At 41.3% G+C, this 237,564-nt stretch overlaps 1 protein-coding gene and 2 long non-coding RNA genes across 3 annotated transcripts; 1 reads left to right on the top strand and 2 right to left on the bottom strand.

The window, feature by feature from the left end:
* Positions 1-274: 274 nt before the first annotated feature.
* Positions 275-192,892, bottom strand: LOC104968993 (uncharacterized). Its single transcript, XR_009495407.1, has 6 exons — positions 191,999-192,892; positions 185,549-185,659; positions 28,179-28,256; positions 27,827-27,935; positions 2,352-2,422; positions 275-1,858 (listed from the first exon to the last, which is right to left on the bottom strand). It is a non-coding gene; the product is annotated as an uncharacterized lncRNA (long non-coding RNA).
* Positions 86,273-106,784, bottom strand: LOC132345827 (uncharacterized). Its single transcript, XR_009495409.1, has 2 exons — positions 88,807-106,784; positions 86,273-86,901 (listed from the first exon to the last, which is right to left on the bottom strand). It is a non-coding gene; the product is annotated as an uncharacterized lncRNA (long non-coding RNA).
* A 233-nt stretch (positions 192,893-193,125) lies between the features above and the next one.
* PCSK1 (proprotein convertase subtilisin/kexin type 1) lies at positions 193,126-236,933 on the top strand. Its single transcript, NM_174412.2, is given in 14 exon segments — positions 193,126-193,388; positions 196,522-196,626; positions 200,060-200,170; positions 202,290-202,436; positions 204,439-204,515; positions 210,652-210,740; positions 213,658-213,830; positions 214,858-215,070; positions 217,547-217,647; positions 226,945-227,178; positions 230,376-230,533; positions 231,848-231,981; positions 233,749-233,910; positions 236,219-236,933. Coding segments are annotated over 14 exon segments (2,262 nt in total). The 5' UTR covers positions 193,126-193,208; the 3' UTR covers positions 236,597-236,933.
* The last annotated feature ends 631 nt before the right edge of the window (positions 236,934-237,564 follow it).

Genomic DNA, 237,564 nt, shown 5'->3' with positions numbered 1-237,564 from the left:
GCAATGGCAACCCACTCCAGTGTTCTTGCCTGGAGAATCCCAGGGATGGGGAAGCCTGGTGGGCTGCTGTCTATGGGGTCACACAGAGTCGGACAGAACTGAAGCGACTTAGTAGCAGCAAGAAGTACTATTCTTGATGTTTTCCCCAGAGAGATAGATGTTTATTCTTGTTCTTCTTCTTATTACTTTACACTTTTAAACACAAAGTTGTTTAATTTGAAAATGCTGTCACTGAAGAAACTCATCACAAGCCAGTATGGACTGGAGACGAAGAGCCCTGGACTGGGGAGTCAGACAGCACTTACTTTGCATCCCATCCCTGTCACTTGCCACCAATGATGTGTGATAAGTTATTGAATCTTTTTGAACCTTACTTTCCTTAGTTATAAAATAGACAAGAAAATATCTAACTCATAACATTGTGAACATTTAAAGTGTGAGTGAAGTGAAAGTCGCTCAGTCATGTCCAACTCTTTGCGACCCCATGGGTCCGATTCGTCCACGGAATTCTCCAGGCCAGAATACTGGAGTGGGTAGCCTTTCCTTTCTCCAGGGGATCCTCCCAACCCAGAGATTGAACCCAGGTCCCCTGCATTGCAGGCGGGTTTTTTACCAGTTGAGCCACCAGGGAAGCCCAAGAGTGAAACATAAGAAAAATAGACTGTGCCTACATTAAAACTAATAAAAGATGCTCAGTTTTAAAAAAGAAAAGAAAGTACAAAATTTCTTAGAAAGACATTAAAGAGAAGACTTAATGTGAGAGAGGAAACCAGGTTCAAGGATAGGAAGACCCAATACTATAAAGCAGTCAGTCCTCTTCCGGTTCATCTCTTCTCATGCAGTTCAAGTGACAACCTTAACTGGGCTTTCTGTTGAACTTTGACAAGCTCATTCTAAAGCTTATGTAAAATAAAATGGCTGGGAATAGCTTAAACAACTTTGAAAGAGAAGACCAGATGGGAGAGTCACTCTACCAGATATAAAAACTTGCTATACAACTATTAATATAAAAATAGTGAAGGCGGTGTGGTGTGATACACTGGCGGACACAGTGACCAGTGGAACAGAATAGAGTTCAGAAACAGTTCTGCACATATTTGGGGATTTGGTATATGACAGTGGTGGCGTTATAAATCAATTTGGCATGACCCTGTAAAGTTAACAGCAAGACCTTGTAAAGCCATCATTCCCACTCCTGTGGGTCTGTTCTGGAAACACTTTAGCACACGCTCTCACTGAGGCATTTACAAGGATTTTATAGAAGCTCTTTTCTTGTAAATACAAACATATTGGGAAGAACCTAGAAGCATACTAACATAGTAGAATAGATGAATACATTTTCTTGCAGTATTGATTACTGTACAGCAGTTAAAAGAAATGGATTAGAGATGTATATAATAACACACACCTCAGAAGAATAACATTGGGGAAAAAAAGGCAATTGCCAAAGACATAGGAAGAAAATGCCATTTGTAAAATTTCTAACCTGCAAAATAATATTATAGTATTTCTGTGTCTATACATATGCACTAAGAAGTAATATAGGCATATGAATAATACTCACCAAATTTAGGATGGTAGCTCCTTCTAGAAAGTGAAGAGGAACTAAAGAGTCTCTTGATGATGTGAGAGCTGGACCATAAAGAAGGCAGAGCACTGAAGAATTGATGCTTTTGAACTGTGGTGTTGGAGAAGACTCTTGAGAGTCCTTGGACTACAAGGAGATCCAACCAGTCCGTCCTAAAGGAGATCAGTCCTGGGTGTTCACTGGAAGGACTGATGGTGATGCTGATCCAATACTTTGGCCACCTGATGAGAAGAGCCAACTCATTGGAAGAGATCCTGATGCTGGGAAAGACTGAAGGCAGAAGGGGAAGAGGGCGACAGAGGATGAGATGTTTGGATGGCATTGCTGATTCAATGGACGTGAACTTGGAGAGTTCATATCTGGGAGATATCTTCAAACTCTGGGAGATAGAAAGGGACAGGGAGGCCCGGCATGCTGCAGCCCATGGGGTCACAAAGAGTTGGACACAACTTGATGTCTGAATAACAGCACCAATGCTGCTTTTGGAGAGGGAGAGGTGATGGCATTCCACTGAGGATACTGTATCCTTACAGGGAAAAGATCTGCAACATCGAATAGCTCAGTAATATCTGTATCATCTAATAATTTAAGGTCAATGGTATATACTTTTAAAATAATATTTTCTAGAATTTTTATGTTTGAAGGGATCCCTGGTGGCTCAGGGGATAAACTATCTGCCTGCAATGCAGGAGACCAGGGTTCGGTCCCTGGGTCAGGAAGATCCCCTGGAGAAGGGAATGGGAACCCACTCCAGTATTCTTACCTGGAGAATTCCATGGGAGCCTGGCAGGCTACTGTCCATGGGATCACAAAGATTCAGCCACGACTGAGCGACTAACACATACATACATACACAGAAAGAAAGACAATGTACCTAAAATGAATGACATATATTAAAATATGGCTGTGATCATTAATGAGGATTGAAATGCTTCCAAATAATTGATTGTGAGATTAAATAATTATATCTTGGAAGGAATGTTTTTAATTTCACCATAAAAGATCCACATTAAACCTATTTTTTAAAATGAACATGTTTACAGAGCACATTAATCAACAAATAACTTCTTTTTCTGGGCACCTGTCAGGGGTCTAGTAGTAAGCTACTCACTATGGGGAGGCTACAAGGGAAAGAACAGCCCGCCTGTAACATATCTGAAATAAAGAAAAAAAAAAAGAAAGAAAGAAAGGGGAGGGGGAGGAGGGACAGGAGGGAGAGGGGACGGGGAGGAGAGGAAGAGGAGGGAAGATATCCCTGGCAGGATGGAGTCAACTCGCACACGGCTATTTTAACAAGCAGACTATTTCACAGATAAAAACGAAGTTAGTGCAGCCTCCTCATGACATGAGACATTTATCCTGATGATTTCACTAATAAGACACTTCTGGAACTCTTTATAGAATTATGGTCAGAATATATACTACTCTAACTTGAGTTTCTCTAATGGGAAGATAACTGGGAGATAAATTTGACTTGGGGAAGAGTCAAGAAGAGTGGCCAAATCAGATAAAATGGCTTTTGGTCAATAGCTCAGTTCAGTGCAGTCACTCAGTCGTGTCTGACTCTTTGCGACTCCATGGACTGCAGCACACCAGGCCTTCCTGTCTATCACCAACTCCCGAAGTTTACTCAAACTCATGTCCATTGAGTCAGTGATGCCATCCAACCATCTTATCCTCTGTCGTCCCCTTCTCCTCCCAACTTCAATCTTTCCCAGCATCAGGGTCTTTTCCAATGAGTCAGTTCTTCCTATCAGGTGGCCAAAGTATTTGAGTTTCAGCTTCAGCATCAGTCCTTCCAATCAATATTCAGGACTGATCTCCTTTAGGATGGACTGGTTGGTTCTCCTTGCAGTCCAAGGGACTCTCAAGAGTCTTCTCCAACACCATAGTTCAAAAGCATCAATTCTTCAGTGCTCAGCTTTCTTTATAGTCCAACCCTCACATCCATACATGACCACTGGGAAAACCATAGCCTTGACTAGACGGACCTTTGTTGGCAACATAATGTCTCTGCTTTTCAATATGCTGTCTAGGATGGTCAGAGCTAGGTATGACCAAATACGAGTGTCTTCCCCCCTACACTCCATTCCCAAACCACAAAATGGTATTTGCATGGCACACTAGATACTATGGATAAGGCTATTTATGACCAAACGTGGTGGTTAGACTCTGATGCCACAGTCTCTGCCAGCCCACCCTAAGGGGGAAGGACATGGTGTTTCCGCTGACTCAGGACCAAGCACTGCGCTTGGCCAAGCCTCCTGCACTGGCTGGGAAGGTCGTTATAACACATCCTGTGAAATGACTCTGTGGCAGACCTTGGCGAGCGCTCACCAGCACTGTTTCCTTATCTGGGTGCAGAGGTTTGCAGGATCCTGTGAACAGTCATTCCGGCCCTGATCATAGTCCTCCCACGCCACTGTCCATGCTCTCCCCAACCTTGTTAGCCGGCAGCCCAGTGTTCCAACAGGCCAGAAACACATGTGGGAAGGAGCCTTAACTCCTGAGCCAGTATTTGGAGAAGAGCCTTTAGGAAAGGCCCCAGACCTGCCTTTAGGCCAGGATGCCACTGAAAAATAAACTTTTATAGCATTCAGGCAATGAGGTATTAGAATCTTTTTCTGTCATGTGACACAGCCTAGTATGTACTAGTAGAGAGACAACTCCAAAAGAGTAAAACAAGCTCCAAACCTGTTTGAAGCAATGGCAGCACCATCATAAACCCATGCATGCATGCATGCTCAGTCACTCAGTCATGTCCAACTCTTTGTGACCCCAAGGACTGGAACCAACCAGGCTCCTCTGTCCATGGGGATTCTCCGGGCAAGAATACTGGAATGGGTTGCCATTTCCTTTCTCCAGGGGATCTTCCCAACCCAGGGATTACCTGTGTCTCCTATGATTCCTGAATTTGCAGGAGGGTTCTTTACCACTAGCGCCACCTGGGAAACTCCATAAACCCCTGCTCCTGCTGCTGCTGCTGCTGCTGCTAAGTCGCTTCAGTTGTGTCCGACTCTGTGCAACCCTATAGACAGCAGCCCACCAGGCTCCCCCGTCCCTGGGATTCTCCAGGCAAGAACACTGGAGTGGGTCCATAAATCCCTAAGTCTCTTCAAATGGTATGAAGGACAACACTGATTGCCAAGTGTATCGGTACTCGTGGTTTTACTTAAAATGTGATACTGCTATTTTAGAATTACACCGTGCAAACTTGTGTGGTAAGTCACTCACGTGCTGAGCAAGATTTGTCCTAAAAGAGCTAGATGTTGAGGTCAGGTTAGGATTTGCGTGGCTGAAAAAGGGGAGGGCATTTCAGGTAGAAGGTATGACGGAGCACATGGGTGAGCGCCTCTGACTGGGGTGGAAAGCAGCTCCTTACAAAGAGGAAAAATACTCTTCTTCTCCCCCTTTGTAAAACCCAAACAAAGCAATTAAGAGTAGCCAGATCTTGTAAACATCCCCTAGCTTTGAAAGACCCAGATTTTATATAATGTCTACCTGATTAAAAATTCTGAGTTTTGAAAGAAATTTCAAATTGTTATTAAAAGCACAAGACTTCTGGAAGTCCCAATATCAATAGCTAATGTTTACTGAGTATTTAACACGTCCTAGGACATAAGCCCTTTGCTTTTAACTGGGACAAGCAGCATGGGTGTCCCTGGGGAGCTTGTTGGAAATCAAGGATGTCAGACCCCCATCTCAGACATACCGGATCGACCCATGTCTGTCTTTTAACCAGAACCTCGGGGGATCTGTATACTTGCTAAGGTTTAAAAAGCACTGCTTTGAATACTTTATTACAAATCCCACAAAAATCCTATCATTCACTTCTTCTTACTTCAAAAATTGACACGTGTTTTATATCTCATTGAGAGACTTCTTGAAGTCACAATACCAACAGGTAGCATTTACTGAGTATTTAGCATGTTCTGCAAAAATCCCATAAGATAGGCACAGGTATTAATTATTAATTCCATTTTCAATAGACAAGGAAATAAGGGTCTCAGAGATTAAGTAATTCACCCCAAAATACAAGTTTAATGTCTCTGATAATATATATACACACACACATATGTATACGTGTGGTGGCTGATTCTAGAATCTAAGCTTCTACACCCTGCACTGGTGGTCTCTCCTTGTATAAAAGGCGCTGTCAGTGCAAATTAGGCTCACTAGGACAGACCAACCTGACTGGAAGAACATACCCAATTGGGAAGTGCAGCAGAGTAACCTACAACATATAAAGAAGTGACTGTGAAAGGAAAGCTTTGCAAAGCTGAATCGAAAATTAAATATATATTTAAGCATATGAAAGAACACACATACACAGGTAAATATGGTAATTTGTAACTTTAAGTCTGAGAACTTTAGCAACTGAGGTCTAAAAAAACCAGGACATTGGAGGCAACCTAGATGTCCATCAGCAGATGAATGGATAAGAAAGCTGTGGTACATATACACAATGGAGTATTACTCAGCCATTAAAAAGAATACATTTGAATCAGTTCTAATGAGGTGGATGAAACTGGAGCCTATTATACAGAGTGAAGTAAGCCAGAAAGAAAAACACCAATACAGTATACTAATGCATATATATGGAATTTAGAAAGATGGTAACGATAACCCTGTATGCGAGACAGCAAAAGAGACACTGATGTATAGAACAGTCTTTTGGACTCTGTGGGAGAGGGAGAGGGTGGGATGATTTGGGAGAATGGCACTGAAACATGTATAATATCATATAAGAAATGAATTGCCAGTCCAGGTTCGATGCAGGATACAGGATGCTCAGGGCTGGTGCTCTGGGACGACCCAGAGGGATGGTATGGGGAGGGAGGTGGGAGGGGAGTTCAGGATGGGAACACGTGTACATGTGTGGTGGATTCATGTTGATGTGTGGCAGAACCAATACAATATTGTAAAGTAATTAGGTTCCAATTAAAATAAATAAATTTAAATTTTAAAAAAAAGATGATTTTATATTTCTTTCTGAAGGAAAATTAATTGGGATATTCCCCCATTTATAAAATTCATTGAGCCAAGAAGACAAAATTTAGGATACACTAGTGAATGAAATACAAATTTCTGTGGCTTTGTCTTATTGTAACTGTTTTTACTGCTGAGGGCACCTGCTCTAAGACTTCAGTACAGTGGGTCTCAAACTTTAGCATCAAAATCATCCAGGGAGCTTGTAAATGAGTTTGCTGGGCCCCTTCCCCAATCTCTGACTCAGAAGGTCAGAGGGGAGGGGTCCCACAGTGTCACATTTCTGATAAATTTCCACACGATACTGGTGCTGCTGGGCTGGGGACATCTTGAGGACCACTGGGATGGGACGATGTTCCAGAGTAAGTGTCAAACCCAAGACCAAGGTTTCAGGTTGCACACAGGTACTGTAAACCTTCCCAGGTCAAAAAAAAAAGAGAGAGAGAGAGAAGGGTGGCAGAGCAACCTGGTGTTCCACACTGCAGGGCTTCCTTGGGGGAAATTGCTCATTCTTTCTGAGCCAACCTCTTGCTTTTAACTGGATTCCAAGCCAAACGTGAGGAGCAGGACACATGTCTTTATAAGGTGGAGGCAGCCTCAGTTGGCTTTGCCCGGCCCTTTCCCACCTCTCCTCTCTGCTCCTCCAGCCCCTTCCTCTGTCTTAGCTCCTCAGCCTGGCTCTCAGTCATTCCATCAGCATGGCCTGCATGGGGCACTGGGCCCTCTGTATACCTAATCTTTGGGGTAACTCCACAAAATAGCTATCGCTCTTCGTGCACAGATGAAATGCTGAGACCCAGAGAAGTTAAATAATTGACCAAAAAAAGACAAAGCCAATAGGTAGTAAAGTAGAGTTCAAATTCAAATTTCAGCTCAGTCGTGTCCAACTCTTTGTGACTCCATGGACTGCAGCACGCCAGGCTTCTGGGTCGATGACCAACTCCCAGAGTTTACTCAAACTCATGCCCATCGAATCGGTGATACCATCCAGCCACCTCATCCTCTGTTGTCCACTTCTCCTCCCGCCTTCAATCTTTCCCAGCATCAGGGTCTTTTCAAATGACTCGGTTCTTCGCATCAGGTAGCCAAACTATTGGAGTTTCAGCTTCAGCATCAGTCCTTCCAATGAATATTCAGGACTGATTTCCTTTAGGATGGACTGGTTGGATCTCCTTGCAGTCCAAGGGACTCTCAAGAGTCTTTTCCAACACCACATTTTGAAAGCATCTATTCTTCAGGGCTCAGCTTTCTTTATAGTCCAACTCTCGCATCAATACATAACCACTGGAAAAACCATAGCTTTGACTAGGGCCTTTGTTGGTAAAGTTATGTCTCTGCTTTTTATTATGCTGTCTAGGTTGGTCATAACTTTTCTTCTGAGGAGCAAAGGAGAAAAGGAAAAATATACCCACTTGAATGCAGAATTCCAAAGAATATCAAGGAGAGATAAAAAAAGCCTTCCTCAGGGGCTTTTTTCCCCCTCAGAAATAGAGGAAAATAATAGAATGGTAAAGAATAGAGATCTCTTCAAGAAAATTAGAGATACCAAGGGAACATTTCATGCAAAGATGGGCACAATAAAGGACAGAAATGGTATGGACCTAACAGAAGCAGAAGATATTAATAAGAGGTGGTAAGAATACACAGAAGAACTGTACAAAAAAGATCTTCATGACCTAGATAACCATGATGGTGTGTTCACTCACCTAGAGCCAGACATCCTGGAATGCAAAGTCAAGTGGACCTTAGGAAGCATAACTACAAACAAAGCTAGTGGAGGTAATGGAATTCCAACTGAGCTATTTCAAATCCTAAAAAATGATGCTGTGAAAGCACTCACTCAGTATGATACCAAAGCTGGAAAACTCAGGAGTGGTCACAGGACTGGAAAAGGTCAATTTTCATTCCAATCTCAAAGAAAGGCAATGCCAAAGAATGTTCAAACTACCACACAATTGCACTCATCTCACACGCTAGCAAAGTAATGCTCAAAATTCTCCAAGCTAGGCTTCAACAGTACGTGAACCATGAACTTCCAGATGTTCAAGTTGCATTTAGAAAAGGCAGAGGAACCAGAGATCAAATTGTCAACATCTGTTGGATCATAGAAAAAGCAAGAGGGTTCCAGAAAAACATCTATTTCTGCTTTATTGACTATGTCAAAGCCTTTGACTGTGTGGTTCACAATAAACTGTGGAAAATTCTGAAAGAGATGGGAATACCAGACCACCTGATCTGCCTCTTGAGAAACCTGTATGCACGTCAGGAAGCAACAGTTAGAACTGGACATGGAACAACAGACTGGTTCCAAATAGGAAAAGGAGTACGTCGAGGCTGTATATTGTCACCCTGCTTATTTAACTTCTATGCAGAGTACATCATGAGAAACGCTGGGCTGGATGAAGCACAAGCTGGAATCAATATTGGCAGGAGAAATATCAATAACTTCAGATATGCAGATGACACCACCCTTATGGGAGAACGTGAAGAAGAACTAAAGAATCTCTTGATGAAAGTGAAAGAGGAGAGTGAAAAAGTTGGCTTAAAACTCAGCATTCAGAAAATGAAGATCATGACATCTGGTCCCATCACTTCATGGCAAATAGCTGGGGAAACAATGGAAACAGTGAAAGACTTTATTTTCTTGGGCTCCAAGATCACTGCAGATGGTGACTGCAGCCATGAAATTAAAAGATGCTTGCTCCTTGGAAGAAAATTCAGGTTTATCCACCTGCAAAGCACTCTCCTCAGGGCAGTGCTTGTTCATGCTGGTTAGCTCTTAGGATCCACTAATGCCAGGGCCCCACCCCAGATCCATTGAATTAGAATCTCAAAGCTGGGGCCAAGGGTGCTATTGGTTTTTTTTTTGTTTTTTTTTTTTAAATCTCCACAAATGATTCAAATGTGCTGTCAGGATTGAGAACAGCTGCCTTATCGGTATCTGTTTGACTCCATTATAGATCATTACAGATATATTCGAACACAAACACATATATGTGTATATATACACACATACACATATATACATATAGATTTTAAAGTGATACTGCCCCTTTGACATTGACCCAAAGGAATAGAAATGGTAGAATGTTCCCGTATCTGTATATTTAAGGGATAATTTCAAATCTCACCAGCAGGAGCAGTTTTGTCTAAGATATACAAAATCTTCTTGAAAACACGTCGTCACAAGCTGTTTTACTAGGTGGGGACATTACGATCTTAAAATACTAAATTTTTACAACACAGTAACTAGAGTCAACAGCAGAAGTAGAGCCCCAATCTCTCTATCCAGAGTCTGCTATTTAACATAAAACTAATAATGATGGTTATTCACTTTTCTAAAATTATGGTTCCTTATTAGTACAGTATGTACTACACCTGTGGGATGGCATAGTTGTTTCTAGAGCCTAAAAACAGAACTCAGAAAACTGCATCCTGTTTGTTCTGTTTGCTCACCACTCCCCTGGCAGAATTCAGTTAGAAGCCTTTGAGCATGAAATACGTGAAATATTCTTACTATTTTTCCTTTTACCCTGGCTAACAATGAAGTGAATGACCTAAAACTTCTCTTTTCAGGCTGAGAATTATTGTATACACCTATGTAAACAATTAAGCTGAGTTGTCCCTCAAGAAATAAGGAGGAGAAGTGCAGGAGAAAGCAAAATATTGAAAATCACGCAGATGTTAGAATTGGGCAAAACTGGATTCAAATTCTGGTTTTGGCCCCCATTAGCTGTGTGAATGTGGGAAATTTGAGTGTCTGAGTTCTCTCTCTCTTTTTTAAGAAGATTGTGGCTCCTGGTATCTACTTTAGTTGTTATAAAACTTACCAGCACATGGCAGACAGTGCATGAAAGGCAGCTCTCAGTACGTCCCATAATGTGCCAGAGACTTAGTTCTAGGCTGAACAGCCCCACCTGAATGTTTCCCTGAAGTCTCACACGTGACGTGTCAGGAGCTTCAATTTGCTCTTTTCTCCAGTTTTCTGCCTCTGAGTGTGGCCTCAGCATCCCTCGGCCCCCTGGATGGCGAGGGTCTTTGGAGTCACGCTCAGTGGCTCCCTCCCCTCTTCGCCCCTCTGCTCTTCATCTCCGAGGCCTCCCGAAACCATCTCTCTTCTGTTTTCTCAGGCACCAGCAGAAGTCAGATTTTTATTTTCTGCCTGCACAAATGGCAAGGCGACAGCTAAGGGATACTTTGTGCTCCAGCCTTCTCAGCCTCTTGTCCACTGAGCTCATTCTATGAGCGGCTGACAAAGACATCGTTTTGATCACGCCTCTTTGATGGATTGCCATTGTTACATAACAAATTCTAGATCCTCTGCATGGACACTGAGTGGCCTACATTCTGCCGTCTAGGACTTTAAGCCTAATTTTCCATCAGTCCCAAATTCTTTGCTCCATTCTAACGGACTCAGTGATTCATTCCTATGAGTCAACGTTCCTCCAACGGATTCTTTACCACTCCTCTTCAGTCCTTTTATGGGCTTCTCTGGTGGCTCAGATGGTAAAGAGTCTGCCTGCAGTGTGGGAGACCCGGGTTCAATCCCTGGGTCAGGAAGATGCCTCGGAGAAGGAACTGGCAACCCACTCCAGTATCCTTGCCTGGAAAATCCCTTGAATGGAGGTTCCTTTATGTGCCCTGTCCCCCATACCTGGAATTTCTCTTCCTCTTCACCTGTTCAAGCTGTTCAAGTCCTACAAAGGCAATTCCATCACCATGGCCTCAGTGCCTCCTCCCACAGACCTCAATCACCATGAATTGTTTCCTCCTGAATACATCTCTGCTGCATTGTTTAAAATTCACCATGTTAAAAAAAAAAAAAAAATTCACCATGTAGCCCTAGCATCAACCTTATCTGTACACATTTATCTGTTCCAGTCCCAAATTTAAAAGGTCTTAACATCAGAACCCAAGTCTTATTCATCATCTTTTCAGCCGTGGTGGAATCCAGATATTATTGAGAATCAAGTGATTGCAGTACATTTTGACCATAATGACTACTGAGATCCTGTCTTCCCCTCGTATTCCCAGTACAATAAACACTAGTCATGTTGATGAGTGAATACATGGGGAAAATAATGAGGAACTCTATGCAGTCTAGAAAGGTATTTAATATTTTGCACTCAATCTTTATTGTCATTCATAATTTTGTCCAAGATTGAACCCATGTTCAGTAGTTAAATGGTTGTTTTTATGTCAAAAGCAATGGAATATAGAACTTTCTCCAAAAAAGTGGACGCTGACCATGCTGAAGACAAGGCAGGTAGCCAGAGGGACACACACACACAGATGAACTGTAGTGTCATAAAAATTGAAGGAGAAGATATTTTCCTATCAAAGGTAAACTAGCAGGAGAGCATTTTGTAGGACCCTTTAGATGGAAGTAAAATCTTCTTAGTGAAAAGGATGCCAAATTCTACATAAGCTAACAGAAACAGCTGATGCAAAGACTCAGATATGCTTGTTAATGATATTACAAGAGAGTAAAATCTCAAGCGAACCAGTGTGGGACATAGAAGCATATCAACAAAACCTGGGTCAAGAAAGAAGAAAAAATCTTACTGGGAAAAGAACTAAGACTATCCCTGGCTATGTTCAAGCTAACAGAGCCTTTTAAGTTCTTCAGTGAGTATGTACTTCAAATTACTATCAGAAACTCACTGATCATGCTGAATGAAAAAGGATAGGGGCACAGAGGGGCCAGCTCAGAGAGAGTGGCTGGCTCATCAATATGCCTCACCAGAGGGGACAGTAGCCAAGACTCCCTGCCCCCAGATATCATTTAGGGGAGAATCACCAGGTTTCAGCTCCAGGATTTTTTTTTTTTTTCTTTCTGTATTTTAATGGCTGAACAAGACTCAGAAAAAATACATTCTTTCTTTGGGTAGTATTAATATCACTCAATACCTCCTTGTCATTTTTCTTTTTAATCTAAAGAAACATCTTACTGATGTGCTAGCCTTCATACGATGTGGCATATTTCTTTTCTTGTTTCTGATAGACAAATCAGAGTAATATTGATATCCCAGGGGCCATGTTCCCATTCCCACATAATTCCTCTGCATTTGCAGTAACTGGCCACAGGGGTGGGCACAGGACAAAGGCTACCTGGGCCATAATCCCTCGCTTCCCTGACCATAGCAATCAGCTCAAGGAGTAAGACAAAGTCAAGGAAATCAGAGTCCCTCCCTGTGTTTTTCAAACTGGGTTGGGAGGAAAAACCCTTTGTTTCTTGCTTGATTAGGAGGCTGTATGAAGCTCAGAGGTACCAGCATCTATGGTTCTAGCCTAGTCCTAGGACAGACTGACTTCAACATGCACACAGAGGCAGAGAGAGCTGGTGACATAGAACCCTTGGCTCCAGCAGCCCCAGAGAGTATTCCTTCCGATTCCATGAAAAATCCTCCAATAAACCCTCCCCTATCAACTTTGTTTTCTCTTAATTTGGTCTGATTTAGATTTCTGCCTCTTGGAACCAAAAAGAGTCCTGATAAATATACAATCCATCATGTACTGATCTCAAAATTTAAGTCTCAGACGGCAATTTTACTTCTCCTGTCCCGAACTGGCAATGTCTAGAGAACAAACACCACTCGGTCCCCGTCATCACACTTCAGAAATTGATACACTGTCCTTTCTCTGGCCCTTGGACATGCCAGGCTGCTTTCTTTTTCCAGGCCTTTGCACTTGCTGTTTGCTTTGCCTAGAAGGACTCTCCCCAGCTACTTTTATGCTTGGCATGTTCTCGGTATGTGAGTCGCATTCAAAGGCCAGTTTCTGGAGTAGGTTTTCCCTGGCCACCTTAAACAAAGCTGTGGAGGAAGTTTACCTGCCGACCCTGTTTATTTCCTTTATATATATACATCCTAATATGAACTTGTCTTGTTTGTTTGTTACCCATCTTCCTCACTTCAGCTTTCCAAGGGCGGGACCCTTTTCTGACACTGCCTGTCTCATTCCCAATGCCCAGCCTGCAGTCAACACATAAACATTTCTGAAATGTTAAGTGAAGACATAGTTTCGCTCACTGCATGTAAGTATCGTTGAGGTAACCTGTTATATGGACTGCATGCATTTTGAACAGTTCTCACGCCATGTACGTTTTGCCCATTCTCAGCGCCCCCTGGCTCCCCCGTGAAGTTCTGAGTCAGCTCACTCCTCTGGATGCTCTCACGTATAGACCCCGAGACCCCACCTGACGTCACAGGTGGGATTCTGCCGCTCAGAGTGGAGAGGCTGGGTCTGGTGGCCTCTCATAAAGGGACTTGTCTGCTGCCCAGAAGAGTCTGAAGCTAAACCCAGAGCGTCCAGCCGGGAGTTCACGGGGAACCTGGCTGAAGGCATCACTTACTGCAGTTTTTTAATTAAGACACTAGGTGGCAGATGACTATGCTCTTGGAGACAAATGAGCAATTAGCATTATAATGCTTAAGAAACCATGGATAACTTTCTCTGGTGACATTAATGTCACCAGGAATTATAATCATTTGACAGGATGGTAAGAATTATGACTGGGGCTTTGGCCTGAGCCTATGAAGGGTAGGATATATTCTGAAACATTTTACTTTCAGATTCACGAAGGAAATGTACAGCATGGAAAAATTAAAAGACTAATCTAGCAGAGAGATTTATATCAGCTACAGGGGACCACCGAGAGAGCTAATGTCTATATAGTAAGGCTAAAATTGCTATTTGCACTGTAATAAGAATTCTGTACCTTCTGAATTAATAATCTAATTTAGCAAATAATTGATCACATCTTTCTCTTTCTGTTCTCTTTTCTACTTAAACACCAGGGAGTGTTTCTTGTCTTTTTTTTTTTTTTTTTAAAGTCTTTCAAATAGAAACTGATCAGGGAATCCATTGTTTCCCTGGTAACCTTCTATGCACAGTCCTGGGCTTGGAAAGCCTTTATTTTCTGCCAAGGCCACAGTGCATGGCAGAAAACAATCGGAGGGACACATGCAAAAGCGGATTGCATTGGTATTTCTTTTAATTAATCACAAATAAAATGCTCAGATCGCCTGCTATTAAATTAAGAAAACAGAATACAAAATACAATAAACACAAGAAATCCCAATACATAGATTTCCTTTTCATGTGCAGTCATTAAAGAATGGCAGCAAGGAAAGAGATGAGAGGAGAGGCAGCCAGAGAAGGAAGAGGGTGAAAGAGCGAGGGAATGAGAGGTAGTGAAGGGAGTGGGGTGGGGGGACATTGACACAGAAGGGGAAACCAGAGGGAGAAGGAATGTGAAGAGGCAGAGAGAGAGGAGAGTCACACAGGGAAGATAAATCGTAGAGGGAGGTGGGGAGCAGGAACAGAAAACTGTAAGGAAAGCCGAGGAACACAGAGAAGAGGAGGAAAAATCCAGAGGAGGAGGAGCAGGGGAGACGTCTAACAGGTTTCCAAATGTTTTCATCAGCGCCTATTTCTCCAGGGCTTCCTTATCTTCAAACTTCAGAAAGGAAAAAAGGAAAAAAAAAAAAAAATCACCTGTTATTTGCTGCCCTTTGAGATGTTTATTAATCAGTGAATCATTGTTTACTGCTCTTTGACCGCCCTAATACTTAAGCCTCGGGAGTCTTGCTTCGGATAGATGTGAATGAGCCTCTCGTAGGTTGCAAGGACCAGAGAGAGGCTCGGGTTGAGTCAGAGGATTAGAGAGTGTGGAGGGGATCTGCAGAGATGGAAGGAAAACAGGAACCATGTGTAGACAGGCTCTTCAGAAAAAAATCAGATCTGGAGGATCTTTTAGGTGAGAACACTCTGACAGCTCAGTTGGTAAAGAATCGGCCTGCAATGCAGGAGACCCCAGTTCGATTCCTGGGTTGGGAAGATCCGCTGGAGAAGGGATAGGCTACCCACTCCAGTATTCTCGGGCTTCCCTGGTTGCTCAGCTGGTAAAGAATCCGCCTGCAGTGTGGGAGGCCTGGGTTTGGTCCCTGGGTTGGGAAGATCCCCTGGAGAAGGGAAAGGCTACCCGCTCCAGTACTCTGGCCTGGAGACTTCCGTGGACTGTATAGTCTATGGGGTCGCAAAGAGTCAGACGACTGAGCGTCATTCACTTGCACTGTTCGAGCCACCACATGTCCTGTCGCTAGGTCAGCAGCACAGATCTCCTGTTCTTTCTTGGCTTCTTCTCCATTCCTGTCACTTCACTTTTCAGCTCTGCATCTGCAATTCTCCCCATTATCCACCATTTTCTCTCTGTCTCTGGACTCAAACTGGGTACGGCAGAATATCCAGGTGTGGTCATCACCACCCACTTAGGGTGCCCTTAGGGGCAGAACTCTTTCTTGAGGCCATTTCAGAGAATGGCGGGCCTTGGGTTAGGTGTTCACTCACGGTTCAAGTAAGTCTCATCAGGATAAGAAGGACTAGGAGGTACACGTATGTGAGAGACCTTTCTGTATTACGGAGCCGGTAGGGCAGCAATCCAGAAAGGGAAGGGATAAAACCAAAAGGCACACTGGTTGGTAGGACCAGTGCATCCCAGGCTTGCCCATCAATCATATTTTTTTTTTTGGTGGGGGTTGGGGGCCAGATATGGCTTTAGCACTGCCCACATTGTACTAAACCTACTTAAACCTCACAAACCCAGGGCCAAGTTTAGCCACTACAACCGGGAGATATAACATGAATCACTTCAAACCTAAGTGTTTGAAACACTTTGAATGTTTTTGAAACCTAAGCCCAATGAAGCAATAATGCAGAATGTTTTGAGTAGAGGGAAAGGGGAAATACAGGAAATGAAGAAGCTGTTTGGGAGAAAGAAAAGGGAAAGAAAAGAGATTTTTCTCTGGTGAGAGAGGGAGGGAGGTCTGTGGACCTACCTGCGCCCACATCTGAACCCAAGGGGGTGGCAATACTTCAGAGATGACGGATCAGGACACCTTGGGAAGGGGGTTTCCAGCCTCTGCAAGCATTTCTGTACCTCCCATGAGGCTGGCTTCAAGCTTGGGGACTCTGACAGACCACTATGGATTTAAGCAACGCAGCTGTCATGGCGTCCTTAATGGCTTGAGGGATGAAGACCCCCAGAAAGGCAGATAGAAAACAGATGTTACAGGATACTGCAGGCTTCCGGGTACTCATCAGACCTGAATAGGAAGCCAGTTCCAATATTACCTGACGTGAATTCCCTGACAGCTTGGGAAGATGTTTGCTTAAATTCATATTTCATTTGATTTATAGGAAATAAACCAATAGAGATATTTTTGAATCTCTGAGTTTAGAGACTGAAAATTATACCACTTGAACATTTTTAAGCCTGGGGAACAGATTGGGACACTACTCTTCAAAGTCCTAAGTTAAGATAGGCCTTGGTCAAATCATGATTTTTACCTTGTCTGTTTGGTGACTTAAGACTTTTCTATAAACACAACCATACCTCTAGAAGTCTCACAAAAGTTCTGTATCAATGATTTCTTATTCTTCTTGAGATGCTACAGCAAACACGCCCTAGATTAGGTAGCTTGTAAACACCAGAAGACTCTTGAGAGTCCCTTGGACTGCAAGGAGATTGATCCAACCAGTCCATCCTAAAGGAAATAAGTCCTGAATATTCATTGGAAGGACTGGTGTTGAAGCTGAAACTCTAATACTTTGGCCACCTGATGCGAAGAGCTGACTCATTTGAAAAGAGTCTGATGCTGGGAGAGATTGAAGGCAGGAGGAGAAGGGGACGACAGAGGATGAGATGGTTAGATGGCATCACTGACTCGATGGACATGAGTTTATGCAAGCTTTGGGAGTTAGTGATGGACAGGGAGGCCTGGCATGCTGCAGTCCATGGGGTCACAAAGAGTTGGACACAACTGAGTGAACTGAAACACCAGACATTCATTTCCCACAGGACTACTACAGGCCAGAAGTCCAAGACCAGGGTACCAACATGCTCAGGTTCTGGTGAGAGCCCTCTTCTGGGATGCAGATAGTCAAGTCACACTTGTATCCTCCCATGGCCCAGAGCAGAAAGGGGAGCACCTCTCTCATGACTCTTATAAGGTCACTAATCTCATTCATGGGGCTTCCCAGGTGGCACAGTGATAAAGAATCCACCTACCACTGCAGGAGATGTTGGTTTGATCCCTGGGTTAGGAAGATCCCCCAGAGGAGGAAACGGCAACCCACTCCAGTATTCTTGCCTGGAAAAATCCCATGGACAGAGAAGCCGGGCGGGCTACAGTATACGAGGTCACAAAAAGTCGGACAGGACTTAGCAACTGAGCACTAATTCCACTCATGAGGGTTCCACCCTCATTACCTCCCAAAGGTACCTCCTAATACCACCACCTCCTAATACCACCACCTCCTAATACCACCACCTGGTAGGCTTTCGACATAGGTGTTTCGGAAAGACCCAAACATTCGGTTCATAATAGTGACCATCATCACTTTTTCTCATAGAAAAATAGGAGCAGTATTTATTGGCTTGCTCTGTGGCACCCAGCCCACGTGGCCCAGCTCAGAGAGAAAGAAAGTAAGCAGAGCCAAGCCATGGCCTGTCTTCCCAAAGATCAAGGCTGTTGTCCTAGAGAAAGCACAGCTGGGAGGGAAGCTGGTTTCCCACTTGTTTTTTCCAGTGGTGGCACGGCTGGGATGCGACCATCCTTTTCGGTCCTGAACATGATGGAGGCTGAGTGCAGGGAACTGGCTGGCCTGTGCACAGATTTAGGGCTCTTTCTCAACTTGGGTGGGGAGAAATACTTGGGACAAAGGCCAAAAAAAAAAAAGGGGTCTTTTGTCATTTCACTTGGGACAAGGAAATATGCAGCAAAAATAGAGCATATTTTCCTGTAGGCTGACTGTAAGCTCTCCTTAGGCATACAAGCTTATTTATAGAACAGAGTTTTGCCATGTCTGGACAGCTAGTCTAACCAATTCTCATCAAGCCAGTTGCACAAGTTCCTGTTATGATGGATTCCCATAAAATCACTCTCTGGGCTGAGCATCTCTGGGGAATGTGAAGGACGATATTGACTCAGGGATGGGAGAGATGAGCTCAGCTGGTGCACCGCGGCTTCCCCCACCTGCAGCTGCGTCGCCTCCTTCCTCCAGCCTTCTCTCCCTGTTCCCTGCCCCTTCCATGCCTCCGGATGCCCACTGGGATGACTCAATGCTAGTGCCGAACCACATCACTGCTCTGCTCCTCACTGTATTCATTCATAGAGGGATGATGTCTACTTACCCAGATTACAATGAGGCTGAATAAAATAGCACATATGAATGTCCTTGCACAGAGCGGACACTGGATAATTATTCAGTAGGAAATAAGGACAAGAAAAGGCAGTAGTTTGAGTGCTACCCAGCACATGGAAAGATAAGTCACTCGATGGAAGGTTTATCGGGTGGTAGGATGTGAGGAGGGTGAGTCAGAGCAAACTAATGAAGGAGGGTGATGTTGGAAGTTGCAGGCTTGTCACTGCTGCTGACGTTGTTTGAAAGAGACAGAAGGCTACATCTCCAGCTGGTGTTAATTAGTGGAGCTCCCTAGGCATTCTATGTACCTGGGACGGTAAACCCTCATGTCCTGCTTGAGACCAACTCCTGTCTGTATAATTACCTCCTGACAGCCAGCCCTCAGCTGTACAGTTTTTACAAAAAGATAGCATCTCTTCTATTGTACTCACTGTAATTAGCCTGTCACAAAGGGGATGAGGAAAAGGTGACAGGATGCAATGGGGTCCCCTTCTCTCTTAGGGCAGATGGCTGAATTCTTGGGAAAACTGTGGCATTAGAAAGATTTAAGAATGCATGAATATTAAAAGGTGTCCTGAAAGTATTTTTCATATTGTTTTCTGATATGGTCTTCATCACAATAATAACTATGAGGTCATGGACCCTAGAAGTAAAAAATGGTGCTATCCTGACTGTCAACATCTGATGCAGACTGAATTATGTCACCCCCCCCCAACCCCCATTCGTATTTTGGAGCGCTAAAAGCTATGTTTTCCAGTGGTCATGTATGGATGTGAGAGTTGGACTATAAAGACAGCTGAGTGCTGAAGAATGGATGCTTTTGAACTGTGGTGTTGGAGAAGACTCTTGAGAGTCCCTTGGACTGCAAGGAGATCCAACCAGTCCATCCTAAAGGAAATCAGTCCTGAATATTCATTGGAAGGACTGATGCTGAAGCTGAAACTCCCATACTTTGGCCACCTGATGTGAAGAACTGACTCATTTGAAAAGACCCTGATGCTAGGAAAGATTGAAGGCAGGAGGAGAAGGAGACAACGGAGGATGAGATGATTGGATGGCATCACTGACTCAATGGACAAGAGACTGAGTAAGCTCTGGGAGTTGGTGATGGACAAGGAAGCTTGGCGTGCTGCAGTTCATGGGGTTGCAAATAGTCAGACATGACTGAGTGACTAAACTGAACTGAACCCCCAGTGTGACTGTATTTGGAGACAGGCTCTTGAAGGAGGATTAAAGCCCAGTGAGATCATAAGGGTGGATCTGATAGGACAGGGGTCCTGTCAGAAGAGACACAAGGGACATCTCTCTCCACACGCACAAAGAGGAAAAGCTCCGTGAGGTCACAGTGGCAAGGCAGCTTTTGGCAAGCCAGGAAGAGAGACCTTGCCCCAAACCAAACTCCCAGCACTTGACCTATCCCAGACCTGCTGGCACCCAAAGGCTTGGGACACTGGGCTGTGGGCTGACTGGGGTGAGGTCGAAGCCCCCTCTGTGATCTATGTGGAGGAGGGAAGAGGGTCTCAGCAAGTTCTATCACGCACTTGGTTGCATCTGGTTTTACTGGCATAGCCCTTTGATTGTAAAGGGCTAAGCATCTTAGTCCGTGTTCTTCAGCACCTCTGTGAGCTTCCCATTGCTGCTGTAACAGATTAGCGCACTCTCAGTGGCTTAACACGACACAGATTTATTCTCTTATGGTTTCGAAGGTTAGAAAGTCAAAAATCAGTCTGACTGCTAACGTCAAGGTGGTCACAGGGGTTTTTCCTGGAGGGTCTGAGGGGGAATCTGTTTCCTTGCTTTCTGTGCTTTTGGTAGCTGCCTGCATTCCTTAGTTTGACGTTGTTTCCTCCATCTTCAAAGCACATCACTCCAATCTCTGCTTCCCTCTCCTCTGACCTGGCTGGCATCTGTCTTCTAAGGGCTGCTGTGAATTGCCCTGAGCTCACACAGATAATCAGCCCACCTCATAATCGGATCTCATCTGCTGTTCTTCTTGCCACGTGAGCTAATGTTCGCAGGTTCTAGGACATGGCCATGTATGGAGGAGTGTCAGCCTACACACCGGCCTCCCCAGGGTTCCATACTCCCAGGCAGAGATCCTTTATGGAGATCACCGCCACAGAGATCAGCTTCCTGTGGGTTTATTACAGCCTTCCTGCCTGGACTGAGTCTCTCTAATATTCAGGTCTCGTGCCACCTCCTCCCGGAAGCCTTCACTCACTCCTCCAATCCACTTTGATGTTCATACTACTTAAAAAGTGAACTTCATTATTTGGCTCTAATGTGTTAGGCTGCTGCTGCTGCTAAGTCACTTCAGTCGTGTCCAACTCTGTGTGACCCCATAGATGGCAGCCCACCAGGCTCCCCCATCCCTGGGATTCTCCAGGCAAGAACACTGGAGTGGGTTGCCATTTCCTTCTCCAGTGCATGAAAGTGAAAAGGGAAAGTGAAGTCGCTCAGTCGTGTCCGACTCTTAACGACCCCATGGACTGCAGCCTACTAGGCTCCTCCATCCATGGGATTTTCCAGGCAAGAGTACTGGAGTGGGGTGCCATTGCCTTCTCCAGTGTTAGGCTGAGTTCAACCCTATTTTGTTTTGCGTGTGTTTGTTTTCTTTCTGCAACTAAACTGTAAGTTTCCTATCTAAGTTTTGTGCATATCCCCTGCTTTCTTCCCCTCCATTACTTAAACAATTCCTTTAGCCTCTAGGTCTCCTTCTCAGCTGGACTCACCGATGCCCACAGGGTCTGTGCCACTCCCCATCTAAGTACCCGAACCCACCATGGTCCCTGCTTGTTCGTTCCCCATATTCCATCCTTGGCCTTGGTTGTGGGTCAGTTTCCTGCTTTGGTCCTGTCTGAGATACTGTTCTGAGAACCTTCCTGAATTGTTGAAACTTCTGTGACTCCACTGCCTTCCAAGACCAGGGTCCTGATCCTTTCAGTTGTCCTTCTTGGGACCTGCGGTTCTGCTGTTGAGTCTCTATCTTCCTGGTGACCAGGCCCCAGGTCTACGCACACAAACACTCCAGACAATACCTGCTTGATAGGAATCTAGGGGCTTGGGCTACAGCCTGGCCTTGAGGCTGAAGCCAGACCATTTACCAGGATTTTTCCACCTCACCCTGAGTTGCCCATGCAGGAATCATGCTTTTCTCTGTGTACATAGACATCCACTTTGGTATCTTAGGCAGATCTCCCGGCCCCTGGCCCCTGTGATGCTGCATGTATATAAATATCTCCTGTGAGCATTAAGTCCTCACCATTTATCCTGTTTCTGGGAGGAAGCAGCCAGACCTCATGATGGACTCTTAGATATAATGTGGCTCTCTCACACACCTAGCACAGATACAGCAGATGTTCAAAACCAGCACCAACTGATTGGGGGTTTGGTTTTCTCCTCCCTACCCCATATTGGCACCTTGAAGACAAAAGGTACTTTGTCAGGCACTCCTTCAGGGCTTCTCTGGTGGCTCAGAGGGTAAAGCATCTGCCCACAACACAGGAGACCTGGGTTCAATCCCTGGGTCAGGAAGATCCCCTGGAGAAGGAAATGGCACCCCACTCCAGTACTCTGCCTGGAAAATCCCATGGACAGAGAAGCCTGGTAGGCTACAGTCCATGGGGTCGCAAACAGTCGGACACGACTGAGCAACTTCACTTTCTTTCACTTTCATTCTGGTATGAGAGTTGTTTATTTTGTTGCTCCTTTTCTAGAAACATTAAGATTAGCCACAGTTGCCTTTTAAAATTCATCATGTGAGAGTTTGCTTCGTGAAAGCAATAGGGATACTCAGGTGAAAAACACTCTCCCCCCTTCAGGAAACCCCTAATCTAATGAGGCACACAGATAAGGACAGCAGAGACTATGACTGGGTCAGCAGGGTCAGCTGCAGCATGAAAGTGTGAAACCTCTCTTTAAAAAATCAGAATAAAAGTCCCCATTAACCCTATAATGTAAAGCTTCTTGCCACGCGTGTACTCTCTGCCTTTAGTGTCCTGGCGAATCAGTAAGGGATGGAAGTAAAGGGACTGTGGGCTGCCTACCTTTCCCTTTTTTCCCCTGTGCTATCATTTCTGGTGTGAGTGGTTGCTAACACAGGGACGTTGAGAAGAGTAGGAAGGAAGATGGGATTCCTTGCTCATTCTTCCTTGTTAGAACATCACTGGCTTCTTTCTGTCTTCAAAGCAAGTTCTAGCTGGAAAAGAAAGCATGTCCTTTTGGGCTTGTAAATACCACTGCTTACTCAGTAGTAGACGTGCATGCTCAGTTGCTGAGCATGTCTAGTGACCCCATGGACTGTAGCCCACCAGGCTCCTCTGTCCATGGGATCTTCTAGGCAAGAATACTGGAGAGGGTTGCCATTTCCTTTTCCGGGGGAACTTCCTGACCCAGGGATCGAACCCATGTCTCTGACACCTCCTGCAACGGCAGGCAGATTCTTTACCACTGAGCCACCTAGGGAGTCCCAGAGTTGCCAATGTTTTAGGTGGATGGAGCTGTTTAAAGAATGACACACACACACTGCATGGGTGTCCTCTGCTCAGGGGTACATTCCATTGTCCTATGGGAGTTCACTTCAAAACACAAATTTAAAGATGAAATTATCAGGAATTTCAAAGAGGTGATACCAGAGCATGAGGTAAAGTACAGGGCCCTCCAGAGAGCAGGGTTCTGTGTAAACTATACAGCTTGCACGCTCACAGGGCTGGTCTGAATTTCAAAATCCTATGAGAAATCCATGATCAAGACGTATACAGGGCTCCAGAGGAACAACTCAGTAGAAAGGAAGTAAAGAAGAGGACTTTCCAAGAGGGGTCGGCACTGGGGCTGAGGTCTCAAGGATGAGAAAGGCTTACCCAAGTGAACAGAGGAGGAGAAGCGCATTATAGCTGAAGAGACGGCAGGTGCAAAGAAGGCGCGAGGCATCATAAAGCCCTGCACGTGTGGGGAACTCAGCTGATGATGTGGCTGGAATGCTGGTGGGCGTGAGATCGTAAAGGAAGCTGAGACTTAAGAAATACCATGAGAATCACGTGAAAGAGTTTCAACTCTCCGTAAAGCGATGCAATTATCATTGGAGAAGTATAAGCAGAAAGGTGGCATTAAAGGATTTGTATTTGCAAATTTTCTCTCCGACAGCTACATGGGTAACGGGTTGAAAAGAGGGAAACTGTACCTAGAGAAGTCAATTGGAGGCCACTGCTGTGCTCTGAGAGGCCAAGACTGTGGAATTCTTTAGTTTTGTCCCTTTAAAATTAAAAAATACACATATTCATTGAAAAAGGCCGACCCATACTAAGGAACAAGAGTTAAAATATTAACTGAAAAATTTACTAAAGCACAAGGCCATTTACAGCAATAACAATCGCAATGGAGTTGGGCTCTTATATCAATGTTGAAGCTGCCCTCTTCAAAGCACAGGACAAATATTTTGACAAATACAGCTTAGAGAAATGCTTTTTCTGATTTGCTCTTTATCGTATTATTCAGTGATCCTTCCATTGCCATTGTCAAGGATTTACTGCTGAAAAAATTTATGCATGTTTTTGGCTCTGCTACTTTATCTTAAAGCAAGAGCTATGAACAACAAATCCACCAGGCAGGAGCTATTGTTCCAATATCATGTGATTATTGTTTAAGTTCTGCTTATTTAACTATGTAAGGAGTTGGAGAACGCAACCAAACCTTGTCTCATCCTGGCTTCCCCACTGCTGAGTTGTCTCTGCCCGAGAGCATCGGCTTCCCTGGTGGCTCAGATGGTAAAGAGTCTGCCTGCAATGTGAGAGACCGAAATTCGATCCCTGGGTCGGGAAGATCCGCTGGAAAAGGAAAGGCAACCCACCCCCTAGTATCCTTGCCTGGAAAATCTCGTGGACGGAGGAGCCTGCCAGGCTACAGTCCATGGGGTCACAAAGTGTCGGACATGACTGAGCGACTTCACTCTCACTTTCTTTCTAAGAGCAGCGGTTTACTGCTTCTCTACACTTTCGGTCTCTAATCCTTCTCAGGAAAATATCCCCCCATTAAATCTAATTCATCTGAGCTGCATTCTGTTGCCTTTCCAGGTAGCAGCGCACACAGCTAATGATGTGATCTGTGTGATGCCTGGGGGTCAGTGGGCAAGGTCGCCTGCACCTGCAGGGGCTGCCCAGGGTTCTGGCTGCGCCAGTCCCCACCCTCGGGCGGTCATTGCCTCCGTGCACCTGCAGACCATTTGCTGCACAGCAGCCTGCCTCACACATAAACAGGGACACTCTCTGCAATAAACATTCTTCAGCCCTTCCGAGTACCCACGTTCACTATATGCTGCTTCTCAAACGTTACTATGCTCATGCAACACCTGGGGGATTCATTAAAGAAGAGCATTCCACAGGTCTGAGACTCTGCATTTCCTACAAACTCCCAGACAACACCAGGTGGGTTCCTGAACCATACGCTACGTAACAAGGAGCTAGATAGCTCATTAACTCAGCTTGCTCTGGAAAAACAACAATATTTTGGAAATTTATGTGTGTGTGTTAGTCGCTCAGTCATGTCCGATTCTTTGCGATCCTGTGGACTGTAGCCCATCAGGCTCCTCTGTCCATGGAATTTTCCAGGCAAGAATACTGGAGTGGGTTGCCAAGCCCTTCTCCAGAAGATCTTCCCAATCTGGGGAATTGAACCGGGGTCTCCTGCATTCCAGGCAGATTCTTTACCCTCTGAGCCACCAGGGAAGCCTTGAAAAATTATAAAATTTCTTGATTTTTTAATATTAGTTACTACAGCGACTTCACACACACACACTAGATTAGTTACTAGAATGCCAGAAATAGTATAGGTAAAGTCCAAATTGTAAAGTCAAATTGTAGGTAAAGTCCAACACTCTTACTTGGCTAAGCCTGCCTCGGTTCTGTTATACACATCTAGTTAGAAACTTCAAATTATTGTTCTTGGTAACACTCTTTTAAAACCCATGTAAAGTGATTATAACTGACAGTTCCTATTATAAGGAACACTTGTCTGGAGTGCAGAGGACTAAATTTGGCTTTCTTGTAATCAAAGAAAGATCCTTGTCAAAGAGAGGTGAGAGCTGGTTATTTAGCAAGACTCTTGTACTAGATTGAACATACTCAAAGAAACATAATTATGTTGAAAATTATTATATTCTCATGGTCCTTGATGCAGATAAATTCTGCCATTAAAAGAATCCCTTAACCTAAAACAAAATATCCTTTCCTCCTAAGATTGTGACTAAACCATTTGCTCTAGAAACTGTTCCTGTTTCTTCCCAACTGTCAACAAATGCAGATTCAGATGAAATGTTCTATTTCCAAGTGGAAATAAATTTAATGGCAAATGTAAAAATGACTTTCAGACTAAGTGAAAAGTGGCATTTAATATAAACTCAATGGCTTTATAATTTCTTGAAAGAAGAAATGAATTCCCAAGACTCAAAACATTTTGAAAATGAAAACTTAAACCTCCTAGTTTTACACAAACCAGTTTTCAAATAATAAAAAGCACTGACACGCTATGAGACTGAAAGGAAATATATCTCTATTCAAATTCAAATTGTGGAAAATTGGGAATTTTTACAAAAGTGTTTATTTATATAAGACCCAAACACTTTACTTCAGCCTCTTTGAAAAGTTTATGGAACATTTGGCAATTTAGTACATCAATTTTTGTAATATGAGCATTAGATGAATCTAAATTGATTCACAGGGAGTGAATTTAACATTACTTAGAAATCTACTATCTTTAAAGTATTGTAACTGAACTCACTGTTTCCTGAATGAAAAGGTCATTGGAAGGAAGGGTAGTTGAAGTAACAAGCTGGAAAAGCTGGAAAAGAAAACGTCTATCTTTACAACAAACAGGGAAGAAAAAAGAATATGTGGGAAGACAACTTAGTGATTCTGGAGGCCTAAAAAATTACTGTTTTCATTTTCAAATAAATTATGAAAGTGAAATGCAGAATTCCATTACCATTTTTATGGAGGTCTTCCTTCTATGTTGCTGCTGCTGCTGCTAAGTCGCTTCAGTCGTATCCGACTCTGTGCAACCCCATAGACGGCAGCCCACCAGGCTCCCCCGTCCCTGGGATTCTCCAGGCAAGAACACTGGAGTGGGTTGCCATTTCCTTCTCCAATGCATGAAAATGAAAAGTGAAAGTGAAGTCCCTCAGTTGTGTCTGACTCTTAGTGACCCCATGGACTGCAGCCCACCAGGCTCCTCTGTCCAAGTGATATTCCAGGCAAGAGTACTGGAGTGGGGCGCCATTGACTTCTCCTTCTATGCAGAGCTAAAAAATGGGGGTGGGACTTTCTCCATATGGGGTAACTGTTGATCAATTTCACACCAATCCTTTCTCAGAAAATTGCATTAAGAAATCATGGCACAAAATACTTTGACCATGGATGAGTAGTTTTATAGTCAATAAATTGTAGTACATGGTGTTTCACATTAGAGAAAAGGGCAATCAGATTTCATGCTTCTGAGTGTAAATGGATTACTCTCTTGGGATCTGAATATAAATAATTTTTCTGGCCATTTTACTGCACTTTCATCCAGTTGGTAAAAGCACCTTTTTCCTTATCTGCATTGAAATTATTAGACTTAGACAACTACAGGTATCAAATGGCAAAACCTCCTGAACTGCTATCTTATTTTAATGAAGAAAATATAAATTTAACATAGGTTAGAACATCTAACTTAATTGTATGTACAGGTTTTGGTTAATAAAAGAAATAACAGCATTCTAGAAGCTATTGTTTCCTCTGAAGTGATTACAGTTTAGGTAATTACACCCAGGTGGTGGCTGGATTGTGGAACAAAAGTATGAACAGCCAGAGTTTCAATAAGGACAAGAAAGCTGAACTACACCTGTGACAAGCACTGTGCTATGTCTTCTACATTAAATACCACAAGAAAGATTATATGTAAGAAAGACTACTTTCCATGAGAACTGAAGCTTTTCCAAAACAGCTAAGCAAATCTGCCAGAATATTCCTTATTTAAATACCATATGTTACTAGCAACAAAGAATACCCTCACCTTAGTGGTATCAGGAATTGATCTTCAGTGTTTCTCCATCAACAGTTTCCTCCTGATTGATCTCGAACTATTTCTTGAAGATGAAATCTCTTCGAACATGTCCACAGAGCTGAAATTGTCAGTAGATTTGCCATGTATCAGGATTCATTAAGCTCAATGTTCTTATTACTCATTTTCTACCCACTTTTCTGCTTAAAAGACAGATGCATTTAACAAGTCAAAGAAACAGCCATTTTGTTCTGTGCCCAAACTATTCTCTACTCACAAAGAGGACACTCAAAATATTTACCAACTTATATGTGCAGCAGCCAATCCAGAAATAATATTTCTAACAGTTTCTTCTTATACTTACCAGCAGGACTATTCTTTTACTAGTCAGAAGTCTTCATCAGTCTCCCCAGCCAACCACTTTCAATCCTAGGTCTTTACCCTTTGAAAGACAAAATGCATTATTATGTTGTTGCAACTCTAGGCACCTGCAATAGACCTTCTGTGCTGCGGAGACAATGGCCCTGGCAGCTATAATGGGTTGCTATTAAATATAGGTTAATTTTGCTTTCTATACAAAGAGCTGCTTTACTAGCTGATGTGGTGAATTAAATGAGGGTCTTATTTTCTGAAAGCAAAACTCTATTGCTTAAATAACCAGAGCAATTATAGAAACAAATAACACTCTATGTTCAGTAATAGCTGAGGCAGCTTGACACAGTGAAAAGATCATAGGCTTTAAACTCTAATAAATCTTGGCTTGAAGGCAGCTTTCCTACCTCAATGATCTTGAGTGTGTTCTGTAATATGGAGATAAAAATACCTTAGGGTGTTTTGCTTGAGACTTACATGGTATACATAACGTATAGAGAGGGCTTAACACAGTGACTGGCTAACACTGTAGGTGCCTGGCCAGTTGGAGCTCTTATTATTCCTCTTCTCCTCTTCCCTTTCTGAATTCACCCCTGATTAATTCCTACTAGGTAGGCATGCTTTTAGTCCCTCTGCAGATTTTCATGAGACACTGGGAAGATGGGCCAGCCCTCTGAAAGTCCTAACTGTCTCTTAACTTTTAGATCCTCTATCAGAAACAGAATGCTGAGTGGAATTCATCATAGAACTGATCAGATCAGATCAGTCGCTCAGTCATGTCCGACTCTTTGCGACCCCATGAATCACAGTACACCAGGCCTCCCTGTCCATCACCAACTCCTGGAGTTTACTGAGACTCATGTCCATCGAGTGAATGATGCCATCCAGCCATCTCATCCTCTGTCATTCCCTTCTCCTCTTGCCCCCAATCCCTCCCAGCGTCAGAGTCTTTTCCAATGAGTCAACTCTTCGCATGAGGTGGCCAAAGTACTGGAGTTTCAGCTTTAGCATCATTCCTTCCAAAGAAATCCCAGGGCTGATCTCCTTCAGAATGGACTGGTTGGATCTCCTTGCAGTCCAAGGGACTCTCAAGAGTCTTCTACAACACCACAGCTCAAAAGCATCAATTCTTCAGTGCTCAGCCTTCTTCACAGTCCAACTCTCACATCCATACATGACCACAGGAAAAACCATAGCCTTCACTAGATGAACCTTTGTTGGCAAAGTAATGTCTGTGCTTTTTAATATGCTATCTAGGTTGGACATAACTTTCCTTCCAAGGAGTAAGCATCTTTTAATTTCATGGCTGCAGTCACCATCTGCAGTGATTTTGGAGCCCAGAAAAATAAAGTCTGACCCTGTTTCCACTGTTTCCCCATCTGTTTCCCATGAAGTGATGGGACCGGGTGCCGTGATCTTTGTTTTCTGAATGTTGAGCTTTAAGCCAACTTTTTCACTCTCCACTTTCACTTTCATCAAGAGGCTTTTGAGTTCCTCTTCACTTTCTGCCATAAGGGTGGTGTCATCTGCATATCTGAGGTTATTGATATTTCTCCCAGCAATCTTGATTCCAGCTTGTGTTTCTTCCAGTCCAGCGTTTCTCATGATGTACTCTGCACATAAGTTAAATAAACAGGGTGACCATATACAGCCTTGACGTACTCCTTTTCCTATTTGGAACCAGTCTGTTGTTCCATGTCCAGTTCTAACTGTTGCTTCCTGACCTGCATACAAATTTCTCAAGAGGCAGATCAGGTGGTCTGGTATTCCCATCTCTTTCAGAAATTTCCACAGTTTATTGTGATCCACACAGTCAAAGGCTTTGGCATAGCCAATAAAGCAGAAATAGATGCTTTTCTGGAACTCTCTTGCTTTTTCCATGATCCAGCGGATGTTGGCAATTTGATCTCTGGTTCCTCTGCCTTTTCTAAAACCAGCTTGAACCTCAGGAAGTTCACGGTTCACATATTGCTGAAGCCTGGCTTGGAGAATTTTGAGCATTACTTTACTAGCATGTGAGATGAGTGCAATTGTGCGGTAGTTTGAGCATTCTTTGGCATTGCCTTTCTTTGGGATTGGAGTGAAAACTGACTTTTTCCAGTCCTGTGGCCACTGCTGAGTTTTCCAAATTTGCTGGCATATTGAGTGCAGCACTTTCACAGCATCATCTTTCAGGATTTGGAGTAGCTCAACTGGAATTCTATCACCTCCACTAGCTTTGTTTGTAGTGATGCTTTCTAAGGCCCACGTGACTTCAAATTCCAGGATGTCTGGCTTCTAGGTCAGTGATCACACCATCGTGATTATCTGGGTCATGAAGATCCTTTTTGTACAGTTCTTCTGTGTACTCTTGCCATCTCTTCTTAATATCTTCTGCTTCTGTTAGGTCCATACCATTTCTGTCCTTTATCGAGCCCATCTTTGCATGAAATGTTCCTTTGGTATCTCTGATTTTCTTGAAGAGATCTCTAGTTTTTCCCATTCTGTTGTTTTCCTCTATTTCTTTGCATTGATCGCTGAAGAAGGCTTTCTTATCTTTTCTTGCTGTTCTTTGGAACTCTGCATTCAGATGCTTCTATCTTTCCTTTTCTCCTTTGCTTTTTGCTTCTCTTCTTTTCACAGCTATTTGTAAGGCCTCCCCAGACAGCCATTTTGCTTTTTTGGCATTTCTTTTCCATGGGGATGGTCTTGATCCCTGTCTCCTGTACAAAGTCACGAACCTCATTCCATAGTTCATCAGGCACTCTATTAGATCTAGGCCCCTAAATCTATTTCTCACTTCCACTGTATAATCATAAGGGATTTGATTTAGGTCATACCTGAATGGCCTAGTGGTGTTCCCTACTTTCTTCAATTTAAGTCTGAATTTGGCAATAAGGAGTTCATGGTCTGAGCCACAGTCAGCTTCTGGTCTTGTTTTTGCTGACTGTACTGTATAGAGCTTCTCCATCTTTGGCTGCAAAGAATATAATCAATCTGATTTAGGTGTTGACCATCTGGTGATGTCCATGTGTAGAGTCTTCTCTTGTGTTGTTGGAAGAGGGTGTTTGTTATGACCAATGCATTTTCTTGGCAAAACTCTATTAGTCTTTGCCCTGCTTCATTCCGTATTCCAAGGCCAAATTTGCCTGTTACTCCAGGTGTTTCTTGACTTCCTACTTTTGCATTCCAGTCCCCTATAATGAAAAGGACATCTTTTTTGGGTGTTAGTTCTAAAAGGTCTTGTAGGTCTTCATAGAACCGTTCAGCTTCTTCAGCATTACTGGTTGGGGCATAGACTTGGATTACTGTGATATTGAATGGTTTGCCTTGGAAACAAAGAGAGATCATTGTGTCATTTTTGAGATTGCATCCAAGTACTGCATTTCGGACTCTTTTGTTGACCACGATGGCTACTCCATTTCTTCTGAGGGATTCCTGCCTGTAGTAGTAGATATAATGGTCATCTGAGTTAAATTCACCCATTCCAGTCCATTTCAGTTTGCTGATTCCTAGCATGTCGATGGATTGTGGTAATTCTTCCATTTTATATACATTTTGCTTTTCTATAGCTCCAAACTCTAAGCCCTCACCCGTAAACCACCTTGCTATATATGATAAAGGCTCTGAGAGACTTCAGCAGATGAGATCTGGCAGGACAGAAGGAGGAGAAGCAGCCTGGAATCCATACACAGGAATTTGGGCATTAATCTACAGTTTATAGGAAGTGAATTAAAAGGCTTAAGCTATGGAGTAATCAGGGTTATTCTGTGCAGGCAGGACAAACCGAAGGTAGGAAAACCGGTGGTAGGGAAATTAATTGGGTATAATTTGAATGGGACATAAGAACCTAATCCAGTGGAAATGAAGACAGATAGGGGCTGAAGAGTTGAGATAATATATAATGTAAATAGCAATAAAAACAATTGAATATAATGGAGTCTAGAGGACATCCAGTATAAAATAATTGCTTCTTCTGTAGCACACGGTATTAGTGGGCTAGGGCTACTGTAGCAAAATGCTACCGACTGGGTGGATTAAACACCAGAAATTTATTATCTGGTCCCATCACTTCATGGGAAATAGATGGGGAAACAGTGGAAACAGGGTCAGACTTTATTTTGGGTGCTCCAAAATCACTGCAGATGGTGACTGCAGCCATGAAATTAAAAGATGCTTACTCCTTGGAAAGTTATGACCAACCTAGACAGCATATTGAAAAGCAGAGACAGTACTTTGCCAACAAAGGTCCGTCTAGTCAAGGCTATGGTTTTTCCTGTGGTCATGTATGGATGTGAGAGTTGGACTGTGAAGAAAGCTGAGCACCAAAGAATTGATGCTTTTGAATTGTGGTGTTGTAGAAGACTCTTGAGAGTCCCTTGGACTACAAGGAGATCCAACCAGTCCATCCTAAAGGAGATCAGTCCTGGGTGTTCATTAGAAGGGCTGATGCTGAAGCTGAAACTCCAATACTTTGGCCACCTGATGCGGAGAGTTGACTTATTGGAAAAGACCCTAACTCTGGGAGCGACTGGGGGGCAGGAGGAGAAGGGGACGACGGAGGATGAGATGGCTGGATGGCATCACTGACTCGATGGACGTGAGTTTGAGTGAACTCTGGGAGTTGGTGATGGACAGGGAGGCCTGGCGTGCTGCAGTTCATGAGGTTGCAAAGAGTCAGACAAGACTGAGCAGCTGAACTGAACTGAACTGAACAGTTGTAGAGGTTAGAGGTCCAACTCCGAGGTATCAGTCGGCTTAGTTTCATTCTCAGGCTGCTTTCCTTGGCTTGCATATGGCCACCTCTTCTGCTGTGCCCTTCCACAGCTGTCCCTTGATCTGTGCTGTGTCCTGATCTCTTGTAAGAACACCAGTCATAAAGGATTCGGGCCTACCCTAACAGCCCCCTTTACCTTATACCTCTTTAAAGGCCTATCTCCACATACAGTTATATTCTAAGGTACTAGAAGGTGAGGTTTCAACATATCAGTTAGGAGGGACACAATTCATCCTGTAACACACATCTTATATATTAATCGCACTTAACCATGACGGTGCGTGCATACATCGGTACTGGTTACTAAGCGACTGCCTCTCAGTTCCAAACCTGCCTGTGAGGCTGGAGCTGGGGACTCCGCCATTTTCTGCTTTGTCATCCGGTTGCTACCGAGGCTCTGCCAATAGAGGGCGCTCAAGAGAAATGACAAGGCTTGATAAGGGAGGAGGAATCTGGGCTCCTCCTCCAAACTTACGGGTTAATGATCCCAGATTCTGCCCTGTGTTTCTCTGGTCCTATCGGTGAAAGTTGCTTCCTACACTGAGTTTCTCTGTATTAACTCTGTATTAACTCCGTGTGTCCCCGTTTGCCTTTTCAGTCCTCCAGTGCCTTTCAACCAATTTCCTATATAACATTTTGTCTGTTAAAGTAAGTGAGGTTATTTTGTTTTGTTTTCCCAACTGAAGTAACATCTTCCTTTTGTGAAATTCTTCCCTCCTCTGCTTCATGCAGTGAAGGGGTTACCAACTGTCTTATATTTACACAAAAATTAATATCAGAGGAGTGAAAAATGGCCAGCATTAGTTATCATCTAGGGGGCATCAGAATTCCATACCTATGAAAAATAATGAGCAGAAAAAACCCAGCAACCTGTTATTAACTTTAACAGCTCTGTCTTGCAACTATGACAGAAGGCACACCATAGAAGAAAGAGTACTGTTTCTCAGTCACTAAGTCGTGTCCAACTCTGTGCAACTCCATGTACTGCAACATACCAGGCTCCTCTGTCGTCCACTATCTTTCCAAGTTTGGTCAACCCCTTCATGGATCACAGCCTCATCATGGTGAAGATGCTTGTGTAACTCAGTGAAGCTATGAGCCATGCCATGCAGGCCACCCAAGATGGACAGGTCATAGTGAAGAATTCTGACAAAACATGGTCCACTGGAGAAGGAAATGGCAACCCACTCCAGTATTCTTGCCTGGAGAACTTCATGGGCAGTATGAAAGAGTACTAGATTTACCTTAAAAGACCTCATTTCTATCTGCTCTCTTCTACCTTCATCACTTGCTGTTTGGTGTCTTCTCAGAACATTGGTTTCTAATCACAAAGTTTTATTGAGGAATAAAATAATAAATGCAAAAGTCTTATGACAATTCTATAGCATAAATGATTGCACACAGAGTGCCTCTTAGCCTTCCCCTTTATTCTTCTCCTTGGTATCCATAGTTCTCATAGTATTTAAATTTGGGCAAAAAAATGTATAAAACAATAGTGGCATTAATATATGTGGAATGCTTATCCCATGCTAGATACCATGCTAAATACTTTCTGGATATTGTTTCCTTCACAAGAACCCTGTCGTGACAGTGCTAATATTATCCCCAGATTGCTGAAAGGGAAACAGCAGCACTTAGAAAAGGTGCGTGTGTTACACTGTACCATAAAGATGGTGGAACTAGAATCTGAACCAAAACACTCAAACTCTAGGTCTGTGTTGGAAAGTTTCCTAGCTCACTTAATTTCTCAAAATACATTTGCAATAGAAAAAGAACTATTTCAAGAGGAACTCCTTTCTTTCAAATAGAAACTGTCGTGCAAGTCATTTACCAACATTTAACTTAACTCCAACTCCCAGTAACAACTCCCTCCTCCGCCCCAAATGACAGTATAAAATAAGAATCAGGGAAGAAGGATGACCAGATACTGAAAAGAACAAAACAGATGTTCTCCAGTGGGATAAAGAGCTTTTATATTTTAAGGTGGGGTGTTCTGAAGGAAGTAAGGACCATTTAAAGATTTGAGGACTAAGGACTTCCTGGTGGTCCAGTGGTTAAGAATCTGCCTTGTAATGCAGGGACCATGGGTTCCATCCCTGGGAGGGGAACTAAGATCTCACATGCTGCAGAGTAACTAAGTCTGAGCCACAACTGGTGAGCCTGCAACTCCAGAGCCCTTGTGCCCCAAGTACTGAAATCCCTGTGCCAGAACTTGTGCATCATAACTAGAGAGTCCGTGCACCGCAATGACAGATCCTGCATGACACAATGAAGACCCTACGGGCTGTAGCCAAGACCCAGTGCAGCCAAATGAATAAATAAATAAGTAACTGAAAGATTTGAGAGTTATGTGAAGAAATCACTCTAACAGAAATGTTTCGAGCTTCACTCACCCTACCTTTACTTTCCTGTTTTCCCTTGCTTGTGTTTTGGGGCAGGGATTATCAAGAGCTTTAGCAGTGAAATTTCCTATCTTCCAAATTATACTGAATCATAAAACAAACAATAGAATTTTAATACACAACCTTATTTCATGCTTTGACATTCATGATACTTGTTAAACAGCCAATCAGTGAGAATGTATATTCATATTTTGATGGTTTCCAGTGTGTTAAAATTGGATATGTATCACATTTGAATGTGTTTGCTAGCTAGTTTTTAATTACAGTCTTAAAAATAACTATTTGAACATATTTCAAACACTTGCAATGAATGCTTGCTGGGCCCCCGAAGCACCTCTGAGGAAGTATCACAGATTGCAAATCACTGATGGAGGGAAATGCAGGCGTCCGGCTGCTCACCCCCGTCCAGTACACAAGGAGATGGCTTTCTCTGCTTCCTGAGTACATTTATGCTGGCCCACGCTCCTGGCAAAGGAGCAGGCGTTGGGCTCCATCCATCTTAGACACACAGAGTCACTTATCCATATGCTCAGGGTGTTTAATGCTGTGTCCCTGCACAGTCACAAATTAGTCACTTTCTGCTAGTGACTATGAATATAAAAGAGGCATTTTTTGAAATATGGATCTTATTTCAACAATTAGGCATAGAGAACCAATAACCATTTGTTCTTCATTTATTATATATCTAAATGAAATAGCTTCAGTTTGTGGCCTGCATACATGCTAATGAAAATATTTCACCCCTTATGACTGCTCCCAAAGTCCCAACTCTAAAATAAGGAGAGTAGATAAAAATAGGGTAGAAAACTTGCCTTCCTTCCTTTCTCTCATTGAGGCCACTGTGCTGAATTTATAGAATTATAGAATTTCTGAGTCAGAAGGAAACTAAGAAATCACACAGACTAATATGTTTAGAATTCTCTAAAAGAATTCCCCAGAAAGAATTTCTAACAGCCTTTGATGGAACATTCTAGTATGAGGAGCTTCCTACCTCATTATTCCACCCAAGTATTTATGTAAAGTTCTCCCTTCGATTGCATATGCCACTGTTTACCAATCACTAGTTGATGGACATTCAGGTTGTTTGCAAGCTCTTTTCACAAAAAAGTGTTACAGTGAACTTACTGGTGAGTATCTTCCTAATTCTAGGTTTATTTCATTAGAGAAGACTCTCACAATTGGAATTGATGAGACAAAGTATATGTGCACATTTTGTATTTTAACAGATAATGCTGGATTACTTTTCAAAAAGATTGTTGTAATTCATATTCTACCAAAGACGCCTATTTCCCATTGGATTTTTATCAAGTTTTTAAACGTTTGCCTGTCCACCAACTGAGTTTTTATTATTATCTGTGTTTGGTCTTCTGTGATTTTTAAAAAATTTTTTTATTGTCATTGTAGAATTGTTTGTCAGTTTGTCTTTGGATGGTTTATATTATCAATTTGAATGAGCTCTTACTTGATTAAAGGTTGATCTTTCTACTGATACTCATGGAACTTAGTGTCTAACTTCTTTTGTCATTGAAATATGTTGATTAAACACATACAAGGAAAGGAAATAAAATAAATCTCCTTTAGAATCACACCAATCAGAGATGACCATCATTTCCAATTTGATCTACTTTCTTTTTTAGTGTCTAACTTCTAACTATCCAGCCTTATGTTCTCTGAACAGATTCATTACTCAAAGATTCTCTGAAGATGTGGTGCTTGCTCATAAATGAATATCTCACCCTAGAAGTGATCTGTATGGTATAAGGCTTTGCTTCTCAAAGTGTGGTTCCCTGATCAACAGAACTAGCATCATCTGGAGATTTTTTGACCACACAATCTCCTGCCTCATGCAGTGTCTACTAAATCAGAATCTTCTGCTGTACAGGATATCCAAGTAATCTGCATGCACATTAAAATTTGAGAAGCACCATGATAGAGCATGAAGGATCTTTAGCTTTTGCCCCAGTTCCAAAATTTGTATTAAAATTATCATAGCTTTTTAGGTCACAGTAACTAAATCTTTTATTCTGGTTATCAAATAAAACTGTTGATAAATTGCTTCCTGACCTGTATTCACTTAGTAATGTTTTGTACCTAAATATATGATTTTACATTTATTCTCATTAAGTTTTATTATATCCATGTAAAATCATCATTCTGATTTATGATATACTTGTTGAATACTGAATCTGCATTTTAATACAGAGGCTCTCATTACTCAGCTTTTGGGGAAATTAATCTAAAACCTTTAGTAAATAAGTGTGGTAAGATTCCAGATAAGTCCCTTTATATTTTCCTTTGTCTTAGTGAAAGTGAAAGTGGCTCAGTCGTGTCTGACTCTTTGTGACCCCATGGTCTACACAGTCCATGGAATTCTCCAGGTCAGAATACTGGAGTGGGTAGCCGTTTCCTACTCCAGAGGATCTTCCCAATCCAGGGATCAAATCCAGGTCTCCCGCATTGCAGGTGGATTCTTTACTAACTGAGCTACCAAGGAAGTCCTTTCCTTTGTCTTATGGACACATTAGATCCAGTTAAGATGAATCTTAAGACAGGCTTAAGAGAAAAGAGAAGGAAGGCCATGTTCACAATATAAACATTTAACTGAAGATATTTATCCATGTGTTGGGACTTGACTGACTTTGTTATTGGTTTTTCCCCAAACAATAACCTGTTGACCACTCATTCTCACAAGCTGCTTCTATGACAGATCCAGGCACCAAGTCACAGAAGGAATTTGGGGATCATGTGGCTGCTTCAAAGCAGCAATGGCTAGGAACCACGAGTGCAAAAATGACTCTGGTCCCTGGAATGATGAAGTTTTTAAACACAGATAGGAGACATTTGAGAACAAATGACAACTCCTCTTTTAAAAATATACACAAACTCTGGTCTGGACAGAATGGTGGAGACCTCTTTCTCCTTGCTCATTCCCCTAAATATTAACTACACTGGAAATAACTCAAGAGACAGCCAGAGGAGACCCTGATGGGTGATAAGAAGGGAAACTTGTTTGGGACCCCAGACAGACAAAACAGCACAATGGCAAGGCATTTTGCAGGTCCTACCCAACAGAAGAAGGTGATTCAAACTTGGCATTTCCCTGGCCCCCAACCTAGCAATAGATGGCAGCCCAAGTGGACTCATTCCTGCTCTGGGTTGAAAGGGAACTCCTCTGAAAACATCCTTCTGAAATCAGCCTGACACATTGGGCAAGAGGAATAGAACTAGAGACCCTCCGAATAATACATGGCCAAGAAGATCTCTCAGTTGCTGTCAGGCTAGGGACTACCCTTCCACTCCTCCCAAGTACCAAAGCTAGTGGGATAAACAGGCAAAAGGGACCCATTACAACATGTGACTTGGCTGCAAAGCCTCTCTGATCTCATATACTCTGCCCAGGGTCATCGTGGAGCTTGAGGTAGGGGGTTACCATGAAGGGGACCCTATCACAACAAATGCCAGACTAAGATGCCTCTCACCTCCTCTTGAAAGAGACTCCCCTTCTTCACTGGGACAATTATCAAAATCAGGAAGGAAATAGCAGATATCACTACAAATCCTGCAATTATCAAAAAGATAATAATGGCCTAAATCAAATCCCTTACAGTGGAAATGACAAATAGATTCAAGGGATAAGATCTGATAGACAGAGTGCCTGAAGAACTATGGACGGAGGTTTGTGACATTGTACAGGAGGCAGTGATCAAGCCCATCTCCAAGAAAAAGAAATGCAAAAAGGCAAAATGGTTGTCTGATGAGGCCTTACTAATAGCTGAGAAAAGAAATGAAAGGCAAAGGAGAAAAGGAAAGATATACCCATCTGAATGCAGAGTTCCAAAGAATACCAAGGAGAGATAAGAAAGCCTTCCTCAGTGATCAGTGAAAAGAAATAGAGGGAAAAAACAGAATGGGAAAGACTAGAGATCTCTTCAAGAAAATTAGAGATACCAAGGGGACATTTCATGCAAAGATGGGCTCGATAAAGGACAGAAATGGTAGGGACCTAACAGAAGCAGAAGATATTAAGAAGAGGTGGCAAGAATACAAAGAAGAACTATACAAAAAAGATCATCATGACCCAGATAAGCAAGATGGTGTGATCACTCACCTAGAGCCAGATATCCTGGAATCTGAAGTCAAGTGGGCCTTAGAAAGCATCACTACAAACAAAGCTAGTGGAGGTGACAGAATTCCAGTTGAGCTATTTCAAATCTTAAAGATGATACTGTGAAAGTGCTGCATTCAATATGTCACTAAATCTGGATAACTCAGGAGTGGCCACAGGACTGGAAAAGGTCAGTTTTCATTCCAATCTCAAAGAAAGGCAATGCCAAAGAGTGCTCAAACTACCGCACAATTGCACTCGTCTCACACACTAGCAAAGTAATGCTCAAAATTCTTCAGGCCAGGCTTCAACAGTGCATGAACCATGAACTTCTAGATATTCAAATTGGATTTAGAAAAGGCAGAGGAACCAGACATCAAATTGCCAACATACGCTGGATCATCGAAAAAGCAAGAGAGTTCCAGGAAAGCATCTACTCTTGCTTTATTGACTATGCCAAAGCCTTTGACTGTGTGGATCACAACAAACTGTGGAAGATTCTTGAAGAGATGGGAATACCAGACCACCTGAACTGCTGCCTGAGAAATCTGTATGCAGGTCAAGAAGCAATAGTTAGAACTGGACATGGAACAATAGACTGGTTCCAAATAGGGAAAGAAGTACGTCAAGGCTGTATATTGTCACCCTGCTTATTTAACTTATATGCAGAGTACATCATGAGAGATGCTGGGTTGAATCAAGCACAAGCTGGAATCAGGATTGCCAGGATAAATATCAATAACCTCAGATATGCAGATGACACCATCCTTATGGCAGAAAGTGAAGAAGAACTAAAGAACCTCTTGATGAAAGTGAAAGAGGAGAGTGAAAATGTTGGCTTAAAACTCAACATCCAAAAAACAAAGACCATTGCATCTGATTCCATCACGTCATGGTAAATAGATGGGGAAACAATGAAAACAGTGGCTGACTTTATTTTTTTGGCCTACAAAATCACTGCAGATGGTGACTGCAGCCATGAAATTAAAAGACACTTGCTCCTTGGAAGAAAAACTATGACCAACTTAGACAGCATATTTAAAAGCAGAGACATTACTTTACCAATAAAGGTCCCCTTGGTTAAAACTATGGTTTTTCCAGTAGGCATGTATGGAAGTGAGAATTGGACTATAAAGAAAGCTGAGCACCGAAGAATTGATACTTTTGAATTGTGGTGTTGGAGAAGACTCTTGAGAGTCCGTTGGACTGCAAGGAGATCCAACCAGTCAATCCTAAAGGAAATCAGTCCTGAATATTCATTGGAAGAATTGATGCTGAAGCTGAAACTCCAATACTTTGGCCACCTGATGCGAAGAGCTGACTCATTTGAAAAGACCCTGATGCTAGGAAAGATTAAAGGTGGGAGGAAAAGGGGACAACAGAGGATGAGATGGTTGAATGGCATCACCAATGTGATGGACATGAGTTTGAGTAGGCTCCAGGAGTTGGTGATGGACAGGGAAGCCTGGTGTGCTACAGTCCCTGGGGTTGCAGAGTCGGACACGACCAAGCAACTGAACTGAACTATGAGCTACTTTATGATCTATGATCATAAGTTTGATAACTAAGAATAAATTAATCAATTACTTGAAAACCCTCAAACTACCAAAAGTCAACCAAGATGAAAAAGATGATCCAAATAGTCCTCATAATATTTTTAAAATTAAATTCATAAAGAAGAAGTTTATGAAAAATAAATCTCCAGACTCAGATGGTTTAACTGGAAAATTCTACCAAACACTTAAAGAAGATTTAGCACGAATTTTACACAAGCTTTTTTTTTTCTTTCAGAAAATAGAAGAGGGAATACTTTCCAAGTCATTTTATCAGTCTATTATTACCTTGATAACAACCAGACAGATATAGTACACAGAAGAAACTACAGATCAATATATCTCATGAATTTAGTTTTTTAAAAAAGAAATCCTTTAGCAAATCAAATATGAACATGATTTAAAAGAATTATACCATGATCAAGTAGATTTATTCCAGGCAAGCAAGACCAATTCATCATTCCAAAATCAACCAGTGTAATTCATCATATCAACAAAGTTGTTTAAAAATCAAGAAAAATCATATAGTTGTGTCAGTTGACATAGAAAAAACATTTAATATAATCTAACACCCATTCATGATAAAACCTTTCAGTAAGTTAAGGAACTGTCTCACCTTGATAAACACAAAATCCTACAACTGACATCATACTTCATGATGCAGAACTGAGCACTTTTCCTCTAAAATGAGGAACAAGGAAAGGACATCTACTCTCAGCACTCTATTCAACACAGTACTGGGACTTCTAGCCACTAAAGTAAGTAAGTAAGGGAAAGAATAAAGACATATACAGACTCAAAATGACAAAATGAAATAATTTCTGTTTGCAGATGACATGACTGTCTACATGCAAAATCCTAAGAAATGAATAAAAAACAATCCTAGAATTAGTGAGTTAAAGTCATAGCATATAAGATCAACACACAGAGATCAATCTCATTTTCATATTCTAATAATATATGTGAAACTGCAATTAAGTTGAAAATACTTCAGTATACACTTAACAAAATACATGTAGCATCTGTATGCTGAAAATTAATAAATGCTGATGAAAGAAATAAAAAAGGACTCAAATAAATGAAAGCATATACCCTTCATTTGGAAGACTCAACAAAGTGAAGTTTGCAATTCTCCCCAAAGTAGTCTATAGGTTTAATTTGATTCCTATCAAGACCCAAGCAAAATTATTTGTTATTTGTTTATGACATAGACAAACTTATTCTGTCATTTATTTGAAAAGCACAAGCAGAGAGATACATAAATCAGTAGAACATAATAGAGAACCTAGAGATAGACCCACACAAATATGCTGACCTAGTTTTTGACAAAGGTGCAAAAATAAATTTATGGAGGAAACTAGCCTTTTCAACAAGTGATGCCAGCCAGAGCAACCGGTGTATAGGCAAAAGGATGAATCTTGATCTAAACTCCATAACTTATATAAAAATTAACCAGAAATGGATCATTGACAGAAATGTAATAAAACCATCAGAAAAACAAAAAGGAGAATATTTGGGGAATCTAGGGCTAAACAAAGAGTTCTTAGACTCAACATCTCAGAAAGTATAATCTGTAAAAGGAAGATTTGATACAATGGACCATATCGAAATGAAAACTATTGCTATGCGAAAACCCTTCTTAAAAAGATGAAAAGAGAAGCTATACAACAGAAGAAAATAGTTGCAAACCATATATTTAATATATGACTAGTACCTAAAGATAATCATGATGGTGTGATCACTCACTTAGAGCCAGACATCCTGGAATGTAAAGTCAAGTGGGCCTTAGACAGCATCACTACAAACAAAGCTAGTGGAGGTGATGGAATTCCAGTTGAGCTACTTCAAATCCTGAAAGATGATGCTGTGAAAATGCTGCATTCAATATGCCAACAAGTTTGGAAAACTCAGCAGTGGCCACAGGACTGGAAAAGATCAGTTTTCATTCCAATCCCAAAGAAAGGCAATGCCAAAGAATGCTCAAACTACCGCACAATTGCACTCATCTCGCACGCTAGTAAAGTAATGCTCAAAATTGTCCAAGCCAGGCTTCAGCAATATGTGAACTTTGAACTTCCAGATGTTCAAGCTGGTTTTAGAAAAGGCAGAGGAACCAGAGATCAAATTGCCAACATCTGCTGGATCATCAAAAAAGCAAGAGAGTTCCAGAAAAACATTTATTTCTGCTTTATTGACTATGCCAAAGCCTTTGACTGTGTGGATTACAATAAACTGTGGAAAATTCTTGAAGAGATGGGAATACAAGACCACCTGACCTGCCTCTTGAGAAACCTGTATGCAGGTCAGGAAGCAACAGTTAGAACTGGACATGGAACAACAGACTGGTTCCAAATAGGAAAAGGATTACGTCAAGGCTGTATATTGTCACCCTGTTTATTTAACTTATATGCAGAGTACATCATGAGAAACGCTGGGCTGGAAGAAGGACAAGTTGGAATCAAGATTGCTGGGAGAAATATCAATAACCTCAGATATGCAGATGACACCACCCTTATGGCAGAAAGTGAAGAGGAACTAAAAAGCCTCTTGATGAAAGTGAAAGAGGAGAGTGAAAAAGTTGGTTTAAAGCTCAACATTCAGAAAATGAAGATCATGGCATCCCCATCACTTCATGGGAAATAGATGGGGAAACAGTGGAAACAGTGTCAGACTTTATTTTTGGGGGCTCCAAAATCACTGCAGGTGGTAATTGCAGCTATGAAGACACTTACTCCTTGGAAGGAAAGTTATGACCAACCTAGATAGCATATTGAAAAGCAGAGACATTACTTTGCCAACAAAGGTCCGTCTAGTCAAGGCTATGGTTTTTCCAGTGGTCGTGTATGGATGTGAGAGTTGGACTGTGAAGAAGGCTGAGCACCGAAGAATTGATGCTTTTGAACTGCGGTGTTGGAGAAGACTCTTGAGAGTCCCATGGACTGCAAGGAGATCCAACCAGTCCATTCTGAAGGAGATCAGCCCTGGGATTTCTTTGGAAGGACTGATGTTGAAGCTGAAACTCCAGTACTTTGGCCACCTCATGCAAAGAGTTGACTCATTGGAAAAGACTCTGATGCTGGGAGGGATTGGGGCAGGAGGAGAAGGGGATGACAGAGGATGAGATGGCTGGATGGCATCACCGACTTGATGCACATGAGTTTGAGTGAACTTCGGGAGTTGGTGATGGACAAGGAGGCCTGGCGTGCTGGGATTCATGGGGTCGCAAAAAGTCGGACATGACTGAGCGACTGAACTGAACTGAACTGAGTACCTAAAATATATAAAGCATTATCAAAACCCAACAGGACAAAACCAATCAATCCAATTAGAGATGGGAAAACATATGAGGGTTTGGATAACAAGTTTGGATATTTATAATGGAATATCATTCAGCAGTCAAATCACTTTTAATTAAATACTAAGGCATAGATCATAGGAAAATCTCAAAAACATCATACTGATCAAGAGAAAAGAGTACAAGTTTTTACTCTAGAACAGATAGAACTAATCTCTTACATGGCCTCAGAAGTGGCTGTCTGAGGGAGCAGTGGGGGGGTTACCTGTGAAGGAGCACAAAGGAACTTTCTAAACTCCTGTCAGTATTTTCTGTCTTGTTTGCAGTGAAGGTTACATGGGTATGCACATCTGTTGGTGTTCATCAGACTATACATTTATGATTTGTGTTTGACATTTCTTATAAATTTACTTCATTAAAAAGCACAAAAAGACAAAATAAAAAGAAGAAAAAAACAGTCTTAAGGTTACTGAAGATGTTTTACTGAAGAAGAACCTTACTTAAGGTTATTGAAGTTTAAATTTCTCATCTTCCAGGGACTCCCGTAAAGATCTGATAGAAAACCATCTGGCTCTTACCCATTTGAGTCATCACACCCAGTGTACAGTCCAAGGGCATAAAGCATAAAAGACAAAAAAAAAAAAAAAACCAAAACAACCTATCTGTAATGGGATAGACTCAGCAACCACAGCAGTCACCTACCTCCTTGTCCTTCAATATCACTGTTCCTGTCCTTCTCCCCAGTTAGTCATCAAGTAACCTGTTCCTGTGACCACTCAATACCCTGCCTGGCTTATTTCTATTGCATCCTGAACACACTTGTTATTCATTTGACCTTTCTTCCTGCTGTTTTACCAAGTCCCGCCAGGCTGTGCATAATGCTGTGAGCCATATCCTCCAGGGCTGCAGACAGTTGGTAGACAAATACAGACTCCCTTCAGCTCTGGCAGGCTCACAGCTGCTCTGCTGGCTGGCAAATAACTGAAGCAAGAGGAAGCCTGTCCAAGGTGCAGAGACCAGCAGCAAGCAAGCTTTATTTTCAGCCAAGGGAACTATGCAAGTCTTGTTTTCATGTCCAAGTCAGATGTAGTTAGAGGGGATCGGGAAAGGGAGACCAAGAGATCTCAAGATTCAAAGGTATTACTGAATGGTTTCTCTAAAAAACCAAAGGTACTACTGAATGGTTTCTCTAAAAAAACCCTCTCCAGGGTTGCAGCTTTGAAGCATATTAAACTACCTGGCTTACAGCTTTTCTACAAAGTAACGTGTCATAGAAATAGCACAAGTTATATAATCAGAAAGAATCAGCTTCAAATTCTTTGTCTGTAACTTACTGCGTGCATATTTCTGGGGCAAATTTTTTAACCCCTCTGAGCCTCAGTTTCCATACCTGTTAACTCTAGAAAGCAATACTTAGGTGACAGGGTTGGGATCGGATTCAAGTGTTTAATGGTTATAAAGCTATCACTGCTGGAACATGGTAGATGTCCATTCATGTATGAACTAATTCACTAATTCCATTCAACAATTCATTTACTAATTAATGCTATATTTATATATTCAATAAAAACAGCACCTTGTACATGTTAGGCAGCATTTTAGGATACCTCAGTGAGCACAGCAAAGCTCCTACCCTCAAGGAATTATATTCCATTTGGAGAGATAGGCAATGAACAGGTAAGTAAACAAGCACATACTATAATGAGCATGTAATATAAGAGCGATAAAGGAAAGTAAAGCAGGGTTGGGGTATAGAAAGTGGTGCAGGATGCTATTTCTTATCAAACCCCCCTCTGTGGAGATCACAGTGGAAGAGAAGCCAGACTGGCATGAAGGAGCAATGAACTGAAAATCTGTGACTCCTTTCCCCCTGGAATGGTTATTGATAACAGAAGACTTATCAAGCATACTGACTCCATTCAACGGTCTGTTCAGGCAATTATAACCATTCCCGGGTGAATCAACCTAGATCAAAACTCAACATGTTTCTTTATCAACTTCATTCTCCTACGAGCCCCATCAATAACTATATGGAATAGTCTCAAAATTCATAGCATTGATATGTCAAATAAATCAACAACAACAAAAAGATGACAGAGACTACCTGTGTGAAGAAGAGAAATCAGCTTCCACTCTTTTTCTGATCAAAGTGAAGAGGTATTAATGAGAAAGAGAGCTAAGCCTCCTGAGATGTTTTTAAAGTCACAAATGACAGAGTAGCTTCTTTACATGTCCTCTCTGCGCCCTCCCCCGCCTCCCAGCTGCAGTATTGAGCCCTGCAAAACATGGAGCCTGAATGAGGTCCAGCTTTTAATATTTTATCTATAGCTCTGAACTTGGACCCGTTACAAAGGACAGCTCTGGCTTCTGAGATCACTCCTCAGGGTTTACCATTCAAAATCAGAGGCTAAGACACTCCAGCAGTTTGACAGAATTAAGCTCTGCTGGCTAACCTCTGCTTCTCCGAACATGGACTCACCCAGTGTGGCAGCATTATGCAGGAAGGCCCTAACTTCATAACACCATTCAGAGTTCTAGGGATCACCATATCTTGCTAACCAAAAGTTGGGAGCCATTGACACTGAATTTTTTGGTTCCTGACAGTGTTGGCCTGAGGATCATCTAAGTTCACCCTTCCACTTAACCGAGTTATTCTGTCTACAAATCGGATAAACTTGGGTCATTGTGTGGTCAATTTCAGCATTGTACGGCATTCAAAAGAAATATCAGTTTAACATTCTCCCCAAAGTTGTGAAAATGGATGTAAATCTTTACTAAAGTTGCTTAAAGAAATGCTAAAGGGGTAACTCATTGGAAGGTACACTGCACATGCCCTAAGGATCCTCTTTACCTTCATTGTATTTTCACTGCAACAGTACAGAATATTCATTATGGAAGGATTTCCCCTGATATCTATCTATTATCTATCTATTTTCTATCCCTTCTCCAGCTCTACCTTTTTAAGCTTTTCTCCTTCATTCCCTCTGTTTTTCATCTTTATAATCAGTTGTCCTTATGTGAGTTTCAGATCCATTTTAATGTGAACTAACTTAGCTTCCCCCCAATCCTTCCAATTCAGCCACTGTTCTCATTTCCCTGATCTCTACAGAAGTAATCTAGGCCACAGCTCCACAATCGGTGAAGAAAAGTTCCTTCTTTCTCAGCTAGCATGATGGGGAAACAGTTGTGAATACATAAATGCTATTATTTTTATTGGTCTCAAAAGTCATTTCATAAATATTTTTGAGGGCCTCCTCGGTTGGGTACATGTTCACTGTGGTAAACAAGTCACAAGCATTTTTTTTTTCCCCAAGGATCCTAAGGCTCTCACAGTCTGTGGAGGCAGACAAACAGGTCTATAAATGTGCTTCTCAACTGCAGTGCTGTTCGACATTCACAAGTGAGCTACCGATTTTAGATCAAGCTATAAATTTATTTTTGTTATAGCTGAGGATGCAACCCGTCACTGTGATGTCAGTCAGATGGAATTAGACTGAGAAGGTCTTAGACTGAGAGATGTGATTGAGAGACAGGTGCCACCTGCTGTCAGCGACTGAAACAGGTGAGGCATAATGTCAAACGGGAGCCATAATCAGATGTCTTGTTTACAGATTCCAAGCAGAAATGTGCTCTGCCTATTACACAGACTGAAGTAAGTCAGAGAGAGGAAAAATATCATATATTAATGCGTGTGTGTGGAATATGGAATCTAGAAAGATGTACTCATGAACCTATTTGCTGGGCAGCAATGGAGATGCAGACATAGGGAACAGACTTGTGGATACAATGGGGGAAGAAGAGGGTGGGACAAATTGAGAGAGTGGCATAGAACATATACATTACTTTTTGTAAAACAGACAGCCAGTGGGAATTTTCTGTATGATGCAGGGAACTCAACCCGGGGCTCTCAGACAACCTAGAGGGTTGGGATGGGGTGCGAGGTGGGAGGGAGGTTCCAGAGGGAGGGGACATATGTATACCTACGGCTGATTCATGTGGATATGGCAGAAATGACACAGTATTGGAAAGCAATTATCCTCTAATTAAAAATAAATAAATATAAACAATGTGCTTTGTGCACATGTAAGAGGGTAGGCAGGAGGGAACTGCTCTCTTCAAACAGTAAAACAGCGCTGAGGGGGGTCCAAAGGAAAAATGCAATAACCGTGGGTGCTTTCATAGCCAGCTTGAGATATTCGACCAGAGAAGTCATTATCTTGTCACTATTGATGACTTGTTTATGACTGTTTCAAGACTTTTAGTCCCTTCAAAGGAGAGACCTTCCCAAATCTGAGTATTCCTAAGTTAGCAGTGAAACAAAACTGAAAATAACAAAAGGGGAAACTGAAGATCCATGTGGACCTCAGGGAGAGGGGCTGCAGAGAGGCTGGTATGTCTGGGCCAGGGTGACAGAAGCAAGAGGGATGTGACGTACAAAGACAGCCAGAGGGGCTGGCCTCTGGGTCTCAGAAACAGGGTGCTTGTGGGTCTCCCAGGGGGTTTTCCTTCACATGCATGAGTCACAGGGAGCAAAATAATAGCTATTCCTATTTATTGTTCATTTGTCATCAAGCAGGGCTTCCCTCATAGCTCAGTTGGTAAAGAATCCTCCTGCAATGCAGGAGACCCCGGTTCGATTCTTGGGTTGGGAAGATCCTCTGGAGAAGGGATAGGCTACCCACTCCAGTGTTCTTGAGTTTCCCTTCTGGCTCAGCTGGTAAAGAATCCATCTGCAGTGCAGGAGACCCCGGTTTGATCCCTGGGTTGGGAAGATCCCCTGGAGAAGGGAAAGGCTATCCACTCCGGTATTCTGGTCTGGAGAATTCCGTGGGCTGTATAGTCCATGAGGTCCCAAAAAGTTGGACAGGACTGAGTGATTTTCACTTTCTCTTTATCATCAAGCGGCTGAGCCAGAATTTGAACTCAGCTCCGTCTGACCCCCAAGCATGAATACTTCCCATTCTGACGTGACTACCACACAGGTCACATTTTTGTGACAGAGACAGAACTCTGAGTGAGGAGGTCCCTCACTGTGTCTGTTCTTTCAAGGGCTAGAATGTTAGGAATGTGTTTTGAATGCCTATTTCAGCAAATAGGCATTCCATAAAATGCAGTTTTATTTCTCTTGGTTTGGCATCAAGAAGTCCTCAGGGAGTTTCTTCCACTCATTATCCTAAAATGTGTAACAGCAACAGCTGAGGAGGTGCAGCCTCAGGCTTGTGTTCTGGGGGCGGTGGGTCCAGAGGAGAGCTGGTCTGTCTGTACAGAGTGTTGCTGCTGCTCTGTGCCAGGACGCTCTTCTATTTTGGGCTCTGACAGAACAACAAAGGCTGCTTCTGTGCTGATTTCTCACACATGTATTATTATTCCCTTCCATACAATTTTCACTGTCCCTTCTGTTTGGCTTTTATGCTCATGTAGAATGTTGTTACGCAGAATATTGTTCACAATATTCTACGTAAGTACAGACTGAGTTATGATACACATTAGCAGACATCCAGTCATTTTAGTTGCCTTTCACCAGCCCTTTGAAATATTCCCTTGTGCAACATGCACAGGAAGGAAACATCCCTATGAAAATGAAAGAAATATGCACAGAAAGAAAAAGGAAGGAAGAAGCACCTCACTTCTCGGTACCTGAAGGCAAACCATAATGCCAGAACACTCCCCATCCTGCTCAGTATTAGAGGGATAAATCAACCACCTCTACTTTCAGCTTCTTAATGGCAAGAAAAAAGTGAAACAGCATCTGTTAGAGGTGTACGGTGGTGTGAGAGTCTCTGGAAGGCTAAGCCATCCACCAATGTTCTGGTGGGGATTCAGCCTTGACTCAGAGCTAGACACCTGTTCGTCCCTACCCACTTACAAACATTAAATTTTAATTTAATATTAAAATTCATATAAAAATTAATTTTATATAATAAAAATATTACATATTTTCCTACCCAGAAATAGAAGTTTCAAACTGGGTGTTTTCAAAAAGTGCCCTTTCTTCAAAAGAAATTTTGCCCCAAAGTCCAAGAAGTCTAAATGTGTAGAGTCAATAAAGGTAAAACTGCCTAGGTTAAATCAGGAAAAGGCATGTCACCTGCCTCCTCTTTTATCCCCTCCCCTTCCATGGGACTCAGAAGCTCTGCTAAAGCAGGGTTTAATGAAATGTCCAGATCCTTAGGTGACTCTGAAACATCTGCATCATCTGGTTCCAAATTACCCTGCCCATAGGTATCACGCCCTCCCCACCTTCTGGATACTGCAAAATCGAACATAAAATGATGCTGACTGGTCTTCAGTTGCCTGCTCTGACCCTGCTCACCCATCTTTCCCACCATGGTAAACCAGTATTTGTTGAATTAATGTGTTACAGCAGCATATACACGAAAAGACAATATGAGCCAGAGCCTGTGCTCAAGGACACTGTAGTCAAGAGACACACGAAGAACGTGTAAGGAAAATGGTGAATAGTCAAGAGCGGAGGCCCCCGACTCCCATTTCCAAAATCAACAGCCAGAGGACACCCCGTGGAGGAGGGGGAGCTTGCAGTTTCTCAGAGGATGAGTGAGGATTGGGTGGGCAGAGGGAAGGTGTGGAGGTGAGAACTGGTAATGCCGCTTTGTGGTTAGGAAGGAGAGGATACGGTTTGGAAGGAAGGGTTAGCATTGTGGGAAACAGGAGCTCAGGATGGACAGATGTGCTGGAGCCAAACTGTGGGGGGTGTTACAAATCAGGGAGAATTGGGTGTGAATTGGTTTTCAGTGCGGAGCCATCATCTGGTCTTAACTAGGAGAGTGACTTGATAAAAGGGGTAAATGAAGATCTGGAGGAGGGGAATAACGTGATTTGAGTCATAGACTAGAAAATGAGTCTAGCGGTGTTATGCTGACGAAAGATGGGAGGCTAGAAGGCTGCTTTAGGAATGAATGAGTTCTCTTCTTTCCTGCTGAGAAAGAGATGTATATGCCTACACTCAGATTCAGAAACGCCCACGTAATTTGCAGCAAATGCTGACACCCATTTTTGTGGCCCTTCTTGTGCAGATGAAAGCAACCCAGTGTTGTGTTTAAAACAAATTCACATGTTTGCAAACAAGTCCATGTGGGGGGGAAAACATAAATAAAGCATTCTTACTATTTAGCAAACTCAATGACAGTGTCTATTTTTAAACTCCATTTGTATATGCAATTAAAGTTGTGTCAGCTTTTTACTAAAATTTTTTATCAACTTCAATTTTTTAAACCTTCCAATTGTAAATGCATTGGTTTCCATGTCTGCCCTAGCAGGGGTAGAGGTCATGTATAGTTCGTATGTATTTTCTAGGTTGCTAACCCTTTCCTTCCCTCTGTCAACTCTAGACTTCAGATGACTTGAGCTATTCTTTCTTTGCTTCACCTGCTTTGTGCCTGGCTCAGTGCTCTGAAAAGAGTGACCAGCACATAAACACATGGACTGTGATGCTCTCAGCTTGTATTTCCAACAGGTTCCCTCTGTCTTTGCAGAGGTTCCTAGCTTTCTTGCTTAACTGCCTGTGGTTCATCCTGTTTGAAGAAGGGTCAGAAACTGCTTCTGGTTGTTTTCTTCAATTTCATGTCATCAGTGATGGATTAGCATCACCCTGTCACACAACTTTTCACTCATTTTTTCCCTTCCTGTTTTGCTTATGGGGCTCATCTGCTTCATTGCGATCTTAATTTAGAAGAGAAGGGATTGCATTAAGGGAACAATGGAATCAACAAGTCTGATGTATGAATCAGACAAATTCCTAAAGTGCTTTTCTCTGAGGCAGAATTTGCACACAGAAATTCACATTCATTAGGCTAAAGGCAGAGCGTGTCAAGCTAGTTGCAGGTTTAATAGAGAGGTCAGACCCTTTTCTCTCCATCTTTCCTACTGAAGACATCATTAGAGCTACAGTAAAATAAGAGAATGTCACAGAATGTCAGCCTAGTCATAGTGCAACTGTTCTTTTTTCATTAGTGACTCAGCTGGTTGCTATGGCAACCCCACTCTAGTATCAAGGATACTAGGGCTGATGCTTTTCCGCCTCTATTTTCAGTTAGGATAAATTGTGCTCCCACCTCATGGGCTCCTGCCATGATATTTATATTTGGGTCACGATAATAGAGCCAGTTGGAAATATGTCTGTTGAAATTCTAGCCAGGCAGAGAGCCTTCCCACTAAAAGGGAGAGTGAATATAGGATTTCGAGGTTTGATTTGAGCACCAATTATCCCGTAGGAGGGAAGGTATTCCCTTCTGCTCTGTCTCGTGGGGAGACTGCAGACCTCTCATGTACTCATTTTTAGTATATGTACTGCTGAAGCGAGTGTTGGCGCCGGAAAAATTAGGCAATCTATTTTCTGTGCTCCCTGACTCACCCAAGGCTCTGTCCATTTAAAAGCTGCCTTCTGAGTGTGCTCAATACCACTTCATTTATTTATTCCCTCTATTTATTAACTGCAGAGTAATTATAATGGGGGCTTCCCTGGTAGCTCAATGGTAGAGAATCTGCCTACCAATGCAGGAGTTATAGGTTTGACCCCTGGGTTGGAAAGATCCCTTGGAGAAGGGAATAGCAACCCATTCCAGCATTCTTACCTGGGAAATCACTTGGACAGAGAAGCCTGGCGGGCTACAGTCCAAGGGGTTGCAAAAGAGTCCAATATGACTGAGCAACTAAATGGCAACAATTACGACAGACCGAGCATCATGTTAAACAGCACAGCTAGCGGCTGATTTGGGGTCTAGTACTCACAATAGCTGGAGGGCAGGCCAGGGAAGGAAGCAAGAGTATAAATAAAAGTTTATCATACCATCTGACACATGTTTTAGTTGAGGTCTAGGCATGTTTTCAAAGGAAGAAGGAGACAGTAACTCTGCCTGGAAGTCAGCTGGCAGATACTTCAGAAAGGAGGTGATATTTAAGTTGAAGTCTTAGCGAATGTGTTCTCCAGTTGAACGCCTCATTGATTCAGAGCTGAGGTGAGCCTGAAGGACTCTGGTGACAGCAAAGTTTTGCCTGGTTGAAAGTTAGCTTGTTCTTAAAAAGTATATTAATTCTCTTGAATGCAAAAGTATTTGCTGGCCACCAGGATGAGTGTCTGTTTCAAAAAGGAAAGATTCTGGAAAGCAAAGCCAGATTCAGACAATAGTCTCTGGAGTCAGAGTACACCCAAGTGAAAAAGTTGACAGATACGAAGATCTTATTGTCAGTTAACCTTTTCCCTGGAACTGATATATCGTGAAGGCTTCCACTATATCTCTGAAGCAAACAAAGAAAACAAAGATTGAACAACAAAGAAAACTATACTGAACAAAAGTGTTCTATGGTCCTTAGAGGTGGTTAGGAATAAAAGGATCCTTCTTTGCACCTATTTTCTACAAAATTCAGCATTTGGGGACCCTGTGGGATAAATAAAAGCATCTCTTTCTCTTGCATATCAATCATTGTTCAGAAGTAGGGCCAACAGCTTAATGAAGCCATTGCATAGAAGACAGTGTTCTTTATGAAATGTATCGTGGACCAGGGCCTCATGATGGAACCAATGTTATTTATCATGGACTGGAAAAGTCCTTTCTTACTGAGCCTGTATCACTACATAGCTCACATATTCAAGCAGCACCTTCTAAGATGAACGCTCTCGACAGCCTGCCTACAGCAAAGAGTATTGCCAACATGTTCGGAGAAAGGCAAGAAGCGTGCGTCACTGTGTCTGCAGAACAGATCAGGACACAGGTCTGTGCAGGATCAAGAGGCCTCGCCTGAGTCCTCTGCCTTGAACAGGGTGGGCAGGCCTGGTATGGAGAGGACGGTCCTTGCCAAACTGTGCTCCTTAAAATCCAATTAACAATAGAGTCCAGCAACTGCAGCAGCAAGCATCACTGGTATATTGCAAGCATTAAAAATAATTTATAAAAGTGACATATTTTTGCATAGGTAATATATGCAATATGGTACAAAATTCTAAAAGTATCTAAATGTGGACACAGTTCAAGTACGCTTCATTCCATTCCTGACAGTTCAACATTTTACTTCCCTGGAGAAAACTGCGATTACTAGTTTCCTGTTTTCAGGGATCTCATGCTTATAGATACATATTAATATTTATGAAGTAGTATAATATTATGCAAACTTTCTGCACTATGATTTTTTTCACTTAAAAATATTTCTGGACATCATTCCACATTCCAAATGAGCTGCTTCCCTTTTTTCTTTTTTAATGAGCTACATCATATTCCATTGAATGGACATATAAGCATTTAACCAACACCAACGCCAACAATGGATATTGTCTTAGCCCACTTGGGCTGTTTTAACAAAATGCTGCAGAATGGGCAGGTTATAGACAACAGAAGTTTATTTGTCAAATTCTAGATGTTGGAAGTCCAAGGTCAGGATGCCAGCATGCCCGAGAGCTCTCTTTCGGGTACATAGCCTGCACTTTCTTGCTGTACCTTCACATGATGGAAGGGTTGATGGATCTCTCTGGTCCTTCTTTTATAAGAAAATAATCCATTTTGTGAGGGCTCCATCCTCATGACCTCAGCAACTCCCAAGCCCCCACCTCCTAATACCATCATCCTTGAGGGTAGGAGTCAATGTATGAATTTTATGGCATTCAAGCCATAGAAGACATTGAAGGTCATTTTCAGCCTTTCACTATCATAAAAAATAGTGCAATGAGTACATCAACCGTAAAGTTTTTAGAAGTGCAAAGTGCTGAGGGAAAGTGTGTGTACATATAATTTTAATAATTTTGCACACCAATTTTGAATAATTCATTATTCTCCGCTTACTTAAATGCTTAATTTTTCATATGCCAAATGTCAGAAGTCTGTTTGGTGTTAGGGGTCCATTCCACTGACTTGTGTGTTATTCACATGCTAATCAGAGAAGGCAATGGCACCCCACTCCAGTACTCTTGCCTGGCAAATCCCACGGACGGAGGAGTCTGGTAGGCTGCAATCCATGGGGTTGCTAGGAGTCGGACACGACTGAGCGACTTCACTTTCACTTTCACTTTCACTTTTCACTTTCATGCATTGGAGAAGGAAATGGCAACCCACTCCAGTGTTCTTGCCTGGAGAATCCCAGGGATGGGGGAGCCTGGTGGGCTGCTGTCTGTGGGGTCGCACAGAGTCGGACACAACTGAAGCGACTTAGCAGCAGCAGCAGCAGCACATGCTAATAGTGCAGGGTTTTATCATTTGTATCGCTGTCAGTTATTAGAGCCAGTTTTAAGTGAAAGTGTCAGTGACTCAGTCATGTCCAACTCTCTGCAACCCCATAGACTGTAGCCTGCCAGGCTCCTCTGTCCATGGGATTCTCCAGGCAAGAATACTGGAGTGGGTTGCCATGCCCTTCTCCAGGGGATCTTCTCGATGGAGGGATCAAACCCAGGTCTCCTGCACTGCAACAGGCTTACTGGTTTAGCTCAACTCTACCCATTCATCAGTCCCTATTCAGCAGTGGCACAGAAGGGGGTTCAATCTATCCTTTTTTGCCCTGCTGGTGATATGGGAGCTGGCTCCAGTAAGTATTTCTCCCTTGCCAGCAGAGGGTGCTGGAGGGTCAGTGCAGGAAGAAGGAGCATTTTTTCCTGATTTTCTTGGCTTTCTCCTGTGACAATGATGCTTACCTTCAAGCTTGCCTGGCCTGGTGTGTGGCTTCCTGTCCACCAGTTTTAGCATGCTAGCATCCTGGTGGCGTGATTTCCTGCATCCAGTTCCCTGCCCTGCTAAAGAGTCTGCCTGCCAGCTGTGAATAGCTCTGGCCTGGGGAGAACTCAGGGCCAGAGCAGGGACGTATTTCTGCTACATTTTTTGCTATTTATCTGAAATTCAAATTCAGCTGGATATCTCTCTCTCTCTTTTTTTTTTGCTAAATCTGGCAATCATACTCAGAATACATACTCACTTCACTGAAGCACTGAGAAACAAATTAGAGAGAGAAGTACTGCATCCTTGAAAATGCTATAGTTGCTCCCTGTGTGGAGACAGGGTATGGTCATAGGGGATTCCTGCACAGGATCCCAGAGATCTTTGGGGTGTCTCATGCTCTAGATGGGATGTCTGCTGGAGTATTAGTTGGTCTGTATGACAGAAAACTCTAGCTATGGTTGTTAAAAAGATGACTAGCATCACCATAGTGGAGAATCACGGCTTCAGTGAGAGACTGAAGTCAATTCATAGACCCTGAATTCCTTGGTTGGAGGGTAATTTGTGTCTTATCTTGTTGAAGAAGAACATGATATAAATCTTTCTCTAAGGCTTCTCCAAAGGACTTGGAGAAAAGTACCCAGATGTTTGGGGAATTACCACCCATTGCTCTGAACTGACTGACTCCCAGATGCCATTGTGACCCACCAATCAGAGTGGAGGCTACGACTGTAGGTAACATTTTAAGTCTAACAGTGACCACGTAGGCCCAAGGACCCACCTTGTGCTTATTTCTTCAGTTCTTGATGTATAATTGGGACAGACATGCTTAGCGATGGATGGAGTCCCCACATTGGATTTCAGATCCTGAAATTTATTCCAGTTCCTACCAAGGTCAGATCAGATCAGATCAGATCAGTCGCTCAGTCATGTCCCACTCTTTGCGACCCCATGAATCGCAGTACGCCAGGCCTCCCTATCCATCACCAACTCCCGGAGTTCACTCAGACTCATGTCCATTGAGTCAGTGATGCCATCCAGCCATCTCATCCTCTGTCGTCCCCTTCTCCTCCTGCCCACAATCCCTCCCAGCATCAGAGTCTTTTCCAATGAGTCAACTCTTCGCATGAGGTGGCCAAAGTACTGGAGTTTCAGCTTTAGCATCATTCCTTCCAAAGAAATCCCAGGGCTGATCTCCTTCAGAATGGACTGGTTGGATCTCCTTGCAGTCCAAGGGACTCTCAAGAGTCTTCTCCAACACCACAGTTCAAAAGCATCAATTCTTCGGTGCTCAGCCTTCTTCACAGTCCAACTCTCACATTCATACATGACCACAGGAAAAACCATAGCTATGACTAGACGAACCTTTGTTGGCAAAGTAATGTCTCTGCTTTTCAATATGCTATCTAGGTTGGTCATAACTTTCCTTCCAAGGAGTAAGCGTCTTTTGATTTCATGGCTGAAGTCACCATCTGCAGTGATTTTGGAGCCCAGAAAAATAAAGTCTGACACTGTTTCCACTGTTTCCCCATCTATTTCCCATGAAGTGATGGGACCGGATGCCATGATCTTCGTTTTCTGAATGTTGAGCTTTCAGCCAACTTTTTCACTCTCCTCTTTCACTTTCATCAAGAGGCTTTTGAGTTCCTCTTCACTCTCTGCCATAAGGGTGGTGTCATTTGCATATCTGAGGTTATTGATATTTCTCCTGGCAATCTTGATTCCAGTTTGTGTTTCTTCCAGTCCAGCGTTTCTCATGATGTACTCTGCATATAAGTTAAATAAGGAGGGTGACAATATACAGCCTTGACGTACTCCTTTTCCTATTTGGAACCAGTCTGTTGTTCCATGTCCAGTTCTGACTGTTGCTTCCTGACCTGCATACAAATTTCTCAAGAGGCAGATCAGGTGGTCTGGTATTCCCATCTCTTCAAGAATTTTCCACAGTTTATTGTGATCCACACAGTCAAAGGCTTTGGCATAGTCAATGAAGCAGAAATAGATGCTTTTCTGGAACTCTCTTGCTTTTTCCATGATCCAGCAGATGTTGGCAATTTGATCTCTGGTTCCTCTGCCTTTTCTAAAACCAGCTTGAACATCAGGAAGTTCATGGTTCACATATTGCTGAAGCCTGGCTTGGAGAATTTTGAGCATTACTTTACTAGCGTGTGAGATGAGTGCAATTGTGCGGTAGTTTGAGCATTCTTTGGCATTGCCTTTCTTTGGGATTAGAGTGAAAACTGACCTTTTCCAGTCCTGTGGCCACTGCTGAGTTTTCCAGATTTGCTGGCATATTGAGTCCAACACTTTCACAGAATCATCTTTCAGGATTTGGAATAGCTCAACTGGAATTCCATTACCTCCACTAGCTTTGTTCGTAGTGATGCTTTCTAAGGCCCACTTGACTTTACATTCCAGGATGTCTGGCTCTAGGTCAGTGATCACACCATCATGATTATCTGGGTTGTGAAGATCTTTTTTGTACAGTTCTTCTGTGTATTCTTGCCATCTCTTCTTAATGTCTTCTGCTTCTGTTAGGTCCATACCATTTCTGTCCTTTATCGAGCCCATCTTTGCATGAAATGTTCCTTTGGTATCTCTGATTTTCTTGAAGAGATCTCTAGTCTTTCCCATTCTGTTGTTTTCCTCTATTTCTTTGCATTGATCGCTGAAGAAGGCTTTCTTATCTCTCCTTGCTATTCTTTGGAACTCTGCATTCAGATGCTTATTTTTCCTTTTCTCCTTTGCTTTTTGCTTCTCTTCTTTTCACAGCTATTTGTAAGGCCTCCCCAGACAGCCATTTTGCTTTTTTTGCATTTCTTTTCCATGGGGATGGTCTCGATCCCTGTATCCTGTACAATGTCACGAACCTCATTCCATAGTTCATCAGGCACTCTATCTATTAGATCTAGCCCTTAAATCTATTTCTCACTTCCAGTGTATAATCATAAGGGATTTGATTTAGGTCATACCTGAATGGTCTGGTGGTTTTCTCTACTTTCTTCAATTTAAGTCCGAATTTGCAATAAGGAGTTCATGGTCTGAGCCACAGTCAGCTCCTGGTCTTGTTTTTGCTGACTGTATAGAGCTTCTCCATCTTTGGCTGCAAAGAATATAATCAATCTGATTTCAGTGTTGACCATCTGGTGATGTCCATGTATAGAGTCTTCTCTTATGTTGTTGAAAGAGGGTGTTTGTTATGATCAGTGCATTTTCTTGGCAAAACTCTATTAGTCTTTGCCCTGCTTCATTCTGTATTCCAAGGCCAAATTTGCCTGTTACTCCAGGTGTTTCTTGACTTCCTACTTTTGCATTCCAGTCCCCTATAATGAAAAAGACATCTTTTTTGGGTGTTAGTTCTAAAAGGCCTTGTAGGTCTTCATAGAACCATTCAACTTCAGCTTCTTCAGTGTTACTGGTTGGGACATAGACTTGGATTACTGTGATATTGAATGGTTTGCCTTGGAAACGAAGAGAGATCATTGTGTCATTTTTGAGATTGCATCCAAGTACTGCATTTCGGACACTTGTTGACCATGATGGCTACTCCATTTCTTCTGAGGGATTCCTGCCCGCAGTAGTAGATATAATGGTCATCTGAGTTAAATTCACCCATTCCAGTCCATTTCAGTTCCCTGATTCCTAGAATGTCGACATTCACTCTTGCCATCTCTTGTTTGACTACTTCCAATTTGCCTTGATTCATGGACCTGACATTCCAGGTTCCTATGCAATATTGCTCTTTACAGCATCGGACCTTGCTTCTATCACTAGCCACATCCACAGCTGGGTATTGTTTTTGCTTTGGCTCCATCCCTTCATTCTTTCTGGAGTTATTTCTCCACTCATCTCCAGTAGCATATTGGGTACCTACTGACCTGGGGAGTTTCTTTTTCAGTATCCTATCATTTTGCCTTTTCATACTGTTCATGGGGTTCTCAAGGCAAGAATACTGAAGTGGTTTGCCATTCCCTTCTCCAGTGGACCACATTCTGTCATATCTCCCCACCATGACCCACCCGTCTTGGGTTGCCCCACGGGCATGGCTTAGTTTCATTGAGTTAGACAAGGCTGTGGTCCTAGTGTGATTAGATTGACTAGTTTTCTGTGTCCTACCAAGGTAGTGAACCAAAAAACAACAGGGCATCCTCAGGGAACCTGCTGATATTAACACCATCAGAGACTTTAAAGAAGCAGGGGTCATGAACTATCATTACCCCTTTTAATTTACCTGTTTAACTTGTTCAAGCCAACAAAGGTTCGTCTAGTCAAGGCTATGGTTTTTCCAGTGGTCATGTGTGGATGTGAGAGTTGGACTATAAAGAAAGCTGAGTGCCGAAGAATTGATACTTTTGAACTGTGGTGTTGGAGAAGACTCTTGAGAGTCCCTTGGACTGCAAGGAGATCCAACCAGTCCATTCTGAAGGAGATCAGTTCTGAGTGTTCATTGGAAGGAATGATGTTGAAGCTGAAACTCCAATACTTTGACCACCTGATGTGAAGAGCTGACTCATTAGAAAAGACTGTAGGGCAGGAGGAGAAGGGGACGACAGAGGATGAGATGGTTGGATGGCATCACCGACTCGATGGACATGAGTTTGGGTTGAACTCTGGGAGTTGGTGATGGACACAGAGGCCTGGCGTGCTGCGATTCATGGGGTCACAAAGAGTTGGACACGACTGAGCAACTGAACTGAACTTGTTCAAAAGTAGGACGGATCTTGGAGAAAGACTATGTAAACTTAAACATAAACTTAATCAGGAAGTGACTTCCAATTCCAGTTCCTGTCCCGGGGGCAGTATCTCTCCTAGATCAAGCCAGTATGGTCTCTGGCACTTGGTTTCCATCTTCAATCTAACAAATTCCTTTTTCTCCATAGGCATTTGTAAAGACCACCTGGAGCAGTTCGGTTTTGTCTGGTTTGTCACAGATTACTTTCACAGCCTTGCCCTACAGCTGTATCAGTTCTCCTGCTTCTCGCTGTAATATAGTTTAGAAAGACCTTGATTACCTTGACATTCCACGATGTCAGTGTCATGGAACACATTGCTCCATGACACTGATGACATGTGCTACTTGGAACTGAGGTGCAGAAAATATCGAGCACTTCAGATGACTTAGGAAGACCTCTGAGAACTTAGGAATAGAGTAGGCAATAGCCCCAAGATGATTCAGGAGCCCCCCACTTCAGTGACATTCCTGAGAGTTGGTCCTGGGAGTGTTGAAATACCTACTCCAAGATGAAAGACCAGTTTCTGCCCCTTATATCCCTGCCACTAAAAAGAGGTGTGATGTTTGATGGACTTTTTGGATTTTGGAATATTACCTAGGCAATATATGCCACATCTGAATCTGCTGCTTTGATCTCTAAAAGAAGGCAGTCTGCACCATGACCTGAGATCCACTAATATTCGTGGTGTGTGGCAAATGAGAGATGGCATATGAACCTCTGGCAAGCCCCAGAAGAGAATCACAGTGAAGCCTAGGATTTGGGAGCAAATAGCTTTCTGAAAAACTTTTTCTTTTTTTTTAATTTTGCGAAACAACTTCTGACTTTCTAATAAGCACTGGTAAAGAGCTTGAATCCCTGATCATGTGTCATCAGATGACCATATGGCCTGAGCTTGCCATCATGAAACTGGCTGTTTCTGACCCACCTAGCCACAAGGTTTACTGTGCTCAGAACAATACATCATCAGGTAGGAATGGAATATAATAGACTAAGCTTGGGGAGATCCAAGGTAGTGGGACAGGAGGCCCAGACATTGAACACTTGGCTACTACTGCATCGTCCCCTATCTATCAGTCCATGGTTTTGGTCACCTGGGATGTTTCTAATAACCAACTATCCAAAATATAAAGAAAAAAATTCTAGTTTACAAATGGGTCTGCCCATTATATTAATATGGCCCCAAAGTGGAGAGCTACAGTACTCTTCTCAGAAATAAACTTGTAGGGCAGTAGTGAAGGAAAATCAGTCGTTGTGGTCAGAACTATGAGCAGTATATTTAGCTGTACATTTTGCCAGTAAGAGACAGCCAGAAAAACAGATATATTCATAGGCGGTGGCTAACGGTTTGGCTGGATTGTCAGTAACTTAGAAGGAACAAGGGTGAGGGCTTAATGACAAAGAAACCTGAGGAAGAAACATGTGGCTGGACTAAAGATGGTTAACGGTCACAAACAGTGAAGACATTTGTGAACCAAGTAAAAGATCAGCAAAGAGCATTCACTCCAGAGGACGCTCTTAGTCCACGAAGAAAAGGACACATTTTGCATGTCAGTCAGCCTCTTTCCCCAGACAATGCTTGCTCAATGCTTGTTCAGTAGGCCTCTGAGATAAGTAGCATCAGATAAGTGACATAGTGGCATGGATAAAACCTTACATGGGCTGAACAATCTGGACTTGCTCTTACTAAGACTGACCTGGCTAACTGCTGCTGACTGTTGTGATGTGTGTGACACACATTTGGCAAGTGAGCATATGAAAAGATGCTCAACTTCATTTGTCACAGTTGCAAATGAAAAGAGCAGTCACATACCACCGCACACTTATTAGAATGTTAAAATCCTGAAGCCGACAATCTCAAAGGCGGTGATGCATCAAACAGGAACTCTCATTCATTGCTGGTGGGAATGCAAATTGCAGCCCACTTTGGAAGAGAGTTTGGCAGTTTCTTACAAAACTAAACACAGTTTTGTCTTAACATATTATCCAGGAGTTACACACCTAGGTATTTACTTAATTTAGTTTAAAGCATGTCCACACATGAAGGTTATGGCAATTGTATAATCATTGCCAAAATCTTGAAGCAACCAAGATGGTCTTCAAAAGATAAACAGATACACTTTGGTACATTTATACAATGGGATATTATTCAACCATATAATTCAGAAATGACCTATTAAGCCATTAAAAAGTCACGGTTTGGTTTGGTTCAGTCGCTCAGTCGTGTCCGACTCTTTGCGACCCCATGAATTGCAGCACACCAGGCCTCCCTGTCCAGCACTAACTCCCGGAGTTCACTCAGACTCATGTCCATTGAGTCGGTGATGCCATCCAGCCATCTCATCCTCTGTTGTCCCCTTCTCCTCCTGCCCCCAATCCCTCCCAGCATCAGAGTCTTTTCGCAGAAGAGCCTTAAATAATATTGCTAAGTAAGGGAAATAAGTTTGAGATGGCTATATACTGCTACGTACTGATTCAAATCAGATGACGTTCTTGAAAAAGCAGAACTATAGAGACGATTAAAAAAATCACTGGCTAGGAGTTTGGAGGAGAAGAGAAAATTGAAAAGGTAAAACATGGAAGAAGTAAAACACAGATGAAACTGTTCTTTATGATGCTGTCAGAGTGGATACATCAACATGTGTTTGTTAAACCTATAGAATTTTAAAGTACAAAGAGCAAAACTTAATCTATAGACATGAAAAAAATCATTTATTCCCTCTGGTTCAGGGAATCCCAGGGAAAAATGCAGTTTATTACAAGAGAATCTAAGTGTATTACAAACATATGAAACAGCCTCAAAGAAAGGAGTGAAGGAAAAGTGCTGACCTAAAAAACTGTGGAAATGGAGTTTGTTTTTTAAGACAAAAGGCCAAAAGAATTGCAGAGAAGTACTGACTCTAGTCAATACAGTTTTTTCCCGTCATGGGTGTATGTATTAACAATTTTGACTCTGCTTTATGTGTATCAGTTCAGTTCAGTCGCTCGGTCGTATCCGACTCTTTGCGACCCCATGAATCGCAGCACACCAGGCCTCCCTGTCCATGACCAACTCCCAGAGTTCAACCCAAACTCATGTCCATCAAGTAGGTGATGCCATCCAGCCACCTCATCCTCTGTCGTCCCCTTCTCCTCCTGCCCACAATCCCTCCCAGCATCAGAGTCTTTTCCAATGAGTCAACTCTTCGCATGAGGTGGCCAAAGTATTGGAGTTTCAGCTTCAACATCAGTCCTTCCAATGAACACCATGCTGGAATTAAAAATTAAGTAAACAGATGGCAGATGGTGGGATCTAGGCTTTTCACTGTTTCAGGAAAAATATACGGATCAGCAAAAAGAGCGGGCTAGAATGATCCATTTGGTAATAAAGACATCAGTACGAACTCAATTTAATTTACAATAGATACTGATGATTACATTTAGAAATATATACAGACATGTGTAGACAGCACACGAAGATACACTTCAGTACACACACTCATATTGCTTTGTCAGCCGAGAGGATCTAAACAAAATGACACCCCTTTAGCATGAGCATTCCCAGCACCCAGACCTTGGTTTCTAATGCCATCCTCCAATAACAGGAAACAGGGCTTTTTGGAGAAATGGCTGTCTTTAGGACTTGGGCAGGAAAAACACAAGATGAGCTTGGAGTGGTTTGTCAGCTTGTAGTGCCAGAAATAAATAAGTGCTCAAAACCAGATAAAGGATGACACTGATGAATGGCAAAGGGGCACAGGAGCCAGCTGAAAGAGCTCCTGATAGCTGAAGCTGGAACGCTTCAAATGAAAAAATAAAGTAGTATTGGATTATAATCCAAAATATAAGATAGACATTCATGAGCACATACTGATACAAATGACTGAAAAATAAATGTCTCATGTAGAAGAATTCCAAGTGAATTACAGATGCTCCCTCCTAAAGGGGATAGAGCATAACCCCCAGCCCTGAGCCTTATGATCTGCTCTCAAAGAGTACAGTATGGAAAGGCAGGAGGAAGAGGAATCTTACATTGGAAAAACCTGACAAACTACTTCAGCCAGTGATCAAGGGCAGTACTGTCAATGATAAATCACACCGATAGTATATGCCCTTGATACCACGTAACGAAAATACGAATTTACCTCTGTGCTCTTTCTCCTTAAAATCCTAAAATCCATGTGTGTGTGCCAAGTTGCTTTAGTCGTGTCTGACTCTTTGTGACCCCCGGGACTGTGGCCCACCAGGCTCCTCTGTCCATGGGGATTCTCTAGGCAAGAACACCGCAATGGGTTGCTGTGCCCTCCTCCAGGGCATCTTCCCGACCCAGGGATCAAATTCGCATCTCCCGTGTCTTCCACGTTGCAGGTGGATTCTTTACTGCTGAACCACCAGGGAAGTACCCGAAAACCCATAACCCCAGTCTAAATAATGAGGGAAAACATCAGACAATTTCACATGCAGGAGCATCCTACTATTCTTCAAAATTGTCAAGGTCATCAAAAATAAGGACCGTCTAAGAAACTGAGTCTAAGGAAACCTGAGAACTATGAGTATATGGTGTCTTGGATGGGATCTTAGAATAAAGACATTAGGTAAAAACTAAGGAACTGTGAATAAACCATGGTTTTTAGTTAATAATGGCATACCAATATTGTTTTATTAGTGTAATGAATGTGCCACACTAATGTAAGATATAAATAATAGGGGAAAGTATGTACAGAGAGATATATGAGCACTTTCTGTACTACTCTTTTTTTTCTATAAATCTTAAATGGTTCTAAAAGTAAAGTCTATTGATAAAAAATACTGAGAGAAAAATATAAAGATGGAATAAATGTTTTTTTAGACTTACAAAACCTGAGAAAAATCCATCAGCAGCAGATATGCACCACAAGAAATGTTAGAGAAGATCCTTTCAGCAGAGGCACCATGATACCAGATGGGAACCCAGACTTGTACAAAGGATACAAAGCACCAGAAATGGTAACTTACGCCGGTTGAGTTTTTTCTTATTATTTAAATTTCATTTAAAAATAGCAAACTGTTTGAAACAAAGACAAAAATGATATCCTGCAGAGTTTATAATATCTGTATAAATTTTATGCCAACAAGAGGATAAAGACAAAGAAGGGAGAAATAGGACTAAATTGTTAAAAGATTTTAATTCTATAAATATTAAAGGTACACTGTGTCCATCAGCAGATGAATGGATAAGAAAGCTGTAGTACATATACACAATGGAGTATTACTCAGCCATTAAAAAGAATTCATTTGAATCAGTTCTAATGAGGTAGATGAAACTGGAGCCTATTATACAGAGTGAAGTAAGCCAGAAGGAAAAACACCAATACAGTATACTAACGCATATATATGGAATTTAGAAAGATGATAACAATAACCCTGTGTACGAGACAGCAAAAGAGACACGGAGGTATGGAACAGTCTTATGGACTCTGTGGGAGAGGGAGAGGGTGGGAAGATTTGGGAGAATGGCATTGAAACATGTAAAATATCATGTATGAAACGAGATGCCAGTCCAGGTTCAATGCACGATACTGGACGCTTGGGGCTAGTGTACTGGGATGACCCAGAGGGATGGTATGGGGAGGGAGGAGGGAGGAGGGTTCAGGATGGGGAGTACATGTATACCTGTGATGGATTCATTTTGATATTTGGCAAAACTAATACAATTATGTAAAGTTTAAAAATAAAATAAAATTAAAAAAAAAAACATGTGAATAAGCAAGTGAATAAAAGAAACTGGGTAAAAAAAAAAAAGGTACACTGTAATAAGATAAAGATATACACTAGAAACCCTAAAACAGCCATTAAAATAACAAAGATATGTATAATAAGCCAAAAAAAGGATAAAATTAAATAATAAAAATATTCAATTAACCTATGACAAGGCAGAGAAAAGGAAAAGGAAAAAATGAACAAAGATAGATGCATTGAAATAAAAAATCAAGATGATAAGATTTAAACCCAATGATATCAATATTCACATTAAATATAAATGGTATAAAAACACCAATTAAATGTGGAGATTGTTAGATAGCTTAAAAAAGGAAGACCAAACTTTTAATATAGAGACATGAACAAGTTAAAACTAAATGAATGGAACACATTAACATTAATTGAAATAAAAGTGGAATGACTATATTAATATCAAGGTAGATTTCAGAGCAAAGAATATTACTCAGGACAAAGACCATTACACTGTAATGATAAACGTGTCAATTAACCTACGCTATATGCAATTTTCAACATTTAAGAACCTAATTACAGAATATAAGTTCTCATTATTCCACTTTTTCACTTTCAAACAGTTTGCAAGATATAAAGATTGCATGGTCGATTCAAACAGGATTAAGTGTATTGTCTCAAGACTTTGACTCTCAAGTTTTGCTGGTTTTTTAAGCCATTCAACATATTATTCAATTTTGAACAGTATGAGTCAATGCTGATGAATTTTTAAAAGGGTGATATTCTGACATTTGCTGTGATTGTCTTCATACATATTTTATGAGAAAATACAAATAAGGGAGAACAGAGTTTGCCTTTACTTTAACTGCAAATGTTAGTTGTTGATGGGACCAATCAAGGATTATTACAATGAAAGTTCTGTGGTATTTTTCACATAAAATTCAGAATGGTTTCGTGTCATCATATTGACCGAATATGAAGAGCTTCCTCTTAGGGTGACATGACAGCAGCAGAACCATTAAAAATAATGCCTCTATGAGTCATTTGACATTGATTTTTTTTTTTTAATCTTCACTTCTTGAGGATTTTTTAAAGTCTTACACAGCCAGAGTGCAGTAACGTGATATCCCTATCCAATGGTGTGAAACAGAGATGATATCCCGAAAGTCACTCCATTTTCTGGCCAGAAGACTGTACATCTGAGGGAGGTATGAGAGGTCTTACGTGTGACCAATGACATAGTAATTCAATATTACACTTTTTGTTCCTTTTGATTTCAAAAGACTCATGTTGCAAAACTTTCAAGACTGAGGTTAGTCTCAGACCTATTTCTAGCTATTTGAACATTTCCTGGTTTGTCTACTGATTCTACTAACAATTCAGAAATTCAAGAGATGTTACAAAGTTTAATATTTTCCAAGATTTTGAAGGTCCTTGGTCATAGCTTTGCTGGTCCAGTGTTTATTATTCATTTATATGCTTTTAAATGTTTTCCAAACCACACTGGTTTCCAAAGGACCTTTAAACCATTTTCTATCCTAAAAAATGAATACAGAAGAGGACTTCCCCTTCTACAAATAACCATGATGTAAGACTCACATCCACATATCCTTATATAACTTTATATCTATATCAATCACCATTCACTGGCCTACTTTCCTAAATAACTTCAAATTAAGTAGTGATTGTAAATTTATCCCTAGAACCTGATAACGGCTCTCGATAACCTCTGTGGTTGAAAGGAAGCTATTCCCTGGAGGGCTTGAAGGACACCACGTGGCCCTGCTTTGTTTAATGAAGCATTTTTGTTTTGCAAGCTGTTGTGTTTGCCTTATGTGTACATCACATGAACTGAGCAGGGTTTTCAGGGAGCTGAGGGAGAGAAGAGGCTGAGAAGTGAGAGATCAATGGGAGATAGGGCTGGATGAGTAGAAGCTATTACAGGAAGATATTTTAGGGGAAGAGCTAAGATGATTTATGGACATAAAGGACACTTTTGGTGTATGATGTGCAGACAATCCCTTCCTCCCCCTAAAAAACATACTCACAAACATATATATTCAGTTCAGTTTAGTCACTCAGTTGTGTCTGATTCTTTGTGACCCCATGAACTGCAGCACGCCAGGCCTTCCTGTCCATCACCAACTCCTGAAGTTCACCCAAACTCATGTCCATTGAGTTGGTGATGCCATCCAACCATCTCATCCTGTGTTGTCCCCTTCTCCTCCTGCCCTCAATCTTTCCCAGCATCAGGGTCTTTTCAAATGAGTCAGCTCTTCGCATCAGGTGGCCAAAGTATTGGAGTTTTCAGCTTCAACATCAGTCCTTCCAATGAACATCCAGGACTGATCTCCTTTAGGATGGACTGGTTGGATCTCCTTGTAGTCCAAGGGACTCTCAAGGGTCTCTCCTACATATATATTAGACATCTCTAGTTTTATTTAGGGATGCATACTGAGACTGGCCTCAGGTAGAAAGAAGCATGGCCTGAGGGGCTTAGTGACAATCAGATTACTCTTGGAAGTAGCACCTCCAAAGCAAAGGAAAAGAAAGTTGTCCACCTTTTATTGCTGCTCTTTCATTTCTCTGCTGCTTTCAAAATGTCAGAGTTTATAGGTGAAGAAAAGAGAAATGGCAGTTTTTGGAGAAATGAGATGAGCTTAACCTCTTTGGAGAGGAAATGATGAGTCATTTGCCATGAGAGTTGACTAGATAAGGATTTTTTTAAAAAAACTCTTCCTGTGTTGCTCACAGAAACTGTGTTTTAATAAGTTCTCATCTCAATGGCTAATCATACACCGATGTGACCACAGTAGAACAAAGCAGAGGGCTTTTTAAACCGTAGCACTACTCAAGGGGAGGAGAGAGTGCTTGGAAAGCCTAACTGGGGGCAAGATGGCTTGCATGTTGTTCCAATGAGAGAAAAATGTGTTCAGACAGTTTTACAAAACCTACTGAGAAGAGGTAAGTTGCTTTTATATTTTTTTGGTGAAGAAGCCAGTTCAAGTTCAATTCTGAGATAAGCTTTGGGAGAAGTGAAGCATAGTGACTAAGTTGAGTTAGGGGACAGAGGTCAGCAAGGGTAGGCTTCAATCCGACCTGAAGCCAATCAGCTGGTCAATAGTCAGGGGAAATCTGACTAGCTACTATAGTGAAGTTTTCTTCCTTGGAAGCAGGCTCTATGTCTCAGTCAAATTTGTATTTCCCTAAGACTTTACATATTCAAGCACTGGGTAGATTTAAATGTGAAAGGTAGACTTTTGAGGTTCTCCTGGAAGAAGACAGTCTGGTTTGGTAACTTTTGTTAGTGAGAATGGGATTGTAGATTCCCATCCCAGGCTCCCCTGTGACAATATGATATGGCAAATCACTATATTGAATTTTTACTCACTTCTTCCTTTCTATAAAGAACATTCATGTTGTCACAAACATTCCTCCACCTAAAAGTTGGGCCCTTGCTTACTAAGCTCTTTGGGGGCAGAAGGGGTCACTTCCTGTGGCATGATCCCAAATTATTGTCAGGATATCCTTTATAATGTGGCACAGATTTGAGATGACAGCTCAAAAATGGATTACTTTGAGATATGTGGTGGCTATACAGAAAGAAAAATATATCATCAATCCTATAACCCACAGATTTTCTTCAAATCTCATACCTATGCCTTCTTCAAATCTCATATCCATGCCTTACCTTCCTCTTCTCTGATCCTGTAATTACCTCTTCTTCCTCACTTTTTGCTCACTCATGAATCCACTGAAATCCAGGCTGCAGACCCATCACTCCACTAAAACTGTTCTTGTCAAAGACACCATTGAGCTCCATGTGGCAAAATGCAATAGACAAATCTGGTAACCTCATCTATTGAACCTTCACTGACATTAGATAGTACTGGCCCAGCATCTTCTTCTTTTTAAAAAAAAAAAAATCTTAAATATTTGACACATGGTGATTAACATGTGGTTTTATAAATATATTTGGTTTTCTCTGTTGTGATTTATTTATACTTAGAATCATACTATGTATATTCTTTTAAAAGTTGCTTTATAATGTTGTGTGAGTTGGTACTGTACAGCAAAGTGAATAAGCTATACATATACACACATCCCCTCTTTTTTTGGATCTCCTTCCTATTTCAGTTCATTTCAGTCTCTCAGTCGTGTCTGACTCTTTGCAACCCCATGAATCATAGGGCCTCCTATGTCCATCACCAACTCCCGGAGTCCACCCAAACCCATGCCCATTGAGTTGGTAATGCCATCCAGCCATCTCACCCTCTGTAGTCCCCTTCTCCTCCTGCCCCCAATCCTTCCCAGCATTAGGGTCTTTCCCAATGAGTCAATTCTTTGCATGAGGTGGCCACAGTATTGGACTTTCAGCTTCAACATCAGTCCTTCCAATGAACACCCAGGACTGATCTCCTTTAGGATGGACTGGTTGGATGTTGCAGTCCAAGGGACTCTCAAGAATCTTCCTATTTAGGTCACCACAAAGCACTGAGTGGATTCCTGTGCTATGCAGTAGGGTCTTGTTAATTATCTGTGGCTATATAATTTAAATGTGCAAAAGGGTCCATCATTAAAAAAAAGAAAACTCCATTCAGTTGCTGATTTAAAAAATAAAAATACAGGATACCCAGTTAAACTTGAATTTCAGATAAACAATGCATTTTAAAAATATAAGTATATCCCATTTAATATTGGGAGTATATTATGCTAAAAAAAAAAAAGTATTTGTTGTTTATCTGAAATTCAAATTTAACTGAGTATTTCATATTTTTTCTGGCAACTCATGTGACCATATCCCATGCTTTATCCAACTCTCCAGAGGCAATAAATTCTAATTTAAAAAAAGCAGTTTCTTCTAGGAGTGAGCTCCTTATTTATAAATATTTTAAAATCTCCTGGTTTTTTACTTTATCCCTTTGCTTCTGTGATGATGAATGAAGATTTAGTTCCCTTGCGTGATTTCCATTCTCCCTTCCCCATTTTTTTTCAATAGAATCATACTTGCTATGTTAATTGCTGTTTCCTTACAAGCTTTCTAAAATACCAACAGCTTCAAATTCTTATTCGATCAACTACAGGTTATATCTTCTGACTTTTTGGAATGTGAGGGAATTAGCGCTCCTGCCCTATTCTTTATCTCCTCTTTCCACTTCCAGCTCCTACTTTCTGTCTTCTGTACTTATTCTATTGATAAGGCAAGGCTGATACTATTTACCATTGGTTCTGCAATAGGAACTAGACTTATATTTTGATCCTAAAAACTACAAGTCAAGAAAGTGCTTACAGTATTTTGACACCCTACCAATGCAGTTTTCATACTTTGTTACATTAAAATCTATTCATCGCATACTTTCAGGAGCTCTTTTGCTTGTGTGTGATATAATACCATGCACTGGTTATTTAGGCAGTGTTGATTCAATGAGTTATACGTATCTTCCCAATGTTGACACATGTTACTTTACAATATCAAAAAAATAACATTTGTTAATATCACCACTGATCTCATCAGAAAGGTCTTTAAGTATCGAGAATCTGTCAGGTTCATAGTAGTGGATACAAGTTTTCCAAGATTGTCATTTCTGCTTGACAGTTTGCATTTTGACAGTGGCAATAAATACTGTCAGTTCTTTTCTTTGAAGCGACGGGCTCATTTCACTCATTTTAGGAAATGTCTGCCAAAACTCCAAGTTTGAATAATCAGAGTTTGTCTATCAATTGTTCACTCAAGTAAAAATAGTGCTTCATGGCAAAAGTGTCTAATTTAGCTCAGAAACAGCTGCACAAGTGCTTGTCCCCAAGAACACCTTCATGCTGCCATTGATGGAGGGTTGTGCACATTTGTTTTGATGCGAAGAATATTAAAAAAGACATCCTCAAGAGTCAAGATGAAGAAGACCAACAATTTGTGCTGTTTTGTCTATGACATTTAAAATAAAGGGTGGTGGGTTCTTTTTCGTTTTTGTTCCTGGTTGTTTTCACCGGAGTGTGTGGCAGAGGAGAAATCAGTGCCTGTTAATACTGCTTGGTAGCACCAATGCATTTATGCTAGTAAGCAATTTTAACCATCTTGGCTTATGCAAATTTCAAAGCCATACAAAAGGCATATCTTAGTATTGTTATGAAAAGTGTCTATCTTGGATCTCGATCTCACAGACTCCCTGAAAAGGTCTCTGTGTTTCCTAGGAATCTGTGGAGCCTAGTTTGAAATCTAGTCTGGGTCTGGAGACCTCCCTCTGAGCACCTTCTAATGTCCTTCTCTTTGAGCAAAAGCCCCAGCCTTCCCTTCACAGGCATGAGTTAGAGATTCTGTTATTTGGATCCCATGTCATCTCTTTGTTGTTATTTACCCCTTGATTTATTACCACAGAAAAAAGGTTATACGGGAGGCAAAGTTTTCTGAGTCCTTGTATACATAAAGTATCTTTATTCTATCTTCATATACCATGGTTTATGGTTTAGCTAGATACAGAATTACAGTTTGAAAATCATTTTCCTTTGAAACTTTACATTGCTCTGCTGTCTTCTAGCCCTTGGTATTGCTAATTGCAAAGTCTGACGAGAAGGTGATTCTTACTTCTTTATAAGTTGTTTCCTCCATATCCCACTGAGAAAGCATTTCAGATCAAGTTTATACCCTTGATGCTTCTATTTTCAACAAGATGTGCCTAGGTGTGGGTCTTTCATCCACGTAGGACTGCAGATCCTGTAAAATCTGTAGACCTTTAAATCTGTCTCTCTGAAGTATCCTTGCATTATTTCTTTGATAGTTTATTGTTTGTTCTCTTTCTGGCACTTCCATTAGTCAGTTTTGGGAACATCTGGTTTCTTTAGTTTTCTTTCTACATCACTTATTTTTATTTGTGAATAATATTTTCTATCTCTGACTCATTCTACTTTTTGATATTTCCATTTTGATTTGCAATGCTTCCATTGAATGTTGTACGTTGGCAGTCATATTTTATTATTCAAACATCTTCCATTTTGATGATTCCTTTCTTTTTGCTGCAAGCTTTTTGAAGAATTTTCTGTTCCATATATTAAAATTTCACTTCCTCTAGACTCACATTTACCTCTTGTTCATCATGACTCTTTGTGTTGGACACCTTCTCAGAATCTAGTGATCTTTAAATGTCTATTCATATTTAAGAATGAGGCAATAAAAAGTTAGTTGGGTGCTCTGGGTACATGGAAGACCCTGTCATCTCACAGATTTAGATCGAGGTTAACATGCCTTATTAAAGCATGTTAGTTCTCCATGCTTCAGGCTCCATGATCCAGATTCCAAAATCACTGCAGATGGTGATTCCAGCCATGAAATTAATAGACGCTTGCTCCTTGGAAGAAACAATGTGACCAACCTAGACAGCATATTAAAAAGCAGAGACATTATTTTGCCAACAAAGGTCCATCTAGTCAAAACTATGGTTTTTTCAGTAGTCATGTATGGATGTGAGAGTTGGACTATAAAGGAACCTGAGCACCGAGGATTGATGCTTTTGAACTGTAGTGTTGGAGAAGAGTCTTGAGAGTCCCTTGGACTGCAAGGAGATCAAACCAGTCAATCCTAAAGGAAATTAGTCCTGAATATTCATTGGGAGGACTGATGCCAAGAACTGACTCCTTAGAAAAGATCCTGATGCTGGGAAACATTGAAGGCAGGAGGAGAAGGGGATGACAGAGGATGAGATGGCTGGATGGCATCACTGACTCCATGGACATAAGTTTGAGCAAACTCTGGGAGTTGATGATGGACAGGGAGGCCTGGCATGCTGCAGTCCATGGGATTGCAAAGAGTCAGACACGACTGAGCTGAACTGAACTGAACTAACATGCCTGTTAGGGAGGTAGATTTTATTTAAAGGAGGTAACTTCTAGGAACTGTAGAGTATAGGCCTTCAACTTATAGAGAGGAGCTTTTGTTTGTTTGCTTTTTCTAGCCAGAGATTCAGAATGCAGGGGTGAATGTGCTCGAAGAGCAACAGTTATGTATATACTTCCTTTCAACCCATTCCTCTGTGTTCAGCCCTTAGCCTCACTTGTGTTCTCTGTGGTACAATCCTCCAGGATTCTGCAGAGCAGTTCAGGTCTCCCTGTAACCCCGTCTCTTGCAGTGTTCTCTGTGCTGTGTCTCCCTCGGTCCACTCAGTCACTCTTTCATCTCCTTTCCATCCTCCAGAAATCACTGAAATGAAGCCACTGGCGGTTCTTCCCCATGTCTTTGCTGTAGTCAGGTTTATGTCTTTTCTAAAACCGCGTCACTGATGTCGTTTCCTAGGTCTTGGCATAGAAAGGGGAATGGGGGATGTGCTCATCACCCCACCGTCCTTAACCAGTAACTCTCTTTTTTTGACTCCTATGACCTCTGCTCTCCCAGTTCTGCTGGGCTCACTCGTTTACTGGCTCCCTCTTTCGTATTGATGCCTTCATGTAGGAGTTTCTCTTTTCTCTATACTCTCTTCGAAGACAATCTTATCCACTGGATCATTCTTAAATGTTTATCTATATGCTGATTGTTCCTTATCTGCACCTCCTTCCCTGACTTGACTTCTAGACTCCAGGCTCTTTAATCCAACTGCCTATTTGAAATCTCGAGCATTTCAGATACTTTCAATGCTAGTTTCCAACATTCTCCTCTCCAGCTTGCCCCTGTCTCAGGAAAGGGCCCTTTCCCTCTGCAGAGATTTCCAATCTTATTTCCTTTTCCAGGAATGCCCCTCTCTTCTCTACCTACATGGCTACTTTCTTCTCATCCTTAGGCAAAACTTCCCTAACTATACAAAGTTTCTCCCTCCTTCCCACACTGGTATTTTGTCTCTTGGCAGCCTGCTATCAATCTTCATAGAACTTTTTAAATTTGAAATTATTTATTAATATTATGTTTATTTCCCCCCTTTCTTATTAAATGGTAAGACCCACTACAGGTAGGGACTGTGCTGTCATATATGTCACTGCTCTTTTAGCACTACCATAGTGCTTGACACATAGGAAGAATTTAACAAATACTGTGGAATAGTTAGATACAGCTTAAAATGAATGCTGAGATCTCAAAATGTTTTCTTATTTACAATCATCTGAAAACTGCCTGAAAGGGCCTCAAAAATATTCTAAAAACTCATCCCATCACTTACTTTTTAAAATTTACTTGCAACCTGAAGACATAACTCAATTAAAGCAGAATACTGTATTGATAGAGCCATGATGGAGAAGAGTATGGGGGTTCCTTAGAAACCTAGAAACTACCATTTGACCCAGCAATCCCACTCCTGGGCATATACCCAGAGAAAACCATAATTCAAAAAGATACTTGTACCCCAATGTTCATTTCAGCACTATTTCCAATAGATAGGATACGGAAGCAACCAAAATGTCCAGCAACAGAGGAATGGAAAAAAATTGTATCATTAGCAGAGACACAGGCAGACCTAGAGACCATCATACAGAGTGAAGTAGGTAAATCAGAAAGAGAAAAACAAATATCCATATAATATCATGTATATGATATGGGGGTGGGGAGGAAGGGAGGAGGAGGTGAACTGGGAGATCGGGATTGACATATATACACTACATACGTAAAATAACTAAAGGGAACTTGCTGTACGGCACGGGGAATTCTACTTAATGCCCTGTGGTGATTTAAATGGAAGGGAATCCAAAAAAGAGGGTATGACTGAGTCACTTTTCTGTATAGCAGAAATTAACTCAATATCATAAAGCAACTATACTTCAGTAAAAATTAATTAAAAAGACAGAATACTATAATACTTGTGAATACAGTTTAGTCCAGAGAACAATGTGAGTGCATTTTAAGGCATATGCCACTTCTTGACGTGGTATATGCCATCTTTTTTGATATATGCCATCTCTTTGCCATCTACAGGGTGAGAGCTCCAAATGAATTTTCTCTCAGTCTTTTCCTTTTGTCCTTACCTGACCCAACTTTATGAAACTGATATGGCTTGCTTGATTAGGGCCATGAATGTTAAGTTCAAAATGGATTATGAATCATGACATCACTGAGAACACAGGAATAAAAAAGCAGCAAGACTTTCCTGCTAAAGCCAGACAGCTCTCTATATTTCACTCCTTTAATCCTGCCAAATAAAACATCATGAAATAGATCAGACAGATCGAGAGGATCTCGCTGTCACGAAGAGCCGTATTCATCAGGTATGTGTCAATTGTCCTGCTACAGATCCTTGGCTTGATTCCCACACCTGCCTCTCCAGGGAAGAAGCAGAAACACAAAGCTGGTTACCCAGAGAACTAAGCCCTGGGAACTGACAGAGTAAGATATGATTAACGGCTCTGAATATGTATTTTGGCCAGACCAGTCTTCACCACAAGATCCTTTTTTTATCTCTTGGCACTAGAAAGAATCACTTGGACTAAGCTTACGAATGCTACTAGCTGTCAAAGGAAAAGAATACCTTTTATGTTGTAATTCTTGATTTTAATGAAACAAATTCTTGGAAACTGTTATTTAATCCAGTTTTTAAGGTATATATTTGATATAGCAATAAGTGCTGTTTTATGTAGTAATAAGAGCTTGTCTTATCACATCCGAAGGAAACCAACTGCTAGGGAGACTCTCCTTCTGCCCCTCTTATCCTGTAAGACCCTTGAAACATGTGCCCTAGTCTCCGGCAGGCAGCTCCTATCCTGTGGGGACGAGGTTCATAGAAAATCATTCACCTTGTAAGGCCTTCCTCTGGTCTCAAGGAAGCTATAAAGGAAACCGGAGGGGCCTGGTGGAGAGGTGAATGATTGCTTGGAGAGGTGGCTATTGACAGAACCACAGATGGGGAGGAAGTTGTGCTAATTAACTGGATCTGTGTCTACTGCATTGGTCTCCTAAGCCCAGGACAACACATGCCTCCCTCACTGTGCTCTGGCTAAGCTTAGAAATACTTCCTTAGGAGGAGACCAAATAAATTCAAGTTTTAAAGTCAGACCACCTAGATTTGAATACCAGTTAAAACCACTTTTAGGGCTTTCCTCGTGGCTCAGACGGTAAAGCGTCTGCCTACAATGTGAGAGACCTGGGTTTGATCCCTGGGTCGGAAAGATCACCTGAAGAAGGAAATGGCAACCCACTCTAGTACTCTTGCCTGGAAAATTCCAAGGACCGAGGAGCCTGGTAGGCTGCATACAGTCCATGGGGTCTGAAAGAGTCAGACATGACTGAGCGACTTCACTTTCTTTCTTTAAACCACTTTTTGGCTGGGTAAATTTATCAAGTAAACTCAGCTTCCCTGAGTTTCAATTTTTTTTATCTGAACATGTGCATAAAATCAGAACCTCTCTCTGTGTTTTTTTTTTTTTTTTTTGGTGAGTATTAAGTGAAAAAGTTCTTAGAAATGTGAAAATATAAATCAAGTGCTAAAAGCATATTGTTAGTTGCTATGAGCATTGCTGCTATCTTCCCATCACTCATTCTCCTTCTGGAAACTATCCCATTCTTGTCTGGGTTTGCATGACCAACCCTATAGGTCCTTTGCATTTGGGTCTTAGCTCAATATTCCTGGCTCAGGCCTTAAGCGACACAGTCCCACCTCCTGGCCATGGTTCTTGGTCCTAGGGTGGGTATGTGATCTACTTTGGTCCAGTGAGACTTGAGATGATTGCTGGGGAATCCTAAGAAAGAAACATTCTTGCTTTTCCAAGAGAAGTTTCCAAGGGAAGTGGCATCATCATTATTAGCTCTATTTCTTTTATTATTATTATTGCAGATGACAATTCTAGGTTTTCTGGTGGGCCTTGACCTTTGTCATAGAGGGACGAGTCAGACTGGGCACAAACTAGATTCAAGGAATTTACTAAACTTCGCCATTGAGCATAGGGACAGAGACAAGGTTAGAACCTCCACAAGAATCCTCACAGTCAGACACTGAGATCAAGTTAAGGAAATTAAAATGGAACTAACCTTGTTCAGGCTTCAGAAGCACAACAGCAGGCCTCTGACTGACTTCTGATCCTGCCTGAACGGCGTGCCTGACTGCAAACACACCAATCACTACCAGCAAGTCAAGTGGCACTTTAGATAAAAGAGGGAGTGGGTCTTGGATCTTCTTGAGCTCCTGGCAGCCTGGCTAGACCCCTGGGTTCAGAAAATCTTATGACTTGTAAGGTGAAACAAAGAGCATTAGAAGTTAAAGGAAAGCCAGCTGCATTTTTGCTCCCAAACTGATGATACCGCCAGTTCGTGGCCTGGGGTTATATGCAGGAGCCCCCAAAACTGCAATTTGAAGTCTCACTCATGGGGTGGATGCACCTCCCGGGACCTTTTCCCAACTGGGACTCCAGATTACTGTTAAGGAGGGACTCCCCAGTGCTGTTTAAGTCTGGATGTTGGTCAGCCCAATTTGGTGATGTATGTGCTGTTACTTTTCTCTATTATTTCTATTGCTCTTCTTTCAATGACTGTACATTGAAATTTAGTTAAATAATCCTCTATTAAATATTGAAATTATTTATTGTGTATGACATGTAGTTTCTTTTGTTAATGAGTCCTTCGAACCTAAAACAAAAGTAAAACTTTTGGCAAAACAGATGGCAGCCAAGGTTCTGTGCAACTTGGGGCCCCATGTTATATATCAAGAGGCTTCTGAAAATGTTTCATGAATTTCCTGGGGGGAGTGAGGAGAGATAAATTAGGACTATGGGCTTAACATAAACACACTGGTATTTGTATAAAATAGGTAAAGGGCAAGGACCTACTATATAACACATAGAACAATAATCAATATCTTATAATAACCTATAATGGAAAAGAATTTGAAAAGGAATATATATGTGTGTATGTGTATTTATATATATATATAACTGAATTACTTCACTAACACAAATTTTAAAACACAAATTTTAAATTAACTATACTTAAAAGCATTGCTTTATGAATAATTAACAGCAAGATAGCAGGAAGTTATGTGACATTAACAATCCTGAAAAAGCAAGTTCTCCAAGGTCCCTGCCTTCCTTCCAATAACTTGGCCACAAAATGGGGAAATAGTCTGATGCCATAGAGACAAAAGCAAAGGCATCTCAGAGGATATTGCAGTTGCAAAACTTGCTATCTGAAACCCAGTAACGTGGTACAAACATAGGCACCAGCAATCTGTGGCATGTGGGCCAGTTATGAGACACAGATCAGCTTTCGTTGTCAGGGGATCAATTGCCTCTCACTTTCACCTTTCTGGTTGGAAACCGAAGTTCCCTCTGATCGAGAGAACTATCAAGGGGCAGGAAAGCAGTTGCTGACAAATGTCTCTAGCCTCATTTTAGCTATTGGTTCATCCACCTTGGGGAGACAACCCTGGCATGCCAATTTTCGCAGCTTGCCAACCTTTGTAGCAAAACACAGTGAAACGAACTGCCGTTTATATTTTGTTTTATTGCTTGATTCCCTGTAATGCTTATATTTTTCTTTAGCTTAACTAAATGATAACCAGATTCTTGACTCAGCGGAAACATCAGATTACAACTCATAGGCAAAAGTGAAGACCTCCAATGGCAGTGAATCATAGAAATAATATTTAAGTTAGGAAAGGGCAAGAATGTAACTGAGCCTGATTCTCAACAGCCGTTTGAAAATGCTTCATGAATTTTTAACTGCAAGAGGGCAGAAACTTGTCTTTGTGACTCAGCTGAGGGATGAATCCTCATAACCCACTGGTTTCATTTGAAGTTCAGAAAAATAACATCATCTATTAAATCATCAATATCACTGGTTGTAACACCTTGGGTTTCCCTTGGAGACTTGGCTCTGATGTATAATTCTATAACAAACCCCAGATTAGGGGAAGGAAACATGGTGCATGCCTAACGAATTTCACCACGATGATGACATGAGGAAGGGTCAATGGAACAACACATTATGGAACAACAACGTGTTATGTTGTGTGAGCAACATAACATGCCTTGGTCCATGTCATAGTCTAGACCGAGTACCTGCCTTCAGGGAGTTGATAGCCTAAAATGTGACTATGTAGGATTAAATCAATGTGGGAAAACAAAAAATGATGAGCCAAGGCAGCAGGCTGAGGAGTTAGGATGAATCACTCTTCAGTGATCAATATGGTTCCCACTTCTAACCTTGGCCTTCAGAGACAGCAAAGCTGCACCAGGAGAGTGCAAGGTTATTACTCAGGAGGCCTGAGTTCTACATTTAGCCCTATCCTCATAGCAGGAGTAAATATTAATTGACAATAGGTGGTTTAAAAAATACTATGTTGGAAAAAAAGATTCTCCCTGAGCTCCTATCTGCTCATGGAGGAAAATTCACCCTTGATCTCATTTTGGGCTTGGCCTCTACTTCCCCAGGGTCACAGGATAGTCTCAGTTCACTTGAAGTCCAGAATAGAGATGGCACACCTTACTGTCTCACTTTCACTTTCACTAGACCCACTCCCACAATATACATTTTCCTGGAGAAGGCAATGGCAACCCAATGGAAAATTCCATGGATGGAGGAGCCTGGTAGGCTACAGTTCATACGGTTGCAAAGAGTTGGACATGACTTCACTTTCACTTTCACTGTCTGGTTCATCTCTCTGAGAAATGGGCTACTCGGGCAGAGAGAACATTTTCAACTCTGGGAGGTGCTTTACGACTCACATCTGGCTGCCTGAGCCACACACAGGGCCGCTGCTCTTAGGATGTGCTCTGAAGGCAATGCAGAGGTCTATGAGTGAGCACAGCTCTGGTCCCTCCTAGCTGCCAGACAGCCCAAACCCTGACCCCTTCTGCCTCAAGGAAGCTTCAACACCTCTCTCCAATCCACTTCTGCTTTCCCCAAACTTTGGAGCTCCTCTCCCCTTACAGATACTTTGCTATCATTGTTTCCATGAATTTATGCCATGAAAGCAAAAGTTGAGGCTGGGTTTACCTGCTGAGCACCTGTCAATGTTGGCTCTTGATCCCACAACACAAGAGCCTGTTAGACATGGGGATAATAGCTGAGCTACCTTTTCATGACGGGGAAGGGAAATGTATCAACAGCAGCAAGATGGAATATGAATTAAGTGATCAATAGGTGATCCTTTCACACACACTGGTGTGGAACATAACAATTCATAAGCATAAACAATTCAATGACCTCTTCCTCTTGCATGTGCCAGGTTGAAATCTATAAAGGGGGAGGGAAAAAAATCTCTTTATCGCAGAGACTCCCAGTTCTCTTTGATTATGTATTCTTGGCCTCCTTCCTGGCAGCAGAACTGCTGATGTGGCTGGAAACCTGGATACATGTAGTAAAGGGTTCATTTCCCAGCCTCTTTTGCAGCTAAATGTGGTGCTGCAGCCAAGCTCTGACCCATCAGAGGTAAGTGGAAACCTAGCATGTAAATTCTGAGTGTAGAGTGTCCTTAAAGAGAAGGGGCACGTCTTTCTTGGCCCTTCCTCTTTCCTGCGGACTGGGATGCAGCTCCCAATGCTCCAGCAGCAACCTGGGTTCTTGCAGTGGACACTGCGTGTTGAGGGTGGATCAGAAAGAAGGGTATGGTCCAGGCCCTGGTGACCTCACAGAGCTTCACCACCAGGCCTGGACTGGCCTAGCTTCAGACTTCCTCCACTCTACAGAGAAATAACCTCCTATCTTGACAAGCCTAACTATTATTTTGAGATATCCCAGATGATATTCCTCAAGGCAAATGAGATAACACCAGATTTTATATTCTCAGAAGAATTCCACAATATCAGCAATTTCACAGTACCAGGGGATAACAGAGTAATTTCACAAACATGTGAATTTTGCATTCTCTCTGACATTTTTCAATAAGGACATGTACCTATGTGTGCATGTGTTCCTAAGATGCGTAGAAAGGAAGCTAGCTTGAGTGTTCACAATGAATTTCTAGGCTGATCCAGCAGGCATGTGTGTTTGAGTGGCTGTGGAGCCTCTGGGCCTGAGCCCATTCTAAGCAAGGAACGAGACAGGTCCATAAGCTGGTGAGGTCCCTGGACTAGAGGGAGAGTTCCAGGATGCTCCAAAGGTAACACTCAGCTCATTTCTGAACATGCTTGGATTGCACTCAAGCCACAAAGTGAGAAGGATCTGAAAGTTAAAACGAAAATACCTATGTTCCTTAAAATATTTGGTGTGATTGGGAATTGAGTTTAGGGGCCTGCATGGTGTAACTATGGGCATCGGGAGGAGGTGATGCCAGTGGCGGGAGGAGGTGGTGGGTCATGGCAGATGGTGGCAGGAGGGACAGGCGGTGGTGGCAGTGGGGTAGCAGCACCGTAGCAGCAGTGGTGTGGTGTACAAGTGGGCAGGGCATCAGCTCACGGCATCGATAACCCAAGAAAGAGGATGGCTTCAAAGGCAGCGAGAGGCACTGCTGAAGATTACAAGTCCGCAGAGAAAAGGGAACACTTTACTACTGTTAGTGGGAATGCAAACTAGTACAGCCACCATGGAGAACAGTGTGGAGAGTCCTTAAAAAACGCAATCCCACTGCTGGGCACACACACCAAGGAAACCAGAATTGAAAGAGACACATGTAGACACATGTATCCCAATGTTCATTGCAGCACTGTTTATAATAGCCAGGACATGGAAGCAATGTAGATGTCCATCGGCAGACGAATAGATAAGGAAGTTGTGGCACATATACACAATGGAATATTACTCAGCTATTAAAAAGATTGCTTTTGGATCAGCTCTAATGAGGTGGATGAAACTGGAGCCTATTATACAGAGTGAAGTAAGTCAGAAAGAAAAACAGCAATACAGTATGCTAACACATATATAGGAAATTTAGAAAGATGATAACGATGACCCTATATGTGAGACAGCAAAAGAGACACAGACGTAAAGAATAAGCTTTTGAACTCTGTGGGAGAAGGCTAGGGTGGGATGATCTGAGAGAAAAGCAGTGAAACATGTATATTATCATATATGAAACAGATTGCCGGTCCAGGATCGATGGCATGAGACAAGGTGCTCACATGGCCTGGGGAAAACATAGGTTACATTTTTTCTTTTAAGGCTCTTTTTTTACACTGACTCTCGTAATTTTTTTCACTGTGCCACATTCAGTTCACCGATAGATGGGTTTGTGACAGGCTAAAATGATCCTTTCCAACAGCTACCTAAAGGCATTTTAAATTGGGTAAGAGAGACTTGCCTTCAAGAAACTGATATTGTCTCATGTATGCAGTGTGTTGGAGGCAATAAGTAGGTGACAAGACTGACATACTATTCTGCTAGAAATGGGAAAATAAAATACTGCAAGGACAGATTATTTGATCTTTTACATTAGAAAAGGAAGACGAATGAAGACCAGGTGGTCAACAACTTAAAAATAAATCTTCTAATTTGGTTTGAGAATAGGACCTTGAATTGTATTGTCTGCAAAAACATTGAGTAAACTAGGTTTAACCCTTGTCTTGTCATCCTATGTAGTACAATGACAAGTTATAAAAAAATCCATTCATTAAATCAGAAATTACCTCATCATATGTTATATTCTAACAGCTGAGATATATACCATAGGAAATTAGAGGCCAGTCAAAGATTAATAAGATATAATTCTTGTCTTTGAAAAACTCAAAGCACACGAAATAAGCAGACAGCGAGACAGACACACAGAAATAGATGATTACAATAGAAGGTCGTAAATGAATCCAAGTGACTATGTAAGTACAGGAATGACAAGTCCTATGGATGGGCATGTGACATATGAGGATGTGTGATCTTTGACTTGGTTATGAACAACAAACAAGGTTGTATTAAAGGAAGACTCACTGCATAGAGCATTTCACTATGGACATTGGACGTTCCTCATGACTCAGACAGTAAAGCGTTTACCTGCAATGCTGGAGACCTGGGTTTGATCCCTGGGTCGGGAAGATCTCCTGGAGAAGGAAATGGCAACCCACTCCAGTACCCTTGCCTGAAAAATCCCATGGACAGAGGAGCCTGGTAGGGTACAGTCCATGGGGTTGCAAAGAGTCAAACATGACTGAGCGACTTCACTAATCCCCTTGAGAAATCCTAGAGGTTATTTGGGGAGCAGGAGACACAGTATGGCATGGCTGGAGCAAAAGAAACATGGCTGGGGACTGAGGAAGGAGAAGCCGGAAGGAGAAGCCAGGGCCAGCCTGAAGGACACTGTATGCCAAGGTAAGGAGTTTAGACTTAAAATCTTTAACAGTGATGAGTCAGCAAAGGATTTTAAGTAGCAGAAGGGCATGATCAAATTGACTTAGCTTAGCAGGTGTTCAGTCAACACTTACTAAGTTTTTCCTAGGTGCCCAACACTGTTAGGCAGATAAAAGGAAGAATGCAGCTCAGGAATCCTACAGTTCCATGGCAGAGGTGACCACACAAACATCCAGGGGTCAGGTCACAGGATGTGCTGGGCTTAGCCAGCCTGGGAGATGCAGAAGAGGTTCAGGAGGACCCACGCTGAGCCTCACAGAGCTCATCTGGCTGGTGTGCATCTCCGACTAGAATGGAATCTCTTGGACTGGAGGACGTGCTCCGGGCACACAGCCCAAGTAGCATTCAATACATTCTTAAACTGAGAGCAAAGACTTATGTGCCCTGGTCCATGTCTGGAGCCAAGCCTGCACATAGTAGGTGCGACACAGATATCTGTTGAGAGATGAAGCAGGCGGGCAGCAAGGGTGGGCTGAGGCAAGGAAAAGCATTTGAAGTAGAAGGAACAGTATGCACAAAAGCGCGGATGCATGAAAGAGCAGAGGGTGCGTAGCTGACAACAAAGTTTGACTATTGCGGAGGAGCGCCTATCGCGGCCAGCGAGGGGCTCGGTGCTGAAGGAGGCCCTCTGCTAAAGGGCTCACGTGCACCATGCAGACGCCTGGAAGCCAGAAGGATTCTGGAAAGGCGGTATCTTTTAGACATCTCACTTTGAAAACAGCTTGGAGAATGGGCTGAAGGGGTAAAACTGGATTCTGTTCTGCTACGGCAATAAAATGATGACAAGGAATGGATAAATCTGGATATTTAAGAGGTGGAACACCTAAAAGCTTGGATATTTATTACGGGAGAGAGCTGAGAGAGTGAGAGCAGCCAGAACACAATCTTCCATCTTCCTTGGTTATACAAGGAACACACACACATGCACACGTACACACATTCACACACACAAATGCACACATATGCACACATGCACACACACGCACACATACACACATGCACACACATATACACGTAACACATTTGTTGGGGGTGAGGCGTTTATTTCAGATGTTGTGAGTTGAAGCTCCTGTAGCACGTCTGTGTGTGTGTTCAGAGGACTGTTGGCAGTTCAGATCTGAACTGAAGAAGGGAGGAGGGGCTACCTTGGGAAGACGACACATGAACACATTCACCAGTTCCTGACTCACCTCTAGAAACAGCGGAAGAGACGAGAAAGTAAAACAAACTCAAATCAGCGCTGGGAGATACGATGGGACACTCTTAGGGATTAGAAATCATGAGAAATCTTTGAGAGATGGAAGCAGATGGATTAATTGAAGATGAAAATCCCAGCTGGCCTAAAACTCAGGCAAAAGTGGGATTGGTTTTGAGGGAGCCTTGAGCACAGCCAGAACAAATATAGGGACCAGAGGTGCTCTTGAAACAACAAAGAGGGGCTGGGGTATCACAGGAGTGCCCAAGTGGGCGGGGGGCGGGGGGCAGTTACCACTGTTTTCCAAAACTGGATATAAGCATGAAAAAGTGCATATAAAATGACAAGATGAGCTACAAATATTTTTTTAAAAGAGAGAGAAAATAGATTACAAAGATGAAATGAGGTGTGTAGTATATTAAAAGTCATGCTATGAAATCCCACACACTTGCTAAGAGTGTGTCACAAATTAGGCTATAAATTTTCATTCAATGAGAAAAGGAAAACAGAATCTCTTTACATAGCTACCAGCAACCAAAGGGTTAAAAACATATTAGCTTCTTTTAATTTGATTTCCACAAGTTCAGCCTGGAATCTGTTCACATTCAGAGAGGAGCCAAGGGGTTAGATGCGGTGGAAGAAATGAACTATCAGTTATAACATGCCTGCCTGGTGCCAGACACCACCCCCATACTTTCAGATTTGGTATTCAAACAACTTTGTTCTTAGTCCAGATCCTGTGGGCTTTCCATCATCCTCTGCTTTCCCTCAGGAAGAAGAAGCTCCTGTGTACTTTGCTGTCTGCTGAATCCTTAGTACAAAACGCAGGTTGATTCCCCTGGTGTGTATCGATAATTTGTGAAGGAATCTTCCATGAGATGTGAATCAAAGGACTTTATCCAAGATGATTGATACTCGCAGCTGTCTTTTAAGATTACGATACATTCTGTTGATCCTTGCTGTCAGGCAAAGCGCGATACTATTCCTTCTCAAAGAGAGTTGCTTGACTCAACACAAAGCTTCCTGGATCACCAGGAACGCCTTATCACAGTTTTGTACCAGAACAGCTGTGCCCATGGGATGCTGTCCACAAGTGTTCTGTGAGGTATTTGAATTTATGGGGAAAAGTCAAGTGTTTTTCCAACTGAGTCCAACCCTTGAGTCAATCCACCTGAAAGCGTAAATGTACATTTTTAAGGTAAATCTGATTTAAATGCCTATTAACAGCCCAGATGTACACTAAAACGGGCAGATGGTATAATTAGGGTTCTGTAGCTTTTGAGGATGATTCTCTGATCCTCCCAGATATCCCACGACTAAACTGATTCCCTTTAGTATATTCCTTTCTTTTAGCTAGCAATTGTGGATTCTGCTCTCTGTAACTAAAACTCCAATAGTTGATGTATATCTATCTGTAGAGGAGAAAGAGGTAAAGGAATAAGATTCACATTGTATATTAAGGGCTTCCCAGGTGGCTCAGATGGTAAAGAGTCTCCCTGCAACGCAGGAGACCCAGGTTCGATCCCTGGGTTGGGAAGATCCCCTGGAGAAGGGAATGGCAACCCACTCCAGTGTTCTATCTGTAGAGGAGGAGGAGGTAAAGGAATAAGAGTCATGTTGTGCGTTGAAGCTATAACTAAATACCACGTGAAATGTGTATAGGTTCTAGTTCCCTGGTGCCACTCTTCATTACTTCATTTCCTTAGTTACATTTGAATTGCCTCAAAGACAAGCACATCTTCTCGTGAGAGTTTAGTATTTTAGAACATGAGCTCTGCTACCAGACTGCCTGATAGGAATCCTGGCTTTATCATTTTCTAGCTGTGTGACCTTGGGCAGGATATTTAACTTCTCTGCACCCCAGTTTCTTCATTGGTAAAATGTTCAAAGTGATAACAATCATAAAGAGCTTGTCACCATCTTGGCAATGTGATAAGACTGAATAAAGACTGCTATCCTCATTATCTTGATTTTAGCTTGTATCAAGATTGCCGGGAGAAATATCAATAACCTCAGATATGCAGATGACGCCACCCTTATGGCAGAAAGTGAAGAAGAACTAAAGAGCCTCTTGATTAAGGTGAAAGAGAAGAGTGGCAAAGCTGGCTTAAAGCTCAACATTCAAAAAACTAAGATCCTGGCATCCAGTCCCATCAAATAGATGGGGAAACAATGGAAACACTGACGGACTTTATTTTCTTGGGCTCCAAAATCACTGCAGATGGTGACTGCAGCCATGAAATTAAAAAATACTTGTTCCTTGGGAAAAAAGCTATGACAAACCTAGACAGCATATTAAAAAGCAGAGACATTACTTTGCTGACAGATGTCCGTCTAGTCAAAGCTATGGTTTTCCAGTAGTCATGCATGGATGTGACAGATGGACCATAAAGAAAGCTGAGTGCTGAAGAACAGATGCTTTTGAACAGTGGTGTTGGGGAAGACTCTTGAGAGTCTCTTGGACTACAAGGAGATCCAACCAGTCCATCCTAAAGGAAATCAGTCCTGAATATTCATTGGAAGAACTGATGCTGAAGCTGAAACTCCAGTACTTTGGCTACCTGATGCGAAGAACTGACTCATTGGAAAAGACCCTGATGCTGGGGAAGATTGAGGGCAGGATGAGAAGTGGGCGACAGAGGATGAGATGGTTGGATGGCATCACCGACTCAATAGACACGAGTTTGAGCAAGCTCCTGGAGTTGGTGAAGGACAGGGAAGCCTGGCGTGCTGCAGTCCATGGGGTTGCAAAGAGTTGGACATGACTGAGCGACTGAACAACAACAACAATTCTTATTATCACATGCTAACTCCAGAGAACTTGCTATAATGACAGTGATGAATAGCCAGTGTCAGAAAAGGAGTTGTACAGTGAATGGGAAACTTCTCAAATCCTGCAGTATCTTAGGACATGATGAAACACACTTTTCTCACCCTCTGAACTTTGAGGCTTTCCCTGCAGTTCTTTTTCCTGCTCATTGGCAGTGGAGTAATGGTGAATGCAGAATCTGTCAACTTACTTTGACATCCTTAACCTTACACAACTCACTCCAGTCATACAGCTCCATTTACATACCCTCCTCCCCAAATCTCTTCTACATCTGATTTCACATGGAGATCATTACAGGCAGAGTGTTTATACAAGTCTCCATGGTGACAATCCATTCTCTTGTCTCCACGGTGACATGTGCAAATAACTCATAACCTCTCCAATTCATTTTGTTTATCTGAACCGTCTACTGATTGTTATCAGCCTAAGCCATGTATAACAACACAAATTTATGTCTTTCTAGGAATAAAAAGGGAGAGAATAAAGTAAAATAATATTTAGGGCATGTCTCAATCCACTAAAAGAGCATATGGGGAAACTAAAACTCTAAATTTTATTTCATCCTTTAAATATACTGTGAATGCATAATTAGCACTTACAATTATTTACAAATTGTCTTCAGTGGTAGGACAACTATAATCTCAGTAAAAACAAAAATGGGTGGGACAAACATCACCGAGTCAGTAATCAGAGGACCTGAAATTGAGACCTAATCTTAGACTAACCAACCATTCCAAGATCAAGGGGGCTTCCCAGCACAGGAGACTTTAGTGCTAAAATCAGGCCATCTCTAAGTGTCCTTTTTCTCTTCATTGTTACGGGGTGCTGGAGAGAACCACTGCTGTGGTTCCTTCCAGACTGAATGTTTTGTGATTGTACAAAATAGAGCTGGATATTTTCCCCCCAGGACCATCCAAGTTCAGTGTGAGCATGGTAGATCGTACTTTATTTTCCAGTTATAAATGCATATTAGAAGTGAAAAGTGCAGTTCTTTTAGAGCTGAGTGTGCTTAGGTATAACAGAGGTCAAGCAGCTAGTTAAGTTGTGAACCGTAGCAAACGGCCTTAAATCATGTGCATTCTTCTTACTTGGGCTTGTCCCCGAACATTTTCACCAAATAAGGAAAATCTGTTTGGGGGATTAAGAGTGACTAACATTTATTTTTCAAAGCAATTGTGTTTTTTTAGGGCACATAGCCTGCCATTGCAAAATACCTCCAACCACCAGTAAGAAAGTCACTGGTGTGCAGACTCAGCCTGAGAAATAAGAATGGATGTTAAAAGGTGCAAGGTCAGTATACCTCTTTGCTTCACAGCATGAGCGAACACATGTAAAAAATAGAGATTATTCAGAACCAATCTCTTTTATTTTCCCACAACTGGAAGGTTCACCATGTTATTCCAGACTGCGGAGATGGGTGAGTCAAGCAGAGATGTTTTGAACAGAAATAATGTATTGATGTGCTTCCATTTCAGTTCACAGCTTTGTATGTCCCTTGCAACCATTTCTATGTGAATAAAAATTGTTGTTTTTGTAGAAGGACTATGAGCAAGATTTTTTCATTCCCCTGAAATGCATGTTTACCATGTTAGCTGAGGCTTCTTTCTTCACAGATAATTCTTTTGCAACTTGGTGACTTTGATGTGAAGACTTGCTCACCGGCAGTTTCATAATTGATAGGCTGGGTTGCCTAGCAGGTTTATCTGTCAGTCTCTAGCTGTCTATCTTGAAGAATGGTATTTATAAAACCACAGTTATATAGAGAAATATTAAAGGAAAAAGGACTTTTTAGTTATAAGGTTCTATCTTAGAAATCCTTTGGACTTATATCCATCTCTGTTTCTTCCAATTCTATGTTCCCTAAAACTTTCTAAAATTAATTTTACGATTTTTCCTCATTAGTATAAAATTAATCCATTGCTTATTCTCTTCTGCAGCAGGATGGAGTCCAGTGTCACCTTGAACTTTTTTATTACTCCTCATTCTTGCCCTTGAAGGGAGAGAACAAGGGCATACAGACACTGAAGCTACATGATGAGAACTGATCAATATCAGCAAAAAGAGTTTTGTTTGCTTCCATAAGTGCTGCTCACTCAAGGATTCGAGGGTCCGGTTTTGTTTCCTTGGGCTGGAAAGAGGGACAGGTTTTGCTGGCCATGATCACAAGGGGCAGGGAAGACCTCAAGCAGGGGAGAGAATATAAAGGGAAAAAGAACTTCCTGGTGTCAACAGCCAGTGAATTCTGTATGGTTTGAAAGGCAATCTTTGTGGGAATAAGAATTGAATATTTGAGCCATCCTCCAAACTCTTTGCATGTGTACGATCACCTATGAGTACATTTGAGTTTATTCTTGAATTATACCTTACGAACATGGAAGGGGGTGGCATTGCTGAAATGTAGTACGGGGAGTGGCTACATCACGTGAAATAAGCCAGGACCGCTGTACTGCGGTAGACAAGTGATGGGCAGATTCAGCCTGAGCTGCTGGTGTACTCAGCATATCCTTCCATGACAAGGAACATCAAGCACTGAAATCTGCTGTGTGGATAATGGCTTAGCAGAAATCTAGAACTGTGCTATGATGTGAAGGCTCATCAGTATGATTCCACAGAATATTTCCTACAGAAGACGCTGGCAGAGTGGGAAATATGGACTCTCATATCAGCCAATATAGATTTTAAAGACGGTGGCATTAGTCCTTGGCAGGACGGGAAGGATACAAGTGGAATGCTGGAACTGGTGGGAGGGTCTGTCACCATCAAATCTGGCCTCCCAGCCTCACACCCTCCAGGACTGCGGAAAACGAAGTGGGAAAGCAAGGTGGAGACTTGGAGACTTGTGGAGACTGTGGATTGAATGCCAAAGGGAGGAGTATAAACCACCGCTTGCACACATTTAGGAAATACTCTAGGAAATAGACTGTCTCAAAGAGCAGACAATGCAGGAAGATCGTGGTGAGACCCCAGGATCCCACTTTCTACCTGGCCCCAGGGGCAAAAGTGGAGAAGCAGGGTGCCCATGGGACTTTCTGCCGGCTCCAAGGAGAGTCTGCGACAGAGATGTGATTGCCAACAGCAAACACCCAGCACTGCCCAGGAGAGATGAGACCTTCCAGTTTGTTCTCTCACATTGGTTCAGAAGGTTCAGGAAAGGCTCTGATCTGGAGGGTGAAAGTGGCCAGGATCTGTGGGTTTAACTGCGGCATCGACAGGCTTTAGATCTTGGAGGCTTCTGCTCTGCTGCTTCCACAAATTCTGATGGGAGATACAAGAGGCAGGCTTTGTGTTCGGCTGGGATTTCCTCTCTCCTGCAGACCTCGGTACTGGATCATTCAGGCTCCATTCAGAAAACAGACAGTCAAAAAGGGCATTATATACAGGTATCTGTTACACAGATGAGGAAAGAGCTGAGAAGTCAAGTGGGATTCAGCGAGAAACCTACTGATTAGCAACTGAGGAAGGCCCTCCCACTGTCAGATGCAGAGATGAGCGGGATGGTGATGCTGGGTCCCAGGAGCGGGGACCACTGGACAGAAGCTGGAGCTTTCCCTGTGGAGAGAAGCTGGTCTGGTGCGAGTTAGCCCTATATCCACTGCCTCTCCTGCAGCAGAGAGAAAGGAGAAGACAGACTCTGGCTTTTCCCCTCCTCCGGCCCTCCGGGGTTCAATCAGTGCTTCCTGTTAGCTGTCTCTTTCTGGAAAGGAGAAGGCAAGAGAGCCTGGGAAATGTCTTTCCCTGAAAAAGACAGCAAAACTTCCCAGGTGGCACCAGGGGTAAAGAATCTGCCTGCCCTTGCAGAAGATGTAAGAGACGCAGGTTCGACCCCTAGGTTGGGAAGATCCCCTGGAAGAGGGCATGGCAACCCACTCTAGTATTCTTGCCTGGAGAATCTCTGTGGATAGGGGAGTCTGGTGGGTTATAGTCCATAGGGTTGCAAAGAGTTGGACATGACTGAAGCGACTTAGCACAAAAAGGGAAGGAGAAGACAGAAGTATGATTTGCACTGGGGTTGAAACAAATCAGAGATTGCACTTTTCTTTTCACATGAAGGAAGTACGGATGTAAGTTGTCTGATGTTAATATGGTGACTCCAAGATATTAGCAGGAAGCCAGGCTACTTCTCTCACGCCACCCCCCTCAATGTGTAGCTTTCATTGTTGACACTCCTTTAGGGTCCCAAATGACTGCTGTTGCTCTGGTTGTCACATTTACCTTCTAGCACAAAACAGGATGGTTGAATAGGACATAAAGAGCTTTCCAGAAGCCATGCCCCAAGACTGCCACTTACATCTATTTAGCTATTCTTGCTGGTGAACGAGGCTTGAAAGTATTGTTTTTCAGCTGGGAAAATTGCCCTCGCATTCTGCCTTTAAGGAAAGGGAAGACGGGATACTGGGTAAACCACAGGCAATCTCTGTCACAGAAAAAGAAAGACTGGCATTTAAGATCAAGTGAAAAATAGAACAGGCTGGTTGGGCAGCATCTCAGAGCAGTGTCTCAGACACAGGCCCAAGTCTCACAATCCACAGAAATCCAAGGCAGAGGAACAGGATGGGAGTGCCAGGTTAGGAGTGGGGTTACTATTCTATACGGCTCTGTCCAAATTTGAGTGGAAACCTACAGAAAGTATTGAACGTTGAGTACAGTCTTGATCGATTGCAAGTAAAGATAGATTCTTTCTGTGCTAATAGCATAGTGTTCCAGATTATCTGGTACATAAAAGAAATCTCACCATTCATTCATCTACTCATTATTTCAGCAGATACTCGGCAGGCACTGCACTGTGAGCCAGGGTCTCAGAGACAAACAGAGAGAGCGATGTCTGCTCTAATTGAGCTTACAGTCCTTTCTGGAGGCTCCTTAATGTTTGGCCTAAAGTTCCCAAGTGAATAAGCTGTGAGTCACCTATACGATTTATTTCTTCCAGAGTGTTAACTAAGGCACTATTTTTTTAAATGCATACTAATTGATAGCTATTATGAGCTAAATTTTGTCTTCCTTACAAAATATACGTTGAAGTCCAAATCCTCAATACCTTAGAATGTGACTATCTGGAAAGAGGGTCACTGCAGATGTGATTAGTTAAAATGAGGTCAACTGGTAGGATGGGCCCTTAATTCAATATAACCAGTTCAGTTCAGTTGTTCAGTCATGTCCGACTCTTTGCAGCCCCATGGACTGCAGCACACCAGGCCTCCCTGTCCATCACCAACTCCCAGAGCTTATTCAAACTCATGTCCGTTACGTTGGTGATGCCATCCAACCATCTCATCTTCTGTTGTCCTCTGCTCCTCCTGCCTTCAATCTTTAATAGGATCAGGGTCTTTTGCAATGAGTCAGCTCTTTGTATCAGGTGGCCAAAGTATTGGAGTTTCAGCTTCAGCATCAGTCCTTCCAATGAATATTCAGGACTGATTTCCCTTAGGATGGAGTGGCTGGATCTCCTTGCTGTCCAAGGGACCCTCAAGAGTCTTCTCGAACACCACAGTTCAATATGACCATTGGTGTCCTTACATGAGGGACAGAAGAGTCACATGTGTGCTTTCCAATCTATCATGGAAAATAATTTTAAAAAAAGAATATGTATATATATGTATGTATAACCAAATCACCCTGATTTGGACCTAAAACTAACATAATATTGTAAATCAATTTTTAAAAATCAGATTTTTTATTTCTCTTGGAAGACAGCAGATCTGGTAAAACTGGACCCAAATCCTACATGGCCACAGTGCTGGAGCTGAGAAACCACTATATTCTCCAGTTACAGTAACTGTCTGGTTTATTTTCCACATTAACTGGTTTATTTTCCACAGCTCTTAATAGGAATTGGCATTCGCACCCCACTCTCTCCAGCTTTATTTTTTGCTTTTGGTCACAGCCTTATCTGATGGACTTGACATATGAATTCTGTGTTGTCAAAAGGCAACAAGTATTTACTTAAAATCTCAGTGGAGATTTTTCTGCCCATCCTATTTACTCTTGCTACTCTACACTCTATTCTCTGCTTTGTATTTCTTTCTATCCATCTAACTATCTTAGCTTATTTACTTTTTATGCTCGATTCTCAGTAGAACATAAGTTCCCCAGAGGAAGATATTTGTCTCTTTTGTTCACTGTGGCAGCCCCAGTGCCTAGAGAAGTGTCTTGCTGTGAATAAAGGAACTATGGAATGTGAAAGCTATAATAAATCCCAAACATTAACTAACTCAATCTTAACGTTTTAACTCTCAAGGAAACTAACCAGGCCGAGAGAGGACATGATTTGAGAAAGGTCATATAGCCAATTAGCAGCCAAGTGAGTCAGGATTAGGACTGAGGTTTTTCTGCCCCCAAGTCCAGTGATCATTCTGTGGTTCCAGGCTGCCTCTCTAGTGATGTAATCATAGTATTTGAATTTTAAGAGTTAAGAATTTTAATTTTACCATCAAAATGGTAATAGAGAAATGATAGCTCTTATGTATTCCATCTAACTATTTATCTGATAAATGTTTTCAGAACAAAACTGAAAAAAATATTAATTCACGTTTCTGATATCTGAAAAGGTGACAGATTTACTGCTTCTTTATGATTATTCATAGTAAAGATTTAATTGTCATAGTTTGGTAAACACCTTTTTTATTTCAGCCTCAGAAGAGAACCCAGCTGATTTCTTGATAGCTATATTCTATCTTATTATTAAGGAGGTAGTTAAAAAAAAAAAAACTACATTTCCATCCACCAGGTTGAAACATAATATGCCAGAAACTCAAGTGATGGTTTTTCACTAATTAACCCATCTAATCTTTCTAAGGAAGTTCAGTTTGGTTGTTGAAAAGAGAATATCACATCAGAAAGAGCTGGTATGTGTTCACCACTATATATCAGTCATTCATTCATTCAGCAAAGATGTAATGAGGTCTTGCTATGTGCCAGATCTCTCCAATGATTAAAACCAGACAAGGTACCTCCTAGATAAAGCTTCCCTAGTGGCTCAGCTGATAAAGAATCCACCTGCAATGGGGGAGACCAGGGTTTGATCCCTGGGTTGGGAAGATCCCCTGGAGAAGGGAAAGGCTACCCACTCCAGGATTCTGGCCTAGAGAATTCCATGGACTGTATAGACCATGGTGTCACAAAGAGTCAGACACAACTGAGCGACTTTCACTTTCAGGTAAAGCTTATGTTCTAGAGCAGTGTTTTCCACAGCTGCCTAATAGGAGGAGGCTCCTTGGCACCTGTAAAACATACAGACTCCTAATTTCTACTCTAGACCTACAGAATCAGAAACTCAGGGAAAAAGACCTGGGAATCAAGTGTTCAGCAAGCATTCAGGTTCAATTTCATCAGGAGTGCTCGGATGCTCAGTCACTCAGTTATGTCCATCTCTTTCGTGATCCCATGGAATGTAGCCCACCAAGCTCCTCTGTCTATGGGATTTCCCAGGCAAGAATTACTGGAGTGGGTTGCCATTTTCTCCTCTAGGTGATCTTCCTGACCCAGGGATCGAACTCGTCTGCCCTGTGTCCCCTGCATTGGCAGAGGTGAGTTCTTTACCACCAAGTTACCTGGGAAACCTTTCACCAGGCAAGTTTCAGCAAAACTTGTAATGGGAGCTATAGACATTAACAAAGTATTTACACTAAAGCATGTGTGGTTCCCAAAATAAGTGCTATGGAAAATTGTATACAGTGATTGCTCACTACCTGTTTATTCAATATGTTTTTATTGAGCACCTAACATGTGCTAAACACTGCTTCAGATGCTGAGCATACAGCAGTAAATAAAAGAGATACGATTTCTGCCCTCATGGAGTTTTCATTTTAGTGAGGGAAACAGATCATGAGCACACATTCTAATGAGAAACCACAGTTGTGAACACCATGCCCTTTGGGGAAGCCTTTCTGTGCCCGGTAACCAGGCTAGCAGAAAAGGAAGAGAAGCCCAAGAGGCTGGCTATGAAGGGTTTAAGGACTCAGATGTGTTGAGTTGATTTCAGAAAAAGTCCTGGTTTGTCCTTCTCTAGGCCCATCTGAAAAATCTGCGCTTCCCAGAGAAGCCCCGGGGTTAAAACTATCCGCTGCATCCAACAGGCAGGGGGAGGAGAGTAAAATCGGCTGAGAAAAGTGGCTAAGAGATTGTATGCAATATCCTCTCTGCTCCATTGATTCTCCATGGCTTTCTCCCAGAGTGTTAGGAATCTAGACATTTCTGTGTCTGGGGTGAGGGGCCAGCATGTGGAAATAACTGAAGATACCAGCTGGTGAGTCAGTGATGCCGAGCTGGTGGCATCACCAACTCGATGGACATGAGTTTGAGCAAGCTCCAGGAGTTGGTGATGGACAGGGAGGCCTGGTGTGCTACAGTCCACGGGGTCAAGAAGATTTGGACACGACTGAGCCACCGAACTGAACTGAACTGATCAGCTGGTGAACTCACTGGCCAGGAGGGTTCGCTGCAGACAGGCACTATGGCTCTGGGGCTGGGAGCCACAGCATGGATCACCCAAGCCCCAAATCTACTGGTCATCAGAGCTAGGCCTCCAAGCATCAGCAGCACAACCAAAAGCAGAGTAAAGAGACAAGCGGGCAAGGGGGAAACCATGAGAGTTCAACCACGACGTGCTAACCTGACTCAACTCTGAAAGTCACAGTCTCTTCAGAAGCAGAGGACCCAGAGAAGAGAATGCCCTGAGAGTCAGACTTCACACCATCCTCTATTCCAAGAAGACACTAGCCATCTTTACAAGGCACTATCTTGAAAAAGAGGAGAGAGAGACTGCTTTGGGTTAGAAAAGATTTTTTTAAATTATGAATATTTTGAAACTTGAAAAATAGAATAGTATAATAAATTCCATATATAAATTATTCATATTATAGTTTTTGTCATTCTTGTTTCCTTAATAACTCAATTCTTTTTTTAAAAAAAATATTTTATAGCAAATCCTCATGCCATTTTGCTTCTATGGACTTCAGTAGGCATATGGAGAAAAACAATTTCTAACATTACCTCAATGTTATCATCACACTTAGGCAATTAACAACCATTTCATGAATTATCTAATATGCTGCTGCTGCTGCTGCTAAGTCAGTCGTGTCCAACTCTGTGCGACCCCATAGACGGCAACCCACCAGACTCTGCCGTCCCTGGGATTCTCCAGGCAAGAACACTGGAGTGGGTTGCCATTGCCTTCTCCCATCTAATATACAGTCCGTTTTAAATGTCTCTGATTGTTTCACATTGCCTTTTTCTGTTGGCTTGTTTGAATTGAGGTTTAATTAAGGGTGACATGTTATGTTTGGTTGTTAATGTCTCTTTAAGTGTCTCTTAATTTAGAGCAGCTCCCTTGCAATCATCAGAGCAAGAATTTAAGAAAACAAGATCAATTGGAAAAAACAAATCATTATCCTATTTTGCTCACATGAATCTGAGAGTGTATATTTTGATCCCACAACAAGAAGAAGCATTAATAGTCATATAGAATCTCATGCAACTGGAAGGTACCTTTAGGAAATCTTCCTGGGTAAATTATGTTAAAAAGCAGCAAGAAGATACTGGAGCAAAGGCTCTTATTCAGAAAATATTTTTCGGCACTATTACAAAGGCCACTAGATGAGCATGCTTCCTCAATTTCTTCCTTGCCATCCTGTAAATCCTGCAAGACTCATTATAAGCAGCACCTACTCTGACTCACAGACTATTAAAGCTTATTGAGAAATAACCTGGACTTCCCAGAAGACTAATTTACGTCAGCAAGCAAAAGGATAATCACAGCCATAAATCTCAAACCGATCCAAGAGTATAGCTGGTCAAAAAAAAATTCCGTAGTATTTTGTTACTTTAATCCAAAAGGCTTTGATTTTTCTTTCTTTAATAATCCACAGTGTTTTAAAAGCCACCCAGTTTTATTGCTGTTCCTTTCCTGCTACTGTGCAGGGTAACATCAAATAAGTTATGGCCAAAAGGCCAAAGTTCGTTGTTAGCTTCTCTCTGTTCGGTTTTACAGGCTGTTGGGAAACCGGAGAATAAATACTTGGAAGGAAAACAGAATTTAGACAATGGTACACATAAGTATAGAGAAACCCTCACATAATCAAGTACTACCAATCTTCATTTGTGTGGATTCCCATTTTTAGAAATTGAAGCCATTCTCTCTTATCAGTTTATTGGTTAATTGCTTCAAAAGTGCCTCTGGGAATAATTCCTAAAAATGGTGATTAAAACAGTCTCCTGAAATGCAGATGCTCCCCATCGCCAACCCAGCTCATTGCTCTCTGTGTTCATGTTAATATTTCTCTGGCCAGTGTCTGGTCAAAGACAGATTATTTATAGCAGAAACACCAGAGCTCAAAGCATCCTGCTTACCTTGTGTTGTCAAGGTAACAACTTAAGATCCTTTCCCACTTCTGCTGAAAGGTCAGATCTCTGATGATATGAGTCACAGAGCTCAGGGGGATTGTTAAAATTGAGATAGCACTTTGTCAAAGCCAAATTAAAAATAAGGCTTTATAAACATCCAGACCGTTTTAAATTGGATTGAAACCACTAGGTGGTTTATAGTACGTAATTAACCCTGCCGCCTCCCTGGTTGGGCTCTGGGAGGCGTGGCTTAGCCTCACGGCCACTCGAACGAAGAGCTTTCTTCCGAGGACAGCAGCGCTCTCAGCTACTTACTGACTCTGTTAATTGCAAACAGAACTGCTAATTCTCATTTGCATGAGACATGACAGAGACTCCTAAAAATGTTTTTTTCCTTTAAATTTCACATTTAGAAACTTCGAAAACTACAGTGGGGAAGGAGATTTTGAAGTTAACTTTGAAAAGGAATCGCAGACCAATGCAATAGGAGGTAAGAGCGACTTGAAGCATTATCTATGAATTAAATTCTCAGAACAACTTTCTAAGGTAGAAAATATTAATCTCAAATCCTTTTCTTTTTTTTTAATAAACAAGGATGGTGAGACAGAGATTGAGTAAGTAACTTAGCCCAGGTCATAGGAAAACTTCAGGGAGAATTTGCTCCCAACAGTTCACTTGATGTCTACACTCTCACAACTTGGCCAGAATTCCTTTTAACAAGCTCATCTCTCGAACTGAGTTACAGGAAAGTCCTAAGGTGGCGTTCCGCTCGGGAGGGACCCATGCCAACTTGTGAGCTTGTGCTTTCGTGGGATCCTCCAGCGCCCACATACCTCCTCCAGTATAGGGCCCCACTTCCACCCTGCGGTGCCCAACAGAACTCATTTAAGAAATACTAAATCTGGGATATAAATAGTTGAGTACCTCAGTCCAACCTCGTCCAAAACAAAGTTTTGAAAATTTAGGTGCGTAATGTTAGGGACTTTGTGCAAGGGACTGACTCCTTTGAGCTGACCGCTAAGCAATGAACATGAAAGGGAGCAGACTTTTTAGAAAGATAAATAATCTTGAGCAAAAACAAGATTTACAATACCTGCCAGTCGCTTTGTACTGTGTGTGCATGTTTTTTTTTTTTTTTTTTCACAATTAACTGAAGGAGCAGTTTGTTCCTGACAGTAAACTTTGTGTCAGAGGCTTACAGAAGAGAGGCTGAGGGGTATAGGGCATCTTCCAGAACCCTCGCAGAGGAAAATAACCAGGGACCCTTCCCTTCCTCCCTAAAGTCAATTTAACCACTGTTTTCCGCAGCATCTCCAGGCTCTAATATTCAGAGAAATCGAGAGCACCAAGGAGTTTTAGCTAAATTGATTCTTCTGGCCCTCCCGTATAGCTACACGACAGAGGTTTGTTCAGATTTATAAAAGATTATTTGGATCCTAGGAACATCTGACTCATGTGTGTTTGAGATCTGCATAACTACAGAAAAGATTCGACTGGATGCACCAGTTTCATACATCAAAGAAATAATTGCTACCGAGTGGAGGATTATTACACAGATTCGGATGAGCCACCGCAGAAGTCACATTGCCCCTCAAGCGTAGCATCCTTAATTAGTTAAAGCCTGATGGAACAAAGTGGGGACGAATGAACACTTATTTAGCTTCCTGTGTGCTCCGCCTTCCCCAACCCCGCCCCCCCCACCCCCAGTCTGGCAGGCTCCTCTCCGTCCTCAGCTCAGGCCTCCCCTCAGAGGGCACGAGCTGCAGTGCTCAGGCCAGTGTAGGAGCATCTGCTGTCTCCTGCCCCAGACTCTGCCCCGCAGCCACCTGACACTTTCAGGGCCCTCATCACAATTTGCAGTGAGGGATTTTTTTGTTTGTCTATATTCTGCCTACTCAATAGCTTGCAGGTTTTTGTGAAGGCAGAGGCCACATCCACACTAACAGCAGCATTCAGGAGTTTGACTCCTGGCCAGAAGCCTGTGTTGTGATTTTTTTCAGGCCCAACCACAGGCCTTTACCAAGGCTCTGCCTGAAAGTCTGATGGAGAAAGTCTGCCCTCCCCATATCAGACTCACATCATCAGCCTTCCCACCCCCTACCCTTGACTGGTCAAACTCTTACAGGTATTTATATTTGCAGCCAAGGGATCTTTACGTGGGGGGTCTCTTTATCAAGATCCTTAAGTAGAGGCCTTGTTAGGTGCCTCTGAGAGCTGGGAGTAGGGTTGCAGGCGGCAGGAGGTGGGGTAGATGCTGGAGAAATGAAAATCTGAAGATATTTTCTCCACTCTGCTCAGTACTCGGTGCTTTTTGTCTTCCAGCTATTTCCTCTCCGCCTTTACCCGTCTCCCACCCCATGGCTCTGGGGTCCATAACATGGCAGGAGTCTTTCAACCAGGACTCTTGATAGTGAGACAATTCCCCATGTCTGGGCTGAGCCATCTAACCCTCGCCAGTGTCCTTCTCTGGGGAAAGTGGAATGATGGGGGAATCTGTGCTTTCTCTACTATAACCTCATGCTAATATTATCACAGGAAGTGGTTAAAGGCTAGACCGTTTCATTTTGACTTGTCTTAATCAGCTACTCATATGTTGGTGGCACAGTTCAGCTCTCAACAAAGATATAGTAGATACTCAATAAATATTAAACAAAAGATTCAATGAGTGAATGAATGAATAATCTCTGTAGGTATCACGTATTACATTAAGTACTTTAGTCAATCTGTGAGCATTTGCTAAACACCTCCTACATGCCTAGCACTGTTCTAAGCTCCTGGGATTCACACAAAGATTTCCTGCCATCAAAGACCTTACATTATATGCATTCTATTATTATCCCAGTTAATCCTCACAGTAACCCTGTCAGGTGAAAACTGAGAATTATAAAGATTAAAAATTTGCTTAAGGTCATAAAATTGTAAGTAGCAGAACTGAAGTTGAAAAATCTCTTTCTTTGTGGCTATGGCCTTGTCTTCCCAAACCACCTGGGTAAGGACTAACTTCTCTCCTGATCTCAGGAGTCCACAATCTGCAGTCATCACCTGATAACTGTAGCAGCTTCCACTTTGCTGGTGTCCATAGGACAACAAGGCATGTGCACCCAGAATCCTCTGTTCCTGCCCCCTAGGAAGGCTCACTGGAGTCTTCTTAGCCAAAGAAATCTGAAAGGGGCGCCTTCAGTGGTGGCTCACAGAGGCAGGACAAGGAAAGAGGGAACCGAAGGACTGAGAGCTGGTGGTGGCTGTGCGCTTTTCCTTTGTCAGTAGGATTCTAAAGAGCTCTTGGATGAAGGCTGAGAAGGAATGGAAAAAGACTTAAAACTGCTCCCTTTCCTTAGTTCCATTACTACGACTGCCCATGATTCCAGTCCTAAAAACCACAAAATGCTGCTCAGAACTTTTATTTATTTATTCCTTTAGACTGGGTAATTTCATGACAAATGCGACCTTAAAAAGATGAGACTTATTAACAAATGTCTTCAGAATTTGTTTGACAGTTTCTGAGAGAGTTAAACATACACTTACCCCATGATCTTGCAACTCTGCTACTTGGAATTTACCCAAGAGAAATGAAAACACGTCTACACAAAGACTTACATGCAAATATTCATAGTAGAGGTGCCATAGTCAAAACTATGACACAACCCCAGTGTCCGTCAGCAGGTGAATGAATCAATGAAATGTGGTATCGCCATGCAATGGCATACTATGCTGCTGTAGTAAAGACCGAAACACCGATACAGGCAAGAGCATGGATGAACCTCAAAAACATTATTCTAACTGAAAGAAGCTAGATACAAAGGACTGTGTATTGTGATATTTCGCTTATATGAAACTTCTAGAAAAAGGCAAAACTACAGAGAAAGAAAGCAGATCAGCAGTTGCCTGGGTTGGAAGTAGGAGCAAGTATCAACTCCAGTTATCAAGGGGGAAGTTTTGAGGTGATAGAGCTGTTCTACAACTGGATTGTGGGGATGGCTGCACAATTACTTACAGTTACCAAAAGTTTACAAACTGCACACTTAGAATCGGTGAGCTTTTATGGAGACATGAATTTTCATTTCAATCCCAAAGAAAGGCAATGCCAAAGAATGCTCAAACTACCGCACAATTGCACTCATCTCGCACGCTAGTAAAGTAATGCTCAAAATTCTCCAAGCCAGGCTTCAGCAATACATGAACCGTGAACTTCCAGATGTTCAAGCTGGTTTTAGAAAAGGCAGAGGAACCAGAGATCAAATTAACAACATCTGCTGGATCATCAAAAAAGCAAGAGAGTTCCAGAAAAACATCTATTTCTGCAGTATTGACAATGCCAAAGCCTTTGACTGTGTGGATCACAATAAACTGTGGAAAATTTTGAAGGAGATGGGAATACCAGACCACCTGACCTGCCTCTTGAGAAACCTATATGCAGATCAGGAAGCAACAGTTAGAACTGGACATGGAACAACAGACTGGTTCCAAATAGGAAAAGGAGTACGTCAAGGCTGTATATGGTCACCCTGCTTATTTAACTTATATGCATAGTACATCATGAGAAATGCCGGACTGGAAGAAACACAAGCTGGAATCAAGATTGCCAGGAGAAATATCAATAACCTCAGATATGCAGATGATACCACCCTTATGGCAGAAAGTGAAGAGGAACTCAAAAGCCTCTTGATGAAAGTGAAAGTGGAGAGTGAAAAAGTTGGCTGAAATCTCAACATTCAGAAAACTAAGATCATGGCATCTGGTCCCATCACTTCATGGGAAATAGATGGGGAAACAGTGGAAACAGTGTCAGACTTTCTTTTGGGGGGCTCCAAAATCACTGCAGATGGTGATTGCAGCCATGAAATTAAAAGACACTTACTCCTTGGAAGGAAAGTTATGACCAACCTAGATAGTACATTGAAAATCAGAGACATTACTTTGCCAACAAAGGTTCATCTAGTCAAGGCTATGGTTTTTCCAGTGGTCATGTATGGATGTGAGAATTGGACTGTGAAGACGGCTGAGTGCCAAAGAATTGATGCTTTTGAACTGTGGTGTTGGAGAAGACTCTTGAGAGTCCCTTGGACTGCAAGGAGATCCAACCAGTCCATTCTAAAGGAGATTAGCCCTGGGTGTTCTTTGGAAGGAATGATGCTAAAGCTGAAACTCCAATACTTTGGCCACCTTATGGGAAAAGTTGACTCATTGGAAAAGACTCTGATGCTGGGAGAGATTGGGGGCAGGAGGAGAAGGGGACAACAGAGGATGAGATGGCTGGATGGCATCACTGACTTGATGGATGTGAGTCTGAGTGAACTCCGGGAGTTGGTGATGGACAGGGAAGCCTGGCGTGCTGTGATTCATGGGGTCGCAAAGAGTTGGACACGACTGAGCAACTGAACTGAACTGACACCTCAGTACATCTCTTAAAAGAGGGAAGGGGAAGAAACTGTTTAGGCATGGTTTTCCTTTAAGATTAAAATAAAAAAAATTAGACTAAGGAAAAAGAAGTATCCTAAATGCAAACTCTATTCTTGGGATATGGTTTAATTTTAAAATCTGCTCATAGATTAGTATTTGCTCAAACGCAGCTATCATCTGACATTTCAAGCTGGTCTCTGTGTGGGCTGAAATATGCAAGTGCATTCATGTTACCAAGTTCTTGGAATTCTCCGGAGGACTTCCTGACAGGATCAGAGAATAAACTGCCACCGCACACAGGAAACGAGGAAAGAGACAAACAGAAACTGTGCTGAACTGGGTGTGCTGGTCCACTTCTAGAGCAGCTGATGGGGCCAGACAGAGTCAGGGAGGCGGGAGGTGAGGAGAGTGAGGGACTGTAGCCCGCCAGGCTCCTCTGTCCATGGGATTCTCCAGGCAAGAATACTGGAGTGCATTGCCATGCCCTCCTCCAGGGGATCTTCCCCACCCAGGGATCAAACCCACATCCCTTGTGTCTCCTGCATTGGTAGGCGGATTCTTTACCGCTGAGTCCAGCGGGTGGCAGGGTTTTAATCTCCTCCCTAAAACTGACCTGAGGGCTTAGGGACAAAAGCCGCAGAAGCGTGTGTCACAGGTCCTGCATGTGAAGGATAGTCAACCGGTCCTCAAAGAAATCAGACTCTGGCTCAGGTGGCATTTTAATAAAAGCAGACAGCTGCCTCCTGCCTTGCGGGTCAGCCTCCCCACAGTCTTGAGACTCACTCTTCTCTCTCTGTGGGAAAGCCTGCTAGAGGCATATTGGCTGCAAAATGAGGTTTCTTTTCCTATTTTTTTTCCCACCTTTTAAAAAACCAGCTTGAAGCTCATTAAGATTAGGAAAGTGAATGAGGCACTTGTGAAATAGGAAAAGTGGGGTGCAAGGCCAGGGAAGAAAAGACAGATGCGGACTTGTGTAAAAAGGTGCAAAGGGTGGTCAGGGAGGGCAGGGGCTCTGTCACTGCGGCTGCGATGCTTGGGGCTTCTATTCCCTCAAGTGAGACTATCAGAAGGAGTCCACGTTTTTCAATAGACCAGCATGACATTAAGCGGATGGTTCCTGAACATTGGCACTCCAGACTGCAGGGTCTCTGCAGGTGGGTTTTGTGCTGTGCTCTTTGGTTGCCAGAATATAAATCCCACATGAATTGTGTAGCAGCAGCAGGTTTCATGGGTAGCAAAGAGGATTATGTGCTCTGGGGAAGTGCTTTTCTCCCCCTTTCTTCTCTTTCCTTTAAAAAAAAATTTTTTTTTAAATGGAAGCATTCAACTTCCCAGAGAGATGGAACCATGTCTTTACAGCCAAAGTGAAAGGGAGGTTTGAGGCAAAGCAATAATAACTCAGGTCAACGAGGACTGTCTTGGCCACCCCACCTCCTCCGTTACTTCCACCTCACATAAAAGAACATATGGTGAACAAGTATTTCTAAGACAAAAAAGTAGAAAAATGGGCAAAGAATATAGACAGACAGCTCACAGACAAAGTTATGTAAATTACAGTTAATACATGAAAAGGCTTATTGCCCCTGGTGACTAGGGATATGCAGACCAAAGGAACATGAGATACTAGTCTTCACATTGCAGATTGATAAAAACTAAAAGGTACGATAGTGCACAGAAGATAGGAAGCAGCCCCTTCAACATATTGCTTGTAGGGAAGTGATCTGCAGCAGGCTTTTATAAGATAATAATTAACTTAAAAAATTTGTTTTTAGTTGAAGGATAATTGCTTTACAGAATTTTGTGATTTTCTGTCATATATCAACAGGAATCAGCCACAGGCACAGCCATGTGCCCTCCCTCCCAGACTTCTCTCCCGTCCCCCTCCCCATCCTGTGCTTCAGCCCGTCACAGAGCCCCTGTTTGAATTCCCTGAGTCATACAGCAAATTCCCGTTGGCTGTCTATTTTACACATGGTATCGTAAATTTCCATGTTACTCTCTCTATACATCTCCCCTTCTCCCTCCTCTCCTCCCCCTATGTCCATAGCTAGAACATAGAAGCAACCTAGATGCCCATCGACAGATGAATGGATATAGAAGCTGTGGTACATATATACAATGGAATACTACTCAGCCATAAAAGGAACACATTTGAGTCTGTTCTAAGGAGGTGGACAAAACTAGAGCCTATTCTACAGAGTGAAGTAAGTCAGAAAGAGAAATATAAATATCGCATACTGACACATATATATGGAATCTAAAAAGATGGTGCTGATAAATTTACTTTCAGGGCAGCAATGGAGAAACGGACATAGAGAACAGAACTAACTTTTAAAGTTAAAAGAGGACTCCCAGAGGGAGGGGGGAATGATTTGGGAGAATGGCATTAAAACATGTATAATATCATATAAGAAATGAATCGCCAGTCCAGGTTCGATGCAGGATACAGGAAGCTTGGGGCTGGTGCACTGGGATGACCCAGAGGGATGGTATGGGGAGGAAGGTGGGAGGGGTGTTCAGGATGGGGAACATGTGTACACCCATGGTGGATGCATGTTGATGCATGGCAAAACCAATACAATATTGTAAAGTAAAAAAAAATAATAATAAAAAAAGAAAGAAAATTGACCTTGTTAAATAGAAAATAATAATAATAAAAGAGGACTCCCAAATTCCCCTCTTGGTAACTTGTCCTACAGAAAAGAAAACGTACCATGTTGGGAGGCAGAAGAACTGGAAACCCAAACCAATCAATCAAAAAGGGATGAAGAATTATGAGGCATCTATAATATAAGGTGTCATACAGGCAGTAAAAGGAATGAGTTGGATTCATATTTATTAATCTGGGAAAATTTTTCATGATCTGTTCAATATAGAAATACTTCTAATTAATGTAATATAGTATATCTAATATTCAGTAGAAAAAATCCTTTACTTCCCCCCAAATAATATGAATAATTTTGGACAGATAACTTAGTATATAGATATAATTAGGTCATCTGGACCACCTTAAAAGGGAGGAGGAGACAGAGAGCTACATTTTTTTCATACATCTTTGGATTGCTCACTTGTAACAATGAACATGCGTTACTTTTTAATTGAAACAAGGAAATTCATTTAGTTAATCTTTGTGCTTAGTCACTCAGTTGTGTTTGATTCTTTGTGACCCCTTGGACAATAGCCAGCCAGATTCCCTTGTCCATGAGAATTCTCCAGGCAAGAATACTGGAGTGGATTGCCATGCCCTTCTCTAGGGGATCTTCCCAACCCAGGGATTGAATCCAGGTCTCCTGCATTGCATGTGGATTCTTTACCATCTGAGCTACCAGGGAAGCCCAAGAATACTGGAGTGGGTAGCCTATCCTGTCTCCAGGGGATCTGCCCAACCCAGGAATTGAACCAGGGTCTCCTGAATTGCAAGCAGATTCTTTATCATCTGAGCTATCAGGCAAGCCCTAGTCAATCTTTAGTTTGCTTTAATTTTAGTAGGGTCTTTGCTGAGGCCCTGCTAAATTTTGAACTGTATTTCTGCCACCAGTCAGCTTACTAAACAATTGCAAACATATGAACAAAGAGAATAAAACCAAAGAAAAATAAATGACCATACATGTCAAGATACTCTGTCCCTTTGGAGGCTGGAGAGCTATGTGGGCCAAGGCAAGAGGGTAGAACTCTGTATTTTCTTGTGGAGGCAGCAACAGAGCCAAGATCTTGAAGTATAGGATTTGTGTTATGGGAGCTGTGGGAAGAAAAAAGCTAAATATACATGGTGGGATTATTAGATCGATCTTGCTGTGTTTGTCCAAATCTTCCAAACCATTACTGATGGTTTTATCTTTAAAAATTACTGAAAGAGGTATATTAACATTTCCTACTCTGACAGTGAACTTGTTCATTTCTTTCTGAGTACTATGTAAATCAAGTGGTGGGTACAGGGGTCAGTTAATTGCTTTGTTGACCTTTACACCTTGCACAACAAACATTCATTGGTAATCATCTGACGTGTATAGAAACAAAACAAACTTTCTTCTGGTTAAGTTTTGGCATTTTTATGACTATTATAAATTCAGTATTTTTATATATTTCTGGTAATTTAAACCTATTTTGAATTATGTGATTACTGTTTTATTCTTAGTAACACTTTATTACGTAAGTTTTGTCAGATATTGATGTTGTTACACATGCTCTTTTGATTGGTATTTAACTGGGATGACAAGTTTATTCCTTTCCATACCTATCTTTCATGTATGCTTCTTGTCAACTGTTTATAGATAGCATTTTTAAAAATTCATATTTTTAATCTTTGTCTTTTAACTGAAAACAATGTTAGTTCATGTACATTTATTGTGTTTCCTGACATATTGATGCTTGTTTTTACCATATTACCTTGTTTGTATATTTGCCCCAAGGTTTCATATTTAATAACTTCTTTCCATGTCTGATGCCTCTGGTGTCTGAACTTTGTCTTTTATCTGGATCAAGCCTCTCTGCCTAAATTTTCAGGTTGACACCTCAATTAGGTTGACACTGCCTAACTTTTAGTTACAACTTTCTTAGCTTGATTCTATTTACACTTGGTACCACATCCTGCAGCCCACTCCACCCCACTCCATATGGCCCTGGAACCTCAGGAGGATGATCAGATCCAGTACTTGGGGCTACTGCTTCTCTGGGAGAAGCTATTAGGCATTCTTGCCATCCAGGCTCTAATTATTGGATTTACCTTCATTTCTGTCTTTTGCAGTCAACAAAACTCTGACCATTGTTCCTTTAAAATCTGTCTTTATTCCACCCCCTATTTCCATAACCACGATCCCAACCTTAGTTTAGGTTCTTAGTGCTTCCAAGTTATGCACTTCCTAGCAACTACAGTGGCTGTACTAGACACAGTATTTTCACCGTATGTCTAATGGCCATCACGCTCATCTTCCATTATTGCGATCTGGTCATATCACTACTGCCCTCAAAAACTTTCTATCGCTCTCCAAACAACTTAAATCTTCCCTCAGTGTAGAATTCCTAAGCTACTATTTCAGCTTTATCTAATTACTCTCTAGTTGGTTTTCTAGCATTAGGTCTATTCCCTAACCTAGATTATAATCTTTCACTGTAGGGAATTCCATCTTGTCCGTTTTTTTAGTTTTTCTTATCTTATCACTTTGATTTCTTACTCACCAGAATCTTGATCATACCTCAAAACTATATTAGACTGTGAGATCCTTGAGGGTTGACACTGATGTCTTCATAATTGTATCTTATCATAACACAGGTGACAAGAACAGAGTAGTTACTCAAAGAAGGTTTCCTTACACACTGCTATGAATTGGTTGTCCCGCTGTGGGAACAAGACTGTCATTGTCATAGTTAGTATTTATACACCTAGTTCCAATATCTACCTGTAATCATACCTGGTAGACCCCTTAATTCAGAACTTTATGAACGTACCTGTGGCACATGGAATCTGTTGCCATTTCAACAGGCAATATTCCCTTCTCTCATGTTAAGAGAATCCCTATTTTGTCTAGGTGTTAAGAAGCATGGCATATAAGGAAGGCCATCCAGCCCCAGGGAACAAATCACGATGAGTCTAGACCAGGAATGGTCTATTCTCCTCATCAGTGATTAATTTTACCTTTAGGCATATCTGACCAATGAGATACAGCAGGATTGCTGAAAGATTCTCAGAAAAATTTCTAAGAAAATAAGACACTTGAGGAGAAATGGGCTTTTCTGTCTTGGGGTGTAATTGCATATAGAAGTGATGCCTGAAGCTGAAATCACCATCCTCTTACTATAAAGAGACAAGCTTCAAGAAGAAAAATCAATATGCTCAAGATGAGAGCAGAAAGGTAGAAAGAGTCTGGGTTATGGATAAAATCGGTCCTGGAACCAGCTACATCCATATTGGACAGTTTCTGCCAATTCTAGGCAAGTCTTCTGACTATAGCACAAAAACAAAATAGCTTAGTCTGTGAGAGCTCTCACTATTGGTTGAAACTATTTGTAAACATGTTTACTATACAGTTAACTTAAAGTAATTATATACCAGTGAAGTTGCCCAGTCATGTCCACTCTTTGCAACCCCATGCACTGTAGCCTACCAGGCTCCTCCACTGGAATTTTCCAGGCAAGAGTACTGGAGTGGGTTGCCATTTCCTTCTCCAGGGGATCCTTCCAACCCAGGGATCCAACCCAGGTCTCCCGTATTGCAGGCAGATGCTTTACTGTCTGAACCACCAGGGAAACCCCCAAAGTAATTATATAAAGAAAATGATAATATCAATAAGGAAGTTGATGTTTCTTTTGATACTAATTTCACTCACACTAATTTTCCACCCTAAAAAACTTAATAGTTAAAAAGGTTTAGCAAGTATAGCTTAAGAAGACTGTTTCTGGTTTCCTTCTTTTCGTCTTGCTGTTCCATGCTCTCCATGCCATTATGTCCTTATGCTGGGAGTCTAATTTGCAGATAAAGACAAATCTCAGCCCCTACTCATGTGATTACTTGTATTTCATTTTAAATTCTAGACATTTTCCAAGTATGGATAAGGATGCGTCCTCAATACCTGCTGGAAACTACCCAGCACAAGCTATCATTACCCTTATATTGTGCTGCTACAAGGGAGCTGAGTATCCTCAGAGAAACCTGAGGCTCTGTTCTTAATCTCTTAGAAATGGGTCAGCCTGTTTGCTTGGCCTTGCTGTTCTTGGACTGTGCCCGATCCTGTCCTATTCCCCACCTCTATGCCTTGTGCTTAGCAGAAGTACAGACAGCGATGAAGAGTTAAAAAAAAAAAAGTTAAAAAAATTGAAATGTTTTGTATTTCAGCTCTTTTCTTGGTTAATTTCAGTGAATTTCCTCACTGCAAAGAAACACGGATCCTCTATTACTCCAGCGGAACATCATTAAACCTCCTCCCTGCCGTGTTTGAAGCCCAGTGTCTCTTAGTATGCACAGCACGGGGCTTGGGGTTGGTGGGAATACATACTGGTTTAGAATTTCCAAGGGACTGAACTACATTTGAGGTTTATTTTTGCAGCTTGCCCAACTTCTAACTGGAGACTGTAATTTAGTTGGTAAGGAAACTGAACCCACTTCCCTTTAATCTCTCTCTGGTGAAGAGGCGAGATAGGGGTAGAATTAGATTGTGAGGACAAAGGGAAATTTCACTTTTGCTCCATTCCTGGGAGAGCCAGGTACCTTACCTAGACTGAAGAGGAGAAAAAAATGAACAAACGTTTAAGCCTGAAGTGAGAACAGTATAAAAATGTTATAAAAAGGTACATAAAAACAATAATTTCAAAGTAAAACTAAATCAGAGTTAGGGTATTTTTACATAGAGGGTTGTGTGACTTCTTGAATGGCAACTGTTCTCTCCTTGTTTTTACAAACTAAATCAATTTTACGAAGCGCTGCTTCTGTTAATTTAGGAAGAATATCTTGGTATATAGGAAATAAAATTATCTGTAGCTTTTATCTGCAGTTTTACTTTGTCGATCTTTTAAAGCATTTCTTAATTATTTTTTGTGGTAAAAATAGGGTAATATTTATATGAAATATGAATTTAAAAAATATTTTCCCACCCCAAAATCACTTGGCCTGTTGTTTTGGACTTTAAGCTGCATCACTGCACCTCACTGAAATGTTTGCATGCATCTCTATTGCTCCACTCCATAATTAATCACTTGCTTTTTGTTGATTCGGCATGGGACCTCGCGTTAGCTTGACATTTAGTCTATTCTCAGCTCATGTTCTTTAGTTTTATCTACTGTCTTACACGTTCTTCACTGAAGTTTATATTCATCATTTGGTCATTCATTAGGCTCCTGGGATGGAAGAGGCACTGGGATGGAAGATGATATAATTGGCTGGTGGGAGTCTTGTGTGAGAGGAAAAAGTGAACATCTTTAGTTCCAAGGAGAGAAAAACAGAATACATAAGAACAAAGGGAGCTTTCCAATGTAAGCAAAGAGCTCTGATGATGATATTTTCTTTCAGTTCAGTTCAGTCGTTCAGTCGTGTCCGACTCCTTGCAACGCCATGGACTGCAGCATTCCAGGCCTCCCTATCCATCATTAACTCCCAGAGTCTACTCAAATTCATGTCCAACAAGTTGGTGATGCCATCCATCCATCTCATCTTCTGTCATCTTGTTCTCCTCCTGCCTTTAATCTCTCCCAGCATCAGGGTCTTTTCCAAGGAGTCAGTTCTTCTCATTAGGTGGCCAAAGTATTGGAGTTTCAGCTTCAGCATCAGTCCTTCCAATGAATATTCAGGGCTGATTTCCTTTAGGATGGACTGGTTGGATCTCCTTGCAGTCCAAGGGACTCTCAAGAGTCTTTTCCAACACCACAGTTCAAAAGCATCAAAGATGTTTCCTTAGGGAGCTAACATACTAGACAGAGTAGAAAGAGACTACACTGGCTGCTGATTTGCTTTGGTGAAAATCAGGTTTTATACTCTATAGATTTTTAGAAAAAGAATTGTTTTATTATGGAAGATTAAAGGCAAATACAAAGTTAGAGAGAATAACATAATGAAATCACATGCTACCCATGGTCCAATGGAAAGAGTTATTACTCTACAGAGATCTCCTTTTCCTTCTAAACAGTGTCCCCAGAAGCTTCCCTTGGCTGAGTTTGAAGAGAACCAGGGCCTCCCTCAAACAAGAGTAAGTGGAGACATTGCAGATTCCTTCCTCAAATACTTTGATAAAAAGTGAATTATCTTATTCAAACACTGCATATGTAAAGTGCACACCAGCTGTATAGCTTGATGACTTTTATAAGCTGGGCACAGCTGCATAACCAACACACCGAGGTCAAGACACAGAATATACCCAGCATCCCGGAACACCCCGCGCCCCGTGCCTCCTCCATTACTGGCCCCTCTGGAGGTGAGGATTGCATGGACTCCATCCCAGTATGTCAGTTTTGCCTGTTTTGGAACATCATGCAGATGGCTGAGTTGTGTAGTAGGCACTGCTTTGTCTTTAGCTTTTTTCCAACATTGTGAGATTCATACACTTTGTGTAGTTTTATAATTTATTCATCTTCATTACTTAGAGTGTTCCACTGTCTGAATACATCACAATAGATTTATCCACTGAACTGTTGATTTGGGCTGTTTTCAGTTTGGGCTTATTACAAATGCTGCTACTATGAGTATTCTTATGTATCTTTCCTATATATGTAGATACCTGGGAATGGAATTACAGTGTCATGGGTTTTGCTTATAATCAGTTTTTAAAAACACTGCCAAAGAGTTTCCAACCTGGTTGTTTCTATTTATATTTCCACCTGCAGTACATAAAAGTTCAACTTGTATCAATCCTCACCGGGCTTCAGTATTGTCAAGCTTTTAAATTTCAGTCATTCTGGTGAGTGTGCAGAGATACCATAATTTTTTTTGCATATCTCTGATGACTAATAAGGTTAAATAACTTTTCATGGTTTCTATCCTCTCTTATGTAAAACATCTTGTTGAATCCCTTATCCATTTGTTTTACTGGTTGGTGAGCCTTTTTCTTATTGAAATAGAGGGGTTACCTATTTTTGATACATCTGGGTCTTCTGTCAAACCATTTAAAGTGCAAACATTTTACAAGTGGCTTGCCTTTTTACTATTTTACTACTGTTCTTTGATGTACTATTTTTTTTAATAGCTAGTACTTTTCATATCCTATTTAAAATTGTTTTGTTTATGCCAAAATAATCTCCCATGTTTTCCTCTAAAAGTTTTATGGTTTCTCACTTCATATGTGGATCTATAACATCTCGAGTTGGTTTTTGTGTGTAGTAAAAGGTGGGGGTCGAGGTTCATTTCTTTTCTGTTAGGGATGTGCAGTTAATTCAGCAACATTTGTGTAATGATGACCTTTTCCCTCCTGTACTGCAACATGATTTTTGTCATCATTTGTATGCACACGTGTGAGTCTGCCTATTTGTATATGATTATGCCTACACCACACTGTCATTATCACTTCATAATATGCCTTGAGAGTGCATATTGTATCTCCTCCAGCTTTACTCTTCTTCAAGATTGACTCTGAGCTGCTATCCCTGGCTCTTTGCACTTCACATGCATTTTGGATCAGCAAGCCAAAATGACAGTTTACATATACTCATATCCCTCTGTTGAAATTTTGGTTGAAATTTCTTGAATATTTGGAGCATGTGGGTAGTGGCCTATTGTCTTCTCTATATGCAGCACGTGGGAGAGTCAGAAGAGAGGAGGCTGGAAGGCTCACCGGTCCAGATAAGGAAGGTGAAATAGATCATGTTAGGTATTTTGAGCTTTGTTCCCAGAGCAGTGAAAATCCACCTCCAGGTGATCTGATAATCACTGGTGATCCTCACCAGGCCCTCTCCAGTGGTAGGCTCGGGAAGGAGGCAGTTCTGCCCTGCGGATGTCTGAAGCACACGCGTCCAAACGCCAACTCTTACGAAGCCTGGTCTTGAGCTGCATTTTCCTCTTCATTACTTTTTAAAAGGACACGGAAGTGACCTCCAGAGGTCATCAAGTCCATCTCAGAGGAGTAGATTCTCTCTTATTCCCAGAGCCTCAGATTCACTGTTCCTGAACTAAGTGGCACTAATAAGCTGTGCTCAGTTTAATTGCCTGTGTCTGTGTGACAGAAATCTCGCCTCTAAGCCCAGCTGTGTGGAGAGAGCATGGCATCTCCTAGAGGCTGAGGGGGCCCATTATCTAAGTGCTGTCACAGCCTGTCAGCAAACAGGAGGGCCCATGTGTTGTTACTGACAGTCTTGGGATGGAAGAGGGGCGAGGCTGGGAAGGGCAGGAAGGGAGAAGGATAGCACACACACGGAATCTTGTGTCTGACATTCCACCCAGCCGTGACTTCTGCATGATCGTGTTGCCCTAACGCACGATGCACCTCGGTGATCCAGGAGTATGACTCTCTTTTTACTATGGATTTTGTACTGAGTGCATATTATTTACTATATATTATAGTATACATTATAAAACACAACATAATTTTAGAAATGTTGTGAACTATTCACAATCTGCATTACCAGGAGAACCACTCCCTTTGTAATAAACGAGGAGGGGATTCTCTGTGGTTGTTTATTACCCAACTTGCACATTTAAAAATGGCAAGCATCACATCCCATGAATTTCTTTATCCATGGAAGAGGAGGGGCTTGACCTCAGAAAAACCTAACCCTTGTTACTCCCTAGTCACCCTCAGGTCTGCCTCAAGCTGGCTTAAAAAGCAAAATAGAAATTGTTACGCCTATGAGTCTCTGTGGAAACCTAGATTTATGTTTGCAAGGGCAGGACAAATATTTGTAATTATCCTCTCAAAATTTCACATTCCCTTACTCAGTTTGTCCAGAGAGCTTTGGATAGCTGAGCATGTCTTATATAAACTAAAGGGGGCTTCCAGGAGTTTTGCGAACCCAATTATTGGGCTGAGTTAAATTCTTCCAAGGTGAACTCTGTACAGAGATAGTGGGTCTGGTATTGATCCTATTCATCATTATATGCCCCCTTCCCTCATCCCAAACTGCTCTTTGGTATCCTTGGTTTTTTTCCACCTGAAAATCTCAGTTTGTGCCATTCCCAAACATTGTAGAAGCTTCAGTAGAGTTGAGCCTCAAAAGGAGACAGAGGGGTTTTGTCTTGCTTCTCTCCAAAAGGACATTATTCTCTAGGTAAATTTACTAAACTTTTCCTAGTGCCAGGGAGAAACCTTTGTCAGCTCATAGAAGGTTCTGCTACATCCTTCCTCCAAGATAATGGTTACCACTCACTTCTTGTACATTTGAATAATAACTCCAAAAATCTAAGAAATGAAGCTTTTTCCAGGAAAGGTCTATTTTAAGGAACATGCTATCTTCATCTAGAAACAACTATCTGATGACTTCTCTAGATTAAAAGAAACACTACATCTTCATTTGACAAAATGCCTTGTTCATATCCAGTACTCAAAAAATGGCAGTCATTATTAGGCTGCTATTATACTTAGGTTTAGTATTTTTCACATCGAAAATACATTGTTGGATGTTAACAAAAATAAGAAAATGGTTCATCAATGTTCATTGCACATACTCAGTTTTTTGACTGCTGCTTTTCTATTCTGGATATCATTAGATACTGTTGATGACTTCTCGTCACTCAGAAAGAAATATCTGTTTGTAACAGAATACTGAATTCACATAAAAGTGAAAGTCGCTTAGTTGTGTCCGACTATTTGTGAACCTATGGACTGTATAGTCCATGGAATTCTCCAGGCCAGAATACTGGAGTGGGTAGCTGTTCCCTTCTCCAGGGAATCTTCCCAACCCAGGAGTCGAACCGGGATCAACTGCATTGCAGGAGGATTCTTTACCAGTTGAGACATCAGGGAATCCTCAAAGATTATTATAATCACTTCAACCCTGGGATAGACTATTGAATCAAAGGCAGTCCTTCCCATAACACATTGAATTAGCAAACAGTTTTCTCAAAGGAATTATTTTTCCTAACTCTACTTGGTTCTGCTCTGAAGCCTACAGTTGATTATTAATTATACTAACAGGTGATATTTTTAGTCATGTGTCCAACTGTATTAAAATTTTATGAGTTAGTCATATTCTATAAGATTCTCATAAGTAAAGTTACATAAAAGCAAAAAGGAAGAAGTTATTAACAATGAGTGGAATGCTAGAGAAAAATCTTACATACAAGTGTTTGCAGGACTTCCCTCATGGTGCAATGGATAAGAATCTGTGTGCCAATGCAGAGGACACAGGTTCGATCCCTAGTCTAGGAAGATTCCACATGCCTCAGAAAAACTAAGCTCATGAACCACAACTACTGAGCCAGCACTCTAGAGCCTCTGAGCTGTAACTACTGAGTCCACGCGCCCTCGAGTCCGTGCTCTGCAACAAGAGAAGCCACTGCAATGAGCAGCCCAAGAACCGCAACCAAGAGTAGCCCCCACTCACTGCAACTAGAGAAGCCCCTGCAAAGCAACAAAGACCCAGTGCAGCAAGAAATAAAACAAATAAAAACTATTTTAAAAGGATTTGCATTTTTTGTTCCTAACGTGTCATGCCATATACCTTAATCTTCTATTTAACACAATGCGTTCAGTGCCATTTCCAGATGCCATCCGGATTCACAGTGATGACAGAATATAAATTAAATTTCATTCACATGCTTTCAAAAGCCATACTCCAAAATTAAATCTTTAATCTGCTCTTGGCCAAGTACTTTCTACAAGAGGAATGTTTGTGTTATAGTTTGGAATAAGGTTCAGGTTAAGACAGTGATATACAAGGAACGGTCAGAGGCCAACCAGGCCTTATAAAGTGGCTTAAACTTTGTGGCTTATTCTAGACGTGTTTCCCAGGTGGCTCAGTAGTAAAGAATCTGCCTGCAATTAAGGAGACATAGGTTCGATCCCTGGGTCAAGTAGACCTTTGATTTAGGAGTCCTTTATTCTACAGGATCTAAAGCCTGATTCAGTGTCTGAAAATAGATCTGTCTCACAGACCACATTACATTGATCCAAACTGTTGAAATATCAATGTGTAATAACCTGTTAGCTAATATATTAAGTTATAATGAGACTACAATTGATGTAGGGGATGAAACAGTCAGCAGCAGATACATATGAGCCTCTAAATGATGCTCAGAAAGTATGGAATGAGGAAATGGTGATTTAATTCTATGTTCAATGACTTCCCAGTGTGTGAAGTCAAGGGGGCCTTAGGAAACATTACTATGAACAAAACTAGTGGAGGTGATGAAATTCCAGCTGAGCTTTTTAAAATCCTAGACAACGATGCTGTTAAAGTGCTGCACTCAATATGCCTGCTGCCACTGCTGCTGCTAAGTCAACTCAGTCATGTCCGACTCTGTGCGACCCCATAGACAGCAGCCCACCAGGCTCCCACATCCCTGGGATTCTCCAGGCAAGAACACTGGAGTAGGTTGCCATTTCCTTCTCCAATGCATGAAAGTGAAAAGTGAAAGTCAAGTTGCTCAGTTGCATCCGACTCTTCGTGACCCCATGGACTGCAGCCTACCAGGCTCCTCCGTCTGTGGTATTTTCCAGGCAAGAGTACTGGAATGTGGTGCCTTCGCCTTCTCCTGCACATTTGGAAAACTCAGCAGTGGCCACAGGACTGAAAAAGGTCAGTTTTCATTCCAATCCCAAAGAAAGGCAATGCCAAAGAATCTTCAAACTATTGTACAATTATACTCATTTCATATGCTAGCCAGGTAATACTCAAAATCCTTTGAGTTAGGTTTCCAGAGTACATGAACTGAGAATGTCCAGATGTTCAAGCTGTATTTAGAAAAGGCAGATGAACCAGAGATCAAATTGCCAACATCCGCTGGATCATAGAAAAAGCAAGGGGTTTCAGAAAAACTTCTGCTTTACTGACTACGCCAAAGCTTTTGACAATGTGGATCACAACAAACTGTGGAAAATTCTTCAAGACATGGGAATACCAGACCACCTTACCTGTCTCCTGAGAAACCTCTTTGCAGGTCAAGAAGCAACAGTTATTTTTGAGATTAGTTGTTTGTCGGTTGCTTCATTTGCTATTATTTTCTCCCATTCTGAAGGCTGTCTTTTCACCTTGCTAATAGTTTCCTTTGATGTGCAGAAGCTTTTAAGGTTAATTAGGTCCCATTTGTTTATTTTTGCTTTTATTTCCAATATTCTGGGATGTGGGTCATAGAGGATCCTGCTGTGATGTATGTCGGAGAGTGTTTTGCCTATGTTCTCCTCTAGGAGTTTTATAGTTTCTGGTCTTACGTTTAGATCTTTAATCCATTTTGAGTTTATTTTTGTGTATGGTGTTAGAAAGTGGTCCAGTTTCATTCTTTTACAAGTGGTTGACCAGATTTCCCAGCACCACTTGTTAAAGAGATTGTCTTTAATCCATTGTATATTCTTGCCTCCTAAAATATACAAGCAACTCCTACAGCTCAACTCCAGAAAAATAAACGACCCAATCAAAAAATGGGCCAAAGAACTAAATAGACATTTCTCCAAAGAAGACATACAGATGGCTAACAAACACATGAAAAGATGCTCAACATCACTCATTATCAGAGAAATGCAAATCAAAACCACTATGAGGTACCATTTCACACCAGTCAGAATGGCTGCGATCCAAAAGTCTACAAATAATAAATGCTGGAGAGGGTGTGGAGAAAAGGAACCCTCTTACACTGTTGGTGGGAATGCAAACTAGTACAGCCACTATGGAGAACAGTGTGGAGATTCCTTAAAAAACTGGAAATAGAACTGCCTTATGATCCAGCAACCCCACTGCTGGGCATACACACTGAGGAAACCAGAAGGGAAAGAGACACGTGTACCCCAATGTTCATCGCAGCACTGTTTATAATAGCCAAGACATGGAAGCAACCTAGATGTCCATCAGCAGATGAATGGATAAGAAAGCTGTGGTACATATACACAATGGAGTATTACTCAGCCATTAAAAAGAATACATTTGAATCAGTTCTAATGAGGTGGATGAAACTGGAGCCTATTATACAGAGTGAAGTAAGCCAGAAGGAAAAACATAAATACAGTATACTAACACATATATATGGAATTTAGAAAGAGGGTAACAATAACCCGGTGTACGAGACAGCAAAAGAGACACTGATGTATAGAACAGTCTTATGGACTCTGTGGGAGAGGGAGAGGGTGGGAAGATTTGGGAGAATGGCAATGAAACATGTAAAATATCATGTAGGAAACGAGTTGCCAGTCCAGGTTCGATGCACGATGCTGGATGCTTGGGGCTGGTGCACTAGGACGGCCCAGAGGGATGGTATGGGGAGGGAGGAGGGAGGAGGGTTCAGGATGGGGAACACATGTATACCTGTGGCGGATTCATTTTGATATTTGGCAAAACTAATACAATTATGTAAAGTTTAAAAAAAAAAAAGAAGCAACAGTTAGAACCAGACATGGAACAATGGACTGATTCACAATTGGGAAAGGAGTACGACAAGGCTGTATATTGTCTCCCTGTTTATTTAACTTCTACAACAAGGCCGTATATTGTCACCCTGTTTATTTAACTTCTATGCTGAGTAGATCATGCAGAGGGAAATGCCGGGCTGGATGAAATCACAAGCTAGAATCAAGATTGCCAGAAGATATATCAACATCCTCAGATATGCAGATGATAACCACTCTAATGGCAGGAAGGGAAGAGGAACTAAAGAGCCTCTTGATGAAGGTGAAAGGGGAGAGTGAAAAAGCTGGCTTAAAACTCAACATTCAAAAAATGAAGATCATGGCATCTGGTCCCATCACTTCATGGCAAATAGAAGGAGAAAAAGTGGAAGCAGTGACAGATTTTATTTTTGGGGGGTCCAAAATCACTGCAGATTGTGACTGTAGCCATGAAATTAAAAGACACTTGCTCCTTGGAAGGAAAACTATGACAAACCTAGACAGCATATTAAAAAGCAGAGACATTACTTTGCCAACAAAGGTCCATACAGTCAAAGCTATAGTTTTTCCAGTAGTCATGTACGGATGTGAGACCTGGACCATAAAGAAGGCTGAGCACTGAAGAATTGATGCTTTCAAACTGCGGTGCTGGAGAAGACTCTTGCGAGTCCCTTGGACTGCAAGGAGACCAAATCAGTCAATCCTACAGGAAATTAATCCTGATTAATCATTGGAAGGACTGTTGCTGAAGCTCTAATACTTTGGCAACCTGATGTAAAGAACCAACTTATTGGAACAGACCCTGATGCTGGGAAAGATTGAAGGCAAAAGAAGGGGGCGGCAGAGGATAAGATGGTTAGATAGCATCACTGACTCAGACATGAATCTGAGCAAACTCCGGGAAACAGTGGAAGACAGAGGAGCCTGGATGTACTACAGTCCATGGGATCACAATGAGTCGGACACAACTTAGTGACTAACCAACATTAAAGTTATTATGCTATGACAATATGATGTACTAATTTATATAAACAAATCTGCATTCTCTAACCTCTAGGGAGAATTTGAAGAGCATTCCCCATGATTTACTATGTTAAGAGAATAGACCATTATTATACAGTAGTTTCAAAGTATAGTATTAGCCTTCTGGTAGAGAGGCTCAATCTCATTATACAGAACTGTCTAGCATATTATAGATGTTTAGCATTCCTGGCCCCTAATGATCACAATGATGTTCCCCAATCATTACAGCAGCCAAAAGCAGTCTCAGATACTTTTAGTGTTCCACTTTCTCTGCCTCAACTCTACCTGAGATCCACCAGTTTAATGGAAAGGATCAAGAACTTAAAAATCTACACCTTGTGTATGGTATGCCCACTTTTTAATTGGCTTTTTTCCGCGATTATATGACCCTGTGCTTCTCTTTTCTTAGAGAATCTCTCAGAGGCCCACATCATATATATGGTAAGATACCAAGGTACATAAATTGGAGGCCACCTGGGGACCACAGAAGAGTCCTTGGGGGAGGATCCAAGTTGACTTTATCAAAGCAGTGAATTTTTGTAAATTTTTTAGGTGCAGAAACAGTCGCCAAGAGATCTTACATAGAACTGCAGTGTAATCTACAGACGAAAGTGAGCTACTCTGGTGGAAATGGGGATGGGGTAGAGGGGGAGGCTCTGCCTGTTGAACTTCCCTGGCACTCCTTGAGGCAGCTCATGGGATAACTGCATGAGCCCCTAGGGTTCTGAGGGACACAATCTGAAAAATTCTGGTCGCAAAGAGGCAGACATGACTAAGTGACTGAACTGAACTGGGAATTTTTTTGACAGTACAGAATAGGGGTAGGAGGGTTGTGAGAAATAGGCTACACTAATTGGCAGAGCAGAAGTAGAAAAATCCTTGATCTGTGGCCATAAAAACAATGATGAGTCTATTTCAGTTCAGCTCAGTTGCTCAGTCATGTCCCAGTCTTTGCGACCCCATGGACTGCAGCTCTCCTGGCCTCCATGTCCATCACCAACTCCTGGAATTTATTCAAAGTCATGTCCATTGAGTCGGTGATGCCATCCAACCAGTTCATCTTCTGTCATCCCCATCTGCTCCCACCTTCAATCTTTCCCAGCATCAGGGTCTTTTCAAATGAATCAGTTCTTCACATCAGGCAGAAAAAGTATTGGAGTTTCAGCTTCAGCATCAGTCCTTCCAGTGAATATTCAGGACTGATTTCCTTTAGGATGGACTGGTTGGATCTCCTTTCAGTCCAAGGGACTCTCAAGAGTCTTCTCCAATATCCCAGTTCAAAAGCATTAATTCTTCTGTGTTCAGCTTTCTTTATAGTACTCTCACATCCATACATGACTACTGGAAAAGCTATAGCTTTCACTAGATGAACTTTGGTTGGCAAAGTAATATCTCTGCTTCTTAATATGCTGTCTAGGTTGGTCATAACATTTCATCCAAGGAGCAAGCATCTTTCAATTTCATGGCTGCAGTCACCATCTGCAGTGATTTTGGAGTCCAGAAAAATAAAGTCAGCCACTGTTTCCATTGTTTCTATTTGCCATGAAGTGATGGGACCAGATGCCATGATCTTAGTTTTCTGAATATTAAGTTTTAAGCCAACTTTTTCACTCTCTTCTTTCACTTTCATCAAGAGGCTCTTTTGTTCTTCACTTTCTGCCATAAGGGGGATATCATCTGTATATCTGAGGTTATTGATATTTCTCCTGGCAATTTTGATTTCAGCTTGTGCTTCATCCAGCCCAGCATTTCTCATCATGTACTCTGCATATAAGTTAAATAAGCAGGGTGACAATACACAGCCTTGACATACACCTTTCCCAATTTGGAAAAAGTCTGTTGTTCCATGTCCAGTTCTAACTGTTGCTTCTTGACCTGCATACAGATTTCTCAAGAGTCAGGTTAGATGATCTGGTATTCCCATCGCTTTAGGAATTTTCCAGAGTTTGTTGTGGCTTACACAATCAAAGACTGGGGCATAGTCAATAAAGCAGAAGTAGATATTTTTCTGGAACTCTCTTGCTTTTTCTATGATCCAAAAGATGTTGGCAATTTGGTCTCTGGTTCCTCTGCCTTTTCTAAATCCATCTTGAACATCTGAAAGTTCACATACTGTTGAAGCCTGGCTTGGAGAATTTTGAGCATTATTTGCTAGCATGTGAGATGAGTGCAAATGTGCAGTAGTTTGAGCATTCTTTGGCATTGCCTTTCTTTGGGATTGCAATGAAAACTGACCTTTTCCAGTCCTGTGGCCACTGCTGAGTTTTCCAAATTTGCTCGCATAGTGAGTGCAGCACTTTCACAGAGTCATCTTTCAGGATTTGAAATAGCTCAACTGGAATTCCATCACCTCCACTAGCTTTGCTTGTAGTGATGCTTTCTAAGGCCCACTTGACTTCACAGTCCAGGATGTCTGGCTCTAGGTTGGTGATCACACCATCGTGATTATCTGGGTCATGAAGATCTTTTTTGTACAGTTCTTCTGTGTATTCTTGCCACCTCTTCTTAATATCTTCTGCTTCTGTTAGGTCCCTACCGTTTCTGTCTTTTATTGAGCCCATCTTTGCATGAAATGTTCCCTTGGTATCTCTAATTTTCTTGAAGAGATCTCTAGCCTTTCCCATTCTATTGTTTTCCTCTATTTCTTTGCATTGATCACTGAGGCAGGCTTTCTTATCTCTCCTTGCTATTCTTTGAAACTCTGCATTCAAATGGATATATCTTTCCTTTTCTCCTTTGCATTTCACTTTTCTTCTATTCACAGCTATTTGTAAGGCCTCCTCAGACAACCATTTTGCCTTGATGCATTTCTTTTTCTTGGGGGTGGTCTTGATCCCTGCCTCCTGTACAATGTCAGGAACTGTCCACAGTTCTTCAGGCACTCTGTCTATCAGATCTAATCCCTTGAATCTATTTGTCACTTCCACTGTATAATTGTAAAGGATTTGATTCAGGTCATACCTGAATGGTCTAGTGGTTTTCCCTACTTTCTTCAATTTAAGTCTGAATTTGGTAATAAGGAGTTCGTGATCTGAGCCACAGTCAGCTCCCAGTCTTGTTTTTGCTGACTGTATAGAGCTTCTCCATCTTTGGCTGCAAAGAATATAATCAATCTGATTTTGGTGTTGACCATCTGGTCACGTCCATGTGTAGAGTCTTCTCTTGTGTTGTTGGAAGAGGGTATTTGCTATGACCAGTGCATTCTCTTGGCAAAACTCCATTAGCCTTTTCCCTGATTCATTCTGTACTGCAAGGCCAAATTTGTCTGTTACTCCAGGTATCTCTTGACCCCCTACTTTTGCATTCCAGTCCCCAATAGTGAAAAGGATATCTTTTGGGGGAGTTAGTTCTAGAAAGTCTTGTAGGTCTTCATAGAACCGTTCAACTTCAGCATCTTCAACATTGCTGGTTGGGACATAGACTTGGATTACTGTGATACTGAATGGTTTGCCTTGGAAACGAACAGAGATCATTCTGTTGTTTTTGAGATTGCAGCAAGTACTGCATTTTGGACTCTTTTGTTGACTATGATGGCTACTCCATTTCTTCTAAGGGATTCTTGCCCACAGTGATAGATATAATGGTCATCTGAGTTAAATTCACCCATTCCAGTCCCCTTTAGTTCTCTGATTCCTAAAATGTCAATGTTCACTCTTGCCATCTCCTGTTTGACCACTTCCAATTTGCCTTGATTCATGCACCTGACATTCCAGGTTCCTATGCAATATTGCTCTTTACAGCATCGGACCTTGCTTCTATCACCAGTTGCATCCACAACTGGGTGTTGTTTTTGTTTTGGGTCCATCTCTTCATTCTTTCTGGAGTTGTTTCTTCACTGATCTCCAGTAGCATATTGGGCACCTACCGACCTGGGGAGTTCATCTTTCAGTGTCCTATCTTTTTACCTTTTCATACTGTTCATGGGTTCTCAAGGCAAGAATACTGAAGTGGTTTGCCATTCCCTTCTCCAGTGGACCACAATTTGTCAGAACTCTCCACCATGACCCATTCATCTTGGGTGGCCCTAGAGGGCATGGCTCATGAGTTAGACAAGGCTACGGTCCATGTGATCAAATTGGTTAGTTTTCTGTGATTGTGGTTTTCACTTCTGTCTGCCCTCTGATGGAAAAGGGTAAGAGGCTTATGGAAGCTTCCTGATGGGAGAGACTGACTGATGAGTCTGATGAGAAATCGATGAGTCTCTTAGCTCTACCTTAATATCACAGGCTCATCAGAGTTCATTTTTCAAGCCCCAAGTATCTTGAGGGCCAGAAATATTCTCTGATCAAGGAGAAAATTTATCCTCTTTTTCTCCTTAACTCATATGTGTTTGAAAAAGAAACTTAGAAAACTCAGTTAAACTCAAATGGGAAAACTATCAATAAAAAATGAGCATCATGATTGGTGGAGAAGTCCGCACTTATAATTATTTAATATAAATTTACCATCTGCTCCATATTGAATAACCCATCTGGTGTCTACTGCCAACAAGTATCAACACCTCTTCCAGATGTCTCTGCTGAGCATAATTACGAAAGCTTGTACTTGATTTAAAAGCAGATGTAGACAGGCAGAGTATATATGTTTCACTACAACTGAAATTCTGATGGCTTCACTTTTCAGACAACTCTAATCTGCTCATACAAAATCATTAGCTGGGCTGAAAGTGTCTTTAAGAGTCACAACTGTATGTGTTGGGGAAACTTAACAGTTGTGAATATGAGCGAAGCCATTGGTAATGGTAACCATAGGCCTAAGAGAGGAATATACTCAGAGAAATTCCAGCCTCTCATGAGAAACAGAATCCTGGTAATGTAAAAAGATTGACAAGAGTCCTCAAACGCATGTAACAGACTTATTAAACACGCATTTATGCAGGTTCTTTGAAGCTTGGAGCAAAAGAAGATGGACACAGCACTAACAGAATCGTCAGTAAGCTTACAGTCTGCCCCAAATAAAGCCTGGCATTGACTTCATACCAGCAGTAAAGAAGCTGCATGGTGTAAATAGAACACAGCACTGGACTTGAGTCCATGTGATTTGGGTATGAGCTTTGAGTCTGCACTTCACCAGTCATCTGATTTTGGCAAATTGCTTGACCCCTCTGAACTTGCTTTCTCAATTTGCAAGAGTTTTCACAAGAATCCTGACAGCTGTTTGTAAACTACAAATCAAGACAGAGTTGTTTCATGTCTTTTAGAACAAGTCATATACCAATGGATTTTGTTATCAATAAAAATAAATATATTTTTTAAAGTAACTAAAAGGTTATTTAATCAAAAGAAAAAATAGTGAAGATCAAATTTAAATCAGACAACAGACACAAAAACAGAAAAATCTTCATGAGGAAGTCAGAATAATTATTTTATAAATCCTCAAATTGATCATTTTTAATTCAACTTTTTTCTTCCTAATTAACCTCACCTTTGCAAAAATGACCAGGTTAACACACAGTAAGAGTTTAATTCAATCAATATTAATGAGCATTTACTACATTTAAAGTTCAATGCTAGACATTACAGAGGAGGTAAGACTGATAATCATGTGTAAACACTGTCACGGCCACCTCACTTGTCAGTAGTCACACATTCTGACGGCTAATGCTTATTCCATGCTGATTTTGCGGATTTGCTCTGAATACAAATATGAACAAAACATACTCCTCTTAGTCTTTGTCCACACCTTAGATCATCTCAGTTTTCCAAATGCACAGTTGGTAAGTGGCACTACTTAAAGTACAGATAGTTGAAGTGCTAGTTAGGTTTGACCAACGTGCTGACTGATTCATTGGCTGACAAAAGGAGTTTGGCCATTTGAATCTAACTTATGTTTGTATTTTATTGGGGAATCTGTGGCTTCTTATCTTGATCCACAGCTTCTTTAGAGATGTTTTCATTTTCTTGACTGTTTATAATAGTTCCTACTTATTGTGTGTGTTATGTGTGTGTAAGTCACTCAGTCGCGTCCAACTCTTTGCAACCCCATGGGCTGCAGCTCACCAGTATCCTCTGTCCATGGAATTCTCCAGGCAAGAATACTGCAGCAGATTGCCATTCCCTTCTCCAGGGGATCTTCCTGATCCAGGAATCGAACCCATGTCTCCTGCATTGCAGGCAGATTCTTTACCATTTGAGCTACAGGGAAGTCCTTTTCTACTTATTATTAAACATCAAATATGTACTTATTATTCAACATCAAATACCAGATAATATACTAAAGTCATCCTTATTATCTTGACAAGTCTGTGAAGTTGATAAAACTGTTTTAATAGACACTTAATAGGCTGAGCCAGGGACTCAGAAGTGATGGGTAAATTTCCTAAGGTGTGATGACTACGAAGTGATGGGTAAATTTCCTAAGGTGTGGTGACTATGAAGTACTAAAGAAGTTGACTCTGGGTCTGTCTAACCTCAAATCTGGACCTTTTTGCCATTCTCCATTGAATGATTAGCAGAACTTCTTTACCAGCATGGGCCCTGTTTCTCCTTGATCTATTCTTCGCTCTAACACTTTCATTTCTCATCCATAAGATTGTACTCAAAATTAGAAGCCAACATTCACATAGTGAAAAGGAGAAATTTTCCTCTCTCATCATAGCTATAAAGATAAATAACATCCGTCCTGTGACCAGACAGGAACATCTCAATCATCAGAACAGAGTGGGTAGTGAACTCCTGTCACCATCAAGAGAAGAGTTCTTTCTTCATTACAAAATCTTCTTACAGGATGCACAGAATTCTTGGGGCTATAGGACAGGAAAATATTGTGAATATCTATAAATCATGGCTCTGAATCCTCTAAGGGTCATCCAAAGCAAAACAGATGCAAGCATAATTCTAGAAGAGGGATGAGGGAATGACAGGCAATTCTCATCACCCTATTCTATTATATAAGGCCTTTCTTATACATGGGCACTGCCTGGAGGACTTTCATCCATTGCTTCATGTAATTTGGTGACTCAAATGTATTTCTTATCCTCCTTATAGACAACCTTGCAACTCTGGTTCAATGACAACTAACCATGTGCTAACCTGTGCTAACCTTTACTAGTCCTAGTTTTTCTCATTTCCTTCTCTTCTTCTCTAGTACTAGCAGGGTTGTGTTTGACAGATCATATTGACAGATTGTTTCCAGGGGATATTTTTAGCACTATGGATAAGAAAATCTCCAGCAAAGGTCAGATCTTTCTGTTTTAATTAAATTGCAGTAGAGAGAGATTATATCATAAGGGTGGCCAGTCAGCTAACTCTACAGCAATATACACAAAGCCATCATAAGTCTCCTTCGTTAGCATGAATGCGTAAGAATGACGTGGGCACCAGGGCCAGGTTTTAATTTAAAATGAGGCTCAATAATTACTTAGAGTTTTCTTCAAAATTGTTGTCAAGGGATATTTAATAAGGTTTTGCAGATCCACAGTGACTGTGATTATTACTTTTTATTGGTATGATATTTTATTACTTCCCCTTCAGACATGAGTAGGCAATTTTTAACCAGTAGGATTTTATCTTTAGTCACTGAAAGCCACCAATTTAAATCCTTTCAAAAGTATTTTTCCACTTATTTACCTTTTCATGTATTCTACAGATGAGAAAATTGTTTGAGTTCATCTTGAAATCAAATACCAAACAGACTTTTAAAGACTGTTCCTGAAATGTTATGGCTACGAGGGGGTTGAAATATTGCTGCTTTGTAAATAAATACAAACATTCTCACTTATAATGCATCTGCTTCTTATTGGACCCCAAGCAAGCCATAACCCAGCTCCACAGATGATCCAGCTCAAACTGCCTCTTAACAGAGTGGGCAATAAAGAATTTTTACATTGGTTTCCTTGGGTTACAAATTGGGTATCTGCATATTTACTCAAAATGCCAGAAGATATTCTTGAAACCACTTTTAATGGATGTACAAAGCAGGCTCTGATCTGAATTAGAATCACCTGTCACTTGGCTCTTGCAGATTCACAGTAAGTTTGATTTTGTGAGCAAAGAGAGAAGCCATTGAGCAGAACATGACAAACCAGGGCTGGATACTGACTTTGTGAGAACAAGGCAGGGCTACGGCTAGTGACTCTGGGTGATCATTTCTTCCCATGAGGAGCTCCTTTTTCTCTAGACTAGAGAGTCTTCTTAAATGGAATACACAGCACATACAGGAGAGGACTAGAAGGGAGGCAGGGAAAAAGACAGCATGAATCAAAATGTAAATCTCTTTGCTTTTTTCTACTTATTAAATGTAGTGAGAAAGATCCCAACATCCCTTCACTGCGTCCTTCATACACGTTCTTTTTTCAGGTTGAGAGCTCTCTCCACGTACCAGTTCAGCTGTAGGCCTCACTCTGGCAGTGGCTACTGAGGGGTATCCATTAGCGCCAATGAAATCCGCTCCAGGGACTGTCTTGTTCTCTGGAAGGCTATTTGTGGTCTAAATCTGCCCCCACCCCCCACCCCCACTTTGACTGCCATCCTAATTGTTTCTTCCCCTTGATGGCCACAGCTCTTGAAAGAGCTGTGCCCACTATCAGCATGTGCTCGCCACCCTTTAATCTGCTATCTGCTAATTTAGCTCATTCCTGTTCCATTTCGCTGAAACTGCTTTCCAAAGGTCACTGGTTGCTTCTCTGTGAACCATGATCGTATAGACTCCTTGTCCTTCCTACTAGATGCTCTTCTCTTGGTTTCCATGGCACCAAATTACCTGCTTTTCTTCCTGCCTCTTTAAGCATTTCCTTGACCTTTATGAAGTTCTTGTCCTCTGCTCCTGCCTTGTATGTAACGGCTCCAAGTTCATTCTCAGGCTGTCTTCTCACTTTCTCTGGATGATCTTATCCAACTGCCTAACTGCACCTCCTAGGACTGTAAGTGTCAATATTTCCAGATCTCTAACTTCACTTCAGCCTATTGCTGGAGTTACTCAATCCACTGATGCAATGGCCTACAAGTCAGATCAACTTAAGATATATTTGTAGGCAATAAATAGTCAACCTGCCCAGAATAGGATTCATCCTGTCCCTTCCAATCCCAACCATTTCAACACATGGTGTTCTTTATCCATCCTGATGTACAGCAGTTTACTAGGATCAACCTTGATTCCTCTGTACCTTATTTCCATATTCAATTCCTTTCTCCCCATTTCCATTGAACTACCTCAGTCCAGGCCACCAAATTTCCCTGCCTGGACTCCCCAGTGACTTTCCAAATTTTTCTAACTCCTGCCTTAATTCCCTGCAAACCATGCTCCACGCTGGAGCCAGAGTCAACTTACTTCTCTGCACATCTGATGGCGGTTTTTTTTTTTTTGTTTTTTGTTTTTTCCTCCCTTAAAACCATTAATGTCTTTCTAAAGGTCTTAGGATCAAATGCAGCTATGTAACATGATCTACACTTGCCTGGTTGTTCCTGTGACTTCTTAATTCTCTAACCTCTTCTGATAAACCCAGCATCCACCCCCCAAAAAAGTTCTCCCGCAGAGCTTGGCTTGTCCTTATCTAGGGCTAGCTACCCCCACTGGCTGGACTGCTCCTGCCTCCCTCTTCACCTAGTAAGTGGGTTTTCTCCCTTTTGACCTCAGATGCATTTGCCCTCTTATAATTTCTTGTAATTTCCCTCCCCCCTCCAAAATACGTAAGGGTGTTTGGCTCATGGTAGTTACTCAGTATATCTTTTTTCAACGATTGAATAAATTTCAAAGGCTAACTTCACAGCAACCTTTTCCCCAAATATTTTCACTGTGCACACTTACTTTCAAAAAGATCTGCTGAATTAGTGTTGCTAAGTTGATTGTCTGGTAGTTTAATTAAATAGACAATCAAATCCAGAAGCAACCGCTAACGACATGAGTCCTTCTATCAACGCTGACATCAGAGTTTTCAATGCACCATGTACATGATAAATGCAGTCTCCTCCCAAGTGACCTGGGGACCTGACCTGGGTTCTATAGACAGACACCCTGCTCTGTGTGCATCCTGCCAGTGCACACTTCTCGCTTCTTCAACTTCTGCTACTGTTCAGTTGCCTCAGTTATACCCAACTGACATCACAGTTCCCTTCTCACCTCCTTTATCTCTATCACCAGCCATGCCTTGTGTACCACTTCACGTGTTCAACTGGTTCTATCAAGGATGCTGTGAGAACTAGTCATTACTCCTTATTGATAAGGAAGAAACTGAAGCTTGTTATCATAAAGTATTCAGTGGCCAAGCTGGGCTCTCACTCTAACTCATTTTATGCTTTCTGGAGAAAAGAGAGTCTTATTAATACATCATTGTCACCAGTCACGCGCAGGACATAAAGTAAGTGCTCAGTAACTGCTTATTGGATAAACGTCAGTAAAATAAATTAGGATGTTAGAAACAAGAAAGAGTATTCTTTCTACTTTATGTTAATCTGTTTTAGTGTAGTTTCTTAATGACTATATATGTATATTAAGCACAATCGTACTCAAATAATTAACCAGATGAAACTGCAAAGATAGAAATGGTATGAAGGTTCACCTTGACCAATAGAGTAAGGACCAAAGACTTTCCAGAAAACTGGTAACACCTTCCAGAAAACCAAGAACAGATTGTGACAAGATGATTGGAAACAATGAGGCAATTTTCACTTTGCAGTTAAATCCTATAATTTGGCCAATGTGCATTTGTATCAAATGTGCTTCACTTCAAGTGATGTATAATATTTAAGATGGATAAATTTGATGTGGGGTAAAATGAGGCATAAAATGCACTCAGTTTTTATTCTATTAGTTTTTCATAGCAAAGAATTACACAAATATTTCATTTATTAGCGATACTATTGGTTTTTCAGTAGTCATACATGGATGTTGAGAATTAGACCAGACAGAAGGCTGAGCACCAAAGAAATGATGCTTTTGAACTGTGGTTCTGGAGAAGACTCTTGAGAATCCTTTGGACTGCAAAGAGATCAAACCAGTCAACCCTAAGGGAAATCAATCCTGAATATTCACTGAAAGGACTAATGCTGAAGCTGAAGCTTCAATACTTTGGCTACCTAATGTGAAAGAAAAGACCCTGATACTGGGAAAGATTGAAGGCAGGAGAGGGGGATAAAATGGTTGGATGGCATCACCAACTCAGTGGACGTGAGTTTGAGTAAACTCCAGGAGATGGTGAAGGACAGGGAAGCCTGGTGTGCTGCAGTCCATGGGGTCGCAAAGAGTCGGATATGACTTAGCCACTGAACAATAACAACAAAATTGGTTTCTATTGGGACCTTGTTAGGATAGATAATATACTCACTTAGACATAAGAGCAGAAGAAGGGGATTCATACTTTATTTTGATAAAGCAAATTGCAATAAGTTATAAAGTGGTGAACTTTTAGAAAATACAAATGATTTAAGCTTCTTAAAAAGAGAAGTGAGATATTTGCCCAAAGTCATCAATTATCTGGAAAAACATACTTATATCACTGCTTAAAAAGAAATGCTTAAATTAGCAGCATGAATCAGGGGCATAAAAATGGGTGTTTGAACATTTGATTTGTGTCCCTGGGTAGCATGAGCTCTCTCGTCCCACTGCCTTGGAGTCTAGTAATCATCTCCGGCCTCTGAGCCTGAAGTAGCATGCGCTCTCTCGTCCCACTGCCTTGGAGTCTAGTAATCATCTCCAGCTTCTGAGCCTGAAGGTGCCTTCTTACACAGTTTGCTTGATGAGGAAAATCTACAGGCCCTCCTGTCCTCCCACTTTGTCATCCTCTCTGATGCTCTTTATCCTCATTTTAGACCTCTTGATTATATGTTCAAATTTGGCATTTGCAACCTGGATAATTGAATCAAATTGGGGACAGAAAATGAATATTCTCACCTGCAAAAGACTAGGAAGAGAAGACATGCAGATTTTTGTGTTAGCACCTCTTAAAATAGCCCAGCGGTGGCACTGAGAGCATATGTAGCCTGTACCATCACCCTAGGAACACTGGGCACCATCCCTGGATGTCGCAGCGCTATGAGTCAAAATACAATGGTGACTGTTGTCAAAATAATTGCTGATAATGTTAGTGAAAGCAAATTGTCAAGGTGGTTGTCCAATTATTCCAAGAAGTAACTATTGTGTAAGAAGGTTTCACAAAGACACAACTTAACCTAGGTTGATGGATCCATTTGGAAAATAAATGGAAGACTTGAATGGGCCACACAGAGGCAGAGCCAGTCCAGAGATGCTCGTATTGTATGTATGTGTGCCTATGTCTCTACACTCTCTACTCATATATCCATGTATGTACCCCCTGATGTAAATTATCAAAATCTGGTTAAACCAGAAGGATAAGTACCCTGCCTAGATTATGGAGATCTTGCAAATTTTCAGAAGACTTTGTATATTTTTACCTTATGAAACATAAAAAGCAGTCTTTTGAATTTGCAAATTCTGTGAAACTTCCGTTGTTGTTTTTTCCTTTTTTAACTCATTGATCTACCAGTTACCAGATCAACAACTATGAAGGAAATAGAGATTGATGTCTAGCTGGGATCTTCAGACTTAATTAAAAGACTGCTAAGAATAGACTTTCTTTTTAGCTGTTCACATCATGACTGGCATTGATATGGCTTCTTTCTATACTAAGATCTGTCCACTTATTATTAGACAACTGTGAACTGTATGTACTGCTGCTGCTGCTGCTAAGTTGCTTCAGTCGTGTCCGACTCTGTGTGACCCCAGAGATGACAGCCCACCAGGCTCCCCCGTCCCTGGGATTCTCCAAGCAAGAACACTGGAGGATGTGTTAATAGAGTGTGCATGTGTGCTTGAATGAAAGGGGAAAGAAAAGTATAATACTGAACAATTATCTTCCTACTGATTGGAAGTTGGACTTATTTGCCATGAATATCAGGACTGTCCCATGGGATACTCATGTGGGTAGCCTTTCAGGTTAAGCATAGAGAATGGGCTAGCCAAGGAAGTGATGTCTTTGAAATGCATTTATAATTTTCTTGGAGTTTCCATTTAAAATGTTCCAAGTGTTTGGAATAAATAAAAAAGAATAGAAATAAAGAGGTAGAGTGATACTGCTCTGGCCTGGCTATAAAAATTTCTGAGCATAGCTCTAGCTAAAACATCTTTCTGGATAATTCCTAGCATCACTTCAGAAGTGTTGCTGGGATGATGGTAAGTGGTCAACTTGGCATCAGATAACCATGACATTCTTTCAAGTGAACATCGTTAAGAAATAATCAAGTGATGCAAACAAGCATAAACGTGGAGAAAAATGAGTTTGGTGCTATCTGAAAATAAAAACAAAAAGCCCTCGGCGTGAAAAAAATCAACAAAAATAAATTCTAATGAGAAATGTAGTTGCATGTTAAATTTACTCACTCTAACCCTAAATGTGCACCCAAAGGAGCAGCTTTCTTATTTTCTAATGGTAGAAGTGATTTTCCTTATGAGATCCCCACCAGCAGGGAGAAGACTTGCCAAGAAATAATATTTTACTTTCTTCTAAACGTTCAATCACAAGTAAAGAAGGGTTGAAATTGTTTCTTCTGGAGACTACCTTTTCCTGACCAAAATAAAGCAGTGGAGTTCTGGTATATGAAGGGAAATGAACCATGACCCTATGGCAGGGGTAGCTGAACTCTTAGATCCCCTGACTGTACACTGGATCCTCTCCTCTCTCTACTGTTCTGTTCTCTTCCTGCACTGCTGACCTTTAAGCTGCAACTGTTTCCATCTGGCCATTGGAGAATATGAGCTGCCCCCTACTCTCGGGAGCTATAGTCCTAGAAACCTCCCCTGTTTGACAATCTTATTAGCAGCAACTTCTTATTTTACCCCCAATCCTTTGCCCATCCATGTCCCCTCACTTGAGGGCATGGGAACTTCCAGGATCCCTCCTTGCAACTCATGGACCCAGTAATTTGTCAAAGTAATCTGTGTGATCAATAGGGCACCCTCTGACCCACTACTGCTGCTCCTTGCCCACCTGCAAACCTCAGGGCACTCAGCCACACTGATCTGCTTTGCAGCGTTTGCTTATTATTTAACAGGAAAAGCAGCTGGGTCTGAAAGCTGCTAAAGTTAATATTCAGGTTCCTTTCTTATGCTTTGGTATGAGACGGAAAGAAGAATATCCAAAGATTTTCATTATTTATTACTTCCTGCAACAAGAGCTGGGGCTTAACATTAGTGGGATTTAGAGATTTCAGCTCCTCAAGGGCAGCAGGAGAAAAGTACCACGGTAACAAATACTTTGGAAGTCATTTCAAATGAAGATGCTACTATGAGAGGTAAAGATGGGGAAGCATGGTCCCAGATCCCGTCCTCAGCTACTCACCCTAGTCTTCATTTCCCCAAAAGCTGGGATGAGGGTACACTCTGACAGACCTACCACTGGCCAGGAAGAAGTATCAGATTTTGGGCAATCAGAATGGCCAAGGGACTCTGGGAGATAACAGAAAGGGTGTACAGATATACAGGGAGTCCTAAGTGAAAGAAGACTGTAGTCAGGAAGAGGGGGGCAGTGTAGTGTTTGAAAGGAGGTTCAAAGGACAAATCCCTCTCATGGATCACAACCTTGTCACAGCAAAGGGGCCTACATAACTCAAAGGAAGCTATGAGTCATTCTGTGCAGGGCCACCCAAAATGGATGGGTCATAGTGGAGAGTTCTCTCAAAACATGGTCCACTGCAGAAGGGAATGGCAAACTACTCCAGTATTCTTGCCATGAGAATCCCATGAATAGTATGAAAAAGTAACAAGATATGACACTGGAAGATGACCTGAACTCTTTAAAATCCTAAAAGATTATGCTGTTAAAGTGCTATGCTCAGTATGTCAGCAAATTTAGAAAACTCAGCAGTGGTCACAGGACTGGAAAAGGTCAGTTTTCACTCCAATCTCATAGAAGGGCAATGCCAAAGAATGCACAAACTACTGCAAAACTGCATTCATTCCACATGCTAGCACGGTTATGCTCAAAATCTTTCAAGCTAGGCTTCAATAGTACATGAACCAAGAACTTCCACATGTACAGCCTGGGTTTAGAAAAGGCAGAGGAACCAGAGATAAAATTGCCAACATTCATTGGATCATAGAGAAACAAGGGAATTTCAGAAAAAAACATCTACTTTTGCTTCATTGACTATGCAAAAGCCTTTGACTGTGTGGATCACAACAAACTGTGGAAAGGTCTTAAAGAGATGGGAACACCAGACCACTTTACCTGCCTCCTGAGAAACCTGTATGCAGGTTAAGAAGGAACAGTTAGAACCAGACATGGAACAATGGACCAGTTCAAAATTGGCAAAGGAGTACAACAAAGCTGTATATTTTCACCTTGCTTATTTAACTTATACACAGAGTACATCATGCAAAATGCCGGGCTGCATGAATTACAAGCTGGAATCAAGATTGCCAGGAGAGATATCAACAACCTCAGATACACTGATGATGCCACTCTAATGGCAGAAAGTAAAGAAGAACTAAAGAGCCTCTTCATAAGGGTGAAAGAGAAGAGTGAAAAAAGTGGCTTAAAACCCAATATTCAAAAAACTAAGATCATGGCATCCAGCCCCATCACTTAATGGCAAAAGAGGAAAAGTGGAAACAGTGACATTTTCTTGGGCTCCAAAACCACTGTGGATGATTACTGTAGCCATGAAATTCAAAGACTCTTGCTCCTTGGAAGGAAAGCTATGACAAATCTTAGACAGGATATTAAAAAGCAGAGACATCACTTTCTTGACAAAGCTATGGTTTTTCTAGTAGTCAGTTATGGATACAGACTTCCCCGTAGCTCAAACAGTAAAGAATCTGCCTGTGACGAGGGAGACCAGGGTTTGATCCCTGGGATGGGAAGTTCTTTTGGAGAAGGGAATGGCAATACTCTCCAGTATTCTTGCCTGGAGAATTCCATGGACAGAGAAGCCTGGTTGGGCTATAATCTGTGGTGTTGCAAAGAGTCAGACACAACTGAGCAACTAACACACACACACACACACACACACACACACACACAGGTATGGATGTGAGAGTTGGACAGTAAAGAAGGCTGAATGCTGAAGAATTAATGCCTTCAAATCATGGTGTTGGGTAAGACTCTTGAGCATCCCTTGGATAGAAAGGAGATCAAACCAGTCAATCTTGAATGAAATCAGCTCTGAATGTTTATTGGAAGGACTGCTGCTGAAGTTTCAATACTTTGGCCACCTGATGCGACAAGCCAACCTATTAGAAAAGACTCTGATGCTGGGAAAGACTGAGGGCAGGAGAAGAAGTGGGCGACAGAGGATGAGATGATTGGATGCCATCACCGATGCAATGGTTCTGAATCTGAGCAAACTCTGGGAGATAGTGGAGGACAGAGGCACCTGGCGTGCTACAGTCCACAGGGTGGCAAAGATGCAGACACAACTTAGCAACTGAACAGCAACAAAAGGAGGAACTACCCGTGGGGTCAGGTTCTCAGGGAACCAAGGCTGTATTTAGGGCTTCCCCTGGGGGCAGGGGCAGAGGTGAGCTCCTGACCATCTCCCCCGCATGGGGAGTCTGACGCCTTTGACCGAGAGCACCAGCCAAGAGGCAGAGGACAGGCAAGGCCTTGTCTCCTCTTCTCGTCGTCTTGTCCAATGGCACAGTTTTTCTTATTGCTATCATTTTTAAAACAGGCACAGAAGGGAAAAATATCACAGTCGTCTCAGTCCACAAGGCAGTTTGGCATCATCCAGAGACCTAGTATCTGGTCTCAGTGTGCACACTATCTCCTCATGTGAAGGCATTTCCTGAGAACAAGACCCTGACCAGACACCAGGATGGTTCCTCTTCTTAAATTCAACCTCCCCTCTCCCACTCCCTGACCACAGTCTTCTTTCTTTCTCTCAGGTACTTCCTGGACATCCTTTCTGTGATCTCACAGAGTCCCTTGGCCATTCTGGTTGCCCAGCATCTGAAGCTTCTTCCTACGTTTGGGGGAGTTTCTTGGTAAGAGTAGGAGCCTCTTCTCATGCCAAGTTAAAGTTAAAAAAGTTAAAAAAAAAAAAAAAAAAAAAACGTAAAACATAGCCAACTATGCAGACTTCCTTGCAAGCTGGAATTCAGGCCCATGACAGGGGCCTCTTGCTCAGACTTTGAGTTTGGAGGTGACGCAAGTTGTAATTAGCAAGTAACTTCAGGAGGGGAGCCTTCCCAGGCCCTCGGAAGCATGGCTTAGGGGGTAGCGTCTGGTGTTTCGTGGGGTCAGGGCTCAGCAGCGGTGGCAGGGGCAGCCTGACTCGTCAGTTCTGCATCCTGATTTGGACCTTCTTCCTGATAATGCAGCCCTATGTGGTTCTTTAGGTCTGGAAAGTTCTGTGAGCTCGCTCAGAACATTTGAATACATTTCCTTTTCTGCTTAAAACAGCCAAAGTTGGTTTCTTATTATATCCCAAAGCCCCAAATTATATATATATATATATATCACCATGGGCTGTAACCCGCCAGGCTCCTCTGTCCATGGGATTTCCCAGACAAGAATACTGGAGTGCGTTGCCATTTCCTTCTCCAGACATCTTCTTCCTTACTGGCCCTTTTATGATTCAACCCCTACTTTCCTCCCTAGATTCATCTCATAGTGTGACTTCCCACTGCATATGCTACAATTTAGACATAAAGTATTTCCTCTTGCTAGCTCTTTCTTACTTCCAGATCCATATAAACACTCTTCCTTCCTTCCTTTTGGAAATCCCCTCTGTGCCCTCTGTACTAACTTATCCTTTGAGTCTCAGCTTTGGCTATCACTGGGACAGCTTCTCTGGCAGAATCTGCTAGTTCCCCTCATCCCTCTATGTCAACAGAACCGTAATTTTGTAGAGACTGGTGTGGCCCAACTAGTGATACTCACTTCCTTAGTCTCTCTGAAACTCTGAATGGCTATGTGACTCAGTCCTGGTCAATGAGTTACAAATAGAAGCTGGTCAGGTGGGGACTCCAGGACATAAAGGGTCAGACCCAGTCCACAGATGCCCTCTCCCTGCTCCTTCCCCTTTTACTTGTAATGCAGACCTGATGTCCAGCTTGGAAATATTTTGAGGCCATAAGAACCACAGTGCGGGAGAAGGAAGTGATTTCCTGGCGTGGTTGCACCAGATGTGGACGGCCTACCTCCAATTTCCTGTTGAGTAATACAAATAAATCTCTTGTTAGGCCGCTGTTGTCAGACTTCGGAGTGCAATTCTGAATCCATCAGGCACTCTGACTAGGTGCTCTTCTGAGTTGTTTTCACAGCATCCTTTATTCCCCCTATGGATTTCCTATGTATGTATCTGTATCTTCACTCTCAATGGTAAGCTCCATGAGGACAGTGACTAAAGTGGGTTGAGTTGTGTTCCCTCAAAGTTACATTCCAATCCTAACCTCCGGCACTGGTGAATTGGGATCTTGTTTGTGGCTCAGCTGGTAAAGAATCTGCCTGCAATGCAGGAGACCTGGGTTTAATCCCTGGCTTGGGAAGATGCCCTGGAGAAGGGAAAGGCTACCCACTCCAGTATTCTGGCCTGGAGAATTCCCTGGACACAGTCCATGGGGGTCACAAAGAGTTGGACACAACTGAGTGACTTTCACTTGGAAATAGGATCTGTGTAGATGTAATCAAGTTAAGAGGAATCTCACTGGCTTAGAGCCCTAAATCCAGTGACTGGGGTCTGTGCAAGAGAACAAAGAAGAAGACTTGGCTACAAAGACCCATACAGGGGGACAGGGCATGTGATGATAGAAGCAGAGACTAGGGTTAAGCTGCCACAAGCCAAGGAACAGCCAGAGCCTCCAGAAGCTGGAAGAGATGACAGGGCTTCCTCCTAGAGCCTCAGAGGGAGTGTGGCACTGTGAACACGTCAGTTTTCGATTTCTAGCCTCCAGAAATGAGACAGTATAAATATCTATTGTTTTAAGCCATACAGTAGTTGGTAAATTGCTAACAGCAGTCCCAGAAATCTAACATGGTACCCATGCCTGCATTGTTCAGATTTGTACCATGTCACCTTATGTTCAAGTCACCAACGCTAGTACTTCTCTGAGAGCAGGTCAGCCCTCAAGCCATAATGCAGGTGGATCAGAGCCAGAGGAGATACTGGGCCTGCTTTGTGAGGCAACAATTGGCTAATTCCGTATGCTTTGGTCTGGCACCCTCACAACGAAGTCAGCATCTAAGAAACAACAATCCAAGGACGGCAAGCGGGTCTTCACTTTGATTGCCTAGAGCACCGCATAGGCTATGCAGTGCACAGGATTGCAGTGTACCACACTGCGGTACAATGCGTGGCATGGGATGCTGAGGCTGCATTTGGGTCATTTCATTCAACAGTTGCATACAGAATGCCTACTATGTGAATATGCCAGGAAATGTCCCAGGAATCCAAAACACACAAAAGAAAGAAATCAACCAATCTATCAATCCTTGTCTCCACACAGCTGATCCTGGAAAGAGTGTCCTGACTAAGTAAAGATGTCTTCCACAAACATGGGAGGCAGGAATTGAAGCAATTTACCTTCCACCTACCGTCCTTCCAATCCCTTAGCATTGGATTTTCAGGCAGTTTTACAATTGTCTGTATCTCTTCTTTGAATCTCATTTAAACAATTCACTTCAATTAGGTCTGATTGCAGCTCTTTCTTGTTTTAATGTTTAAAGAGCACAAGAGTAGAAGACCTCAGTTTGATGAGGAGGGGTTGAATGCTTGGTGCGACACCAGACAGATTGCTAGAACCCAGAAGAGTTTAAAGACATTCTCTTGCCTAAATCATAATCTCAAGAAATTCAATGTACCTCAGTGAAGCAAAGAATTTCATTTTCCATCAGAGAGTAAAAACTAGATGTTGGAAGGTATGTAGATAACTTTAAAATAACAGCTGTGGAGAGCTGTCCAGAACAAGCCTGGTAGGAGGTTGACCATGTTTTTAGTTGAACTTCTGAGAAATAACAGAAAAAAAAAAGTGCAAGCTAAATTTAGACTTAATCGGTTCAATTTGCAAATGCAAAATTCACATACACATGTACACCATATATTCAATTTGAAAAGAAAACTATAAAGAAAGCTGAGCACTGAAGAAATGATGCTCTTGAACTGTGGTGCTGGAGAAGACACTTGAGAGTCCCTTGAACTGCAAGGAGATCCAACCAGTCCATCCTAAAGGAGATCAGTCCTGAATATTCATTGGAAGGACTGATGTTGAAGCTGAAACTCCAATACTTTGGCCACCTGATGCAAAGAACTGAATCATTTGAAAAGACTGTGATGATGGGAATGATTGAAGGCAGGAGAAGGGGACAACAGAAGATGAGATGGTTGGATGGCATCACTGACTCGATGAAGATGAGTTTGAGTAAACTCTGGGAGTTGGTGATGGACAAGGAAGCCTAGTGTGCTGCAGTCCATGGGGTTGCAGTCGGACATGACTGAGAGACTGTACTCAACTGAACTGAAAATGTTCTCAGTCAAGCTGGCTTTAAAATTTGGTGAGAGTCAGGAATCAACTGAAAACAGGTGCTGTGTAAACATATTTATTTTTCAGATTAATAGAATATTACTGTCTGTAAGTCATAAATTCTCCAATCTGTGTGGAGAATTTTTATGTCATCATGCCAGACACCTCAATACATGATATATCATCTCTTCTTGACTGTATCTAAGGCCTTTTTACAGTATTTGAAGCAAAGTTTTTTTTTTTTTCATTATAATTTGCTTGTGAAAAGAGAAAATGGAACATAATTTTGGCTAGAGGCTGAGGAAATTCGAGGATATTTTGGTAGCCTCAGGGGGACACATCGGTTCTGACACAGGAAGACAAGAGTATACCCACTTTGGAAAAGGAATGGGGACCGGCCTTGACCAATACAGGCCCTGCAAGCTAGAGAACAAAGATCCTGGGGGCCTGACTCCCAGAGGAAAAAAACTAGGTTTGCAGGGATAAAAGGTGAACTTTATTCCTGTTACACTGACGAGTATACCTAGTTGCCATGAGTATACCTAGTGAGGTACTTCCCCGGTGCATCAGAGGTAAAGAATCTGCCTGCAGTGCAGAAGCTGCAGGAGATGTGGGGTATGATCCCTGGGTCAGGAAGATCCCCTGGAGGAGGGTATGGCCATCCACTCTGGTATTCTTGCCTGGAGAATCCCACGGACAGAGGAGCCTGGCAGGGTACAGTCCATGGGGTTGCAAAGAGTCAGACATGACTGAAGTGACTCAAAACACAGAACACATCCCTAGTGAGAGTTGAACCATAAAGAAAGCTGAGCACTGAAGAACTGATGCTTTCAAACTATGGTGCTGGAGAAGATTCTTGAGAGTCCCTTGGACAGCAAGGACATCTAACCAGTCAATACTAAAGGAAATCAACCCTGAATACTCATTGGAAGGACTGATGCTGAAGCTGAAGCTCCAATATTTTGGCCACCTGTGACTCATTGGAAAAGACCTCGATGCTGGGAAAGATTGAAGGCAAAAGGAGAAGGGTGCAGCAGAGGATGAGATGGTTAGATAGCATCACTGGCTTAATGGACATGAGTTGGAACAAACTGTAGGAGATGGTGGAAGGACAGGGAAGCGTGACGTGGTGCTCGCAGAGTCGGTCATGACTTGGCGGCTGAACAACAGTTGCCACAACACAAGAAGCTCAGCTTTAATTCCTACTATATCTGCTCCTGTGCTTTCTTGCAGAAAATTCTCATGCATTTCTTTCCTCTCAAAGAAATGCTCCCTATTCCTGACTGCCACCATGGAGACACCTGCTACTGATCAAAGAAGTTTGAGGATTTCTGGAAATTATCAGTGATCAAGAGACAACCCTCCCTTTTGATATAAAAAGCAACCCATCCCTTCTACTTGGAGAGCTGGCATTTTTTGCCCCCACCTTCTTCCTTATGCACAAGCTCTTTTAATAAAAAAGCTTTGCTTGCTAAGAGTCTTGTGGCAGCTGTATTCATTTCTATAATATTGTTATCAAGAATCTGGAAAGGTCCTGGTAACGGATCAAGGTAAGGTATGGCTTGACCTTTCTGGTAAATATTCTGGCAAGCATTCTATTCTCGGTCAGCTGATATCTGTGGAATATGACTCTGGGAGTTACTGATTCAACGTTCAGAATTACGGAACTGCACAAACTTGACCTGTCTTCAATCTGGCTTGTGACCTCAGTCAAGTCACTTATAACTTCTGTAACCCTCAGGTCCTAACACAATTACAAAGACCACCACATCTGTCTAATCTGGCTGCAGAGTTGTTGGGAGGAATGTCCTCTCCCCATAGCCTCAAAGCCTTTTCAATTTTGTAATGTGTTTTTGTGCTAAGAGGCCCTGAGGTCAGCTTCACCAGTGACAACGGAGCACTGAATTTCATTAAGCTCTTAACAGTGTGAAAATCTCAGGCCAAATGACATGTGACATCTGCATACACTAATTTCTGGGTGCTTTAAAAAATATGTCCTTTCCTTTTGGCCACATAACCAATGAGTCTTAAAATAAGCTCCAAGGCTGTAAGTGAATTACTAGCATCAAACACACATTCCTTCTCAGTTCTCACGTGCAAGGGATACACAAAACCATAGACTTTTATTTTCACATAGGACTTAAGGCTGTTTATGGCTAAATTAATGGGTGAGCTATTAGAGTTATTTAAATTTTATATTTGCAAGATAAATTAGCACATTAACTGGGCATATCGAGGACGTAAATTCAGTATTCTACTCTGAAGACCATGCTGTTATCAAATGTGGCAGAGTTTGAATATTTCATGCATATACATAATTTAATTCTAGTATTGCTGCAGCGCCAGTGTTGGCTTAAAATAGATGCCATTTCAAGATGCTGTTCTTTTTTGCCTTTCCATTCTAATTTATCATTATTTTAGCTCCACGATTGTTTATTTACTGTGGTAGCTTGGTTAATGCTACAGTGCATGGTGACACATATACGCATAAACTGTATTTTTGGCCTATGACCCATGATTTCTATAATGACTAGATTTTATGCATCTGTGTTCTGTGGTTCTGGTACAAATCATCCGTTCTACCATTTCTAAAATCAGAATGCCTTCTCTTTCTCTGTTTTTCTCTCCCAGTATGTGTTTGCTTATATAGTGAGACTTCCTTCTCTTCACCTCATTCTTTCTCCCTTTGCGAAGTGGGCCATGGGTGGGGTGGTTGGGTTGGCAAGGGATCTTGGGTCCTGCCAAAGAAGGCCACATTGTAACAGATGGGTGCGATGTAACAGAACAAGGTAGAGATAACAGATTTATGAAAAGCTGATACTCAAGCTTTACATTTGTATTCACATCATCTTTTTAACAATTTTAACGTTTTCAGAAACTTTCTACAAACACAAAATACACATCTATTTGCCCCTTTCTCCCCTTCTATTTGTGAGGGATGCTTCTTTACAGAGATACAATTTTTTCAAAAGACTGCAAATCATCATCAAACTAGAAGACAGTGTCTGATATAAATCATATGGATACATGTATATACATAGTGTATATTATTTGTATAGGACCTTGACGGTTATTTCCAATGCATTCTATTGTCTCCATTAGAATGAGACAAAAGGTGGTTTGATCTCAACTTGTATTTGATTCCTCAAAGTCACCTAGCTGAGGAATCACCCATTTGGAATAAAATGACCAAGTTTTCTAAATATGCAAAGTTGGTTTCTAATCTTTGGAAATTCCTAGATAAAAGAAAAAAAATTAACCTTGGCAGCTGAATTTTTTTTGGAAGGCGGTCACTTCAGATTTTACTCTTTAGTCCAGAGCCTGACCGGCATACACCATCTCTCCACAGAAAACATAATCATGTTCAACGTATTGTGACGGGTGTTTTTGAACATCTAGACTCTCAGGTTAGAGTCTACAGGCTACATGACGATACTAAGAACACTTGCCCCTGTGGGAGTGCATTTAATCACGCTGATGTACTTTACCACCTATTCAGAAATTTGAAATCACTCGGTGGTTGAGCTGCCACAAAAATTACTTTTAGACACAATACTCGTGAATGAATCATAGCTGAGGTCTCCCTTTCACCTCCTGCCTGGCTCAGTAGTGGAGTAAGAGACATAGAGACATAATTCTTTTGTAAGGGGTTCTGAAGAGTAAGTGTGCTTTTAGCATCAATCTATTAATCAAAGTCAAAAGCAGGGGAGACATGTTCTGGCATAAAATTTAAATTTGTGTATAAGTCAAGCACATATTATTTTTAGTTTAAGTGAAGTGAAAGTCTCTCAGTCGTGCCTGACTCTCTATGACCCCGTGGACTATACAGTCCATGGAATTCTCCTGGCCAGAATACTGGAGTGGGTAGCCTTCCCCTTTCCCAGGGGATCTTCCCAACCCAGGGATTGATCCCAGGTCTCCTGCACTGGAGGCGGATTTTTAGCTTAACTGCAATTAAAAATAAAAAATCTGTTCTAGGCGAGATCCCCTTTATCGTCTGCTTTGTCTAGTTAGTTTTGGAATGCCAAAGAACAATGCATTTTCTGTCTTTCTCTTCCATTTGATGTATTCTCCTCCATTTGACATATTTGACATATTTCCTCCATTCAATACATTTTGGTGTAGGCAATGTACTAATGTACCCAAAAGTTACTAAACACACAAACAACAGCTCCCTTTACACCCTCATTCCTAATGTTCTTTGTAATCTGTCTCAAAAATTACCTGTTTCAAATAAACTCTAATTGCACTTTCATCGCAATGGCACTTCAATTTTAATTGCATTTTAGCTTTTAAATCTTTAGTATTTTATCACATATTGGTCTGTAACTGATGTAAAATAGTTTTATGAATATAGTGATTTATGATCCTAGCTGGTTTGTTTTTGCATATTTGTAGTCATTACCATGGGATGGATGAGATAGGCATTCCCCTTAGGCTCATGCTTCTTGGGGTTTGGCTTCAAAATAACACATGGGTCTGAGTACAATGCAGGTTCCTGAATCACACCAGACCCACTCAGCTAGAATATCTGAAGGACGGGGCCAGGGAATCTGCCTTGTAGCCAGCATGCCAGGAGAGGTTCATGAACACTAGTATTTGAGAAACACTGCTCTAGACAGTGCTTCATCTAGATTCACTGAGCTGACAGACAGTAGCTATTTAATAAGAAGGAAATTAGCACTTATTAGGAAAAAGCAATGGCACCCCACTCAGTACTTTTGCCTAGAAAATCCCATGGACGGAGGAGCCTGGTGGGCTGCAGTCCATGGGGTCGCTAGAGTTGGACACGACTGAGCGACTTCACTTTCACTTTTCACGTTCACGCATTGGAGAAGGCAGTGGCAACCCACTCCAGTGTTCTTGCCTGGAGAATCCCAGTGATGGGGAAGTCTGGTGGGCTGCCGTCTACGGGGTCGCACAGAGTCGGACACGACTGAAGCAACTTAGCAGCAGCAGCAGCAGCACTTATTAAGTGGCCAGTGTAGTGTATAGGTTACATCATTTAAGCTTCACACCAGTATTTTGAGACAGAGATTATCAACAATTTACTCAAGAGAACACAGAGTCTCAGATATTAATGCTCTTTTCTGTCCTAGGATCCAATCCAGGGTACCACATTGCTTTTAGAAAGATAGGCTTCTAAATAAATAGTGCTGAAAAAACTGAGTAGCCATTTGGAAAAATATAAAACTAGGTCCACACACAAGAATGAACTTCAAGAAGATTAGGGACAAATACTAAAAATAGTATTATACATACAGGCAAAAATAAAACGATATAAATATTAGAAGAAAAACATGAGTGAATTTCTCTTTAATCTCACTGTAGGAAAAGTTTTTCTAACTACGCTTTAAAATACAGATGGAATAAAAGAAATGACTAATAATTCTGATGACAACAATAAGCATTTGTACACGGCAAAACACACACACCGTAATCAAAGGAGAACTGATAATTACAGGAGAACTGAACTCACAGAAAATATTTTCAACCTATATCACAGACCAAGGACTAACATCCCTAATGTAAAAAGAATTCTTAAAATTTAAGGAACAAAAATGAAAAGCAAATAGGAAAATGGGAGAAAGACACAAAAGACAGTTAACAGAAAAAATAATATAAAATAGCCCTTCAGCATCTGAAAAGATGCTCAAAATTACTAATAATTAGATAAATAAAAATTAAAACACTAAGATAACATTTTTCATTTATACAATCAACAGTTATTAAAATGTATGGCAATGCACTCTTTTGGCAAGGCTGTAAGGAACACTGCTGAAGCAAACATTAACTGGCACAACCATTCTAGAATTTGGCAATTTCTAATAAATCTATGTATGCATTTACCTGTTGACCAAGTGACTTTTAGGAACTTACATTCCCAACAATACAAAAATATATGCATATGAGGTTATATTGTTGTACTGTTTGTACTGCAAAATATTGGAGGTACTGTAAACTTCTTATAGAGTAGCTGAATAAATTATGGAGTACTATGGAGAAGGCAATGGCACCCCACTCCAGTACTCTTGCCTGGAAAATCCCATGGACAGAGGAGCCTGGTAGGCTGCAGTCCATGGGGTCGCGAAGAGTCAGACACGACTGAGCGACTTCACTTTCATTTTTCACTTTCACGCATTGGAGAAGGAAATGGCAACCCACTCCAGCGTTCTTGCCTGGAGAATCCCAGGGACAGGGGAGCCTGGTGGGCTACTGTCTGTGGGGTCGCACAGAGTCGGACACAACTGAAGTGACTTAGCAGCATGCAGCAGTAATCACAAAGATAATGAAGAAATTTATGAACTAATATGGGATGATTTCCAGGATAAATATAAAAAAGCAAAATTTGAGTACCTATGGTAAGATTTCTTGTAAGGGAAACTGGATGTGAGATTAAATGTACTTATTTGCTCATTTGTGCAAACAAATACAGAAAGGACAAAAGATAAAATAATGAGATAGGTTATCTACAAAGGGTGAGTGGGAATGGGTTGGAAAGAATGGGAGAATAAAACAGAAAAGAGGAATGATCTGAGTGACACTGCTCTGAATGTACCCTTTCATACAGTTCTGGCTTTTAGAACCATGGTAATATTTCACATTCTTGCCTGGAGAATCCCATGGAGAATCCCATGGATGGAGGAGCCTGGTCCATGGGGTCACAAAGAGTCGGACGCGACTGAGTGAGCAACTTAACTTGGGTTTCCCTGGTGGCTCAGAGATTAAAGCGTCTGCCTGCAATGTGGGAGACCTGGGTTCGAGCCCTGGGTCAGGAAAATCCCCTGGAGAAGGAAATGGCAACCCACTCCAGTATTCTTGCCTGGAGAATCCCATGGATGGAGGAGCCTGGTGGGCTACAGTCCGCAGGGTCGAAAAGAGTTGGACACGACTGAGCGAGTGACTTAACTTAATGTTTCACAACCATTAATTTAATCTTAGTTTGTGTCAAAAATTTTAAATTAAGTGACGCATGAAAGCAACTCCAAACAGAATGAAAAGAGTAACCAAAGGCACCTAACTATAAAACAAGTAAACAACAACAATAAAATCACATTGAAGAAGGTAGGGGAAAAAGAAGAGGAATCTAAGCAATTCTTTAAACAGTATTTTCACAGTAATTCCAAGGCTAAGGACAAAAGGAACTATACACAAATATAGTACTCTAATCAGTACATTTGTTTTTGCTTTTTTTTTTTTTTTTTTTAAAGAGTTGTGGGTTAGAAAATCTAAAATTACTTTATGTTCTAGGTTTGAAAAAATAAGTATATTCTGGGTAATGAGATCCAGGTTTTTCCTGAAGGAAAAATTACAAATAAGGCAAGGAGAAAGGCTAGAATGAACCGTGTGTACAGATTGGAATTGGATTTATCGATTATGAACTCAAAGGTACACAAGCACACACATACACACTCCTTCTCACACACACACACACACTCTCTCACACACACAGATGGATATATATATGTATATATATTCATATATACATGTGAGTGTATTTACCCATACCTGTATTTCCCAGCTCTTTTCACTAAAATGGTCTAGAAGCAATGAGACTCCAGTTAACAGTGAACACCTTCACACCTAGATCTTAAGAAAATTCAGTATCCATCATGATTTAAATATCAAATCCCATATCAAGTGAAGGGTAAAAAAACCAAAATTCCTTATTGGACAAAGATTATCTATAAACACCTATCACATACATTATGTTTAATGATAAGAATACTGTAAGTCTCTCTCTCAAGATAAGAATAACGCTTGCATTTCATATGGTACTGGAAGTCCTAGTTGGTATTGTAAGGTAAGAAAAGAAAATGTATAAGGATTAAAAATGAATAGCAAAAATTATTATTTATAGATGAATGGTTTTATACATTAAAAATCTAAAGGAATCTATAGCTGTGCAAGCAGCAGGATAAAAAAATCAAATACACAAAAATCTATTTTCTTTCTAAATGACAAAATATAAAAGAGAGAGATAAATAGAGATGGTATTTACAGTATTATAAAATATCAAATGTCTAGGGGAAAATTTTATCACTGTCCAAGATTTCTGTACATAAAATTATAAAATTTTGACATAATTTTTGTAAGATCAAATACTTTGAAATAAATCTTCCAAAACATATGCCAGACTTCTATAGAGATCATTGTAAAATTACAGGAAAAAGACTTAAATAAATAATAAATATACTCTGTTCTCCATATCAATCTATAAATCCAATGCAGTTCTAATGAAAGCTCCAGCAGGATTTTTGTTAGAACTTGAAAAGCTATTTCTAAAATGTAAATAGAACAACAAATTATGAAGAAGGAAGCCACCCCAGAAGGACAAGATGGGGGGACTTGCTCTGTTATATGTTATCTTAGTCCATTTGGGCAGCTGTTTAACAAAATACGTCAGGAGAGCTTATAAAAAAGAGAATGACTTTCCTCTGTTCTGGAAGCTGGAAGTCTGAGATCAGGGTTCCAGCATGGCCAGGTGAGGGTCCCCTTGCATGGCAGAAGGGGAGGACCGTTAATCCATTCACGAGGGCTCCACTCTCATGATCTAATGGCCCTCCCAAAGCCCCTCCGACGAACACCATCATCTTTGGGGCTAGAGTATGAATCTGGGAGGGAGACACAAACATTCAAACCAGAGCAGATGTCCAGATTCCTGTAAAGCTAGAGTTGGCTATGTTCTACTTCTTGACCTGTGTCATGCATGACCATACAAGTATTTACAATATACATTAAAGTATATATTTAGGTTTACTCACTTTATTATGGAATAGATTTCTACTGTGCTGTTTCATAATAAAAGGGTTGACAAAGAAATATGTTGTTTTTTTTTAAGGTTTTTTCTCTTTCTGTCATTACAATCAACATTAATTAGTGGGTATTAAGTATTTGGACTGCAAATGGCTCAAAGCAATATAATATGTGACTTGCTCAATGCTATTTTGATTATATGCTCTTTGACCTACATGGAATCAGCTATGGAAATCTCAAGTATACTGACATTAATATGTAATAAATGACTATATAAAACCTAGGACTTTTATCAAAAGACACACACACAAGGTATGGGACCTGATGTCTGACTCTTTGCGACTCTATGGACTGTAGTCTGCCAAGTTCCTCTGTCCTTGGGATTCTCCAGGCAAGAATACTGGAGTGGGTCTTCATTTCCTCCTCCAGGGGATCTTCCCAACGCAGGGATTGAACCTGTGTCTCTTATGTCTCCTGCATTGGCAAGTGGGTTCTGGGAAGCCTGGTACTTGAATTCAATTACATAACGACTCCTTACATGAAACCCTACAAATACATCAGAGACAGTATGTATGCACTCATACGTACTGTACGAAAATGTACTCATTTTCGGCTGAGCAAAAAGAGTTCCCAAGGAACAAGGGGAGAGAAATAACCCAGGAAAATACTTTGCTTACAGTTGTCTATTTCAAAGAGGAAGTGAGCTTATTAAAAAGTCAGATAGCATGTTTCTGCAGTTCTTTTGCAATGTTGGGAAAAGTGTGCTGTGTCTAGCCTGGGTACTTTTTCTTTAAACACTCTAGTCTTGCCTTCCCAGAAAATGTATCACATTTTTATATGATAGCACATTATCAAATGTTTCTCTAAGTACTGAGTAGCTTGTCCTTTCACTTGATGCTCCCCAAGCACAGTTATCTTTGCTTCTAGATCCTCCTCCAGATTCTTCTTCTCATTCTACTTTTTCCTCCCTTTTCTCACTATCATTTTCTGAGTCCTCATGTTAAAATAGAATGGTTAAAGGGTCAAAAGGTTTGAAAAGAATAAGAGACAGAGGTGAAACAAAGTCAAGTGATCGTAGAAGGTTAAATAAAGAAAAATAAAAGAGAAGTAGATGGGAAGTTCAGATTTGGACAAGGGAGGTGAAAGAGGAAGGAGAAACCCAAACACTCCGGGAGTGAAATCTGCCTGTGAGGCTCAACTGAGGCACTATTATCTATGTTCCACTAATGTGTTTATGACTGATGAAGCCATATGGATGCCCCTTTAACATAAATCAGTATCAGTATGAATGAACAGAATCAGAGTAACAGCTTTTCTCTAAGTGGAGGTTTGTTATTTTCAAGAAAATACTTCCAGAAGAACAGGAATTAATACTGGATTTCTCTCTTGGGTAAGATCAGGGACTCACAGAAAGGACTGGCATTCGTCCTACCCCCAAGGAGCAATGTGTTCTGAAAATCACTTTGGGACTTTGATAAAATCAATGATAATAACCTTTCCTAAATCAAAAAGCGACCAACCCACAGGATTTTGATTTCACCAAAAAGGACACTTGACATTTTCTTAAACTTTTCTCAGCTCATTCAAGTATTTCACTGTGTATCATTAACATACAAGAGGAAAATAAAGCTGAGTTTCAAATCACAAATGAATTTAGAGAAAAGTATCAGTTGTCAAATGGAATTTTGTCTCCATGAATGAAACTGGGTGCTTTCACTGTTATCAAGCTCTTACATACATGTTCAACCATGCCATCCTCCCCAGAAATGAAATATTCAGAATCACAATGGGTAGCGGTTATCATGTTAACAAACATACTATCAGAATATTGGCACTGGGAAGCATGTTCTGGAGATGCTCGTTCAGACTTCTTAAATTTTTATTAAGAAATTGATATCTCAGAGAGAGGGTAGTTTCTCAAAGAGTTAAACATACAGTTACATGATCAAATAATTCCACTTCTATATACCCAAGATAACTGAAAATGTATATCCACACAAAAGCTTGCACAAGGATGCCAAAAGTAGTACTATTCATAATAGCCAAAAAAATGGAAACAATCCATACATCAATCAACTGATGAACAGAGAAATAAAATATGAGATATTCATTGCTAGAATATTATTTAGGCCCAAAGTAATGGCTTATGCTACAACATGGAGGAATCTTGAAAACATCATAATGGGTCAAAGAAGCTAGACACAAAAGGTTACATATTGTATGATTCCATCTCTATGAAATATCTACAACAGGCAAATCCACAGAGACAGAAATCAGGTTAGTGGCTGAAGAGGTTGGGGGCAGAAATGGAGAGTGACTCCTACTGGCATGGGATCTGGGGGGATGAGGGATGAAATGTTCTAAAATTAGGTAGTGGTGAGAGTTGTACAGCTCTGAGAATATATGAAAAAGCCCCACTGAACCGTATACTTTCAAAGGATAAATTTTACAGTATGAATTATACCTCTATAAAACTTTTATCTCAGAAATTATGTCTAACAACATACAGTTTCTACAAAAGTCCTGAAAATAGCTTATATTTTTATATATTTCTGCCCACAAAAGAAAGTATAAAATTGAGGAAAATGTGAGATAATTCAAGCCTAAAAATACTTTTTACCATGAATATGCAGCTACTTTTTGCAAGCATGACTTTTCCATCCCATTGCCTTTTTTCTCCACTTCATTTCCATTCATTGGCATAAACAAGGCAACTGGACACCACTTTTCATTCTGCTCTGGCTCTTTGGACCTGAGTTTTATTTCTCCTCTGATCATGTCCTTCTTGCAGTTCTACCATCTCTGTGTTCTCCATGTCCTCAAGCAACTCTTCCCCTTCTTCTGTGACTCTCAGAACATCCTTCTTCTGAGCTAGGTCATGAGAATGCTTGTCAGAGTGTAGCTAAAGTGCACGATATTGAAACTCCAAACACTTGAAACATGTCCTCCCACTGGATCAGAGAGCCTCTTCCACTTGTCTAATATCCGGGCCATTGTCAGCACTTTCCATGTTTAACCGTTGTTGTGTATTTTCCACCTCTTTTGCTTGGATAGGTCTGGAATTGTTAACCAAACAAAAGGAGGCTGGTTGCTAAGTCTGGAGAGACCAAAGCAGTTCACGGACAGCTTCCTGTTTGCTCTGCATGATGTGGGCAGAGGGTAGCACACGGCCTCCTTATGCTTACGTTGTGTGTACAGAAGATGAGGAAAGCTTTTTGTGCCTTGCTTACTCAGATACACTCACTCAGAGCTGCTTCCAGGACTCCTCTGTGGTCAAATCTGAAAATGTGCTATGCACAATTACACAAGCAAACATAATGTCCCAAGACAAATATGCCCTATTAGTAAGCGGGCCAGAATGGAAGTAAAAACAGGTGTTTCTTATATTGGGTCTGATTGCCTACATGTGTGGCCACTCTGAAATTATTTCTTAATTACGTCGAAGGGTTAGCTCCAGCAGAGAGGGAGAGAGAAAGCTCCGCGGGAGTCTGAGGGCTCTTTGGTCCTCTGCCGAATTAAAGCTTAAGCAGCTGAATCCTGTAATTAGTTCATTTTTTTTTTTAAAAAGCCATCATGGCCCATTTTTCCTTAGCCAGCAATTATATATTTCAACTACTGTATTAATTTTCCTCTCAATAATCATAGGCTTTATTAACTCAGTTACCCATTTTGATAGGAACCTCAATTTGTGCCATCAATATGGGTCGATATGCAATGTCCCTTAACTTGTGATCTATATTATAGCATCTGATCATTCAGTTTCAGTTCAGTCACTCAGTCATGTCCAACTTTTTGCACCCCCATGGACTGCAGCATGCCAGGCCTCCCTGTCCATTACCAACTCCCGGAACTTCCTCAAACTCACGTCTATCAAGTTGGTGATGCCACCCAACCAACTCATCCTGTCGTCCCCTCCTCCTCCTGCCTTCAATCTTTCCCAGCATCGGGGTATTTTCAAAGGAGTCAGTTCTTCACATCAGGTGGCCAAAGTATTGGAGCTTCAGCATCAGTCCTTCCAATGAATATTCAGGATTGATTTCCTTTAGGATGGACTGGTTGGATCTCCTTGCAGTCCAAGGGACTCTCAAGAGTCTTCTCCAACACCACAGTTCAAAAGCATCAATTCTTTGGAGCTCAGCTTTCTTTATTGTCCAGTTCTCACATTCATACATGGCTACTGAAAAAACCATAGCTTTGACTATATGGACCTTTGTCAGTAAAGTAATGTATCTGCTTTTTAATATGCATTCTAGGTTGGTCATAGCTTTTCCTCCAAGGAGCAAGTGTCTTGTAATTTCTTGGCTACAGTCACCATCTGCAGTGATTTTGGAGCCCAAGAAAATAAAGTCTGTCACTGTTTCTGTTGTTTCCCAATATATATGCTGTGAAGTGATGGGACTGGATGCCACAATCTTAGTTTTTTGAATGTTGAGTTTTAAGCCAGCTTTTTTACTCTCCTTTTTCACTTTCATCAAAAGGCTCTTTAGTTCTCTTCTCTTTCTGCCATAAATGTAGTGCCATCTGCATATCTGAGGTTATTCATAATTCTCCCTGCAATCTTGATTCCAGCTTGTTCCTCATCCAGTCTGGCATTTTGTATGATGTACTCTGTATATAAGTTAAATACGCAGGGTGACGATATACAGCCTTGACGAATCCTGTCCCAATTTGGAACCTGTCCGTTGTTCCATGTTCCATGTCCAGTTCAAACTGTAGCTTCTTGACCTGCATACAGATTTCTCAGGAGGCAGGTTAGGTGGTCTGATATTTCCATCTCTTTAAGAATCTTCCACAGTTTGTTGTGATCCACACAGGCAAAGGCTTTGGCATAGTCAATAAAGTGAAAGTACATGTTTTTCTGGAGTTCTCCTCCTTTTTCGACGATCCAATAGAGGTTGGCAATTTGATCTCTGGTTTCACTGCCTTTTCTAAATCCAGCTTGAACATCTGGAACTGCTCAGTTATCTGACCATAGGAGAAATGAATTACATAAAAAGAAATGAAAGGAGGTATTCTGCCATGTTTGTGTTGCCAACACTGGATCATGCTGAGCAGCCCTGGAGAGCAGTCATTTATTTCTAGCAAGTAGAAAAGACTTATGATTGCACTTGTTTCTCAACCTCAGTATTCTCTTTGGATAATGCAGAAGAGACGTTGAGAGCCAGGAGTCTGCTGCATCAAGGGGACTAACTGTACATGGTATAGGAGCACTAACTGTATTTTTGGTATCATATTAGGCACCAAAATGGTGCAAAAGTGACAAATTGTGGTCTCCGCCTTTGAGGATATTAAGACTAATTTGGTACTGGAATGTACAAATACAGGCGATGAAAAATAAATCCCAAAACACGGGATATATCCCCATGCTATGGGCATGCTCAGTATGGTGAGATTTGAGGATGTGAGCTGGGTGAAAACAACATGATGACCTAGAAACCTTTCATTTTATTGAGATAACACTAAAAAGATTAAGTCTTGAAATTTTTATGACATCCTTTAAATTAAGGAACTTAAAGATTAAAAGGGCTAAGTAATGAGACCTATTTTCCACAGATATAGGAAACTGGACCTTGGACTCAAAGGAAACTGGACCTTGGACTCAAGCCAGTTAGGTTTAATTCTAATGCCCCATGCTCTGAAATGCACAATATTATCTTTATTCTATGAGTATGTTCATTCTCATTTCTTCGTGCTATAATACACTTTCTTTTGTTAGGTTCTGGTGATGAAAGCAACATTTGCTTGTCTTCACTTGGTAAGAAACTAAATGTTGGCAAGCCCTGCGCTTGTTTCCTCTCCCCTCCTATTTAATTTTACTGACCCAGGAAATCCCAAAGTCTAGTAATTATTTCTCTAGATTTAAACATCTGTAAAGGGCTAGATAGTAGATATTTTAGGTTTTGTAGGCCATATGGTATCTTTGCAATTCAGTTCAGTTGCTCAGTCGTGTCCGACTCTTTGTGACCCCATGGGCTGCAGCACGCCAGGCCTCCCTGTCCATCACCGACTCCCGGAGTTGGCTCAAACTCACATCCATTGAGTCGGTGATGCCATCCAACCAGCTTATCCTCTGTTGCCCCCTTCTCCTCCCTCCTTCAATCTTTTCCAGCATCAGGGTCTTTTCAAATGAGTCAGTTCGTCACATCAGGTGGCCAAAGTATTGGAGTTTCAGCTTCAGCATCAGTCCTTCCAATGAATATTCAGGACTGATTTCCTTTAGGATGGACTGGTTGGATCTCCTTGCAGTCTTTTGCAATTACTCAACTCTGTTACTATAGTGTAAAGGCAGTCCCAGACAACGCCTAATCAAGTAAGTGTAGCTGCTTGTTAATGAACACAAATATGAATTTCATAAACTTTTCATGTGCCACAAAGTACTATTATTCTTTTGATGTTTCAACTATTTAAAAATGCAACGACCATCCTTAGCTGTCAGACTGTATACGAATAGGTGACTGGGCAGATTTGGCCCTTGGTCTGTAATTCTGTGATAGGAGACTGGACAAGCTGTTAGTTCATGAAAACAGGGAACGTGACTTATCTTGACAATCTCCTTTCATGTAAACATATATATATATGATTTAAAATCTGTTTTCCAGAGCAAAGTCAGCAATATAAGAAAGAGGAAGTGCATAAAGTTTTAAAGCCTACCTGAAAGCTGCACGAAGCAGATATAAACCCAGCCAAAGAAGCCCGGCCTCCTGCCGAGGCAGCCTTCGTCAGGTGCACATCCCGGCAGAAGACCTTGCTGGGCGGGGTGGCTTCCAGATGGAGGACAGTAACTGATCCACCCTGAGTTCCGGGGGACGAGGAAGTTTCTGGTCCCATAAAGGAAACGTGAAAGATAGGAGAGTCAGGAATTCTAAGGGACTCACTCGTACAAAGTTGTGCAGGTAGGAACACATGTTGAGTTTGAAAGACAATGCATAAGTCATAGGCTGGGATTTGGGCTCAGGAAGAATTAAATATACATTTGCAAGCATGGCTAGAGGAGAGCTTAAGGAGGGCTAGAAATATGTATGTTACTATGGAGAGCAGAGGTTAAAAGGAATTGTCAGGAGCTATACCTAATATATGGATGTTTTATTTAGTCTCTATAGCATTTTATAAATTCGAGGCAATCTTTCAAAGTCCAGTTTCTCTTGAAAAATTAAAAGATCTGCCAATACTAGCCCAACATTCCTATGATCTTATAAGAATATGAATAACCCTGTATCCCACAGTTCCAATTCCTACTGACTCATTTCTGTCTCATTTCATTCATTTTTCAATACAACCCTATAGTAACTTCTCTCAGATCTTTGAAGCTATCATGAAGCTATCATGCTCTCATTTTACACACACACACACACACACACACACACACACACACACACACTCATCATCCCTCTACAGCCCAACATCTCTTAGTTGTCCTTCAGAGCTAACATTAAATATGGCCTCTTCCAAGAAGCTTTCTATGATGTGCCAAGTCCGGGTGAGATATTTCTAGAGCATTCTGTATCTTTCTGTATCTTCATCCATTCACATTTATTGAGACCCTGCAGTGTCAAATACTGTTCTGGGTAAGGGCAATATAAAAGTTTACAAAATTAACTCTCAGTTCTCTTGGAGTTTAAATTCTAGTAAAGGAGACAGGTACTAAGCTAATAAACAAGTACATAAGTAGGAAGATAGTGACAAATGTTAATGGAAAAAATAATGTAGGATAAGGGGCCTGAGTACTCCTCCTGTGAAGTGTTCAGGGCAGGCCTCACTGACAAAGTGACATCTGAGCAAAAATCAGAAGAAAGATGAGGGAACAACTCATGTGGACGTCCGGGAGAAGACTGTGCCAGGTGGACAGGATACGATCAAAAGCCCTGAGGCCCACATGGCAAGTAATAGGTCCATAATCATCATCACAACTTGCTTTCAAGGAGGGATATGGAATGTTTTTGTGTTAAACTATACTCACTAGTTGGAGAAGGCAATGGCACCCCACTCCAGCACTCTTGCCTGGAAAACCCCATGGACAGAGGAGCCTGGTGGGCTGCAGTCCATGGGGTTGCTAAGAATCTGACATGACTGAGCGGCTTCACTTTCACTTTCATGCATTGGAGGAGGAAATGGCAACCCACTCCAGTCATCTCGCCTAGAGAATCCCAGGGACGGCGGAGCCTGGTGGGCTGCCGTCTATGGGGTCGCACAGAGTCGGACACGACTGAAGCGACTTAGCAACAGCAGCAGCATACTCACTAGTGGGAGTTAATGTTACCTTTCTTGGTGGAGGTGGATTTATATTTTAATAGTAAACAAAACCTTTAATTGATAGAATAAATGATCTGTGGCACACTGAAATGAATCAGCAGAGCTCATGAAGACTGGAACGTGAAGACCTCATTACTTCTGAAAGGATGTACTTGGGTAAAACAGATTCGACCTTGGACAATCTGTCTGCAATGCAGGAGACTTGGGTTTGATCCCTGGGTCAGGAAGATCTTTGTAGAAGGGCATGGCAACCCACTCCAGTATTCTTGCCTGGAGAATCCCATGGACAGTGTAGCCTGATGGGCTACAGTCCACGGTGTGACAAAGAGTTGGACACGACTGAGCGCCTAACACTTTCACTTTTCACCTTGGGAAATCACTTGGGACAGGCTTAAATTCAAGCTGTAAAAAAATGAATGAGCTTCAAAATATGATTAGGCTGTACTTATTAATGTTTATACCAGCACCTTACTTATTCAGCAGTTATTTATCTGGAAACTCCAACTAGACTGATCACAATAGGGAAAGAAGAAAAGAAAATGGTTCTCAGCAGCTAAAACAAATGTCACAAAGCCCACACATTAAGTTCATGCCACACTTTACTAATCATGTCATGAAAAAGCTTCCCCCTGCTTCTCCAGAGCACTGCAGTCCAACCAGAAGAAATATGTATGTATGTATGTGTGCATATGTGTGTGCTCATATACATATTGTTGTTGTTCAGTCACTAAGTTATGTCTGACTCTCTGTGACCCCGTGGATTGCAGCACACTAGGCTTCCCTGCCTTCACCATCTTCCGGAGCTTGCTCAAACTCATGTCCACTGAGTCAGTGATGCCAAACAACCATCTCATCCTCTGTCGTCCCCTTCTCCTCCCACCTTCAATCTTTCCCAGCATCAGGGTCTTTTCAAATGAGTCAGTTCTTCTCATTAGGTGGCTGAAGTACTGGAGTTTCAGCTTTAGCATTAGTCCTTCCAATGAATATTCAGGACTGATTTCCTTTAGGATGGACTGGTTGGATCTCCTTGCAGTCCAAGGGACCCTCAAGAGTCTTCTCCAACACAAAAGTTCAAAAGTCTTAGGTGCTCAGCCTTTTCATGGTCCAACTCTCACATCAGTACAAGACTACTGGAAAAACCATAGTTTTGACTATATGGACCTTTCTTGGCCAAAGGATTTCTCTGCTTTTTAATATGCTGTCTAGGTTTGTTATGGGCTTCCCTCATAGCTCAGTTGGTAAAGAATCCGCCTGCAATGAGGGAGACCTGGGTTCGATCCCTGGATTGGGAGGATGCCCTGGAGAAGGGAAAGGCTACCCACTCCAGTATTCTGGTCTGGAGAATTCCATGGACTATACAGTCCATGGGGTCGCAAAGAGTTGGACACGACTGAGCAACTTTCACTTTCACTTTAAGGTTTGTTACAGCTTTCTTTCCAAGGAGCAAGTGTCTTTTTTAATTTCATGGCTGTGGTCATTGTTTTATTTATTTATATTGAATAATTACATATCCCAGATTTCTAACAAGCTTAGTTATCTAGAAGCAGCCATTCTAGAAGTTTTAAAGAAGGCTGCTGAAGTCAGGTACTTCGGCCGTGAAAAATAATGATACCTATCAGTCTTATAATAATGATAGAGAAAGAAAAATATTAATAGGCTGTGGCAAGAGTCTGGAGGGTTTATCAACATTGGCTGTTTGGTGAGGGAACCAGCTCCATGAGGCTCCCAGCACCTGAGGAGGCCAGTGTGTGTGTTGCTAGGCCTTACTTATTCAGTTCTCCTAGTGACAACCCTGACACATGGACGTGACATCATGTCGCGCTATGGAGAGTCTACTTTAGAGATTGGGGAAGAGTGCAAAACATTTTAGGACAATTTCTTCCTGGAATGACTGTAGAAAATCAGGAGCTTTAGTGGCAGGCTGCATTGATTCAATCAGCACATATTCAGGAGCGTTTACCACATGTTCTAGTGGCAAAGAGATGGCATCTCACCCTGATGGAGCTCACACAGGAGCAGCAGCACGGAGAAGGTGTTCAAAGCCAGATGACGGGATCAGATCACCAAGTGCGGATCTAGGATGTTTGCTTTACATGGCGTGTACGTTCTCAGCTAATGCTGGGTAGGAGGGCCATCGTTAAGTTCCCCATATTTGCATCCTCAGGAGAGACTTTGTACAGGAAGCAAGACGCTCTTTAGTTGTGACACATGCTCAGTTGCTTAGTTGTGTGCGTGCTCAATTGCTCAGTCGTGTCTGACTCTTTGCAACCCCGTGAACAGTAGCCCGCCAGACTCCTCTGTCCGTGGAATTTTCCAGGCAAGAATACTGGAGTGGATAGCTATTTCCTGCTCCAGGGGATCTTCCCAACTTAAGGATCAAACCTGTGTCTCCTGCACTGGCAGGCTGCTTCTCATGACAACATGTATTACCTTCATATTCTGGTTTCATCCCTTCAGATGAAGCTCTTAATTAGTAGAACTTTGAAGTCAAGGTTCATTATCTGTTATCTTTTTATAAACAACTTCATCTCATTTCCAGAGGTTATTTATAGTTTACCTAGAACAAAAGTCACCGATTGGTCACTCTATTTATGACAGCACCTAATTATTGCGAGCAAGGCTTACATGATTTTTTTTTAATGCACAATTTCTCTCCTGTAATAAAGAACTTCCTACTTGTTTATCTTTGTAGAAGAAGTTGAGGACATCTTCTCCCTGCAACTGAGCTGGAGCAGAGTCTAATTCAGGACCTGCTGCAGGATGGACTGTCTGAGACCCTGCCTATTCTCTTCATGTTGTATTTCAGTCACTCAGGTTCTGGGTTGGCTATTTTGCCATATAACTGTACTATTTTTTAACATGTATTATCGCCATGTGTCTGTATGATTATTTTGTGAAATATCATTACTTCAGTTGACTCACTTTTTAGTCTAAATTCATTTAGAAAGGACAATTTATATCACTGTCACAGCATCAACTGTCATAAATGGAAGCTACTAATAAAATAAATGCTCTGTTGCTTGCCAAAGCCTCTGAATCAAATGCCTGCTTTCACTTTATTGGCAAAAGAGATTAGCAGGAGTTTTAAAAAGCACACTACCATCAAGCTGAGCCATTCTTCTTCATGGTCCCTGGAAAGATAGAAAAGGGAATACATCTCTCTTTGAGATTCAATATTGTTTAATTCAGCAGTCAGTGGCCCAGCTAAAATCATTTCACCTGTCACTGGTGAAATGCTTGGGAAACGAGGGAATTTTTCCAAGAAACAATGTCTGTTTAGCTTACCAAGGAAGAGGGCTGGGCGTTTCAGTGTTCTGTCTGTCCCACCAGGCTCAACACACAGGGAGTGGGTCATAAACCCCATAACTGCCGACTTGACCACCACAGCTGTATCCCTGCCTCTGCCAGATATCCACAACATTGCATCTTTTGGTTGCAAAAATTTGGACACAGTAAAATGGCTGATCTCCTGGATAATAAAATCACAGTGCTGTGTCTGTTGACAGTGAACCAATAACCAACACCTCTTTTGTATTATAATGACATGAATGTAGCAGTATAGCATTTCAAAGGGGATTAACTCTGGGCCCACGTTCCAATATTTACTTAGCAACTCACTCGTTTCATGACCTTGACCAGGTTATTTAATTTCTCTGGCTTGGCTTTCCTTGTCTGTAATATGGGTCTGATAAAATCTTTCTCTTAGAGATGTTATCAGGACTAATGAGGCATACATATATGATAGTTGTCACAAAGTAGGGTTGCAACAATATGGAGCTATTTTTAGGATACCAGATGGATAGGCTTCAAAGGCTCCAAGGCCCTTTATAATAGCTGAGCAAGAAAAAAATTATATCTGAAGAATTAGACAAAGTCAAAAAAGCATTTCTATGGATACAAATTAGAGATAAATCTTGAAGAAATTATGTAGGCATTTCAGATAAGAAATCCCGCTCAGCAGAACCTAAGGCAAGCCAGTTTGCATTTTTTTGTTTGTTTTTTACCGTCTTGCTTCGCCTTGCTGACTTCCTGAGTTGTCCCTTGGGCAGCAGGGACACAGTTCTGGTGTGGATCACCAGATGCAGTGCTCTGCCCATTTGTGTTTCAGGGATGTTTTTGCATACTTAAGAATTATTTTTATATTTAAGGCTTTTACTTGCTGACAAAGTCTTTCTTCTGATTAAATCAATATACCACTTTTGATTGTGTCTAGTTAGCTGAAAGGTCAATGAATCACACCCCGTGTACATTCTGGAAACAATTACACATTCAGACCTCAGCTCACACTGTCATAAAGTGAAGTTGATCAGTCGTGTCGGACTCTTTGCAACCCCATGGACTGTAGCCTACCAGGCTCCTCCATCCATGGGATTTTCCAGGCAAGGGTACTGGAGTGGGGTGCCATTGCCTTCTCCAGGGGATCTTCCCAACCCAGGGATAGAACCCAGGTCTCCTGTATCGCAGGCAGACGCTTTACTGTCTGAACCACTAGGGAAGCCTGTCAAAGTCAGCAGAAAACTCACACTTGGATCTCCCTCAACAGTGCTTTATGGTGATGCCCAAAATACCTCCTGTAGCCACACTGACACAGCACTGTGATAGAGCCAGGAGAGGCGTTTCCCTTCTCACACTGTTCCATCCTTGATTTCATAAAGCAATTCTATTCCCTCAAATAAAATTAAAATTCGCAGTTTACTTACAGTCCTCTCTAGAAGAGCTCTGTTAAGGTTTACCACACATAGGTAACGGCAAAATAAAGTGACTCTGAAAAATCATTTTGTAGACTAATTATAAACCTTACTGTTTATATATTCTCCTCAAATATAATCAATATCTCTGCCTGAATCAATGCCAAATAGGATTAAAATTGGATTTATGTATATACATGGTGGGGAAAAACAACATAATAATCAACTGGCATTTAACATTGTTTTAATTGAAATATAGTTGATTTACAGTGTGATATTAGTTTCAGGTGTATAGCACAGTGATTCAAAATTTTTACAGATTATATTCCATTTAAAGTTATTATAAAACAATAACTATACTTCCCTATGCTGCATAATATAATCTGTTGCTTATTTATTTTATATATGGTAGTTATTTATTTTATATATAGTAATTGTATATCTTAATTCCATACCCTTATCTTGACCCTCATGCCTTCCCTCTCCTCTCTGGTAACCAGTGGTTTGTTCTCTATATCTGTGACTCTGTTTATATTTTATCATATGTATTCATTTGTGCTATTTTTTTTTAGATCTGACATAAGTGATAACCTAGAGTATTTGTCCTTATCTGCCTAAACTTATTTCACTAGGCATATTTCACATGGGCCTCCAGGTCCATCCATGTTGTTATAAATTACAGAATTTCATTCTCTTTTATGGTTGAATGGCACCCCACTCCAGTACTTTTGCCTAGAAAATCCCATGGACGGAGGAGCCTGGTAGGCTGCGGTCCATGGGGTCGCTAGAGTCAGACACAACTGAGGGACTTCACTTTCACTTTTCACTTTCATGCATTGGAGAAGGAAATGGCAACCCACTCCAGTGTTCTTGCCTGGGGAATCCCAGGGATGGGAAGCCTGGTGGACTGCCGTCTATGGGGTCGCACAGAGTCGGACACGACTGAAGCAACGCAGCAGCAGCAGCAGCAGCAGCAGTATTCCATTGTGTATATATACCACATCTTCTTTATCCATGCATCTGTTGATGGATACTTGGGTTGCTTTCATATCTTGACATGCTGCTTTGAATATTGGGGTGCCTATGTCTTTTCAAATTAAATGATTTTAGTTTTTATTTTTTTGTCTATAAACCCAGAAGTTGGATTATTGAATCATATGGTAGTTCTATGTTGTTTTTTCGAGGAATCCCTATAATGCTTTCCATTTGGCTGTACCAATTTACATTCCCACCAACAATGTACAAATGTTCCCTTTTCTCCACATTCTTTCCAACATTTGTTATTTGTAGACTTCCTGATGTTTGGCAGATGTGAGGTGATATCTCATTGTGGTTTTGATTTGTGTTTCTCTAATAAGGAAGAGGAACTAAAAAGCCTGTTGATCAAAGTGAAAGAGGAGAGTGAAAAAGTTGGCTTAAAGCTCAACATTCAGAAAACTAAGATCATGGCATCCGGTCCATCACTTCATGGCAAATAGATGGGGAAACATTGGAACCAGGGCTGACTTTATTTTTGTGGGCTCCAAAATCACTGCAGATGGTGATTGCAGCCATGAAATTAAAAGACGCTTACTCCTTGGAAGGAAAGTTATGACCAACCTAGATAGCATATTCAAAAACAGAGACATTACTTTGCCAACAAAGGTCCGTCGAGTCAAGGCTATGGTTTTTCCAGTGGTCATGTATGTATGTGAGAGTTGGACTGTGAAGAAGGCTGAGCGCTGAAGAATTGATGCTTTTGAACTGTGGTGTTGGAGAAGACTCTTGAGAGTCCCTTGGACTGCAAGGAGATCCAACCGGTCCATCCTAAAGGAGATGGAACACCCAGTCCTGGGTGTTCATTGGAAGGACTGATGCTGAGGCTGAAACTCCAATACTTTGGCCACCTCATGCAAAGAGTTGACTCATTGGAAAAGACCCTGATGCTCAGAGGGATTGGAGGCAGGAGGAGAAGGGGACGACAGAGGAAGAGATGGCTGGATGGCATCACCGATTCGATGCACATGAGTTTGGGTAAACTCCGGGAGTTGGTGATAGACAGGGAGGCCTGGCGTGCTGCAATTCATGGGGTTGCAAAGAGTCGGACACAACTGAGCAACTGAACTGAACTGAACTGAATGATCAACAATACTGAGCATCCTTTCACGTGCCTGTTAGCCATTTGAATGCCCTCATTGGAAAAATATCTGTTTGGGTCCTCTGCTCATTTTTCATTTGAGTTTTTTTTTTTTTAAATATTGAGTTGTATAAACATATATATATATTTTGGATATTAATCCCTTAGTGGTCATATCATTTGCAAATATTTTCTTTCATTCAGTAACTTGTCCTTCCAAACTGCTTTAATTACTGTGGCTTTGTTGCTGCTGCTGCTAAGTCTCTTCAGTCAAGTCTGACTCTGTGCGACCCCATAGATGGCAGCCCACCAGGCTCCCCCATCCCTGGGATTCTCCAGGCAAGAATACTGGAGTGGGTTGCCATTTCCTCCTCCAAGGCATGAAAGTGAAAAGTGAAAATGAAGTCGCTCAGTCACGTCCGACTCCTAGCGACCCCATGGACTGCAGCCCACCAGGCTCCTCTGTCCATGGGATTTTCCAGGCAAGAGTACTGGAGTGGGGTGCCATCGCCTTCTCCAACTGTGGCTTTGTAGTTTAGTCTAAAGTCAGGGAGCAGGTTACCTCCAGCTACGTTCCTTTTCCTCAAGACTGCTTCAGCTATTCAGGGTTTTCTGTGATTCTATGTAAATTTTAGGATTATTTATTCTAGTTCTGTGAAAAATGTAATGGGTATTTTGATAGAGATGGAATTTAATCTATAGATTGTTTTGGGTAGTATGGATATTTTAACAATAGTTATTCTTCCAATCCAGGATCATGAGATATCTTTTCATTTATTTGTATCATCTTCAATTTTCTTCATCAGTGTTTTATAGTTTTCACAGTACAGGTCTTTCACCTTCTCAGTTAAGTGTTCAACTGGCTTTTTAAAATAGCTGTTTCTGCTGTGTTTTGAGACTCAGAAACAATAACTTTGAGGCCTTATCCTTCATCATATTTAACAGGCCTATTTTTCTTCATTCTTTCTCGACTGAAATTAAAGTTTTTTTTTTTTAACCTATAGTTGTTGGGGGTCATGGTTGTTCACTGGCTGAAGTCATTCCTTAGCTACCTGGAATTTCTGTGACCTGATTTATAAAAATACATCATTTCCTCACTTTCTTTCATTTATGTATTCATTCAACAGACATTTATTAAGAACTAGGCAGTGGTAAGCACTGAGTCAATTTTTTGAGGCAATGTGTGGGCAGTAAGTGGTACACAAAGATATATGACTAGGTCCCTGCCTTTCAAGAGTTTGCAATCTAAGCTTATATAGATTTCATATAAGCACTAAAATATATACCACATAAGTAAATAATAGATGTATTGAAGTATTGTGGGGAAAGAGTAGAAGAATCAGAAGAGAGGACACAGCTCAGATTTTAGAGGAAAGGCAGAATGTCAGAATGTAAAAAATATTATACAGAAGTATAGAAGGAGGGCATCCCAGCAGGAGAGAATTTTCTTAATACGAACTCCTTCAGTTTTGTCTGACTGAACCGTCATTTGCAGAGCAACTGCTAAGGATAAGATACTTGGGACTCTGAGAGATAAAAACATGAATGAAAAATAATACCAGAGCATAAAAATGACCAATCCAGGAGATCTAGCATCCAAATAATAGATAGATAGAAGTCCTATAAAGAGAGAACCAGGAATATTGATGGGAAGGAAATGAGTTTCCAGATTGTCCTTCAGATTTCCTGATGGACATGAGTTTTCAGATTGAAAGATATATGTAATGCCCAGTATAATGGACACCAAGGTTCTTCACTGTGAAATTTCAGAATACTGGGGATAATTTTCTAAAGAAAATGTAATACCTCCAGAAAGAAAAAAGAGCAAACAACAGGAATCATAAATAACTTTGAACTTCTCGACAAAACTTTTGCCAGTAATATGACGTTAGAGAAATGTTTACAGTTTTCCAAGGAAAATTATTTTTTCCAACGTGAAATTATATATCCAATTAAATTCTTACTGAAATGTGAGGGTAGATCTGAGGTATTTTTAGATATATGCCCCTTTTCAGGACTACATTTTAAACAGTATTCTATAAACAAAAGGGAAAATAACAAGAAGAGAGAAGAGATAGAATCCAGGAAATTGGCTCCAACTTAAAAGGATGGTGAAGAGAACTTCTGATGATGAAGAAGGTATCCCAGATGCATCAGGTACAAAGAAAGTCTTGTCCCAACAGGACAGACCAGGAGGGCTCTGGAAGAACATCCCTAGGAAGATGAGACAGACAGATACATTGATACATTTGAACATAAGAAGAGGGGAGGAGATTTAGATAAATCAGGGAGAATTTTGAGATGAACTGGTGAGAAACACATAGAAAACTAAGGAAAGAACTCACAGGACAGAGTGCAGAAGAAGGGGAAATCAATCATAGTAGAGAATATGCCTCAGAGGCGAAAAGACTTTTCATAATCTAATCATGTAAACCCTGAATAGGTGTTTAAGTAGGGTTGTCATATAACCTGTATAAAGAGACAGAAATTACTGTGCATGGCTGGAGTGCAATGATGGTTGAAGAAAATTAGATGCTTTTAGGCTAGATAATGCATAAAATGAAAAATCAACAAAAAATGGAAAATAAGGTAATTTAAAGATATGGAAATAAAATGAAGCTGAAATACTGAAAGATAAGAAGGTGGAGAAGCTGGAGATGGGAGAGACTCCTCATTTCATAATGAGCCCAGCAGAAAACAGGCAATCTAACTATGTGTATAACTTGATACAAATAAAGTGCCAGATATTTTTAAAGGTACTATTTTTCATCACAATTTACCCAGGAATCTAGGTCTAGAGCATGGCTGCATTTTTAAATGGCATTTGATCCAATGAATCAGCAAAGAGAAATGCTTTTGAGGGTCTCTGCTGGCCTACCTGTTTTGATCAGTGATATAATCCTTGTGTCCCTGTGTCTTTAGACCAGAATCCTTCTTTATGTGAACATGACAACCTGGACAAGCTCTAGATATTCTGAGTTTCTGGGTTTCTCTTTCCAAAAGGCACTAACTGCACTAAGAGCTTCAAGAATTTAAACACTGTTAGAAGCACATCTGCTTTTTGCCTTTTCATACTGTGCACGGGGTTCTTGCAGCAAGGATACTGGTACGGTTTGCCATTCCCTCCTCCAGTGGACCACGTTTTGTCAGAACTCTCCACTATGACCCATCATTCTTGGGTGGCCCTGCAAAGCATGGCTCATAGCTTCACTGATTTACACAAGCCTCTTCGCATGCATCGCTGATTCAGTGGACATGAATTTAAGCAAACTCCGGGAGACAGAGGAGGACAGAGAAGCCTGGCATGTTGCAGCCCATGGGATCACACAGAGTCGGACATGACTTAGCAACCAAACAACAGAAACATATCCAAACATTCCCAGCTTGTTCTGATCTTGAAAAGGCAAAAGCATTTATAGTCCCAAGGATTCGTGTAAGGATGTCATGGTCAAGAGGGAGCAGGGAAACTGTTTCTAAGCACTATGCCTGGTACTTGGTGAAAGCATAATAAACATATGTTGCATGAGTGAATGAGTACACCAATACATGAATGAGTGAAATATAGCAAGCTCTTCTGAGAGAGCCGACAGGATGGTCTACATATGCCAGGGTAAAACTTTCACTTCTCCTTTAAATCCAGCAAGGGAAGGACTCAAGTGAAATTATAAGCCCAAGGGACATAATTAGAAACATTCTCTGCACAAATTTTGCATTCCATTTGGAATTAAACCTAGGCCTTGAAGATTGATAGCACCCCCACCCATTAATACACTCTCTGTAACATATCCAGCGGCACAAATAGAGCAATGGTTTTCAAAATGGTGTTCTTTACAGAGGCACCTTTATTCCATGAAAATACTCCAGACAGATGCCCCCAAGCTGCTTCCTGGTCCCTCCTCTCCGCTTAGTCAGGGTGACCCGGCTTTTACCATTTTTTACATATGAGAGTTCCATCCCACAGGACATCTCTACCACTTCCAATGTCTGAAACCACCGATGCAGAAATGTGCTGCTCTAGCAGAGCGGCGTCCTACTTCTTGCGCATTTTCTAGAGAGGCTGGGACAGAAATGCAGTGTCACCACACAGTGGACAGCATGGGAGCAGATTTAATTAGAACCTCAAAGAGATGTCGGCCCTTCAGCTGACACCTGGGTTTTATAAATAAGTGCATAAGTACCAGCGCACATGCACACCTGATTAGGCACCCAGTGGGTAAAGTGCTTCCTTATTTATCAGTGAATAAATGTAATGTTTATCACAAATCCACATTGCTGTCGAAATGCACAAAACCTGATCAAATACAAGTACTTTGTACTTGTTCCCAAGAACATAGTAAAACTATTGCTCAGCTATTTTAAGTCCAAACTTGGGCAATGATAAGACTCTGCCTTACTCTATTTTCTCCCCTGAATGACACGGAAATTCCAAAGAGGGCTTGACAGGGTGTGCATGTGTCTGGTCAATAGGCATTCTCTATTCTCTGCTGGCATCAGCTATTTAAATTGTCTTTCCTACCCTTTAGAAATTGGATGTTATGCCCACGACTTCTGCTACTGCCTGAGATCCTAACATGGGTTCAAGCTTCTTAGAGTTCATCGGTGCTCTCAGCCACTCCCAAGCCCCCTTGGGGCTGCATACTTTCAGCTGTCACCACATGACTGGAAGCCTGAGAGAAACTCAAAGAGGTATCTAATGCCTTCTCATGTTCAGCTCATTTATTTCACTTTTCTCTTGCCACTGTATGGTGAAACACATATACAAGTCTTCTGCCACCGTGAATTCTCAAATGGAAATCTGGCATCACTGCATTCTGTCCAAGTCTGTTATTTAGCCACCACACACCAGAATGATCAGTTGCTCTGATTGGCTGTCTTTTCTAATTGGCCAATCTTTGTGCTATTCTGGTTGTTAAAAACCTAGAATGATGACTTTACTCTCAAATCTCTGAAATGACAGAAAGCTCCGTCACCTCTTTTCTCTCCTAGATGTTGGGACTGGAGCTGAAGTCTCATGTCCATATTCTGCTGTTGCTTTTTCTTCAAGGTAACTGTTTCCCCTAGCCTCAGTTCAGTGCAGTTGCTCAGTCATGTCCGACTCTTTGCGACCCCATGGACTGCAGCACGCCAGGCCTCCCTGTCCATCACCAACTCCCAGAGTTTACTCAAACTCATGTCCATTGAGTGGGTGATGCCATCCAACCATCTCATCTTTTGTCATCCCCTTCTCCTCCCACCTTCAATCTTTCCCAGCATCAGGGTCTTTTCAAATGAGTCAGCTCTTCACATCAGGTGGCCAAAGTATTGGATTTTCAGCTTCAGTATCAGTCCTTCCAATGAATACCCAGGACTGATCCCTGAGCCTAGATAACCTTTATCTAGTCCCTAGGATAGGGCACTGTAACTCGTCCCCAATTTCTTTCCATTCTATTGTTTACAGCACAAACTTTATGTCCAAACTCCTTTGGGGCTTGGCCTTTTGCAGCTCAAAGGAAACTTGAATATTAATACCCTTCTCTTTACAGATTACTCTCTTTGAAGTGAGGTTGAGGTTTTATTTTTAGAGATTCAAAACTAAGCATTGACTGCTTACTCTCTTTTTATGTTCTTGGTATAAAACCCCACATCTTCTCTGAAGCAATGCTTGCTACTGACTGGACAGGACAGGAAGTGACCAGTAGTAGTTAGCTGCTCAGCTGTGTCTGACTCTTTGTGACCCCATGGACTATAGCCCTCCAGTCTCCTCTGTCCATGGAATTCTCCAGACAAGAATACTAGAGTGGGTAGTCATTCCCTTCTCCAGGGGATTTCCCCAACTCGAGGATCGAATCTAGGTCTCCTGAACTGCAGGCAGATTCTTTACTGTCTGAGCCACCAGGGAAGCCCCAGTGAGGAGGTTGGACCCTGGCTAATATCTCAAAATTTGATCCTGCCACACCAGTAAAAGTGATGGGCCTATCCAGTCCTTTCTTTTTTCAAATACAGAAGAAGGCCAAGAAATCAGAGAGAAGCAACTGGCCATGGTACCCTTCGAAGTAATGTTAACAGTAGAGAAGTTTATAATGTAACATCAGTCTGCCCTTGAATCCCCCGGGCCTAAGCCCAGCCCCCTCCCTTCTAGCCAGCACGTCACCCATTGTTTGTCAGATCTAGTTTCTTTCTAACTTTCTTTAATAAAGACACAGGACTGAAAAAAAAAAAAAAAATGAGTAAATGGTTCCCGCACCATAGTAAAGAGTCAAGTTAACAACAGAAGGATGGCTTTCTTATACAGACTCAATGAGGGTTCTGGCAGGGAGGGAATCGGATGCTTTTTCAGCACAAAATTATTTTGCAATTCCAAATGGAATCCCAGCCCCCTGACATTGTACCCTGATATCACACACAATAATGAGACCTGGGTTCAGTTTTTCTCAGAACCTAGCATGTTTCTTTTCACTTTATGGAAACTGACTCATATACTACACATTCTGCTTATTAATTTATAAAACAGGCTGCGACTAGACCTAGCTATGGAGAACCACGAAATACAACGTAGGTGGAAGACTCACCCAGTGAAGGTATAGAATCGAGAAGATCACAAAAGTGTGCCATTAGAGGCATCTCTGGACCTAGAACCTGGACATAGCCAGGTGGTAAGATTGCTAAACATTACCTTACACAGTAGAAGAAGCAGTGAAATGACCTGGAAGCATAAAAGGAAGCAAGCCTGACCACTCTTTGCCCTGGGCCTCTCAGACGTGTCAGATTTCTCACCTGCTCAAGCTGCTGACTACTGCCTTGTCCCTGGGGGAAGAAGAGGCACACTTCTTGGTCAGAGGGATCCTAGTCAACACTGTCCTCATACCCTTTTGATGCTGGATACAGTTGTAAATAGAACTCATTGTTGCCTCTGACTTCTCTGTCATTTTTGTTAAAAAAAAAACAAGGTGTATAATTGCTTTGCAATGTTGTGTTAGTTTCTGTGGTACAACAGTGTGAGTTGGCTCTATGTATAACACATGTCCCCTCCCTCTAGGTCTCCCTTCCACCCTCTGCATGGAGCTGAGCTCCTTGTGCTATATAGCAGCTTCCCACTAGCGATCTAGTGGGGCTTCCCTCATAGTTCAGTCGGTAAAGAATCCGCCTGAATGCAAGAGACCCGGGTTGAAATCCTGCGTCCAGAAGATCCCCGGGAGAAGGAAATGGCAACCCACTCCAGTATTCTTGCCTGGAGAATCCCATGGACAGAGGGGCCTGGCGGGCTACAGCCCATGGGGTCGCAAAGAGTCAGACACAACTGAGCAACTAAACCACCACCACCAATGTATATACATGAATGCTTCTCTCAGTGTGGCCCACCCTCTCCTTTTCCTACTGTGTCTGGGTGTATTTCTGTCATTTTTGAAGCCAGTCACAGTCATCCCAAATCTGGGACAAAGACCCTGTGATTTTTGGCGGATTGCTTCATTTCTCCAACCCTCTATTTCATCTATAAAATGGATAATAAAGATAACTTCCCTATAAATTTTGGGAACTTAGCAAAGGGTGAGGCCAGAGAAAGTTCTTTGTTAGGTACTATTATTAATACTATTAACCTGTCATTTCCCACATGGAATTTTGTAGGTTACTATGTCCATAACTATTCATTGGCATAATCCTTTAATGATTATGAGTAGCCTTCCATTTTATGAGAGCTCCCCTTGGACAGAGGGGCCTGGTGGGCTACAGTTCATCAGGTTGCAAAGAGGCGACCACAACTAAAGTGACTGAGCATGCACATGTGCATGGTTTATTTAACTAGTCAAATATTAGGGGTCAGTTAGACTGTGTTCATTTGTCTATTATCCTTTTAGGTAAAGTTAGCTGATTAAATATATATATCTATATGCACTCCCTCCCCAAACCTCTCAAAAACTACAGGGAAGGGATTTTTTTAAAGGCATAAACTCATTGGAATGAGAACAGGCGTGGAAGCACTAGCAATAGAATTATGGAAGCAGAAAAACAAATAATTTAGCACACCCAAGAAAATGGAGTCTTCAGTCAGCAGAAGGGAAAGCTAAGAACTAAGCCTTTCTACATTTCAGAATTCCCCTACGGCTTGGGAATTGGTGGCACCAAATAGCTCTGGAAGCTGAGATGAAAAGACACGCAAAAATAAAATGGATTACTTGAAAGTCTGTTTCAGAAGCAACCATACTCCCGGATCCCTTCATCACTCTCAGAAAACCACTTATTTGCTACCTCTTGCTACCTCGGCCAAAGACTAGAGGATTCTTCCCTAGAGAGAGTAAAACAGGGATTCACCAGTACACAGGCACAACTAAAGGTGGGGTTTTCATATGGAACTGAGCAAGGCAAATGGATGCTAAGGTTCCCAGGATTCTTTTCCCTCTGCAGCCAGCCCCGCTCCCTCCAGACTGAAGGTCGGAGGTTAGAATCTTCTCTGTGGCACCTGAACAACCCAAGAGGAGAGACTTAAAGACCCGGAATCAGAGCTTTCTCACCTCAACTATCTGCTAGGCCATCTGACAGCAAAGGTCATGGTCGCCAGTTCCCTCCACAAGGACCACAGCTTCCAACCACCCTTTCCTTGACTCACACTTAAACAAGGTCTGGCAATCAAGGATTGCCAGAGATCTGAAGAATGCCTTTGCTCTGACAGAGCAGAAACAGAAAACAACAACTTGGTGGGCTGCACGGGGGGAGGAAACATCTTGAAAGCAAAAAACTGGCATGAATATTCTCAAAGGCATGAGGACATTTTGCAGTGATGAGAGAACAAGGACAAATAAAAAGGAACATTCATAAAACAAAGAGGATCTCTTGGAAATTAACAACATGATGGCAAAAACGAAAATGAAGAACTCAGTGGAAGAGCTAGAATATAAGAAAAATTTCCAGAACTAGCAGCAAAAAAAAAAAGATTGTAAATGAGACAGGATTTTTTTTTAATTTATTACAGAAAATTGTTTGGTGGAAATATTTGAAAGAAAGATTTTAAACTATATAAGCCAACAGATTTTGTAGTATTGGATAAAATCAGAAAAGAATTCAATTCCTAAAAGATTTTGAACCTTTAAAACACAGAAAACAGGAAAAGTTTATTCTCAAGTGCCAGAACATCTAGGTAGATAGCAAGTACTGGAACTCAATTAGCAATCTTTCTAAATTAAGTAAATTTAATGCCTAACACCTGCAAAGTTAAAAATCTTTTACATGAGGCACATTGGCAAATCATGATTTAAATGCACCTATTTTCAATGAGAGCTTAAAAGGCCTAAGCCAAAAATGAAGGCAAGGGCAAAGAACAGCCTCTTTATGTAAATCTTTCCAGCTAATCTTCACAAGCTCCAGAAAGGGTGAGGTGAGGAATAAATGAACTCTCAACTCCTGTGGCTGCTTCTAGGACTACTCAGATTCAGCCATGAGAAATTATTGACCAGCAGATGTAACTTGCCTTTTACCTTTATTCTTTGTATTGCTAAGATTCACATGGAATGTCCTTGCGGTTCCACATACTGTTAGGTGCTCAGAGTATGTTGACAAGATCAAGTATACCCTAGCAAAATGAAACAGAAAATTGTGGCAATTAAGAAGAAATCCTAGACCAAGTATTTCACTTTCCCTAAAATATACAGGAATTGAGGGTAAAATGTTCTTAAAATTCTCTGCTTTAGTTTATTTCTAATCTTAATCTGTGCCTCAGCCTTGCAGAAGGAGGCAGAAAGCTGCAATGGTCAAGTAAATCTGACACAGGTATATTAATAACTACCCCTTGGTGCTCAGGAGAATTCCCAGTGAAATTGCTAGGTGGTATTTGGGGGCATTCCAAGGAACTCTGGTTTTTTTGGTTATATTTCAGTGCAGAAAGAATTCAGCAAGAGGCAAAGTGATAGATAAGAAGTGATTTACTAGATAGAATAGGATCCTTGTGGGGTTTACAAGCAGACATATGAGAAGGTCCCTTGCCCTGAGAACTTAGGGGGCTACAGTTTTATAATCAAAGGAAAAATGCGGAGGGAAAAGGCCATGTTCTTCCTCATTTTTGAGTAGACATCATGCTTCCATCATCAGTTCCTCTTCCACGTTGGACAGGGGGGTCTTCTTGTCTTACATGGTCAAGTCGGGACTGTCATGGCACAATGGAAATGAGCCAAAAAGCCATAACACATGCTATAAATGGTAAATCATCTCAGGTTTTGGTATACTGTCACCTTTTGCTTATATTTTTGTTTTTAGTGCACACAGAGGAGCATGTCCTAGGAATCATTAATTTACCGAGCTCACCGGATAGGATGTGGGTCTCACACCAGCATTGTTCCATTGTTCAGGGATATTTCTTGTTTCCATTAAACCGTTTTGTAGCTAAGTAAGCCTGCTTGGTTTTGCAGTTAGGCAAACCTGCTTTTTTTTTTGAGTAATCATTAACTTACAGGGGTTTCCTATATATATATATATTTATTTATTTTTACTGACAATCCCCTAGTGAGATTAACTATTTAGCCACTTACTTTGTCCCTTTACTCTGTCCCTATCACTGGCTTCCCCTTCACAGACCACAGCCTTGTCATGGCAAAGAGGCTTGCATAATTCAATGAAGCTATGAGCCATGCCATGCTCATAGGATCATGGCATCCAGTCCCATCACTTCATGGCAAATCAAAGGGGAAAAAGTGGAAGCAATGACAGATTTTATTTTCTTGGGCTCCAACATCACTGCAGACAGTGACTATAGCCATGAAATTCAAAGACACTTGCTCCTTGGAAGGAAAGCTATGACAAACCTAGACAGCATATTATAAAGCAGAGACATCACTGTGTCAGCAAAGATCCATATAGTCAAAGGTATGGTTTTTCCAATAGTCATGTATGAATGTAAGAGCTGGACTATAAAGAAGGCTGAGCACCAAAGAACTGGTGTTTTCAAATTGTAGTGCTGGAGAACACTCTTCAGAGTCCCTTGGACTGCAAGGAGATCAAACCAGGCAATCCTAAAGGAAATCAACTGTGAAAATTCACTGAAAGGACTGATGCTGAAGCTGAAAGTCCAATACTCTGCCACCTGATTCGAAGAGCTGGCTCATTGGAAAAGACTCTGATGCTGGGGAAGATTGAAGGCAAAAGGAGAAGGGGGCAGCAGAGGATGAGATGGTTAGATGATAGTATCACGGAGTCAATGAACATGAATTTGAGCAAACTCTGGGAGATAGCAGAGGACAGAGGAGCCTGGTAGGCTTCAGTCCATGAGGTCTCAGAGAGTTAGACACGACTTAGCAACTGAACACCAGCAGCATCAGTAGCATGCTCTGTGACACACTAATTCAATCACAATCTCTAGGTGTAAGGCCACGGCATTGATATTGTCTAAAAGCTACTTAAATGACCCTAATGGACAGAAAGAACGGAAAACCACTGATAATCACATCTATAATTTGGGCTAAAAACACTTTGAAACTCATGCTTTGGATCAGCTATTTATATTTCTTTCAAAGCTGGTAATTGCTAAATATCTACTTACTCTGAAGTTATCTAGATATAGTGTCCAAATAGGTGACCATACTTTGTTAAAGTGGTTTCATAGCTAGCACCTGGCTCTATTCTCTAGTTTCTCAGCAATAAGGTACAATAAGCTGAGGGTTGGAATGAGGAGACAGGAACCCAGAATATCTTTTTGGGGATGCCTGAATGATTTGAAGCAAAATAGCAATATAAGTAAGATTTCTATTGGATTGTCTAGATAACAATCCTATACCTGTGTGGGTGTGCTTAGTCGCATCTTAATGGGAAAGACTTTAAAATTTACTCTCAGGGCATTAAATTGGGCTCTAACATTGATAAGCTCAGGAAACAAACATGGGCTATTTTACTCTTTGTGAGAGGGCCAGAGTCTTACAATGATGTGAGGGCAAAATGATCACTTCGACTTAATGACTGTCTTCCTAATTGGATCCAGGGAAGTTATATATATATATTTTTTCCTTTGAGTAATTACTCTGTATTTTTCCCCCAGGTTCAGTGGCATTTTCTCTAGAGAGATAATAATAGAGTTAGTGTAACAGTGGAAAATAACCTCAGGCAGTCTATTTGAAAGGGTGGGGGGAGAAGAAGCAAGCAATGAGAAGAGAGAGAAGATAAGGTGATGAAGAGGACAATGGTCATGATGGCAAAAACAAAAAAGAGGAACAGAAGGAAAAGGAGTAGGAGAAGCAACAGCAGGATAGGAGCCAACACTAGCTGAGGGTCTTTCCAAGTTTCCTATGTCCTCCAAGGGTATTGGTTAAAGATTGCAGATTCCTAGGCCCCATGTTATACAAGAATCAGAATGGGAAGAGGGACACCTAGCAATTTGCATTTTAGACAAGCACCCGAGATGAGCTTTACGCAAAATAAACTTTGAAAATTACTGGCCTCAAGATATGCCTAGTACCAACGGTCAGGGATGCTGTTCAATTTAATCAATTTATTTTTTGAGCTCCCAGTCTTTCCAGAGCAACAAAGGGTAATCATTTTTTCAGGTAATATAAACTCAGGAACATGGTGTTTCTAGGATTAATCTCAAACCATGGGCAGTTCTCTTTGCTGCAACACCAAGAAAATGACCAGAGAAGACAAAGAGGGAATCATAACAGTTAGCCTTTACTGAGCACTTAGCATGTGGCAAGCCCTGTTCTAAAAGATTTACATGACTGAGTCACCTCCAGTTCTTATGAAGAGTCGCCAGTTTTATTTCCCCTAGTGCACAGATAAGGAAGCTGAAGTTTCAGGTTAAAACAACAGTGCTAGTAAGGGGCAGAGGGGACTCATACCCTCAACTGCTCAAACTACTAAACGTCAAAATAGTCCATGCGAATGAAGATAGAAGTACTGCAAGCCTGAGTTCTCCTTTTAGCTCTGTCAGATCAATTAGGCAAACTCTGGCGGACTCAGCCTATGACTGAGGTTACGTGTCTGTAAAATGAAATTGGTGGTACCAGTGTAGTGAGAAGCTAGTAAATGTTAAGTCCTTATGAAGAGCATACAGTACTGTATAAGTGCCAGTTATCATTATATTCCTATAATCATGGGGCACATGGGCCAGATCTAAACCTTCCAGATGAAGTAAAGAAATAGAAATGAAGTGACTGTGTTACTGTTCAATCACACAGATAGAATCATAGGCAGGTTCTAACAGCAGGAGGGCAAAATGGAGGGGTGAAGTCAAGTTTTCTAAAAGATGCTCCTTTGATGGCTATCTATGTGTGCCTCAAGGTCTGACTGCCACTCTTGATACTGACTGCAGGATCCACTGGGCTCGAGCTTTCACAATACATTTACATCATATTTCACACATCAACTCAATATAGTACCTAATTTTTTTAAAGTGCCATTTTTAGAGACTGTGTTTGGAGGAGCAACTTTCTAGTCTTTCTAGTTCTTCCCATTAGCCTAAACTCAATGACTATTTTCCACCATGAAATCAAATGCCAAGAGTTCAAAGAGGAAGGAGCTGGTACCCTGGTCACACCAGCTGCATGAGCCACAGGTGACTCACTTCACTCTTCTGCATTTCAGTGCACTGGAGTCCATCAAATCTGTCTTGCTTCTCTCAGCAGGATTACAGCAAAAATCTACTCAGAATATGCAAGACTATGATCGAAAGAAATAAAAGAGGAAGGGGAGCATACTGGAGTAGAAGAAGAGAAGAGAATGATGTGTGAATTGGGTACCAAAGCCAGGCAGGCTTAAGCTTGGAAATCAAGCAACCAATGTGCCTCCAAAACCGTGCCACATCCTCCCCACTGGAAAAACGCTTTGACAGCGAACTGTGTGCTAACTAAGGTGCTACTTTCTTAATAAAAGTAACTCATTAACTTGCACTAGGTATATCATATAACTGCATCAGGTGAGTTCCCACTACAGCCCTTTTTACATATGAAGAAATGAAAGCACGCAAGCGTCAAAACCATGACCAAACTTCCCGAGGGAATAAAAGTAGCAGAACCGGGATCCTACCCCGGACAGTCTGGCCCCAGAGCCCGCTCTTGCCTCTGCACTTACTGCTTCTCAAAAGAGTGTCCATGTCGAGTTTGGGATCTGTTTGTCAAATGCTGTCAGTTTTCCAATCAACTCTCAATTCACCTTGCAAATAAAATTAAAGGCACTGCTTCTGCTTTTTCTAGTGATAAAGCACCAGAAAAGAATAAACCGGATCACCAGCCACCGCCCTCTACAAACCACTTTCTCAAAGCTGTTTTTCCCAAGCTTTCCCAGTGACAAAGCCCCATATTTCCCCAAGTGTAGGTGTGGCCCCAGAGTCCTGATTAACCTGGACTGAAGAGTCAGAAGAACATGAATAGCCTAAATTGACTCCTTCACCTTGCTAACATCTGTTCCATCTCCCCTACCACCACACACACACACACACAAGTCCATCTCTTTCCCAAATTTGTGGGCTGGGAAGGAACTCTTGGCCACAATTATTTTTGCACCAAAATATACTTTCTCAAATAGTAATTTTGTAGTGGAGAATAATCTGGACAATGCCACTTAAGTGATCAGAGATAGCATCTCTAGTAATTTAGACATGTGGATATCTGTACCTCCTGACACCAGCAGTGAAAATGACATAACATTACTTCCTGGGATATAAATTTCTTCCTGGGATGTAACAAGCCAGACCTGGCCAATACACGTTTGCTTAAGATATTAGGCCTGTTGTCCTCTTCCTTGCTGTGAGTAAAGAGCTATGGCTGCAGTGTGACTGGGTTTGGACAACGCAGGAAAGAGTCTGCAGGAGGCTTCAGGGAAAAGAGTACAGACACAAATGCTCAGAGGAGACAGCAGATACCACAACTGATTGTGTAAGTCAAGCTTAAGACAAAGTTTTCTTTAAATCTCTGACTCTTGCTATGCTTTGTTTTCCTACTTTTGATAGAGTGAAGGATACCTGAACTTTATCATAAGAAAAAAAAAGCAGAGGTAAACAAAATTGCAGAAATTTACCCTTTGTCTCAGTGTCTGATAATGGTGGGAATTCACCATTATCAGACACTGATAATGTATTTCTTAGTTTTCTTCTTTTTTAATGTCTTTTTTAAGAAGTCAGAAAACCAGATTTGCACTAGACAACTGTCAAGTTTAAGCGTCAGAAATCAGCTCAGAATTTTAAGGTGATGCGCAGTGGACCGATTCTACTTTCTCAGACTTGTTTGCTCTTTGCAGTGAGTTAGTGGTGCTCAAAGAGGCCTGCGAAGGCAGCTGAGGACTGAGACCTCTGCGCTAGGGTGGAAAGCAATCTAAGACTCCCCAGCGTCAGTTGTAGGATTGGTCATCTTCAGGTTCTATTTCTAGCAGGACCACTGAGGGATAAACAACAGTAATAGATTGAACCTAACTTTTCCTTTGCTTCTCATCTCCTTCCAGTGAACGCTGGGATTAATCTGCCTGTTGATTAAATAAACGTAATCCTTGAAGGACTGCACTGAAGCTGTTGTAAATAGGCAAGGAAAAGCAGGCCTCAAACAATTGTTTCTAACTGTGGTTCTAAGAGTGGACCAACCCTGATCCCAGATATGACAAGTAAGAAATACACTCAGTAAGACTGAAAAGCCATCTCTTGGCTTGTGGAATAATAAATAACGAGGATCACAAGGTACAAGGGCCTGTGGAAGTGAAATTATTTTCATTTTATCAAATTGGATATTATTAATATACTTTGGTTCTTTTCATCACGACTTCAACAATTATTTTTGCACTGAAATATTCTTTCTCAAACAGTAATTTTGTAGTGGAGAATAACCTGGACAATGCCAATTTATTCAAGTGGTCAGAAACAGGATCTCTAGTAATTTAGACATGTGGATATCTGTACCTCCTGACACCAGCAGTGAAAATGACATAACATCACTTCCTACTAAAAAAAAACAAAAAAAAGCATAATTCTAACCTAATCATGAGAAATTTGAAGAAGCTCTTTAGAATAGCTAATAGTAGTATACCAATGGTAATGTCTTGGTTTAGCTAACTAGTACTATAGTTACATAATATGGGAAAGCTGAGTGAAAGATAAATGAGCCCTATATACTGTCTTTACAACTGTTTGTAAATCTAAAATTACTTCATGATGAAAAGCTAGAAAAGATCTTGTTTTTATAACCTCACCCCTAAGTCTTTTTTAAACAATTTAAAAGGATTTAAATCTACTACTTGCTATATTTATGTTGTCTAAATTAACTAATTCAACATCAGTATTTGCTTTTAAATGTTGAACAATGCTTAAATGCATGAACCACAGGAGACAGAATACCACAGAATGGGAAAATATGGATTGTCAATGACTATTTTTTACTTGCTTTCTGTCTGCTGAAGGGCATGGTGATTGTTTATGTTTCTAGACTTTTTTCTTTTTTTATTATGGGAACTTCCTTTTGTTTCTAAACACTTTTGCTTTCTTTATTATACAAACCTCCACTTCACCCTTTCTTTGGGGAATTGCTCTTTCCTTACTGAAAACACTGAACTGATGATGTACCTACAAGTCATACTAAAGCTAATACCCTCCTTAAACTTTCAAATACAGTGTCGGTCACACGGTCTACATCCAGCCAATCAAAACACACTGACCCAGGGTGAAGGTATCCGTATCAGTGAAGCCTAGCACGCATAGTTTTGCTCTGGGACTTTCACACTGAGGACTGAAAGGAAATCCTCTTTCCCCCCTTATATTATGAACTCAAAAGCTGTGATCTCAGAAGTGGCAATGGTCACATATGTCACCCTGTGGAAAACCCGGGAAATGAGAACTATGAAGATGTAGAAGCTGAGAAATGAGAGCGGGGATGAGGAGGGCACTTGATAAAAGCTATTTAAGTCTCTGATTCCAGTCTCTTGGGCCAGTTCTATATTTCATTTTTCATGCTTTAATAACATAACCCAATATATTTCCCTTCTTGTGCTTAAGCTGGTTTTAGTTAGGACACAGCTCTTTGTCTAAACCAAAATAAGTTTGATTCATCCAAGATGACTTTTGTTGTATACCAATACTACCTGCGACTAATTCAAGGGGAGGGGACAGATAATATGGGTAAATGTCAATGAAGAATAAATCCATTATAAAAGGGAGACACCTGAACCAGCGTCAAAGATCACTGAGGAATACTAGAAGGCAGAATAAAGATCAGTGCTGAAAGATGAGCTGGTCAAAAATTCTCAGTTCCAAGAATGAAAAGAAAGTAAGTTTTATGAACTAGATCAATGGGCAATCATCAATTCCAGATCAAAGTATTAAAGTTTTGGTTTGAATTACTCACAAAATAAATTTTGATCACTGACACCCAGCATGACATGGAGAGAGTCAATCCTATAGAAACTGTATATCTAGACTTCTACATAACATGTAACAAGGTCTTCTCCTACTCTTTTGAACAGTCACTGGTGAGGGAGAGTTGAAACTGCTTCTAAAGCATACTATTATTAAATTAACTTGTAAGGAAGTTTCTAGTAGTTCTGTCTTTTCTCTTTCAATAAATTAACTAACTTAAATCTTTTTATTAATAACCTGAACGAAGCTACTAATAGAAAGCTGACTTCATTTGTATACACCATAAAGCTCAGAGCAAATCAATGGATGATAAAATCAAGATTCCAAACCTCCTGCATCCATATACACAGATAACAAGAACACAAAAACTGCAAATCAGGGTGGAAATGTGGCTTAATAGCACGTGACTATAAATAGAGATTATTGTAAATTACTTGTTCGACAAGGAAAAAGTAAACCTAACTCAGTTTTATGCTATCGTGGCAGACGGATAGTTTCTAGAAAGAGGTGAAATTCTTGTTCTAATCAACACAGGTTTGGCTGACTATATTACATTTAATTTTGGGTGCCATATTTTTAAAAGTATGTTTGAAAGATCCTGTTCAGACAAGAGTAACCAGAATGCTAAATCATTAAAACAGATTGAGAATGTTTAACCTAAAGTAAGAAAACTTAGACAAGACATAATAAATCTGTCTTCCAAATCAGAAAAGCTGTCACACACACAAAAAAGCTTAATGCCTACCAGTGTGGTGCAGTAGGGAAAAATTAGCATGACTGGAGGAAAACATTGAGCAAAGATTTATGTCATTATAAGGAAAGGTTTTGTAACCATTTGAGCTAACCCAAACCAAAGAATAGGCTGTTTGGGGAGAGACCCTGAATTACCTATTTGATAGAAATATTCCTTTTTAAAAATTTCTAATTTTATTGGCATATAGTTGATTTACAATGTTGTGTTAGTTTCAGGTGTACAGCGAAGTGACTCAGTTATATATGCACATTTGTTTATTTTTTTAGATTCTTTTCTAACATAGGTTATCACAGAGTATTGAGTAGAGTGCCCTGTGCTACACAGTAGGTCCTGGCTGCTTCATCTCAAGCTCCTGATTTACCCCCTCCATTTCCACTCTGGTAACCGTAAGTTTGTTCTTGCTATCTGTAAGTCTGCTTCTGTTTTGTAAATAAGTTCATTTTTATCTTTATTTGTTTATTAGAGTCCACACATGAGTGATATCACTTGCATGTCTTTTTCTGAGTTGCTTCACTTATTATGATAATCTCTAGACTCATGGTGTTATTTTATTTTTATAGGTAAATAATATTTCATTGTTTATTTGCACCATGTATTTTTTATCCACTCAAGTCTGTAAAATTTGAAGTTACAGCTGACACTACAGAAATTAAAAGAATCATGAGACTACTACAAATAACTACATGCCAAAAGATGGGCAACCTGAAAGAAATAGACAAATTCTTAAAAAAGATAAAGCCTTCCAGGACTGAACCAGGAAGAAATAGAAAATATGAACAGATCAATCCCAAGTACTGAAATTGAAACAGTGATTTTAAAACTTCCAACAAACAGAAGTCCAGGATAAGATAGTTTCACAGGTGAATTCTATTAAACATTTAGAGAAAAGTTAACACCTACCCTTCTGAAACTCTTCCAAAAATCACAGAGGAAGGAACACTCAAATTCATTCTATGAGGCCACCATTACCTTGATACCAAAACCAAAGATAACACACAAAGAATAAAATTATAGGCCAATATCACTGATGAACATAGATGCAAAAATACTCAACAAAACTGAATCCAACAATACACTAAAAGGATCATATACCCACAATCGAGTGGGATCTATCTCAGGGATGCAAGAATTCTTTAATATCCACAAATCAATCAATGTGAAACACCATATTAACAAAGTGAAGAATGAAAACCATATGATCATCTCAACAGATGCACAAAAAGCTTTTGACAAAATTCAATACTGATTCATGATAAAAAAGCTCTCCGGAAAGTGAGAATAGAGGAAACTTATCCTAACACAAAAAAGGTCATGTATGACAAACCCATAGTTAATGTCATTCTCAATGGTGAAAAGGAATATTCCTTAGGAGTTTCATATATTTAAGAACGTGTTAACTAGATCAATGCTTCTCAAACTTTAATTGTATATGAATCAACATGGACTCATTAGAAAAGCCAGTTCTGATTCAGTAGTGTTGGGGTGGGGGGTGATAGACCAAATGAATTTCTAAAAAGCTCCAAAGTGATGCCTATCATGTAGTATGTGAACCACACTCTGAGAAGCAAGGAACCAGATAACTGTTAAGGTTACTTTTTGATACTGACAGTCTATAATTTTCACTAAAAAAAAAAAAAAAAAAATACACTTCAGGAACAGCAAAAGCAATTATATTCTGTGTTTTCCATACAAAAATGGTAGTGTTTGAGAGCACAGAGGAAGCAGGAGCATTGCCTAGAATTCAAAACTTTCTCAGTAAATGCAAATTTTTAAGGACCCCATTCTAAAGTAAAAAAAGAAATATTAATAAATATTTGCATATGACTACATTTAATTACCTACTTTCACTGGAAGTGACAAGTCATGTTCAATAATTGGAATTAATAACACTCATTTCTTCAATTTTAATAATTCAACTTTGTATTAAATTCAATACTTTGTCCAGTTCACTCAATAAGTCCTTTATAATTACTTATCCACTCTGGAGCCTTTCAGTGTACAGACTTTGCTTTATTATCCTCTTACCTTCATTCCTGTAGATAGAACTTCCTAGCCTGTAGGATTATAGATGTGCCTCAAGATATTTGGTCTTTTCATCCTTTGGGAGGGCCATGCAAGCAGCCTGATCCTGGGCTCCTGGGGAGAAGATTCAACCAGGTCGGCAATTAGTCAATCATGATTAGTGACACCTAGCACTCATTGGCCTGGCCTCAAGAGAGTGAGCTCAACCAAGCTGGGTGTCTGTCTTGCTATCACCTTTGTGCTGCAAGTACGCCAGTTTTTATCTTAGGAGAAGGAACTATGGATCTGTTGGAGAAGTTCATGTCCTAAGTGGTTAATTAGCATACCATCCCCACCAAAATTTGGCCATGGGAGGTTAGACGATGAGAAAGAAGCTTTTGGCAGGTATATCTTTAGGCAATGGCACCAATGTCAGTCTTCCCATGCATTAAATACCTTTATCCATTTGTGGCAAAGTAGGTTCATTGTAACATTTCTAAAAGGCACATGTATTTTTCAATATAGAAAAATGATTTTGTAATGCTTTATAAAATTTAGGTGAATTCTAAATTTACAGCAACCTCTTATGAAATTCCTAAGGTAAATTTAGCAAGGAGCTAAAAGGAAGAATTGCTATATTTAAGATCAAATGTTGCAAATTTTTAATGATTGTAAAAGTTGTTTCAAAATTTTATTCTCTTCTACAAAATTGTTTTTTCATTGACAGTAGCCATAAACAATTAAAAAAGACTGACACTGGAATGTTTTGATTAGAAATGATATAGGCTTTCAAGCATAAAATCTGAGATTAAATGGTTACATTGGTGGAAGTATATTTATAGTTCTTAATTTAATGTTATCTATATTCAATTTTTGGAGAAGGCAGTGGCACCCCACTCCAGTACTTTTGCCTAGAAAATCCCATGGACAGAGGAGCCTGGTAGGCTGCAGTCCATGGGGTCGCTAGAGTCAGACACGACTGAGCGACTTCCCTTTCACTTTTCACTTTCATGCATTGGAGAAGGAAATGGCAACCTACTCCAGTGTTCTTGCCTGGAGAATCCCAGGGATAGGAAGCCTGGTGAGCTGCCGTCTACGGGGTCACACAGAGTCGGACACTACTGAAGCAACTTAGCAGCAGCAGCATATTCAATTTTAGTATATTGCTCCAAATATTATATTGTATTTTCTTGTCAAAACTGTATCACATTTTTAAAAATGCAAAAAATAGCTTTAGTAAGTGCTATACAGATATTCCCAAATGTCTTCCAGCTTACCCCATGTGTCATGCAAATATTATAATTTTCTACTTGGGAAAAAAATACTGCTATGGGTATATTTCCCTCTATAATATGTTCTATTACCAAATATCTCTAGTATAAGTACAGACTAATTAATCACATACTTGTCTTAGTATATAGCTACTATTTTTTTATTTTTCTTTTTTTAAATATAAATTCATTTATTTTAATTGGAAGCTAATTACTTTACAATATTGTATTGGTTTTGCCATACATTGACATGAATCAGCCATGGGTGTACCCCATGGCTGAACCCATCCTGAACCCCCCTCCCATCTCCCTCCCCATCCCATCCCTCTGGGTCATCCCAGTGCACCAGCCCCAAGTATCCTGTATCATGCATCAAACCTGGACTGGCGATTCATTTCACATATGATAATATACATGTTTCAATGCCATTCTCCCAAATCATCCCACCCTCTCCCTCTCCCACAGACTCCAACCGACTGTTCTATACATCTGTGTCTCTTTTGCCATCTTTCTAAATTCCATATATATGTGTTAGTATACTGTATTGGTGTTTTCCTTTCTGGCTTACTTCACCCTGTATAATAGGCTCCAGTTTCATCCACCTCATTAGAACTGATTCAAATGTATTCTTTTTAATGGCTGAGTAATACTTCATTGTGTATATGTACCACAGCTTTCTTATCCATTCATCTGCTGATGGACATCTAGGTTGCTTCCATGCCCTGGCTATTATAAACAGTGCTGTGATGAACATTGGGGTACACGTGTCTCTTTCAATTCTGGTTTCCTTGGTGTATATGCCCAGCAGTGGGACTGCTGGGTCATACGGCAGAAGAACCCCAGGGTTAGTAGAAGGAAAGAAATCTTAAAAATTAGGGCAGAAATAAATGCAAAAGAAACAAAAGAGACCATAGCAAAAATTAACAAAGCCAAAAGCAGGTTCTTTGAGAAGATAAATAAAATTGGCAAACCATTAGCCAGACTCATCAAGAAACAAAGGGAGAAAAATCAAATCAATAAAATTAGAAATGAAAATGGAGAGATCACAACAGACAACATAGAAATGCAAAGGATCATAAGAGACTACCATCAGCAATTATATGCCAATAAAATAGACAACTTGGAAGAAATGGACAAATTCTTAGAAAAGTACAACTTTCCAAAACTGAACCAGGAAGAAATAGAAAACCTTAACAGACCCATCACAAGCATGGAAATTGAAACTGTAATCAGAAATCTTCCAGCAAACAAAAGCCCAGGTCCAGATGGCTTCATAGCTGAATTCTACCAAAAATTTAGAGAAGAGCTAACACCTATCCTGCTCAAACTCTTTCAGAAAATTGAAGAGGAAGGTAAACTTCCAAACTCATTCTATGAGGCCACCATCACCCTAATACCAAAACCTGACAAAGATCCCATAAAAAAAGAAAACTATAGGCCAATATCACTGATGAACATAGATGCAAAAATCCTTAACAAAATTCTAGCAATCAGAATCCAACAACATATTAAAAAGATCATACATCACGACCAAATGGGCTTTACCCCAGGGATGCAAAGATTCTTCAATATCTGCAAATCAATCAATGTAATACACCACATTAACATATTGAAAAATAAAAACCATATGATTATCTCAATAGATGCAGAGAAAGCCTTTGACAAAATTCAACATCCATTTATGATATAAAAAACCCTCCAGAAAGCAGGAATAGAAAGAACATACCTCAACATAATAACAGCTATATATGACAAACCCACAGCAAACATTATCTTCAATGGTGAAAAATTGAAAGCATTTCCCCTAAAGTCAGGAACAAGATAAGGGTGCCCACTCTCACCACTACTATTCAACATAGTTTTGGAAGTTTTGGCCACAGCAATCAGAGCAGAAAAAGAAATAAAAGGAATCCAAATTGGAAAAGAAGAAGTAAAACTCTCACTGTTTGCAGATGACATGATCCTCTACATAGAAAACCCTAAAGACTCCACCAGAAAATTACTAGAGCTAATCAATGAATATAGTAAAATTGAAGGATATGAAATCAACACAAAGAAATCCCTTGCATTCCTATACACTAACAATGAGAAAACAGGAAGAGAAATTAAGGAAACAATTCCATTCAACATTGCAATTAAAAGAATAAAATACTTAGGAATATATCTACCTAAAGAAACAAAAGACCTAGATATAGAAAACTATAAAACATTGAAGAAAGAAATCAAAGAGGACACAAATAGGTGGAGAAATATACCGTGTTCATGGATCGGAAGAATCAATATAGTGAAAATGAGTATACTACCCAAAGGAATCTATAGATTCAATGAAATCCCTATCAAGCTACCAATGGTATTTTTCACAGAGCTAGAACAAATAATTTCACAATTTGTATGGAAATACAAAAAACCTCGAATAGCCAAAGCAATCTTGAGAAAGAAGAATGGAACTGGAGGAATCAACCTGCCTGACTTCAGGCTCTACTACAAAGCCACAGTCATCAAGACAATATGGTACTGGCACAAAGACAGAAATATAGATCAATGGAACAAAATAGAAAGCCCAGACATAAACCCATGCACCTATGGATACCTTATCTTTGACAAAGGAGGCAAGAATATACAATGGAGAAAAGATAATATCTTTAACAAGTGGTGCTGGAAAAACTGGTCAACCACTTGTAAAAGAATGAAACTAGAACACTTTCTAACACCATACACAACAATAAACTCAAAATGGATTAAAGATCTAAACATAAGACCAGAAACTATAAAACTCCTAGAGGAAAACATAGGCAAAACACTCTCCTACATAAATCACAGCAGGATCCTCTATGACCCACCTCCCAGAATATTGGAAATAAAAACAAAAATAAACAAATGGGACCTAATTAAAATTAAAAGCTTCTGCACAACAAAGGAAACTATAAGCAAGGTGAAAAGACAGTCTTCAGAATGGGAGAAAATAATAGCAAATGAAGCAACTGGCAAACAACTAATCTCAAAAATATACAAGCAACTCCTGCAGCTCAATTCCAGAAAAATAAATGACCCAGTCAAAAAATGGGCCAAAGAACTAAACAGACATTTCTCCAAAGAAGACATACAGATGGCTAACAAACACATGAAAAGATGCTCAACATCACTCATTATCAGAGAAATGCAAATCAAAACCACAATGAGGTACCATTTCACGCCAGTCAGAATGGCTGCAATCCAAAAGTCTACAAGCAATAAATGCTGGAAAGGGTGTGGAGAAAAGGGAACCCTCTTACACCGTTGGTGGGAATGCAAACTAGTACAGCCACTATGGAGAACAGTGTGGTGATTCCTTAAAAAACTGGAAATTTACCCAAAGAAAACATGTAAGTCTATATAACAGTTGGGAAATGTTAGATCTAAGTTATTTCCTCACTTCTTCCCTTATGCTTCTTGAAGAAAAAAAAAACTGAAAAATTACTCTGAAGGGCTGGCAATACTCTTTTTCTTGACCTGAATGGTTATATGGTGTTCACTTTGTGATAAATCATTGGGTACATGGTTTTATACACTCTAGTATATCTACTTTATTTCACTGTAACAAAAGGTTTGAAGTTTTTATTTTCTAATACTAAAGAGATATGGTGATCTACAGATCTCTGAACATCTTTTACCTCCTGTTTATAATACCTCACTACCCTCCAAGAAAACCTAATAAATGATTAACTGTATCACTGTGCAGCTGGGAGCAGTCATGAAAGGCATGAGACTTGATAATTCATAATAGAAACAGTCCTTTGCAGTTTCTGAATTATCCTGTTTCCTGCATAAATTAATCAGATGAATCAAATGCTATTAAAACCAACTTAAGGGTGATAATTGGGACTTCTAATTTATGATATAAAATATGACAGTGATGGGCTTGGAGGTTATTACTATGATCTTCATAGCAGGACAGGGTTAGCCCTTGATATGACAAATTTAAGATGACTCCTACTTCTATATTTGCACCCTTAGCCTTGGCAAACATTCATCCTTTCTGCATCCCAGAAACTGTGGCAATTAAGGTCCATCAGATAAAATTCAGAGAATTTCAAAATAAATTACTATATATATATATATATATTTGGATGGGGATACTATGTTTCTATTGTGAGAATTTAGTTTGTACTTTTAAGTATATCAACTGAATGTTTATTCCAGGTGCGTTGGGTGCTCCGTTTAAGATAAATGATTCATTAATGAGACACCGGCTTCCTTAATTATTTACTTGAACTGCCAACTGATTTGCTTGAAGAATAATAAGGGCAAACATGTTCCTGCTCTAACCATTCCTACCATTATTAAACATTTGCAACAAATGTCTCTTGTTTTGCTAGCACACAGTTAACATCTGTCTGCTGTAAGAATGAAATACCTTAGAGAGCTTGAGTCCACAACTCAGCTGAGATACGAAAAGACAGCTCACCTAGCCATCAATACTCACACATGTGAATTTACAGTGCCAACAGAAAAACTATCAATCTGAGTCCATTCTACAGCAGCTCATGTGAGAGTTACATTATTGTAATAGACTTAACTGCATCACATGGTTTATTAACATTGGCATTTGTTCTCATTAAGAAGCTTTATATTTAAAGAAATTATTGATCTCCTCCACATTTATGAAAACATGGAGGCAAATGAAAAATCCGTACTAGCCTTATCCTCCATCAAGCCTCCATTTCATTTGCTTTCTGTCAAGAGTTATCTCTTGCTTCCTTTCTCCACAAGCGCATATGCTTTCTCCCACTCTTAACCCTTTTCTCTTTTCTCTAGAATAGGCTGCGCCCCCCAGCGGTTGGGAGCTTTAAAAAGAAAAACAAGAAAGAAAAAACCTTTCTCGGGTGACTTTGAATCCCCTGCAATTTTATTTTGGGGCTGAGTGCATTGTGTTCCCGAGAATTCCAATGCAATTAGTCACGATTATGACCTAACCATACTTCTCCCTTGTGGTCAAGTTCCTGTTTTTCCTTTTTAAAGAGGGGGGTGGTACCAGTCAAAAGGAAATAGTTTGATTCTTGCGGGGACGGCGATTCTTGGAACTCAGAAGCGGAGCTCCCGCAGGCAACCCGTGCTGGTGGCGCTGTCCACTCCTTGGTGCTGAATGCAGAGAGACCCTGGCATTTACCACCAGGCTCAGCTTCTCAGGATCAGAAAAGGTTCATCCACAGTACACTGTACTTACTTCCCTTTTCTGGGATAGAGGACCATTTAGACATCTTCTTATTCTCTTTCCATAAGAAAACACTCTTCCACCAAAAGAAACAGCCTCTTACGGGAAAGTAATGGCACAGTTTCAGTTCAACACCAAAGTGAAAAGGTCTCCTGAAGGAAGAATGGAAATTTCAGAGTTAATGAAACCTACTCTTCCTCTCTCTGAATCAACACAATACTACTTGGGTACACTTCCTTGTTAATAAATAAAGGAAACTTTTAAAAAATTGTATGATAAAAATAAATAAAATTTTAAAATAATGTGATTAATCATTTTTTCTGATAAAGACTGTAAAGTGGGTGGTAGTGGGTGCTGCAATATCTGAGACAGAATTTTAGATATTGTTTTACTGAGGTTAAGAAACAGAGGAGAGAAGGATGTAAACTTGTTAACTAAGGTGGTTTGAATGGCTAAAAATATGTTCTTTAAAATGTTGCTTTAACATTGTCTTCCCAGAGGTGCTCATTCTCCTGGGCAAATCAGATCAGAAGCTTCCCTTCTGGTCTCTGCCTTCCCAGCCTCTGTCCCATTTGAAAGACTGAAAGGCCCTGTTCTTCATAGCAGGTGCTGATATCCACAGGGTCGTCATAAAAATCCTCCTCTCTCCCTCCCCCAACACAGGAGATAATTAAGCATAGATCAAGAAAATGGACAAAAGGACAAAAGGGAAGGAAAGTGTTCTGCGCTCCAGGTCTTTGATTCTTGGTAGTTATATTCAAATGGGGGGCACTTCTCAAAGAGAAGTGAAGGTGTTTCTCGCGGCTGCAAAATTTACAGTCAGAAAGGGAGCCGACTTAACCAATACCAGCCAATGTTTCTTCCTTTTCTTAATCCCTCGCTGCTTATTTTAGCAGCTTCTCCACCCCGCCGGGAATACCATCCAGATCTCAGTCCAGGTAGATCTGACGTCAAGAGATGGCTTTCGTAGATTTGACGTGTAAACACTCATTTCCATTCCTCCTCGGAAGGGCTGGGGCTCCACTCGGCAGGGAGACCGAAACGCTGCACTGAGCGCTCGCCACCGCCCAGCGTCTCCGGCGCGTCTCTTATCTCATCGCAGAGCAAGCCGGGGCGAAAGTGGTCCCGAGCCTCGCAGTGGAAGGGGTGATCGTTTCTGGCTTCTCTGGCTTGCGTCTCGCTCCCCTCCCTCCCCACTTGGGTGCGAACCGGTGTGAGAGCCATGGGGCGAAGAGCCTGGACTCTGCAGTGTACTGCTTTCTCTCTGTTTTGCGCTTGGTGTGCAATGAACAGTGTAAAAGCGAAGAGGCAGTTTGTGAATGAATGGGCGGCGGAGATCCCCGGGGGACCTGAGGCAGCCTCGGCGATAGCCCAGGAGCTAGGCTATGACCTTTTGGGTCAGGTAAGAGTTTGCACTTTCAAGAAACTTTCTGGGGCCCGAAGGGACTGGAGGGACTGGAGCGCTATCTCTCAAGTGGTAGTCCCAGATTGCACTCTCCTGAGCCCAGTGGCAAAGAGCAGGAGCTTTTCCGGCTCTCGCCCCTGGCGCGCTTGCAGAAGCCTTGCATTATTTATTGCTTGGGCTGGGCGCAGCCAGGCAGAACCCAGCCGCCGCAGCTGGGTACAGCTTAGTCTTGGCTGTTGTCCTTCCTGGAACTGAAATCCGTTTCCCGCGCGGTTTGGAAGAAAAATCCCTCAACTGTCGTTCACGCAACTTGAGATGCATGCAGGCTTGTACCAACCAGCGCCAGGGCAGGGAGAGGCAGTGCGCTCTGTCCCCCTGGGTCTCAGCAGGTCTGCGTCAGGAGCCGGCTGTTTCCTTCTTTTCAATATGGCAGCATCAGATCCAAGTCCTGCTGCAAGGGGCCAAGTAGGCTTGGAGATGTTCGCTGCAGCCTTCTCAGATACGCCCACGGCTCATCTCTCTCTGGAGAGTGCCAGTGGCCTCGACTCACAACCTGGGGCTGGGGGGTTCGGAGTGGTAGATGAGGTGGGTGAGAGGCATGGGACCAACTCTCCAGCCCTCTACTGCAAGCACCGGACTCTCACTGGAAACTTGCAAAGTCCGAGCCTCATAACTTTGCCCGGTCAGTTCCCCTGAAGGGTCAGGCTGCTGAAGTGACGGTAGGGAAAGGATTTCTTTCTTGTTCCTCAGCCAAATGTGTTTTAGCTTCCCAGGGGTTTCCATTTGGGGGGATGCGGGGGGTGGGGAAGGAACTGTTGCCTGCTCAAGTGAGGACTGGGTTAATAAATATCTGGGGGGTATGGGCATTGAGCCATTGTGTAGGGGGCTGTGAGTTCTCATGGAAGCTTTCACTTCCCTTGGCTCAGAATCAAGCCCTTATTTCTTGCCTTGTAAGTTGTTCACTGAAATGAGGGAGAAGGGAGTTGTAAAACATTTTGGCGCGTTTTTTCTAGAGGTGGTGGTAGAGATGTAGTTGAAGTCAGGGATGAGTAATCGGTGTGGGCGTTGCGATTCCATAGATTCAAATCCTCTGGAGAATGTGCCTTTCCTTGCCAGAGGCTTCATGCTCCAACTTTATGAGCCAAACTGCCTGAAATGCCCAGCACGAAAGTCAATGCCCATATTGACTTCTCTTCTCTGTGTACCAGTAGCAGACCAATAGTTTTGCTTTTGCCAAGTCCTTATTCTGTGCTAGGCTCCGCGTTGGGGGCTAAGGAATAATAGGAGGAAAAGAAACCTTCAGGAAACCAAGAGTCTAGAGACTGATTTAAAAATAAATGATTGCAATTGCAAGTAATTGGTATAGCAACAGAAACTGTTCCTGGAGTCTTGATTGAAAGACTGAAGATGGAAGGGAATTGGGAAGAGGGGAAAGAAGACAATCCAAGGAGGAAACATTTGCACAGGGTTTAAGAAGAAGAGTCAAAGGTGGGAACACGATGAGATTGGGGAAGGCACCCAAGGCATAGAAAACGGCTTGTGGGAAACCAGGGAGATACAAAGAAAGTGACTTATTTAGAAGTCAGGAAACTGCAAGGAATTCTTGGAGTCTAAAAAGAGAGTGAGTAGTGGGTAGAACTATACTGGTGGGTACTGTGGGCACCATGGACATCTTGTGTGTCCTATGAAGGGAAAAAAAACCCTGGGAACTTAATCCTTTGGACTAAAGCTAAATAGCATTGGTAACTGTGTGGAAGGAGACTGGAGGAGAGAGCAAAAAATAACTCCCTCTTCCTTTTCTCACCTATTAGCCTCAGACATTCATCCAAACCCAGACCATTCATTGTGGGAACTGCTTTTTAAAATCACAAGTCCCAGTAAACAAACAAATAACAGTAAATCAGTACTGTTGGTAGGATCTTCAAGGAAAGGGTGGCATAGTAACAAGAAACTTTAGAAAAGAGTGGGAAAACCTACCTAGAGTTGCATACACATATTTCCAGTTAAATGACATTACTAATAAATGTTTTTAAAATAATAATTCCTTATAAAAGACTGATGGTGCTTTCCTGGTTCTGTTTATTTCTTCCTTTGTTTACACTTAGATGTATCACCATCTTGAACTTCTTAAGGCCTCAAAATAAAGCTAGGATAGGTAGGAGGTGACAAAAGGCAAAACCAATTGATAGCAGAAACAGAGCTAAGCACTGGTGATCTTTTCTTAAGGCTACTATTCTCTCCCCCCAACTCCACGTAAAGCTTATAGCAGATTTACTTCCAGAGATTCAGGCTTGGAGCAGGACCTAAGCATCTCTATGAAAAAAGTCTTTAGGTGATGAGAAACATCAATTTAAAGAAAGTAATTCTTATGAAATAACCCGTTGTCAATTGCTTGTCTCAATTTAAAAAAAATGCAGGGCATCTACAGAATTTAGTAGGTTCAAATTAAGTACTATTTGGAATAAAGGGAAATTATCTTAAAAGAATAATGAACTTAGCTCTAAATTGGACCATTTGTATTGATACCAAATGTATTGATAGTCATCTAGAGAAATTTACACACTCTAAAGTGGAATACCTGTGCTAAATGTAGCATGCTGACTTCTTGCTCAAAGCTTTGAACTACTGGAAAATCAAGTAGTCATTACTAGTAGCTTATAACAATCATCACTATGGATTCAATCACTGTGTTTTATAACAACAAATTGTTCTAGCTGAGTGCAGCACTACACATATATAGTACTGAAGAGTTCTCCTGCTTTCTACACAGTATCGTTCTCTGACAGGATACATTTTGTAAAGTGAATATACTTTTTAGAAATGTCTATCTACATAACATCACCTAGAAAAGAAAATGTGGTTTCTCTGAAATATAAAAGACAGAAGCATCATCAGCCCTTAAGAATGCTGTGACCCCAAATGATAATATTGGGAAGCTCATCTCACTGAACAGACTAAGAAGAAAGGGAAGGCTTCTAACAGTGTCTTCCTCATCAAGAAAAAGGTTACCTTCAAATACAAGAAATGGACTTAATAAAAATTGCCTGTTTGCAAGTTAGCTGGGTTTTAATCTGACCTATACACACTTATTTTGGAAAGAGGATTTTTATTTTAATTTTTCCTTTTATAGATTGGATCACTTGAAAATCACTACTTATTCAAACACAGAAACCATCCTCGGAGGTCTCGAAGGAGTGCCCTTCACATCACTAAGAGATTGTCTGATGATGATCGTGTAAGTATTGTGCATTTGTCTTCAAGCCAGTAACCTGACTTATCTGCTTTCTTTGTGCTTGCTAACAAGAACAAAAGTGAATATTATTCTTTTTCCTTGTTTTCACAATTATTTATCTGTAGTGTTTCTTATCATTTCCATAGGGTTATAAATGCACATAATAATAACTGAATCTAATTGGTTGACTACAGTATATGTGTGTATATACACACACACACACACACACATATGAACTATATAATATCAGTTCACAAATTCAGTCTAAGAGCATGAAAATGAATCCTGAGAATCAAGTGGCAGCACTAATGAACTGTTTGACAATACAATCAATGAACAGCCTTTTATTATATGGCTATCTATGTACCAAGCATTTTGATATTCAATGTGATGATGCCAAACAAATATAATGCAGAAACTCCATTCTTAGTAACATTTCAGTGTTATCTGAAAATGCATTCTGCTGTTTCTATCTGATTTGGTTATATAGGGAACTAGTGTTTTTGAGAGAGTTTTAAATCCATGTCTTCAGGAGGCAAATGTTTCCATAAGTATTATATTATCTGACCCAGAGTATTTGATCTCCTTTTATTCTGGTTTGTATACATATTCAACGATTAGGTACCAGCAGGAAAAGTCTAGAATGAACACAGGTAAAGTGTGGGGCCAATTTCATGTATATCTAATGTACCTTTTGATTTTTTAAATTAATTTATTTATTTTAATTGGAGGCTAATTACAGCATTGTAGTGGTTTTTGCCATACATTGACATGAATCAGCCACGGGTGTACATGTGGTCCCCATCGTGAACCCCCACCCACCTCCCTCCCCATCCCATCCCTCAGGGTCTTTTTGAAGTCGTTTTCAAGGTCATAAACATCAACAGAAATGCTGATATGAAATAAAAATTTGAAGTAAAATTTGAGAAAAATTTGCCTTTTCTCAAGAATATGCCGTACTGATGAAAATTTATCCTGGGAAGCCTGATATCTGGATACATGATTTCTGTTGTCTAGAACATTCTCAAGAATTATGAAGGCTTTGTGAGAGATGAAACATACATGTTCAACTTCCCATGAAGAAAAGTACAAGTGACAGAACAGGGCTAAAATTGTTGAAAGTTCATGGAACTCACAATCACTGTAAAATAGTTTGCTATTTTGTTATGCACCTGATAGAATTTTTAAAAGAAGAGGGAAAAGAAGACAAATTATGAGAGTAGGAAATGACTGGGCCTGGGTTACCAGTGTTCCAACATGAAAGCAGCAACCTAACCCAGACCAAGAACGTTGTATCAGGACCATGGACGGCAACCCACAGCTCATAAACAACCGTTGCTGGCTTTTACTCAAGTAAACGGCTTAGAAGTGACAGACCTAAGCAGAGGCCCTTAACATCATTTTAAAAGTTTTTTGTCCAATAAAATCTTCCTTTTACTGTCCCAAGGCAGATGGCTAATTGTATATCGGCTCTGAAAGTAGGACAACTACCAGTACTCTAGCTAGGCTTAGTCTTTGGGCAAAAACCCAAGAAAACTATTTCCTTGTCTGCCTAAATGCATGCCTGACATTAAGTAATGTACAAGGAAGTCAAACCGACCTCCCTTCTCATCTTCACAGGAGAAAACTGGATAGAGTGAAGCAGTTATTATTCAAAGTATCTCACTAAAATGAACAGATGGCCCAGTTCTATTCTTTAGATAATTGATTTGTAATTCCTTAGTAATTGACTTGGGGGAGAAATCACAAAACATAGTGAAGAAGAGCCAAGAATTTACTCTCTAGCATAACTTCATTAGAAGGGAGTCTATATAATCCTATGAAAGTTATCCCCAGATTAATTTAATTTCAGGAAAAATTCTAGAACCCATTGAAGCTTGAAGTGGAAGGTTGGACTAGATGCTTTTTAATGCCCTTTGCAAAGGGCATTAAATCCCAAAAGGATTATTTACCATTAAGTACATGATACTTACTATATATACAATAGAAGGATGCTACCAATTTGCTCTGTTCCATTTGGTCTGCTCTTACAGACACTAATATGGGATTTGGAGTTAATGACATTAATCACAACTCTGTTTCCACCAATTGGTTGTTTACCTGATCAGATGGCAGAGTGCCTCTTCTTTTATTCCACTTTTAAAAAAATGCTCTTGATTTTCATTTTATTGCTCTTTTTTTTTTTTGGATAGGGATACTATTCTTTCAAATTAGCACTCTGAAGTGCACCAATATGCTATCTGCAAGTCTGTTAATGAAATCTCTAACTGTAAGTGACTCTCTCCCTCAAAGATTAGTACTTGTTCCCTAGCAGCCAGCTTCCAAAGACCAACTCAGATGGCAGGCAGTATATTCCAAGCATTGAGGTATTTTAAGCCAAAACAATTAAGCTTGAAAATACAGGCACTTTAAAAATAAATTATAATGACTAATTTCCAACCCTCAAGTCCCTCCCAATGTTTATAATAGGTTTGCAGTATGTTTTCTAATTGGAAATTTAGGATGGTGTTACTGGATGGCTTTATCCTTTAGCTGCAAATTACTTTTCAGTTTTTATTTTTGGATCTGACTCATTAGTATTCTCACATTAGCAATATCCTATCACACACTGGACTATCATCGTGTGTACGAAAGAGAGGATATGTTTTGGGTAGGAAACAGTCATGTTGCTCAGCAGAATCAGAGCACGGTAGCATCTCATAATGAATATAACCACAAGGCAGCCCCTCACCTCTTGGGGCCTCAAGTATAATAGGATTATGCTATAAATGTTGGAAAGGTAATTTTTGTATTGTCAGATCTCCTTGCATAATACATGAAACAAAATTAATGATAAGTGTGCATGGCCAGTAAGGCTCATCCATCATCCCAGATCTGTTTCTCATATTAAATATTCTTAAGCAGAAGGCTGAAGCACAGGGGAGCCAGAATTTTGAATCAGCAAAGACACAGCACCTTTCCTGTCTTTTGTCACATCTGCAATTTCTATTTTTGTGAATAAAGAAAGGGACATTAAGCTGTAAGAGCAACATAACAGCAGTCTCTGAGATCTCTTAGCTTGTTGACTCATTCCGTGCAAATGGACAAATTTTCAGCTATGGAACCCTGGAACCTCAATATAAAAATGGGTATTATGGTCCATTTGCTGATGAAAGCAGGCTGAACTTTTACTTCCACTGGAATCACAGTGTCAATAACTTGAGGGAACCATCACTTCACTGAGTACTTCTCCTCCTCGTAAAGGCACACTTTACCATAATAGAGGAAATGGTCATCTCCCCAGAGGGCAAGCCCTTATTCTCACTGAGCTGCCAGTGTGATCTGTAGTCAGGTGGAAACACTGATGGAGAGAATACTAGAGCTAGTTAGAGGGAAGATGATTACACCAGAGGTGGCTGTTTAACTGTTGATTTTCTTGCTATAAAACTCCTGGTAGGTGATATGGGCGGAACAACAGTATGAAAAAGAAAGAAGTAAACGTTCAGTTCTAAGAGACTCAGCACTAGATCTCTTCAATGATCCGATGTGGAATCAGCAGTGGTACTTGGTAAGTACCTGCATGAGGACTGCATAGGCCCCGGGTTACTTGTTATCTCTGAACATTAGATATTTTTAAGTAACAGATAACTCAGTACAGGGCTGTGTTACCCAGAGATCAGGGTGAATGGGACCTTCCATGATCTGGATCTTCTGTTTGGCTGTGTGAGAACATCTGAAAACACAGATCTTTAGCTTCTACAAGAGGAAGTCTCCTTACATTTATCTGGAATAAGTACAGAAGAATTGGGTCTTGCAAGGTAGGGTTGCAAAACAGTATTCATGGCAAAAATCAGACCTGCTCAAGGTTACTCCTGAGAACCCTTTAAATTATCCAAAGAGGACAGTGAACGTGATTCAGGATATATAGCCCTGAATGACAATTCTTACATGCTCCCAGGTGAGAATCTCTGAACTAGGCTAAAGGAAGGAACATGAGGAAAGACAAAAGGCATCTATCTGTGAATGTCTAGACTTGCAAACCAGTTCTACCTTTAAAGGGCTTCCCTGGTGGCTCAGATGGTAAAGAATCTGCCTGCAATGCAGATGTGTTTGATCCCTGGGTCGGGAAGATCCCCTGGAGAAGGAAATGGCATCCCACTCCAGTATTCTTGCCCGGAGAATTTCATGGACAGAGAAGCCTTGCAAGCTACAGTCCATGGGGTCGCAGAGAGTCGAACACGACTGAGCAACTAACACACACTTAGTCCACCTTTAAGACAGTTACTAAATCCTTACAGGAATGTGGGCAGTGAGTGGAGAAACTGTACATGCTCCTGCCTGCCTGCCTGCAGAGTGCTCTCCCTTCTGTTTTCACATTAAGCCTCTACTGTAGTAACACATGGAATAGATGTGCTTATTGTTGAGAATACTGTAAAAGATAAAATTTCATGAGAACCATAAGCTGAGGTCTAGACGTCCTTGTTGCAGAAAGGATGGGAAAGGAGATCAATTCCTCTTGAAACTCTCCTAACCCAAGTGATACTTGCTTGCTGCAGAAGACACTCGTTAACACCTGTGCATCTACCATGTGCCAAATATTAATACTATCCTGTTTGACATGAATTAACTCATCTAGTTCTCACGCAACATTTTGTTGTTCATATAATAAGTATTCCCTTTTAACAGATGAAGAAACAGAGACATTGGCAAGTTGAATAACTTGCCAAAAATCACATGATTCTTGTGGTGGGACCATAGTTCATAGTTCCAGAGGCCATACTCTTAACAGCCACAGTCTCCGATTGTTCCTCCCACTGACAGAGAGTCCTTCTCTGGCTTTGGCCAACAATCTGTGTGCAGTTCCAGCCTCCTGGGATTCAGCTTCATGTTGGCCTAGAAAATTCTGGTTTTGCTCCTCCTCTTTCTGATGGGCATCGGCCAGGGGGCAATGCGTTCATTGATACTTTTGATTGCTGTCATTTGATAAGTTTCCTGTTGATCCCTTCACTAAAAACCTGGCTTTCTTCTAATGCATCTCTCTTGAATGCTTGGAGATGTGCTCATATCTGTATTCCTTTGCTGTCCAATCTCTCTTCCCTACAGCCCCACATACTGTAACTCTCAGAAAAGTTACCTGAAAAAAAAATCCTAAATCACCTCTCACAGATACTGACTCCCTAAATAACTTATAATTGGAAACAGGCAGTTCAATTCCAAGTCCTGGTAAGACTACAGCTTCGTGGGCATTCCAGGTTCTGTAAATCCACGAGTAACTGTGAACCAGACAAAATAAAGTATGTTCAGTGTGGCAGTGGAGGTTTAGGATTTGGGGGAGATGGAAACTTGGGGCAGCAAATAAAGCTTCAGTAGATGAAAAGCTTGAGCATGTTATTATAAATGAAAGCAACTTAGGGATAAACTTCTTCAAAGCCACACAGCTCAAAGACAAGGGGCACAGGGTGATTCATCTTTTCGAGTGATTTTCCATTGGAACAACTGGAAAAAGAGCAGAACTATGATGATTCACTTGGTCCTCCCCTTAACTTTGTCTTTTATTTCACCTAATTTCCTGCTTCTAAAGAATAGAACGACCCCCAGAAAAAGAAAGATGGGTCTCAAGACTGGAGCTTCAGTTCTCATTGTGCAGCAAATGATTTTACCAACGCTTCTTTGTTCTTTTTCACCAGCAAGATACAAGGATGACTGCAACCCTGCCCAAGCTGGATCTCCATGTGATACCTGTTTGGCAAAAAGGCATCACAGGCAAAGGTGTTGTTATCACTGTATTGGATGATGGCTTGGAGTGGAATCACACAGACATCTATGCCAACTATGTGAGTCTAAGCCCTTCTATTGCTGCAGCTTAGGGAGCTGTCTACACAGACATACAGTTAAGGCTTCACTTCCCTCAAGCAGGAGGTGCTCTGAGTGAGCCCTGGGGTTGATGAGCCAAGCTTTGGCTATTTCCCTCACCCCTCTGCCAGTGCACATAAATTTCTTTCTTTCTTTCTTTCTTCTTTTTTTTTTTTTGTATCACTAGACTTTGAAAGAATTCACTGAAGCCAAGGACTGTACAAAAGTTATGTGTGTTGGGGTTGGAGGAGGCACTTATACCGGCTAGATTATTAAAAAGCCATTCAAATTCTATGCCACTCAGTACTGGGGAACATGAAAGCAATCAGATCAAGCCTCACGTCTGAGATCATTTTCACAGTCATCCTCCTCACATTCCCTGTGGGTCAATAGCTCTCACATTGTGAAGTTATATGAACGTGACTCCATCCATGCAAATCAAAGCATGTACTTCATACTGCAAAAATGACAAGCTGAGAAAAGTTTACCAAAAATGGGAAGTAAATTATTTACTTGTTTATGAAGTTCTCCATAATATTTTAGGTCTGTAGGGGACTTCCTTGATGGTCCAGTGGATAAGACTCCATGTGCCCAAAGCAGGGGTCTTTAGTTGGATCCCTGGTCAAGGAACTATTAATAGATCCCATATGCCACAACTAAGAGCTCACACCCTGCAAATGAATATTCCACAGGCCACAGTTAAAAGATCTTACATGCCGAAACAGAGATCAAAGACCCAATGAGCCACACCTGAGACCCAGCACAGGCAAACTAATGAATTAAAAATATTTCAGGTCTTGACTTAAAGATCTGTGTTTTATCTTGAATACTACCCCCTGTCTTTATGCCAGCCTTTCCACTCAACCAACGTTCTAAAGCTAAAGAGCAAAGGAAATGGGGTGGAAAAGAGACAAAAAAGATTAGCAATTATTAAGACAGAGAAACATAAAGAACAGCCTGAGTGGTGACACAATTATTAAAAGGTGATTGGATCTCCTTGCAGTCCAAGGGACTCTTAAGAGTCTTCTCCAGCACCACAATTCAAGAGCTTCAGTTCTCTGGTACTCAGCCTTCTTTATTGGAGGAGGGCATGGCAACCCACTCCAGTATTCTTGCCTGGAGAATCCCACGGACAGAGGAGACTGGCAGGCTACAGTCAATGAGGTCACAAAGAGTCGGACAGGACTGACTAAGCAGAAGCAGTAGAGAAATACAGAGAATAGCAGTCTGTTTTAAGTCTATTTAGTGTAACTGGGGTGGCTGAAGGAGCTCACTGTAGACCTGAGCCCCACCCCACAGCCAGCTCTTTACACCTGTATCCTTAGGAAAGATGAGTGTCAAAGTGTTACTAACTAGCTCTGGAGCCAGTTGAACCATTTCACTTCTCTGGACCTCAATTTTCTCATTTGGAAAATGACATGATTGAACTAAGTAAACTCTGACTCCTCCTGTTCTAATAGCCTATGAGATTCTATAGGTTTGGAAACATTCACTGAGAATTGTTGGCTCACTTCTCTGTGCACGTCATCTCTGCCTGGTTTCTGGCTATGATGAATGATAAAAAACGGGGCCAGAAACTCTAAACTGCAGACTCTCAAGCCATCAGCCAGGATGGGAATAGGACAGGGGTAGATTGAAAGGACTGATGTTGAAGCTGAAACTCCAGTTCTTTGGCCACCTCATGAGAAGAGCTGACTCATTTGAAAAGACCCTGATGCTGGGAGGGATTGAGGGCAGGAGGAGAAGGTGATGACAGAGGATGAGGTGGTTAGATGGCATCACCTACTCAATAGACATGAGTCTGGGTGGACTCCGGGAGTTGGTGATGGACAAGGAGGCCTGGCGTGCTGTAATTCATGGGGTCGCAAAGAGTCAGAGACAACTGAGCGACTGAGCTGAACTGAACTGAAGAAGACTTGGAAAACACTGCTTTTTTTTTTTTTTTTTTTTGATGCTACAGTGTAATTTTTGCTTTCTCTTTAGGATCCGGAGGCCAGCTATGATTTTAACGATAATGACCATGATCCATTTCCCCGATATGATCCCACAAATGAGAACAAGTAAGTAAATGTGGATTTGGGGGTGGGGTAAGTGCTTTAAAATGCTTTCATCTTATTTGAGAAAATTACACTATAACTATGATCCATATTTTTGCTCTCAGAAAATGCTCATGTACACCATCCATACTACAACATTTTGTTGCTTTTAAAACAGGAAACAGAAGCTTTTATTTTTATATTCCTTTTGGCTAATAGGACTATATTTCAATTAAACTTTCTTCTTATACTGTGAAATGTTCCCCTCAAAATGTTACTGAATATCTATGGCTTTAGAAGAAATATTTGGGACATTTATTCTTGTTCAGTCACTAAGTCATGTTTGACTCTTTGAGATCCCATGGACTGCAGCACACCAGGCTTCCCTGTCTTTCACTATCTCCCAGAGCCTGCTCAGACTCACATCCACTGAGTTGATGATGCTATCTAACCATCTCATGTTCTGCTGTCCCTTTCTCCTTTTGCCTTCAGTCTTTATCAGCATCAGGGTCTTTTCCAACGAGTCAGCCGTCCAACAGGTAGCAAAGTATTTATTAGAGCCTCAGCTTCAGCAACAGTTCTTTCAATGAATACTCAGGGCTGATTTCCTTTAAGATTCATTGGTTTGATTTGCTTGCAGTCCAAAGCATTAAAGAATAAAAATCTTCACTCCATTACCATTGCACCTACTTCCTCTATGGATTTTTTACTATTACCAACATGCTTGTTGCTAGCCATGAAGAGAAATACAGATGGCCAAAATAACAAATCCCTACGACTTCTTATGGTAGCCACAACCATGCTTACTAGGCCCCTCAGAAGAGTGCGGAAAGACACCAGACAAGAGAAATATACCATAAGGCTTGGCCCTCAAATCCAACACAGTCTCCAGGGCATTGGGCTAATTAGTCTGTTCCAGAGTTTCTTCTGGGTATTTTAAAGCTAAAAGGAAGAGGCAAAGGACATCTTCTGACCCCTAAACTAACTCTCCAGAGTATCCACTGGGTAATGAGTGAGGCTAAGAGCCAGACTTGGCAAAGCAACAAGGCAAATGAAGACCCAAAGGCAGGAGACATTTTGGCCTTTTTTCTTAGCTCCAAAGGAACTTCACCCTCTAGGCACACAGCCCCATGTCCATGCCCATGGGAAAACTCATCTTTGTGCATAAAGACATCTTTCACAGACTTGAAGGAGACATTTCACTCTTTCATTTGCTTCACCCAAAAGAAACTCATACCAAAAGAGAAAAAAGTCAAGGCAAAATGAGTACTGGTACAAGGTCGGGGGGTAGATGGGGTGGAAAGAGCAAGCAGGGAAAAGCTCTTTGTGTCTGTCATGTAATATACTTCCCTTTCCTTTCTTCCTCCCTCTTGGATTAGTATCCAACTTGGGTCAATCAGTTCTCTCTCTCTCTCTCTCTCACTTTCACTTTCCCTCTCAGTTTCTCCCTGATTGTCTCAGAATTCCCACGTGGCTGGTGTGGTATTGTTGACTGAAAGCTGTTACATTGGATTGTCCTCCTCCAGAAGGCTCACAAACCCCAGGAAGGGAGTCTGGAGCTCAAGGACTTGGCTTCAACTTCTGGGTGGTTATTTCTTCCCTCGGGGGGAAGGGGAGGTTTGGGGAGGCACCATTTACTTTCCTTCAGTACCACTTATTTCTTCTAGCATTTATCTTTTAAAGGGGTCAACCGCAAGCAGCCCTACAGGTTAGAATATTCCATTAACAACATAATAGGAACCATGAGGGAGGCCCCCTTGGAGGAAAGTGGGATGTCTCAGAAGCTTAGAGTAGGACTCCCCAGACAAATGTTCAGCCATATTTCTGAGTGAGGGCAGTGTGGGAGCAGGAGGAATTTCTATCCTTTTACAGCAGGACCTTACAATGTTAGCCTGGCTGGTAGTGAGAGCTTTGCCAATCACCAGAAAGGAGGATGGCTTTGAGGAAGTCACTCACCTCACTCTGCCTCTATTTTTTTTTTTTTTAATTTTGTCTCAAAACAAGGTGACAAGGTCCCTGTTTACCTACTCTCCTAAAAGAAACTACCTTAGGAAATGGGCAATAAGTGCTGAGAAGAAAAGGGCACTCTTCCTAGAATGAACTAGAAGTGACAACTCTCATTCCTTTCCCTTGGTCAAGACTAAGAGGGAAATCCGCTCCCACCCACATGGGTTCAGCTGAGGACACTGTTAGCTGGAGGTGTCAGCCCAGCCTCTTGCTTAGGCAGTGCCTTGGGTCTGGTCCAGGATCCAACATGGGTGATGATTTGTGTGGCAGACGCCTGATAGGTGAATACCTGGTGAAATGATATTCTTGGAGTTTTGTACTTGTGAAAAGGGGAACTCAGGTGTCCTTCTTTCCCACTGCCAAACAAAAGGGACTTGCAACTCATGGTACTGATGATAGCCAATTCACAGGTTTTCAAAGGCCCCAAGATAGCAGCCTATACAATTTTATTTAATTTGTGCCTGAAAACTGTGAGCTTCTAGAGCACAGCAGACCATGGACCATGCACATAGCATAGGGTTAGGGCAGCAGAGCCAAACACTTAAGAGCACAGACTTTACAGTTAGATTTAGTTCAAATCTTAGATCTTTCACTTAATAGCTGAGTGACCATGAGCAAATTATTTAACTTTGTGACCAGTTTTATCATCTACTGTGATAGACTTTTATTTTCTTGGGCTCCAAAATCACTGCAGATGGTGACTTCAGCCATGATATTAAAAGACACTTCCTCCCTGGAAGAAAAGTTATGACCAACCTACACAGCATATTAAAAGGCAGGGAGACTACTTTGCTGACAAAGGTCTGTATAGTCAAAGCTATGGTTTTTCCAGTAATCCTGTATGGATGTGAGAGTTGGATCATAAAGAAAGCTGAGCACCAAAGAATTGATGCTTTTGAACTGTGATGTTGGAGAAGACTCTTGAGAGTCCCTTGGACTGCAAGGAGATCAAACCACTCAATCCTAAAGGAAATCAATGCTTAATATTCACTAGAAGGACTGATACTGAAGCTCCAATACTTTTGGCCACCTGATGCAAAGAGCTGACACATTAGAAAAGACCTGGTGCTGGGAAAGACTGAAGGCAGGAGAAGGGGATGACACAGGATGAGATGGTTGGATGGCATCACCGACTCAATGGACTTGAGTTTGAGCAAACTCCTGCAGATGGTAAAGGACAGGGGAGCCTGATATGCTGCAGTCCATGGGGTCTCAAAGAGTCAGACACCACTGAGCGACTGAACAACAACCAAAGAGATAATGATGGTACCTATTTCATTGGGGATTTGTGGGGATTAAATAGGTTTATATATATAATTGACTTGGATAGTGTCTGGTACATAGAACAAGTTAAACATGTACTATGATAATGATGATTAAGGCTTCTCATTTAGCAACTAAGGTAGAACTCCTTTCAGTGAGGAAAAAAGCATGACAAGAATAATATCTGATAATAGCAGAAGCAGAGACAAGTCAATTTTCTGAGCCAATTCGGAATCTGCTATTTGAAAATTACACAAAAAGCAACTATCTCTCAGGGTCCTCTTGATTATCAACCAAAAAGCTAACATCTCCATCATTTATCAAAAGGCACAATAAAAAAATAGAGTTAGTTACCCTTCCAGCATAGTGTCAGAAATAAATCCCTTAGGTTTAGAAAATGAATTGCCCCATTTTGTTTTGGCCTTCACAGCAGTTAGAGACCTATTATCTCCCAGTTCCAAGGGCTTTATCTCTCCAAACGATCTGTGTTGCTGCTGTTCTTTATTACTATGTAAATGAAGTTAATAAAAGCTGCGTTTGAATTCTCCTCTGGAAATCAAGAGAGGCATCACTAAATAACAAAATCTTAAAAGTACAGGTAACCCTTACTAGTAATCTAGCATGAATTTGTAATCAATATTTCAACAAAAATTTCAGATTATTTTTCTAGCTATATAACATATATGGCAAGGATATTTTAACAAGTGCCGTGGTAGTCTTTAAATTACCTTCTGAAATAATTTTTCAAACATAAATTTGTTTAAATGCCAGTTACAACCATTGTTCTAAGATAATAGAGGTTGCTTTTACCCCAGAGGCTGATTTAAGGGAAGAAAGCCATAGGTCTAAAAAGAATGACATGGAAGCACTTTGATAAAGTCTTCTTTTTCTCAAGGAACAGAGGTGAGAAGTGAGGATAAGAGGAGGAAAAGATATCAATCCCTATTTGTACATGATCCTACATTTTTTAAAGAAAATAGTCCTTAGTATGTAAAGAGAGATAATAGGTAGTGTCATGCCGCATCATTTTTAGGACATAGGTATAATGCTGCAGATGTCTGCTCACAGGCTGCTTCTGTAAGTTCTATCTATCCACCTGGAGACTTTGCTATCTTGGGTCCTGTCTTCCATTTTGTATGAACAGAAATTCAGGTGACGGTGACTTCTGGGAGCATATTTCTCAGAGGATGGCAACTGAATTTTCCCTTCTACAAAGGTAGAGAGGGCTAAGCCCCCAAAGAAGCATAAGATGCCTTCTTCATGTTCAATATGCATGCATTTTGCAGAGAATAGATGTATATTGGTCAGGACAGCTTCAGTTGCAAGTGAGAGAATCCTAACTTGAAAATTAAGTAAAATGGAGGTTTAAAAATATTTTTTACCCAAGAGATGATCAGCTGTAGGCATGGCAAGATCCAGAAACTCAAATAATATGCCTTGAGGACACCAATTACTCTAGCTCCATCTCCTGGCGCTGCTCACCTCCCCTTAGCTTCATTTTCAACAGAGAATGCCTCATAGCAAGATCCACAAGGCTCACAAGGCACTTAAGCATCAGTTCTTGAAAGATGTCTGGGAGGACAAGTCTCATGATAGAGACTCACAAGGAATGGCTGAGGGTTACTTCCCCAGATGGGACAATGCTGGAAGACCAAAAACAAGTTGGTGCCTGCTACATCAGGGAAGACTGTGAACTGCATTGTTCTGACTTAGGACTCCTATCCAGTATTAACATAAAGGAGGCCATCATTCAGTGGAAGGAGACCAGGAAATCATCTTTGGTATTTTAGGTAAAAAAAGAAAAGTGAAACTGGTTTATTTTAAAGGACCAGTCAATTCAGAAATTTTCTATTTCATTCTGGCCTAAATAGATGTCCAGTAGAGTAGTAATCAGAAGGAGCTGGCTGACATTTGCTCAGACCTAACCCTTGCTCTTTTTCCCTCTGTGTCAGCATACGTGGTCAGCGGCTCCTCCAAAGGTGTCCACAGCCTTCGTGCTGCTCCTGGGAGCTTTCACAATGGAATAAAATCATGAAGCAACCAACTTCACATTAAAGTTCCCTCAACTTATTTACCTTCCTCAAGTCAGGAAGGTGACAGAAAAAGATAATCACTATGTCTAGAATTTCAGAAATGATACTTTTATACTTTGGTCTGTTTAAGATGGATTTTCTTTTCCCCCAAATGTTCTGAAATCGTAAATTACCTTCATCATCTGGTTGCAAAACTAGTCTTTTTCAGGCTTCTGGTCCCAATTAGAGTTGCAGGAGCACCCTGGCATCCCAAATAGCCTGGAGTGCCTTGTTAAAAATTTCGAAATCCCCTTGGGACCAGGAAACCTTCAGATGTTTTAGTCTGGTGTATGGTTAGAAGAGGAGAGGAAGCCTTGAAAGGGGGCTCTATTCTACATATCCCCTTAAGACTGGTCCAGATTAACCTAATCCAAGGAAGTCACTAGTGGGGGAGGGGGAGGGAAGGGGTCACTTCAACACCAAAAAGCATGGGACCGAAACCATTTCTTTCACGTGGCTTCTCAAAGTGTCAGAGCTGCTCATAGTAAGTATTAATAGCTAACACTTCCTGGTTCTTTCTGTATACCAGCCACTGTTCTAAGTGTTCTGAATACTTAGTGTTTCATGGGATGCCACATCTTTTGGAGGACCAGTCACTTTCCCAAGGTCATATACCTAGCAGAAGCTAGAATTTAAACTCATTTACTTGGGCTCCGGTACTTGTTCCCTTCACCTATCTACACGTCATCTAACACTGATGGGATAAAAACCAGCAACAGGCTGACAAAAAGTTAGTATATCCATGGACCATCGATTTGTATGCAAAACCAATGTTTGCCCTCATTTACATTTTATAAATTCTATTTTCTCATCCTCAGACATGGAACCAGATGTGCAGGAGAAATTGCGATGCAAGCAAATAATCACAAGTGTGGGGTCGGAGTTGCATACAATTCCAAAGTTGGAGGTAAAGCAGAGGGTCGTTCCCGTAGATTCGCGCTTTGAGTCTTGTGTTAACTGGTGTAAATGGGGTGGGCAGAGGGGACTTTTCAACAACCAGAGGGAGAAGTGAACCCCATGCAAAATTTACTACAGAGCTTGAGTGTGATTTGAAATCTGCAAATCAGTGGATCTGGGTTCTCAAAAAATGATACCTGAATAAAGCCCATACCTCTCTTCTGGGGGAGGAGAGGGCGGGATGGAAATGTTGAATAGCTTTCGAAGCAAATCTGATTTTCTCTGTGTTCTGATTTAGAAGGGCTTGTTATTGAGTTCTGGCTAAGAGAACAGAAGGAAAAGGTAAATTTAGGCAAAGACTTTCCCTGCCTCTCGGTTCTGTAGTCCTTCAGTTCACAATGAACAGTCAAAAATTAAATAAAAAGAATGCATATGTATCACAGAAAGAAGACAAAGGTTATCTGTAGTAGCAAGAATTTAGAATCTCTGGTTGTTTCAATGTCTTTATGGGTAAGCATACGGTAAGTTCCATCAGCACAATTTGATAAAGGAACTATTTACAAGAGTCCAAGGGAACAAGTGGCTGTTGCAAGCAGATGTTACCACCTTCAGACCTAGCGGAGCCGGGGGAGGAAGTAGTCATGGAACCTGGGAAGAGAAAGCTGTGGCCACATGAGACAGCCACAGGACAAGAGCTGGGGCCCGGAGTACAACAGCAGAGCTGCTTCGAGGCAGGGAGGATCCTGAAAGGAGCACTTCATTCTCCCCTCACCCCCCAACCTCCTGCCGCCGTGTCAGTTGGCTGACACCGACGTGAAGACAAGAGAGCCCACTGCTGCCATCCAGGTTCCTCTGGATCTGCAGGGGATCAGAGAGAATAAAGCACTTGCCTCTCCTCTTCACACTAGCCTTTCCTCTGGAGCTCATGGAGACATTATTGGTTTTGCACTTAATTTGCTTTCTAAAATCACAACAAAAAAGATTCATTGTAGAACATGGCCATGATGGTGAGACTCTTTCAAGCTCTACATGAGCATACCTTGAATGTGGTTTTGTAATCCTTTTCAGAAATCAAATAAATATACATCCTAGCTTACAGAATGCATCTCTCACTAACGCAGCACATACTCCTAGGTTTTAGGTGTCATTCCTGATTCCTTTGATGCCAGTGTTGTCAAAGTGACACATTAATCTACAGAAAATGAAGGCAGGAGCACAAATTACATTATCACCTAGAAAAAGAAAGCCCTTTCTAAGGAGTGATGAACAAAGTAGCTATAGTCTGTGAGAGAATCATCTCACCCTTTCATTTTACAGAGGAGGAATCAGAAGCAAGATCCTCAAGGAAACTAAAACACACCTACTGTGTGTCCATCATTTAACTCCCAAGACAGGATCTACATCCTGGAAGTTAACAGGATGGATCTGAGCACCAGATTTCTGGGCTTCAAGTCCCAGTTGCAAGCCATGTGGCCTTGGACAAGTCCCCGTCCCTCTCTGACCTCAGTCTCTCTCCCTGGGAAAAATTACAGCATCCACCTCAAATGGTTCTCATATGGATAGATGAGTTCACACATTTAAGGCCTGTGTAATGGTAACTGCATACAATATATCCTCAATGCACATGAGCTATGATCAAACCCATTTTACAGTTGAAGAAACTGAGGCGCAAAGAAGTGGCTTGCCCAAGATCATAGAGCTAGCAAATAGTAAAGCTGGGATTTTTTTTCCCCTCAAATGCATTTTAAACAATTTTCTTAAAAAAATAAATGTGACTTCTACTAGTCATGTCAGCTCCACGTTCCTTTACCCATGCTCCATCGTAAACAGTCATGTGAAAACCTGAGGCCGTGCACTCCGTCACATCATTAGCCTGAAGCCAGCACTAACCAGGTAGCTGCCGATATCTGTCTAAACTGCTTTTGCCTTCCTGGCTCTTGCGTCCGTGAGTCTGATGATGGGCGACAGCCTGTTGGAAAGCACAATGAGCCACTGCATCTGCCTTCTCTGGATGAAAAACGATTCCCCCTCAGGAGTGAAATCCATGGCAATGATTTCATCCTTGAAATTATTTAGGAGAAAAGGAAGCATGTTCCTTTGCAAATGTTTCTTAGCAAACACATAAAAGAATGGCCTCTGGGTTATTTTCAATCAGTGCTTAGAAACAGGAGTTCTTTCCCTACTTGTTAGTCTTCTTTTGTAGGTAGGTCTTCTCAAGCTGCACAGGTTCCCGTACAGAGCCCTTTGTAAAGCGCTGGCTGGGCCACAGCCGTTGATGGGATAGTCATAAGCAGGCATGTTGACAGAGGGTTGTTTGATGCCTCTTTCTGAAAACTGTCCCATCATTTTCAGCTTATTAGGTCAGCAGGGGGAGGGGAGACATTTTTTTCCAGTGGAAAAATAAGCCTTTATTCTTACTGATTATACTTTAGCTTTTTTAAAAACATTTCATTTTGTATTGGGGTAGAGCCAATTCACAAACAATGTTGTGATCATTTCAGATGAACAGCAAAGGGACTCAGCCATACATATACATGTATCCACTCTCCCCCAAACTCCCCTCCCACCCAGACTGCCATATAACACTGTTCCCTGTGCTACACAGTAGGTCCTTGTCAGTTACCCAATTTAAGTACAGCAGTGTCTACATGCCCATGACATTTTATAATCGACAACAACCATGCCCACTGCATAGCACAAATAGTTACCTCTAAAGGGCAGATAAAGAAAGCTTCTGGAGGCAGTGGCTTGTATCTCCCCATGGTGCTGTTAGCAGCTGGGTCACAGGCATTTGGGACATACAATGGTTACCCTGTTTTTGACTCTTTGGATAGTCCTTTGAAGAATAAAATATTAAGAGCCTTGTGCCATCCTGCATGCACACACTGACATCAACATATTTTGTATTTGTCTGTTTTGCTGTTCAGGCATAAGAATGCTAGATGGCATTGTGACCGATGCTATTGAAGCCAGCTCAATTGGATTTAATCCTGGGCATGTGGATATTTACAGCGCAAGCTGGGGCCCTAACGATGACGGGAAAACTGTGGAGGGGCCTGGTCGACTGGCCCAGAAGGCTTTTGAATATGGTGTCAAACAGGTGAGATGCTTAACACAGACCCAGTTGAAATGAAAGCTGACCACTGGAAAAGGAAGAGAAGGGAAGAACACTTAGCTTACGTGCAAAGAAATGGTTGTGAATTTCTTGCTGCTGTTAATGATTTGAACTGCATTTAGAGACCCAAATCATTCTTCAGAGAGATGGAAGTTAATGTTTTCCCCATTTGGGCCTGACATTCAACAGATATTCATTCCTCTTAGAATATTTACTTAAAAAAAAAAAAAAGTACTCTGGATAGGTCCTTTCTCATTTTCCTGCTGCTTCTGAATGTCTACCCTAGGTAAACTACTCCCCAGACTTCTTTCGGACACTCTGAAAAGGCGCCTTCAATGCAGGAGCGTGCCGCCTCCCTCTCTACACGTGCCTGGTGGACACTTCTGCCTTGGTTGTGTCGCTCTAAAACTGGGGCTGAGGGCGTCCTTGCCGAGATTCTAAGGCCTAGTTCTGCACAGGATGGAACAAAAGTAGAAACTTTGGAAAGCACAAATTGAAAAACCATAGAAAGAGTAGCCTTGACGAGTTCCATTCAATTGAAGAGTCCCTTTTAACGCAGCTGCAAAGCAGATCTGAATAATGCCTGATTTTGTCACGCTATCAGTCAGCCAGAAGATTCATCCAGAAATGAAGAGAGGAAGTTCAAAGACTCAAATGGAGTGACATAAGCCAAGGGAACGGCCAAAATACTAGTAATAATAATGAGTGAGTGCTAAAGGCCAGATTATGAATCCACATAATAAGGAAAAAAAAGAAAAGAAAAGTCCTCACTCCACACCACCCCAGAGAGGAGGATGGAGGAGGACCAGCATGCCAGAGCCCACCAGGGGCTTGTAACACACAGTCTTGGGAGAGTCCTCCTGCTGGAGGACCTGGAGACAAAACTGATCACAAATTCCTGTCTCTGAGAACTTCATGCATGCATTTATATACTTCTTGGGGATTTTATTGGGCGATGACAGCAATCTCAGCAGATGATAACAGACATGGTAAATTTTGGCTTTTCCTTTAGGGCAGACAAGGAAAGGGCTCTATCTTCGTCTGGGCCTCCGGGAACGGGGGGCGTCAGGGAGACAACTGTGACTGCGACGGGTACACGGACAGCATCTATACCATCTCCATCAGCAGTGCCTCGCAGCAAGGCCTATCCCCCTGGTACGCAGAGAAGTGCTCCTCCACGCTGGCCACCTCCTACAGCAGTGGGGACTACACTGACCAGCGAATCGTAAGCTGCTTTTGTCTGCCTCTCTCTGCTTAGGTAGGAGAGCACAGTTCGCCTTCCAAAGGATCCTTGGGTCAGATGGATTTGCTTAAGCTTCCTGTCTCAGTTAGGGAGACTCGCACGTTACTCACCTGAAGGGTGGGTATGTATTGGGAAGTCTTCTCTCTCAGGGATAATGATACATCTGCTAAGATGTTGTTGCCCCTCAGTCATGTCTAAACTCAGCCCTGAGAAGCCACCAACTTGTCATTCAACGACCAAGACTCTAAATGGCTCTTCAGCTTGTGTGATGCCTCCCTGAAAACAGCCTTAAAGGAGATTTTAGGGTTGTGGGGGCTTATCATCCTTGTACTTGTTGATCCTCTAATAGCAGGGAGAATGTCTGACTTGACCTTTAGTGGACGATAAAAGTATGGAGCATGCACCAGCTATGTCTCCTAAGAACGGATGACCTACAGGAAAATAACAGCCTAAGTTTCCCCTGAGGTGAACTTCTCAGCATCTGAATAAGCAGCTTAGGAAGGTTATATGCTCAGAGAGCATCTCCAGCCCACGCTTGGCTGTGCCTTCTCTTCCATGAGTCAGACTGCCAAGGGCAATTATTGGATTTCCCTTCAAGGGCATGATGATGAAGGGCCATTCGGGGGCTTTGAGAACAAAGAGAGGCACTTTTAATGTAAAAATGGAAAGCCTCAAACTTAACTCCTGACACAGAGAAGAACCAACTAGCTAAAGCATGTAGACCTTAATAAAATAATAGGTCAAGATCCAATTAGATTGTGGGTCAACCCCCTAATAATTAGCCTTTGGAATGTGTGTAAAATTCATATTAATGACATCTCAACACAATTGTCAGAACTAAGATCTTCATGCAGGATCACTCTTCTAGAACTCTGTCTCTGCAACCTACTCTAGTTAAGACAGTAAAACTGGGGTCTCAACTTGGAAGCCCTGGCCTGCCTCTCATTCTGGTATTTTCAATTACTCAAAGAGACGGTGACATTCCACCCAGGGCCTCTTGACAGCAGAGATAACTTAGAGCCTTTGAAAGGAGCCTGTGAGACGTGTGTCCTGCCTGCATGCACAGTCTCCAGCTCTTAATGATCCCAGGGGTGTCCAGAGTAGCTTTTCAAAAAAAATGGCCTGTTGTCCATCACGGAGTCACCATTTCATAGACAGACCCTCATCTGAGCCACTCTGCTCCGAAGCAGGAGGAAGAATTTGCATCTTTGTAAAGATCCCTCTTTAGGTACACCAGCCATAGAAGAGACAGCTGGTGGTGTCTATTTGAGACAGTTGCAGTAACACAGCCTTTGTCTTACGCAAACCTCTTCCTCAGCAGAGTCATCTCTGGGGGCTTACTCGCGTCAACAGGTAAAAGGGCAAACTTGCTTCCGCAGCCCTCGGAGGAGCACAGCCACTGTCACCTGAGATATTCAGCGACTCCAAGTGGGAAGCCAAAGGAGGCGATAATGGAACAGATTATTTTTTTACACTTCCCTCCCACACATTGAAATCTCTAGCTGAAAATCACAGTGCAAGAGCCTGGGTGGGTGTCTTGCTAGCAGTCCTTTGGCCCAACTTCTGGTTCAACCAACAACACAGTGGTCCTTAAGGAAGACTAATTGGAAGTCTTTTTGGTTTCTTCCCTTCATTTCAGCAACCTCTTCAGTAAGCTAAAATTAGCCCAGGTAATTCCTTACGTGCAATGGCATCGTGTGAAAATTTGCTTTCACAGACAGGATCTCATTTCAGCTTCAGAATATGAGTCAAGAAGTGTCAACCTCACTTGACAGACAGGGACAACCAAGTGACTTGCCCATGGGACACATCTACCGAGTGGCAAGTTTAGAATTTGAGCCCAGATCTGTGTCTAGCACACTTTCATTTGAAAAACTCACCATTTTCAAAGTGAAAATATGATGCTAACTCCTGGCCATCAGAAGACATCAACAGTGAGTGCAAGCGAAACACACTCAACACGTTTTGCACAAGTAGTTCAAGTGGCCAAAATCAGCACAACTTCCTTTTGCTGAAGAGGCAGGCAAATGTCAATCTGAAGGCAATGGGGAGCTGGGAATGAGGCAAAATTTCTAAATATGCCAGGCCAAACACAATGGACCTGATGATTAATGGGCCAGCATGATTCACAGTGATTCTGAAACAGTCCCTTTTTTACAGACAGCGTTTCATTTGGGAATCTCAGTAGAGGAAAAAAAAAAATTCACAGTGGGAGGACTTCATCCCCAGAAAAGGCATTCTGATGCCAGAATTATAGACAAGTTGCATATAGAGGAGAGGGAGATAAAATATCAGCAGATGGCAAACATCCGCCTGTGGTTCAGAAGAGGAAGTAGGGAATCGCATCAGCTGGGCTTCCTGATCAGAGCAGATGCAGCCCTCGGTAGGGTTAACCCCCGGGGCCAGGATCACACGCCTCACATGTTCTCCCACGTTTCTCTCTCCTGATACCCCCCAGACGAGCGCTGACCTGCACAACGACTGCACGGAGACCCATACGGGCACCTCAGCCTCTGCACCCCTGGCCGCTGGCATCTTCGCTCTAGCCCTGGAAGCAAAGTAAGGCCCAGAAAGCTTCTAATCACCTGTAAGAAGCTGCTTCTCCTTCTTTTTAAATAGCATATATTCTTTTCTGAATATACAGTTATAGTAGAAAACTACCAAAAATAGTAAGTTCTCTTCCAGTTAACATCTCGAGGTAGGTTTCTTGCACACACTTGTCTTACAAAATTGGGATCTTAATTCACACACTATTCTGTAAATTTTTTCATCCGTCTGTATCCAAATCAATCTTCCCTGACCTTTAGAAACGCATGCCCTCCTCCCACTCAGCTCTAAGGCCTTCTCACTTCTGGTTATTCCCACCGAGACTACCCACAGATAGTCTCCTGTGGGTAGTATTAGGAATACCATGTTTTTAAAACTATCCCTTTTCTTTTTAGGTTAGGGTTAGCCCAGTCGTAAAGCTGACAAAACACATCAGGGGACATAAGAATTAAAAACAGGACTTTTATCTTTTCATTACCTTCTCCAGAGGATCTTCCTGACCCAGGGATCAAACTCGGGTCTCCCATATTGTAGGCAGATGCTTTATCGTCTGAGCCACAAGGGGAGTCATTATGTAAATGCAAATCTTACTAAAGCCATTTGTGCTTAAACACCCTTGTCCATTGATAGCAGTTACTGTTTCTGATAATTTCCTGAAGATAAACATTTACAACTGAAATTTTGGCGTCAAAGGGAATGCCTACTTTAATGATCCTGATACATATTGTCAAGTTAGTCTAGAAAGACTGTACCATTTTATATTCCCATCAGCAATATATGTGTGAAAGTGCCAGTTTCCTAAAGCCTTATCAAACCTATATTTATCTTTTAAATGTTTGCTACTTTGATAGTTGAAAATGGCATCTCATCTTTATATGCTTTTATTTCATTACTAATGAAGCTCAATATTTTATATTCTTTTGCCATTTATCATCTGTGATTGCTGTTTATGATCTTGATTTTGTTTTATGGTCTTAGTTAGAAAAGCTACTAATGCTCGGTTAGTTGACATTTATCTTTTAATTTTATTTACATGTAATTTTTAATTTAATGAAGTTACTATGTATACAGTTACCTTTATCAGCCTCTAAGTTCTTTTTTTCCCTTTTTTTATGCTCAGGAAAATCCTTGCAACCCCAAATTATATAAATATACATTTATGTGTCTTTTATTAGATATTTATTTTCTAAATCCCCCTGGAATTTATCTTAGTGTATGCTACCAAAAAGGGATTTAGCAACATTTCCCCTTCAAAATAGTTATTCAATAGTCTAATACTTAATACAGAGGAAAAAAAGTCTGTCTCACACTATATGGCCACACCTTTTTATTCATCCTTATTTCTGCTTTCTGATGTTGTGTGGTGAGAAATCTTTAAATGTTAAGTCAGGTGCTATGGTTGAGTGATAGAGGAAGTGTTTAAACTTACAGATTACTATTATCCTTCCTAATAAGCAGGTTACCCTAGAATATCATCCATATTCTCTACAGAGAAGACAAAGCAGTCCCCTCATGTCATGTTCAGTAGATGAGGTTCACGGTAGCAGAAGAACAGAGTGCCTTGGCCTGGGCCATAGCTGGAAAAGATGTGCAGTTGCTAGAGAGCCCAGCATCACTCCAGGAGCCCTGGGACCACCTGTGGAGTTGCGGTTTAGTCTCTGGTATCTCAGTTGTGATGGCCACGGCAGCTAAGCAAGACAGGCTGAGTGAGGCCGACCTACTTGGAGGAGCTGGAAAGATATCTGATTAGGGAAGAGCAAATCCAGATGCTCAATCAGAAACAAGCAAATCTGAAGCTCTTGGGTCCAGCAGAAAAGCTGTGCTCAGAATCTGAGCTCAGTTTCAACAGGTAGAGGATGGACAGAGAGCAAAGTCTACAGGCACAAGCTAAGACTAGCATCGGCAGCCCCAAACCAAATTTAAGGAAAGATCATCTAAGCAGTGAAAAGGGCAGGGAACACCTGGCTTCAAGTCCCAGGCATACCACTAGCTATGTGACCTTAGGCAAAGTAATCTCCAGTTGAGTGCTCAATTAATCATCTATAAAATAGAGGGGTCAGATCAGATCATTTTTTTTCTAGCCTTTTCCTTTTAAAAGGATCCTCCAATTTGAAATTGAAGGTGTCAGCTTATACAGATCATCTAACATGAATTGCTGAGATTGGTGGGAAGAGGTCCAGAGCGGAAGAAGTAAGGTCTTATGAAGGCAAGCAGTTACACAGGTGGGAAAAAAGATCATGTTATTTATGATTTTAGGATATAAGTTTTAGCTCCAGGGAGCTTTTAGAAGAAAACTATCCTTAAAGATCTTGTCTTCCCTATCCAACACCTATCAGATGTGTACAAATATAACCAGCCAGACCTAACCATCTTGTCTAGTGACCAGAATAGTAGAAACATTCATCTAGCTGAACAGATGTAATGTTATTTTGACTAAGAACTGAAATTTTAAAATTGTCATATCTGGTTTCTAAAATTTCAAAGCTCCTCTTTTGGTATACAGAGAAAATTATCTAAGGATGATCTAGCCCATTAATCTCAGCTGATTCCTAATGGATTACTTTATAAAGCAGGGGCCCCACGGATTGTTACAAAACATACGGGGCCCAAGAACTTCTTTGCGACTAGATGCAGACATGTTTAGGAGTGTGTGTCTGGCATTTTGGGGAGAATGGTTTGCAGTTCCATCAGATTCTTACGCTGCTCACGATTTGAGAGACATTAAGAGTCTATGATCTCCCTAGTGCACGTCATAAGAATTTAATTCCTTTCATTTTGATTCAGTCATCAGTAAGATGGACATAATCTATCTCAACATTTATAAACTTCCTGCCAAAGTACATACAAATTATTGAGATGTCTGTTCTCAGATGGACAGTTTTCTTTGCTCTATTCAGTTGTCTATATCAGATGATTATTTCAGAAAATCGGAATGCCAGAATTTCTAGAAGAGTCCGTAGACAAACACGATTGGGAGAATCATTTAACCATGTGTTCTTCCTTAAGTAACACCTATGGAGAATGAAGAACAACTCTGGGCTAAATTTATCATGAATAACAGCATTCAGCATTTATCAGGCTACTACCATGGGCCATAACCTGTGCTAATCTCTTTCTATACAATGCTAACTCTAATTCTTACAACATCCTTGTGACATATAAATTATTAATTGCATTTTATTAAGGATGAAACTGAGGCTTCGAGAGGTTGGGAAATGTAACCAAGAAATCTTTAACTAAAATCTTTAACATCCAGGCTTTCCTAGTTGTGATTAGAGGCTAAACCAGGTAGCCTCTAAGACTTTTTCATTTTAGAATTTTGTCTCCAGAATACTTTACCTACATTCTCCTAATTAGAAGCAATGCTTAATTCCAATGTTTAATTCCAAAGCCCTTATTTTCTGTAAACATATCCTTGATTAGCAACCCAATGCAGATTTTAAAAAATTTAATTATTGTGGATGCCATCGAGGAGCGAGATGCTAATTAACAGAGGAAGGCTGTCAGGAATGAGATGCACTGCTGTTAGAAGGTCCCTTTCACTTTATGAAATGCAATCACTCAAATGAAAAATAACTCTGTTAGAGAAATAGCCTTAATTTTCCTAACTGCCTGACAATGAAGCCTCTTTGGATATTTTGCAAAGAATAGGTAAAAGAAAATAATCAAAAATAAAACAAAACCTGCAAGTGAATAAAAACCAATGCTCTAACTATAGAAATCTGCTTCGTGTTTGATTAGCATGATTATCAAGACCATGACTTTTACCTCCTTGGTACCTATCCTCATCCCAACACACACACACACACGTGCACACACACACACACACCCGTGCACACACACACACACACCCGTGCACACACACACACACGAGAGTCCAAGAGGTAAACTGGCATGTGGCCCACAGCCTAGCTCAGTGAGACCACCTTTGGTAAGAGGCTTTGACCTAAAACTCCTTTTAAAAGACTAGAAGGAAGCACGAATTTCAATAACATGCTATATAGGCCAGAATTAGTTTCCACATGGAGAAAACAGCCATTTCTGCTCAGCTAGTTAATTATTCATCAACGTGGGATGGCCAGTGTGGATACAAGATCTACAATGAAGGAGAATATATATGATCCTGGGCAGATTGGAGGTCAGACTGTCATACTCGACCTCTCATCCAAGAGGTGAGTCCACTCAGGCCCAGGGAGACGAAGTGGCTTGCTTAAGGTCACACAGGTCCTTGGTAATAGAATATAATTTAATGTGCTTTTTACTACTCCCTATTCTGACGCCATGATTCTAACCCCAGTGACTTCTAATTACCTTAATTAGATAGATACTTGTATTCTTTCTTTCAACTCCTATTATTGTAGCTGTAACACAAAACTGGCTGGATAGCTTTTTCAAATATAAAATCCCTCCCTACCCTCAAGTATTTTGGCTCAGTCGGTTCAGGGTGGGACTCAAGAATTTTGATTATTTGCAAGTGTACCGGGTGATTATGATGCAAGCAGCCTTGAACCTTGGAGAATCACTGAACTAGAGTCTTTCCAAGGGCTCTATCAGTCACTCCCTGGGTTGAAGCCTGACATTTGCCAGGAGCTCAGCTGAGCAGAGAGAAAGCATATTAAGCTTCTAGGAGTCAGAGCAGCTTTAAAGTAACACACCAAAAATGAAAGAGTTAAGCCTTCAATGACTTACCATGACGGTGTAAGCCAGAGTCTAAAACCAGAGAAAACACCAACTTTCCCTGATCATCCATCCCCCCCCACCCCCACCATGGAAAGGTGCACCAGTTGAAGGTCAGGTTAAAAGTATGGACATGGGGGCTTGTTGTCTCACTGTTGAGGGAGCCAACGCAAGCCTCTGGGATAGGGTGGGGGTGATGGGTAAGGCTGGGAGTGGAGAAGTCCTGGGCACTGAGTCAGAGTGGGGAGAGGTGTTTTCAAGGTTTCCCCCTCTTGCCCCCATCAGGAGGCCTTGGCCGAGCTGCCCAAGACCTCAGATAAGAAGGCCCAGGAATGTAAATATGTGAAGAGCTTGCTGGGAGAGGAGGACTGGAGTCCTTGACTACTACAGCTCCCTTAAGAGAGGGCGATACGTGGGCTTGGCACCCAGGCTGGCATGCAGAGGGCAGCGTGCCCACGAGGCCACCAGATACAGACTTTGTAAAGCTTCTTATGAGGACTGGGATTGTAACCAGGAGCAGACTCCTCCATGTTTAGGAGTGTGCACCACCCCCTGTTGTCACTGAGGGATTGTTAAATCCGCCCATGATCAGCTCTGGGGAGACAACAGCAAACTGAGCCAGACTCCCCTGTTGGCTGTTTCACAACCTGGTGATAAGACAGAAGCCTGGAGGATGCAACTTAGGCATTTCTTTATCTAAATAAGGCTTGACTGGCCTGATAGAAACAATGCAGGTCTCAAAGCTAAGGAAAGGCCTGGGATCATGAAAGACTTCTAATGACTAATGGCAGTAAGTTTTAAAATTGTATTTAAGGCTAGTAGGCTGCAGTCCTTCAGGTATGACCTAAATCAAATCCCTTATGATTATACAGTGGAAGTGAGAAATAGATTTAAGGGCCTAGATCTGAGAGATAGAGTGCCTGATGAACAATGGAATGAGGTTCGTGACATTGTACAGGAGACAGGGATCAAGACCATTCCCATAGAAAAGAAATGCAAAAAAGGAAAATGGCTGTCTGGGGAGGCCTTACAAATAGCTGTGAAAAGAAGAGAAGCGAAAAGCAAAGGAGAAAAGGAAAGATATAAACATCTGAATCCAGAGTTCCAAAGAATAGCAAGAAGAGATAAGAAAGCCTTCTTCAGTGATCAATGCAAAGAAATAGAGGAAAACAACAGAATGGGAAAGACTAGGAATCTCTTCAAGAAAATCAGAAATACCAAAGGAACATTTCATGCAAAGGTGAGCTCGATAAAGGACAGAAATGGTATGGACCTAATAGAAGTAGAAGATATTAAGAAGAGATGGCAAGAATACACAGAAGAACTGTACAAAAAAGATCTTCATGACCCAGATAATCACGATGGTGTGATCACTGACCTAGAGCCAGACATTCTGAAATGTGAAGTGGGCCTTAGAAAGCATCACTACGAACAAAGCTAGTGGAGGTGATGGAATTCCAGTTGAGCTATTCCAAATCCTGAAAGATGATGCTGTGAAAGTGCTGCACTCAATATGCCAGCGAATTTGGAAAACTCAGAAGTGGCCACAGGACTGGAAAAGGTCAGTTTTCATTCCAATCCCAAAGAATGCTCAAACTACCACACAATTCCACTCATCTGACATGCTAGTAAAGTAATGCTCAAAATTCTCAAGCCAGGCTTCAGCAATATGTGAACCGTGAACTTCCTGATGTTCAAGCTGGTTTTAGAAAAGGCAGAGGAACCAGAGATCAAATTGCCAACATCTGCTGGATCATAGAAAAAGCAAGAGAGTTCCAGAAAAACATCTATTTCTGCTTTATTGACTATGCCAAAGCCTTTGACTGTGTGGATCATAATCAACTGTGAAAAATTCTGAAAGAGATGGGAATACCAGACCACCTGATCTGCCTCTTGAGAAATTTGTATGCAGGTCAGGAAGCAACAGTTAGAACTGGACATGGAACAACAGACTGGTTCCAAATAGGAAAAGGAGTTCGTCAAGGCTGTATATTGCCACCCTGTTTATTTAACTTATATGCAGAGTACAAAATGAGAAACGCTGGACTGGAAGAACACAGCTGGAATCAAGATTGCTGGGAGAAATATCAATAACCTCAGATATGCAGATGACACCACCCTTATGGCAAAAAGTTAAGAGGAACTCAAAAGCCTCTTGCTGAAAGTGAAAGTGGAGAGTGAAAAAGTTGGCTGAAAGCTCAACATTCAGAAAACAAAGATCATGGCATCTGGTCCCACCACTTCATGGGAAATAGATGGGGAAACGGTGGAAATGGTGTCAGACTTTATTTTTCTGGGCTCCAAAATCACTGCAGATGGTGACTGCAGCCATGAAATCAAAAGACGCTTACTCCTTGGAAGGAAAGCTATGACCAACCTAGATAGCATATTCAAAAGCAGAGACATTACTTTGCCAACAAAGGTTCGTCTAGTCAAGGCTATGGTTTTTCCTGTGGTCATGTATGGATGTGAGAGTTGGACTGTGAAGAAGGCTGAGCACCAAAGAATTGATGCTTTTGAACTGTGGTGTTGGAGAAGATTCTTGAGAGTCCCTTGGACTGCAAGGAGATTCAACCAGTCCATTCTGAAGGAGATCGGCCCTGGGATTTCTTTGGAAGGAATGATGCTGAAGCTGAAACTCCAGTACTTTGGCCACCTCATGTGAAGAGTTGACTCATTGGAAAAGACCCTGATGCTGGGAGGGATTGGGGGCAGGAGGAGAAGGGGACGACAGAGGATGAGATGGCTGGATGGCATCACTGACTCGATGGACGTGAGTCTGAGTGAACTCTGGGAGTTGGTGATGGACAGGGAGGCCTTGGCGTGCTGCGATTCATGGGGTTGCAAAGAGTCAGACACGACTGAGCAACTGATCTGAGGCTGCAGTCCATGGGGTCTCGAAGAGTCAGACATGACTGAGCGACTTAATGTTTAGTTTTCACTTTCATTCATGGAGAAGGAAATGGCAACCCACTCCAGTATTCTTGCCTGGAGAATCCCAGGGACGGGGGAGCCTTGTAGGTTGCCGTCTATGGGGTCACACAGAGTCAGACACGACTGAAGCGACTTAGTAGCAGCAGCAGCAACAACACTTAGACACATTCAACCATCCAACCAGCTAATATTTACCCAGCATATACCCTGTGCCTGGCATTCTTTTGAGTGGTTGGTGCACATCAGAGAACAAGAAGGAAAAAAATCTCAGCTCTTTTCATTGCTGATTCTAGGAGGTGAGACAGATGCTAATAACACACAAAAGAAATGAGTTGCTCAGTATGTTACTAGATGATAAGCAGTATAAAAGAATAAAAACAAAGTACAGCAAGATAAGAGAGCACAGGAGTATTTGGGGGGAGTTGAAATCTTAAATAAGGTGATCAGGGAAGGCTTTGTCTTCATTATTAAGAGACCCAACACACCCATGCACCTCTGATTTATCCTTATGTTGCTATTAAATTAATTTTACCAAGACTTCTGATTATACCATTTCATTGCTCAAAAATCCTCGATGGCGCCCCCTTGCCCAAAGGATAAAGTATAAGCTCCTTTTCCTGGCATTCAAGGTCCTCACCACCTGGCTCAGTATTCCTCCTCACCTCTTCCCTGCTCCAATAAACCAGACTGTTTCCATACTCTGGGCATATCCTATATTTCCCCTGCTCAGAGGTTTTGCTCCATTGCCTCATCTCTCATTCTCTCTCTCCACTTCTTAATGTTCTACCCATCCTTTAAAGTTCATCTCAAAATATTTCCTCCTAGAAGAGCCTTCCTAGAACCCTTCCATTCCCAAAGAATTATTTCTTTTTTTAAGTAATTTGATTACATGCTATATTACTGGCCAAACAAGTATTAATCTGAATATTTTGCCTTTTTATCATTTTTTTATTATTATTATTTTTACTTTACAATATTGTATTGGTTTTGCCATACATCAATATGAATCCACCACGGGTGTAAGTCCAACAATACATTATGCTATGAATACAGGATTCAATAGATACAGTTTTTTAAAAGACTAGTTCTTTTACTGGATTTGAAGCCTCATGTGCTGCAGTCCATGGGGTTTCAAAGAGTCGGACATGACTGAGCAACTGAACTGACTGAAGCTTCTTAAAGACATGAACTACTTTCTTGCATATTCCCACTCTGTTCAGCATGGTGCTTGTAAGAATGAGCTCAAGTCGCTAAGAGCTTCTTGACACTTTTGCCATATAAAAAAAGAGACAAAAAAATATTTAGGAGTGGGTAACCAGTCTGTGTCTAAATCTAAGTCAAGACCTCAACTGTGGGTTCATAATGTTGAAAATTCTAAGGCTGATAAGGGACAGCATAAGGATGGAGGACACAAAGGAAGTGTCATCATTTTTAATCTTTGCTCCAGTCAAGTGTAAGTCATTAGAACTTGGTCCTACATTTCTATAGCACTGAAAACCAAAATTTAATAATTTATAAGACTAAATTTTTAATTCTGAATGAAAGATATACCAATAGTGATACACACTAAAATTACAGAGGCACAGTTGCAAAAAGACACCTCACCATCTCTGAATGGAGATGCTTGTTTTTAACACTTGCTTTTGCGAGGAAACTCCTTTTTGCCCCTGAACATTCTTTCGGTCACTTCCTGTCCAGTCCCAATCTCACCTGGCGAGATATGCAGCACTTGGTTGTATGGACCTCTGAGTATGACCCACTGGCCAATAACCCTGGATGGAAAAAGAACGGAGCAGGCTTGATGGTGAACAGTCGATTTGGATTCGGGCTGCTAAATGCCAAAGCTCTGGTGGATTTGGCTGATCCCAGCACCTGGAGCAGTGTGCCTGAGAAGAAGGAATGTGTTGTCAAGGACAATGACTTTGAGCCCAGGTAAGCGTCTCCAGGAATTTTAAACAATTGTGTGCCATGGCACTATTTGAGAATGATGCTTGTCACTCTGCCTAATTTTTCTCCCCTGCCCTTCTGAAGTAGATAGGGATGGCATTTGCCAGTGTTCCCTGCGGCTCCATGAGAAGTCACAGAGACCGAAGATTTGCAAATCATGTTAACAACACACTTGTATTTTCCTTTCATAGCCCATCTCCAACAATATAGCAGTAAGCTAATGTGCACCAACTCGGTGGATATGAGTTTGAGCAAGCTCCGGGAGTTGGTGATGGATAGGGAAGCCTGGCATGCTGCAGTTCATGGGGTCGCAAAGAGTCGGACATGACTGAGTGATTGAACTAAATGTGCTCTACTGTCCTATAGACCACTAAGAAAAATCACTGCCAATTAAACTATTACAAATCATCAGTTTATTAAAATTCATCCCAAATTCAAAGATGTTAAATTTTTTTTAATGCATCTTAGAATTGATGAGATGCAGTACTTGCCAACCAGTGTTACCCAAAACCGACTTCCAAAAGAACCCCGCTTTATGCCCCAAGGCTTTCATTTAGAATATACTTGTCCATCTACATCTAGGTGCAGAAGCAGAACCTGGTATCAAGACAACCACAACTATACTGAAGGCACACTCACACAAAATACTCAAGGGTGGGAGGCTTGGAGGGCATGCATCAGGGAGATAAAATCATTTCTGAAAAAGGTATGTTTCAGTAATGGACCATTTTTGGATTAATATAAGACAAACCTGTTTGGATTTGATGCCATAACAAATAGTTTATTGCATTTAAATATCTGTGTTTGTGTTCCTTACCATTTACTTTTCTCCCCTTATGTTCAGAACTCAACATGAGATTTACCCCCTTAAGTTGTTAAGTGTACAATACATAACTGTTAACTATTGGTACAATGTATAGCTGATCTTTAGAACTTACTCATCTTGCTTAACTGAAACTTGATGCCCACTGATTAGTAACTCTCCATCCCCCCACCCCAACAAGCCCAAGGCAACCAACATTTCACTGTCTGAGTCTATGAATTTGACTATTTTAGACATCTTGTATGAATAGAATTATGCTATATTTATCTACCTGTGGCTGGTTCAGTCGCCCAGCATAATATCCTCACATTGTATCCATACTGTCACATATAGCAGAATTTCCTTCTTTTTTAAAGCTAATGTTCCATTGTATATGAATATCATATTTTCCTTATCCATTCATCTATTGAGGAATATTTAGGTTGTCCCCACAGCTTGGCTATTAAGAATAATACTGCAATGAACATGGGGATGCTAGTAACTCTCTGAGACCCTGATTTCAATTCTTTTGAATAAATATCCAGAAGTGAGATTTCTGGATCATATGGTAGTTTTATTTTTTAAGGAAGTTTCATATTGTTTTACATACTGGCTGTGCCATTTTGCATTCCCACCAATTGTGCAAGAGCTCCAGTTTCTCTACATCCTCACCAGCACTTGTCTTATCTTTTTTATCTTTATTTTTTTTAAGTAATAGTCATCCTGATCTTGATAGGTATCTTGATTTGGGTCTTGATTTGAATTTCCCTGATGATTAATTACTGTGAACTTTGTCCCCCGCCCCCCACATATCTATTGGCCATTTGTATGTCTTCTTTGGAGAAATGTCTATTCAGGTCCTCAGCTCATTGTTTTGAATCAGATTGTTAGGATTTTTGCTATCAAGTTATAGGAGTTCTTATGTATTTTAGAGATGAGCCGTTTATCACGTATTGTCTACTGTTCTTAGGCTGCCTTTTCAGTCTGTTTCCTTTGCTGTGCAGAAGCTTTTTTTTTTTTTTTACAGAATATTTATTTGAAAATTATCCTGTGTGTTTTCCCCGGAAAAATTTAAGTTCTGTATTGTTCTTTCTGGAACCCTAGCAACTAAAGTAGAGACAGAATCATGGTAGATGCTCTAAAACAAACAAAAACTTATTTGAAATAATGACTTAATGAATCCAGTGTTTCAATTCAGTTCAGTCGCTCAGTCATGTCCCACTCTTTGTGACCCATGGACTGCAGCACACCAGGCTTCACTGTCCGACACCAACTCCCGGAGCCTGCTCAAACTCATGCCCATCAAGACGATGATGCCATCCAACCATCTCATCCTCTGTCGTCCCCTTCTCCTCCCACCCTTAATCTTTTCCAGCATCAGGGTCTTTTCCAATGAGTCAGTTCTTCACATCAAGTGGCCAAAATATTGGCATTTCAGCTTCAGCATCAGTCCTTTCAATGAATATTCAGGACTGATTTCCTTTAGTATTGACTGGTTGAATCTCCTTGCAGACCAAAGAACTCTCAAGAGTGTTCTCCAATACCACAGTTCAAAAGCATCAATTTTTCGGTGCTCAGCTTTCTTTATTGTCTAACTCTCACACCTATACATGACTACTAGAAAAACCATGGTTTTGTCTAGACAGACCTTTGTTGGCAAAGTAATGTTTCTGCTTTTTAATATGCTGTCTAGGTTGGTCATAGCTTTTTTTCCAAGGAACAAGCGTCTTTTAATTTCATGGCTGCAGTCACCATCTACAGTAATTTTGGAGCCCAAGAAAATAAAGTCTCTCACTGTTTCCATTGTTTCCCTATCTATTTGCCATGAAGGGATGGGACCGGATGCCATGATCTTAGTTTTTTGAATGTTGATTTTTTTTTTTAATTTTATTTTATTTTTAAATTTTACATAATTGTATTAGTTGTGGTCCTCGTTTATTTTTATTTATCTTTTGCTGCCTGTGCTTTTATTGTCATATCCATTAAATCACTGCCAAGACCAATGTCATGAAACTTTGTCCCTATGTTTTCTTCTAGAACTTTTACAGTTTCAGGTCTAATGGGTGGGTTTATTTCTGGGTTTCTACTCTGCTCTGTTTATCTGTATGTATGCGTGCTGGTATGCTCAGTCCTGACTCTTTGAGACCCTATGGACTATAGCTTGCCAGGCTCCTCTGTCCTTGGATTTTCCAGGCAAGATTACTGGAATGGCTTGCCATTTCCTCCTCCAGAGATTTACCGGTCTGTCTTCATGGGGTTCTACTCATAACAGAGATAACACGCCAGCCGAGTATCTACTTAAGAGTGCTGTGTACACATTTCCATAAAATGTAAGGAAGAGATGCAACTTTGTTCACTGATGATTCTTTAATGTATTTAGAGCCCTGAAAGCTAATGGAGAAGTCATCATAGAAATTCCAACAAGAGCTTGTGAAGGTCAAGAAAATGCTATCAAGTCACTGGAACATGTGCAATTTGAAGCAACAATTGAATATTCCCGCAGAGGAGACCTTCATGTCACCCTCACTTCGGCCGCTGGTAAGTTTAAAAAAAAAAAATTCAATTTATTCTAAACTATGTGTTTAAATTTTTAAGCATAAATTAAATGATTTCAAATCGATGATTGATTTTTGCTTATATATAGGCCTAAGTCTTTCAATAGATACTTTCAGGACTTAAAAAATATGCTTTATTTTTTTTGGCATCAGAACTCTATCTACCCTGTTTATTTCAACTGATCCTTAGATAAGCAAAGAATGACATTTACTCAGATAATACCAATTAATAAACCCTCTGAGTTATGCATTTTGAAACTGTGTTCATTTTCCCATGTCACTGATCCATATCATTCATTTCTCTCATTAGTGAAAGTTAGTCTAATAATTTAACTGACAGATACATCAGACACATCCAAGGAATTAATTAAAAAACTGAGAATTCTGATCTATGAGAGTTAGGAAGACTAAAGAAATTTTCCACAATTACATGATTAAGGGTATATGATATGATATATTGATATTTGTCCTTTCCTGTAAAGTTACTAAATCAAACAAGATCATGAGTGGTAGTTTGTGAAATATAAGCTACAATCCAACTAGGAGAAGCTGTCCCAATCCTTTTTTATACTTTAATAGGATTCAAGTGACTAAATTCAATTCCTATAAGTAATGTATGAAAAAGATGAGCTATCCCTATAACATCCTTCTAGAATATGAACTTACTAGAGGTTTGGAGCTGGCTTTGTTAATTTTGGAAATGTGCTTTCTTAATATCTGGGAACTGGCCCCAAATACTGGTAGAATGCTTTTTTACTGACATTTTCTCTTGAAAATATTATTTACTGATCTATAGAGAACTTGGATGTGAACATTTACAGTAACTCTTACTAGGAATTTTTATATCAAAAGATGTTAGTAAATTATACATGGTTTTATTATGTCTATGCTATATTATAGACCCAGGAATCTATTAAATTTAAAAATTTTTCTCTTAAATTTCAAAATGATAGTTCCATTAATATGTATGTTAGGTCTCTGATCCTCTTCTTCAATGTAGTTCATAAGCATAGTTCTCTGAGTTCTCCTTATTCAAATAAACCTTATTCAATATATCCAGCCATTATGTATTTTTCTAGGATGTTTACTGAGAACTTATTATATGCCAGGCAATGCACTACGTACTGGGAATAAACCTTTTTTTCCCTTGGGCATGTTGTCATCCTGGCATTATATTCAAAGGGAAATTAAGGCTTATGTCTCCCCGCTTTCTTTTTCAGTTATCAAACGCTGGAGTGCGTCCTGCTATCGGTTCTGTCAGGACACACATTAACTTGTGTTTCTTGCATGAAAACAGGAACCAGCACCGTACTGTTGGCTGAAAGAGAGCGGGACACCTCTCCCAATGGCTTTAAGAACTGGGACTTCATGTCTGTTCACACGTGGGGAGAGAACCCCATAGGCACTTGGACTTTGCGAATTGCAGACATGGTAAGTATGAATGAAAGGCTACTGACCCACAAGCTCACTTTTAAACACTCAGAGGCACTTTTAAAGTTAGCCCAACAGTAAGGACCCAAAGGAACTTTGATCACTCCTTAGAGAGGCCAAGGAGAAGGTATATATGTTTTAAGCTGTGCCCACTTGGCTATAAAAATAATAATTAAAAAAAAAATTAGGCACCAGCCATGTAAGAAGGAAGAAAAAACATTTTGATACACATCGTGACAGACTGTGGGACAAATGTTTCCATGTCAGAACACAGCCAGCCACGTGAGCTACTCAGACACCAGAATCAGCTGTATTTACAAGCATGGCTGTAAATGCTACACCAGCTTTACTATGACACTCTGCTGGGGTCAAGGTTCCCCAGGTGATGCTAGTGGTAAAGAATCTGCCTATCAATGCAGGAGATGCAAGAGATGGGGGTTCCTTTCCTGGGTCAGGAGGATCCCCTGGAGTAGGAAGTGGCAACCCACTCCAGTATTCTTGCCTGGAAAATTTCATGGACAGAGGAGCCTGGGAAGCTACAGGTCATGAGGTTGCAAAGAGGTTGCAAAGAGTTATGACTGAGCGACTAACATCTGCTGGGGTCATATAAAGAAACTCTTAACAATATTACCACAGTGGTTATTTAGAAGTAGTTTACTTGTTAGACAAGATATTTTATTTAATATGATTTTTTTGTTTTATTTCAGTTATGAAACAAGTAAAAGTATTTCTCAGTTTTCTTTGTTTGCTAACACTCTGATATTCTTCTATAATTGTGACACAGTCCCTAAATATAGTGTCGGAGCAAAATTCAAATTCAGTTGAGTCATTTATTTTTATATCATTTCTCCAGCATTTTCTATAGGTGAGCATATAAATGAATGGTGTTTCGGGTTCAAGTTCTCCAGAGCTAGCAGTGTTATAAGTATCAGTAGCACCAGATTTAATGTCTAGATAACTTTTCAAAAATAAATGATTTTAAATCCTTGAAGAGTCAATTAAATTAATAGAAATTCTACAGTCATTGTTACTTTTTTCTCCAAGAATAGCTTTCACCTAAAGACTGTTAAAATTGTGATTTAGCCATGGAAGTAGTAAAAATTTCTGCTCTCATACGGGGCAGAAGAAAACGTTTTTAGTTGATGGTTCTGTTCCTGAAGTTGGCCTCCATTCTTTAACTCAATGTCACCACAAGGAAACTAAGAAAATCTGTTAACCAAGATGGGACTGTTTTATATCAAGTTTGCAAAATCTGGCTACAGTTTTAGAGTTTGTTTGTTTTTTTTTTTAGATATTTTAGATTTTAGCACATTATTTTTAACATAATTGTCGAGCCTGTAAAAATTATTATTCCCACAAATATACAGTTCTTAAGGACTGCTCAGTGTTGAAGGCTATTTATAATACTCTAGACTTTCATTCCAATGGAATGTTTCTACAAGTTGATAATTGGTAAATATAATTCCCATTATATATGGTACTGTCAACTTTTCAAGAACACACCCAATATAGAAAAGAAGGTTCACACAGAGAGTTCTCCTTTATAAATTAAAAACAACCAGTTTGTAAATCTCTGAACCTGTCAACTACTCGTTTTCATCGCAAGAGTGAGTCTAGTGGTTTATGTTTTTATACACAGAGCTCTACACACGGAATGCACAGAATTTGAAAGTTAGGTTTTCACTATAAAATCTCTCAGCTATCTTGAAGCCGTGTGTTTTATACTGCTCAGAACACACACTAACATTATGTATGCTTATTCGTTAGTCTGGAAGAATACAAAACGAGGGAAGAATCGTGACCTGGAAGCTGATCCTGCACGGGACCTCTTCCCAGCCAGAGCACATGAAACAGCCCCGGGTGTACACATCTTACAACACCGTGCAGAACGACCGAAGAGGCGTGGAGAAGGTGGTGGACTCCGGGGAGGTCCGTGCGGCTCTGTTCTTCCTGGCATGCTCTTCTCTGAACTGGGCTTCCCAGGTGGCGCTAGTGGTAAAGGACCTGCCTGCCAGTGCGGGAGACATAAGGGATGTGGGTTCAATCCCCCGGTCAGGAAGATCCCCTGGAGGAGGGCAGGGCAACCCACTCTAGGATTCTTGCCTGGAGAATCCCATGGACAGAGGAGCCTGGTGGGCTACAGTCCATAGCGTCACAAAGACCTGGACATGACTGAAGCGGCTTAGCATGCACGCGCAATCAACAATGTAGTGGGTGAACCTGCGCCTTTTAGGCAGGAAGTGAGTTAAAAAATGGGTTGGGAGGAAAGGGAGTAGAAGTGAACTTTATTTTTGATAGAAAATTGTCTCACTTCTTCTTTTATCCAAAATTTAGAAATTAAAATGAATGAATTCAATATTATTCAATTCTTGAACATGAATTTTCTCCATTTAGAACAGTATCAAATTTTAAAGAAAGCTATCTTTTTGTAGGCTCACATATACCTAATGTTGGTATTGCACCTAGTTTTAAAGGATTTTCCACACTGTCTCATTTAACTTATAATGCTTATAACCTAAAAAGGATAGATCTCAGTATGTTCATTTTACAGAAAGAAGACCAAGGATCAAGTGACCAAATCATGCATGCTTCTCTTTACTAATTCCTTAACTGATGCTTCTTGGTAACTCCAAGGGGAGCTACAGAATCCCAGTTTTTCTCAGAAACTTGCTGAGGAAAGCTGAAGTCAGTCAGTTACATTCCCAGGTCTCAGCCAGAAGCCACTGGCTTCTCCCTTATCAGATGGTGGGCAGAAAACACATTTTCTTTATCTGTGTGTCCCCCCAGGCCTCTGGCACTGTGCCTCAGATCGTAGCAGGTAGGTTATCAGAGTTTCCAGGACGACCTTCCCTGAACAGGCCTGGCTCTGTGACGGGTGTTTTGGAAGATACAAAGACATTCTTTATTCAAGAAAGGTATAAACTAGCTGTGTGAAGGCCTCAGCTCATATTCTAGCCCCATTTACATTCTGCAAAATAGCTTCCGCTGGGGCCCTATCCCAGAGGCCTCCTCATCACAGTCCTGGAGGCAGGGGGCGCCCTGCAGGAAATTTTCCTCCAAGATTCCCTAAGGGGTATTAACAGAACCCTTTGATTGTTAAGGACTTCCCTGGTGGCTCAGATGGTAAAATGTCGGCCTACTAATGCAGGAGACCTGGGTTCAATCCCTGGGTTGGGAAGATCTGGAGAAGGAAATGCCAACCCACTCCGGTACTCTTGCCTGGAAAATCCCATGGACGGAGGAGCCTCGTGGGCTATAGTCTATGGGATCACAAAGAGTTGGACATGACTGAGCAACTTCACCTTCACTTTTCTTTTGATTGTTAAAATAGTGAAATAGTTCCACAACAGGTGACCAAGAAACGCTTCTCTGATCTCTCCAGTGCCCGCCTTTCCTAGACCACTGCCTGAGTCTCTTCCCAGACCCTTTCTGACAATTCAGCAGCTGGAAGGGCAGCTCCTAACAGAGCAAGAGGCCTCCAGAGAGCTGCCACACAACAGCATTACTGGTGCCTCTGCAGGACTTCCTGCCTGTCTTAGCAGCAGCTCCTTCCCAAAACATGGATGGGAGGAAAGGGATTGCCACACTGTTGATTTTCCATATGATAAGGCCATACTATCTTTTACAATTAACTTTTCCATCCAGAACTTAAGACTTTAAAGTAAAATAAAATTTAAAAAAAAATAAAAAAATTATATATATGATAAAAAAAAAGACATTAAAGTGAATGAATTCAGTGTTATTAAATAACATGCATTCTACTATAGCAGGCCGAAAAGCAAAGGAAACCAACAGGTACGTGCACTCACCTACATCATCCCATTCAGACTTCAAAACCCATAAGAAACGGAGGAATTCTTCCTGCCATATGACAGGGGAAGTTCAGGGAGAACTTCCTCTGAACTTCCCCACTTAAAAAGGTGCCAAAGCCCCTAGAGAAGGGCAAGGCTACTCATTCCAGTATGCTGGCCTGGAGAATTCCATAGACTGGATAGTCCATGGGGTCACAAAGAGTCAGACATGACTGAGTGACTCTTATTTCACTTCGCTTCAAAGATGAATTAGTGAATGGGAAAATGCAGACTGAAACCCCAGTTAGTATGAGTCCAAGCTTTGCACTCTCTCTGCTCCCCAGACAGCCTCGTGAGGGACAGGCAGTGAGTGTGTGTTGTAGCTGCCTTGCTGGCTCCTAAATAACGAGCTTTCTCCCCTTGGCCGGTGGCTTTCTGTGTTTCAGGAGCAGCCTACACAAGAGGGCCTGGATGAGAACGCTCAGGCATCCCAAAGCCCCAGCGGCAGTGGAGTTGGGGGCAGAAGGGATGAGCTGGCAGAGGGTGCCCCTTCTGAGGCCATGCTGAGACTCCTGCAGAGCGCTTTCAGCAAAAACTCACCCTCAAAGCAATCACCAAAGAAGCCCCCAAGTGCGAAGCCCAACATCCCTTATGAAAACTTCTATGAAGCCCTGGAAAGGCTGAACAAACCCTCCCAGCTTAAAGACTCTGAGGACAGTCTGTATAACGACTATGTCGATGGCTTCTACAACACGAAACCTTACAAGCACAGGGACGACCGGCTGCTCCAAGCTCTGGTGGACCTTCTGAGGGAGGAAAACTAAAATGCGTGCTGGTCCGAAGCTGGAGATAGTCACACTTCTTCCTTCCCCCTTAGATTTTGCCTGTGTCTGAAGTGGGTGTTTTGTCATTGATTCTTCTGCTTCTAATATCCTTTGTGGTACTTTTTCTTTTTCTCCCTAAACTGGATATTTGAAAGCTAGGAGCTCAAGCAGTAAATCCAACTTCCTGAATTGATTGCACAAAGCACGTCTTCCCTGCTTGCACAAGTCAAATGTTTTGTTCTTTCTGGGGCCACAGTTCACACCTGGTCCTCATACCACACGAGAACGCCTACTCGGGCCTCCCATTTCATGTCTCAAAATAAAAGGTACACAGGGCAACAGATTACTTTGAAAAAGCAACCTGCAAAAAAAAATGAGAGGAAGGAAGACAGTTTCTAATAGCTTGTCCCCTGTCTTTGCCATACGATTCTTCAAATTTTGATGCCAAAGAAGGGCTTGGAAAGTCTCTAATGAAGGAGCTCTTAATTAGATTCATATCCCAGGCTTTTCTGCTCCAAAGTGCTGCTCATTCAGGAAGAGGCCGTTAGGTCACTTTGGGGAAAGGCTGGGTTATTCAGATCCGGAAACAGGCCTCAAACCCTGCACTGGCTGGTGTGAGCAGTTTCAGAATATTCTTTGCTTGGTGTACCATGGAGAGGCCTCCATGGATCTGAAGGTGACTGCGACTCAAGCTGTGAGTGCTGGCCTTCCTCTCTTCCCCCTCACATTCTCCTTTCTCAGCCACAGACTAAATACTGAGAGAGCTATTGATACCAATTTCTTAGAACAAGCTTGTATTAGGGACTTGGCCAATTCCTAGTCATAATTTTTGTTTTAAATGGTCATAACAGGAAATCACCACTCATAACATGGAAAAGCAATGTAATAAGAGGAACATGTTCATCATAGGGAGAGCCAATGGAAGGTTTTGTTGTGTTTTAAACTACATTCATTAGAGCAGGTTTTTC

This window comes from Bos taurus, chromosome 7, assembly GCF_002263795.3.
Source record: "Bos taurus isolate L1 Dominette 01449 registration number 42190680 breed Hereford chromosome 7, ARS-UCD2.0, whole genome shotgun sequence".
NCBI lineage: Eukaryota > Metazoa > Chordata > Mammalia > Artiodactyla > Bovidae > Bos > Bos taurus.
The sequence above is the reverse complement of the archived record's forward strand: the minus strand, read 5'-3'. Positions and strand labels throughout refer to the sequence as shown.